This window comes from Malaclemys terrapin, chromosome 15 (assembly GCF_027887155.1).
Source record: "Malaclemys terrapin pileata isolate rMalTer1 chromosome 15, rMalTer1.hap1, whole genome shotgun sequence".
Taxonomy (NCBI): domain Eukaryota; kingdom Metazoa; phylum Chordata; order Testudines; family Emydidae; genus Malaclemys; species Malaclemys terrapin.
The window spans coordinates 29,740,291-30,026,811 of record NC_071519.1 but is presented as its reverse complement, the minus strand read 5'-3'; the positions used below and the strand labels follow the sequence as shown (position 1 = coordinate 30,026,811).

Here is a 286,521-nt window from a genome sequence, read left to right as displayed (position 1 = left end):
ACTAGGAATTAGTCTGGGGAAGTTCTATGGTCGATGCTATACAGGAGGTCAGACTAGATGATCCCATTGATCTCTTCTGGCCTTGGACTCTATGAATCCCTTAAGAGGAGCTGTCTGCCCTGGGTTAGCATCCAGGAATCTTGGCCAATTCTATTCCATGCTATCAAAAGGTCAACACCCACCTCCGACTGGCCCGTGATGCCAGCATCATCACCCACTTGCTACAATTTCCAACGAACACCTTTGTGCCGTCTCCTGTGCTGTCCCTGACAGCTGGGAGGAGCTCCCCATAGACATCTGCAAAGCTGCTTCAGTGTGCTCCTTCAAATCCCTCCTTAAAACCTGCCTTGGCTGTGATGCCTACCAACAACGTGACAACAGTTAGACCGCTGGTGAGCGAAGACCACTGCCTATCACGCTAGCCAGGATGGCCTCATTGTTTCCTTGTGCTCCCCTAATGGTCTCTGTGTCCATCTGTCGTCTCTTGTCTTATACCGAGATTGTCGGCTCCGCAGAGCAGGGGCCGTCTTTTTGTTCTGTGTTTGTGCAGCACCCTAGTACACCGGGGTCCTGGTCTGGGACTCGGGGCCCCTAGGCACTTTGATAATACAAATGATAAATAATAATAATATTCCTGTCTGGTGACCTCATTGCAGCCTGGGGAAATAAAACAGAAGCATCGTCCGTGTCCCCTCTCCCCCACCCCGCCCCCAGAAACTACAGCTTGTGCACTAATCTCTCATCACAGCCAGAAAAACAGGCCTGAGCAGAGACAGCAATGGTCTTCCCTCTGGCTTTGTGATTTTCCAACAGTGCAATCAAATGGTCTAGCTACCCTGAAATACAAACAAATCTGTCTGCAAAGCACTCACCGGCCCATTCTTCTGGGGCAGCTAAACAGGTTATTCCCTCCCTTGCTAATTTATTAGAAACCTCCCTTGCTAAACACTCATCTTCCTTCAGCAATAACTGGGGAACAGTGACATAAAGGAACCACCTGGCTCCCATGTGCCAGCCTGGCCTGCCCCCTTCTGAATGCACGGAAGAGCTGTGAGAAAGCGCATAGGGCCTTCTGCATTGTGTTTATTACAGAAACTGAAATGGTGCCTACAAAGACCAGTGGCCAGCGCAGGTGGCAAGAGCCGGGCAGCTGTGGCCCAGGTGCGGGGTGGCTGTAGGGCTGCTCCGTGAGCTCCATCTCAGCCGGAGAGCAGCCGTGGCTCCTGCATGTAGCGTGTGCTACGACGGGGGGACAAGGAATGGCCTCTCAGATCCTTTCCACTAGATACTGTGGGGCCCAAGGGGGTGCAGAATCGAAGACATCCCACACTAACGTTGTACTGTGTTGTTAAGGGGAGCCTTTGGTGTGAGAAATAGCAGGCTGTTGTCATGTACAGAACAGTGAGTTCAGAGCAAACACCAGGCAGTCAGCTGCCACACCCTCACTCCCCGCCCTCCAGCCGAGGGGGGGTTCAGGAAATCAATTCACACACCACCCAGAACCCGTGACAAGCAGCTGCCAAGGAAAGCAGCTCTGCTAAATCGACTGACAGAGGCTGACCGTGAAAGGAGGCTGCTTGGCTGCAGGGCTGCCCAGAGGATTCCGGGGACCTGAGGTCTTTGGCGGCAGGTCCTGGGGCGGAAGGACCCCCCGCTGCAGGTCTTCAGGGCACTTTGGCGGCGGGTCCCAGAGCAGAGGGACCCCCCACTGCCAAATTGCTGCCAAAGACCCGGAGCAGAAGCAGCTCCGGGGGCCTGGGCCCCGTGAGAGTTTTCCGGGGCCCCAGGAGCGAGTGAAGGACCCCGCTCCAGGAGCCCCAAAAAACTCTCGTGGGGGGCCCCTGCGGGGTCCAGGGCCTGGGGCAAATTGCCCCACTTGCCCCCGCCTCTGAGCGGCCCTGGCTGGGTGTGAAGATAAGACCAGAAACCTCACATCTCGGCCCAGTTCAGAGAACAGGCCCTTTGACACTGACTGAATCTTGTGACATGTCTCCGAGCCGGGCTGATGGCTTCTCCTGGTGCATCAGACACACCAACGCTCTGTTCTCCCACTGCTGTGTGCAAAGCCCACACAGCCGCTAACAGCAGGAAGTCTGTTCACATGCAATCCAGCAGCCACTAAACGAGAGGGGTAACCTGCCTTGGAGAAGGCAAAGGGGAAGCAGCCTGTGCCAGTGCCGTGTCTTCCTTCACGCTGGGGGTGGGTCTCGCGTCCCCCCCTTCACTTCAAAATGGGAAGCAGGTGAGGCAAAAGCACAGGCTCTGTGCAGCAGCTCTGCTCCATGGGGATGGGATCTTGTGGGACCTGCTCTGTGGGAAGGGATGGTGGGGGAATGGGATGCTATGGACCCCGCTCCATGGGGACAGGATATGGGTTCCTGTGGGGCCTTCAGGCATGGGATCCTGTGGGACAGGATATCAGCCCTGTGGGTAGTGTGTGTGCCTCACCCAAGTTAAACAGCTGCTTCAGCTGCTCTGAAGCACTCATGGCAAATCAGTATTGCCCTGAGGCCAATTGTCTATCGGTGAATCTTGTTTAACTTGTTCCTTTGCGTTATCGATCACTGCAGCGGCCTCTTCTCCTGGTACCTGGACTCCGCTGAGTTCTCCACCATGTTCCTATCGGAGCCCACGTTCGGGATTCACTCCCACTAAACCCCAGGTTCTCTCCAACATCCCAGGGGATTCTGATCAGAGGGGACTGTGACGGGTGGTGCACCTGCCTTTCCTGCCTCCCTGCCGGAGGCCCCAGGGTCCTACTACACCCTGCCCCAGGAAAGCAGCAGAGAAGGTAGGTCCTATGGGCCTGCCTAGAGAAGCCTCCTGCAGGCAGCCAATCAGAGCACCACTGTTCCGGATAAAAGGAGCTGCAAGGCCCAGGCAGATCAGTCCCTGGGTGGGGGAACCAGAGGGGTGGGTCTGGGAGCTGCTCTCTGGCCACAGGTGCTCGAGGGGTGAACAGAGTTTGGTTCTGGCTGCATTGGCTTATGCTGGGGGCAGGCCCTGAGTTCTGAAGCAAGGAGTGAAGATACAGGGGCCAGGTGGGAAAAGGTCCAGGGAAGGAGCCGCAATGAATCAAAGTGAGCGGAGCGTGGCTGCTGTTCATAGGGTCCCTGGGTCAGAACCTGGAGCAGGGTGTGGGCCTGGGTGCCCCCACTGGCGAAGTGGTGTAAGCCCTGATAATGGGACACGGCTACCTTGGAAGCCTAAGCAAAGGGCTGAATTTAAAGGGCCCAGAGCAGGGGATGAGTGAAGACCCTGGTGAGGGCAGACAGGCAGTTTTGTTGGACTCTTTGCTACCCCAGAAGGGGCTCATTTTGACGGTGTGACCCAGTTTGAGGACCGAGCCAGTGAAGACCTGCCAAGTGAGGTCAACAACCTACAGGGGGCGCCAGGAGTGAGAAACAGACTGCAGTACCTCGCAGCAGCAGGAGGCGCTCAGGAGGTGAGTGCCCCACCATAACAGGGATCTTCTATGTAAACAGCCCTGGAGCTGCAGACTCGCAGTGCAGGGAGAAATGTTATGAGCTGCCTTGGGCTGAATCCCATGGGGGACCCAGGCAGGTTCTGTATTAGACCCTTCTGCACAAAGCTGAGACCAGGACAGTTCAAGGAATCATAGCACCTAGAAACAGAAAATCTCTGTTGACTCCATCTCCCCTTACCAAGTGCAGGGGAGATTGCACAATATTGCATATTGACTTTGGTTTTGTTCAGTCTTGTTTAAAATGGGTCAAGCATGTTTCCCCGAGGGGAAGAAGCAACTTACACAGGCGATAGATAATAACTGGCAATAGAAATAAGTAACAATAAGTACCTAGCATGCTCTGGGGTGCTGCGTAATAGCACTTCACCCACCTCTAGTGCCAATAGGCTCTTCCCGTCACGTATTTATTATTCTCTGTATTACAATAGTGCCTAGCAGCCTTCCCCGAGATGCCTATTCATAGGTTTTAAGGCCAGAAGGGGCTATTTTGATTATTTAGTCTGACCTCCTGCAGCACACAAGCCAGAGACTTTCACCCATTGGGGCCCCATTGTGCCAGGTCAGACTAAGAGAAAGGCCCGGAAGAGCTTGCAAGCTAAAGAGACAAGGTAGGCAAAGAGAGGAAGAATTATTATCCCCATTTTAGAGATGGGGGACTGCAGCTCAGAGAGATTAACTGGTTTGCCCTGGCCGGGTCAGTCTGTGGCAGAGCAGAGGGATGAAGTTAGCTCTCCATGATGCCTGAACCACAAGACCACTTCGTCTTCCAGGGCTTAGCTCAGCTGTCCTCTCCTTGCCCGTTACGCAGTAGCATAACCTGCGTCTCCCAAGCTGAACTGTATGAACTTTTTACTGGCATTGATCACCCTTCTGAACTCTTGTCTGCCTTCCCTGAGGGTCCCATCCCAGCTGTGAATGAATCTTGTCTAACGGGAGATGACTTCTTGTAGTCTTCATTCATTGTCCAAGAGGATAAGGGAAATAAGCCAAATTAACTGGAAAAAACCTCCCAGATGATGTAGTCATGCACTTCAAGCAGAGTCATCTGGGAAATTACTTTAACCCTTCCATCTGCCTGGTTGCTTTCCTGCGACACACATGATGTCATGGGGCTATGTTTATTGAGGCTCTGAGGTCTGGCGTGGGACAGTTTCCACTTCGGCAGCGACTGTGCTCCTTGGCTCCAGTGATGCAGAGCAGAACTAGAAATGGCAAACTCAGCCCTGCAGGTAAGGTGGCCTTCCTCACCAGAACAGAAACCTTTGCAGCCATTCACAGGCTGAGCAGGTAACAGGGCACAATCAGCCTTTTGGGGGACATTTTTTGGTATTCCTCCAGCCACTTTGACGGTTGTTGTCTGGCAAAGATGGGTCAAGCCGGTTTGTGACCCACAATTCCCTATTCGACCAGGGCAGCATCTTGAGCCACCAGCAAGGGGGCAAATGACTTTTGCAGGCAACATCTCTGCTAATAGGCCCAGGCAAGGGGCAATATATAGTGAAAGAGGTGGGGCTTCTCTCAGGTTTGGACTTTAAAGGAGATTTGTCAATCCTGAGACCTTTATTTTTTGTCCAGAGAAGGCTGAGATTCTATAGGCCAGGTCAACGCTTCGGGGGATTGTTTGTATGTGTAGCTAGAATGTATGTAGCAATTTCTATTTATCAAACCATTACACAGTTTGTGTGATATTTAACTATGGCTCATGGCATAATGTATATTCTGAGACCGAGCTCTCAAGTGCATTGTACAATGGTACACAATTAGCCTGTGGAACTAGCTGTCATAAGACATGATGGTGCTAGAATTTTGGATGGGAACTAAGCCCTCAAGTTTCCCTAAGTGATGGGATCATGGGAGGGGGTGGAACTCCAGGGGGGCAGGGTTTTTTGCATCTTCCTCTGAAACAGCTGGGGCGGGCCACTGTGGCGTGACCAGATATTGACTGGCTTAGACAGGTGCTCTATCTAATCTGGCAATTTCTATGTTCCTGTGATCAGCAGGAAGATAAAAGCAGGGCAGGTTTGAGCCAGGGAGCAGAGCACAGGGAGGAGCTGGGAAAGCAGGGGAGCACATGTAACGCTGCAGGGCAGGATTAAGCAGAATAGCAGAGAACAGGAAAATTTGGAAAGTAGAGAAGCTCCGGGCAGGAGAAGATGGGAAAGTGGGACAGCATCTTCCATGCAGGTTTTCCTGGCTTCTCCTTCCATTTTTAGGTACATAAGTGAGATGGAGTTTCTCTTTCCTCTCTCATCAGTTTTCTTCGCGATTCAATGGCAAATACAGACACTGCTGCCATCTAGGACCTGAAAAATGGTTCTGTAAGGTTCTGCTCTGATCCCTCAGAAAGGTGACATGGGGCAGGGCACAGAGTGGTTGATGGAAGCTGTCTTGCCATTGGCTTCCTAAGGCTGGCTTTCCCACCCCCACCCCCCACAGCAAATCATGAAGTGATGATGAAAACAAGGAACTCTTTGGGAAATGCAACCACAGTCATTGACTCAACTATAAAGGTGAGGGGCAGCCCTACATGTTCCCCTGGTCTAGGGAAGGATCAGTGAAAGGGAAATAGGGGTCAGTGTCTAAAAACATGCTTTCCCCTTCCCCCTCCAAGCTAACAGCTTCTGTCTCACATTCAAAGCAAATAATCCAGAACTGGAGAGTTTTCTCTCCATGAAAAATTGTGAACAAAGACTAAGGCCAAGGGGTGGAGTAGTCGAGTAAATAGGGCACCAGACTGGGAGTCAGGATATAACCGTTCTTCTTATCTTCCTTTGTTACGTGCTTGGAGAGCTATGAATGAAAAATGCTACGGAAGGGCTAAGTACTATTATTTAAAAATCCTATCCAGGGAATAACTGCTCTGCATCTGATCCTTGAGACAGCACCTACTTCTCTCCCATTCCAGTTGCTAACGTAAAATGGATGGGTAGTAATTTCAAGGTATTATTGTGGGTCTAACTCTCCAGGTTCAAGGCCTGATTTTCAGGGAGGCAGGACATCTGCAATTCCCACCCTGACTTCACCTGGAGTTGTAACTGCTCAGGGTTTTGGTAAATCAGGCCTTTTAGCAGAGGGGGCCACCTCTTTCCATAGAGCAGCAATGATTTGGGGTTAGCATTGCTGCTGCGTCTCTCCATGGCAGTATCTGTGCCTCTTTTATGGGGCACCAGGAGAGACAAAATATTGCCTTCCTGTCCCCGGGAAGCCCCCAGGTACTGCTGGTAAGGGAAATATTGGACATGCAGTCAAAGATGTGTCTCATAAGCAAGGTTGCCACACCCAGCAGGCTGCAAAATGCAGACTGTAATTTAAAGATCCCTATTGCAGCAATATTCCCCTTCTTTTCCCCTCCCCCCTCACTCTCCCCAAAACCTGTGCGTGGCAGAAGCAAAAGCAGAGGGGGTCTATTCACAACTATTGCCTTCTATTTGCTTTGCAGTGACCGTGGGCGTGCGTGAGGAGGTAGGTGTCTCTGCTTATTTCCCCTTTATCCAGGCTGTGTTTAGCTTCATTTGGAATTCTAGCTAGCTCGGGCCTTGTCTAAGCGCGGGATTGTCCCTGAGCCAGCAGGCCCAGGCTCTGAGGGTAGAGAGGGAAAGCAGCAATCTACACCAGTGGAGTTTCCCTTGGTTTCAAGGAGGGAACAGCAGAGCCAGTGCTTTTGTCTGCACTTGGAGATTGAACCCAATGTTGGGGGGTCACTGACTGCTGAACCCCAAGTGCAGACAAGGCCTTAGTCCTGGGGCATGGCCCAGCAAAGATTGCCTCTCTCCTGCTCCCTGAAGCCCTATTCCCATGCTAGCAGTAATGAAGTGTTTATCCAGCTCACTACAACATCAAGCCACAGTAAAACTCATCGCCTTTCTCCCTCCTGGACAACTTCCAAATAACAATGTGAACCACAGTTTGGTTTCTATTGGCTTTCAACTTCTTTTCCTGTCCCTGTGTTATGCAAATATATCACTTTGCACCGGACAAGAACTTCCCAAGGCAATACACAATTTCATTGACTGAGCTGAACTACCCAGTGTCTGTGAAGAAACTCACAAATGTGTTTCCCTTGAGCAGCTCAGTGAGGTGACCAGATATCCCGATTTTATAGGGACAGTCCCGATATTTGGGACTTTTTCTTATATAAGCACCTTTTACCCACCACCTCCATTGCGATTTTTCACATTTGCTGTCTGGTCACCCTACACCTCAGTGAGAGAAGATTTCATTACTATGCAACTGAAAACAGCTCCTGTTTGTAGGTAGGTTAATTGCTATGTAGCATAAGAACTACCACCACGATGGGCACAGGATAAGGAGCTAATTAGAATAGAATTATAGAGCATAACATTAAACTCCTTTTTGATTTGCATATCAGGTCGGAGTGCTACCAGACAGGCAAGGCACTAGGTCTATATTGCACATATGAACTTGCTTTTTGCTCAGTGTTCCAGTATAAACTCCAGTTGTTTCTGCGTTTGAATCGTCACCACAGAGCATTTTACAGCATTGGACTGAGGTTCCGCTCTCTATTTGTCCTTTAGATAAACCCCACCAGTGGCGTGTTTATAAACATTCTCACACTTCAAGAACACATGAAGGTAATAATGTTACGGATAGTTCCTTTCATGCTGCTTACAATCCTCTCTGATCATTGGAGGGATTTCACAGGTATCAGCAGTAAGTTTGGAGGGCCAGAAGGAAGAGGAGTGTTCTGTGCAGTGCCTGTGATTTAAGTTCCCTCTGTGACATTTCCTAGTGCTCTGAAATTCAGGAAGCCTCCTCTAGGATCAGAGATAACATCACTGCAATCTGGGGAGCAGGCTTAATCACTGTGTGCCCTGAACTCTCCAGAGCAGCGCATGAAAGCTACGGACTGACTGCAAAGCCTGTGACGTTTGTGCTTTGGATAAAGACCCGATGACAGTGAGGGGCTGAATTATGCGATGCTGAGGGGACGCAAGCCCCGTGTCCTGCTGGCGGGAAATCTTCCCATTACCAGCCCCCTCACTAGCTTGTGATGTGGAGAGGAGCTATTTGACTTCCCCTCACCAGCTGCATAACATGCTGCAGTCTCCCGTTAGCAGTTTCATCCTGGTATCTTCCTGCCAATGCCAAATCTCTAGGGCCTCACAGGAAAAGACTGAGCCAAGGGTTCAGCATCATTAAAGATCCCCACCTTAAAGTGGTCTGGGATTCCCCTAAAGGTGTCATAGGATCTTCCCTGGGCACTCAGCTCTGAGTCCAGGGCACCAGTAATGAGCCACGCAGATGTACTCACTAATGTCCTTCCTCTCTGCTCCAGGAGACCATCCTGGAGCCACTTGATCACAAGAACCTGGAGCAGGATGTGCTCCATTTTGCTGATGTTGTAAGGTGAGTGGCGAGGTTTTGTGGCAGAACTAAAGTCAGTGCCTGGGAATTTTAGAGACAAGTGGCTCCACTCTATTTAAGACAAATCTTTCTCTCCGAAGCCATCATCTGCAACTGCCTCTCTTTCCTGTCCTGTCAGCCTAATGTAAAAGGCCCCACTTGGGAGGATGCTCTTGTGGTGCAAATTCTTACCATGCTTCTGTGGACACCAAATTCTATCCAATGTCCATGGAAACTGGCCAATCTCTCTCTCTGGAATTTCTAAGCTGCTTCCCAGAGAGCTTCTGTGCTCAGTCGGCTGTTCAGAATTCTTGAACCTGAATGCACAATTTATTGTTGGTAGTGCCAAGGGGCCAGATCAAGGATCAGGGCCGCACTGGGATTGGCACTGCAAAAACATGTCACAGGCTCTGGGTCAGTAAATCTACGAGGATTTACTGAATCTTTACCGACCGGCCAAATCTAGCAGAATAAGCCTGTTTATTGGAACATTTCTACAGTCCAAGGGGTGAAGCCCATAGGGTGCGGTTTTGTATTCAACAAACTGCTCGGCTCATTTGTGACTGCAGTATTGTTATTCTGTGACTCCATGTAATAGGCAGGAAAAACATAGCTGAATTTTCAGATCCCGGTTTTAAGTGCATAGCCCTGAGAGTTAGAAAAACCATAGAATCCTAGAAATGTAGGGATGGTAGGGACCTCAAGAGGTCATCAAGTCCAGTCCCCTGCACTGAGGCAGGACCAAGTAAACCTAGATCATCCCTGACGGGTGTTTGTCTGACCTCTTCTTAAAAACTTCCAATGATGGGGATTCCACAACCTCCCTCAGAAGCCAGTTCCAGAGCTTAACTAGAGTTAGAAATCTCCCTCGCTGTAAATTTAACCCCATTACTTCTTGTCCTACTTTCAGTGGACCTGGAGAACAATTGATCAAAAGAACAAAAGAATTGTTTGCTTTATAGCAGCCCTTAACATCTAATCCACTGATCAGATTAGATCCGGGAGTTGATTTTATATAGTCTATTGGTGTGTGGGTTAGTGGGAGAGTAGGCCTATATAGAACAGAGATAGGGTATGTGAAATGAATGGTTCATCAGGAATCTCAATGATTAGCAAATTGTTGGGATTTTCTGAGTTGTGGGATGGGCCCCTTGTGCCTCTCTTTGTCATCCCCACATTTAGAGAAAAGTCCTTGGGGAAGAGACCTTGAGCTGGCACTCCTAATTTACCCCCAGGGAAATGAGCAAATAAAGTCCATTGAAATTGCTGGAGTCACATTGTGCCAGCAAGAGGAGGAACCAAGCCCCTCATTTTTCACAGACGTTGGCAAAGCGCTACAGAAATGCACAAGGAGATGGTGATGAGCCAGGTGTACAGTGGGGCTGGGACAGAAAGACGTTCATTACAATCCCCCATCAAAGGGTAAGGCAAACTACAAACACATCCAAACACCTATTGCCTTTTATCGGGTACTGAACATACTGGTTTAGTTTTTTGTCTAGGAAGGGTTGGTTATAGTAAGTGGCTATTCAGTAATGCAAGGACAGCACAGTGCACTCACTTCTAGGAGTTACTATGCGCAGAACTGCTCTACTGATGCAGTCAATGCACCCACTCCAGAGGAGCTGGGGTAGGGGCTATGGAGCACAGGCAGAGCATTGGTTGGAGAGAGTGCCATTTGCAGACACAGTACACCAGGCTGCAAAGCACTGGACATGTGGAATCTGCTGCAAGCTCAGATAGTTCTGGCAACACCTAGTTTTACCTGAAGCAGTGCAGTTCTCCAGCCTTAAACAGCACACTTCTTCCCTTGGCGTCCTCCTCTTTTCATCATCAAGCCTCTCTTCCCGCCACAGCACAACAGAGAACCTAGCGGTGTAGATCTGGGACAGCCTCCAGAAACGCCTTCCGGAGGGATGTCTGTACAAAGTCAAAAATCTATGAATCTGACAAAAACTTGATTGTCTATAAGGGCAAAGAGAAGGATCTGAGGATATTAAAATGCATCCTGAAGCCTAACCCCCCGGGGGTTGTGTAATTGGTAAGCATGACTCTGCTATTGCAAACTTTCAGTCAAAAGAACATTCAACAATTAACAGAAATGATTGTTGCAAAGTCCTTAATATAAGTTATAAAGCTGCATTAAAGGGTTTCCCATCAGACTGGTTGCCTGTGATTCATAAACTTTACTAGCTATTGAAATTTCTTGTGCTCATTTTGAAAATGAAACATTTGTGTTACACCAATCATAACCAATAACCCTGATGTTCTAGGCTCCAAACTTGACGTTCCAGATGATATTTCTTAATAAGCAACCCAGGAGAAAATGGAGGGGATTTGTAAAAGTCATTTGGGAAAAAAAAAAAAAAGCCTTTTGCAAGGTGGAAGTTTACTATGAGTGCTAATCAATCCATTCCAAAGGCTACTTGTATTTATTTCCCTTATTAATGTGACTCGGACATACCACTGCAGAATTAGATGTAGCATTTGCCCTGGATCTGCAGTTGCTAATACTTTTCCCTTTCCAGGGGCAAGAACACCAAGACTCTGTCTCATGACCATTGAAATAGCCCTGAGTAAAGAGTAGTCTACCAGCCTAGACCCATTTTGGGCATTAAAGGATAACCCATCAGCTAGAAAAATGTAATTGCTACTACATTAGACACATAGCTGTTAGTCATCCCCAAGGTGGAGGTAGATGCTGGCAGTGGTGCAATATTTCTATCTCACATACTCTTTAACTGTCAGTAAGCTTGTTAGTAAACAGTGTGACTCCCACTATAGCCCTGTGGTTTGGGTCCTGGCCTGGGATATATCATAATGCTGGTTCAACTCTCCTATCTGCTTGTTGGTTAAAGATGGGCACCTTGATCTCTTACCTTGCAAGTCTTTCACTTTAATTGTATATTAACCAGGGCAAAAGGTGATCTCAAATCCCTCCATGGTATAGAGGTTAGGGTGCTCACTTCAATTGTGGGTGGCCTGGGTTCAGATCCCCTCTGTGTTGGTTAAGAAGGGATGGGTGTTTCAATCTCTTACCGCTCAAGCGTTTCACTTTAACTATATATTAACCGGAGCAAGAAACACTCTCAAGTCCCCCTATGGTACGGGGGTTAAGGTGCTTGCTTGGATTGTGAGTGACCCTGGTTCAACTCCCCGCTCTGTGGGACAGGAGGGCCTGTGGGGTGTGAGAGGAGACCCCTCCTAGCTCAGCAAGAGGCCTGTCACAGGGCCTCTTGCTCTTTTAATTAAAGGGGCTTTGCTGCAGAGCAGTAAAACCCCCCCTCTCTCTTGTCCACCATGATCAGGATACACGCCCAGGTTGTGGCAGACCCCAGGGCACTCCCCTGATCTTTTGAGGGGTGTGAACTGGGGGCCGCCACCTCCTGGGGAGAGTCACTGGTGAGCGATCCCTGTCCGAATCCCCTCTCCGGCCCAAGAAGACAATGGCCTCTTGAGAAAGAGAGGGGGTTCGGACAAGGATGGCCCACCCTAAAGGACGGTCGCCTAGGAGGCAGGAAATCCCTGTGCAAATCCCTGCCGAACAAGCAGCTGGGGGATTTGAACCAGGATCTCCCACAACCCAGGCGAGTATCCTAACCACTGGACAAGAGAGTGAGGGTTGCTGTGAGGCTGGCCCAGAGCCCATTTAACTAAAGTGGAACAGCTTCAACAGGCAAGAAGGAAGCAGGCCATTCCCTCACCATCAGGGAAAAGTCAGGGGACATGCCCCAGGCGAGATTCAAACCCACATTTCTGGCACCCCAGGCACATAGCATGACCATCAGCCTACACAGGGTACTATAGCAGAGTGAGGCCCAAATACCATTTAATTAAAGTGAAACAGCTTGGACAGGCAAGAAGATAGGCACCCCTGACGCTACCCCGGAAAAATGAGCACGCAAGTGCCAGGAGAGATTTGAACTCACACCTCCCCGCACCCCAAGCACGCAGTCTAACCATCAGCCTACAGAGGGAAGCCCGGCATCTTCTGCTTGAGCAACCCTTTAATTAAAGTGGAACAGCTTCCACAAGCAAGAGGGTAGCTGCTCCCCCAGGGCAGTACCTGAAAAAGCAGGGAACACTCACCAGGCCTGCATTATGGCCCCACCTCAAGGCCTTTTTAGCATTAGCAGGGGGAATTGAACCCACAGCACACACATCCTACACACACAGCCCAACCACTGGACCAGGGAAGGAATAATGCCTATGACTTTGCCCAAACTATAGTTAATTAACGTGGAACACCTTCTACGGGCAAAAAGCAAGGGGCTTGTCCACCCTAGAACTGCTGCTGAGGCCCTTGCAACAGGCAAAGAGAGGATTTGAACCCACAGCGGCCACAAGCTAGCCCTGTACTCTACTCACTAGACTACACAGGAAGGTGCTGGCCTTTCTGACCCAAATAATAGTTCATTAAAGTTCAACAGCTTCACGAGCAAGAAGAAGGGATCACGAGACCCCCAGCGCTAGAGCCGCGGAACCACAGAACATAGACAGGATGTAGGAGAGCCCTCTTCAAACCCCCACGCCCACCTGGGAGAAAGGGGATTTGAACGCGCCATCCTCACAGTCCCTCTGTGAAGCCTAACCACGGGATCAGAGAGGGAGCCACAGCTTTAACTGGGGCCAGGGGCCATTAATTAAAGTGTAACAGCTTCAACTGAGGGCGCTCCCATCACTGTAGCCCAGGGCCCAATGATTAGGGCACTCAGCCGGGTGGTAGGTGAGCCCTTTGCAAATCCCTCACGCTCATCAGGCGGAGGGGAGAGTTAAGAACGGGAACGGGCAGATTGCATCAGACCAATGGCCCAGCTAGCCCACTGTCCTGTCTTCCCACAGCGGCCAACGCCGGCTGCTTCAAAGGCAACGCACAGAAGAGGCCAATTATCAAGCGATCCGTCCCGTCGGCCCCGCCCAGCAGCCGGCAGTCAGCGGGCTAAGGACGCCCCGAGCGCGGGGCTGCCTCTCTGACGGTCTTGGCTAACGGCTACTGATGGACCCGTTCACCACGCACTTTCTCATGCTTTTTTCAAACCCACTTACAGTTTTGGCCCGCCCCACGTCAATTGGCGACGGGTTCCACGGGCTGACTGTGCCTTGCGGGGCGAAGTACTGCCTTTGGTTTGGGTTAAACCTGCCGCCTACTAATGCCAGCGGGTGACCCCTGGTTCTTGCTTTGCGTGAAGGGGTAAATAACACGTCCTGAGTCACGTTCTACAGCCAAGTCATGATTGTCTAGATCTCTATCAGAGCCAACCGTAACTGTCTCCTTTCCCAGCTGAACCTGAAGCAGCCCCCGACCCCCATCACAGGCGAGGCCCCTAACCACGAGGTTAAAAGTTACACGCGAGGCCTCTGCCTCCTTCTCCCTGGGCTGTTTTGCGGGGCGTTCGACAGGTCCCTAACCATCTCACACGAAGTGGGTTAGGCACCTAAGTCACCTGAGGGGTTCCTGGCCGTGGCCGGCAAGCAGAGGTTGGGAGGGGAAGACGCTGGGTCAATTTCCTTCTCCCCGCCTGATGAGCAGGGAGTTGAGGAGGGCTCTGCATTCTCTCAAGCGTGAGCCCCGATACTGAAGTAAAGGCCAGCCTGAGGAGGCTCGCTCGTTGTAGCTTGTCGAGGCTGTGCCATGTTCATTCAGTAGTAACTGGCCAGGCCTGCTCCACGAATCCCTCTCTAGTCCAGTGGCTTGGGTACTTACCCAGCATGTGGATGATGCAGGTTCAACTCCTTCCTCAGCTTGCTGAGAAGGGACTTGAAGAGCCATCTCCTGCCGCCAAGGTGAATGAACATGCAGCTGCTGGACTGAGAGGGGTTCTCATTGGGGCCTGGCAATGGTCACGTCCAATTTTTCTGCTGCAGTTGTTCCACTTTTGTTACATATTCATTGGGTCGCAAGCTTAGCAAGCAGCCCTGTGTGGTCTAGTGGTTGGGGTGCGTACCCAGCCTGTGGGAGGTTGGGGTTCAAATCCCCTTTATGCTGGCTGAGACGGGATTTGAACCTTGAGCTCTTACCTGGCAAGTGAATGGCCTAAGTGCTGGACTAGGCAGTATTCTGCCCCTGGGGCTCCCTTGCTCTTTTCTGGTGAAGCTGCTGCACTTTCATTACATTTTCTGTGGGCCAAAGTACAAACAAGCAGCCCCCTGTGGTCTAGTGGTTGGGGTGTGTGCCCAGCCTGGGGGAAGCTGGGGTTCAAATCCTCTTTATGCTGTCTGAGACGGGATTTGAACCTTGATCTCTTACCTGGCAAGTGAATGCTCTAAGTGCTGGGTTAGGAGGTATTCCAATGTGCTGGCTCCCTTAGTGTTTCCTATTGAAGGTGGGCCAATGTCATTAGGTAATTAAACAGTCACTGGGCCCCACCATCCCCGTGAGTCAATCTCTGGTCCAGTGGTTTAAATGCTTCCCTCCTAGACGGGGACAGGGGTGGGTTCAAATCCCCTTTATGCTCCCTGAGAAGGGATTTGAAGTTTATGGCCTACCTCTCAACCGAATGGCCTAAGTGCCTGGCTAGGAGGTACTGGGCTGTGGGGTCTCCCTCAGTCCTTTCTGTTGAAGGTAGGACACATTCAGTAAATATTACATGAGAATTGGGCCAGGCGCTGTGTGTGAGTCCCGCTGTAGTCCTGTGGTCTGGCTACTTACCCAAGCAGCAAAGCGGTGCTGGTTCAAATCCTTCCCTGGGATGGGATGGGCGTGTCAATCTCTTACCGCTCAAGCGTTTCACTTTAACTATATATTAACCGGAGCAAGAAACACTCTCAAGTCCCTCTATGGTACGGGGGTTAGGGTGCTTGCTTGGATTGTGAGTGACCCTGGTTCAACTCCCCGCTCTGTGGGACAGGAGGGCCTGTGGGGTGTGAGAGGAGACCCCCTCCTAGCTCAGCAAGAGGCCTGTCACAGGGCCTCTTGCTCTTTTAATTAAAGGGGCTTTGCTGCTGAGCAGTAAAACCCCCTCTCTCTCTTGTCCACCATGATCAGGATACACGCCCAGGTTGTGGCAGACCCCAGGGCACTCCCCTGATCTTTTGAGGGGTGTGAACTGGGGGCCGCCACCTCCTGGGGAGAGTCACTGGTGAGCGATCCCTGTCCGAATCCCCTCTCCGGCCCAAGAAGACAATGGCCTCTTGAGAAAGAGAGGGGGTTCGGACAAGGATGGCCCACCCTAAAGGACGGTCGCCTAGGAGGCAGGAAATCCCTGTGCAAATCCCTGCCGAACAAGCAGCTGGGGGATTTGAACCAGGATCTCCCACAACCCAGGCGAGTATCCTAACCACTGGACAAGAGAGTGAGGGTTGCTGTGAGGCTGGCCCAGAGCCCATTTAACTAAAGTGGAACAGCTTCAACAGGCAAGAAGGAAGCAGGCCATTCCCTCACCATTAGGGAAAGGTCAGGGGACATGCCCCAGGCGAGATTCAAACCCACATTTCTGGCACCCCAGGCACATAGCATGACCATCAGCCTACACAGGGTACTATAGCAGAGTGAGGCCCAAATACCATTTAATTAAAGTGAAACAGCTTGGACAGGCAAGAAGATAGGCACCCCTGACGCTACCCCGGAAAAATGAGCACGCAAGTGCCAGGAGAGATTTGAACTCACACCTCCCCGCACCCCAAGCACGCAGTCTAACCATCAGCCTACAGAGGGAAGCCCGGCATCTTCTGCTTGAGCAACCCTTTAATTAAAGTGGAACAGCTTCCACAAGCAAGAGGGTAGCTGCTCCCCCAGGGCAGTACCTGAAAAAGCAGGGAACACTCACCAGGCCTGCATTATGGCCCCACCTCAAGGCCTTTTTAGCATTAGCAGGGGGAATTGAACCCACAGCACACACATCCTACACACACAGCCCAACCACTGGACCAGGGAAGGAATAATGCCTATGACTTTGCCCAAACTATAGTTAATTAACGTGGAACACCTTCTACGGGCAAAAAGCAAGGGGCTTGTCCACCCTAGAACTGCTGCTGAGGCCCTTGCAACAGGCAAAGAGAGGATTTGAACCCACAGCGGCCACAAGCTAGCCCTGTACTCTACTCACTAGACTACACAGGAAGGTGCTGGCCTTTCTGACCCAAATAATAGTTCATTAAAGTTCAACAGCTTCACGAGCAAGAAGAAGGGATCACGAGACCCCCAGCGCTAGAGCCGCGGAACCACAGAACATAGACAGGATGTAGGAGAGCCCTCTTCAAACCCCCACGCCCACCTGGGAGAAAGGGGATTTGAACGCGCCATCCTCACAGTCCCTCTGTGAAGCCTAACCACGGGATCAGAGAGGGAGCCACAGCTTTAACTGGGGCCAGGGGCCATTAATTAAAGTGTAACAGCTTCAACTGAGGGCGCTCCCATCACTGTAGCCCAGGGCCCAATGATTAGGGCACTCAGCCGGGTGGTAGGTGAGCCCTTTGCAAATCCCTCACGCTCATCAGGCGGAGGGGAGAGTTAAGAACGGGAACGGGCAGATTGCATCAGACCAATGGCCCAGCTAGCCCACTGTCCTGTCTTCCCACAGCGGCCAACGCCGGCTGCTTCAAAGGCAACGCACAGAAGAGGCCAATTATCAAGCGATCCGTCCCGTCGGCCCCGCCCAGCAGCCGGCAGTCAGCGGGCTAAGGACGCCCCGAGCGCGGGGCTGCCTCTCTGACGGTCTTGGCTAACGGCTACTGATGGACCCGTTCACCACGCACTTTCTCATGCTTTTTTCAAACCCACTTACAGTTTTGGCCCGCCCCACGTCAATTGGCGACGGGTTCCACGGGCTGACTGTGCCTTGCGGGGCGAAGTACTGCCTTTGGTTTGGGTTAAACCTGCCGCCTACTAATGCCAGCGGGTGACCCCTGGTTCTTGCTTTGCGTGAAGGGGTAAATAACACGTCCTGAGTCACGTTCTACAGCCAAGTCATGATTGTCTAGATCTCTATCAGAGCCAACCGTAACTGTCTCCTTTCCCAGCTGAACCTGAAGCAGCCCCCGACCCCCATCACAGGCGAGGCCCCTAACCACGAGGTTAAAAGTTACACGCGAGGCCTCTGCCTCCTTCTCCCTGGGCTGTTTTGCGGGGCGTTCGACAGGTCCCTAACCATCTCACACGAAGTGGGTTAGGCACCTAAGTCACCTGAGGGGTTCCTGGCCGTGGCCGGCAAGCAGAGGTTGGGAGGGGAAGACGCTGGGTCAATTTCCTTCTCCCCGCCTGATGAGCAGGGAGTTGAGGAGGGCTCTGCATTCTCTCAAGCGTGAGCCCCGATACTGAAGTAAAGGCCAGCCTGAGGAGGCTCGCTCGTTGTAGCTTGTCGAGGCTGTGCCATGTTCATTCAGTAGTAACTGGCCAGGCCTGCTCCACGAATCCCTCTCTAGTCCAGTGGCTTGGGTACTTACCCAGCATGTGGATGATGCAGGTTCAACTCCTTCCTCAGCTTGCTGAGAAGGGACTTGAAGAGCCATCTCCTGCCGCCAAGGTGAATGAACATGCAGCTGCTGGACTGAGAGGGGTTCTCATTGGGGCCTGGCAATGGTCACGTCCAATTTTTCTGCTGCAGTTGTTCCACTTTTGTTACATATTCATTGGGTCGCAAGCTTAGCAAGCAGCCCTGTGTGGTCTAGTGGTTGGGGTGCGTACCCAGCCTGTGGGAGGTTGGGGTTCAAATCCCCTTTATGCTGGCTGAGACGGGATTTGAACCTTGAGCTCTTACCTGGCAAGTGAATGGCCTAAGTGCTGGACTAGGCAGTATTCTGCCCCTGGGGCTCCCTTGCTCTTTTCTGGTGAAGCTGCTGCACTTTCATTACATTTTCTGTGGGCCAAAGTACAAACAAGCAGCCCCCTGTGGTCTAGTGGTTGGGGTGTGTGCCCAGCCTGGGGGAAGCTGGGGTTCAAATCCTCTTTATGCTGTCTGAGACGGGATTTGAACCTTGATCTCTTACCTGGCAAGTGAATGCTCTAAGTGCTGGGTTAGGAGGTATTCCAATGTGCTGGCTCCCTTAGTGTTTCCTATTGAAGGTGGGCCAATGTCATTAGGTAATTAAACAGTCACTGGGCCCCACCATCCCCGTGAGTCAATCTCTGGTCCAGTGGTTTAAATGCTTCCCTCCTAGACGGGGACAGGGGTGGGTTCAAATCCCCTTTATGCTCCCTGAGAAGGGATTTGAAGTTTATGGCCTACCTCTCAACCGAATGGCCTAAGTGCCTGGCTAGGAGGTACTGGGCTGTGGGGTCTCCCTCAGTCCTTTCTGTTGAAGGTAGGACACATTCAGTAAATATTACATGAGAATTGGGCCAGGCGCTGTGTGTGAGTCCCGCTGTAGTCCTGTGGTCTGGCTACTTACCCAAGCAGCAAAGCGGTGCTGGTTCAAATCCTTCCCTGGGATGGGATGGGCGTGTCAATCTCTTACCGCTCAAGCGTTTCACTTTAACTATATATTAACCGGAGCAAGAAACACTCTCAAGTCCCTCTATGGTACGGGGGTTAGGGTGCTTGCTTGGATTGTGAGTGACCCTGGTTCAACTCCCCGCTCTGTGGGACAGGAGGGCCTGTGGGGTGTGAGAGGAGACCCCCTCCTAGCTCAGCAAGAGGCCTGTCACAGGGCCTCTTGCTCTTTTAATTAAAGGGGCTTTGCTGCTGAGCAGTAAAACCCCCTCTCTCTCTTGTCCACCATGATCAGGATACACGCCCAGGTTGTGGCAGACCCCAGGGCACTCCCCTGCTCTTTTGAGGGGTGTGAACTGGGGGCCGCCACCTCCTGGGGAGAGTCACTGGTGAGCGATCCCTGTCCGAATCCCCTCTCCGGCCCAAGAAGACAATGGCCTCTTGAGAAAGAGAGGGGGTTTGGACAAGGATGGCCCACCCTAAAGGACGGTCGCCTAGGAGGCGGGAAATCCCTGTGCAAATCCCTGCCGAACAAGCAGCTGGGGGATTTGAACCAGGATCTCCCACAACCCAGGCGAGTATCCTAACCACTGGACAAGAGAGTGAGGGTTGCTGTGAGGCCGGCCCAGAGCACATTTAACTAAAGTGGAACAGCTTCAACAGGCAAGAGAGAGGACAGCCATACCAGTGGAGATTTGAACCCACATTTCTTCTTCGCGAGGAACCTCACCTAACCACTGGCCTATAGGGGAAATTGCATTAAGCTATTGGCCCAAATACCATTTAATTAAAGTGGACTAACTTCCCCAGGCAAGAAAGAAGGCACCTCACTCTCACTAAACCCCATCTTCCCTCCAGGCTACCTATCCAAAGTTTTTCTTAACAATGGCACAGATGGGATTTGGATCCATATTTTTCATAGGCCAGACATGTAACCCAACCCGTGCACTATAGAGTGAATATTGCACTTAACTAAAGTGGAACAGCTTTAACAGGCAAGAGTGATGCTTTGATGCCTGCATTTGATTTAATTAATTGTGCTTTGCAATAGATTGGAGCTACATCCTGCATGATGAAGCAGTCTTGGCCCCGAGAAGGGAACATATCCTGAAAATATTTCACCATGGGGTACGCTGTATTAACATCAGTTGCCAGAGCAGTGATCATTGCACAGTAACCAATACTCAAAAAACAGCAAACAGAAAACCAAATCAGTCCATTATATAAATCATGACCAATATTTTGATGTATGATATGGTACAAACAATCTCATATTGTCATGTGATGACAGACTTTTGCTTTAACCAAAGGCAAAAAAATACAGGAAAATACATAAAATATATCTCCTGGGGCTAAATAGTTCCCAAACTTTCCAAAACTGTACTATTTTGAGTATATAAGTGGATTGTCATTTGCATTTGCGTTTAGAAACCATTTGCCAATTTTGGTCAAAATTAGACTATGTTTCTTTGAGTTATGGCTCTTTTAGTGATTTTATGATTTTTTTCAGTTTGGATGTCCCAGAACAATCAAACATTACGTACTGTAAAAAAAACAGCACCACTTCCAACATCTATATCCACCCCGGTGATGATCACCAGCTATGTCCCTAACAATGTGGTAGCAATGACATTTTTCTAGCTGATGGGTTACGCTAAGTCATTAATAAGACCCCCTTTTAGATCTGCCTGGTAGAGGATAGGCAAAACTGGAACAGCAGGAGGGCTGCAGATCAGGACTAACGTACATCCACAGAGCTAAATTAGGGAAACTTTGTCCAACACTTACCTTCCCTTTGCTTGACTTTGGACAGCACCATTAGTCTCCCACCACAATCATAAACACACACAGGTGACCCAAAGGTAAAAGGTTACATATGCCCTTCCTGGATCTCATTTAATGGCAAGGTTGTAAGAACCCCTGCTTTGTCATATGTAGATCTCTAGGGGCCCAGGGCATTTACAATCTCCTTTAAAGTATTTGGGGGAGATATCAACAACTTCATTAGCGGTCTGAAAAGGGTATCCCATGTTTTGCATTCGTCTCTGCAGGGTTCTGAGAAACAGAAAGGCTTTGTGAATCATCAAAGGCTTAATGGCTGTTCGGATCCTGCCCAGCTATGTCACAGTGACCTCCGTGGCAGCGAATGAGAACAATCCATTACCCTACCGCATCAGACTGGCAGGAACTGCAGCTGTATTGCAAACCCCTTTTCTAGCCACAGTCCACAGTGAAAGGCGCTGGCTGAGGTGCAACTTCAAAGGAAACAAAACTGGAGAACTCAATTCATTTGATAAGGCCAATGGGTGCAGAACGCTCCCCCTCTGCATGGTGCTGGCATGAATTTGCAGCCAGTTACATCCTAATGTGGCAGCTTTACTAGGAGCAAAATACACAAGGGAGCTCTGATAATGGGAATTTTCTCTCTGCCAAAATTGAACAATGGAGGAGAAAATTCCTTTCTCCCCCTCTCCTAGCCCCTGCTCCTTTGCAGCTGATAGAGGCCCAGCAGGAAAGCTGCGCAAAGACAGCTCAGGCAGGGGCATACCACACAGCTCTGTTCTTGCTCTGTTTAAGCTGTTACAGCTTAAAAGGAAGCAGTCTAGGTATTTTTCATGACTATGAATACAAGATTTGGCATAGCTGATCGGCATAGAAGGGCCCCTCTCCCTCCACCAGTGTTAAACTGAGGTCAAGGTTTAATATTAGATAAGCCTCATTAAACCTTTCTAACTCATTTTGATTTATTGTTCCTTTGTGGTACACATATTTCTGTGTTTGACTATAAAACGATTGCCCCATCTCACCTTATTTTGAAACTGAACTTGTGAATTACCCGTAATCTCTTCGAGGCTTTATCTTCTGATCACTCTTGCTGCCATTTAGGCTAATTTTCACGTGATAAAGGAAATGTCACATAGCAATGCACCTTAATACCCTTTAAAACTGCCTTCCTCAAACAAAGACATTCCACCAAAGAAGTAGATCGCATCACGGAACCGGCCACCCAAATACCCCATGGAAACTTGCTTCCATACAGAAATAAAACCCTCTCTGAGCATACACCCCTCGTTGTCCCCTACCACTCCACACTGGAACGCATTGATCATTAAACAATTACAACCCATACTTCATGGGGACCATATCCTGAAAGAAATCTTTCCTGAACCCCCTCTCTGGCCTTCAAACAACCCCCAGCCTCTCCAAGCTCATCATCAGATTCAAGCTGTCAACAGACCAGGACCCACGAACTCAGAGCGGCACCAGACCCTGCCATAACAATAGATGCAAAACTTGTATACATAACTCAACTGCTATGATGATGGATTCTCCCCACAACCCACCTTTCAAGAACCACAGGTCCTACACGTGACTGTCACAACATGTGGTGTATCTCATCCGGTGCACTAGATGCCCCAGTAACGACTATGTGGGTGAAACCAGACAATCACTACACTCTCAGATGAAGTCACAAATTAAAAGGATAAAAGACAAAAACACCCTGTCACCCGTGGGCAAACTCTTTTCACAAAACAATCGCTCCATATCTGACCTCTCAGTCATCCTCCAAGGAAACCTGCACACCACCTCCAAAAAAAGACATGCCTGGGAGCTTAAATTCATAACTCTGCTAGACACTAAGGGCTCGTCTACACTTAAAATGATGCAGCAGCATCACTGCTATAGTGCTTCAGTGAAGACCTACATCAACAGGAGGGCTTCTCCCGCCAGCACAGGTACTCCACCTCCCCGAGAGGTGAGGGCTAGAACTAGATTGATGGGAGAATTCTCCCATCCACCTAGTGCTCTCTGCATTCGGGATTAGGGCAGTTTAACTGCCTCACTCCATGGTGTGGATTTTTGGCACTCCTGAGTGATGTAGTTAAACCCACCTAATTGCCTAGTGCAGACCAGGCCTAAAAATCCTGGATTTAGCAGCGACACTGGATTTGTGATTTAGTACAACAATCTATAAACCACTAGCCCCCACCCCTTTTTGTTTTTCTTCCTGTGACTGAAGAGGTGTTACCCAGTTGAATGGTCCCTTGAAATATGTGTTAACTATTTATGCTAAACAACCTGTTCCACCTTGTATTTAGCTGTCACACTCTGAGTACATTTCTCAGACCTGAAGAAGAGCTCTGTGTAAACTCCAAAGCTTGTCTCTCTCACCAAGGCCGGCTCCAGGCACCAGCCGAGCAAGCTCGTGCTTGGGGCGGCAGATTTCAAAGGGCAGCATTCCATCTAATCCTTTTTTTTTTTTTTTTTTTGGTTTTGTTTTGTTTTGCACTTCACCGCTTTGGCTGCCCCTGCAGGATTTTTTTTTTTTTTTTTGGTTTACTGCTCCCGCCGCCCTGTAGGGGGCGGAGGAGGGGCGTACCCTGCATCAAGCCCAGTAGGGCAGCCCGCGTCCTTCCCTGCCTGCCGAACGGAGCGGGCTGGGGGCAGGTTTGTTTCCCACCCCCCTTTGCTGCTCCAGCCAGCTGGTTTGTTCTCCCCACCTCCCCCCCTTCGCCGCTCCGGCCAGGGGCAGGTTTGTTTTCCTCCTCCCCTCCCCCCTCCTCCCCCCGCTGCTCCGGCCAGCCGGGCGTTTTTTGCTTTGGGCGGCAAAAAAGCCAGAGCCGGCCCTGTCTCTCACAGACAGAAGCTGGTTCAATAAAAGATATTACCTCACCCACCTTATCTCTCTATAGAGCTATGCAGTGGCATAACCTGCGTCCTTTGTGGGGTGGTAACAGATACAGTCGAAGGCCACAGAACAGCAAACAATAGCTGTATGGCAATGGTTTTCAACCTTTTTGCATTTGTGAACCCCTTAAAAATGTCGAATGGAGGTATGGGCCTCTTTGGCAATCTAGTGTCTGTATATATAGTTGAATTGTGTTCAGTCAGTTTTCAGTCTAAATCTTTTGGGGACCCCTTAGACGTAGCCCGCAGACCACAGGTTGAAAACGACTGCTATATGGTAACTGTCCCCAGCTGATGCTACGTCTATTACTGCTTAGTTTTCACAGTATGCGCTTGATTTCTTGACTTATCCTGCATGTTCTGTGATGCTGCAAAAACCACTCGTGCCGCATTAAAAACCACAACAAACCGCAGTGCCCAAATGCAGCACTGGCTCTGAGTCTGCAACAGAGACAGCCTGAAGCAACAGCCCTAAGACATACCACATGCTCCTTTCCCCTACAAGGCCATGTTGACTCTGAAGCCTGAGGATAAAGATGCCAACTCATTGCAGATCATCACAGCAGGAACATCAGGCTAGAGTGCCTTCTTCATCACTGTGGGTGAATTGGGGTGGGTGGGGAGAGGTGATGGGGAACTGGGTGTTTAGGCCCCTCCTATTTCAAGTCAGCTCCAACACAATCCACAAGAATCAGCTTCCTCCTCTCTATCCAATTTAATCCTGACACGTGACCTGACCGCACATCCCGGTTCTAAAGCCAGCAGATCCTTCTTTACACTGGAGACCAGGCAGATGTCCCCATGTTCAGCTGAAATGGCGCATCTAGCCATATGTTTACATAGCTCTGCCCATCCCTGTGGCATTCAGCTGCCTTAGGGAATTAAAAGATCAGTGAAGTGGCCTATACAGAGGCTGTGACTCCTGGGTGCTCAAAACCCCAACTGTTCCCTACACCCAGCTGCCAAATCCTCCAACTTTCCCCTACCTATACTGCACGAATGGCCTCCATCACCATGTATCTGAGCCCATCACAACCTTCCACCTACTCCTAGGCAGCTCTGCACTAGCAAAAACCTGTGGCACACCGAAAAGGAGCAGACAGCCTACAATTGAATTCGATATTAAAAATAAGTAATTATATGTTATCTAATTTGATAAAAATCTTATTTAAAAAGTCATTTACCTGACTCTGCTGCAGAATTCACCAGCAGACTGCTACAGATAGCTGGCCCTCAGGGACCAGTGTGCTTGGTATGGTATAAATGCCAGACAAAAGGCAGCAGGCCTTGATTTCCAAACTCATTAGACAAGTGTCTCAGCATTGGTCTTACTCCCACTGCTCTCTCTAGCACCACTGAGTGAGTTGTTCATCACTTGGTGTTGTGTAACTGGAGCATTTGCATTGAGTTCCAGCAACAGGGAAAGGGAGCTCTCTCTATACACATGGGGCCTGATACATCTCTGTGCCGATGCAGGGACAGAAGGGAGGTAGTTTGCGCCTCCACATTTCAGGGATTGCTGCAGGCTAGTGCAGCCCAAGGTAGCCCTACTTTGTGCCTCTGCTGAAACAGGCCCCATGAGGCTTTGCAAGGGTGCAAAATTACTGGGGTGCAGGTCCACCCCGACACGTGCCTGCCGTCCATCTGGTGCATTTTAGCACATGCCTTGCTTTGGCGGCTATTGCAGAGCATAGAAGTCCATTGTATCAGGGATAACCCTCGGGTGAGGTGGGAGCTTGTGCCTCCCCTGTCACCCTTTTGTCCCTAGCTGAGGCCAACAATGAATTGGGCCCATGGTCTGTGACACAGCTTGGACCAGAACTCCTATATGGGCCAGAGCCACAGGCACATGGCATAGCTTGAGTAGAAGCTGAACCATTTGGCCCACGGGGTTTCCCTGGAGATTGATCCAGTAAATGCAGGGGGCTAGGGCCCTGATTAGTGTGTCTGTACAGGTGAGAAAAGCAGCAAAAAAACAGCAGAGAAACTGGGAGAGAGGCACCAAAAGTCAAAGAGACAGCCACAGAAGCACTGGTAGCATGACCCTGAGACAAAGAGAGAGAGAATTTTTAGGCTAAGTGCTGGCTGGAAAGGGCTAGGAATTGTGAGCAAAGAAACTGCCTCCTGCTGTTTGATTCCTGCCGTGTTCAGGGAAACTGCATTTTATGTACCTTCATTGTAAATAAACAGCACTGCACCAAAGAAATACCCGACCATCAATTTCTCCATCTAGCAGAAACAACTCGCTAGACCCTGAATTTCGGCTAACTACTGAGGTCAAAATGGGTAACGGCGTTTTCCTTTCCCCTCCAGCTCTGCCTCCTTGCTTCACCATAGCGTAGCATGCAGCAGGACTGCAGGCTGGCATTCGCTAGCAAAGCTTTATCAGCAGCACAGTTATACAAACAAAAGCATTCTCTGACCTTGTGGTTTATAGCAGCCAGTTTTCATGAAACCCCAAGTCGTCCTAGATTAAAGAGTTACTGAGAACCAGCCTACGGCATAGGAGAAACAAAGCACAAACCAGTTACACTCGCCACTACCACCAGTCCCTTATCTTACGGAGAAAACAGAGACCCCAGCCACAGGGAGGAGCAGGCCTGCAGCACAAAAAGGAGGAAAAGTCATTTCTCAGTCTCCACTTCTTCATCATGGCCACAATCAAATCCCAGCGGGACGGGTACATATTTAACTTGTACATTTCCTCTTGAGAGAGAGCTGCAGTGCCTTACTCAACACAGGCGGAAGACTCCAAGGATTTCACATCACCTTGGTGGTTTTGGTTTGCAGAACTGGACTGTTTTGATTAAAAGCAAACAAGAGGTCAGCAAATTCTGAGAACTCCAAATGAAACAGAAAACCTCATTAGCTTGCCACAATAATTGTCTTTAATTACCTAAAAATGACTTTATATTAAAAAACAAAACCACTCTACAAAATCACTGTCTACATGTCATAGATACACCATGTATACTCCATTGATATACCGGTTCGATTAATTCCTCAGAAGACTGTGACCAGCTGAGTTGAATTTCATTTCTCAAGCGTCGTCTCTTCCCCCTTGTACACAACGATGTTCTGGTCCGTTTCATACACTTTGACTTTATAAAGAGTCCCCACGGGCAGGCGCTTCTGGAGGTTTTCCCAGATGTACACTGCCACATTCTCAGTCGTACTGCAGGGGAAACAGGGCTGACGTTAGACATGAAGCAGTCAAGGCACACTGACCTCTCGTACATGGGACAACACACACATATAATGATGGATGATAGAGAGAGAGGATGGGGAGGTAGTCGATCAACTGAAATTAAATGCCACCTGGAGGATTAATGACATTTGAACTGGTGCCAGACAATATACATGGCACCCACTATGAACCATAAAACAACACAGGCTGGACCCTGGCACCAAATCTAGTTTTACCCACCTGACAACATCAGCAAAGTAAGCCACGTCTTTATCCAGATTCTTGTGGTCAAGTGGCTCCATGATGGCTTCCTGAGGGCAGAGAAGAAGGACATGAATAACAAAATATGTAGGAACAGAACAATAACAAAATATGTGGAAATGGCACAGGTGCTTAACGACGTCTTTGTTTCGGTTTTCACCAAGAAGGTTGGTGGTGATTGGACTTTTAACATACTGAAGGACCAGTGAAAATGAGGCAGGATCAGAGGCTAAAATAGGAAAAGAACAAGTTAAAAAATTACTTAGACAAGTTAGATGTCTTCAAGTCACCAGGGCCTGATGAAATGCATCCTAGAATACTCAAGGAGCTGACCGAGGAGCTATCTGAGCCACTTGCGATTATCTCTGAAAAGTCGTGAAAGACGGGAGAGATTCCAGAAGACTGGAAAAGGGCAAATCTAGTGCCCATCTATAAAAAGGGAAATAAGGACCACCTGAGGAATTACAGACCAGTCAGCTTAACTTCTGTACCAGGAAAGATAATGGAGCAAATAATTAAGCAATCAATTTGCAAACATCTAGAAGATAATGAGGTGATAGGTAACAGTCATAATGGATTTGTCAAGAACAAATCATGTCAGACCAACCTGATAGCTTTCTTTGACAGGGTAACAAGCCTTGTGGATGGGGGGAAGCAGTAGACATGGTATATCTTGACTTTAGTAAAGCTTTTGATACTGTCTTGCATGACCTTCTCATAAACAAACTAGGGAAATGCAACCTAGATGGAGCTACTATAAGGTGGATGAATAATTGGCTGGAAAACTGTTCCCAGAGAGTAGTTATCAGTGGTCCACAGTCATGCTGGAAGGGCATAACAAGTGGGGTCCCGCAGGGATCAGTTCTGGGGTCCGCTTCTGTTCAATATCTTCATCAATGATTTAGATAATGGCATAGAGAGAACACTTACAAAGTTTGCAGACAATACCAAGCTGGGAGGGTTGCAAGTGCTTTGGAGGGTAGGATTAAAATTCAAAATGTTGCTGGAGAAATGGTCTGAAGTAAATAGGATGAAATTCAATAAGGACAAATGCAAAGTACTTCACTTAGGAAGGAACAATCAGTTGCACACATACAAAATGGGAAATGACTGCCTAGGAAGGAGTACTGCGGAAAGGGATCTGGGGATCATAGTGGACCACAAGCTAAATATGAGTCAACAGTGTAACACTGTTGCAAAAAAAGCAAACATCATCCTGGGATGTATTAGCAGGAGTGTTGTAAGCAGACATGAGAAGTAATTCTTCCGCTGTACTCCGTGCTGATTAGGCCTCATCTAGAGTATTGTGTCCAATTCTGGGCGCCACATTTCAGGAAAGACGTGGACAAATTGGAGAAAGCCCAGAGGAGAGCACAAAAATGATGAAAAGTCTAGAAAACATGAGCTATGAGGGAAGATTGAAAAAATTGGGTGTGTTTAGTCTGGAAAAGAGAAGACTGAGAGGGGACATGATAACAATTTTCAAGTACATAAAAGGTTGTTACCAGGAGAAGGGAGAAAAATTGTTCTTCTTAACCACTGAGGATAGGACAAGAAGCAATGGGCTTAAATTGCATCCAGGGAGGTTTAGGTTGGACATTAGGAAAAAGTTCCTAACTGTCAGGATGGTTAAGCACTGCAATAAATTGCCTAGGGAGGTTGTGGAATCTTCATCATTGGGGATTTTTAAGAGCAGGTTAGACAAACACCTGTCAGGGATGATCTAGATAATACGTAGTCCTGCCATGAGTGCAGGGGACTGGACTAGATGACCTCTTCAGGTCCCTTCCAGTCCTATGATTCTATGACATTGGTAGCTACATCAATAGGGCATGTCAAGGGGGCACAATGAATGGCAGATTCTAACCATCCTGCTTGAACTTAGGAAGGGCCCTTCTGTGTCTGTGGAGCAATTCCAGACACACACACTGGGAACTGAAATGTCATTGGGGCCGATGCTGGCCTTTTCCTGAGAGGTCCTAGGTACCCAGAGTTGGTAGGAAGGTACCAGGGCAGCACTATTAGAGGGAGACAGCAACACGTTGTGCAGCTGGTGAGAGGAAGTCAAAGACCTTGCACATCACAGGCCAGTGTGGGGACCAGCAGGGGACGTTACACTGCAACAGGGCACTGCGCTGACGCATTTTTAGCTCATAAACCACTCCCTAATTCTCCACTGCTAACAATATCTACTCCCCACTTCCCCACACCCTCACTAGCCCATTACGCCATCACTGATTTCCATGTGAGAGCTCATCAGCACAGTGTTATTACCTGCATATATTCTTTCAGGGCCGTCAGGTTTATAACCATTCCTGATGTAGGATCAATCTACAGGGCAAAGAGCGAAAGGAGATTAGAAGCACATCTACTAATCCTCACACCCCAGTTGTGTTACCAATCCCACCAAAAGCTTTAGATGGCACAAACCCAGACTACCTGGGGTCTGCAGCTTCCACAATGGGCACTCAGGAATCCTGACCCATAAGAAAATCTCTCTCTCCGCCATCGGACACTGCCTGAGCCTCAGCCCTACTTAAGTAACACCATGAAGAACATGCCCTAATGGCTATATAGAGAGTATCAACAACTCTCAAGAGATCAGTGAAGTTCATAATGGCGACACCAGGAAGAAAGCTCCCAGCACACATAGTTACTAAGCAGTGCTTGGGCAGAGCCCATCAGCTACACAGAGAAGCAGCCCACTAGGCAGGAACAAGGATTTAATCGGTTGTTTTATCAACCTGAGACACAACTGCTAGCTAGTAAGGGTCAGGCACAAACCATGAGCACCAGTGGGGCCTAACCACAATGCGCAGGTAATCTGGCTTTCTCCTGAATTAACTGTTGTTCTGTAGGCTGATGGCTATGGTGCCCCAGTCTGGGACCGTCTAGCAGGAACCTCTGGCTACCAGAAGCTGGGACTGGATGACTGGGGATGGACCACTCAAAATTGCCCTGTTCTGTTCATTCCCTCTGAAGCATCTGGCACTGGCCACTGTCAGACGACATGATACTGGGTGAGATGGATCATTCGTCTGACCCAGTATGGCTGTTCTCATGTTAACTCCCACAATCAGCAACCACAGAATTAAGAGCAATTGTTCTGTGGCCCAGATCTCTCTGGAACAAGTTGGCTGAGAGCTAAGCGCAGGATTCTGGCCTCCCACCATTTTGCAGGGGACAGAGTTTAGCCCTGCTTTCGCTCAGGACGGAGGCCATTCAGATCTGAGAACGGAAGCTAAGGCTGAGATCCTGCAATGAGCTCTGTGTGGATGGACCCCTGAAGCCACATGAAGCTCATTGCAAGAATGGGGCTGAAATGTGGCCTCCAGCATGTCTTTGGGAGAGGCAGGGTGAGAAGGAGAGCTGCCTTCGCTGGACCCATCTCTCACACACAAGTGATTACAGAAAATCTTCCTCTTTATAGTTGATGGAACAGAGGGTTTTCAAGCAATGCAGGATTTTTAGCAATTCTACAAAGGCAAACACCTAGAGGGTTGGGTTTTTTTAAAGATCTGCAGAATTTGCACATGGAAATCACACTCTGATACCTCCAAGAAGGAAAAAGGAAGGAAATAATGATTGCACTTACCTCTCCACGCACAGTCACTACAACTAGAGGGAGAAAAACACCAAGTCATAAGTGTGATCCAATGTACACGAGAACAAATCACATTAGTGGCAGATCAGAGAGCCCACACAGCATTAATCAGCCCCAGGAGGTGGGTTAATGACATGAGAAGTGTTACTATTTAAAACAATATCCCCTGTATAAAGAACAGTAACTGACCCTACAGTAATGGCGGTTCTCCAAGATGGACACGAGATTGGATTCTTTAGGTCAGCAGTGTCCACTGGGACTGTGCCTGCACCCTGCACCCTGCACCGGAGGGTATAGAGGGTGGGACAGGCTCAACCATCCCACCGCAGAGTCCCACCAAAATGGGCATCTGATCCAGAAGCCTCTACTAAGGAATGGAATCTTGTAAATGTGAGGATTGTAGCTGCTCAACAAATGTCACATACAGGGACACTCGTCAACAAGCAGCAGAGGCTGCCTGAGTTTTAGTGGAATGAGCTCTAATGTGGCTAGGTGCATCTAACCTGGCTAACCCATAGCATGTCCTTATACAGTTGGAGATCCACTTAGATAATCTCTGTGGGGATATAGGTTGCCCCTTAAATCTGGCCACAGATAGTCAGGCATGTTCCTGAGTGATTCTGTTCTAAGTACAAAGATAGTCCCCTACTATATCAGGTGTGTGAAGTCTAGCTTCCTCCAGGGTTGAGTGAGGCTTGGGGAAGAAAACAGGCAGATGAATGGACTGGGTGTTACTCTGAGGCAACCTTGGGCAGAAACTTAAGAGTAACATTGTCCTTATGAATAACTATATGAAGAGGGCCTGTCATGAGGGCCTGAATCTCCCCAACCCTTCAAGCTGCTGCAATGGCAATCTGAAAGGCAGAGGTGGTATAGGGAACAGAGAGCACCACCAGAGGACCCATCAACTCTGCTAATACTCTACAGTGATGTCCCAAGAGGGAGAGAGCTCTTGGGGAGAAAACATGCATAAGGCCTGTGATAGATATGGCAATTTCCTGCAGTATCCTTGGAAAAACTGTGTTGAATTAAGGTTAAGTATCGTTGGAGTCCATTGTATTAAATGCAAATGTTCTGTATGATTGTGGGCTGGTTATGCAAATCCCCAGCCTTTTGAAGCTACATCCTGAGGCGAGGACCACTGTCTGCTGATTATCTCTTCTCAAGTTTCAGAGTAGCAGCCGTGTCAGTCTGTATCCGCAAAAAGAACAGGAGGACTTGTGGCACTTTAGAGACTAACAAATTTATTAGAGCATAAGCTTTCGTGGACTACAGCCCACTTATGCATCCGAAGAAGTGGGCTGTAGCCCACGAAAGCTTATGCTCTAATAAATTTGTTAGTCTCTAAGGTGCCACAAGTACTCCTGTTCTTTTATCTCTTCCCAGAGTCTCACGGTCAAAAGCCCAGGCTGTATAAAGGAAAGACTGAGCTACCAAGGGATTGCTTGTTCTGAGCTAAGGCTCGTATGAACTTGTAACCACAGAAAAACCCCACTGTGGGATTTGAAGGACTGATTCCTACCAGAGCCCTTGTGGGAGCCAGGGTGATCTCTGGTTAGCTTTTTAGCATGCATGCTGGTTCTTTTGTTGTTTTTAATTGGTTTTCGCTGTAATGCTTTCACTTTAAGATTAAATGTGCTTGCTTACAAGGAGCTGTGTGGTGACTTGTCACTGCTGGCAATTACAGTTGTTCATAACCTCTGGAGTGGAAGGAAAGCACAAACTGGCCTGTTAAGGCAGTCTGGCTTATTGGCAGGGAACTGTGCAGCCTTGGGAAAAAACCCAGACAAGAGGAAGAGAGATACAAGTCCCTGTCTAAGGCCTGGTCTACACTACGACTTTAATTTGGATTTATCAGCTTTAATTCGAATTAACCCTGTAACCGTCCACACAACGACGCCATTTAATTCGATGTAAAGGCCCCTTTAAATCGATTTCTGTACTCCACCCCAACGAGCGGAGTAGCGCCAAAATCGATTTTAGCAATTCGAATTAGGGTTAGTGTGGCCGCAATTCGATGGTATTGGCCTCCGGGAGCTATCCCACAGTGCATCATTGTGACCGCTCTGGACAGCAATCCGAACTCGGATGCACTGGCCAGGTAGACAGGAAAAGCCCCGCGAACATTTGAACTTCATTTCCTGTTTGCCCAGCGTGGAGAGCACAGGTGACCACAGATACCTCATCAGCACAGGTAACCATGCAGGCTGATAATCGAAAAAGAGCACCAGCATGGACCGTGAGGGAGGTACTGGATCTGATCGCTGTATGGGGAGAGGATTCAGTGCTTGCAGAACTTCGTTCTAAAAGACGAAATACAAAAACTTTTGAAAAAATTTCCAAGGGCATGATGGAGAGAGGCCACAATAGGGACTCTGAGCAGTGCCGCGTGAAGGTCAAGGAGCTCAGACAAGCCTATCAAAAAACAAAGGAGGCAAACGGTCGCTCCGGGTCAGAGCCGCGGACATGCCGCTACTACGCCGAGCTGCATGCAATTCTAGGGGGGGCTGCCACCACTACCCCACCTTTGTTCGTGGATTCTGGGTCGGGGATAGTCTCGACGCCTGAGGATTCTGCCAATGGGGTAGAGGAGGAGGAGGAGGATGAGCTTGCAGAGAGCACACAGCACTCCATTCTCCCCAACAGCCAGGATCTTTTTATCACCCTGACTGAAGTACCCTCCCAAGCCTCCCAAGCCAGTACCCAAGACTCTGACCCCATGGAAGGGACCTCAGGTGAGTTTACCTTTTAAAATATAAAACTTTTTTTAAAAGCAAACGGTTTTTAATGATTACTTTGCCTGACTTTGCATTCGCGGTCAGTTCAGCTACTGGAAAAGTCTGTAGCTACTGGAAAAGTCTGTTAACGTGTATGGGGATGGAGCGGAAATCCTCCAGGGACATCTCCATGAAGCTCTCCTGGAGGTACTCCGAAAGCCTTGCCAGAAGGTTTCTGGGCAGTGCATCCTTATTCCCTCCTCCATGGTAGGACACTTGACCACGCCATGCTTGCAGCAAGTAATCTGGTATCATTGCCTGACAAAGCCTGGCAGCGTATGGTCCCGGTGTTTGCTGGCATTCAAGCAACATCCGTTCTTTATCTTGTTGTGTAATCCTCAGGAGAGTGATATCACTCCTGGTAACCTGGTTGAAATACGGGAACTTAATTAAGGGGACAGAGGTGGCCGTTCCTACTGGGCTGTTTGCCTGTGGCAGAAAATAAATCCTTCCCTGCAGTTAGCCAAGCGCAGATGGGAAATTGGCCCTGAGTTTTTCGCGTTTGGCTAGCAGGGATCTTCCCTGTTACCAGCCACGCGGTGGGGGGAGGGTACCGTGATCATCCCAGAGAATTCATGGCGAGGGGGGGGGGGGTCGGCGGCGGGGGGGGAGGGGTACCGTGATCATCCCAGAGAATTCATGGCGGGGGGGGGGGTTAGTTTGTTTTCTGGTGCTGCTGAATGTTAACAGAAAAACCGCAGCACTCTACTTGCCTGAAGGGGCCCAGACAAGCCCCCCCACACTGCCCCCCCCCCCAACTGGCTGAGATTGGCCAGGCTTCTGCAGCACTCTACAGGCTATGCTTGGTATGTGGGAAAGGAGGGTGCAGAAGCTGTAAAACAATGGCTTACCATGGCCGCATGCAAGCCGAATTCTGTTGCCCAGACCTGTGATCTCTAGCAGCAAAGCCACAGGCACTCAGCATTAAGAGGCAAAATGCGACCTTGCACAGAAATCACATGTGCTATGTAATGTGAACAGTGTTGGTCACCGTGAAAGAGTATAAGCATTGTTCTGCAAAATGTAGCTTTTAAAACAATTCTCTCTTTTTTCCCCTCCCTACAGCAGCTGCAAATTCCTCAAGCCTCCCTCCTCCATCCCGAAGGTTATCACAGATAAGGCGTCGTAAGAAGAAGACGCGGGAGGACATGTTTTCTGAAATTATGCAATCCAGCAGGAGTGACAGAGCTCATCTGAATGAGTGGAAGGAAACAGTTTCAAAGTATAGGAAAGAAGTCAGTGAACGTGAGGAGAGGAGGGACCAACGTGAGGAGAGGAGGGACCAACGTGAGGAGAGGAGAGACGATCGAGATGAGAGATGGCGGCAGGAAGACCACAGGATGAAGGATGCAACGCTGGGGCTGCTCCGGCGTCTGGTGGAGGTTCAGGAACGGCTGCTGGAAAACAGACTGCCGCTTCAGCCCCTGTTCCACCCTCCCCCCTCCCCATGTTCCGTATCCTCCTCACCCAGACGTGTAAGAACGCGGGGGGGGAGGCTCCGTACACCTTCCCATTCCACCCCAGTAGACAGCCCAAGCAAAAGGCTGTCATTTTTTTAACCTTTTCTTTGTGGCTTTTTCCTTCCCAGCAATCCTCCTCCCAAATACCACCCGGGTTCCCTCCCTCTTTTTCTAATCTATTAATAAAGAATAAATGATTTTTAAATGATAGTGACTTTATTTGGTTTGAAAGAAAGATGGGGGAAGGGGCAGGGTGGGTTCCTTACAGAAAATCAGTCAGTAAAGGGGGAGGGTTTTCATGAAGGAGAAACAAACAGATATTTCACACGGTAGCCTGGCCAGCCATGAAACTGGTTTTCAAAGCTTCTCTGATGCACAGCGCTTCATGGTGTGATCTTCTAATCGCCCTGGTGTCTGGCTGCGCATAATCAGCAGCCAGGCGATTTGCCTCAGCCTCCCACCCCGCCATAAAGGTCTCCCCCTTACTTTCACAGAGATTGTGGAGCACACAGCAAGCAGAAATAACAATGGGGAGATTTCTTTGGCTGAGATCAGAGCGAGTCAATAATGAACGCCAGCGATCTTTTAAATGGCCAAATGCACATTCTACCACCATTCTGCACTTGCTTAGCCTGTAGTTAAACAGCTCCTGACTCCTGTCCAGGCTGCCTGTGTATGGCTTCATAAGCCATGGCATTAAGGGGTAGGCTGGGTCCCCAAGAATAACTATGGGCATTTCAACATCCCCAAGGGTTATTTTCTGGTCCGGAAAGTAAGTCCCTTGCTGCAGCCCTTTAAACAGAGTAGTGTTCCTGAAGACGCGAGCGTCATGAACCCTTCCCGCCCAGCCCGCGTTGATGTTGGTGAAACATCCACAAGTTTCACAAGTGCTTGCAGTACCATTGAAAAGTACCCCTTGCGGTTTATGTACTCGGTGGCTTGGTGCTCCGGTGCCAAGATAGGGATATGGGTTCCGTCTATTGCCCCACCACAGTTAGGGAATCCCATTGCAGCAAAACCATCCACTATAGCCTGCACATTTCCCAGAGTCACTAACTTTCGTAGCAGCACCTGAGTGATTGCTTTGGCTACTTGCATCACAGCAGCCCCCACAGTAGATTTGCCCACTCCAAATTGATTCCCGACTGACCGGTAGCTGTCTGGTGTTGCAAGCTTCCACAGGGGTATCGCCACGCGCTTCTCAACTGTGAGGGCTGCTCTCATCTTGGTATTCTGGCGTTTCAGGGCAGGAGACAGCAAGTCACAAAGTTCCATGAAAGTGCCCTTACGCATGCGAAAGTTCCGCAGCCACTGGGAATCGTCCCAGACCTGCAACACTATGCGGTCCCACCAGTCTGTGCTTGTTTCCCTTGCCCAGAATCGGCGTTCCATGGATAGAATCTGCCCCATTAACAACATGATCTCCAAAGCACCGGGGCCTGTGGTTTCACTGAATTCTGTGTCCGTGTCCGTGTCCATGTCCTCATCATGCTTGTCGCTGCGCTGCCGCCGCCGCTGCCTCCTCGCCTCGTTTTTCTGGTCCTGGCTGAGCATAAACTCCACGAGAACGCGCGAGGTGTTTGCAATATTCATGAGTGCTGTCTTGACCTCAGCGGGCTCCATGCTTGCCGTGGTATGGAGTCTGCAGTGTTCACCCACCCAGGAAAAAAGGCGCGAAAATGGTTGTCTGCCGTCCGTTGCTTTCATGCAGGGAGGGAGGGAGGGAGGAAGTGAGGCTGTACCCAGAACCACCTGCGACGATGTTTTTTGTCCCATCAGGCACTGGGATCTTAACCCACAATCCCAATGGGCGCGGGAGACTGCGGGAACTATGGGATAGCTATGGAATTGCTACCCACAGTGCAACGGTGCAGAAATCGACGCTAGCCCCGGTACTTGGACGCACACCACCGAATTACTGTGCTAGTGTGGCCGCACTCATTTCGACTTTATACAACCTGTTTCTCAAATCCGAATTATCTAAATTCGGATTAATCCCGTAGTGTAGACATACCCTAAGAGAGCTGATGGCTGAGGAGCTGGGAGTCTGCAGTGGGTGCCCTTGCTGGACCCCAGAGGGGGAGCACAGGTACAGTTGCTCTGAGCTGAGACAGGGCCCTTCAGGAATTTTGCCACTACAGCTTAGGAAATTCAATACAGCCCTGGACAGGAGGGTGAGGAGCAGATATTGCTTCAGGATGGACACTTATGGAGCTGATGGAAAGTCCAGATTTTTTCAGGACTAGCAAATAATCCAATATTGCAGAGACTGCAGACATCAAGGGAGTCAGATGGCCAAATAGAAAAGTTCCTCCATTTAGCTTCAGGGCATTAAACTAATAACAAAAGAGGAGGGTGAAAAGAGGGAAGAAATGAGTACTCATTTAGCACAAATCTGAGATGTTGAGAAGAAACCAAAGGACCTGAAGAGAAGAAATTCTTTACTTGCCTATACTCCAATGCGAGAAGCCTGGGTAACAAATGAGGAAATGGAATGGCTCATTTATCATTTCAATTTGATCTGGTTGGTATTACTGAAACCTGAGGGGTTGAAAAGGAGCATACTTTCTCCAAGGGAGGGGCTGCTCTGTGAGGTGTGCCCCATCTCTATATAGGACAGTTCAGTACCAGGGACACCTCTCTAACCCAGTATACCAGTGACCCAAAGCTGGTGGCTTGGATGTCACCACCCATAATCTTTCCAGGAGAGGTCACTCTGGTATTGGGCCCACCAATAAGTCACTCAGCACCATGTATGATTTAGGTGCCAGGACAGTTAATGCCAAGGAGTGGGTACCCTAAAGTTAATCTGTACCAAGAAGGTCATCTGTATCAGGGCGTATGATCACAGAGGCACTCAATGCTGAGGCTCCAGGTACCAGGTATGGTGTTGGTGCTGAAGGATCAGTACTGAGAGCAGTGTAGTTAACAGAGAGAGACTGACATGATGGTTGAGCCCTAATTGAAGCTTTCCTCTCAGTGTCCATGGAGGCTTGCATCCATCTCTTAAGAACATAAGAACGGCCCTACTGGGTCAGACCAAAGGTCTATCTAGCCCAGTACCCTGCCTTCCGACATTGGCCAGTGCCAGGTGCCCCAGAGGCAATGAACATAATAGGTAATCATCAAGTGATCCATCCCGTCCCTCATTCCCAGCTTCTGGCAAACAGAGGCTAGGGACACCATCCCTGCCCATCCTGGCTAATAGCCATGGATGGACCTATCCTCCATGAATGTATCTAGTTCTTTTTGAACCCTGTTATGGTCTTGGCCTTCACAACATCCTCTGGCAAGGAGTTCCACAGGCTGACTGTGTGTTGTGTGAAGAAATACTTCCTTTTATTTGTTTTAAACCTGCTGCCTATTAATTTCATTTGGTGACCTTCTCTTAGAAGGAACAGCTTCAGATGCACCTCCCTTGCTCTCTGAGTGCACGCAGAGAAAGAACGACAGACAGAACATTGCTCCAGGACACGCCCTCCTCGCAGAGAGAGCAGACACTAGGATTGCCCATCATTAATGGCCATAATACTGGTGCCTTGGCTTCCGCTGTAATGCCAGTTCTCTGTGGGGCAGTTGGGCGGTGGGGGTCTAAGCTAACTGAAACATTATATATTTGCCCATTGGGCATATAAAAGAAAAAAATTAAACTAATTACACTAACTTGACTATCTAATTATTAAATGCAAGGCTAAGGAAAATCACACAGTACACAGAGTAAGCAGACGCTGCAGAGGTACTGCCTCACTGTCAAGGGTAGTCAGAAGAAACTGAGGAACACCTGGGCTGTTCTGTCCTTTATGCCCTCAGATGGGAGGTGTCAGGGTACCTAGGGGGCAGGCATGGCCCTGACAGATACTACTGACCAAAAGGATCCAGTCTTGCATCCATGGGGCCCATGCACACTAAGAATGGAATCCATGTGGACAATCTCTTGAAGAAGGTTTGGTTTTTTTGGATGACATTTGTTTGCCAAGTGGAAACCACCATTAAGATTTACTATCATCTTGAGTATAAGCAGATTTGGTTTATTTAGTAGCATTTTAAAATAAGATTTACTCTTTATTTAATGGCCTAAAAGTCAGATTTGTGGTTTGGACTGTCTCCTGTTGATGATCACTCTTATTTCTCTTTGCAGCCTCTGTCATCAAAAAAGCAAATACTCCAGATTCTGCTCTGAGTTACATAAGTGTTCACAGTAACATGGCTAAGAGCCGATCCCATCCAAATGTCTCTCTCATACAACCATCTGAACTAATTCTTTCTGGGTCTGGATGAATAAGTATAGCACTCAGGCCAGTCAGCCCCTCACCTTTATAGTTGTGTCCATGTCCGTTTGGATTGTTGCATTTCCCAAAGAGTTTCAGGTTTTCTTCATCACTCAGTGACTTACTGTAAAAAAAATAAAAAATTGCAGTTGAGGGCCAATTACAAACATTAGGGTTTTCATTTCAACTGGGACTGGTTTTTAGCCCTCCCCCCCCCGCCCCCCGATCTCCTTAGTAGGTACAGCAAAAGAAACATCTCATTCACAGACTCTGCCCACTCAGATTCTGTACCCACTGCCTGAGTTAGTCCAGGCCCTGTGTATGAAAGATTTGCTCTCCACTCACCTTTTAGTTTGTGGTCTCATTTTTCATTGGACCAAGACATTACCCATAGCCTATCCTTGTCTATAACACGCCCTGAAAAGTGGGTGGTGAATCCTTAAACATTTTATGTAATTTGTTTTTTAAAAGTTAATAAATTACTGTTTGTACTAATGATCCAACATAATGTACTCCAGTCACTGTCTCCTTTTTAAACAGATGGATTAGACTGGGGAAGTACTATTACATTTTTTTTTTTACTCTATTATAATGAACATTCATCCAGGTATTGTGTTTCTCTACTGACTCCGTAAAGCATTACTGGCTAAAGAACTGGCATTGGAGAGTTGAAGGAGACCAGTTACGAGATTTGGGGTCTGATTAGTTTGGATGCTGCTGATTGTTTCATTGTAGCATCCTGACTTCTCAGTACAGTACTGTGTACTGTTGCCAAGTATTCACTCCTACTGTGAAAAGTGTATCAATCAGAATTTGAAACACCACAAGAGTTCCAGCTGTTCACAAAAGGGACCGGATGCCTGGCAGAACCACCTAGTTTCTGAACACAAACATTGCAGGCTGTAGTATCCAGGATCATGGAGATATTTAAGAGAACAGTGGGACCATCGCTAAGTTTACTGTCATCCTTTCTAACTTTCACATTTTACCAACAACTCTCCCAGAGGATGTGAAGTCTAGGGATGAATCGGTGGTGATCAGTGTAGGCCAGCATCTTAGATAATTTCTGGGGAAATAAGTGATTTGACCTTAAGTGTGTAAAGTACAATCTATCAAAGTCCATAGCTGTCCACTGAACAAAGAAGTTAGATTTTTGGTCTCACGGACAGAGCTTGAAAACTGCCTTTGGTGCTGCTGTTCTCATCCACCAGCCATGAAAAACCTCATGGTACTCAGAGTGAAATAGACAAGATTCTGGTCAGAATCAGGTTTGCCTGCAGCATAGTCTTGAAACTAACCAGAGTCTTGTCCCAATTTCACTCAGCTGTTGTTTAAAAATGCTCCTGTTTAGTAGGACAGGCTGGGGAAAGAAAGGGGAGTCACTCCTTTTTCTCTCCCCCCACTCTCCACTCCCAGAGCCTCCATCAGCAGGAGAATTTTCTGTGCTCTGACCAGCTTCACTGCTGCCATTTCCAAGATATTGAATGGTACTGAATCTGAACTGACTTGCATCAACTTCACTTTTGCTGGTGGAGGGGTGGTGTGGTGAGCACAAGCGTACACAAAACATTATCCAGGAAAGTGGTACGGGGGAGAAGAGAACCAAAAAATGAGGTGAGAGAGCTGCACTCAAGACCGCAAGGGGGAAGCAGAGGCAGGAGAAAGCCCCCAAAAGGGGGCAGAAGAAATACGCAGGATGATGAGAGAGGGAGTGAGGAAAACAGATAGATTACAGTATTTTCCTTCTCTTCGCCTATCCTTTGTCACCTCTAACAATAACAGTGCCCAGACTGTAAGCTCTTTGGGGCAGGGACTGGACTGTTTTACTAGGTGTATGTACTGTGCCTAGCACAACAGGGCCCCAGTCTTTGAGACGACTAGGTGCTACTGTAATAAAAATAATAAGAAACAGCCCCAAACACATGGGCTGTTGAAAAGGGAGCGACCCCACCCAGGGCCGGTGCAAGGATGTTTCGCGCCCTAGGCGAAACTTCCACCTTGCGCCCTCCCCCCTCCCCGAGCCCTGTGGCAGCTCCCCGCCCCCCCCACCCTGAGGCACCCCCCCTGCGGCAGCTCCCCACCCCAGCTCACCCTTGCATGGTGTGAGCTCTTAGACATGGGGACCATCTGGATTCTGGATCTGGTACATCGCTGGGCACGTTGCCAGGCCGGAGAGCAAATGGCTCTCCTGTCCAAATGGGACAGGAACTAAGGAGTCCCAGGTAAGAACCAGGGACAGCTCCCCCAGGATGAATAACCCCTCCCTTCCCAACACACTGGAGATTTCTAACCTGCGAATTGACCGAGTCCATGGGGAGGAGCAGGGTCTCCTCTTGCCTCTCCTCTCGGCAGGTCGCTATGAGCTGTCATTGTGGGAGCTTGGCAATGACTGAACCACCCCAACCAAGCACGATGGGGGGGGCACCCTGGGGTCCCCCCTCACCAAGTGCAATGGGGGGCACCCTGGGATCCCCCCCGACCAAGTGCAATGGGGGCACCCTGGGATCGCCCCAACTGAGCGCGATGGGGCACCCTCCTGACCCAGCGTGATGGAGGGCACCCTGGGATCGCCCCTGACCAAGTGCAATGGGGGCACCCTGGGATCGCCCCAACTGAGCGCGATGGGGCACCCTCCTGACCCAGCGTGATGGAGGGCACCCTGGGATCGCCCCTGACCAAGTGCAATGGGGGCACCCTGGGATCGCCCCAACTGAGCGCGATGGGGCACCCTCCTGACCCAGCGTGATGGGGGGCACCCTGAGATCCCCCCCCGACCAAGTGCAATGGGGGCACCCTGGGGTCCCCCCGACCCAGCGCGATGGAGGGCACCCTGAGATCCCCCCCCCGACCAAGTGCAATGGGGACACCCTGGGGTCCCCCCCGACACAGCGCGATGGGGGTGCGGGCCGGGCCCCCCGATCGCAGGCCCCTCACCTGTGCAGCCGGTGGCAGGCGCTGAAGCTGAGGCAGCGGGAGACCCGCGCGGTGCGGGACGGGGTCCCGGCGCGGGGAGGCGGCATCGCAGGGCCGGGGAGCGGGAGACGGACGGCGCCTGCGGGGGGAGGGCGGACGGGCCCTACATCCGGGCATCCCCGGGCACCCTCCTCCCTCCGCCGCGGGCCTGTCAGTGTCCCTGCGCCTCGGGGAGATGGGACCCCCCCTCCGGCCCCTGCTCCTCGGGGAACCCCCCCCACGCCTCCGGCCCCGCCTCCTGCTCCTCGGGGAACCCCCCCCCACGCCTCCGGCCCCGCCTCCTGCTCCTCGGGGAACCCCCCCCACGCCTCCGGCCCCGCCTCCTGCTCCTCGGGGAACCCCCCCCCCACGCCTCCGGCCCCGCCCCCTGCGCCTCGGGGAGACGGGACCCCCCCCCCCCTCCGGCCCCTGCTCCTCGGGGACCCGCCCCCACACGCCTCCGGCCCCGCCCCCTGCGCCTCGGGGACCCCCCCCACGCCTCCGGCCCCGCCTCCTGCTCCTCGGGGAACCCCCCCCCCACGCCTCCGGCCCCGCCCCCTGCGCCTCGGGGAGACGGGACCCCCCCCCCCCCTCCGGCCCCTGCTCCTCGGGGACCCGCCCCCCCACGCCTCCGGCCCTGCCCCCTGCGCCTCGGGGACCCCCCCTCCGGCCCCTGCTCCTCGGGGACCCCCCCCACGCCTCCGGCCCCTGCGCCTCGGGGACCCCCCCCCTCCGGCCCCTGCTCCTCGGGGACCAGACCCCACACGCCTCCTGCCCCGCCCCCTGCGCCTCGGGGAACCCCCCCCCTCCGGCCCCTACGCCTCGGGGATCCCCCACCTCCGGCCCCTGCTCCTCGGGGAACCCCCCCCCACGCCTCCGGCCCCGCCCCCTGCGCCTCGGGGACCCCCCAAGCCTCCGGACCCGCCCCCTACTCCTCAGGGATCTCCCCACCGCCACGCCTCTGGCACCACCCCCTGTGCTTCGGGGATACCCCCCTGCCTCCGGCTCCGTCCCTGCTCCTCGGGGACCCTCCCCCGCTCCTCGGGGACACCTGCCCCGCCCCCTGCGCCTCGGGGACCCCCAAGCCTCCGGACCCGCCCCCTGCTCCTCAGGGATCTCCCCACCGCCACGCCTCTGGCACCACCCCCTGTGCCTCGGGGATACCCCCCTGCCTCCGGCTCCGCCCCTGCTCCTCGGGGACCCTCCCCCGCTCCTCGGGGACCCCCCCTGCTCCTCAGGCCCCGCCCCCTGCTCCTCAGGCCCCGCCCCCTGCTCCTCAGGCACCCCCACACACACCTCGGGCTCTGCCCCCGTCCCCTGTTCCTTCCTCCTTAGCCCCAGCCTCATCACATCAGACACCCCCTTCACCTCCCTCTCCTGCACCTAAGTGACCCTATCCTCACCCCAGGGACTCCCATCCCTACCCCTGTCTCCTGCGCCTCAGGGACCCCCATCCCCACCCCATTACCTATGCCTCAGTGCTCCCCATCTCCCTTCCCAGTGCCCCAGGGGCATGAGTTCCTGCGACCCATCAGGCCTTGAGAGAGACTTGTCACCTTCAAACATGCATTAAAAGGAGCGCTTACATCCTCTGCCTTCCCCATTCCCCTACCCCTCGCCAACGTCTGGGTGGGTCTTTCCCATCAGTGTCCTATTTGTAAAGGTTTCTCTCCCCCTTGGTCCTGTGTGAAAGACCTACACAAATAACCAGGCCTGCCAACGTGGGGGGCAAAGGGGGCAATTGCCCAGAGGTCACAGGTCTCCTAGGCACAGGTGGTTGGTCCTGAAAGTGACGAATTCATCACTTCCACCCCAGGCCCTGCACCCCCCTAGGGATGCCTCTGGGGCCCGGAATTGCTGTCTGCAGGCCTGCAAGCAACAGGGGAAACTGATGCTACCCGCAGCGCTGTCATGTGCACAAAATAACACACTGAAAACAGAGGGGAATGTATTTTTCCCCTGATCTCTGTGAGCTACAGAAGCCTTAGGCAGGACCTGTAATAACAGCAAGTCAAAATGTTCAAACAAAGCATGATTTTCAGGTTGATGGTATCCTTTATGTTTTCCAGCAGAGCTGTCACTCAGTGTGCACCCATACACCCATACCTTTCTAAAGCTACTACAGTAGAATCTCGGCGTTACAGACACCTCGGGAACGGAGGTTGTTTGTAACTCTGAAATGTTCATAACTCTGGACAGAATGTTATTGTGTTTTTTCAAAAGTTTACAACAGAACATTGACTTAATACAACTTGAAACTTTACTATGCAGAAGAAAAATGCTGCTTTTAACCATCTTAATTTAAATGAAACAAGCACAGAAACAGTTTCCTTACCTTGCCAAATCTTTTTTTAAAACTTTTCTTTTTTTTTTAGTGGTTTACATTTAACAGTTCTGTACTGTATTTGCTTTTTGTTTGTTTTTGTCTCTGCTGCTGCCTGATTGCATACTTCCAGTTCCACATGAGGTGTGTGGTTGACAGGTCAGTTCATAACTGATGTTTATAACTCAGGTTCTACAGTATCTTGTTCTTCAGAATCTCACTTAAAAAAACCTCCCTCGCTGTTATGGTTACGAAGAAAAGAGAACAGGAGTACTTGTGGCACCTTAGAGACTAACATTTTCAAGCCTCGGCAAGAGGGAACCAAGTAATTAATTTTGAATCTCTCTCCATTGTGAAAAGTCTCACTTTGGCAGCTCCAATGGGCATTGCGTACAAGAATACAAACATTTCCCCCCAAATGTGCCTCCTGCTGTTGTCACTCATCCCAGAGCTTCCAGGATCATCCCTTCCCCAACTCCACCCCCTGCTGCTCTGTCTCATCTCCCTCCCCGTCCCCAAGGTGCAAGGTGATGTTGCAGCGCAAACTTGATCATGGAAGGAGATAGGACCTGTAAGACACAGTATGGTGGCCACTGGAGAAGAGGACTCTTGGATGTACTCAAGCATGGGTTAAAAAAAGACATCCAACATACACCCTTGTCAATTGTTCATTTAATGTTTGCAACATGCCCTAAGTGGGAAGCAACAATAGAAGAACTAACACCATCTGTACCCCTCAGTCTTCTGGGGAGGGACTGGGAAGAACTATTATTTATTATTTGTGTTATGGTAGCACCTCGGAGCCCCAGTCGTGGTCCAGGATCCCATTGTGCTAAACACAGAACAAAAAGATGGCCCCTGCCTCAAAGAACATAAGAGCTTCCAGACTGGGTCAGGCCATGGTCCACCTTGCCCAGCATCCTGTCTCTGACAGTGGCGCATTCAGGGGGGAGTGCATAGAACAAGGCAGTTATGGAGCATTCCACCCCATTGTCCACTCGTGGCTTCTGGTCAAAGGTTTATGTAGACAAGACCTCACAGAGCGCAGGCACTTTCATTCCTCCCACCCTATACACTTTGTTATGGTTTTCATCCCAGTGTGCCCCATTAAAGCCCTTTTTGTGTGGAGAAATACTTTGACCAGGAGACTTTATGCATTTTTCCTATTAGCAATTACAGCTACAGTTAGGGATGGTAGCCATTCCGGAGTTGAGATGTCAGGGGAAAGGATTACACCTCCATGCCAGCTCCTTATCCCATCCCATGCTCTCCCAAAGTTCTCCTGTGAACCATAGGCGTCGACTGCATGGGTGCTCCAGGGTGGGTGGGTGAAGAGCACCCACTAATTTTTCCCCAAGGCTGGAGCACCCACAGGGAAAAATTAGTGGGTGCTCTTCACCCACCGGCAGCCAAGCTCCCCGCCCCACCTCACCTCCTCCTCCGCCTCCTACCCTGAGTGCACCATGTCCCCACTCCTCCGCCTAGCTCCCAGCATTTGCTGCCACCAAACAGCTATCTGGTGGTTTAGCAAGCTCCAGGAGGGAGGGGGAAGGAGCGGGAATGTGGCATGCTCAGGGGAGGAGGCAGGGCCAGGGCGGGGATTTGGGAAAGGAGTCGGAATAGGGGCAGGGAAGGGGCGGAGTTGGGGTGGGGACTTTGGAGAAGGGGTTGGAATGGGGACAGGAGGGGGCAGGGCAAGGGTGGAGTCGGGGCGGAGCCGGGGGCAGCGGGGGGGGAGGGTCGAGCACCCACCGGCGCGAGTAGAAGTCGGCGCCTATGCTCTGAGCCATGTGCTCGACGCAGCTCATGGTAACGGAGTGGTGGCTGTTCACACAGTAAATGTCTTGTCAGCGTGTCATATCGATACTTTCACAGCCTCCTTTGGGTTCACACCAGGAATCAGACCTTTCCATTTGCAGCCTCTCTGAAGTTCCAGACGGGCCTAAAGCATCCATCTATCATGGCAAATGCACTGTCAGTGCATTTACACGTGCCACAGCCTGTTGCTGGGATAGACCCAAGTGGAAATATGCCTCATTACAGTCAACCCGGCTGCTGGCCCAGCAGTGCAATTGATTGGTTCTCCTCTCTGTCCCATTACCTTGGTTCTCTGGCTCCTACAAACCCATTGCACTGTGGGTTGTCCACATGATGGGCAGCTGGTATTTATTTAATGAGTGTCCCCAGAACCTTTCTGTTCAGTGCTGCTTTTCCTTTTCCCGCAGACTGCCTGACTTCAGTAAGGCAGACCTTGACTCCAGCTCTGAAGCCGACGTCCCCTGTGAGCATTGCTGCTTTCTCCAGGATAGATATGTTTTAGTGCCTCCCACAGACTGGCCTGGTCACTAGCTCTCTATGTTGTATGGCTTAGACGTTCAATGCAAACTGCAGGAGAGATCTGTGTTCTCAGCCATTGACTGGTGATTGGTAGTTGGGAGGGGAATGCCACGCTGGCTCTATCTGGCATTAGCTAAGACGTTTTGTGGGGATCGGGTAGTGAGCTGCACACAGCTTTGCAGAACTGGCATGCTAGTGAAGGAGCTGGATGCTTCTGAGTTCATCCGTATCTTTGTTACTTAAAGGACAGGAGATGTTTGTGGGCCCGTTACTCTGCAGCGAATGTGGTTTTAGACAAAACTGCATTGTCTTGACTTTGACTTCCCCAGTTAACGATGCTGGGCTGTGTACAGCTCTCTCAAATCCAAGCCAGTCTCAGAGGTGTGAGGCCCCTGGCACAAGGCTCAGAGAACCCCTCACTCCTCTCCCCTGCAGCGTTGGCAGCTCCACATCAGGAGTGTCCCCGACTAGGTCTCTGAATCAGCATTTTCCTCCCCCAAAGCCAGTGCAAGGGCAGCCTGCAGTGCTGCTTCCTGCTGGGGTTCCCGTCTAATGTCTTTTTCAGGGCAGCTGACTAGACACACTGAAAAGCCACCTAGATTTATACTGGGCTCCTTCGGGTCCTGCCCCAGGGCTTTTGTCACTGTGGCAGCAAGAAAGAGGCGTGCCGACGCCACGCGGGGATCTGCCATGTGGCAGAGGGCTGCTGCTGTTCTCCGGCCTTCTTGGCTCCTCTTCCTGCAGTCTCTCCTTCTCCACGCTGTGGTGATGTTAGCCTTGTCTCTCTAACACTCACTGCCTTTAGCTGCTGGCCGTCTCACTGTCATCTGAAACGCAGTATGGCTAAACCTGGACTCCCACGCTTCCCCTCCTCTGTCAGTGTAGAACTGGCTCTCCTCCTTTCCAGACGACTGGACCCCTTTCAGGAATCTGATTTGTCTTGCGTACCCCAAGAAGGCCAATAGAAAAGCTGAGAATGACTTCCGGTTATGAGTGGAGTGCATTGGCAGAACTAGGGTGGGTACCCAGGGCTGGAAAAGCAGGGGGGGTGCTGTGGGTCAGGGCCAAAGAGCACCAGCAGAGCTGAGTGTGGGGATCCAGGACTCGAATGACAGAGGATACTGCAGCTCAAGAATGCAGGGGGGTGTTAGATGAAAACCTGCCTTGATCAACATGATTATCTCTCTAGTGGCTTTATTAGCTAGGATCTGTTAGCAGCAGCCAAATTTTATTTCCCCAAAACTTTGAGCATCAGGCTCATTTCTAGCTCAAAGTTATTTTCTACTTCCTCCTTCCTTGCTGTACCTGTCACCTTTTCATTCATCCCACATAAGTAATGCTAGAGATGTTTTGTGTGAATCTTGCCCATGGGGCCAATAATTTGACTTGGGTTTTGTTTGTTTTATTTTTCCAGTGGTGGTGACTGTGCTTGGAGAAGGGCAGCAGGGCGTGGATTTGGGTCAGGCCAGGGGCATCTGGCTGCACTGGTACAGCTGGCATGAGTTCTGGGTACGGTACGGAAAAGATCGTTGTACAGCAGTACAAAGACAAGTGGCCCTGTGCCGAGTCAGAAAGCAGGGCACCAGTCAATGAAGCCTCCTTGACATCATTCCATGTAGTTGTGGGGCCCATTCCATGTAGTTGTGGGGCCTGGCTATGACTTGGACCCCGTCCATACCATGTGGCCTTTGTGCCAGACCAGCCACTTCTCCCAGCTGATCATTAAACCCCAGGAAACGCTCTGCAAAACCTGCTCAGGCGCTTGATTGGAACAGTTTAGATGCCATAACTATTCCCCAGTGGCTCATCATTGCATGTACTTATCAAGAGATGTCAACTGTGCCTGTGATTTCCTTTCCTTGCCTGTGATTTGTCCTGCAGATTGATCATAGCTCAGGGATGGTTATAAACCTGACAGACCTGAAAGAGTACATGCAGGTGATAACAAGGTACTTCCGGAGTTTAGACATGGGAATCTATTCTGATTTTTGATGATAGGCAGCTTTGGAAGTGGGGAGGTGTGGGGCAGTAGGATAGTATTTTGGGAAATGGGGAATAGTAGCTGCGAGGGTGTGGAAGGTGATGTGTCAATACATTCCCTTTATGGGATCTTCCAGTCCCCTGGGAATCTTGGTTTTCTCACTCCTCCCAAGCAACACGGCTACCACCCTGTTAGAGCCGGGAAATTCCAGGAAGAGGGTAGGAGTTACTGAGTTTGTGTGATCAGCAGCAGTAATGTGTCAAGTGTCAGAGTAAGTGAGATACAAAGACCAGAGGAACACTCAAATTTGATCATAGGCTAGACATACAGTTAAAATTTATGTGTGAAAAATTCACACCTCTGAGCAGTGTAATTAAGCCAACCTAACCCCGAATGTAGAAGCCAAGAGGTCTACGAAAGAATTCTCGGAGAGGTGGATTAAAGTACAGTGACAGGAAAACCCCTTCCATCGCTGTAGGAAGTGTCCTCTCTACAGCTGTCGCTGTGCCAGTGTAGCACCTGTAGCATAGACATAGCCTAAGGGCTGGTCTACACTGAAAAGTTACACTGGCATAGCTACATCTCTCAGTGGTGTGAAAAATCCACACCCCTGAAAGACCAAGTTAAGACGACCTCGCCTCCCATGTAGGCAGTGCTATTACCTATGACAGAGAATCCCTCACTGTAGAAAAACATCAAAGTGTCTGAGGCCATGTCTACCGTATAGTGATTCGGTGTAGGCATTTACTATTGCGATGGGAGAGGTTCTCCTGTCACTGTAGGTAATCCGCCTTCCCGACAGGCAGTAGCTTGGTCGACGAAGAATTCTTCCGTCAACCTAGTGTTGTCTACATCTGGGGTTAGGTCGGCTTAACTATGTCACTCGGGTGTAGATTTTTCACACTCCTCAGAAAGTAGCTATGGAGATGTAACTGGAAATCCTGGACGCCCCATCATCTCAGGCATTGGCACCCTAACATCAGGATTGTCTGGCTATGTGGACTCTCTCCTCAGGCCCTACGCTACCAGCACTCCTAGCTATCTTCGAGACACCACTGACTTCCTGAGGAAACTACAATCCATCGGTGATCTTCCAGAAAACACCATCCTGGCCACTATGGATTTAGAAGATCTCTACACTAATATTCCACACAAAGATGGACTATAAGCTATCAGGAACAGTATCCCCGATAATGTCACAGCTAACCTGGTGGCTGGACTTTGTCCTCACCCACAACTATTTCACATTTGGGGACAATATATACCTTCAAGTCAGCGGCACTGCTATGGATACCCGCATGGCCCCACAGTATGCCAACATTTTCATGGCTGACTTAAAACAACGCTTCCTTAGCTCTCGTCCCCTAACGCCCCTACTCTACTTATGCTATATTGATGACATCATCATCTGGACCCATGGAAAAGAAGCCCTTGAGGAATTCCACCATGATTTCAATAATTTTCATCCCACCATCAACCTCAGCCTAGATCAATCCACACAAGCGGTCCATTTCTTGGACACTACTGTGCTAATAAGCAATGGTCACATAAATACCACCCTATACCGGAAACCTACTGACCGCTACACTTACCTACATGCCTCCAGCTTCCATCCAGGACACACCACACGATCCATTGTCTACAGCCAAGCTCTAAGATACAACCGCATTTGCTCCAATCCCTCAGACAGAGACAAGCACCTACAAGATCTCTATCAAGCATTCTTAAAACTACAATACCCACCTGCTGAAGTGAAAAAACAGATTGACAGAGCCAGATGAGTACCCAGAAGTCACCTCCTACAAGACAGGCCCAACAAAGAAAATAACAGAACACCACTAGCTGTCACCTTCAGCCCCCAACTAAAACCTTTCCAGCGCATCATCAGAGATCTACAACCTATCCTGAAAGATGATCCCTCACTCTCACAGAGCTTGGGAGACAGACCTGTCCTCGCTTACAGACAACCCCCCAACCTAAAGCAAATACTCACCAGTAACCACACACCACACAACAAAAACACTGACCCAGGAACCTATCCTTGCAACAAAGCCCGATGCCAATTCTGTCCACATATCTATTCAAGTGACATCATCATAGGACCTAATCACATCAGCTATACCATCAGGGGGTCGTTCACCTGCACGTCTACCAATGTGATATATGCCATCATGTGCCAGCAATGCCCCTCTGCCATGTACATTGGCCAAACCGCACAGTCTCTACGCAAAAGAATAAATGGACACAAATCTGACATCAGGAATCATAACATTCAAAAACCAGTAGGAGAACACTTTAACCTGTCCGGTCATTCAATGACAGACCTGCAGGTGGCAATTTTGCAACAAAAAAACTTCAAAAACAGACTCCAACGAGAAACTGCTGAGCTTGAATTGATATGCAAATTAGATACAATCAATTTAGGCTTAAATAGAGACTGGGAATGGCTAAGCCATTACAAACATTGAATCTATCTCCCCATGTAAGTATTCTCACACTTCTTATCAAACTGTCTGTACTGGGCTATCTTGATTATCACTTCAAAAGCTTTTTTCCCTCTTACTTAATTGGCCTCTCAGAGTTGGTAAGACAACTCCCACCTTTTCATGCTCTCTGTATGTGTATATATATATCTCCTCAATATATGCTCCATTCTATGCATCCGATGAAGTGGGCTGTAGCCCACGAAAGCTTATGCTCAAATAAATTTGTTAGTCTCTAAGGTGCCACAAGTACTCCTGTTCTTTTAACTTTTCAGTGTAGACCAGGCCTAAGCATGAGCACAAGGCCTATGTTTTGCTACAGTGACATCGCCCCGACAGTCCCCAGGCTGGCCTATGACATGCAAGCTGAGGCCTTTGGCTTCCTCTCACTTGCTGCTGTCTTGCTCTAAGGGCCTCATCTTCTCAGGAAAAGGCCCAGCATTAAAATACCTGGGACTCCTTTGCAGGCATAGCAGGGCTTTCCCTGGGAATTTAACTCAGAGTCCAGGGTCCCAAGAAATGAGTCTGTGTTGGTTAGAACCTGCCACACTCTGGGCCTTCTGGGTCATAATCCATTGACGGAGCCAGCGTGTTCCCTCTCTTCCCATAGGAGACAATCATGGAGCTGCTTGACCACAAGAAACTGGATCAGGCTGTGGCTTATTTTGCTGATGTTGTGGGTAGTGGGGTCTCATGGTAAAACTGGATTTGGTGCCAGGACTGCCCCTGTATCATAAATGAGCACTATGTATGTCATCTGTGACTAGTTCAACATCCTCAGTTTGGAGGAACTGATTACCTAACAGTGATCAAATACTTCCCCATTGCCTTGCAGCTGGGATCTGGATCTAACCTGCACTTACTGCTCCCTCTCTAACTTGGGCCCTGTTTTCCCTGCAGTACAACTGAGAACGTGACAGTGTACACCTGGGAAAACCTCCAGAAGCGTCTGCCCGTGCCACGGGGGCTCTTTATAAGGTCAAGGTGTATGAATCCAAGCAGAACGTCATTGTGTACAATGAAGAAGAAACGGCTCCACTGGCCTCGATGTGTGACCGGAGCGCACACGGCGGAATCAGGGACTAGCATTGTCTGCAGATGAAATGAAGCTTTGCAATAAAGATAAAATCTACTGCACTGCAGGTAGTGCCTGTTCCTGCTTCACTTCACCGTGTCCAGTCTTGGTCTCTCGCTTCAGCCCACCCCCCGGCTGCTGCTAATTCCCCCAGAAACATAAACAACCAAGCTTATTGCAGACTCTAAACTGTCCCCTACTCCCCGCTGAGGAGCGGAGAGGCAAGGGACCAGGGTAACTGTGTACCAGCAGGACACTCACCTCTTGAGCGCCTCCTGCTGCTGCTGTGCGGTACTGCAGTCCGTTTCTCACTCCTGGTGCCTCCTGGAGGTTGTTGACCTCACTTGGCAGGTCTTCACTGGTTCGGCCCTCAAACTGGGTCACACCGTCAAAATGAGCCCCTTCTGGGGTAGCAAAGAGTCCAACAAAACTGCCTGTCTGCCCTCACCAGGGTCTTCACTCATCCCCTGCTCTGGGCCCTTTAAATTCAGCCCTTTGCTTAGGCTTCCAAGGTAGCCGTGTCCCACTATCAGGGCTTACACCACTTCGCCAGTGGGGGCACCCAGGCCCACACCCTGCTCCAGGTTCTGACCCAGGGACCCTATGAACAGCAGCCACGCTCTGCTCACTTTGATTCATTGCGGCTCCTTCCCTGGACCTTTTCCCATCTGGCCCCTGTATCTTCACTCCTTGCTTCAGAACTCAGGGCCTGCCCCCCAGCATAAGCCAATGCAGCCAGAACCAAACTCTGTTCACCCCTCGAGCGCCTGTGGCCAGAGAGCAGCTCCCAGACCCACCCCTCTGGTTCCCCCACCCAGGGACTGATCTGCCTGGGCCTTGCAGCTCCTTTTATCCGGAACAGTGGTGCTCTGATTGGCTGCCTGCAGGAGGCTTCTCTAGGCAGGCCCAAAGAACCTATCTTCTCTGCTGCTTTCCTGGGGCAGGGTGTAGTAGGTCCCTGGGGCCTCCGGCAGGGGGCTAGGAATGGCCAGGTGCACCCCATCACCAGAAGGAATACTGATGACAACATTGTGTGAATAAACAGCCTTTGCAGACCACCCTCATGGTGTCTCCTTCAGCTGCTGGCTCTAAGGAACTGAGTACATATAGTGACCATCCCAGAGCAGGGCTGCAGCTGGAGAACTCCCTGCCAGGGCCGCCCAGAGGATTTAGGGGGCCTGAGGCAAAACGGGGGAGCTGCGGTGCTTGTACTCACCTGACAGCAGTCCGGGTCTTCGGCACCGGGGGGCCCTTCAGTTGTTCCGGGTCTTCGGCAGACCCACTGCCGAAGACGCGGAGCGACTGAAGGGCCCCCCGCCGCCGATATGCCGCCAAAGACCCGGACCGCCCTGGGCCAGGGCTCACGGAGCCCAGGGCAAATTGCCCCACTTGTCCCCTCCTTTGGGCAGCCCTGCTCCCTGGGGGAGAGGCGTCAACAGGAGTTCTTAGAGTATACGGTGTGCACAGAGCACAGCCGGGTGAAGCTGCAGTTCAATGGCAGTGTGAACTTGCCTTACTGCTGGGGAGAGCAGGGATCAGACACTGTTAGCTGGAGGCAACAGCACTGAGCTTGCAACAGTTAGGAATCGGAGCCTGGCACAGTGTAGTGCACCACCTACTGTCCAACCATCTGCAGTGCTTGAGAACGAGCTGAGAAATAATGTCTCCATGAAGGGAGTGGGCTAAGGACTCGCAAGGGCTAGTAAACAAGATTGTGTAGGCTGATCTGGCCTGCAACCCAGGCAACCAACAAGACTAGCTGCTCGAAAGGTAGAGAAATATGCCCCTCTGGCCGAAACCTTGAGAGCTAAGGGTTACCAGGTTCAGATGCACGCACTGATCATCGAAGCAAGTGCTGAGAGAATGTGGGATCAGTCAACACTACGCTATGGCTGATGGAGCAACTCATGGTGTCGGACGCCATCAGGTGGTCGAGGGGCATCTACATAGAACACATCACCGGACATCGGCAATACCAGGAGGGATGAGCTGGAGTGCCGATGAGAAGCGCAGTCAGGAAAGTAACTGAAATACTTTCCTCATGGATTGTATTTTCTAAATGGACAACCTACTTAATTCTCAATTACTGAGGAACAATCTCCATTTGTTATATTTTACTTTCCACAATCAAATCTCTGTACAACTCCTCATGAGTGATGTACCCAAGTATTCGGATTCTAATATCTAAACTGTACTGTTAAATCTATTCACCTAAATGTACGTTATTGCTGATTATGTACTATCATATGACTTTAAAAACAAACTTTGTATTTGTGGATAATGTACGCACTATACCCAGATGTAGACACTCTTTTCTCATTTTTTGAACATTAGCTTTAATAAAATGTTTCAATCACCTGCCTTCTTCTCTAGGGGATAGGTTTTATCCCTGTGAGAAGCTTGACTCTCACTGTATGTTGAACCAGACTTTGTTACAACTATGGGTATGGATCCAATCTCCTCTGTATGACCTACCAGCCTATGTGCCTTTAATGTGTGCACCTAACACTTGAACAAAGGAAGATGAGAGATGGGAAAATTCCTAATATCTCATAGCGGCCCTTTGCTAGTGTTTTGTCCAGTCTCATTTCTTAGCCACTAGGGTTTTGCACCAGGAAAAGCTCCCAAGGGAAATGATGACAGGACTCAGTTTTCCTTTGCTTTATTTCATCTATTGCTCCTAGTTATTCCCCATGTATCTCTGGTCTAATCTAATTCCTCACCCTCCCTCCCTGCTAGGAGCAGTAGAAGGCTATGTCCCCCTGCAGTTAGTACTTAGCCCTGCTCTATTGATTGAGCTCTTTCCTTATAGTCAGCCTCTCTGGCCTCTCAACCATTTTCATTGCTGTTCCCTTAGCTCTCTCCCACTTTACAGCTACCTTTCTGGTAATGGGATGGCCAGAACTGAACGGGATATATTTCAGGTGTGACGACAGCAGTGCCTTGTAAAGAGGGCCACTCTCCTCCCAACCCCCATTCAGAATCTCACTGCCAGGGGAGACATCTGCAAGAGACCAAACTCATGTCATTAGCTGCCTGCTTCGCATGCTGCAAGCATCTTTCCCCCACCCACATACAGACACATCTTGGACTGTTTCAGTATCCTTGTTCACAGATTTCTCCTTCCCATTAAGCACCTGGGGGTTGGGTTACTTGTTCACAAATGTGTTAGCCTAAATTGTATCTTATTTCGTTTCCCACCCCTAGAGCCTTTGGATTTCTCTGCCCTCCCTGGCGTCTGTGTTTCCTCACCATTTAGTGTTACCTGTTGGATTCATTGTTAGCTCTGGGCAAAGGGGCTGGATTGACATGGCCTGTCCCTGCTCTAAGCACCTCTGGCACAAGGAGGTGGGCGATGTCAGCTTCCTCCAGTCACAGCTGCTTTCCCTTGTCCTGGAGGCCCCTACACTTATTCCATCCGTGTGGCCCATTCATTTGTGGGTGCTATTTGCAGTAGTTGAGATGGCTCTGAAGGCCCAAGCTAAGGCCTGGTTTCATTTGGAAAGGGCTGGATTAGAGTGTTTGCAGTGAGACTGAGAGGGGGCCTTGCCTACGGAATACTCTCCCCTGGCTTTGCCACAACCCTAGTTTCAAGCTCATTTCTCGTCCTTGGCTTTCTCTGGGGCATGGGGGGAGATGAGTAGCAGGATCAGCCTCGGGACAGAGCTTGTTATTTTGGGAGAGTTGCATCTGAATTACTGTGCTAATTCGGTAATCTGTTTCTTTATTTGGCCTCCATGCTGCTTTGGAGCTAGGTACAAAGCAGAGCAGGCTACCTTGTGTGTAGTGAATGCCAGCTGCCAAAGTCCTGGGGTGGAGGCTGGGCTCTTTATTCAGGGAAGGGGGGTAGTGTAGTATTTCTGAAGCAATGCATGCCCAGAGAACTGGATTTCTGCCCCTTGCACCTGCATCAGCATGAACAACCGCAGAAATGTCTGGGTGGGGCCCTCTATGTTATGGAGGAGCTCAGAAGAAATTATCATAATGGTTCCTTCTGGCATTTAAAATGTACGACTCAAGAAGTCCCTGAGCAAGAAGTGGTGCTCGTTCCCCAGCTACCAATCACTGTGAGCAGTCTTTTATTAGTAGAGCCAGACAGATAAGCTGCTGTATGTGGCCTCCACAACCAACCAACCAACCGGCTCCCTCTTCACCCATCCCACCACAACTAAAGCATCTGAGCATAAGAGACTTGCCCATCTATCTGAAAGATGAATGAATGAGAGTTATATTTGACCGAAGGAAGGTCAATTGATGCAATGCCCTCTAAGTGTGCCAAAGCAGAAAAATAAAAATAGCTGTGTTTGACACCTGTTGGTTTCACTGTGGATTGTCGGGGGCATGACAGGGATGTGTTTGACCCACGCTGATTTCACGACAGGATGTGATGTGGGGGCATATTTGATTATTGCTGGTTTCACTGGGGGACAGGACGGGAAGGTGGGAGGGGCATGTTTGACTCACACTAGTTTTGCTGTGGGCATATGTCAGGGTGTGTTTGCCCCATGCTGGTTTCACTAGGGGGCGTGGCAGGGACAAAATAGAGGGGTGTTTGACCCACACTGGTTTCACTAGGGGTGCATGGCAATGGCATGGTTTAACATATGCAGGGTTTCAATGACAACACGGAGGAAGGTGTCATCCTTTTTCTTTGGGTAGTGATATTTGCACAGGCTGTTAGTGCACAGCGCACAGACAGACCGGAACTGACCTTTTCCAGCTGCCACGTGGGGCAGCACCCTCTCTGCTCTTCCTGGATGAGTTGAGACAGTTTCCTGAAGAAGCAGTGGCACACTTGGGACTTGGAAGAGGCAATTTTCCCTCCTTCCGTTGGTCCCGTCTCGCCTTTCGCTTTGTGCACTAAAACCAAAGCCACCACTCCGAGCAGAGCGGCTGACTGGCCTCTCCCGCTCAGAGCACATTGCTGCTGGGAAGAAGCAGGCTCTCTTGGTACCTGCTGCCTCCCTTGCCTGCCCAGTTCATGGCAGCATGGGGGTTATAGCAGACCGGCGGAGCGGGACAGTGGAGCGAGTCAAGGCAATGGGCTCTTCTAGAGAAGGTGCTATCGCCTTGTGCAGTACTAGCTTCAGCCCTATTCACTACGTAGTAATAGTACTGCAGCAGCACAGAGAACAGGTTTGGGGGCTACAGAGGCAGTTGCTTCACCAAAGGCACAATGCAAGAGCGATAGGAAAGGAAAAGCAGAGATTCGCATTGGGCTTCACCTAGCCCTGAGCTCCAAGAGGCCAGGAGCTTCTAGTATGAGGTAGCAGGCTTCTCCATTAACGTGGGACAAAGACGCCATGGAATCCATAAGGCACTTGCACTGGGACTTCTGCGCGGCCCAGTTCGCTGAAGGTCTCTGCATCCAGGACAAGCAGGAAAGTGTTTTGGTTCTACAGAATGAAAGACAGCAAGAGGAATGGCAGTGCAGGGTTCCACTCTGCCTTCCCATCCCCAACAGATCTCCTACTCCACAAGGAAGAGTCTGTCTGCACAGCGAGACTGCCCAAACCAGTACCCAAGAAAGTGAGCTAGAACCAGTGCTAGCCAGACATACCCTCAAAGCAGCTTTGACCCTGGAAACTAGGCTGCTATTAGGAATCTGATGCTCTGATGTGATTGACAATTGCAGAGGATGTAGTGACTGCAAATAAACTCAGCAGTACAAGGATTGGAAAGCAGATGAGCATGGGGAATGAAGTGTTGGGACTGCCCTCTAGAGGGCACCAAATCCAATTCCATGATTTAAAATCCATATAAACACAACAGTTTCTTGCTACATGTGAGACTGTCAGAATGAGTTACCTGCAAGGGTGTGACCACTACAGACAGAATGACCCCACTGTCTTCTGCAGTGGCTTTAGGCACTGGCACAAACACAGGCTCCGAAGGATAGAATCCATCCTCTTGCCAAATCTAGCAGGCAAAAAAAAAAAAAAAAAAAAAAAGACAGAAGAGATGCACTTTATTATGATTTAGGTACTGCTGATATCCAGAGACCCGAGTCAGGATCAAGGCCCATTTGTATTGTCCAGAAAGGCAGAGACACCTTGTGCCCTGAAGAACTTACAGACTAAGACCCTGATCCTGCAACTAGCTCCATACAGCTGGACCTACTGAAGTCAGTAAAACTCCATTCAGGCAGATCCCTGTGCCTATGATGAACCCCACTGACTTACTGGAACTGCCTTCACAGAGCTTCCCAGGGCCGCCCGGGCGGTGGGCGGGGCAAGTGGGGCAATTTGCCCCAGGCCCCACAGGGGCCCCCACAAGAATATAGTATTCTATAGTATTGCAACTTTTTTTTATGGAAGGGGCCCCCAAAATTGCTTTGCCCCAGGTCCCCTGAATCTTCGGGGCGGCCCTGGAGCTTCCTACAAGATTGGGTCTAAATTAAGACAAGATGTGTCAAGTGGGGGGAATGCGGAAGGGAACAAAGGGGGTGTAGACCAGCTCTGGGCACAGTGAGATGCTTCATTCACAAATGGATTTTGCTTTGTTTTTAAATGACAGCATAACAATAAAGCAGCCCTGAGTGTCCCCATCTGGCCATCATCCAAGGTGAACAAGAAGTCAAGCATTTCCCATTCTCCCCACACCTACTGGAGCTAGATAAATCAAGAGCAGGACTGAGACAGACATTTTCCCACTGGTAGATAAAGAGAAGAGTAGCATTAAAGAAAGGACCACAACCGAGACATTCCCTCCAATCTTTCATATGCACAGTGTCACTACTTACCCTAAAAACAGGAAAGGGTCATTTACTGAACACTAAAGGATTGTGAGAGTTTTCAAAAACGTGAACATTATTATTCATGATTTCTGTTCCAGTAGCATCTCAAGTTCCCAGCTGAGATCAATGCCCCATTGTATGAGGCATTGTACAAACACAGTGAGAAACAGGCCCTGCATCAAAGACAGGCTGGGCGCAGGGTGGAAACTGTGATGAACTGACTTGCCCAAGGTCACACACCAGGTCAATGGTAGAGCCAGCAATAGAACACAGGTAGGGTTACCATATTTCAGCAAGCAAAAAAGAGGACGGGAGGAGCCCCGCCCTAGCCCCGCCCCTGCCCCTCCCACTTCCCGCCCCCCCAGAACCCCCAACCCTCCCCCCGTTCCTTGTCCCCTGACTGCCCCCTCCTGGGACCCCTGCCCCTAACTGCCCCCCAGGACTCCACTCCCTATCTAAGCCTCCTTGCCTCTTGTCCCCTGACTGCCCCAACCCTTATCCACACCCCCACCCCCAGACAGACCCCTGGGACTCCCACGCCCCATCCAACCACTCCCCACCCCCTGACAGCCCCCCCCAGAACTCCCAACCCATCTAAACCCCTCTGCTCCCTGTCCCCTGACTGCCCCGATCCCTCTCCGCACTCCTGCCCCCTGACAGCCCCCCCCAGAACTCCCAGCCCATCTAAACCCCTCTGCTCCCTGTCCCCTGACTGCTCCGATCCCTCTCCCCACTCCTGCCCCCTGACAGCCCCCCCGAGAACTCCCAACCCATCTAAACCCCTCTGCTCCCTGTCCCCTGACTGCTCCGATCCCTCTCCGCACTCCTGCCCCCTGACAGCCCCCCCGAGAACTCCCAACCCATCTAAACCCCTCTGCTCCCTGTCCCCTGACTGCTCCGATCCCTCTCCCCACTCCTGCCCCCTGACAGCCCCCCCCCAGAACTCCCAGCTCCCCACCCCCCCGCTCCTTGTCCCCTGACTGCCCCCTCCTGGGACCCCTGCTCCTAACTGCCCTCCAGAACCCCACCCCCTACCTAAGACTCCCTGTTCCTTGTCCCCTAACTGCCCCCTCCTAAGACCCCCCCCAACTGCCCCCCAGGACCCTACCCCCTACCTGTATCCTGACTGCCCAAAACTTTCTCCACTCTCCCCAAAAAGCCCCCCCCCCCCGTTTCTTGACTGCCCCCTCCAGAACCTCCCTGGCCCCCTTACCCTGCTGCTCAGAACAGGGTGTTGGGCTCTGTGCGAGCCGAGCCGGACACATGGCTGCGCTCCCCAGCACAACAAAACCCGGTCCCTGGCCCTGCACAACAAAACCCGGTCCCTGGCCCTGCACAACAAAACCCGGTCCCTGGCCCTGCACAACAAAACCCAGTCCCTGGCCCTGCACAGTGCTGCCGGACTGGGCTGCAAGGGAGCTGCCGGCTCAGAATGCAGGGCGGATCCGACTCCTCTACAGCTGCTCCAGAGTCCAGCCCGGGACTTTCCTGCAGCCCTCCCAGCTGCTCGCTCTGCTCTGCCAGGGGCGGGGGGAATCCCGGACATTTTGAGTGTTTTACAAATTCCCCCCGGACGCTATTTTTAGAACAAAAAGGAGGACATGTCCGGGTAAATCCGGACGAATGGTAACCCTAACACAGGTCTCCTCTATCCCAGGTCTCCTCTACCTGGCTGCTTCTAACACAAACCACCCAGCCACTCCTAACATGGAAACTGTTATGATCTGCAGGAGGATCTTCTGGATTCTAGTTTCTAACCTGATGTTTGCTTTTAAAATAGGAATTCTTTATAAATTCAGAAGCAAGCCCAAGCCTGCACCACGTTTTTCTAGGTCCTGTAAAATTTGCTACAACCATTAAGACATTGCCAATCCATGCAGTACAGGGAGGGTAACTGAAATTAACTCATCTGTTTTGATTTCTCAGCAATAACATAAAAGGGAGAAAATGTTTGCGAAATAAAAAAGCACAAATTAGTAGAGAAATCACCTTTCCTTTTCAGAAAGCTGTCAAAAACAGTAAGGAAAGTATGAGATGTACTTGAGTGTACTAAAAAATCATGAAGTCATTACAGCTTAAACGTTAGGTGGTTAGTGCTCTGGTGGGTAGAGCACTGATCTCTTTCCAGCTCTGCCACAGACTTGCTCTATGACCTCAAACAAGTCTCTTCACTTCTTGTTCATCCCCCCTCCCTTTTTCTGTCTTGTCTATTCATCAGGGCTGGGACTCTCTCCGAGAGAGAGAGAAAGCGTGCATGTGTACACAGTGCTTAGCACAACAGGGTCCCAGTCTCAGTGGGGCCTCTGGACACTACAGTAATACAAATAATTAGTTAATGAACCGTTGTTGCAAAGCCAGATCGGACTGAGCCCAACACAGGTTTCTTCCTGCACAAAGAGAGCCTTTCCAAAAACCTGTGATATTTAGAGCTTCCAGAGGCTTTTCCCAGCCAGATTATGACAATTTGGAGAGGGAGCAAATTTTCAGGGAGAAGTCTTGACTATCCCTGTAGTGTTCAATAAAGAACTTGCTTGTGTTTTTAAAGCTTGGGGAAATCTTACATAAAAAGCGAGACACCGAAAAGGTGCGCTGGGATTTTCAGAGAGGCCTGAAGGAGGAGTTAAGGTCCCAGCTGTCAGCGACTGCCAATAGGAGTTGGACGCATAAGGCCTTAGCCTATATTTAAAATTTGTATATATGTCAGTCAGAGATGTGAAAAACCACAAGTAGCAACCCAGCAATGCAGACAAAAACCCCAGTGTAGTTGAGAGAAGAATACTTCTGTCGACACAGCTAACATCGTTTGGGGAGCTGGTGTTTTTACATCGGCAGAGCTCCTTCTCCTGTCAGCATACACTGCGTCTACACTAGCATAGGCTCTGTAGTGTAGACATAGTCCTAGTCTATAGAAACTTGCAATACTTGCAAAGAATAACTACTTTGGGTTTAATTCATATCTTTCATTATTTCGATGCCTCTGTGGGAGGACATTCTTATTTCACCATAAACACACCCCTGTTGTGATTTAGCTTAAGGTAATTCATTCCAATTAAAGCTAAATCAAAACAGGGTGAGTTTATTCTAAAATAAGAGTCCACACACAAACTTGCATTGAATTAAATCCAATTGAGGACTTATTTCAGACAAACCCAACTCCCTTTGGTCCCTTAGCCTATTAGTGTTGAAAAGGAAATTCAGGACTGGGGTTTAAACCCACCAAAGCAGGGAAACCCATGTGGCTGTCACAGCCCCATTATGCCACTTAAGGTCCTACATCACAGGCCTAGAGATTAAAATCTGTCCCACTGAGGGACAGTATAAGCTCTGCCTAGTCACATGCTGCACATTGGTAGGGCAGAATACCCCAACTTTATGTTCATTGCCCCAGACCCCAAAAGCCTGAATGCCAGGTGCCCTGGAAGCGAAACCTCCACATTATGGGTTTCACTGTATTTTTAGAGTCATAGAGTTTAAGGCCAGAGAGGCCCACCAGATCAGCTAGTCTGACCTCCTGTATACCACAGGCCACCAGCACCACTCAGCGCCTGCACACTGAACCCAACAACAATCTTTTAGTGCACACGTTTCCCATGCTGTGTTCATCGTGATAATGTGGTGGCACACCCTTTAAGATCATCTTGATCCTGTCTCCATACCCAAGCCCCCTTCCCTTGCCCTGGTCTGTCCAGAGACCCAAAGAGATGTCTGCTTCTTATGTTAGGGTGTCACATTCAGACAGAGCAAGGCAGACAATGGAAGTGTGGGCCCAATCCCAGTTCTGATGGGTGACAGAGCTGCCTGGGCTGCAGGATGACAGAAAACCCACAACAGCCAGTTCACAGGCTGAGTCACTGAATGGGGACAACTCCAGGGTCTTAAAGAAAATCATCCTACTTTGTCTCACCTTCATTTTCTTGGTTTCAGTATCCATCTTGATCAGCGAATCCCCCACCAGGTGCCGAAAGCCGCAGCCATAGAAGAAGCGGTACTTCCTACCGTTGCACCGTGAGTAGTTAATCTGGGGGAACTCCAGGCCCCCGACCTCCTCCAGGTCCTCGGAATGGAGATTTTCATGCATGCACCAGACCTAGGGCAAGCAACAGAGCCCAGGGCTGTTACTGAGCCCTGACCTGGGACAGGCGCTTCAACGCCAAACTGGTCTCATCCACATGCTACCCAGCTACTACAGGGAAGAGGAAATGTTTGGCTTTGTTCCCTGGACACCTCTAGCCAGCCCATCTCAGAACCGGGCTGGCTCCCTTATCCACTTCACCCAAGGAAGAGACTTACAGCATTCTGGGGTTTCAAAAGGGCCCATAAGGCTGAGCTAAGGGGGAAAGCCTCCATCAGCACTCCAGTGTATTGAACAGCACCTTTCAGTTTGCAGGATCCTAAAGCACTTGACAAGCTGATCCAGGGATTGCTCCTCCACCACTGAGATGACTCTACCTCTGGGGCTATGTCTACACTACACTGCCTGCGGGACCTGGGCTTGCAAAATTGCTGTGTCCAAGTCTGTGCTTGAGCATCCACACTACACTGCAAACCGGGCCTCCCAACAGTGCTAATGTGTCCACACAGTTCTACACAGCCCTGAGTCAGTCCTTCTGCTTCTGGGTGGAACACGGGAACTGATTAACCACCCACTGCAGCACTACACAACAGTTTAGGGATGGAGGCGAAGAGCAATTTTGTATCCAACTGAAAATGCAGGGTGAATTTTGGGATCAAAAGACAGAATTTGGCCAGTTACACCAGGGCTAACACCCCAACTCATGCCAAAAGTGCCACAGGGGCTTTAGTGACCATGTGTGGTCAGGATCTTGGCTTTACATCTCATCTAAAAGATGGCATCTCCAGCAACACAGTGCCAGGGCTTTGTACTGACTTCCATCCAAGTACAGACCAAGCCTGACTCTGCTTAGGTGGCAAGAACTAAAAAGATCACAGCACAAGACAATACAGGCGCACACAACCTTCAGTGTAGTTATTTATGCCTTTAAGACATACCGTCCCATCCACCTCTTTCACAGCACTCGCTGACGTGTAGGACAACGGGCTGAGGTTCTGCCCCACGGGAACGCTTGAATCCACATTCAATGGTAGAACAAAGCGGCGGGGGAAAGCTCTAGCTGTCGAGTTATAGATCTGTTAGGAAGACAGGAAGTTACAGGGAGAGAAAGAGAACTGAACAGGCTGGTGAGCTCAGTCCCCAGGGTGGGGCAAACACCTGTTGAGCTCTAGCCCTTTCCCCCATTCCAAGGCTCCCTGCTCTCTGATTATTTGTACTAGCGTAGCACCTAGAGGCCCCACGCTGAGATCAGGGCCCCTCTATCAGGCCCGAGATGCCAGGCATAGTGTACAGACATAGTGAGAAACAGTCCTTCCTGGGAGAGCTCACAGTCTAAATAGATAAGACACACAAAGAATGGGAGGGGAAACCTGCACAGAGAGGGGTAGTGCCAAGTTCACTCAGCAGGTCAGTGGCAGAGCCAGGAATAGAAGCTTGGTCTCCTGACTCCCTGTCGTCTGTCTCATCCACTCTGCCTCTCCCTCCCTCCCGCCCAGCACTTCCTATTCCTTCCTCCTGGCCATTCCCCTGGCCCTTCCTCCCACACCCTTCCTTGGATTCATGTCATTGTTACTTAGATACAAGTTTACAGCTTCTAAAATAACAAAACATTCTCATTTTGCCCACGATAAGAGTCACCCACAAATCAATGAAGCCAACTAACTCCAGGGAGCGTAAAGCTCCCGCTGCATTTCCCAGCCTTCAGCTCAGCCAACCTGGGACCAGCAGGTCCTGTACAACAGACACAGAGGCAGGGGCTTTACCTGATCCAGACCCTCCCCAGCTTTGCGCAGGTTTTGGAGCTGGTAAATATGCAGGCTCCCTCCATCATCCTGGCAGCAGAGGTCAAGGACCACACAGCCCTGATCTTCAAAGGCGTTGATTTGATGGAAAGTCGCAAATGGCTTGCTGTAAAACTGCCCCGGAAGCAGCTGCAGTGAGACAGAAGACAGCTTCATTTCCTACCTCCAGCAATCTCAGCCCCACCCTGGGCCCTGGAGAGTCCCATTTTCCCTTTCTCCAATCACTCTTTTTGCACCAGCTATCTTAGACCCCAGCAGAACAACAGCTTCACAGCCAGTTATGGGCAGAAGCAGATTCAATCAAGCTGGAGCCCAAAGCACACCATGTCAAGGGCCTCTCCGACCACGCACCACTCCCCACCTGGAGGGGCAGTGGAAGGGAACCCTTCTCACCCCTCAGAGAAGTAGGGGCAGTGGCCACGACACCCACATGGGGCCTCCTGGGGAACTCACACTCCTCACCCTACACCCAGATCCCCATGTCACTTGGCAGATACATCTCAGCCCTTGTATCTGCAACTCTGGGACTGCTTCCCAGGAGCCCCTAATTGCTTGTTGTTCTATGTTCTTTTAAGGGGCAGCAGAGAGATTTCTTGCATTTGCCTCTGCTCCAGCACCGAATAACTCCTCATCCAGGAGGCCTAACCATTCCCTGGTTTTCAAGCCAATACTGCAGTAGTTCCTGGACTGACCCATACAGCCCAGGTTGCTGCTTCCAAAAGCCAGGGGCATTTCCTGTGGGCTCTAAGCTTGACTGAACAGGAGAAATCTAGGCCTGCATAACTGCTGGAATGGCAGAAGATTTACCTCTCCTGTGTGCTTATTCACCACGTGGAAGCGGGTTTTGTACTGCGGCTCCCAGTTTATCCCATCAGCAATGGGCTTCCCAAGGAACTTGGATGTGATGACCCGACACAGATTAATCTTGATGGGCTGCTCAATGAAGACCACGTAGTTCTCACTCATTCCTGAATGGACAGAAGGGGGAAATCAAAACGTTTTGCTCCAAAAGGCAAATGAGGTGACGAGAACTTCTGGGAGCACGGGTCAGTGAACAACCTGCCTCTGGTACTAGAACCTGGTATGGCAAGTTGTAGCTTGTAGGCTGTGCTGGGTCTGCATGCAGAAGGCCTAGTAGAGGATGGGAGGCACCTCACCGAAGCTGTGATAGTAGGAGGGTTTCATCTTCTCAGCTGGAGCGATGGAGCACAACATTTTTGCTCCCTGCAACATGTCATCGCGGTTTGAGTTCTGCGGAGGAATCCGAATAATGCTATAGCTGGAACCTGGAAAGGAGAAAGCGTGTCCATCAGCCCAGAGACCCAGGATTGACACAGTCAGCACTTCAGGACAGGCACCAAACAGGTTTGTGCATTAGCCCTCTCCATGTTCAGAGTCCTAATGGATCAGTCTTCCGATACAAGACATGCCAGATGAGATTTTCAAAGCCAATTGGGAGTTTTAACCACATAATTCCCACTGGAATAAATCCCCCAGCCAGCTTTAAATATTTCAGCCACCCACCCCTGAATCCCATCAGGTGCTGACAATAAATCCCAGCTAATGAGCTCTTAAAGCTTTGGCCGGATTCATCCAGTACTACAAATCTCCACTTCCTGTGGGGCCGACACTCATGCCTTCTCCTTTCAAACAAGGTCTTCCTATTTCTTTTATTTATTTATCTCCACCCTGGCTATATGCTCAAGTTAGGGTGACCAGATCACAGAGGTGAAATATCGGGACACAGGGGGGAGGGGAAAAAAAAAGCCGGGGGCAGAGCAAAAAAAAAAAAAGCCACACCAGCTCCCGCCCCCTCCCCCGGCACCAGTTTGCCTCCGCTCCGTTTCCACTGTAAAGGGCAGGGATTTTAAGTAATTTAGTCGAGAGGGCACGCAAGCCTCCCCCTCCCCGAATGAAGAGCTTGGGCGGCCTCAAGGCTGCACGAACAGCCTCCCCTCCCCCCAGGGCCAGGGCACTGTATTGCGGGCAGCCGCCCAGCGCGCCACACTACGAGGGGGAATAACGCCCGGGCCCTGCTGGCGGCTCCTTCATCAAGGGCGTCGGCTGAGACTCTCTCCCCTCCCCCACCCATTCCCAAGACAATGCTACTGCACATGAGAAGGGTGGCCGCACTGGGCACCCCCCGTGCCCCCACAGCCCTCGGGAGGAAAGGCACTGCTGGCACCAGGGACGTGGCAATCTACAGCGGGGCCCAGGTCCCTGCCGCAGGCCTGCAGGGGTCGCTGCTCGGCGCTCCCCGGCTGCGCTGCAGCACGAATAAGCGGGAAGCGCCTAGGCTGGCACCGGCCACACACAAATGTAAACGCGCCCCGAGCCCGGGGCGGCCCCAGGACTCTCAATAACCCCCGCCCGTAGCCCGAGGACTGACACCCCGACGCCGCGGAGATGGGCACCAACACAGGGAGGGCCCCCCCCAGGTCCCTCCGCGGAGACCGGCCGGGCCGTGGGTGCCCAGCATGGGGCAGCCCCTTCCCCAGCGGGCTCCAGCTCCCCGCGGGCCCGGGAGTGCGAAGCCGTAGCGACCTTCACACCACTGGGCTACACCCCGCTGGAGAAAGTGGGACCTTGCCGCAGCCCCCCAGGCCAGGACCCACCCCAGCATCAGGGACGGGGTCTTGTGACGTTGTGCAGTCTATATGGTTTTATAAAAATATAAGTGAATATAATGTAAATGGGATATGCTTCACGCAAAAGGTCTCTTGTAAGGTATCATTACAAAGCTCATAATCTACTGAGTGTGATCATCCTATTTGTAGAAATGTACCACTCTTGTATCTAAAACTAGAAATATAAAACATAACTCTGAGGGCCTATTGTAATTATGTAAAGTGTGGGCCATTAAGGATGGTTTGGAATCTTGATGACTCCCATTGTCTGCAGATGGCTGTATTTACCTGTGAGTCTTCCTGTATATGTGTGTGCTGGCAAGTGAGTAATGAAGTCTTGCAGTGACATGTGATCATGTCACCTGAACTGGAATCCATCTTTAACCTGGTGCTTTTCCAGTGAGGGGGGGTGGAAACCCAGAGAGACAAAGGGTTCCCACCTTATGCAAAAGATATATAAAGGGATCACAAAAGGAGGAGGAGCCATCATGAAGAATCCCCTAGCTATCACCTGAGCTGCAACAAGAGCTGTACCAGGGGAAAGAATTGTGCCCAGGCCTGGAAGGTGTCCAGTCTGAGAAAAAACTTACCGAAGCATCTCTGAGGGTGAGATTATCTGTATTCAGTTTGATTAGGCATAGATTTGCGCATTTTATTTTATTTTGCTTGGTGACTTACTTTGTTCTGTCTGTTACTACTTGGAACCACTTAAATCCTACTGTCTGTATTTAATAAAATCACTTTTTATTTAGTAATTTACTCAGAGTATGTATTAATATCTGGGGGAGCAAACAACTGTGCATATCTCTCTATCAGTGTTATAGAGGGTGAACAATTTATGAGTTTGCCCTGCATAAGCTTTATGCAGGGTAAAACGGATTTATCTGGGTTTAGACCCCATTGGGAGTCGGGCATCTGAGTGCTAAAGACAAGCACACTACTGTGAGCTGTTTTCAGGTAAACTTGCAGTTTTGGGACAAGTGATTCAGACCCTGGGTCTGTGTCTGGAGCCAGACGGGAGTGTCTGGCTCAGCAAGACAGGGTGCTGGAGTCCTGAGCTGGCAGGGAAAACAGAAGCAGGGGTAGTCTTTGCACATCGGGTGGCAGCTCCCAGGGGGGTTTCTGTGATCCAACCCGTCACAGGTCTCCTCACCTAGGGATCCTCCACCCCTTCTCCAGCGCCGAGGCCAAAGCCTCTGCCTCCTCCCCCTCCCTCCAGCGCTTGCGCCGCCATACAGCTGATTAGCGCAAGCCTGGGAGGGACGGGGAGGAAGAGGAATGCGGCGTGCTTGGGGAAGAGGCGGGGCCAGGGTGGGGATTTGGGGAGGGATCCAATGGGGCAGCGAGGGGGCAGGGCTGGGGGCAGGGCCAGGGCAGGGATTTGAGGAGGGATCCAATGGGGGAAGGAAGGGGCGGAGTCGGGGTGGTGCGGGGGGGCGAGCCTGTGCGCCGGCCTGGAGCGGAGGCAAAATATCGGGACAATTTGCGTCCCGATTGAAGGTAGGTCAGGACGCGGGATAAATAAGCAACTATCAGGACAGTCCCAATAAAATCGGGATGTCTGGTCACCCTAGCTCAAGTTCTCCCAAACCCATTCCTTCTGTCACAGTATACAGGCTGGCCAGAGCACTCCAGTTTGAGATCAGCACAGTGTGGCAATTCTTTGATTGTCCCAGGAGGACACCATGTTGACAAATACATTTTATGAACAGGAGCTACAGTGTTAATGCCTGACCATACCCTGACACATGCTGAAATTCTGAAGATACAGATTCAGCTCACAGCAGAACCCAAACTCACCCCCCCTTCTCCTATGCACCTGCCAGGGGGCCATTTCAGATTTTTGGGGGGGGGGGGGGACTTTATCGGGGATTCCAGGGATTACTTAGGCACCTGAAAACGCTACTTTTTTTGCCGATAACAACTTAGACATTAGCTGATCGGAGCACTGTATCTAATTCCTATATAAAAAAGAGGATTAAATAAATATTAGACCCATTCAGCTCTAATACTAACATGTTTTCACATCTTGTGTCAAGTCACTTAAGGGACACTCAGGATAGGTTTAAAATTGTAATGCATATTCTTTGTTATTAACCCTTGAATACAACAATTGAAACAACTATAGAAAAATCTAGATTAGTTTCTATCACTTTTTTGCTGTTCATCAATAGATCATTTAACATTGGAAACATCCTACTAGGGCAAGTCCCCATGAGTTTATACTGCACCTGCCTGAGGCTCTAGGGGTGTTACCTCACTACAAATAATGGACTAGAAACTAACCTTAAACAGGAGTGAAACTGACACTTTCCAGTTACTTTCACAGTATTGCCAATCCCAAATGTTCAAAAATCATGAATCAGGCTCACCAAAAATCATGATATTGGCTTTAAAATCATGAGATTATGTAAAACTAATAGATTTGGTGTTCTTTTTATTTGCCTTCTGCTTTTTGAGCCTTTAGGATGCACTGGAGTCACATTTTGAATCTTGCTCCACAGCCACGAGGGCTAGAAACTTCATTTTTCTTTAAGAATGAAGGCTGAAATCTTCACATATCCGCTTGACTCCAGGAGCTGGGGCTTTAAGGAAAACTATTATCATGAGACTCATGACAAAATCATGAGAATTGTCAACACTGCTTTTACTTCTGTTTGAAGTCTAGTTACTTTCCAGAAGGCTCTTAAACACAACACTCACAGGAGAATATTTAAAACCAAACACCAAGAAAATTCTATATTTTAAAGTTGAGGAAAAAAACAGACTTCTGAGGTACATCAGGGCCACTGCAGGCAGGAAAGGAAAATAAACAGGCACAGGAGCTCTGGGCAGCTCTTCCTTTAGAAAGAAAATTGGAGAGTCAAATCTTCTAGTTCTTAATCCAGGAAAACTTCTATTGCCATCAGCGCCTCCACTCACAGATATTAACATGTGCTTAATATACTTCATACTTAAATATCTGAGCCATCTTATCCAGGGCTACACATTTTATACACCTTGGTTCAGGGAATACATTTTCTGGCATATTCTTAACAGTGCTGAGCACACAGATGGTGCCCAGTGAAAATTACAAATCATGACAGTAATCGTCGACTTTATGGGCTCTGTGGATGCAATTTCAGTTCTTTGTTCTGGAATTGGCCTGGATACAGCTGAAACCCTACGAATTTGAGGCATAAATATATCTGATACTTATACGACACTTTCTGATTCCTTCCTTTTCTCAAACTCAGAACAAAAAATGACAAAACAAAATGATTTTTAGTTAAAATATAAAATTGCACAGCAGCCATTGCTCTATAACCCAGCATGGGGAAGAACCTGCCACCCCTTGGGAGTTAAGTGATCTCCTCTCATCTTTCAGAGTAGCAGCCATGTTAGTCTGTATCCGCAAAAAGAACAGGAGTACTTGTGGCACCTTAGAGACTAACACATTTATTAGAGATAAACATTCGTGGACTACAGCCCACTTCTTCAGATGCATATAGAGTGAAACATATATTGAGGAGATATATATACACACATACAGAGAGCATGAACAAGTGGGAGTTGTCTTACCAATTCTGAGAGGCCAATTAAGTAAGAGAAAAAAACTTTTGAAGTGATAATCAAGATAGCCCAGTACAGACAGTTTGATAAGAAGTGTGAGAATACTTACAAGGGGAGATAGATTCAATGTTTGTAATGGCTCAGCCATTCCCAGTCCTTATTCAATCCTGAGTTGATTGTATCTAGTTTGCATATCAATTCCAGCTCAGCAGTCTCTCATTGGAATCTGTTTTTGAAGTTTTTCTGTTGTAAGATAGCCACCTGCAGGTCTGTCATTGAATGGCCAGACAGGTTAAAGTGTTCTCCTACTGGTTTTTGAGCATTATGATTCCTGATGTCAGATTTGTGTCCATTTATTCTTTTGTGGAGAGACTGTCCGGTTTGGCCAATGTACATGGCAGAGGAGCATTGCTGGCACATGATGGCATATATCACATTGGTAGACGTGCAGGTGAACGAGCCCCTGATGGTATGGCTGATGTGATTAGGTCCTATGATGATGTCACTTGAATAGATATGTGGACAGAGTTGGCATCGGGCTTTGTTACAAGGATAGGTTCGTGGGCCAGTGTTTTTGTTCAGTGATGTGTGGTTGCTGGTGAGTATTTGCTTTAGGTTGGGGGGTTGTCTGTAAGTGAGGACAAGTCTGTCTCCCAAGATCTGTGAGAGTAAAGGATCATCTTTCAGGATAGGTTGTAGATCTCTGATGATGCGCTGGAGAGGTTTTAGTTGGGGGCTGAAGGTGACAGCTAGTGGTGTTCTGTTATTTTCTTTGTTGGGCCTGTCTTGTAGGAGGTGACTTCTGGGTACTCGTCTGGCTCTGTCAATCTGTTTTTTCACTTCAGCAGGTGGGTATTGTAATTTTAAGAATGCTTGATAGAGATCTTGTAGGTGCTTGTCTCTATCTGAGGGATTGGCGCAAATGCGGTTATATCTTAGAGCTTGGCTGTAGACAATGGATCGTGTGGTGTGTCCTGGATGGAAGCTGGAAGCATGCAGGTAAGTGTAGCAGTCAGTAGGTTTCCGGTATAGGGTGGTATTTATGTGACCATCACTTATTAGCACAGTAGTGTCCTGGAAATGGACCGCTTGTGTGGATTGATCTAGGCTGAGGTTGATGGTGGGATGGAAATTATTGAAATCATGGTGGAATTCCTCAAGGGCTTCTTTTCCATGGGTCCAGACGATGAAGATGTCATCAATGTAGCGCAAGTAGAGTAGGGGCGTTAGGGGACGAGAGCTAAGGAAGCATTGTTCTACGTCAACCATAAAAATGTTGGCATACTGTGGGGCCATGCGGGTACCCATAGCAGTGCCGCTGACTTGAAGGTATATATTGTCCCCAAATGTGAAATAGTTGTGGGTGAGGACAAAGTCACAAAGTCCAGCCACCAGGTTAACTGTGACATTATCGGGGATACTGTTCCTGATAGCTTGTAGTCCATCTTTGTGTGGAATATTGGTGTAGAGGGCTTCTATGTCCATAGTGGCCAGGATGGTGTTTTCTGGAAGATCACCGATGGATTGTAGTTTCCTCAGGAAGTCAGTGGTGTCTCGAAGATAGCTGGGAGTGCTGGTAGCGTAGGGTCTGAGGAGAGAGTCCACATAACCAGACAAGCCTGATGTTAGGGTGCCAATGCCTGAGATGATGGAGCGTCCAGGATTTCCAGGTTTATGGATCTTGGGTAGCAAATAGAATACCCCTGGTCGGGGTTCTAGGCATGTGTCTGTACAGATTTGTTCCTGTGCTTTGTCAGGGAGTTTTTTTAGCAGATGGTGTAGTTTCTTTAGGTAATCCTCAGTGGCATCAGAGGATAATGGCCTGTAGAATGTGGTGTTAGAGAGCTGTCTAGCAGCCTCTTGGTCATATTCCAATTTATTCATTATGACGACAGCACCTCCTTTGTCAGCCTTTTTGATTATGATGTCAGGGTTGTTTCTGAGGCTGTAGATGGCGTTGTGTTCAGCATGGCTGAGGTTATGGGGCAAGTAGATACAATCAACTCAGGATTGAATAAGGACTGGGAATGGCTGAGCCATTACAAACATTGAATCTATCTCCCCTTGTAAGTATTCTCACACTTCTTATCAAACTGTCTGTACTGGGCTATCTTGATTATCACTTCAAACGTTTTTTTCTTTTACTTAATTGGCCTCTCAGAGTTGGTAAGACAACTCCCATCTGTTCATGCTCTCTGTATGTGTGTATGTATATCTCCTCAATATATGTTTCACTCTATATGCATCCGAAGAAGTGGGCTGTAGTCCACGAAAGCTTATGCTCTAATAAATTTGTTAGTCTCTAAGGTGCCACAAGTACTCCTGTTCTCCTCTCATCTGACTCTCATTCTCCATCCTTCTTGACTTAAACAGCCAGGCAAGGCGTGTTAGTTTATCTTTGTTTTCTCAACTTGTAAATGTACCTTTTACTAGAGTGTTTATCTCTGTTTGAACCTAAGGCTAGAGGGGGGTCCTCTGAGCTCTTTAAGTTTGATTACCCTGTAAAATTATTTTCCATCCTGATTTTACAGAGATGATTTTTACCTTTTTCTTTAATTAAAAGCCTTCTTTTTAAGAACCTGATTGATTTTTCCTTGTTTTTAGATTCAAGGGGGTTGGATCTTGATCCACCAGGAGTTGGAGGGAGGAAGGAGGGGGGATGGTTAATTTCTCCTTGTTTTACGATCCAAGGGGTTTGGATCTGTATTCACCAGGGAATTGGTGAAGAGTTTCTCAAGGCTTCCCAGGGAAGGGAATTAGCTTTGGGAATGGTGGCAGCGGACCAGATCTAAGCTGGTAGTTAAGCTTAGAAGTTTTCATGCAGGCCCCCACATTTGTACCCTAAAGTTCAGAGTGGGGAAGCAGCCTTGACGTAGCCCATGAAAGCTTATGCCCAAATAAATTTGTTAGTCTCTAAGGTGCCACAAGTACTCGTTCCTTTTCTGAATATAACCTTGGCTCAGAGGGCTTGGTTATATTTTTCTGTTCCCTCTAAAACAACTCCACCACCGCATCCTTTCTGTTTTACAAGATAGACTTCCAGATCCTTAATTTAATCACCAGCCCTTTCTTGTCTCTTATCTGTTTGTAAACAAAATACTGACTCCCTTCCCCTGGGGCTCCTCTCCTCTGCAGAACTTACATTTCAAACTAATTCTGTGCTGGAGTTAAGAGCTCCACTTGGGAGCTCCCACACCTCCTGTATGAAACTCAGGGAGGGGCTCCCCCTAGCCCCCCGCTCCCCATCCCCACTAACTGGTGCCCCTGGCACCTGCCCCCATGCTGAAATCTACACACTGCTTCCAGCCCCAGAAGAGGGGTCCCATCAGATTCCTTCATACATTATATCAGCAATTTCTTCTGACTTGTTCCAAGTCTCACTAGTGACCATTTCCACATAGCTATTGTCAGGCTCTGTTGTTTTCTCTGCCTCATTAATAGAGTTGGAGCCACCGCACCAGCTAAGCTCAGCAGATAACAAAGAGTCAGTTTCCTTACAACAGGGCCTCAGTCAGAGGAACTGGAATGAAACCTAAGCATTTGTACTAAGCTCATTGTCACAACATCTAAGCACGCACAACAGTGGAATGAGGACGCAAACCAGCCTCACAGCTCCTATGTCAAAAGGAGAAACTAGAATTCTGACCCCAGCTGAAATTTAATGATGCCTGTCTACTGAATCTGATCCCCAGCCAAGGAGGATTGATGGCTTAGTAACTCAGCCAACGCCAGGCATGTGCTGTGCATGACCCTGTGGGGGAATTTGAAGCAACATGCTGCTGAAGCACAAAGGAATTAGCACAGCAAGAATGAAAGAACAGTAAAGCCAGGAAATTGTTCGGTGAATTGGTGCAAGCCAGCAGCGTCAGCTCCAACAACACAGGGCATTAGCTGCTTTCTCAGGGCTGAGGCACACTGGGGAGGAATGTCTTTATGCAAAAAGAAATTAAAGTTGGTTTTGAGGAGTCACTCGAATAGGGTTATGGTTTTGGACCATATCATCCTAGTATTGGAAAATCTGCTACAGAAACTGATCCCATCCTAACCCCTGGCAGCAGAGGACAAAGGATGGGGAACAATCCTGGCACAAGGAAATATGGACTAATAGGTTTTTCTCCCGCCACCCTCCCCAATCTTTAGGAATTGCCACATTGGATCACACAAGTGGTCTGCCTAGTCCACTATTCCAGTGGCCAGTACTGCCTGCTTCAAAGGAAGATTCAAGAAACCCTGGAGTTTTGGGACAAACTGCCCCCAGGGAGGCTTCTTTCTGTCCCCTAGTAATCAGAGGTTGGCTCATGGCCTGAAATACTGGGGTTTATCTCCCATCCAGAGCTCTTGGTTATTTTAATCCTTGCTATTCTAAATCTTCTTGTTATCCATAGAAATGTCCTGTCCTGTTCTGAAGCCTGCTAAGCTTTTAGCCTCATAGACATCTTCTGGCAATGAGTACACCACAGGCTAAATGGACATTATTTTAAAAAGTATTAATCCAACTGTGCCAGTGTTTAGTCCTTTCAATAAACACCTTTATTTGTTTCTGACAGCTGTCCTACATCAGTTTCACACTGTTTCATAACTGGGAACTACAGAGAGAGAGTAGCTACAGAGCTGCAGATTTGGGGGTGACACTAGAATGTGCAAAATTTGGCACAACTGGGAATAACTGGCAAGCAGCAGGGATTTCCCTATGGGATGAGGCAGTCACCCAAAGCACATTAACTGAAGAGGCTAAACATTAAGAGAACAAATGTCATGGTGAGATTGATGGGAGCCACAATTTAAGACTGATTCTGCTTTGCTGTCATTGTGTCCCCAGAGAAATGGCAGCTTCCTCACTTTGTTAGACTCCATCAAAAACCCCTCCTTACAGAAGCAGCATGTAGTCTGCCTAGCCTTGCTGCAGGACCGTCCTACCTCACCTCACCCTGCTTCTCAGAGCAGTTATCCTGCCTAGCCTCACCGTGTTTCCCATAAGAGTTGCCCATGTTGTATGCTGTCCCATCAGGCTCATAATGTGGATGGGCTGTTGCTCCATTCACCACAACGAATTTGCTCCAATCCACCTGAAAATTCAAAGATTTTAAGAGTCAGAGCAGTAATCACTTCCGAACAGCAGCCATAAGCCAAGAAGCAGAAAGTCACATCCTCACATTCCTTCTAAATTATATCAAAACAATATAATATCAGGCTGTTAAGAAGGTGCCCCTCCTAACAGTACCCACCATCACCGGATAAGCAAGGGATCTCTTTAAGATGCTTTAAGAAAACTTTGCTTGATAGCATTCTCTCCGGCAAGGAATCACTTATCAACAGTTGTGATTGTGAAATCAATACTTCTATTGTATTGTCTTTATATATTGTCCCTACTTCTCTATTGTTTATCTGTATGGTCTCTGTCTGGTTCTTTGATTGTTTTTGTTTGTTGCATAACTAATTTTGTAAGATTTAAATCAACTAAGGTGGTGGAGTCTGATTGGTTAAAGAATTGTTTTGCAATATGTTAGGATTGATCAAAGAATTATTTTGTAATACTTTAGTAAAACGACTGGTTACGGTATAGCTAAGCAGGACTCAAGTTTCACTATATAAACTGGGATCCAAAAGAAATTTCTTTGGAACCAACTCCAGGACACAGCCCCAAGATCACAGCTGCCACACCTCAACACTCTGCCAATCACACCATGCAGAAGCTGGAGTTCCCAGATGACCTGATCCTGACTGGCCAGCAGGAAAAGTTCATTTGCCTTGTTGGGAGTGGTGAGCCCTGTATGCTTAATGTGTGTATTCTGTTTTAGTGACTGTTAATAAACAGAGATTAAGGATATTACTGTGTAAGGCTCTTTCAGCGGTAAAAGACCCCATAAACCCACAAAAGATTATGCCCAGAGCCCTAGGAACTGGGTATGGGTAAGTGCCTTTCCCCTGGAGCCCTAGGAACAGGGAAAGGGTTGGAGTGCTTAAATTAACCGGGTTACACCTTGAACCCTAGGAACTGGGTAAAGGTGGGTGCCCTAGACTGTGCGGGTAACACTATAATTTATAAAGCAATAGTACCCAGGCACTACTCAAGGCCCAGGGCATGTGAAGGAGGGTTGTGGTGAGAACTTGGGAAACTAGGTGAGGACTTGGGAAACCTGGGTTCAAGTCCCTGCTCTTCCAGAGATGTCCTGTGTGACCTTAGCCTCTCAGTTCCCCATCTGTAAATTGAAGATAAAAGCACTCATAGAGGTGATGTGAGGATTAAACCTTAAAGAATGTGGGGTGCATCAATACCCCAGTAATGGGGCCATATAAGTACCAAAGATAGAGATGGCCCCATTGTGCTAGGTGTGTCCAGGCACGCAATTAACAGACAGTCTCTGTTCCAAATCTATCAGTTCTATTGCAAGCAGATAGAGACATTTGGTAACTGGTGTGTTTTCTTCAAACACCAATACAGGCTATGCAAAGATACAATAGAGTTTAATATCATTATCTACAACTAGAGATTTTCTGGGTAGCAAATGTTGTACCAAAGGTCCCAGGCACGGCTTCATTATAACCCTATCTTCATGTGCTCATAAGTGTTCAAAATTCTCCTTTGTGGCTACAATTTTCTATGCTTAGACTTAGTCAAAAAGTGAATCTCTTAAGGAGAAAGTCTGATGGAAGTCACTTCAGGCACTGAAATGTCCAAGTGTGAAAAATACACTTCTCAGCCAAGGTTTTCAAAAGTGACTAGTGATTTTTGGCTTCCCAACTTGAGATACCTTAAAGGGCCCAGATTTTCAGATAGTGCTGAGTGCTCGCCCTCTGAAAATCAGGCCTTTTAAGGTATCTTGAGTTAGGCACTCAACAATTCAGGGCTCCAACTTATTAGCCACTTTTGAAAACATTAGTCCACCTCTCTAATGGCTGATGAGAATTTGTCTGTCCAGGTGTCTCCACTTGGCTGAACTTTACCACTGAAACCACCCACATGGCATGTCTTCACTGGGTAATAGTCCCTGGCAAGGTTTGAAATAGGTATTATGCAACCACCCAAACCAACTTTGTTGGACACATGCAGCACGAAATAGCTGCTAAACTTAGAATTTCCATATGGCTTGCAACTATGGAGCACAGTGAACACACCAGAGCTCTAACAGAGTGGTGAGTAGGTGTGGCTTTGTGCTGCTGTTTCACCACAAAGCAAAGTTGCCTAGCTCCCAGCTTTGTGCAGCTGTAAACTGTCCCAGTAAAAGCAGCAGCAGTTTTTAATCTATTTCTCCTCTTCTCTCCATTCCTTGTGTTTTCCCCCTCTTTTCTATCTTCTCAAAAAGCCTATGAAATTAACATGCCAACTAAAACTTATATGAATGGAGCTTTAATGTTAGAAATGTAGGCCACGATTCTGAAAGCTGTTCCAGGCGGGCAGATCCCTGCATTCTTGCAGAGCCCCCTGGAATTAATGGAGCTGTGCACAGAGCAACTTGCAAGATCAGGGCTTCAATCTGATGTATATGCCACAAAATGGCAGAAGACAGCAGACAGCTTAATCTGAAATACAACACCACATTCGGTGATAGGCAGTTGAACTGCCTGTAGGCTAGTGCACAGGATGAACACAATGGGGAAGTGGGGTTAGCCAAGAATTCAAGGAGGGTGCCAGGGTAGGGCTGGCTTGGAGTTGGGACTGATTGAAGGAGATGAAGGGAGCAGATTGGGTGGGGCCATGGGGTAGCGCAGAGCATAGGCAGGAGTGGAGTTCTGTACGAGTATTAACATCTATAACAGGGGTAGGCAACCGAAGGCGGCACGCGAGCTGATTTTCAGTGACACTCACACAGCCTGGGTCCTGGCCACTGGTCCGGGGGCTCTGCATTTTAATTTAATTTTAAATGAAGCTTCTTAAACATTTTAAAAACCTTATTTACTTTACATACAACAATAGTTTAGTTATATATTATAGACTTATAGAAAGAGACCTTCTAAAAACGTTAAAATGTATCACTGGCACGCGAAACCTTAAATAGGAGTGAATAAATGAAGACTCGGCACACCACTTCTGAAAGGCTGCCGACCCCTGATCTATAACCTTGATGTTACATGAGTATATATTTTTGCATTTCCGTACACTGGAATCGCCAGACAAGACCAGATCCCTGCACTTCATGGACAGTGACCAAGTTGCAAGGGACCCTGCTTTACCCTTGGCTGAAAATATAACTGACCTCAGGAGTCCTCAAGTCTAACCCTGCCTGCTGCCAATGGCTGTGACTGGACCTCAAGCATGGCAGCGGCTTTACTATTCACCTCGATCCTGCAACGCCCTCCAGGACATGCACCACAAAGGGATCTTTAAGGCCATGGGGTGACTCGCAGTGACTGCAGATTTCCTGGCAATTCCAGTATCTGCCACAGAAAAGTCATTTTTGCCAGGAGAGAGAGGTACAGAGGATCTCAACAACAGCCATGGATTCTTACCGGTGCAGGTTGGACACAAAAACCAAGAGGGTCTTTGGGAATTGTCCCCACTAGCTGCCAAGGCCATTCTGGGAACAGAGTGATGTGATTTCCCCACGCCAGGTGCTAAACCCGTCATTCCACCCACTCTTTACCTTCTCCTTGGTTTCCAGGGTTTCTGGATCCACTTTGCGCATGAAGTTGGTCTCGCTGCTGACATAATAGTCTCCCTTGTACACCACATAGTTCACACTGCAGTTATCCGTTGGCCCTGAAACAAAATCCCAGAGTAATGCAGATGCACTAAGCTCATGTCTTGCTACAGCAAGTTAGGCATATTTAAACAAATAAATCAGTTTCCCTAACGACGCAAATCCTTGTCAGGACAGACAGATTAAAAACATCTCAGCGATTTATAGCAGCACACAGGGCTCTACCTATACAGGTGAGTTCATGCCAAAGAACAAAGACATGTTTTTAATCCAAACCAAATAAATCTGATCCCTTTTGGTTCAGGTACTACTAAGTCATTGTACAGGCTCATTTCAGTTTCTTGCAACTAAAGGAAACCGATGATATTACAAACGGAATCATGCAGACCTGAGGGAAAGGCAACCCCTGGCAAGGGCTGAAATGTCCTTTATTATAAGGCCAGACAACCAGTTGCCAGTATTTATCAGAAAGTATGAGCAGAGAACCCAGACTGCACTGTGTACAGGAGGCCAGGTCAGCAATGTAAAAAGCAGAAGCAGGCCCCATAGTGGGACAATGCAATTCAAAGGGAATGCAAGGGGCATTGGCCGATCACTTGGGACATTAATGGGACTGGACAAAATAACAGGAAATGTACAAAAGGGGATTATCTGGCACTGACTTCTATTGGGAGCTGGTGGGTGGGGGATGCAAGAGGAATTGATTGGAAGAGACCTGGGAGGCATTTTCCATCTCAACTTCACCAAGGCCTTGTTTACACTAGAGAAGAAATCAGTTTGTAACTGAACTGGATGCATTGAAACAGTTTAAGACAAACATTTCAGCACCAACATGTGAAACGGATTTGTTTCACCCTGCACTCACACTAGTGTTGTCCCAAACCATTTCAGCTGCAATGGCTATTGCGTATGTAGCCTACAATTCCTAGCTCAGCTCCTGGAAGCATTCTAGATTGCAGAAGGCTAAAGAAGTGAACCAGTAGCTCTTTGACTGGTTATTAAACCCACTGACAGATGGCCTGTCTAATTATTTATTAGACCAGTTAGGACATATCTAGGTGTAGACACAAGTGTTCTACAAATGTTCTAGAGGCTTTAACCAATTTAATCTCTCAAGTGTAGACCAGGCCAAAGGAGCAGTCAGTGGGCCCTGACTGATTTGCTGGGAAGGGATGGGTTGCAGGCTGAGCCGCGTTTGCTGGCTTCATACTGGAAGCTTCATCCCTCCTCTGTGCTTCACTCAGGAGCTGTTAACTAACCAGCGGTGGGGGCTGGGGAACTCCGTGGAATCCCCTGCCGGCAGTGGGGCTGGGGAGCCCCGTGGAATCCCCCGCCACCCACGGGGGCCGGGGAGCTCCGGGAAATCCCCCACCACCCACGGGGGCCAGGGAGCTCCGGGAAATCCCCCGCCACCCATGGGGGCCAGGGAGCTCTGGGAAATCCCCCGCCATCTGCAGGACTAGGAGCTGGGGCAGGGGACAGCTGGGACAGACCTCCACTTGTGTGGCAGCTGGGCTGCTGCGAGGCCCCAGTATCACGAAGGTCACAGAATCTGTGACTTCCATGACCTCCGTGACGTACTTGTAGCCTTAACTATCATCCAACAGCTAATGGTACTTCCACTTCTGTGTGCCATCCTCTCCTCACCCATATCACTCTCCCGCCCCTTACCACAGGAAGGAAAGGAAAGGAATAGCCTACATACCCTAAAAGCTTAGCAGGGCATGGGGATTTCAAGACAGGTTTTTATCAAAAAGAATGGAGGATTGTGTAATGCTCATTACAGCACCCTACAAGGTGTTCCTCATGAGAGGAGGTGCAGAATTTACACAACCCTTGGAATGAGGTGAATCAAATTTTTTAACAAACCCAAAAATTAAGTAAAGGGCATCAAAGGGACCAATGGCGAGAGGTGCTGAGCTACGCAGGGCGCCCGTCAACTTCACCTGTAGCTGTGTGTCCCCCAGCACCTCTGGAGACCAGACCCAAGGTGCACAAACATTTTAGTGAGCTACATTTCTGATTTTGGGTGGAAACAACATGGGGGGGAGGGGAGCCAAAATTCCAAGTTAAGTGTGTCTATTTCAGATGAGTTTGGCTCGGAGTTGTTTCTTCAGAGGGGTGATCCCCACAGAAACATAACCACTAAAACTTCCATACAGCTCCCTTCAAACCTAAAAGCTGTTCCTCCAGGCAAATATCACCCAGTTGGGATGCATACCACCTCCAAGAACATTGCTTTCAGCTAAGGAACATACTTACGTGGCATCTCAAACCACGATATGAAGCGCCCAAAGATGCTCTTGCACGGGTCCGGCATAGCCAGGGTTCCAAACTCCGAGACCACGATCCGATTGTGCCGGCTGTTAGTCACATAGGACTCACTCTGCAGGAACTTGCTCCTGTAAGTCACGATGCCATTTTCCAGTTGGAACTGATGCAGCAGGGCCATGCCATCAAACCAATGGTTAAATCTTCCAGCAGAGCAGAGAAACAAAATCACAGAAAGAAGGATCAGTGCAGTGCCACACCCTCCCACGCCTTCTCCTAAATCCCTGGTGTTTGTCATGATCTGAGAACCGGATCCTACAAACACTTTTATCATGAAGCTACTTGTGTGTGTGGGTGGAAGAGAGCATGAACACAATGGAAAAACTCAGACATGCAGCTACTCATGTGCCTACATGTCTGCAGGCTCAGAGTCCAAGTTTAGAGACACGCTAAAATTCTCAAAAGCATCTAGGGGTTCGTCTACACAGCAACCAACAGCAAGTCTTGGACCTCAAGTGCTAAAAATAGCTGTGTAGACATTTGGGCTCAGGCTGGAGCTCAGGCTCTAAAGCAGGGGTGGCCAACCTGTGGCTCCGGAGCCATATGCGGCTCTTCAGAAGTTAATATGCGGCTCCTTGTATAGGCATCAACTCCGGGGCTGGAGCTACAGGCGCCAATTTTCCAATATGCTGGGGGGTGCTCACTGCTCAACCCAGGGCCGTAGCAACAAAGAACGTGGCCCCCTCCGAACATATGTCCGGGTGGGGCTCCTTACAATGCAGAAACTGGAATGCGGTATTTATTTTGCCACTTTTAGGGGCCCCCTTCCTTGCAGGGCCGCCTCCAGTCGGAGGGTACGGAGGGCGCTTGCTACGCCTCTGGCTCAACCCTTGGCTCTGTCACAGGCCCTGCCCCCACCCCACCTCTTCCCACACCTTCCCTGAGCCTACTGTACCCTCACTCCTCCCCCTTCTCCCAGAGCCTCCTGCACACCACAAAACAGCTGTGTGGGGAGGGAGTAGGAGGCGCTGATGGGCAGGAGGCGCTGGGAGCTGGCGGGGAGTTGATGGGGAGCTCAGTGGAGTAGCCAGGGTTGCTACCGAGGAGAAGCGGCAGAGAAAAAAGGCGCCAGTCCTTCGGCGGCATTTCGGCGGCCCTGTGCATGCGCCGAAATGCTGCCAAAAGACGGAGCGGTGCATGCGCAATTATTCTTATTTCGGCAGCCCCGCTCCCCTGGGCAGAGCGCCGGCCCCGCTTCCCCATCCGGATCGCTGTCCGGGGCACCGAGATCCCCAGCCACGCTCTCAGGGCTGTAGTCCCGGGGAGAGCGCCCTGAGTCCCAGCCCCGCTCTCACGGCCGGAGCGCCAGATGAGCGACGGGAGCCCGCAGCCCCGCTGCGCCGGCTAGAGCGATGGTAGCCCGCGGCCCCGTTGTGCCAGCCGGAGCGACGGGAGCCCGCGGCCCCGTTGTGCCGGCCAGAGCAACGGGAGCCCGCGGCCCGCTCTCCCGGGAAGAGAGCAGGCCCCACTTCCCCATCCGGAGCGCTGTCCGGGGCACTGAGACCCCCGGCCACGCTCTCAGGGCTGTAGTCCCAGGGAGAGGGCCCTGAGTCCCAGCCCTGCTCTCCCGGCCGGAGCGCCGGCCAGAGCAACGGAAGCCCACTCCCCCGCCCGGAGCGCCGGCCCCGCTTCCACAGCCGGAGCGCCGTCCGGAGCACTGCGAGCCCCCCGGCCCCTCTCCACCGGCCGGAGCGCTGTCCTGAGGGCCGCAAGCCAGGGTCTGGCTCCCCCGGCTGGAGCGCTGGACAGAGCGCTGCTACTCTGGGCACCGCGGAGCAGGGCCGCCGAAAGATGGAGCGGCGCGGAATTCTGGGCTCGAGGGAGCAGGCGCTCCCCCTGCTCCTCCCCTAGCTACGCTCCTGGGGGGGCTGCTGACTTATTACTGTGGCTCTTTGGCAATGTACATTGGTAAATTCTGGCTCCTTCTCTGTCTCAGGTTGGTCACCCCTGCTCTACAGCCTGGAGGGGAGGAGGGGGTTCAGACCCAAGCCCAAACACCCACGCAGCTGTTTTTGTGATGTAAGCGAGACACGAGAAGTAATTCTTCTGCTCTACTCCGCGCTGATTAGGCCTCAACTGGAATACTGTGTCCAGTTCTGGGCGCCACATTTCAGGAAAGACGTGGACAAATTCAAGAAGGTACAGAGAAGAGTAACAAAAATGATGAAAGGTCTAGAAAACACGACCTATGAGGGAAGATTGAAAAAATTGGGTTTATTTAGTCTGGAGAAGAGAAGACTGAAAGGGGACATGATAACAGTTTTCAAGTACATAAAAGATTGTTACAAGGAGGAGAAAGAAAAATTGTTCTTTTTAACTACCGAGGATAGGACAAGAAGCAATGGGTTTAAATTGCAGTTTAAGTTTGGACATTAGAAAAAACTTCCTGTCAGGATAAATTGCCCAGGGAGGTTGTGGAATCTCCATCATTGGAGATTTTTAAGAGCAGGTTGGACAAACACCTGTCAGGGATGGTCTAGATAATACTTAGTCCTGCCATGAGTGCAGGGGACTGGACTAGACGACCTCTCAAGGTCCCTTCCAGTTCTATGATTCTATGAAGCACAACAAGCCCCATGAATCTGGCTGTAGACCCAGGCTCTGAGACTTGCTGCCACAGGCTGCCGCTTGCAGTATAGATGTACCCTAAGGGTAAGTCTACCACTGGAATAAAAGACCTGCGGCATAGCCATGGCTCTCCTGGATCAGCTTACTCGGGCTCGCAGGGGTTGGGCTGCAGGGCTAAAAATTGCTGCGTAGACCTTTGGGTTTGGGCTGGAACCCGGACTCTGTGGCCCTCCCCATACGTGGGGTCCCGGAGCTCAGGCTCCAGCATAAGCCCAAATGTCTGTGCAGCAATTTTACAGCCTAAGCCCAATGAGCCCAAGTCAGCTGACCTGGGCCAGCCACGGGTGTTTAATTGCTGTGTAGACGTACCCTAAGTGGCTTAAGTGTCTAAGTCTCATTTCCAAAAGTGACTTTAGGCACCTAGAAGCCTGAGTCCCATTCACTTTCAATGACTCAAGTGCCTAAGTGTTTTTTGAAAACGGGCCTTAGTGCTTTTGAGAATGTTACCCACAAGCTTTCATGGACTGAAACTATGTTGTTCTACAAAGCCCCTGCATGCTGTCAAAGTTAGATTTAGGACTCACAATTTGTTAGACCACTCTGTTTATTAGCACAACGCTCTGCTAATACACTCAGATAATGTGAGCACCATGCAAGACCCACACTACCTTATTTTATACAGATAAAAAGGGCGCAAACTTAACAAGAAAACAAAAAAAGCAAAACTGGCAAGTTTACCCGAGGCTAAACATACATATTTAATTTCCTTACTAACTTTTACGGATCTCTGGATAATATTCCACCATTAGCTTAAGTAAACTCATTGTTTATGCCTAATGTTTCTTTTCCTAACACCGGTATTTTAACATTCCTTATTTCTGCTTAAAGGTACATACAGCATTTCTTTAATCCATTCTATTTTTACATTATAATTCATTCTACTTTCACAATGCTTATGGTGCTGCAGAAATAGAACACAAATTAGAGCTTGTCTTCACTAACACTTAGTGCATGGCAAGCTGGGGTGTAAATCTATCCCCAAGAGCCTGCTGTGTGTTGAATGTCTAACCCAAGGGTCGGCAACCTTTCAGAAGTGGTGTGCTGAGTCTTCATTTATTCACTCTAATTTTAGGTTTTGCGTGCCAGTAATACATTTTAACGTTTTTAGAAGGTCTCTTTCTATAAGTCTATATTATATAACTAAACTATTGTATGTAAAGTAAACAAGGTTTTCAAAATGTTTAAGAAGCGTCATTTAAAATTAAATTAAAATGCTGATCTTACACCACCAGCCTGCTCAGCTCGCTGCCAGCCTGGGGTTCTGTTCACCTAGGCCAGCAGCGGCCTGAGCAGGGCCTATGGCCGGGACCCCAGACCTGGGGGGGGGGGGGTGTGTGTTTCAGGGGTCAGGACAGAGGGCTGGGGGAGGGAGTTCAGGGCAGAGGGCTGGGGGTGTGGGAGGGGTGCAGGACAGAAGGTTGTGTGTGGGGGGTTCAACAGTCAGGGCAGAGGCCTGGGGGTGTGTGGGGGGTGCAGGGCAGAAGGCTGGGGGTGTGGGGGGTTCAAGGGTCAGGTCAGAGGGCTGGGGGAGGTGCAGGGCAGAAGGCCGGGTGTGTGTTGGGGTGGGGGGGGGGTTCAGGACAGAGGGCTGGGGGTGTGGGGGGGCATTCAGGGCAGAGGGATGGGGCTGTGGGGGTGCAGGGCAGAAGGCTCGGTGTATGTTGAGGTGGGGGGTTCAGGGCAGAGGGCTGGGGAGTGTGGGGGGTTCAGGGCAGAAGGCTGGGTGTGTGGGGGGGTTCAAGGCAGACAGATGGGGCTGTGGGGGTGCAGGGCAGAAGGCTGGGTGTGTGTTGGGGTCGGGGGGTTCAGGGCAGAGGGCTGGGTGTGTGGGGGGGTTCAGGGCAGACAGATGGGGCTGTGGGGGTGTAGGGCAGAAGGCTGGGTGTGTGTTGGGGTCGGGGGGGTTCAGGGCAGAGGGCTAGGGCTGTGGGGGTGCAGGGCAGAAGGCTGGGTGTGGGGGGGATTCAGGGCAGAGGGCTGGGGCTGTGGGGGTGCAGGGCAGAAGGCTGGGTGTGTGTTGGGGTGGGGGGGTTCAGGGCAGAGGGCTGGGACCGCGGCAGGGAGCTGCGTGCCACTCAGAATCAGCTCGCGTGCCATCTTTGGCACGTGTGCCGTAGGTTGCCGACCCATGGTCTAACCATTCCCTAGTACGCTTTGATCTACCCATTTTGTTATTTAAAGCCCCTTGAGCAAGAAACAATCTGGGAGAAAGGGCCAAACTACAGCACTTTGCGGAATTCCATCCCCTCCACGGAGGAGAAGATGCCTTGCCAGGCCTTTTGAAGAAGACCAGTTTTTCAGAGGTAGAACATCAGGTACGCTGATCTCCATCAGCTACTCTTGCTCCCATCAAGTCAATGAGCCAGCTCTGTGGGTTTGCTTGAGTGACAGACTCTGAGTCAAACACTGGCTTGGGTTCTATCTTATTAAAAATATAGATCGACTTTTGTTTTGAAATGAAAGAACACCAACCAGTGTGAGGGCTGGGTTTGTTTTTAAAGCCACACAGACAACTTAGTGTAATCAGGATGGCAAATGATGCCTGGGATTGCAGGGTGGGAGTGGGAAGTGGCTTTTTCAGACAGAGCACTGGGAATCAGGATGCCAGGGTTTCATCCCCAGCTGTTAGCTCATGTCGTGGCCTTCAGCTGGTCACAGCCTCAGTGTCCCCACCGTTAAACTGTGGAAAAACACCTTCCTACTTCCCAGGGAGGTCACGAGGATTAATAAATCTGGCTAGTAAAGGTGATGAAAGCTTCTAGATGAGAGAACAATTTGTATTAGAAGAATGGGATCTACAGGCATTTCCTCATGGTCACACATCTTCAGAGCTAAGGAAGGCCCCTAATGGTTGTGATGCATTTGTGAAGGTGCCTTCTAGGTTTGACCAACCCCAAGCCTGGAATCATTAGAAAGTACAATCAAATCTGGACTTACTTCTCCTCTCCAAATTCAAACTTCCCAGGCCCATTCCTTAGCAGGCTGCCATTAAGCCACTTGGGAATGTGCCCTTTGACCTTTGTAAGGATGGGCTGAGGAGTCTCTTCCACACTTCTCATTAGTGGCGAGATGCATTGCAAACCCTTCCGGTTGCTGAAGGTGACCGGCTCCTGTGGGCTCGGCAGAAAGTCCTTTAGAACTACAAAGAACAAACAAGAAGTTAGAAGACAGCAAGTGACTAAGGCCCTTAGTGCTAAAAGCTACAGACTGACAGTCACCAGCCTAGATATCTGCAACTTGGGCTTGGAGTTCCATGACAAAAGCCTCCTGCAAATAACCAAAATGCAACGGATGTTCAAAATAAAGCTCTGCTTCAAAGTCTCTGTCATAACCATAGGGAGCTGAAAATTCAATGCATTAAATCTTACCGTGATTAATCCAGCACAGACACCTGCAAGGTGCTTTTGTATGTTGCAGAGAGGGAGGAAATGAACTTTTCAGGAAGACTAAATTAAAATAATTTATTTGAACATGTAACAACAACAAGTGAGGGACACAGGCATTTGTTACGACCACCTAGAGATAGAGACTATAAGGTGCCCAGAAATAAATATGTTACAACCTAAATGGAGAGAACACAAAGTGGTGCTTATAGATTCCCCGGCAAACCTCATGCTGAACGCCTCCAAAGGCTCCGCTCTTCCACGAACACCAGTGCAAGGGGATCTATTACAGATTCTAGGCAGGCACCTCGGTCTCCCCACTGAGTGATGGTTCATTGTACTACCAGGTGGGCTGGGCACAATGCAGGTAAGGAAAGCAGTACAGAGGAGCCACCTTAGCACTACTACAGACCAGACCCAGGCTCAGCCAGTCTGGGAGCAGTGTGAAGACAACATGCTCAGTCCTGGGGGTTTCCAAGCAGTGGTGGGAAGCGATGCATCTGTGCAGGGCAGCACCTCTCAGTCAAGCTGTCGAGGCTTCATTATCAGATGTGTTTCTCTGTTCACCTAGATACCTTGGTAATGGGTGCATTAGAAATGCCGAGGAGACCGGTCACTGGGGAACATTTCTGTACAGCTTGTTACTTAGTTAACTGGCTCCCATGGCCCCAAGGTGGCTCTGAACACACACTGTAGAGGCACAAAGAGCAGGAGAGCAAGATCACAATGTTCATGCCCTAGGGGATACATGCAGCTTCTCAGAGATGCAACAAGTCAGATGTCGCACATGACTCAGCAAGTGGGGAAAGGGCACATCTGGGTATCTGCCGGGGACCTGTCCTTCCTTCAAAGTAGGTTAGTCACATCTAGGCAAAAGGCACTTTAGTTCCCTAACAGTCATGCCTGCTACTTGCTGTTGGAAACCAAGAAGGATTAGCTTTGTTTGTAAAAAATAAAACAAACTCTCTGTATGGGTGCTGACTGGGATATGGGATTGATCACCTCCATAAAAGTCACCATTAGAACAAACAGGCTTCTCTCAAACTGGGCATGCATTTGTCATGCAAGACCCCTTTTTAATCGTGGCACCAGCAAATCACCTGCTAGGCAGAAAGTCCCCTGTGCTGCAACAACTGTAGAACAAAGGTCAGCTGCATCTTAGCAGCTTTCTCCTCTATTTTACAGATTGCATTCTTTCCCCTTTTTGTGGCACTGTTCTCTATTAAAGCTCCTGTTTCTTACCTGCTCTGAGAGCCAGACAGCTTCCCCTCCACTGGGGTGATGCCAGTGTACAGGATTAGATGTACAAAGCTGTTTAACCCTGAGTGGGTAACCAAAGGCAGAACTTGCCCCAGGGATATCACTGCTGTATGAGTTATTACTGTTCTGGCAATGCAATTAGTTTGTACATTACCCAACTCTTAAGTTACAGTAAGGAGCCCTATAATCCTGTAAACTATTTCCTTGCCCTCCATTCTGGTTGTTAGCCAAATGGGCTCGTTTCCCCCTGGAGCTGCCCAATTACCCCAAGGAGGCACGGGAGTCTAGAAGACGGCTTCAAGTTCTTTATTGATCAGTCAGCTGAGCGGGTGTCCCCCTCGACTCATGCCAGAGGGAGGAGCACACCTTACAAGCGGAGAGCAAGCCTTTTTATACCCAGTAACAAATGACTTAACGTGCATACATTCTGCTGACCTAAGGAATTTTAAATTCCTTTCTAGGGGTATATAGGATACATCTGTTGGGTCCCCTTGATTGATTGCCCTTCCAGGGTCCAGGGGTAGGGGTAATGGGATACATCTGCTGGGCCTCCTTGCTGTTGGGCCTCTTTGATTGATTGTCTTGCTATACCTTTATATATGGGAAAAACAGCTTGGATAATAGGCAAGTATTTGGCCTTTATTCTAACAAGGTTCTCCCCCCTTAAAAGCATTTTGAGAGCCTTATGGCCCCCAATCCTCAGCTTTTACCGGTTGATATAATGCCATCATGCGTTGGCATACAATTTGATTAGCCATTTGTCGGACTAATGCAATTACACAGGGAGCCACTCTTGAGCCCCCCACTTTTGGGAGCTTCCAGCAGTCAATGCGGAATCAACGAACCGCCTCTCCCTAATCAAGTCGTCATATACCTTAATTCCTAATTTATTTCCCTGGATTTGGGGTAGTAGAAAGAATAAGGGCCTAATGTACCCAACATAACATATTCCTGACCAATTTGGAGGCAAGCTTCGATAAGCGTATTGCCCACATATCCAGTAATGGCCTTTTAGGGCCCATTGTCCATTCGCAAAGGGGCCATCCCAGGTTTCGGGATAGTCCTTGGGGCCTGGTTCTTCGTAATACAAAGAGTTACCCATCTCCAGGGGTCCCCCTAATACAATAGATGTACCGTCAGGATTACAATAGTCACATTTCCAAGGCCCAGCCCCTTCCTTCCAAGCGCAATTACAACCAAATTTAGGGCTATTGGTAGTAGACCAAAAATGATTAAAATGGGTTACCCGAGTTCCATTAGAATGTTGCATGCCCACTGATACCAGCGTACCACGTGATCCTTACTGTCGGTATTATCTCGCTGGCAACTTAGAAAGAGGGCATCAAAGAACCCATCTTGTCCAACTGCCTTACAGCCCTCGCCGGTATGCTGTTGGTAGGAACAACTTACCCAGCTATGATTAGTGAGTTTTACGTGGGTATGGTTCCACCGTCCTTGATATTTAGAACAGTCATACGTATGGCAACTAGGGTGATCATAGCAGTCAAATCCTAGAGATAGGGTCCAGTCACATCGGCTTTTGCCCACATACACCCCTTCTGGTTTTGTTCGGTTTAGACAAAGGATCCCCATCTCAGAGGAATAGAGTCACCAAGGGCTACTATCCTCATCCCAAACTTCTGTTCCTTTGTGGACTATACTTAAATTACTGATCCACCATTTAGCTTGCACTGGCTGGGCTACCCAAGGCCATTCATTCCAATCCCCTGGACCTCCACAAACCCAGCAGCTACTAAGATTGAAGGAACTCGCTATTATTTCTCCCAGTTGTATAAACCTATTCTCCCAACCATAGCCGTGATAGACACCTATGAACAGAAATATCAATAATGAGTTCATTATTGCTTTTTCCTAAACAGTCCTTTTAGCCCATCGAGTCCTTGATACTCCCAGACGGTGTCTTCGCCCGTGCCACCCCGGACTTCCGGGGCCGGGGTGGGCAGAGGGCCGGTGTCCTCTTCCGTGGGATTGGTTCCCTGGTCAGGATTCAGAAACCGCTTTACCCGGGTGTGATGTGTCCATTTGTCGCTCCCGAGAATTTTAACTGCGGCCTGGCTAATGAGCGAAACGGTGTGTGGACCGTCCCACCTTGGCGTAAGGGGGTCACGTTTCCACTTCTTGACAAGGACCTGGTCACCGATCCGGAACGGATGCACGGTCTGGTCCAAGGGGAGAGCCTGGAATGGCGCCGCGTCGATGCAGCTGTAACAAAACAGATTGCAACCCGGAAACCTGTTTCCATAGTAAGTCATTTCCCACTTCCCAGGTTACATCCTCCCGGAATCCTGGGATAAGTATTCGGGGAGGGAACCCAAAGACCAGTTCAAATGGTGAAAGCTTAAGACCCTTACGTGGGGCCCTTCGAATGCAGTTAAGGGCGAGTGGTAACGCATCAAGCCACTTTAAACTAGACTCTGTGCATAGTTTAGTGAGGGTATCCTTGAGAGTTCTATTTATTCTTTCCACCTGACCCGAGCTTTGCGGCCTCCAGGGTGTATGCAACTTCCATTGTATACCGAGTGCCTGGGACACCTGTTGCAAGACTTCAATACAGTCATGAGTGGGGCTGGTCTCATAGGAAACCCAAGGGTCAGGCAATAGGGTAGCTAGGTTGAGGGAGCTAACTGTCCTAAAGGTTAAGTTAGGGGCTAGCAAGGGCCCTACCTCATATCTGGTATGTCGACTGGGATTTAAATGCTTTTCCCCAGCGCCCGTCCCCAGTATTTGAGGCACCCCGTGAGGAACCACAACCTCAGTGTCCCCTCCCAGGGTTAATTTTTCAGCCTCTTGTACAAGAAGAGCGGTTGCTGCAACGGCCCATAAGCAGGCAGGCCACCCCTTGGCGACAGGGTCCAACACCTTTGAGTAGTATCCAATGGGTCGCCAGGTTGGTCCCGACCTTTGGCATAGAACTCCAGCAGCCCCCCCTCCCCTCTCATGAACGTATAGAGTGAATGGCCTCCGAGGGTTGGGGAGGGCTAGAGCAGGAGGCTGAACCAAGGCTTCTTTTAGCTCTCGAAATGCTTTTTCCATCTCTTTGGTCCACGTCCAATGGAGCAGACCCTCTTTAGTTAAGGATTCATACAGCGGTTTGGCTCTTCCCCCGTAGTCAGGGATCCAGAGTTGACAAAACCCAGTCAACCCCAGGAAAGCCCTCAACTCTAGGGGGTTTTGAGGTCGAGGGTTATTGAGTATCACCTGGATTCTTTCTTTACCTAGACTACGACTTCCCTGGCACAAATGATACCCAAGAAAAGTGACCTGTCGCCTAACCAATTGTGCTTTTTCCTTTGAAACCTTATACCCCTGTGCCCCAAGGTAATTAAGGAGCTTTACAGTCTGCTCTTTACAAGCTGCCTCTGTTTCAGTACTTAAGAGCAAATCATCGCAATACTGGACTATGTTACATGAGGGGTGTCTAGCCAGGAATGGGGCAAGGTCCCTTCTCAACTGGCTGCCAAAAATCTCAGGTGCACAGGTAAGTCCCTGTGGGATCACGGTCCAAAGGTATTGGGCCTTATAATGAGTATCTGGGTCCTCCCACTCGAAGGCAAACAGTTTTTGAGATTCCAAATCAAGGGGGATAGAAAAGAAGGCATCTTTTAAGTCTATTACAGAGAACCAACTGTGCTCTTTGGGAACTTGGCCCAAAATAGTATGGGGATTTGGGACGACTGGATAGGGAGCCTCTATTAACTTGTTAACCTGTCTCAGGTCCTGGACCAACCGATACTGCCCATTAGGCTTAGGCACTCCCATTATCGGAGTGTTGTACGGGGACGTGCCTTCCCTGATCCACCCACACTGCAGAAACTTTTGAATCAGAGGTTTTAACCCGATTCTAGTGGTCAGCTTAAGAGGGTATTGTCGAATTCGGACCGGGCTGCTTCCTTCCTTAAGGGAAATATGCACTGGTGAAGCATTCCGGGCTCGAGCGACACCTCCCTCCTCTGCCCAAACCTCAAGGTTAACCCCTGACAGCTGGCTTTCTTCATTCCTCCCCAGCATTCCGGGAGGTGATTTCCAGCACTTATCAGGGTCATCTGGTAATTTGAAGACTGCTGCTTAGGAAGTCTAACTTCCATAGTCCCTTTATCAAACGAGATTTCTGCCTGTAGTTTAGTAAGAATATCTCGTCCAAGCAGTGCGATGGGGCAAGAGGGGCTGCAAACAAATTGGTGGGAAATTTGGTGGTCCCCTACCTTTACTAGGAGAGGCAAAGTTTTTTCCAAAGCTGTAGTTTGTCCCTCTATCCCCTGTACCATGGCACATTCCCGAGCTCTACCTCGGGGAGCCTTACTAAGGGGGAGCAAACTAAGAGTGGCCCCAGTGTCAATAAGGGCTTCAATTGGGCGGCCCTCCACATTAATTTTTACCGTGGGATCCAGACTGGCAGCTTGCGCAGCCAGGAGGGGCCGCTGGGTCCCTCGGCTTCCCTATGGGGAAGATCCCTCCCCTGAACGTCCCGTGTTGTTGTAAAGGATGGGAAGGGACGGGGTTTTGTTTTTACGTTCCTTTCCCATGGCCTGTCGCCGGGGGCATTCATTCTTCCAGTGCCCCTCTTCCCTACAGATAGCGCACTGGTTTTGACCCAGGCGGGGGTCCCGTCCCCTCCCAGGTGGCCCTGGCTTCTCCTTAACCTTGTCCCCCCTTTCTGCATATCCTTCTCTCAGGGCCATGGCCAAAACACGGGCCCCTTTCTTTCGCTCCTCATCATCCCTCCGATCATAAACCTTCATGGCTATTTCTAAAAGTTCCTCTATATTCTTGCCCGAAGCCCCTTCCAATTATATAGCTCACTAGTGGTAAAGGGAACATATACCATAGTGAGATTACCCTCAGGGGCTACAGTTTCTTGCAGTGGACACAAATAATTCTGTTGCAGGGGCCCTTGGAGTACCGGGCCACCCTTGCTCCTGGTGTGGTTAGACACCGGGGAGCTCAGAGAGATCGGAGGGGGGTCCCGTTTGGAAAAATCCTGGTTGCTTGGCTCACCCCTTTCAGCTGAGGCATTATCCTCAGAGATGTGGGGGGGGGGATTTCAATTGAGGGTACCGGAGCCGGGAGGCCAGGATACAAAGGGGGAGGGGGCATAGGATCAGGGGCAGAGGGAATCACAGCCCGCAGACAAGATTTCTTAACAGGGAAACAGGGTTTCCTAACAGGGGCACGGGCCATTAAGGTTTTAATAGTTTGTGATCTACATTTTTGCAACCATGGGGGATGATTGGCCACAAGGTCCTGCCAAATATCTATATAGGGATATTGGTCCCAATGCCCATCCCAGGTCACAATGCTATGTACTGCTTGTACAACCCCTGGTTTGAGCGTCCCTCCCTCGGGCCATTCCACCCCGAATGTCATCCATTCGAGAGTACAGAATTTTACAAGCTTGTCTTTACATAATACAATTCCATAATTAGCCTGGCGTCTAAACGCCTTCCAGTTATCCAGCATACATCCCAGGGGTGTCCAGGAGAAGGTGCTTTGTCCGGACCCCATTATGCTTTACCCAGAGTTTTCCGAGACAGAGATATCAAGAGGGGGAAGAGGTATAGATCTAGTTCTAACTCAGATATCCGCTGGGTCACGAGGTTCGGCTGACCCCCCTTGCAATCAAGATATCCTGATCATCGGGTTTCCCCTCGCAGGAGTCTTGGGGCGGCTGAAGTCAGCTTAAGCCTCAGACCTGTCAGCAGCACTCATTCATCTTTCACACAGATCCTTTAATCAGTTACAATCTCGGTTTCCAACACACCATTAAGAGGAGAAACAAGATTACCCTTCCTATAAACAAGAGTAATCCCTGAGGTTGCTCCAAGTCCCAATAATTGTTAAAAACGGCCCATGGACTTGTGGAGTTAGTTACGTTACTCATTGGCCGTTATTTGCTTACCCTTTAACCAAAAACACAACAACAAGACATTTACAAAGCTACAATAATGTTAACATACCTTCCCGTATACAGGCTGCCTAGGGGATTTCCACTGTCCAACCCACACCTCGGGGGCGTTATTCCTCAAACCCAGGAGGTAAACGCACTTACCGCCCGAAGTGGCCGCGTCCGGCAGTCAGACTTCCCCTCCTTCTGAAGCCGTCTTGCTTCCGTGTCCTTCAGAGTTCTCTTTAGAGAGGACACAGCCGCCCCGGCCGATTGTGACGATCCGAGGCCCGAGCAAAGCAACAGCTCGAGGTGGCCACTCCTCGGAATCGCCCTCGGCCGTCGGTCAGTGCCCTCTACAGGGAGAGAAGTCCCGGCGGAGTCGCCATTTGTTAGCCAAATGGGCTCGTTTCCCCCTGGAGCTGCCCAATTACCCCAAGGAGGCACGGGAGTCTAGAAGACGGCTTCAAGTTCTTTATTGATCAGTCAGCTGAGCGGGTGTCCCCCTCGACTCATGCCAGAGGGAGGAGCACACCTTACAAGCGGAGAGCAAGCCTTTTTATACCCAGTAACAAATGACTTAACGTGCATACATTCTGCTGACCTAAGGAATTTTAAATTCCTTTCTAGGGGTATATAGGATACATCTGTTGGGTCCCCTTGATTGATTGCCCTTCCAGGGTCCAGGGGTAGGGGTAATGGGATACATCTGCTGGGCCTCCTTGCTGTTGGGCCTCTTTGATTGATTGTCTTGCTATACCTTTATATATGGGAAAAACAGCTTGGATAATAGGCAAGTATTTGGCCTTTATTCTAACATGGTCAGCTAGCGACTGAGACAATGTTATTGTAAACCTAACTCTATCCATAGTCTAAATCAGGGGTAGGCAACCTATGGCACGCATGCCAAAGGCAGCACACAAGCTGATTTTCAGTGGCACTCACACTGCCCGGGTCCTGGCCACCGGTCCGGGGGGCTCTGCATTTTAATTGAATTTTAAATGAAGCTTCTTAAACATTTTAAAAACCTTATTTACTTTACACACAATAGTTTAGTTCTATATTATAGACTTCTAGAAAGAGACCTTCTAAAAACATTAACATGTATGACTGGTACACGAAACCTTAAGTCAGAGTGAATAAAAGAAGACTCAGCACACCACTTCCGAAAGGTTGCTGATCCCTGGTCTAGATTCTGTCCTTCTCACCTACACTCAGAGCTCACTCCCTTCCCCATTTCTCAATCTGCAGATCTGTGCATCTCCCTCCTCAGCTCAGCCACACCTGCCTCGAGGCAACATTCCCAGTGCCCAGTAAGTGCATTCTTTCCACCATTCAGCCACTGTGGAGACAATGCTGTGCTGCCTCTCAGCTGCTCTCCTTATCATCATGCAAAAGGTACCGTTAGTATCTAATATTTGTATGGCAGGAGCACCGATATCCGGCTCCACTGTGCCAGGCATTGCACATACTTGTAACAAAAAGACGGACCCTGCTCCAAAAAGCTTATAATCTAAGTATGCTAGGCTTTTAAGAACCTAGGGATCCCAGCTCGCTTAGAAGCAGGGCTGGTGGCATAGCACATAGTGTGACTCCATACACGCCAGTTCTAAACGCTAAAGAATGCTTCCATTCACAGTATCTCCACTAACTTCTCTTGCTGCTCTATGGCCCTGTTTAAGGATGTATAGAGGGGGGCCATCTTGGCCATTAAACAGATGAGAGGGAATTTTAGAAAGAAAAGAAAATCCCATTTTCGAGCATTCTCATTGTCTCTACGGGGCAAGGGTTTGACCATAAAAATCAGGCTGGTTCCATTGTCCGTGCTGGTCTCATTCCTGTGCCTTTGTTGTCAGTTGCATCCAATCAGAAGACTTCATGCAAATTAGAGTGACACCCTCACAGCACCAGCATCTGATTCCTCCATTGATTTGCACTGTACTGTTACTGAGATATCACAACGATAAATACCCTAGAAATACATAACTAGAAAGGCAGACCCCAAAATGAGTGTAGAACAATGAGACCGTCAGCAATGATTAGTAGGGTCAAGTCGGGAGAAATCCTCTTCCCACGACAGCTCTATAAAGTCAATAACTTTCCAGGCAGGAAGGCCTTTGACTTCTCATTTACACAAGCCCAGTCTGGTGATTCTGTGCCTGGACTGGAGAGGGGAAGGATGGCCCAGTTGTTATGATGCTGGCCTGTGTGCTTGACTCTAGTTCAAGTCCCTGCTTTGCCACAGAATTCCTGTGAGACCTCAGACAAATCACACAGGGTGTATTTACACTGCAGCTGGAAGCAGGTAGACAGACTCACACTAGCTCCACTCAAGCTAATGTGCTAAAGGTAGCAGTGTGGACCTTGTGACATGGGCAGCAGCTTGGGCTAACAATCTGAGTCCAGTCCTGCCCAGTCCCTGGGGTCCAAGCTCAGGTGGCTAGCCCGTAGCCACACTGCTATTTTTAGCACACTAGCTCAGGCCTCACTAGCGTGAGTCTGGCTACCCAGACTGGGAGGTTCGCCATCTGTAGAATCTCCATGATCTGTGCAGAGGTAATAAAGCCAAAGCTCTTGGCATGACAATCCTGCTGCCTGCCAGAAGAGCTTACTAGGGAGTTAGACCCAGATTGTCTAAGGTATTTAGGCCCTAACTCCTACTGAAATTAATGGGAGTTAGGTTCCTAAGTACCTTTGAGGATCTGGGCTTTCCAAAGATCAAACAGGCCTTCAGATGAGAGCATCAGAATCCTGGAACTGTTCTGTATCCCCAGCAGTGCAAAAGCTTGGCGTGGGAGTGACCAACTCTCCAGAAGGGGCCTGGCTACACAGCAGTAGCACACACCTTTCTGATCCCTGAGGTGGAATCAGCCAGCCCCACGCCTACGAATTACAGCATCAGAGCTGAACAGTGAATAAAACCTGCTGCAACAATTCTCTTTTCGCAAGGTATTTCCACTATATCTGAGTCTTAGTTTTGATAACAATCCACGTAGGTGGTTTTGCCATAGACGCAAATTCTCTCTCCTCTCATCATTTCCAGTAAAGTATTTTTAAAAGAGTCCCTGATTACAACATCTTACGCTGTGAAGACAACAGTTAGTGCCATGCACAGCAACAGAGAACAAGCTGAACACAGATGCCTGGAATGAGATGGACTGTCCTCCAGTTGAAGTTTTTAAATCAAGACCAGACATCTTTCTAAAAGATCCACTTCCCTTCAATCACAAGGTATTGTGCTGGATGCAGGAATGGCTGGGTACAATTCTTCAGCCTGCATTATGCAGGAGGTCAGAATGAAGATCACAATGGTTTCCTCTGGCTAAGAACTATATACACAAAATGATGGGGTTTAAATTAGCTGTTACGACTCAAGAACAAGATCTTGGAGTCATTGTGGATAGTTCTCTGAAAACATCCACTCACTGTGCAGCAGAGGCCAAGCAAAGCTAACAGGATGTTAGGAACCATTAGAAAAGGGATAGATAATAAAACAGAAAATATCATAATGCCCTATATAAATATATGCCCACACCTTGAATACAGCGGGCAGTTCTTGTCATCCCATCTCAAAAAAGATACATTAGAATTGGAAAAAGTACAGAGAAAGGCAACAAAAATAATTAGGAGTATGGAATAGTTTCCATACTAGGAAAGGTTAAAAAGACTGGGACTGTTCATCTTAGAAAAGAAATGACCAAAGAGATATGATTGAGATCTATATACATACATAAAAAGAACATGTATGGTATGGAAAAAGTGAATAGGAAAGTGTTATTTACCCCTTCATATAACACAAGAACTAGGGGTCAATCAATGAAATTAATAGGCAGCAGATTCAAAACAAACAAAAGGAAGTACTTCTTCACAAAATACAGTCAACCTGTGGAACTCATTGCCATGGGATGTAGTGAAGGTCAAAAGTATAACTGGGTTCAAAACAGAATTAGCTGAGTTCACGGAGGATAGATCCATCAATGGCTCCTAGCCAAGATGGTCAGGGACACAATCCCATGCTCCAGATGTCCCTAAACCTCCAACTACCAGAAGCTGGGACTGGACCACAGGGAATGGATCACTCCAAATTGTCCTGTTCTGTTTATTCACTCTGAAGCATCTGGCACTGGTCAGTCAGAACACAGGCTATTGGGCTAGAGTGACGGACCATTGGTTTGACCCAGTATGGCCATTCTTATGTTCTTGAAATCTGTGAATCTGGTCTGCACTCAAAAATTGCTCACTGCTAACAATGGATGTCAGTCACAAGTTCAGCAGCACAGTTTAACAATTAGCAGAGTCCAAGTCAAATTATGGACATCAGTGCTGTTATGTTCACAGCACACAGAGAATTAGATAAGTACATAAATACCCTTGCTGAAGGTTGCAACATAACACCACTTCATTTCTTAGAATTCAAAACAATAACACACAAGAACCCCAAAACAGAGAGAAAAAAACAGACTACTCTTTACAGCAGTGAGACAAAGCTCACCCTATCTTGCTTTAAACTGGATCTTTCCAGATTTATACCAATTGCATTGACTGCAAGCAGGACCAGAAACCTCAAGCCCCACCTTCAAGTGATAGTTTGCAGCTCCCCACATTCCTCAATCCAGCACAAGTTTTGTTTCAGACACCTGTGGTTAAAACTTAAACCAAGCAGGGGTTAACCAAGGGTTTCCAGAATCATGCTGAAAAGTTTAGACTGGTGTACCTTTGCTGTTAGACTGCACCTGAGCCCCGTGCTGTCAGCACTGGGTAATTCTTCCTGATATAGACTGGGACAGAGTGGGCTGAGGTGGTTCATGGTATTATTATTTTTAGTCTATGGTAATGTTGTACTTAAAGTACTGCACAGGATCTTTTCAGGGGGAATAAGGCAGAATGCCACATTTATTAGTAATACATGTATTCATTAACACTGTATTATATGCATATAATATATTACACTTACACTCACACACACACACACACACACACACACACACACACACACACACACACACAAACCCATTCCGTCTTGTTGTTACCAATTAGTTGCTCCCCTTAACTTCACTGGCCAGGTGAGTTAGATGGGGGAGGGGGTGGAGCCGGGCTTCTGCCGATCCGGATCGATGCTCCCATGTTGACAAGACGAGACCCGGGGTCCTCTGCAAGACACCTCACTTTTATAGCAGCTTTCCTCTTATGCAAATCTAGACCAGATTCAAACTCTGTGTCTGTGTCCATTGGTCCTTTGTGCTGTTTTCTTTTGAGTGTTGTCCCAATGCTACAAAGAGGGTGTTTCCAAAAGAAGGTGCTTGCTTCTAACCCCCGAGGCCGTCGGTATGTCTGCTTGTCTTTAATGAGTCCACTTGACACGTTTTATTGTCCTTGGGTCTGGCTTCCAGCCCCTCTCCAACAGTTGAGGCTGTCTGGAGGTGCTGCCTTTCATGCCTTGCTCATCCACACCTCATTCATTCAACAGGGCAATTGATTAAGAGTAGGGGCTGGAGAGCTCTTGTTTTACTGCTAGGAAAAAGAAATTTTTCTTCTATCTTATTCTATCCTTAGGGGCTATAATATTATACCAAGGGCAATGCAAAGTTTCTAAATGAGGCTTTGATACAAAGTTCCATGAAAACAGAGGTTACACGTGGGTAGACCCACCACAAGGTTATATGAAGAGGCACAATGTAAAGTCATATGAAAATTATCAGAGATTGATCTACAGTAACCCCCACAATGTCCTGGGTGCTTTCCTGACATTCAAGAAGGGACAGTACCTGTCCCCAGGAGCTTACAGTTACACGCAGTAGAAAGAGGTATGGGGAAAGGAAACCTTAAAGAGGAAAGGGAAGTTCTTCTTCGAGTGCTTGCTCATATCCATTCCATTAGGTGTGTGCGCGCCGCGTGCACGATCGTCGGAAGATTTTCTACCCTAGCAACACCGGCGGGTCGGCTGTGGAGCCCCCTAGAGTGGCGCCTTCATGGCGCTGAATATATACCCCAGCCGACCCGGCGCCCCCTCAGTTCCTTCTTACCGCCCCTGACGGTCGTTGGAACTGTGGAGCGCTGCTTAGCTGTTCTCCACTCTCCCTAGCTTAGTTTGTTGTATCACAGTTATAGTTATAGTTATAGTTATAGTTCTAGTGTTTATAGTTAAATAGTTAAATAGTTTAAAAGTTGTTTTAGTTGTTCTAAGTAGTTCAGGGGATTAAGGGGGTCGTCTCCCCCTTTCTCCCCCGGCCGCGGGGCCGGGCTCATGCCCAACGCTCCCGGCTTCAAGCAGTGCGCCTCCTGTGCTAAGCCTATGCCCACGAGCGACCCGCACGACTCCTGTCTGAAGTGCCTGGGAGAGTCCCATCAAACAGATAAGTGCAAGATCTGTAAGGCCTTCAGACCAAGGACCAAGAAGGAGCGGGACTTTCGGCTCCGGCAACTCCTGATGGAGGCGGCACTTAGTCCGGACGCTCCATCTACAAGTCAGGCCCCGGCACCTAGCACCTCGGTGCACAGTGCCCCGGCGGCACCGGCTATGACGACCACGCGAGTGGCGTCAGACAAGCCTCCCCGGCACCGGACCTCGTCGGCACCGCAAGCAGTGCCTCGGGCCGGTCATTATCCCCGGGGCATAAAAAAGCCCATAAGACGGGGACATCCGTGCCGAAGACGCCGGCTCCCCCAGTGCCGGGGGTAGAGCCACGTCCGCCGGTGGAGCACCGGAAACAGGTGCCCCCAGCACCGTCGACTCCGGCGCCGAGGCCGTTGAGTCCGGTGCAGATAGCGTCTCCACCGAGACCGGCGGTGATACAGTGCCTCCCGTCGACTCCAGAGACCTTCGCAGCGGCGAGAGACTTAATAGCTCTCACGGAGCCGGCACCGCCTCAACCACTGGCACCGACTGCACCGTTGACTCGCCCGGTCCAGTCGAGGGGGAAACCTGCCTTGATGCGTCCTCCATCGCAAGGGCTGGAACCTCGGCACCGATCCAGGTCCCGAAGCAGGTCCCCACGCCGCTCGCAGTCCCGGCACCGAATATCGCCTCGGCACCGGTCGTACTCGCGGCCAAGATCTTCTTCGCGGCACCGCTCTACGTCTCGGCACCGATATGATCGTCGGCACCGATCAACGCCGAGACGTAGTTCTCGGCACCGCTACGGTCGACGCTCGACGTCGAGAGGCCGCTCCCGGCACCGGGCATACTCCAGGTCCTCGTCGAGGTCCAGATCCGGCTCCCGGCACCGACGAGGTCATCGGCACCGATCGTGGTCCCGGCACCGTTCGCCGGCACCGCGCAGAGATAGATCATCTCCGGACCGGTACCGTGCGGCACCACAGCACACGGGGATCGTTTCATCTCTCTCGGCACCGCCATGGCCGTCAAGATCGGTGTCTCGCTCCTCGGAGGACCTGTCGAGATCGGCATACCCCCCTCAAGGGCAAGCCGAGGAACGGAACTTGGGCCATTGGCAGGAGTTGGCAGAGGACCACTCCCATGGACCATCTCACTGGTCATTTTGGACCCCGTGGGCGTACCACCAGGAGCAAGGGGCTCCAATACCATCGACCTCTCGCTCGGGTCACTCGGTTAGAAGGGCCCCAGAATCCACCATCTCTCGACCTCCGCCAGGGGGCATGGAGGCTTCCGTGTCCACGCCACCTGACACCATAGACCCGAGTACAGGTGATGCTCCGGCCCAAGAGCAGGGGGATCAGGACCCCCCCTTGGATCCAGTACCACCGGAGGCGTCTTCCTCCTCCTCTCCGGATGAGGCAGTGGCGGGCACTTCATGTACGGGTCCCCCTCCGATAGATCTTCGGGCTCACCAGGATCTCCTGCGTAGGATGGCCCGTAATATGGACCTGCAGGCGGAGGAGATAGTGGAAGTACAGGACCCTATCGTGAACATCCTCGGAGCGGATGCCCCATCGAGGGTAGCGCTACCCCTGATCCGCACAATACAAACCAATGCGGATACGATATGGCAAACTCCTGCCTCTATCCCACCCACAGCGAGAGGGGTGGAAAGGAAGTACTTTGTCCCGTCTAAGGACTACGGGTACTTGTATACCCACCCCCAACCGTGTTCACTGGTGGTGGCATCAGTGAACGCACGAGAGCGCCACGGCCAGCAGGCTGCAGCGCCTAAATCAAAAGAGGCTAAGCGGCTCGATTTGTTTGGCCGTAAGGTTTACTCAGCCGGAGGGCTGCAACTTAGAGCGGCGAACCAACAGGCGCTATTGAGCCGTTACAATTTTAACTCCTGGAACTCTATGGGGAAGTTTAAGGAGTTGATTCCCCAAGAGTCCAGGGAAGAGTTTGGAGCCATGGTAGAGGAGGGTAAGAAGGTGGCTCGGACCTCCTTGCAGGCCTCCTTGGACATAGCAGACTCAGCTGCGAGGACCCTGGCTTCGGGTATCGCTATGCGGAGGATCTCCTGGCTTCAGGTTTCGGGTTTGCCTCCGGAGCTGCAGCAAACCCTACAGGATCTGCCCTTTGAGGGACATGGATTGTTCTCGGACAAGACGGACTCTCGTCTGCAGAGCCTCAAGGACTCGAGAACAATCATGCGCTCCCTGGGGATGCATGTTGTGGGCCCTCAGCGCAGACCATTTAGGCCGCAGCCTCAGCGCTTCTACCCCCCCCCCCCCGCCTCGTCAGAGACAGGACTCGACCCGGAGGCGAGGGCGAGGTGGTAGAAGAAGGTGGGCCGGCCCTCAACCCGGCCAGAACCAGGGGCCACCTAGACCACCTTCAGGCCCCAGGCAGAACTTTTGAAGGTGCGGTCGAGGACGGCGCCCCAGTCATCCCCCAGGATCCAGCCCCCTCCTTTCGGGATCGTCTCTCCCACTTCCACCGTGCTTGGTCCCTTATAACTTCGGACCGTTGGGTCCTCCGCACAGTGGAGAGGGGATACACTATCCAGTTTTCTTCTATTCCCCCCTCCCACCCCCCTTCCCCGTCCCTCTTCAGGGACCCTTCTCACGAGCAACTTCTTATACAGGAGGTTTCCACGCTCCTTGCTATGGGGGCCATAGAGGAGGTTCCAGTAGAGTTAAGGGGCAGGGGATTTTATTCCCGTTACTTCCTGATCCCCAAGTCCAAAGGAGGTCTGCGGCCCATCTTGGACTTGCGCGGACTCAACAAATTCGTAGTAAAGTTGAAGTTCCGCATGGTCTCTTTGGGGGCCATTATCCCTTCCCTCGATCCTGGAGACTGGTTCGCCGCCCTCGACATGAAAGACGCATACTTTCACATCTCAATTTACCCACCTCACAGACGCTTCCTGCGATTCGTGGTAAACATGGTGCACTACCAATTTGCAGTCCTTCCCTTCGGCCTATCTTCGGCCCCAAGAGTGTTCACGAAATGTATGGCTGTCGTGGCAGCGTACCTTCGTCGGCAAGGGATACAGGTGTTCCCGTACCTAGACGACTGGCTGGTACGCGGTCGCACCAAAGAGCAAGTTCAAGCTCACGTCCACAGAATAGTGCACACATCCAACGAGTTGGGCATCCTACTCAACAAGGACAAATCCACTCTAGAACCTACCCAGAGAATAGATTTCATCGGCGCAGTTCTAGACTCCAGACGTGCACAAGCCATCCTGCCAGACAACCGCTTTGGCACCATCACGAGCCTCATTCAAGGACTACAGGCCTTCCCAACTACCACGGTGAGGTCGTGCCTCACCCTGCTGGGTCACATGGCTTCCTGCACGTACGTAACCAGGCATGCCAGACTTCGGCTTCGCCCACTCCAGACCTGGGTTTCATCAATATACCGTCCACATCGGGACAGCCTGAACATGGTGGTCACGGTCCCGAACTCGGTCCTGACCTCCCTCACCTGGTGGCTAGATCACAATGTGGTCTGCGAGGGGATGCCTTTTCACACCCCACAACCCTCTCTGCACCTGGTCACAGACGCTTCATCTCTGGGTTGGGGCGCCCACCTCAACGGACACCATACCCAGGGCCTGTGGACTGCACCCCAGTTAGCCCTGCACATCAATGTTCGGGAGCTGATGGCGGTGCGCCTGGCGTGCCAGGCATTTCTCAATCAACTACGTGGCCGTTGTGTGTTAGTTCTCATCGACAACACCACGGCCATGTTTTACATCAACAAGCAAGGAGGAGCACGTTCGTCAGTTCTATGCCAAGAGGCCATTCGCCTGTGGGACTTCTGCATCGCCCACTCAATCCATCTCACGGCATCGTTCCTCCCTGGAGTCCAGAACACTCTAGCGGACCGACTCAGCAGGTCCTTCCAGACACACGAGTGGTCTATCCGTCCGGACATCATACATTCCATCTTCCGGAGGTGGGGGTTTCCCCAGATAGACCTGTTTGCATCTCGAGACAACAGGAAGTGCCACGTGTTCTGCTCCCTACAAGGTCGAGCTCCGGGCTCCCTCTCGGATGCGTTTCTCCTTCCCTGGAAAGACCACCTGTTTTATGCCTTCCCTCCGTTTCCTCTGGTCCACAAGGTACTGCTAAAAGTGCGCAGAGACCAGGCACAGGTAATTCTGATCGCTCCAGCGTGGCCGAGACAACATTGGTACACCACACTGTTGGAACTCTCGGTTCAAACACCGATCCCGCTTCCATTATGTCCGGATCTCATTTCTCAGGACCACGGTCGGCTGCGTCACCCCGACCTGCAATCACTCCACCTCACAGCGTGGCTGCTCCATGGTTCACCCAGGCAGAGCGGCAATGCTCGCACTCTGTCCAACAGATTCTGCTGAGCAGTAGGAAGCCCTCAACACGGACCACGTACCTGGCCAAGTGGAAACGGTTCTCATGTTGGTGCGAACAACGAGCCACGCCCCCGTTGCAGGCACCTATTCCTCTCATTTTGGAATATCTCCTCTCCCTAAAACAGCAAGGGTTGGCGATATCTTCAATTAGAGTTCACCTGGCCGCTATATCAGCCTTTCACCCAGGGGAATTCGCGTCCTCGGTATTCTCTAACCCGATGGTCGTTAGATTCCTCAAGGGCTTAGACCGGACGTACCCACAACAGCGTCAGCCCGTCCCGACGTGGGACCTTAATCTGGTTCTCTCCAGACTCACAGGTCCTCCATTTGAACCACTAGCCACCTGTTCACTTTTGTATCTATCCTGGAAGACAGCCTTCCTCGTAGCCATCACCTCAGCAAGGCGCGTTTCTGAACTCAGGGCGCTTACATCCGAGCCCCCTTATACAGTGTTCCATAAGGATAAAGTGCAGCTTCGTCCACATCCTGCCTTTCTCCCTAAGGTGGTTTCTCCATTTCATATCAACCAGGACATATTTCTTCCGGTTTTTCACCCTAAACCACATGCTACTCGCCAGGATCAACGTTTACATTCTCTGGACGTACGCAGGGCCCTGGCCTTCTATATTGACCGCACAAAGCACTTTAGAAAGACGACGCAACTCTTCGTCGCAGTGGCCGACCGAATGAAAGGCTCACCGGTCTCCTCACAATGCCTATCCTCCTGGATTACGTCTTGCATCCGGACTTGCTATGACCTGGCAGGTGTCTCAGCACCGCACCTCACCGCTCACTCCACGAGGGCCCAAGCTTCCTCGACTGCTTTCCTGGCTCATGTTCCGATCCAGGACATTTGTAGAGCGGCGGTTTGGTCATCAGTCCACACGTTTACAACTCACTATGCACTAGTGCAGCAGTCCAGGGACGATGCTGCATTCGGATCAGCGGTTTTGCACACAGCAATGTCTCACTCCGACCCCACCACCTAAGTTGGGCTTGGGAGTCACCTAATGGAATGGATATGAGCAAGCACTCGAAGAAGAAAAGACGGTTACTCACCGTTGTAACTGTTGTTCTTCAAGATGTGTTGCTCATATCCATTCCAAACCCGCCCCCCGTCCCCACTGTCGGAGTAGCCGGCAAGAAGGAACTGAGGGGGCGCCGGGTCGGCTGGGGTATATATTCAGCGCCATGAAGGCGCCACTCTAGGGGGCTCCACAGCCGACCCGCCGGTGTTGCTAGGGTAGAAAATCTTCCGACGATCGTGCACGCGGCGCGCACACACCTAATGGAATGGATATGAGCAACACATCTCGAAGAACAACAGTTACAACGGTGAGTAACCGTCTTTTGCTTAGTGCACATTGACTAGGAAGCTATTCTGTGTGAAGGGGCAATCTGGAGCCAGCATGTTGGGGAAAGCAGGTAGACAAAGGGAGCAGCCAGAACAGAAACTTGGGCAAAGCACAAGGGGATGGGCACATAGGAGGAGACAGGGAAATGTGGTTATTCGTAAAGTGCTTTGAAGACATAAAATGACACGCAGAGCTTTTCTTGGGCTTTTGAGATGCAGCTGGGCGAAGCCCTGAAAGGGAGGAACAGCAAAGATATGATGCAGGAGAATGGAAGTCAGGAGAGCAACAGAGAAAGGAGGCAACAGGAGGGACCCTGGCAGGAGAGCCCAGGTGGGCTGCAGAAGTTGGGCACCCCCCTGGCTAACTGAGCCACCTATACATCCTGTAAGGGGGTGTTGGGTCTTTTGCTCTTAACCCAACAAATGTAATATGAAGGAACTACATGAGCACAGCTGGGGGCGTTTACTATGTAGATTGAACATGCCAAGCCTAGCTCCATACACACAGGGATCCGGTGGCTTCTGAAACAAGAAACAGTGAGGGCTACTAGAGAGTTCACAAACTATTTAAAGGGATACTACCCAATTCTTCTACATTACAGGGGGAATCTTTGCTCCCAGGGGATTTTAGACCTCAGTCGGTGATCCTGTGCCTTGCAGAGAGAGCTGAAAACATGACCAATATAAACCAGCTGCTGAGATTGGACTGGGCTCCACATTTGGAGCGCGAATGGGCAGATTTTACCTAGGGAATATCATGTGCATTACAGACTGAGGAGGAGCATTTCTGAGGAATCCCCTGGTTCAAATGTTGGCCACACATCCCAGTTAACAGTGGCAGGCACAGACCAAGGAGAACTCTCTTAAGCCAACACTTATTCAGTTTGTGGGCTCAGCCAGCCCAGCTGGCAAGGCCTCATCAGCACAAAGAGACAGATGTGGTTCAACATTTGGTTTAGATTAACCCGTGCTCACTAAGGTTTAGCTGTAAGCATAACAAGGACAAACAGTGGCCAGCAATGGTACAGCTAAGCTCCTTCCTGAAACAGAGCTATTTCCTAGTGCAAGCAAGGCCTGAGGCAGAAGAATTTCTAGACATTATTAAATTTCCATCTACTATGAGGTGGCATTTCCTATCAGGAAGCAATTCCTATTGACCAGACCGGTCACTTTCACCACCTCAGCTATATCTTCCAGCCTCCCTCCTTTAATCCTTGAGATTAAATTAAATTGCTGCACAAATGATCTGTAAATCTGCAAAGCCGGAGATCTCTACTTCTTCAGAGACAAATTCAGCAATCAGTACAAAAGAACAGAGGAAGGACCATTCAACAAGAAACTGGTTGACAAGCTGAACTTTTGTAAGCTTGGTTGTTCAGATTTGCTACTAAGGCCTGGTCTACACTAGGCGTTTATGTCGAAGTTAGCGCCGTTACATCGAATTAACCCTGCACCCGTCCACACCGCGAAGGTATTTAGTTCGACATAGAGGTCTCTTTAATTCGACTTCTGTACTCCTCCCCGACGAGGGGAGTAGCGCTAAATTCGACATGGCCATGTCGAATTAGGCTAGGTGTGGATGGAAATCGACGCTAATAGCTCCGGGAGCTATCCCACAGTGCACCACTCTGTTGACGCTCTGGACAGCAGTACGAGCTCGGATGCTCTGAACTGCCACACAGGAAAAGCCCCGGGAAAATTTGAATTTGAATTCCTTTTCCTGTCTGGCCAGTTTGAATCTCATTTCCTGTCTGGACATCGTGGCGAGCTCAGCAGCACTGGCAACGATGCAGAGCTCTCCAGCAGTGATGGCCGTGCAATCTCAGAATAGAAAGAGGGCCCCAGCATGGACTGATCGGGAAGTCTTGGATCTCATCGCTGTGTGGGGCGATGAGTCCGTGCTTTCCGAGCTGCGATCCAAAAGACGGAATGCAAAGATCTACGAGAAGATCTCTAAAGACATGGCAGAGAGAGGATACAGCCGGGATGTAACGCAGTGCCGCGTGAAAATCAAGGAGCTGAGACAAGGCTACCAGAAGACCAAAGAGGCAAACGGACGCTCTGGATCCCATCCCCAGACATCCCGTTTCTACGAGGCACTGCATTCCATCCTCGGTGCGGCCGCCACCACTACCCCACCAGTGACCGTGGACTCTGAGGATGGGATAGTGTCCACGGCTGGATCCTCGGACATGTTAGCGGACGGGGAAGATGAGGAAGGAGATGAGGAGGACGAGGCAGTCGACAGCGCTCACAACGCTGATTTCCCCGACAGCCAGGATCTCTTCATCACCCTTACAGAGATCCCCTACCAACCCTCCCCAGCCGTTACCCCGGACACAGAATCTGGGGAAGGATCAGCCAGTAAGTGTTGTAAACATCTAAACATTTATTTTTAACAGAACAGGAATATTAACAATTTAAAAAATGGGTTTCTCATGATTAGTTTGATTAGCTTAACGATTCAGTCATGGGCAGTGCAACTATTGAAAAAAAATCTAGCAATGTCCGGTTTTGCATGATTGTCCTGCCCAAGCCGCTCTACTGGTTAGTCACTGCTACAGCAGCTACAGTAAAATGCGGTCTATATGTCCGGGGATGGAGCAGAAATCCTCCTGTGACATCTCGAGGAAGCTCTCCTGGAGGTAATTGGAAATCTGCTGCATTAGGTTCTTGGGGAGAGCGGCCTTATTGGGTCCTCCGTAGTAGGACACGTTGCCACGCCACGAGACTATCAAGTACTCTGGAATCATTGCTCTGCACAGCATGGCGGCTGTCATAACTATAAAGGGAAGGGTAATAGCTGTCCTGTGTACAGTACTATAAATCCCTCCTGGCCAGAGACTCCAAAATCCTTTTCCCTGTAAAGGGTTAAGAAGCTCAGGTAACCTGGCTGGCATCTGACCTAAAGGACCAATAAGGGGACAAGATACTTTCAAATCTTGGGGGGGGAAGGTTTTTGTTTGTGTTCTTTGTTTGGGAGTGTGTTCGTTCTCGGGGACTGAGAGGGACCAGACATCAATCCAGGTTCTCCACATCTTTCTAAACAAGCCTCTCCTATTTCAAACTTGTAAGTAAATAGCCAGGCAAGGCGTGTTAGTTTTCCTTTGTTTTTCTCAACTTGTAAATGTACCTTTTACTAGAGTGTTTCTCTTTGTTTGCTGTACTTTGAACCTGAGACTAGAGGGGAGTCCTCTGAGCTCTTTAAGTTTGATTACCCTGTAAGGTTGATTTCCATACTGATTTTACAGAGATGATTTTTACCTTTTTTCTTTAATTAAAAACCTTCTTTTTAAGAACCTGATTGATTTTTTCCTTGTTTTAGATCCAAAGGGGTTTTGGATCTTGATTCACCAGGAGTTGGTGGGAGGAAGGAGGGGAATGGTTAATTTCCCCTTGTTTTAAATCCAAGGGGTTGGATTTGTTTTCACCAGGGATTTGGTGAAGGTTTTTCAAGGTTTCCCAGGGAGGGAATCCATTGAAAATGGTGGCAGCCGAACCAGAGCTAAGCTGGTAATTAAGCTTAGAAGTTTTTATGCAGGCCCCTACATTTGTACCCTAAAGTTCAAAGTGGGGATCTCAGTCCTGACATGGTGAATAGCGGTGGGATCATTTTAAACCCAAAAGCCAGTGATTTTTTTTTTTCCTTCTAGCTGCTTGGAAAGCCGAGCTGGAAGTAGATAGATGCATATCTTATCTCTCCTTGCCTGAAGGCAGAGGTGTTAAGTTTTTTTTACAGGTCCTTTGTTAAGAGAAGGGTTCAATTAGCAAATGACTGGTAAAAGGTATTTACAAGCTGAATTGTTTTTTTTTATTTTTACATCCTCGGGAGTAGCTAGTTAGAAAGTTACTGTTAACTCTGCAGCAGCCAGAGCTGAGAGCTTCCCAGTTTGTCAACTGCAAAGGGGGTTACCCAGCACAAGAAAACAGGAAAATGACTACCAAAGAAGTAGCTAACAAAATAGAACTGGCCAAACTAGAAGCAGAAGAAAATGAAAGAAAACATCAGAGACTGCTTCAATTAACAAAACTCGAGACAGAGCAGAGAGAAAGAGAAGAAAAAGCCAAAAAGGAGGCCCATGAAAGAGAGATGGAGCTGGAAAAAGCCAAAGAGAGGGCCCACAAGAGAGAGATGGAGCTGAAAGAAAAAGAGATGGAGGAGAGAGAAAAAGAAAGGAAACATGAACTGGAAGTAGCAAAGGCTAAGCAGGATGCACCAGCCAATGCTAACAACCCCCCTCCAGGTACCACTTCCCATCCCAGAAAATTCCCCATCTACAAGGCAGGCGATGATACTGAGGCCTTCTTAGAAAATTTTGAAAGGGCCTGCCTTGGATACAGCATCACTGCAGACCAGTACATGGTAGAGCTGAGGCCGCAGCTCAGTGGACCCTTAGCAGAGGTGGCGGCTGAAATGCCTAAGGAACACATGAACAGTTATGAACTTTTTAAAAACAAGGCCAGACTCAGAATGGGGCTAACACCCGAGCATGCCCGTCGGCGGTTCAGAGCCCTAAAGTGGAAACCGGATGTGTCATTTACCCGTCATGCCTACCACATTGACAAAAATTGTGATGCCTGGGTATCAGGAGCAAATGTTAAATCTCTGGAAGATCTGCTTTCCCTAGTAAAAATGGAGCAGTTTTTAGAGGGTGTTCCTGAGGAAATAGAAAGGTACATCCTAGATAGGAAGCCCAAAACTGTAACTGAGGCGGGGGAGATTGGAGCCCAATGGGTGGAGGTGGCAGAAAAGAAAAAAACTAGTAGCAGTTGGAGCGAATATCAGAAGGGGCAAGCCGAAACAAAACCTTACCACCGGGGACAACCCAAGGCCCCACCCACATCCCAAGGGAAACCCCAGACGCCTTCTCACCCCACCACACCAGTCTCCACCAACCAACCTCGTCCCGGTGATACCTTAGCAGGGCGATGTTTTAAATGTAATGGACTGGGACATATAAAGGCTCACTGCCCCAAGAACCCCAACCGATTACAGTTCATTACACCCCAATCACACCAAAGATCCCCAAACCCAGATGCCTCTCTCATACCCTCGGAGCGAAGGGAAACCTTGAGAGTGGGCGGAAGGAAGGTTACCGCTTGGAGGGACACTGGGGCTCAAGTGTCAACTATCCACCAATCCCTAGTGGACCCCAAACTCATCAACCCAGAGGCTACAGTGACAATTCAACCCTTCGTGTCACAATCTGTAACCTTGCCTACAGCCACGTTGCATGTCCAGTACAAGGGCTGGTCAGGAATGTGGACTTTTGCAGTCTATGACAATTATCCCATTCCCATGCTGCTGGGGGAAGATTTGGCCAACCATGTGAAGGTAGCCAAGAGGGTGGGAATAGTCACCCGCAGCCAGGCTAAGCAAGCTTTCACCCCCATCCCTGTTCCTGAGCCGTCCACCAGGGCCCCGTCTGTGTTACCGGAGACCCAGACAAAGGTGGTGGAACTGGATCCTCTGCCAACGACTGCAACAGCCGTAGTGGATCCAATCCCAGAGACCCAGCCAAAGCCAGTCCCAGAACCGGAACTGGCAACGCAACCAGCACCAGAACCATTGCCAGCCCTGAGTCCAGCCCTTGCAAACCCGTCTACAACTCCAACGCCAGAGGGCACCAGCGAGCCTGAACTGGCAGAAGCAGCAGATAACCCTACCCAAGAGGCTCAGCCAGAGCCTGAGATACCACATAGTGCACCAGCGGACAGCGGTTCACAGTCAATGGAAACAGCCCCAGCACCTGCATCGCTTCCAGAGGGACCAAGCCCCAGTCCACAGTCCAAGGAGGAACTGATGTCTCCAGCATCAAGGGAACAGTTCCAGGCCGAGCAGGAAGCAGATGACAGCCTTCAGAAAGCTTGGGCGGCGGCGCGGAGCACCCCACCGCCTCTCAGCTCTTCTAACCGATCCCGGTTTGTTGTAGAACAAGGACTTTTATACAAGGAGACTCTTTCTGGTGGGCACCAGGAAGACTGGCATCCTCAAAGGCAGTTGGTAGTTCCCACTAAGTATCGGGTAAAGCTCTTGAGCTTAGCCCATGATCATCCCAGTGGCCATTCTGGGGTGAACAGAACCAAAGACCGGTTGGGGAAGTCCTTCCACTGGGAGGGAATGGGCAAGGACGTTGCTAATTATGTCCGGTCTTGTGAGGTGTGCCAACGAGTGGGAAAACCCCAAGACCAGGTTAAAGCCCCTCTCCAGCCACTACCCATAATTGAGGTCCCATTTCAGCGCGTAGCTGTGGATATTCTGGGTCCTTTCCCAAAGAAGACACCCAGAGGAAAGCAGTACGTACTGACTTTCATGGATTTTGCTACCCGATGGCCGGAAGCAGTACCCTTAAGCAACACCAGGGCTAAAGGTGTGTGCCAGGCATTAACAGACATTTTTGCCAGGGTAGGTTGGCCCTCCGACATCCTTACAGATTCGGGAACTAACTTCCTGGCAGGAACCATGGAAAACCTGTGGGAAGCTCATGGGGTGAATCACTTGGTTGCCACCCCTTACCACCATGAAACCAATGGCCTGGTGGAGAGGTTTAATGGAACTTTGGGGGCCATGATACGTAAATTTGTAAATGAACACTCCAATGATTGGGACCTCGTGTTGCAGCAGTTGCTTTTTGCCTACAGGGCTGTACCACATCCCAGTTTAGGGTTTTCACCATTTGAACTTGTGTATGGCCGTGAGGTTAAGGGGCCATTACAGTTGGTGAAGCAACAATGGGAGGGGTTTACGCCTTCTCCAGGAACAAACATTCTAGACTTTGTAAGCAACCTACAAAACACCCTCCGACATTCTTTGGCCCTTGCTAAAGAAAACCTAAAGGATGCTCAGGAAGAGCAAAAGGCCTGGTATGATAAACATTCCAGAGAACGGTCCTTCAAAGTAGGAGACCAAGTCATGGTCTTAAAGGCAATCCAGGCCCATAAAATGGAAGCGTTGTGGGAAGGACCATTCACGGTCCAGGAGCGCCTAGGAGCTGTTAACTATCTCATAGCCTCCCCCGCCTCCAACATAAAGCCTAAAGTATACCATGTTAATTCTCTTAAGCCCTTTTATTCCAGAGAATTAAACGTTTGCCAGTTTACAGCCCAGGAAACAGATGACGCGGAGTGGCCTGAAGGTGTCTACTACGAAGGAAAAAAGGATGGTGGCGTGGAAGAGGTGAACCTCTCCATGACCCTTGGACGTCTGCAGCGACAGCAGATCAAGGAGCTGTGCACAAGCTTTGCATCAATTTTCTCAGCCACTCCAGGATGGACCGAACGGGCATACCACTCCATTGACACAGGTAATGCTCACCCTATTAGAACCCCACCCTACCGGGAGTCACCTCATGCCAAAACTGCTATACAAAGGGAGATCCAGGACATGCTACAGATGGGTATAATCCGCCCCTCTAAGAGTGCATGGGCATCTCCAGTGGTTCTAGTTCCCAAACCAGATGGGGAAATACGCTTTTGCGTGGACTACCGTAAGCTAAATGCTGTAACTCGTCCTGACAACTATCCAATGCCACGCACAGATGAGCTATTGGAGAAATTGGGACATGCCCAATTCATCTCTACTTTAGACTTAACCAAGGGGTACTGGCAAGTACCACTAGATGAACCCGCTAAGGAAAGGTCAGCCTTCGTCACCCAGGCAGGGGTGTATGAATTCAATGTACTCCCTTTCGGGTTGCGAAATGCACCCGCCACCTTCCAAAGACTTGTAGATGGTCTCCTAGCGGGATTGGGAGAATCTGCAGTTGCCTACCTCGATGATGTGGCCATTTTTTCTGATTCATGGGCAGAGCACATGGAGCACCTGGAAAAAGTTTTCGAGCGCATCCAGCAGGCAGGACTAACTGTTAAGGCTAAAAAGTGTCAAATAGGCCAAAACAGAGTGACTTACCTGGGGCACCAGGTGGGTCAAGGAACTATAAATCCCATACAGGCCAAAGTGGATGCTATCCAAAAGTGGCCGGTTCCAAAGTCTAAGAAACAGGTCCAATCCTTCTTAGGCTTGGCTGGATATTATAGGCGATTTGTACCCCACTACAGCCAAATCGCCGCCCCGCTGACAGACCTAACCAGAAAGAAACAGCCAAATGCAGTTCAGTGGACTAATGAGTGTCAAAAGGCCTTTAACCAGCTTAAGGCAACACTCATGTCTGACCCTGTGCTAAGGGCCCCAGACTTTGACAAACCGTTCCAAGTAACCACAGATGCGTCCGAGCGAGGCGTGGGAGCAGTTTTAATGCAGGAAGGACCGGATCAAGAATTCCATCCTGTCGTATTTCTCAGTAAGAAACTGTCTGAGAGGGAAAGCCATTGGTCAATCAGCGAAAAGGAATGCTATGCCATTGTGTATGCGCTGGAAAAGCTACGCCCATATGTTTGGGGACGGCGTTTCCAACTACAAACAGACCATGCTGCGCTACAGTGGCTTCATACCGCCAAGGGAAATAACAAAAAACTTCTTCGGTGGAGTTTAGCTCTCCAAGATTTTGATTTTGAAATACAACACATTTCGGGAGCTTCTAACAAAGTGGCTGATGCACTCTCCTGGGAAAGTTTCCCAGAGTTAACTGATTAACAATTGTTCTTGGAATGAAACATATTGTTAGTTTTTATATAATCAGTAGTATGTCTAAAGGTACATGTGTCTTATTAACTCTGTTTTCTCCTAGAACTCCAGGAAGAAATCACAGCCAGTGTGGAACCCAACATCCAACACTATCTGTGATTTGGGGGGCGTGTCATAACTATAAAGGGAAGGGTAATAGCTGTCCTGTGTACAGTACTATAAATCCCTCCTGGCCAGAGACTCCAAAATCCTTTTCCCTGTAAAGGGTTAAGAAGCTCAGGTAACCTGGCTGGCATCTGACCTAAAGGACCAATAAGGGGACAAGATACTTTCAAATCTTGGGGGGGGAAGGTTTTTGTTTGTGTTCTTTGTTTGGGAGTGTGTTCGTTCTCGGGGACTGAGAGGGACCAGACATCAATCCAGGTTCTCCACATCTTTCTAAACAAGCCTCTCCTATTTCAAACTTGTAAGTAAATAGCCAGGCAAGGCGTGTTAGTTTTCCTTTGTTTTTCTCAACTTGTAAATGTACCTTTTACTAGAGTGTTTCTCTTTGTTTGCTGTACTTTGAACCTGAGACTAGAGGGGAGTCCTCTGAGCTCTTTAAGTTTGATTACCCTGTAAGGTTGATTTCCATACTGATTTTACAGAGATGATTTTTACCTTTTTTCTTTAATTAAAAACCTTCTTTTTAAGAACCTGATTGATTTTTTCCTTGTTTTAGATCCAAAGGGGTTTTGGATCTTGATTCACCAGGAGTTGGTGGGAGGAAGGAGGGGAATGGTTAATTTCCCCTTGTTTTAAATCCAAGGGGTTGGATTTGTTTTCACCAGGGATTTGGTGAAGGTTTTTCAAGGTTTCCCAGGGAGGGAATCCATTGAAAATGGTGGCAGCCGAACCAGAGCTAAGCTGGTAATTAAGCTTAGAAGTTTTTATGCAGGCCCCTACATTTGTACCCTAAAGTTCAAAGTGGGGATCTCAGTCCTGACAGCGGCATACGGCCCTGGTCTTTGCAGGCTTTCCCGGAGCATTCTCTCTTTCTCGCTGTCAGAGATCCTCATGAGGGTGATGTCGCTCATGATGACCTGCTTTGAATGAGGTAGGGGAATGTTAGCGTTGGGACTGCTTTGCCGTTCCTTTACAGAACTGTAACCGCTGGTTTGCAGCCACGCGGTGGAGGCGGGAGAGGGGCAGCCGAAAGGGATCGTTCCCGGGGACAGCCGCGAGGGTGTGGGACAGGAGCAGACTTCCTGCTTGACGAATTGCTGGCAGCAGGGACCGACATTGATTTCAATGTGAAATGAGGCCATTGCTAATATTAAAGTTTTAAGCTGCCACAAGTCTACGGCTTACCATGTCTGCCTGCAACAGAAATTCCGTTCTCCTGAGAGGCTTCTCAAATGTGCTGTAGAAGACCCCAGGCACTGAATGCGAAGGCCGAGAATTCGACCTTGTGCTGAGTGCGCATGTGATAGGTGCTGTGCATGGTCTTGTTAACAGAGAAAGACTATGTTCTTTGTTCACAACTACATTTATCTTTCTGAGGAATTCACTCCCTTTTTCCCATTCCCACAGCCCCATCTGCGACTGTCTCACAACCTAGCCTGTCATCACACTCCCAGAGGCTAGCGCGGATTAGGCATAAGAAGAAGAGGACACGGGAGGACATGTTCTCGGAGCTTATAGCCTGCTCCAGAGCCCAGGCAGCACAGCAGACCCAGTGGCGGGAGAACTTGACCCGAATGCACCAAGCCAACATGGATCGGGAGGAGAGGTGGCGTCAGGAAGACCAGCAGGCGACTCAAACCCTGCTTGGACTAATGAGGGAGCAAACGGACACGCTCCGGCGCCTTGTGGATGTTCTGCAGGAACGGAGGCAGGAGGACAGAGCCCCGCTGCAGTCCATCTCTAACCGCCCTCCCCCGCCACCAAGTCCCATACTCCCCTCACCCAAAGTGCACAGAAGGAGAGGCGGCAGAGTCCCTGCTAACTCTCACTCCACCCCTGCAGAGAGCTCGAGCAGCAGAAGGCTCTCATTCCCCAAAATTTGACAAGTTCTTTCCTTCCCGCCTGACACAAGCCCCCGTCCAAGTTTCACTTTCCCAGTTCCATGTTTGGTTGATAATAAAAAATACGTTTCTGTTAACTACTGTTTCCATCATGTTCTTTTGGAGGAGGGGGGGATAGGGGGTTGGTAATTCGACAGGACAGTCACCTTTGGCAGGGTATATAGTCGGGGGCAGGCACAGCAGCAGGGCACATACATAGTGCAGTGATGCAGTGACTAGTTACCCTGGTTAGTCTGGGAGGTTGTTTTCATGTTATGTGGTGGGGGGTGGGTTGCTCTGTGACTTTGTGGCAGGGGAGGGCAGTTACAGATCTTAAGCGGCGGTCCTTAGGCAGGATCACAGAGCCACACAGCAGGGGATCTGTAACCGTCCTCCCCCTGCCACAAAGTCACATAGACCCCCCCATACACACAGTCCCTATCAGGAGGGGTGACAGGCTCCGTTGAAACAACCATCCCACCGCAGCGGAGCCTGTCAATCCTTGAGTTTAGAAGCTGCATTCGCGCCACTACAGTACACCCGCTCCGCACCACAGTCTGCGTCCCAGTTTTAAAAAATTCCCGCGAATACAGTATTAAAGAAAACGGTGTGCTTTAACAAAGTAGAACTATTTTTATTTTGAAACGTGTGTTGGAAGTGGGGTGAAGGGGGTATGTAACTGGATAGGATAGTCAACATTAACTGGGCAAAGAAACGGGGGCAGGTTTAGCTTCTCAATACACAAACTTTAAAGTCACAGGTTACCCTGCTCACTCAGGAACTTTGCTTTCAAAGCCTTCCGGATGCACAGCGCTTCCCGCTGGTCTCTTCTAATCGCCCGGCTGTCTGGCTGTGAGTAATCAGCAGCCAGGCTATTTTCCTCAACCTCCCACCCCGCCATAAAGGTCTCCCCCTTGCTCTCACAGAGATTGTGGAGCACACAGCAAGCTGCAATAACAATGGGGATATTGGTTTCGCTGAGATCACAGCGAGTCAGTAAGCTTCTCCATCTCCCCTTGAGACGGCCAAAAGCACACTCCACCACCATTCTGCACTTGCTCAGCCGGTAGTTGAAGAGTTCTTTTTCAGTGTCCAGGGCGCCAGTATAGGGCTTCATGAGCCAGGGCATTAGCGGGTAGGCTGGGTCCCCGAGGATGACTATAGGCATCTCCACATCCCCAAGAGTTATTTTGTGGTCCGGGAAGTAAATACCTTGCTGCAGCCGTCTAAACAGACCAGAGTTCCTGAAAACACGAGCGTCATGAACCTTGCCCGGCCATCCCACGTAGATGTTGGTAAAACGTCCCCTGTGGTCCACCAGTGCTTGCAGCACCATGGAAAAGTAGCCCTTTCTGTTAATGTACTGGCTGGCCTGGTGTTCCGGTGCCAGGATAGGGATGTGAGTTCCATCTATGGCCCCACCGCAGTTTGGGAATCCCATCGCTGCGAAGCCATCTATGATCGCCTCCACGTTTCCCAGGGTGACTACCTTTGGCAGCAGTACATCAACGATTGCCTTGGCTACTTGCATCACAACAACCCCCACGGTAGATTTGCCCACCCCAAACTGGTTCGCGACTGACCGGTAGCTGTCTGGCGTTGCAAGCTTCCACAGGGCTATGGCCACTCGCTTCTGGACAGTCAGGGCTGCTCGCATCCGGGTGTCATTGCGCTTCAGGGCAGGGGACAGCAACTCACAAAGTTCCAGGAAAGTTCCCTTCCGCATGCGAAAGTTTCGCAGCCACTGGGATTCATCCCAGACCTGCAACACTATGCGGTCCCACCAGTCTGTGCTTGTTTCCCTTGCCCAGAATCGGCGTTCCATGGATAGAATCTGCCCCATTAACAACATGATCTCCAAAGCACCGGGGCCTGTGGTTTCACTGAATTCTGTGTCCGTGTCCGTGTCCATGTCCTCATCATGCTTGTCGCTGCGCTGCCGCCGCCGCTGCCTCCTCGCCTCGTTTTTCTGGTCCTGGCTGAGCATAAACTCCACAAGAACGCGCGAGGTGTTTGCAATATTCATGAGTGCTGTCTTGACCTCAGCGGGCTCCATGCTTGCCGTGGTATGGAGTCTGCAGTGTTCACCCACCCAGGAAAAAAGGCGCGAAAATGGTTGTCTGCCGTCCGTTGCTTTCATGCAGGGAGGGAGGGAGGGAGGGAGTGAGGCTGTACCCAGAACCACCTGCGACGATGTTTTTTGTCCCATCAGGCACTGGGATCTTAACCCACAATCCCAATGGGCGCAGGAGACTGCGGGAACTATGGGATAGCTATGGAATTGCTACCCACAGTGCAACGGTGCAGAAATCGACGCTAGCCCCGGTACTTGGACGCACACCACCGAATTACTGTGCTAGTGTGGCCGCACTCATTTCGACTTTATACAACCTGTTTCTCAAATCCGAATTATCTAAATTCGGATTAATCCCGTAGTGTAGACATACCCTTTATGCAGGGCAAAACGGATTTATCTGGGTTTAGACCCCATTGGGAGTTGGGCATCTGAGTGCTAAAGACAAGCACGCTACTGCGAGCTGTTTTCAGGTAAACTTGCAGCTTTGGGACAAGTGATTCAGACCCTGGGTCTGTGTCTGGAGCCAGACGGGAGTGTCTGGCTCAGCAAGACAGGGTGCTGGAGTCCTGAGCTGGCAGGGAAAACAGAAGCAGGGGTAGTCTTTGCACATCGGGTGGCAGCTCCCAAAGGGGTTTCTGTGATCCAACCCGTCACACCTGCTTTTCATGGAAAACTCTATGGATAACTGGAGAGCTAGCAGGATTATGGCTGACTCCAGGGAAGTGACACCAGCTAGACTGAGGAAAGAATTTTTATTCAGAGTGTTTAGGGGTTTTATCACTACCTGTTTCACTCAAATGCCTGAACAAACAGCAGGAAGAAAAGATCTTGTTACGGATTCAGTATTCAGCTAAGAGTTGAGAAATCTCATTCTACTTCCTTGGGGTCTCCAACCAGACTACCAGCAACAACAATACTGGGGAAACCTAATATTGCCAATTAGGTACAAAGGGGGCGGGGGAGAACCTCAGGCCTTTTTTGCCCAACTCAAAGAATCAAAACAGGGCACAGTCCCATATGCCTCTCTGTACAGCTCACCTTTAAGGATGACTTAGGTATAATGAAAGCAGGTAGGGGGAGATGCTGAGGAATGGACTAACCAAGAGATCCCCACTCTAAATTATAGAGTGATTCAAGAATCCACCTTCAAATATATCATGGCCTTTGTAAGTTAGAACTGTGGAAGTTTCACATACATGCTGCCTTGATAGCTGTTTTTAGAAATATAGCTCTTCTATCAAAATATAACACAAGAAGGCCACAGACACATGCAGTATTGGATCTTTCAATGGAAAACACTTTACCAGATCTGAAATGATGGGGCCAGAGGTTGTTACATATAGCACCAAAGCCCAGAGCCAACATGCCTCAGACATTTTGTGTTGATAATTCCGTCTTTATATTTCCCATCTCCATTCTGATAAAGAACTGACTGATATTGGATTTCTTGTCATTCCTCACTAATTTAGCAACAGATTTGATTAAAGAGTTAGACTCCGTGGCTGCTCCTAAATATGTATCCTGAGATACACACTGGATAACATCATCACAAGACAGGCTTGGAAAAATATCCAATCTCTTGATGTCCGTGGTGTTTTCTTTCTACCAAAGAAAATTCAGCGGGGAATCTGGTTAATTCCTTTCTTTTATGGCTCACCTCCAGATCTCAATGGGTGATGACAGATCTCTCTGTTAAGCAAGCAGCAGCAGATTTCAAATAGTGTAATGGTAGCATACACTACTGACTCCCTTGGAGATACTGCACAGAACTCCGTACGGTGGCTTCTTCCTGCCTCCTGTTGTGGGTGTTCCAACGGTGGGTGATCAAAACTTCAGTGGGGGCTCCTGCCCTCAGCAGCCATATCCCTGTCACAACCCACTGACACTTCCCTCATACAATAGACTCCCTGCTGAGACGCTGCTGTTTACTGATGATTTCCCCAGCTCTAAAGCTGCATTGTCCATTTATAATCTGATATAATCCATGCAATGCATTTTCCCCTCCTGTTTATTAGCTTGCAAAATAACTAGGGATCTCCATGCTGTCTAGCAAACTCCTTGAATCATTTAATTCCTAATTTCTATTAGAAATAACATTCCTCTACTGACCTGTCTCCAGCAGCAGTTCTAAGAGCGGGAGATCTGTCAGCCCCTTTGCAGGAAGAGAGAAGGGGATTCTTACCTGGGATGGATTTTATCAAACAGCAGAGGAAATGTCCCACATTTGCAGGCAGGAGATTGATGGTAAACAGAAGGATTTGGGAAAACATCTGGAAGATCCTCAGCTCTGAAGAATGCCTCAGATCCAAGGGGACCTGGGAAAGGTACAAGTGCTCAAGATGGTACTGTGCAGCTGGCACTGATGGATGTGTTGAGTAGGAGTGGCTGAGGCCATCACTTCAGAATAAAAGCCTTGAGTGTCTATACAATGGTAGGGATGAGTCTGCACAGTGCAGCAGCTAGCTAAACCCGTGTTGTGGTTAAGTGCACCCGCAGTGCTCTAGCTGTTCATAAGGGGGCGACTTTATTCTAAAAACCAGTCTCCCTTAGAAATAAATCCTAAGGCAAAAGCTGCTGCTCTGGAGCTATCAGTTGCTCAAGGCAGCCCAATGGTGCTTATGTGCTTATGCAGATTGGGCTAGGTAAGTATATGTATGATGTATAGTTAAGACTGCACATTTCCCAGCTCTGACAGGCAGAACTTTACTGAAGAGCTTTGGATAAAGCATAATAGTTTCACCAGTAAGCAAACTATCTGTAGCTTTCAGAATCATTTTCTCTTAGCTACCGAAAGTCAGGAGCTCCCAGCAGAGACTATTCTGTTCAGCTCCTGAGAAATAATTATTAGCACTTAGTGTTTTTTAAACTGTTTCTGCAAAATGCTTTCCAAGCATGACTCAAATCTCAAAACATTCACATATGGCACTATTCCTATTTTATATTAGCAAACTGAAGCATGGGGTTATCAGGCGCATAAATTAGGTCACAGCAGTACTCATGCCATGATACTTTATTGCGAGTGGTGCTGAGGGATGTGGGAGTGCACGTAAGGAGGGAAGAAACAATATATGTGCCCAGGTACCCAGGCAACCTTGATAAAGGATGGCATCTTTTTCTTTCAAAAATCCTTTCCACTTAGTCTCAGCAGTCATTTCAGGAGCTGGGTGACCTTTTTTACCTAGACTCTGAAGCATCTCAGAATTTTGGAACATATCATTTGCCATATCACATTAGACCAATAGTCAATCAAATCTGATAACCTGCCACTGACAGTAACCTATATTCTATTTTAGAAGAAGGTGGGCCTTTCTCCTCGCACTATATTGTACTGGACAGCAGTGATCACTTTGCACCATAATATGATTGGTATATTTGTTTGAAAACCTGATGTCAACCAATGATGTGTTATGTTCCAGTTTATTTTACAGAGAAAATTTGGAAAGATCGAAGTATCATTTTAACAATTAACTGAAACCAATGGCTTGCCAGATAGAGAGCTCATTCCCCTCTTTAAAAGTGCAAAATATTTTTTAATGAAGTAGAGACCATTCAGGTCTCATTCACCAGCCATGTAGAGATCTGCATTCAGCAATGAAGGAGATTGCAGTGTGCTTTAATGGCACATTCAAATTATCCCTCAGCATTGACACTACTGGGCAGCTTTCAATGGACTCAACCACCACAACAGTAACTCTTGCCTTGGAGAGGAGACAAGATGTCCCCATTGTATTTTGTCTAAAGATGTTGGCCATTTAGAAAATCACAGCAGCAGTTCAGAGAACTGGAGCTAGCATAAGGGTTTTAATTGTTTTTAAACAATATGCAGTGAACTATAATAAATTGTAAAGTCACTCTTGAAGTTGCTTCAGAAAAAGAAATGTGAAATGTCACAGTTGTGATACTCTGATAACAGTGCATTTGTCTGATTTATAATTAATTTTTCCTCTCCATAAATATTTCTATTATATGCAATATATTTTTAAAATGTCAATTAAAATGTGTATATTAAAATAGGGGAAATAAATCTAGTAATGCTGAATTATTGAGATAAATACTTGTTGCATTCATATAGGTGCCTACATAAAGGTACAGTTAAAATAAGCAACTTATGATGACGTGCACTGAAAGTTAGATGACCGAGCGGGAGGTGGAGTTCTTTTAGAGTTGCATCTCAACCAGTTTGCCATGGCATTTAATACAGATTACATACACACTGCATGGTTGCAATAGCCATATGCAATTTCTCATAAAACCTTGGCCACCTCACCTACACTATGCCCACAAATCCATCTCTCACAGGTTCTCTTCTTATCTTCAAATGACATAATTAAAAAAAGATGTCATCCAGCCATAGGAAGTTGTTCTTCTTGCCTCAAAAAATTTACAACAGCCTAAGGCCCAGGATAGGAATATTCAGTCCTGCACTAGTGACAGGTTTACAGTCTCACACTTCCTGGCCCTTCAGACCTAAAACCAGCAGTTCACACCACTATGAAGAGATTCCTCACTGTGCAATGCTTCTAACCCCAGAAGTTTCCAAGATTAAAGTTGTAACACCTTCTCATGTAGAAAAGCTACTTTAGGTCATTTTTAGAGATGTTCTGTTTTTGTTTTCTTCTCTTTCAGAGTGCTAACTGGGTAGAGTCATAATAATTAAGGCACTGGTGGAGGGATACAAGAGATACTTTCAACATTTTTGTTCTGAAATATATTTTCTTCTTGTGACGTATGTGCCTATACAGAATATACGATGTTGAAGTATGAAAAACTTTTCTGAGCATATTTGGAATGAGCTGCACAATTCACTTGTGGTTGCCATTGTCAGTAATGTGGCCATCCCAAATTCTTGTCACAGTAAAACTTCTACATTGTATTATCATATACTCCGTAAATGAGATATATGGTAGAATAAGTGGTTTTAAAATTGTGCTGCATCTTCATTACACAATTAAGTGAGAATTATCCCATTATATACATTGCTAGTTCTGAATGTATGTACACTTGGATAGTAACTTTTCCTAGTCTTTTACAAGCTAAAGATTGTGACACAGTTGAAAAAGTGAGTGAAGACTGTGGGGTTATGTATCTGTCTCACTATATTTGCATCTGTAATAGTCCCTTCCTTCCACCTTGATTCCCCTGCAGTTGCTTGTCTCGATAAGAACATAGAGTCCTGGATGCCAGAAGCTGGGAATAGGTGACAGGGGATGGAACACTTGATGATTACCTGTTCTGTTCATTACCTCTGAAACACCTGGCACTGGCCACTGTCAGAAGACTGGATACTGGGCTAGACGAACTTTTGGTCTGACCCAGTATGGCCATTCTTATGTATTTATGTAATAAACAGCCAAAAAGTGTTTTGTTGCAGCCTAGAGAGTGAACATATATTGCCACAATCCACATATGCACATAAATCCAGATCTAAATATAGTTTTCAGTTTCCATTTGTAATTATGCAAAACCCAACATGTAAGAATACTAATGAATCTTTCAAAACATACAGGTACAGTTCCCTGCACGACTTTAGGCGTTTGTGTTATCACACCTTGTAAGTGCTGGCTTGTCCCCAGCCCATGAAGGACCCATTACCAGACTCAGAGTCTCTTTTCAAGCAGTTTTATTTTTCAAACCCCAGGGTATGTCTACATTGTGTTTTAAAACCTGTAGCAGTGAGTCTCAGAGCCTGGGTCTACTACAGTCTCCGTCAAGCTGAATCTAAAAACAGGCGTGTAGACTGTAATGGCATGCTATACTTTATTATACTATTCAGCCACTACATGGTGCTGTATGAAACTTCCCTTATTTAGGCTAACCTCAGCCATACCTGGCAGTACATTAGAGGATCTTATACCGAACACATCCAGTGTATCTCTCTGGGAAGGAAGCTCTGTAGCCAGTCCATATCTGGTACAGGAGTCTGACTTGCTAAGTGGCAGCCCTAAAACCTACCATGTACAAAGTTTACATAACACACACATTCAGGCTCAGAAGCCCACCCCCATCCCTGGGCTTCAAAGCCCAGGCTCCACCAAAGCCCAAACATCTACATAGCTCAATTTTTAGTGCCACAGCACAAGCCCCACGAGCCTGAGTCTGTAGACCCGGGCTCTGAAACTCATGGCCACAGATTTTAAAGTGCAATGTAGACATATCCCAAAACAACAAAACAGTTCCCTAGCCCACTCTGGGCTACAGCTACCTGGGAATTTCCCCCTTTGCCTTTCTCAGGCCTTCCTGCTCCACATCCTATTGCACAAGAAAGGACTGAGAAAGGCAAAGGGGAAAATTCCCTGGCAGCTATAGCCCATGGTGGGCTGAGTAACTTTTTTGTTGTTTTTGCTTATGTTTGGAAAATAAAAAACTGCCTGAAAAGAGATGCTGGGTGTGCCAGTGGGTCTGTCGTGGGCTGAGACAAACCAAATCCTTACACGCCTATTGTCGGGAAAACAGAACCCTGAACACAAAATCAGGTAGTTAAAGGAAGGATTCTGGGAAAACATGCAAGATTCCAGTGAACACCACAGTTGTACAACAAGTTAGAAATTATCGCTACTTAGTAAGCATCATTATAGAAGATGGAAGATTGGATATTGAAGTCAGCAACAGAACAGCAAGAGCAAAACACATTCTGGAAGAATAAACATCTAATCAGAAGGGACATAAATTTGGAGACTAAATTCTAACTCTTAAAACTTACAATTGGCCTGTATTAAATTATGGCTGTGAAACATGGACATTCCAACAATCAGTAATAAAGAAACTATAGCCTTAGAATTATGATCTTATGGAATAATTCTGAAAATATCCTGGACAGACCACATAATCAATGAAAAAGTATTGGAGATCATTGGAACTCAGCAAACATTACTTAAAGAACTTATGAAAAGAAAGATTTGATTTACAGGGCAATTTTTAAGAAGTTCAGCAGGTGATACATGTTCACGGGCACTGGAAGGGAAAGTTAATAACAGAAGAGTATGAGGCAGAAAAAGAGATTTGAATGGATGATGTGGTATCCTAAGTAGATCAAAAGGACTATTCATCCACAAAAAAATTAGCAGAGGACTCTACAGAATGGGTTCCATGTTTGCCAACTTCCTGTAATGGAGATGCCACAGAAGAGGATGTGACCGCACCCCTTCTCTTCTGCCTCTCCACACCCACTACCAAAAAGAAAGTTTTAAAGTGCAGAGATAAAATCTGAGCCTCTATTGAAGTCAACTGCAAAACTCTCATTTACTTCAGCACAGCTAATATTTTACCCCGGAACTACTGGCTATTTTTAAAGTACATTTCTATTCTGTTACTGATCTGAGATTTTACATTTTTTTTAAAACTTACTAAGGCAGTACAGCTTAAACAGTAGGGGAAAAGCTTAAAGGAAAAGTAATTGCCAGTTGAGCTTTGCTGATCAGATCTGGCAGCTTTAAAGCCAATTAATTTTCAGTTCAAACCTCTCTCAGTAAAACTGGAAAGCGGATTGTGGTGGGAAAGGTGCCAGTTGGAGTTCATAGGTAATTCATTTCTCAGTGACAATGTGGAAGAGCTTTTAGATTCATTGTAGGTGATAAAAACAGTTTTGTTTGTTTATTCCTCCAGTAAATCTTGAGATATTTGAGAGAGGCCATTAGTAAAGAAATATCACCATCAGAGTAGACAAGATAATAAAAACAGCAAAATGATACTCTGGTATATCAGAGAAGGGAACTAAAATAATCAGCAAGAAACTACTGCGTTATGAACACTACTATCTATATAGAAGCTGTGCAGAACACTAACAGGCAGCCAACAGGCACACAGAAGGAGCACATTGATACTTTTAACCAGTAAGATGGTCCCTGCAGATTCTTTTTTCAACTGGGAGAAACTGAAACATGAAGTCAGCCATTCAGTCAGTTTCTACACTGATGAAAAGACTTCTATAAAATCAACAGGGAAGGAGAAACCTTTTTCTCTAAGGCAATGTTCTAAAGATTCTGGACATACTATTTTAAAGGATGTTCTATACAGAAGCTAAAACTTTATATAATTAGTTGATTTTTTTAAAAATAACCAAGTTGATAACATTCCTTTAGGTAGTTGCCTAAATGTACATAGGGAAGAGATGGATGTTTTGTTCTTCTTTGGAGAAATTTAATCTATCTTTAATTCCATGTATTTGCTACCCAGATAATATGATGATACGCCCTTTAGAAATGCATATAAGTGACTATTTCAAAGTCAGACAAACTTCATGTCTGACCATTAAAAAAACAAAACGTGTCATAAGAATTTTTTTTATTTTTGGCAATTCACTTAACTATGCAGTGTATAGTTTACTGTCCAAGTTCAGATACTATGGACATGACAAATGACTTTACTTTCAATGTGTCTTTGGACTATAAAGCACAGTCACTAGAACAGAGTCCCAACATATGTAATGTCTTCTGCAGATGCTTATACCTTGGGTGACATAGGTTATGAATATTTTACATGAAGCAATTCAGATGCAAAAAGAATAAGACATGACTACACAAAAACAAGGATGATTCTTCAGAGATGAACACCTTGCATTTAATTGCACCTTAATGCCTTAAAAGACATGCACTTATCTATTTAATAGGACTATACTTTATAGATATTTTAGAATTTTGCAAAGCACTGCAGAAGTAATAGTATTGGACAGTGTTCTGTAAAAAATAATTTTACTGACAAAGAATTTAACTATGTGATCCAGTGGGTCTTTTGTGAGCTCTAATCTTTACTGATACTATAAATGTTATGACCAAAATTTTCAAACTTGCATGCCTGAAGTTAGACACCTAAATCCATAGTTAGGTGCCTAAATAAGTGGCCTGATTGCCACAGATGTAAGCACCTACGATGAACTCCCTTTGACTTTAGTGGAAGTTTTGGATGCTTGGCACCAATGAAAGTCAGATTATGTTTATTTAGGTGTCTACATTCAGAAACAAGAGTGTTGACCTGTCCTTTTTATCATCATTATACTTTATAAAGTAAACATTTTGGATGGAGTTTTGTGAAACTGTAAATAACCACAATTTTTCAAGTTTCCTTTTTTTTTTTTTTAAGAAAGAGTCAAATTCTTAGTCTAAGATAAACATTTTAGAGTAGTAATCAAAAATATTATATTAGTTGGTATTATTTCTAAATTAAGGTTGATAATATCTTCCAGTGTCTTCACATTTTGATTTTATCGAAGTTAAGGTGGAGGGTCTGGCAAGAAAAACATACAATCCATGGTAGTTAAATATTAACATGTTAACAGTGATGCCATCTGTAAATTTAAGTTTATGAAGGTTATGACTGCAGCTACCATGACATTCTACAAACTCTAGTTGTCTTATACATACCTCTCCCATTCTCCCAAGTTAACCTTTTACAGTACCCCTTAACAGCAATATAATAATTTATTTTAAAAGGGAAGAGGTAAAATTGTTAAGCTAACGTAATATTCTTATAAAATGGATGCAAAGAATAGACTAAGGTTCAAATTTTAAAAGATATTTAGGCATCATCCTACAGGACTTTCTAGTGGTTCTCTTTATTACATTAGTCTGGCAAACTGCACAAATGATATCCTGTACATTTTATGCATCACAGTTTGAACTCAGTCAATAGACAGTGAAGAAAAATTGTTCAGATACTACTTAAGTATTAAGTAAATTGTATATACGCCACACAATACTGACATAGTATGGGGTTAATTTTCAACATATTGCCTGGGGATTTGGCAATGTGACCCAAACTACTGTTACCCTATGATTCGTTTAAAATCAATAGAAGAACTAAAGTGTATTTTCAAATAAATCTTGCCAAAAGCTATTTTTACACTCTTCATGGAATAAGATCCTTGATAGCTCCCTCATTTCAAAGCTTCCTTCCTCTCTCTATGTTCTGAGACCAAAAAAAAAAATATATTTATTCTAGTAAGAATTGTTTGTAGAATCAAATCGCAGTATAGAAACAAACAATAACAGAAAATCAGTAAGTGGAAAAACAATTTAAAGGCTATTTTCATTTATACTGTTAGCCAAGTTTGATAAGGGATGTCACATAAGTTCTGGGGGGGAAATTTACTCATGACAATGTTTGATAAAATCCTATATTTTAGTAAAAATCCTCCCCGTTTCTGTTCTCCTGTGATAGCGCCAAGCCCTAGGATCTCAAGGCTCCCTTTATTTTGTTCTTCCCATCTCTTCAACATGCTCAACGGAAGGGAACTCAGGGTTCAGCATAAGCAAGTCAGTAAAGATGACAAACTTGTGACTTGATTTTTAAAACCCCTTAAAGGCACGGATTTTATCATGGAGATCAGTGTTTTGTATCACTAATTACCACTGCACTGATTACTGTCTGTTGTCTTTGTTTTGATTTCTTTTGCTATATTTCAATAAAGTATGCTGCTTCCAAAAGTGTTAAAAATTGCTTGAACTGTTAAAGATACATACAGAAAGCTAAATATGAATGAAACCCTGCATCTTCCCTTAAAGCGTATGTTCTAGTATACAACACCATACATGACCAACACTCTGTGCCCTACATTTCAGCTTATTTGCCATACAAAATCAATTTTAGCTTTGCAGGGTGTTTGCAATGACTGTGAATCTGTGTCTCAGACTCTCTCTTTTCTGCTTCAAGTGATTTTCTATGATCCTCGCTTCTTTCAAGATTCCTTCAAGCTCTTGTACATAAGAAGCATCCATTGCCGCTCTCTCACTTAATTGGAAAAAAACCTAATGTTAAACTAAATACTTAAAAATATTAACATTCTCAACTACTACTGATATTTGGAATTGCTTTAATGCTTTGCTTATAAATCTGTTGTCTATCAGTCAATGGAATATATGACTAAATTAACTCTTCAGTTTCACAGACTAAATAAAGGAGTTTGTTATTTCAGGATTTAGGGTTAATCTTTTCCTTCTGCAGTTTCTTGACATTGCAGATACTCCACCACACCATATCCCACCTTTATGTATCAATCATCTAGGTATTTATATTAGCACTCATCGGTGTAGTATCCAAGTGCCTTCCATCAGTTAAAAAAAACCACTAACAATATTTCTGTCTTCCTGTCCTGGCAGGTTTTTTTATTTTGTTTTTTCAATAAAAAGAACTGTGTGTATTTGTATTCCAGTGTCAGCATGTAGGAAGGCTAGGGCAAAAAGATGGATTTTGTATTTTGTTCTGAAGTTAAAAATAAAGTTTTGTGATCAATCTGGCAATATTCTAATACTACGCAGAACTATGAGCTTGCATCAAGGGGAGAATTACACCCCATGCAGTGAAAAGCATTAGCCCATCAAACCACATTGCATCCTATCCACATCTCAAGGTTGGCAAGTAGTTAGACTAAAAATATTCTAAGAAACAAGAATTATCCCAGGTTATTTTAAGAATATAAAAATTGTATAAAAAGTTTAAAGCTGACTTGCCTTAAAATATGGGCATATTTTGACAACAGGTTATTAATTTCTTTGTTCATATCTGTTAATACAAATATTTATTTTATTTCAAAAGCTTGAATTGAGTGGTTCATGTCAACATTTATATGTCTGAGTAATCTGAATATTTTTAATACATCACCATTTAAAACCTTTTCCAGTGCTTCAGGTTTGTAAAGTGACTGTAAGCTTTCAGAAAGAGCCAAGTCTGGTCTTTCCAGGGAGGACAACTGAGGACTTTCTGAAGCTTCATTCTAGTAACAAAACACATGGGAAAAAATGCATGCTAGTACAGGTTCTTAGGAATTTGAAACTTTGCAGTTTGGACCTGCATTTTGGATTTTATTTTAAATTAAGGTTATAGTATTGCTGACTTCACATGTAGCTTGTGTTCTTAACCATGTGAGTATACTATGCCTCCATCCTGAATGTGAACAGGTAATGTGATTATCAGGTTATAATATGGTTCTGCTGTATAAACAAGACCTCATAAACCAGCTAGTCAATTTTACCTCCCTAGTATCTTGCCAAAGCAGACTCTAAAGTGCACTGCACCCATAGGAAAAAAGCAACAATCTTCTGCTCTGAGCACCAACAGATGAGGCAGTATGAGATAGCTGCACAGTTTTTCCCACAATGCCAACAGTTTTGAGTTTTGGACAGGCCCAGCATGTGACACATTAGCTGTGCTGCAAAATGCTATGTTAACACACAATGAAATGAAAAAACACAAAAGGGACCTAACTGTACAGACTGGTCCTGTCTTCCCTGAGTACTTGAGTAGTTAAAAAAACTAGCATTATCAGTAGCTCAGAAAGATAATAAAGTTTACCATGTTCAAGACGGCACTTGAATTCCTGGCACTATTATTCCAGTCAGAATAAGAGGTAACAATGAAATTTCAAATTTCCACCTGCTAGAAAGTAAGCTGATTCATGGGGATGGATGAAATTAAAATCTGTTTTCAATACTGAGTTGAGATATTTGAGTGGTTCAATAGACAAACTGATTCTATGCAACCTAAAGTTTTGCTTTCAATCAGGATAAGCCCTACAGAGAAGTGCAGCTGTATGTAAGTCAAATTTTGTTTGTCGTGAAAAGCAAAAGCTTTATTCTGTGATCTCCTAATGCACTCAGGAAAACCATACAACTCTTCTGTAGTTTACATGGAGTGAGATGGTGGTCTGAACCCTGTTCCTATTAGACAGTTATCCATGGCAGTCTCAGTGAAGAGAGCACAGACTGAATGGGCATTTTAACTGAGCTTCCCTCATCCCTAGAAGGATTCCCCTGTCCATTTCTCTCCCCCACCAAAGTCAAAGAAAACCACTCACCTCCATCTCCTTTCTACGCTTACTTCTATTTTCATCAGCTTTTACTGTGTTACTTGTCATTGTTACCTAACAAAAAATGTAATGTCACATTTGATGAGTACATATTTTTATCTCGTGTAACGGAAAAATAAAAGACTATAACATGAATTTTCAGCATAATGTGATCTTCATAGATTCTCACTTTATGAAAGGTGAAGCTAAAGCCCCAAGTAAAGGGTGGCAAGAGAAACACAACTGGATAAAGTAGGAACTGAAGAAACAATGTCACAATGATTGTCTGCCACAATCTGCCAGTCTACATACAGTAATTCAGACAGCATGAGTACAATTCCATACTCAAGCTCAGATGTCGTGAACGGCACTTGGATGGACACCATACTGGCTATGGAGCTATTTGTACCAGAACCAGCAACTACCAGTGAAAAACATTACTGTTTAAAGCATGGCAGAGTCTGAGAAGGCCATAGTGATCCTTTCAGCCAGCAGTCAAAGCAGAACTCTCTAGGCTGCAGGAAAGGCAGCCTGGTCTTGTGGTGAAAGCCAGGGCCAAGCATTAGGACTCCCGGGCTCTCTTCTTGGCTCTGGAAGAGTGGTCCGGTGGTTAGCGCTGGGGAAAACGGACAGACTGGACTCCTTGGTTCTATCTTCAGCTTCCCTCACTGTGGGGCCCTTCCCTCTACGTCGAATGGGAATGGCACTCACCCACCCAGCGTACAGGCACCTGTGAGACTGAACAAGTTAGTGCCAGCAAAGTTTTGTGAGCTCTTTGGACAAAGGCGCTGGGAAGGGGCAAATGATTGTTGTTATTCACTCCAAGCCCCTTCTAGCAAGCCTCTACCTTGACTGTGCGGCCTATGGGCAGCAACAGGTGTGAACTGGATTTGTGGTGGGTCCCAACGCCCCTCACTGCCCCATCTCGGAGGGGATTACCCCTCTTTAGGGAAAGCAGTGCCCACCCAGATCCTAATAATCCCCACAAACACCCGGCTGCACCCCCCTCACACACACACCCTTTCTACCCCACCACACCCCTGCAGCTCCACTTCCTGGAGGCCTTGGTATGCAGCTCCTAGTGACCCCCCATACACCACAAAGTGCACCCCCACATACACCCCTTTCACCCCCACAGCTCTACCTCCTGCAATAACCACTCAAATGATATCCTGTACATTTTTGTGTCCCCCCATTAACACCTATAACCTACCCCCATAGCACTAGGAAGGGGACCCTCCCTCCGCAGCAGCCCCCCCCTTGCACACACCTCCCACCAAGCTGCCCCCTCCCCAACAAGCTGCACGCGCCCCGCCCTGAGGACGGGGGGGGGGGGGGGGAGACTCGCGCCTGAAGCGGCCGTTAACGGTTCAGCGCGCGGGCGCCGGGGTCGGGGAGGGGAGGGTCTGCACTTCGCACAGAAGCTCAGCAGCCCCCCCAGGTCGAGCGCTGCCTAGTCAGCGGTGGAGTTACCCGCTCCCGCCGCCAGGGGGCAGCCGGGCACTGACCGAGCCCTAGCAGCCGCGTTGGGCTGGGCGCTCGGGAGGCGGGGTTCGCGGGGAGCCGGAATGACATGCACACACCCCCCTATACCCCACAAACCTCACACACACACCCCTACACCTCACACACACACACCCCTAAACCCCACAAACCTCACACACACACCCCTACACCTCACACACACACCTCTACACCCCACAAACCTCACATACACACCTACACCCCACAAACCTCACACACACACAGCCTTATACTCCACAAACCTCACACACACACCCCTACAGTACACCCCACAGACCTCACACACACACACCCCTACACCCTCCACACACACCCCTACACCCCACAAACCTCACACACACACCCCTACACCTCTCACACACACCCCTAAACCCCACAAACCTCACACACACACAGCCCTATACCCTACAAACCTCACACACCCACCCCTACACCCCACAAACCTCACACACACACACACACACAGTCTTATACCCCACAAACCTCACACACACACCCCTACACCCAACAAACCTCACACACACACACCCCTACACCTCTCAAACCACACACACACCCCTACACCCAACAAACCTCACACACACACACACCTACACCCCTCAAACCACACACACACCCCTACACCCAACAAACCTCACACACACACACTCCTACACCTCACACACACACCCCACAGACCTCACACGCACACACCCCTAAACATCACAAACCTCACACACACACAGTCCTACACCCCTCAAACCTCACACACACCCTTAAACCCCACAAACCTCACACACACACCCCTACACCCCTCAAACCACACACACACCCCTACACCCCACAAACCTCACACACACACACTCCTACACCTCACACACACACCCCACAGACCTCACACGCACACACCCCTAAACCTCACAAACCTCACACACACACACCCCTACACCTCACACGCACACCCCTAAACCCCAGAAACCTCACACACACACCCCTACACCTCAAACGCACACCCCTAAACCCCACAAACCTCACACACACACACCCCTATACCTCACACGCACACCCCTAAACCCCACAAACCTCACACACACACACTCCTACACCTCACACACACACCCCACAGACCTCACAAACCTCACACACACGCACAGTCCTATACCCCACAAACCTCACACACACACACACCCCTACACCTCACACGCACACCCATTCAGTTATTCTGCCCCATTTGAATCCAAACAGTACAGAGATGAAGAATTCTTCCTTGTGTCCATACTTATAGCTTCTTCTCCCAGAAACAAGATGACAGGGTCACTACCCACTGGGATATTTTTTGTGGGCAGAGAGAGAGAGGAATGCATTTAGAATCTTTGATCTCTACTCATCACACACAATTACCACTTCCCTTCAAATACACAAAAACTGGCACTTTCATGTTAAGGTTCTTTATTTGCATTACACAAGGTTTCTTTCTTGTTTGATGGGTTATTTAGTTATAGGGATCTATACAATGTAAATGTTTGCTATTACATTCTACCACAATACAGAGAAGTAAAAACAATGCATGCAACATCCCATTCATTTTCATTAAGGTTAAATACCAAAAACATTCTTGTATATTTAACAATCACTCTGATCTACACTAATACACAAGTGAATTATCCTGGCTTCCACCTGTGAGTTTGTCAGTTCTCAGCTCATGCCTAGGCCTTGGCCAGAGCTGGTACTTGGTCTGCCACCATCACACACCCACACACAAACCATAACCTCCCCTACACTCATTCCACACACACACAACACCCCCACAAACTCCCCACACACTCTCACCTCCACATATCACAACCTCCCACACCTATGCACCTCAATCTCCCCACACACTCACTCATTCCACACAGCACAACCCCACACCCACACTTAATAAGAACAAAAGAACAGTCATAATTGGGTCAGACCAAGGGTCCATTTAGCCCAGTATCCTGTCTTCCAACAGTGGCCACACACCACAACCCCCCAGCTATACACACATTGACACTCACACACACATGTCCCCCAACACATTAACACCTACAACACACCTACACCCCACCATACCCACATTCACACACTCTGTACGTACACACACCCACATTCACAAACCCACATACACACTCAACTCCCCTGCCCACACACACACTGAAGGGCAGTCTGGCACACAGCAGTGACTAACACCTGCCACACAGTGGAGAGAGTTGTTTTGGGCAAGGATAGTCTTATGCAGTGGGCCACAGAATCTTTAATATCCACACCGAGCATCCTGCACCTCTGTTTCCCCTCTGCATTGTCCAAAAGACACACACTAAATGGCACAAGACTCAGTTTCTCTCCCTCACGAAAATAAATAAAGAAATAATGGAGAAATGAGGTTAGCCCTGCTGAGAATCAGACCCTCTGAGGAGATCTAGATATTCCAAGCTGATGCTTAGAGCACAGGTTCTTAACCTGGTGGCTACACACCACCTATACACAGTCTCCCCCCACATCTACACAGTCTCACACCTATACACAACAATCCCCCCCCCACACGACTGGGTGCCAGAAGGTCGTAATCACCTTCTCTTTCTTGATAGCCAGATGGCAACGAGGTCCCAGAACTTACGGAAGAGGGTTGCTGTTGGAACTATTAATAATATTATATTTTTTTCATATTAATATGGGAGACCCACCAGACACTGATTTAATCATAAATTCCTTTATAAGGTCCAAATAGTATTTTATACAATTGCTCTAAACATGCCTGACTGCCTAAAAATAAGCAATACAGTAACAAAGTATTCTTAAGCATGTGATCTGTACGCTGACAAATAGGCCAGACCTAGGGGAAACTGTCTCATTTTGGTGTGCTCCAGAATGATTAGGTAGGGTCCCACAAAGAGCCCTCAAATTCATACCTCTTTTTATACCTTTTAACAAATTATGTCACTTACAATTACAGACTTCAGCTAAAAAAAGAGTTGAGACAATTTAACCTCATTTTCAGTCTGAATCCAAATAAGAGTTACAACCTCCTTTCTCCCCAAGGCCTTTCATCCTTATTTCTTCTTGCTGATCAACAGTTTTTCCACTGCACCTGGGTTTACTGTTAAGATCACACATAATGTGTGTATGTGGAATAGGAAGGCAGGCTTCTTTTAAGACAGATCCCATTTGTCTTATTTAAAACTACTTGCAGTCACCCCTACTGGTTTTTTAGAAATGTCCCCATATCTTATTAGTTATTCTTTGAACCAGACCTCCCATCTTCATTCCTTCTGGCCTTATAACTTATTCTTTTCAAGATCTTCTACTTGCTCGTCAGGGCTTTCTTTACAATGCATATATTTCCTTAACCAAACTTATGCTAACTCTAATTCTTTAATTTCATATTTATCCTACAGGTACCAACATTTAATGTGGGATCCCAGTATGGAAGGCTGAGTGTCACTTTAAGCCACCTCTCCATCTGCACACATGTAACCATACATGAAAACAAAAGAGACTGGAGACCTGTTTCAGAAACTTTAATTCTGATTAAAACATTCAGAGCATTCTCTGTTCTATTCAGGCTCTTACACCATGCCGCTCTATAGCGCAGAAGCAATCTTCCTCATGTGGAAACAAGAATGTAGCCAATAACTTGGAGACTGATGAATGGGAAACAGTACTAGTAAGAATATGTAGTGATTTCAAGAGAAAGAATTTTAAGTGATACATAGGAGTCTTAAAAAGAACAGGAGTACTTGTGGCACCTTAGAGACTAACAAATTTATTAGAGCATAAGCTTTCGTGGACTACAGCCCACTTCTTCGGATGCATATAGAATGGAACATATATTGAGGAGATATATATACACACATACAGAGAGCATGAACAGGTGGGAGTTGTCTTACCAACTCTGAGAGGCCAATTAAGTTTTTCACCATAGTTATATGACGTCATTTCTAAAATTAGATAGTAAATAGAAAATGTAATAAATATAAAAAAGAAAAAGTGACATCTATTTTATGCATTTATAACAAGTACCTTCACTGGTGGTGAAGGTGTGTTGTGGAAACAGAATCTGGATTAAATTTGTCTTCTGGAATGTGCAAGAACTCTGAAAATCATAAATTTCTTATTGCTAGAACACCTTGGGCTGAAAATGCAAAGTCAAACTGGAAACCTGGATCAATCTAATCAGATAAATATGGCCATGGATTAATGACTTATAATAGATTACAGCATCTCATTCAAAAATTAGACAGCTTTCAAGCCAGTCTTTAACTACACCTTGTTTTATTGTATGTTGTTTTTTCAAGAAAATAAATGAATGTTATTAACTAAAAACACAAATACTAAACAGCATTTAAAAGTTCTTTTCCTAAACCCTAAATTGATAAGGTATAGAAAAGAAGAAACATTAGACCAACCAAAGATACAGTATGGATCACTTTTGATTTTTCTTTGTTTCTTGGAGGAAAAAGTAAACAATCCAGACAAGAAATGAAACTGCTTATAAGACAGAAGAAGAACTAAATACTTCCCTAAAAATTATGGCTCACATTCAATGTACTGCAACTGTGAACTGTAGTGAAATTGTCAGGAATTAGTCAACTGCTCTTATTGGAGAGTTAGTTTTATGTTATGAATACTAATGTCTGAGATGGTCCAACAGATGTTGTAATAATTGCTACAAATTTACCCTCAACTGTGAGAAGACAGTGAAATGTTATAAAGTGTCACAATAACCTGTAATAATACATGTTTATGGGAAAAGGTGCAAAAGTGAGATCGAAAGACTGAATTAGTCAAAACAAAAAGGCTTACAGTTATAACTCAAAGTCTGTGTTAAGATCATGCCTGGTAACCAAGAAGAGTATGGAACTAGGTATCAATGGACCAACATTGATGTGTCAGAAACTGTAATTGGTGGACAGCATAATGAGATGTTGGGCTATTCCAGCCATCACTCCCTTTGGGGGTTCTTAAAAAAGAGATTTTTGGGAGAAAGCTAGCTACCCCAACACTGGCTGGGGGGGGGCAAACATCAGTTGATTGAAAGACCTGCTTTAATCTCTCCCATCTTAAAAACAAACAAACACTTGACCCCACTTATCTATCCAACTACCACCCCATCTAACTTCATCTCTCAATTAATTGAACACATAGTTTACAATTGCTGTCTGGAATTAATCTCCACCACTTCCATCAGAGGCCCTCTCCAATCTGTTTCCACCCCTTATGTTCAACCGAAACCGCTCTCACCAAAGTCTCCAGTAACCTCTTCTTAGTCAAATCGCCGAACCAGTACTTCATCCTCTTCCCCCTGGACCTGTCAGTTACCTTCAACACAGTCAACCATGCTCTTCTTGCAATCTTGTTTGTCCTCCTTTGGTTTCCATTATTCCGTCCTCTCCTGGTTCCCCTCCTACATTTCTAATCACTCAAGGTGTCCTTTGGAGGAGCCTCCTCATTCCTCCTCCAGCTTGTTGTAGGGATTCCATAGGGCTCTGTCCTTGGTCCCCTTCGCTTCTCCCTCTCCACCTTATCTCTGGGTAATCTCATCCACAAACGCAAATTAAACTACCATCTCTATGTGAATCATCCTCTCTACTTCAGAGTTGTCTTCTTCTGTCCAAACTATATGCATCCTTTTCTCTATCATATCAAACATAAACTACTTGTCTTCACTTGCAAGCTCTTTAACGACCTATCCCCACCCTACCTCTCATCTTTCATTCAGCATCAAAAAGTCAATTCTCGCCTCTGATTGGCCCAGGATGTCAGCCTCCATTGTCTATTTGTTAAATTTTCGAACAAGCATCTTTGTGCTTTCTCCCATGATGCCCCCTAAGTTTTGGAGAAACTCACCATAAACTTCCACAAAGCTAACTCATTATCCTCCTTCAAATCCCTCCCCACAACTCTCCTTTACTGTAATGCTTCATGTTCACATATTTTGGCCTCTACAATATTTGGCTGATCTCCCCAGCCTTTTCCTAGTCATAGAGTTTAAGGCCAGAAAGGATCACCAGATCATCTAGTCTGACCTTCTGTACATCACAGGCCACCAACAACAGCCACACAGTACACCCAACAACCAGAATTAAACCAGACTATTACAGCCCTAAGCAGACTACACTATTGTGTGCCACAGGCAAAGACAGGAGGGACCAAAATGCACCAATCCCCACAGCCAAAATGCACCAAACCCCAGCAATACAGGTTTTGTAACAAAAGCTCTTTAATCAAGCAATAATTGCCTCCTAACCACAGTATAAGGATATTTATTAGCCTAGTCATAAACCTTGAGTTTGTCAAAGTTAGCGGGTGGGCGGGACAGTCACTCCCTTGGTGTTTTGCTATTGGGATTATAAAAAGGATAGCAAAACATGGGATGGTTATTATTCATTACTATTATTATTTGTATTACAGTAGTGCCAAGATCAGGGTCCCATTGTGCTACATGGTGTACAAACATAAAAGACAGTCCCTGAAGGACTGTTGAACTAATTAGCATCACATTGTGGGACTGGAAGGTTTTGGAGGACTGGTAATGGGACACAGAGGTTTTTATTTCTTTGTCGTTCCTGGGTCACTATAAAACAGAAACATGATGTCATCTGGGGGATGTTTGGTGACATGGAAAATGACTTGGTGATCTCATTCCTCCATCCTACTGGACTAAAGAAACATTCTCACAATTGTTATATTTCTTGGCAATTTCATTACAACCCAAAGATTGAATATTCACACCTAAAGTGGCCCCTTCCCAGTGCAAGGGAGAGACACTTATGGGATGTTTCACACAAGCTGGGGGGGGAGGGGAGTATGCAGGGACGCTATTTCTGACATCTGTTTCAAAACTGCAACTTCCATCTGTGACATCACTTACAGTGCAAGACAGCTGATTGTAACAAGTTGGGTAAGAAAACAGGATGTGCCTTCTGCTGGGATGACATCAAGGTCCCAGCATTGCATGTGCTGGCAGGTCCCACTCTGAAAGCTCCTGCACTGTCTTTGCACAGACTGATATATTTTGTTTCTGGATTGTGGTGACAGAAGGGGAAGTGTTCTGGGCCTGTGTGTATACAGACCTATTGGGAACATCCTGATCTACACTTCAGATTGTCTAGTTGGCTTGATTATTCTCATAGCAATATTATAAGAATCCAGAGTAAAATGCAACAACTCAGGTCACCAGATATAAAGCCCTATCATTGATGTTGAAGGAGCACGCCTCAACATCTAACCAATGCCTCAGCATGATGCTGGGGCAAGCTGCTTGTCGGAAGTGCCTTCTTTTGGACAATATAGAAAACCAAAGTCCGGAAGATGTATGGTCATTAAAGTGCCCCTGGTACAGGAGAAAGCAACTGTTAAGATGTTACTTCTGGTGTCCTGGCTCACTTCTGATTTGGGTGATTTCATTCATTCCCTCTGACGCTCCAATTGGATGGGGATTACTCCACTCCCTGTGTCGCTTTGAGCTGTCAGCTGCTGTGTTCCACCCCAGAGGAGGCTGCATTTCAATCCTGGGTGAAGCGGTTCCTGGGTCTGGTTTGCAAAGCGCGTTAGGATAGAGAAATGCAGCTCCCTAGCAGTAGAAACAGGGCAGGGGAGCAAAGGGTGAGACTGGCTTGGAGCATCGCTGCGGCTAAATAACCCAAGGGCAAGTCAGGGGCTCTGCAGGGCGAGGGGGCTGAACACGACGGGCAGCCCCCGCCCCCGCCCCGCGAGCAGTCAGCGTGCGCTCCGCTCTCCCCGCCTCCAGCCGGGCTGCCCTTCCCTCCCCGCCTCTCGCTGAGCATTGCGCTCCGGACTCGGCTGCAGGAGGCAGGTAGGGACCGCTGCCCGGCCTCGGGGGTGGGGGGCGCCAAGCTGGCACCTGGGGGGATCGGGAGCCAGTGGTCCGGCCGGTCTCCCAGCGCCCCTCTCTGGCTCTTCCAGGGAGAGATGCTCCCTGCGCGGGTGCCTCTAGGCTGGGGCACTGGGGAGGAGCCCCGGGGGCTGGGAGAGGCGACCATCGGCGGCCAGGGGCCTCCCTTCCGCCCCGTGCCGTGCCCCGGGGAGACCGCCCAGCCCATCGGCCGGGCTTCCACCCAGCCTCGCCGCTTCTGCGTGTGCTGCTCCCGAAACCCAGCCCGGGCTCGCTCTGCCCTCATACCGCTGCTCAGCTGGCGGGGGGGAGGGAGGCTGCATCTTCAGCAAGCCAGCAGCCGGCTAGTGCCGGGAGCAGCCTCGCCCTTCTTCCCCCAACATCGACCTTCGCTTTTAAAACACCTCCCTTCGAACCTGTCTGGGAAAAGGCAGGCTGAAAAGTGAATTGAGCTATATATCCAGACAACCGATTCCCAAAGGGGTCCACACCTCTGTTCGAAATTGTTTAGGGGTCTGCCGATGAAAAACGGTTGAAAACCTACCGATCCAGTTCATGGGGGAGGCTAATACGTTTTATTAAAGAGCAGGATGGGGGCGAGAGCTCTTTTGGGCACTGAGATATCAGCGTAGAAGGGCCCAGATAGAGACTTCCAGTGAGAAAACTCTGGCCCTGACCAGCGATCCCCTACTGCTTTGATTCTGACTCCCACAGTCCGCACAGGGGAAACCTTGAAACGGATGAAGAGTTGTGCACTTCCTGTCCTGATTTCAGAGTAGCAGCGGTGTTAGTCTGTATCCGCAAAAAGAACAGGAGTACTTGTGGCACCTTAGAGACTAACACATTTATTAGAGCATAAGCTTTCGTGGGCTACAACCCACTTCTTCGGATGCATAGAATGGAACCCCAGGAAAGCTTATGCACTAATAAATGTGTTAGTCTCTAAGGTGCCACAAGTACTCCTGTTCTTCTTGTCCTGAGTTACTGACCTACTGCACTGGGGCTTGCATGGGGCTCGCTGGGGCAGGGTCTCTGCCCAGAAGCTCTGGGGAGGGTGGAGTTTGTCTATCAGTTCACTTTAGAATGAAAGGCGCTCTAGACATGTAAGAACATCTCAAGATGAAGCTCTCAGGAAGTGTAGAGCCCACAAAAGCCACACAGATTAGGGCAACAACCTCAGGTTTGGAATCGAGAACCAATTCCTCTCTGTAAATCTTGGAGTCACACACATTGACAAACTACACAGATCATAAGCAAAAGTGAGATGGAGATGATTTTGCTTTCACAGCAGAGCCTCCCAAGTACATGCCTAAAGGGACTCCTATAGCAATAAGCCCAGCACAACACCCCATTCCTCTAAAGCTGAGGGGGTTTGATTTGAGGTTTACATTGGTTCAGTCACCTTTTGTAGAAGGGTTTTTTGTTTGTTTTGTTTTGTGGGGTTTTTTTTAGTGTAAAAAAACGTTGCAAAATAAATGTTTGCTTATACCAGGGGTGGCCAAACTTATTGACTCTCCAAGCTGCATATGACAATCTTCAGAAGTTCAAGAACGGGGCGCGACTGCTAGGGTAGCGGGGCTGAGGGCTTCAGCCCTGCAGGGAGGGGATCTTGGGGCTGTGGTCCAACAGGAGGTGTCTGTCTGGACTTGGGGCTTCAGTCCTGCTCCTGCTGAAGCCCCGAGCCCTGGCAGGAGTGCCCTGCAAGGCTGAACCTTGACATCCCCTTCCCTGCTGGGCAGAAGCCTGAGGTGACCGGGGGAAAGGGAAAGAAGACATAGGACCATATGCTCTCCCCCCAGATTTTTGCCAGGATTTTCAGGCCCCCTCCCTGCACAGCAGCTGCGGGAGCTGGCAAGCTAGGCTGTGGGGAGAAGCAGCAGCAAACAGCTCGGAGCTGCAGGGAGAACCGCTGAGGGTAAGAGGGAGGGTGTACCTGGGAGGGGCATAACTCAAGCTGTTTTTGGGGGGGGGGAACCTTTAAATTGTGCCCACCCACTCTCAACAGGCAACCATCCTCGCTCTGGCACAAGCCCCTAGCCCCACCACCATGCTGCAGCCAGGGCAGAAGCCCCTAGCTCTATCCCCCATCCGGTAGGCGGAGAATGGGGGATGCCTGGGGGGCTCCACGAGCCGCACTTCAACTGTAAAAGAGCAGCAGTTTGGCCGTCCCTGGCTTATACAGTAAGGCCTTGGCTACACTTACCAGGTAGTTCGACGGCTGGAAATCGAAGTTCTGGGTTCGACTTATCGCGTCTAGTCTGGACGCGATAAGTCGAACCCGGAAGTGCTCGCCGTCGACTGCGGTACTCCAGCTCGGCGAGAGGAGTACCGCGGAGTCGACGGGGGAGCCTGCCTGCCGCGTGTGGACCAAGGTAAGTTCGAACTAAGGTACTTCGACTTCAGCTACGTTATTCACGTAGCTGAAGTTGTGTACCTTAGTTCGAATTGGGGGGGGTAGTGTAGACCAAGCCTAAGAGGCAAATGCTGTCCTCCTCATGGAGCCTTCACTTAAGCATTTAACAAATATGCCCAGGTTTATTAGTAACGTCAGTCTGCATTGTTATGGTGAGTAGGGTCGGGAGGCAGATAAAGTCCTGGCTGCGTGGAATAGGTTTGAAGGAGGCCACTCCATGTGCTCGGAGCTGTTCACAAGAGAAGTAAGGTTAATGTGTATTTTAATAAAAGACTAATCGCTGTACAATTGCAGCATTTGGTTCATCTGCCAGTAATGATGCTGTGGTTTTGGAGGAAGTTGGCAGGAAATGTGGCAGTCTAGCATCTGAGGATGGTTAGTTCCATGTAAGAGAGTGACATTTAATAATACGAGAGCAATGTGGAAAAAGCTTCAGTTTGAATCTAATTTGTGTAGAATTTCTCACCCTTAAAAAGATGCCCCTAATTAGCTGACTTTTAAAATAAATTCTGTGTGCTTTATTTATTTAGATTTGAATAATAAAGGATGCTCATAAAATATTGAATCATAGAAATATGGGACTGGAAGGGACATGCATAGGTCATATAATCCAGTCTCCTGCACTGAGGCAGGACCAAGTATTATCTAGAGTCCCTTCCTATAGGCATTGACCCCAGCAATTAGACTTACAGTTGCAAATAGTGGCCACCTTACACATACAAATAATGAATTAACCACACACAAAAGCACTTTCCGTCTCCAGATCCGGTGTTTGCTGGTATGATTAGATTTACCAAGGAAACATTACTGTGGTTTAGTGGAAAGGCATCTCAATTTGGAGGTGCCAGGTGTGTCACCTCTGAAGTATCAAACCTGCAGGGCAGCTTTGTTAACCTACAGTTTTGCTCATGCTCTCACCCGTTTACAGAAAGGCCTGTGTCAGACCAGTGATGAAATGTCTTGCAGCATTTCACAAAGCCAAGAAAATAGACCTCGCTGTTGCCTGAGTCAGTTTTCAGAAGGGTTTTACTTCTGTAATTTAAATAAAGCAACCAAGTACAGTTAATTCCAAAATATAGTTCAGAATACAGACCAAAGAGCACGTTTGTGTTTCACAAAGATGAGAAAAATGGAAAGTAACAAGCAGGGAGGGTTTTAAACCATGTGAGGTAACCTGTGCTGTGTATAGTTTGCAGTATCTTTAATGGTTAGCAGAGCTATTAAGGATGCAGATGGAGGTTTCCCTATGGCAAAGCGGCACGGAATCCAAAATCCCAGTAAATCCACAGTGCTTTGGGCTAGACTTTATCTCTTCCTACCTGAGTTGAAAACTCATTGTCAGAGTGGGCTGCTATTCAAGGCTAGCCATAATGAGGGATTGGTGTTCCCCAGAAAGGCATTTAGATTTATTCTACCATCAAACTCCCCCATTTCTTTGTATAGTTACTCTGGGTGCCAATTTGTTTTCCTCTTTTGTCTGTGTTAGAGGTAAAAGCAGCAAGTTGAGGACAGTTCAATATTAGGATATAAACCATTTGGTTATAATCCCTTTACAAAGTATTATTAAAAGTAATCAAAAAAGGCAATTTCTAAACACTCAGGATATAAAAGCCAAGTAAGAGTAAAATGGAAGATATAGAAAAAAAAGTAAGAGGAATAAACAAGCCTATTTCAGAAGGAAATAATACGTTCAGGGAAAACTCATAACTGCCTACTGCTCCTCATCTAGAGAGAATACCCATCGATCTGCAGTCTCTCAAACCACCCTGAAATAATTCTCCATTTAGGCAAATTATTTGACACCCACCATATGCATCCTTCACTGCACCACTTATAACTGGGGCACAGAGGAAGAAAAGTGTTGGTATCTCCTTCTTGCACATATCCTCTTTTCAATCAGTGATGGTGAAAAGTGGGGGTACAGAATACAAACCTATATCCCCGTGGAAGCCCCACTCTGTGCAAATTTACCAACCTAGCTGGCATCTTGGAAAGAAAGTTCCCTTACAGGGAGTATTCATGAAATCAGGCCCACTTCAACTCCTTTTTTTCAACTCACACCTTTTTGTCAGCTGTCTGAAATGGGACATCTTGATTATCACTACAATAATTTTTTCCCTCCTGCTGATAATAGCTCATCTTAATGAATTAGCCCCTTAGAGTTGGTATGGCAACTTCCACCTTTTCATGTTCTCTGTATGTATATATATCTTCTTACTATATGTTCCATTTTATGCATCCGATGAAGTGGGCTGTAGCCCACCAAAGCTTATGCTCAAATAAATTTGTTAGTCTCTAAGGTACCACAGGTTACAAAGTAGCAGCCGTGTTAGTCTGTATCCGCAAAAAGAACAGGAGTACTTGTGGCACCTTAGAGACTAACTTAGAGACACAAGTACTCCTGTTCTTTTTAAGGTACCACAAGTACACCTGTTCTTTTTGGGGATACAGACTAACACGGCTGCTACCCTGAAACCTTTCCTACAGCCATATCAAGTTAGCTGAGCACTTCTCATAGAAAATCCTTCTAACACTTATACCAAGTTGTAGTTTGCCCATGAGTGGAGAATTAGTTAACTCCATCTGAAACCTCAGTGAAAGCAAGTTAGATTATGAGATATACTTTTGGAAGCATGCATGAGTTGGGTGTTACTACAGCATTCCCCAACAAACAAACTAGAGCCATCTCACATCATTAGTGTTAACAGGAAGAGGGAAATGATTAGTACATTTTTATAGAACAAACATTTCAGAGAAAGTTATGTACAATGTGAAAAATTGCATATACCTGTAAAGAATTCAGCATATAACAATACATAGTTAGGTACCTCATCTTGGAGATGACAGATTGTGGGTTTACTTCTACAGCAATATAGCCAGAGAGCTAAGAAGCTAGTTCTTACCCTCCTTATATGCTTACTACTCACTGTGATTAAAGTGTGACCAACACCTCTGACACTGGAGAGGGGAATATGACCTTTTGGGAACTATAATTTAGTAATTGATTTGTTTGTAGACACTTATTGGCAATCCATTACAGAAGATTGTGTCTTGTTTCTAGTTAGTTAGCTAGACAGTTAACCATCTAGTGAAGAGATCCCATTGAGGATGTCTGTCACCCTACAGTTCATGGTGATTTGGGGATCGGATCTACCTAGTTTTCGATATATTTACTTACGTGAGGAGTCTCAAGCAATAGGAACAGCAATCTCAATTGCCAAGAGGAAGAACAAACACTAGAGATTTCATTAAGGACATCTGAAACTGGGCGTGTCTGAAACTCACTCTTCTGGTAGAAAGCAACAGAGGGTCCTGTGGCACCTTTAAGACTAACAGATGTATTGGAGCATAAGCTTTCGTGGGTGAATGCCCACTTCGTCAAATGCAATGTAATGGAAATTTCCACCCACGAAAGCTTATGCTCCAATATATCTGTTAGTCGTAAAGGTGCCACAGGACTCTCAGTTGCTTTTTACAGATCCAGACTAACACGGCTACCCCTGAGACTCTTCTGGTAGAGTTTAGTCACTGCTGGATTAGCAGGAGAGCAAGCAGGAAAAGGTTAAATGTAGCAGTACTCTAATGGGCAAGAGTTTTAATGCCAACTTTTGCTATAAATTAGCAGATCACTTCTTAAACTGTACAATAGTTTATTTTTTGGGGGGCACTTTAGCTTTTAAAAGCTCTTCTATAATATCCCAGCCTCTTGCCAGACCTGGTGTACTGCACTGTGCAACCAAGAAATGTGCCCATGCATACGCGCCTATGTGTATTGGTCTCTCTCTTCTGGTCACCAGAGTATTTGGGTTGCCACCATTGACAACTAATAGTACTAACAGCAATGGAATTGCTGATCTGGAATCCTGAAACTCATGGGTCAAATCCCAGGCAAGACAGATGACCACATCCCATATGCCTTTCCTGACATGCTCCTAGCACTGAAGACAGGGATGTTTGTGACCTGCACAGAGTCTCCTCAAATCAACCTATAAAATCTGATGTCAAACAAAACAAAAGAGGGTGGGTAGCTGTATGTAAACTGAACAGGCCTGGCAGTTTTATGGCCATTACTGGTCTGGGCACATGCGTCAGCAGCAGCTCTAGCTCACCTTGCCTTTAGGTAGGAGGGGGCAAAGTCTACTCATCTGACCACCATACGTCACTTGAAGAGGCTGTTGCACAGCATGAACCTGTAAGAACATGAACGATCTAAGCACACCTCCGTAGTTTCAAGTTAGCCATGAAGGCAGGGGGGCGGAACTACAAGCAGGTTTGTGGAGATAATCTCCAGGTTTGAAGATGTAAGTCTTTTGGTAAATAAAGTTTGTTATTCTCTGGGTGAAACATTTTAGCCTCCTCTTCTAGATGTCTGCTGGCTCTCTTTAAAGAGGTCGCATCAAGGTCACAGAGCCAGAATTCAACTTGGACTAAAAATATGGTTAAAAACCTGCCCATGAGCAAATCTCTGCCACTGCAAAATAAATTACATCCCCCTTCCCTGCTGGGAGCACTGCACTAGCCCAGTCCCTAAAACTTTATAGGTCACACTAAGATCCCATAGGATCCCAAATTGGAAAGAGTAAACCAAATGCACACAAGATAACGTAACTTTTTGCAGGCGCAGTAGGGAAGATTAAATGGTGACATGGCATTTTGCTGAGCTATCACCATTTTAGGTTTCTTATGAGCAATTCATTAAGTGGGTGACATTTACAAATTTGTATGAACTATTGTTTAATTAGCATAAAGCACTCCAGGCCTTAGTCTTTGTTGTCCTACATCTTGTGACCTCATTTACCCCACAAGAGTGAAAAAGTGTAAAACAGAATCAACCCATAATTCTAGTATTTTACATCCAGTATACACTGGTTTAAATGACACAAGGTACAAGGTAATGGAGAAACAGATACTCAAGAGTCTATGGCAGGCACTACAAAAAGTAAAATAAAATAAAAATCAGTCTGCCCTCTCCCCTGTACTAAGTGGTAACGTCAGCCCTCCCACTGATGTGTAGTGAAACACTTCCGTCTCCCTCCCAGCCCTGTTGTGGGCATTACTGTGCACCAGCTGAGAGCAGAGAACTGGCCCAAGTTAGCCCTCTAGATCTGGAGGGTGAGACATATTGTTCCCATCTCTGAACCCTTTCCCTTCGATCTGTTCAGAGTGAAGATGAGCTGTGAAGAGATCCGCGTGTTTGCAGTGACATTTGGGCAAGATTCTGACCTCTATTTTGCAGGTAACTCTTGTCTTTTATATCTGGATGGGGTGTGCATTTTGGGATTTCTGTACAGCTGACCAGCACTTGCCAGGCAATTCAATCCATTGCTCGGGTTGACTTATGTACTTCTGTAGCCTCCCACTTTGCTTCTCCATAACCTTCAGAGCAATGCTGATCCCTACAGCTTGGCGAATGACAATTTGGCAGGTGAAGCTAGGCTTTCTGCTTGGACAGGGTTCTGGGTCTCTGAGCCAGCCTTCCCAGCATGCTCTTTAAGAAGTTAATGGAGCCAAACCTGTTTCTGGAGATTCAAGTGAACAGTCTAAGGGCTTGTTTTCACATACAGTGCTACAGCGCAGCTGTTCCGGTGCAGCTGCACCTCTTTAGGGCTTTAATGAAGCCATTACTACACTGACAGGAGGGCTTCTCCCATCGGCATAGTTCATCCACATCCCTGAGCGATGTCGTTATTTTGATACAGTCTGTTGTGTAGACCTGGCTTGCGCCCTCTATAATTTCAGCTATTAAAATGCTGAATTGTTTTTAAATCATTGTTGTTCTGATTTCACTTCAGTATCCTCATAAGCATCGATCTGGAGCACTGCAGACTCAGTACCTCGGTTGATGGGCCACTTGCTGCTTATACGACATCTCCAGAGAAAGGATAATGGGAAGGGGTGATGGTTGTGGCGGAGGTGGGCTTTCCAACTGACACTGGGGAATGAAACTGGTTAGAAAATGATCTGTTGTTTGTATACAGTCTAACAGTTGTTTCTCTTCTCCCCTTTCGTCGCTCACGTGGAACACAGATGATGAAGGTAAAATTGAAATTTGCTCGACATTTATGACTGTACTCCACTAGCGCTGAGCTGCTTGCCATTCCCAACACGGTTGGCTAATCTCCCCCCCAACGTGGTGTTCATCAGTGTTTGGTAGTGACCTTAACACACAAATGGTGGGCATGGGAAAAACTCCCTCCTTCCTGAGTTCATTAAGTGACGCCAAGTCAAAGATGTTCTGCAGCTGGAGCAGCTCACCTGGCACCCAGGTGGCTGTGAGGATTGGGGAAAGGCCACCTATAGGGTACTCCACCCACTGTCCTTACCTGTATTTAGCCGTCTCTTCGGAAGTCTAAACTGGAAGAGCAAATGCACATCCTGAGCCATCTTCCAATGACAGAACATGGAGAGCAGGACTCTTCAGTCTATCACATGGAGGCTGCTCCCTGAGCACAAACTGGTTGGTGGGCAGTTTGGGGACGGGAATAAAGATGGAATCCACTCATCAACTTACCCTGCTGTGATCCACCAAACCCAGTAAGCACCTAAACTCACTTGGTGCCTAAGTTTTTCAGAGTAGAAGGTTCCCTAGATGCCTAAGTTTCTGCCTCTAGGGCCCACACTGCTGCCTCACACTAGGCGTCCAGACACCTACCTCCCACCTAAGCCCCGGAGTGATTCACAAACTGGGAGACGATAGGTGGCTGAATGCCTCACCCAAGAGGCCCAAGCCAGCTGACGCCCTCTGAGCACACCTACTGAATCGGCCCCATTCAAAATCCAAGGGAGGAGGAGGCGGTGACGGTGCTGCCTCTGCCCACTCTATAATTTCTATAATGAAAGAGTCATTTGGCCAGAGAGCAAGAGAATGAGTCTAGCGCCCAGCTCTTTGGACACCCCCCTGAGGGGCAGAAGCCCCGGGGCCAGTCCACCTGCTCCAATCACTCTTTCATTATTTATCCATGATGGAACAGCTTCAACAGGAGAGATGGAGGGAACCCCACATCAGAATGAATATCCCATTCTTCAGTGGTTAGCACATCCTCCTGAGAGGTGGGATACCCCTGTTCAAATCCTTTCTTCCCCTCTGTCAGGGAGGGGGGAACTGAACCTCCCACATCCCAGCTGAGTGCTCGAACCACTCAGCTAAAAGTTATAAGGTGGGCACCACCAACCATTTTGTGTGGAACTAGGTCAGGAGACAGGCTAAAGGGGCTTTCTGTCACTCTTTGGACTATGCCAAAGTCCCTAGTTGTTTCTGGGAAGAGTGGAGTTAGTTGTGACTGTCTGATTAATGTATATATTAAAAGGTCTGGAGTGCGACTACTGGAAGAAGGCAAACTACGCTCTACAGCACCAGATCTTTCGAAACATATCTAATCAGGTACTCATGGTACGGCCAGGACCAGAGAATGCTGTCATGAGTGTATTTGAGCCTATGACAGATCAAGAGATGACACCTGGTATGATACTTTTGGCTTCTACATGTCCTATAACCATTGCCCTAGCTCTTCATTCCAGGTACGCTTTTGCCCCATGTAGCTCTTGGATTACCTCAGATAGACCTGAGTTTAGCAACAGGTTCTAGTAATTGTAGTTTGTCCTTAATGCCAGCTAAGAATAGAGCTAAGCTCACATAAAAGACATCAATCCCCTCCAGAAAAGATTTTGCACATTTTGGGGGTCAGCCAATCTGAGTACAGCTTCACATCACAGCAGAAGCCAAAGATCAGAAGTTCTAGCTGTGGGCAGACAGAAGATCAGGGAATTCCTCCGACCCCCCTGACATTGTCCTGAACCACACCCATGAAAGAGGCATGTGGCTCTACAGCCTGAAACGAAGCCCAGGGACTAGGAAGGTGCTGCAAAGATTTCTAAAGCCACCAAGCTGGGTGGACCTCTGTCGCAAGCAAAGTTCTGAATCCCCATTTTGTATTAAGTGTCAGTGAGAAGCATCATTTTATATTGAACATGCAAGGCAATGTATCTGGCACTAAGAACAATTAGTCAGTCTCTTTTGGTGTGGATCAGCACCATCTCTACATATCCCCACTTTTTTCAGTTATTTATTCAGTGCCAGATTTTCAGATCCTATTTACATCCAACATGAGAAGGAAATGCAACCCTCACCTTATGCATGTGCTCCAAGGGATTTGCACACTGACATCACACTCTCTAGCCCTTAACTGTTTTGCCCACAGAAGTCCAATTGAATATTTGTCATCAGCAGCCACAGGACAGTACACAAAACAAATCCCAGCTCCATTCAACTGTAAGGAGGGCCATGGACAGAGGCTGCTTGTGGTGGAGTAGTAAGTTGCCTGGATAATAAAACTGTTGGAACCCCTTTACATCTGTTTTTAAATAGCCGTTTGCAAACTCTTTCCGCACAGGCTCCTAATAGTAAGTACTTTGTGTTTAGGATGCGGAGTGCACTTCACCATCCACTATTACGAAGACAACAGGTTTGAGGAGGGGATGTCCGTGGCATTCAGCATCCTGGTAGAAAACAAGACTTACTGTATGTACTGCACACATGAAGGTGGGGAAAAGACTGTTCGATTTAGGGTAAGTAACTCCCTCTGTGTCCAGTGTTTGCCTTAACTCAACAGTTACATCAGGAACCCAAATTAAGAAAAAAAAAATAAAACATGCTAGATAGCATTTCTCAAATGTGGCCACTAGGGGATTTTTCTGTGGCCACAACAGCCTCCTGGGTGTGTTACCCGGGGTTCTTTCAACCCAAAGCTCTTGGTAACTTTTACTCTGTGCGAGGAGGTGTCAGGAAATAAATCAGGGGAGACACGGCCGTCCGGCCGATAGATGGCTGAAACAGGGCAACACAAGAGTGCTTTCACTTAAAGCTAACCTTTATTTAGGCTCAAGCACTTACACACGTCCGCAACAAGATTAGTAAAACACCCCCAACCCTTGATAATTACCAAAGCAGAGTGTGGCTCTTGAGTGGCACAGTGGCAGCCCATCTGCAGGTGGGGAACACAAGATGCATCCAGAGGGAGAGACCAGTCCCGAAGAGTCCCCCATCTCAAGCTTTTCCCCCTTATGCATACATTAGTAATAGAATGACTTGTCCCTTAAAGAAAACTTGTCAAGCAAACAGTTCCAATGGGCAAGCAAGAGGCTCCTTCTGATTATTGATTAACCAGGTGTGGGTTTTTCCAGAGCCTGCAGCCTTGAGATCCCATAGACATTCCTGCTCTTTTCAAATGCATGTATCAGCAACTTTAACACAATTTTTATCAGGAAGGATGCAGGGTCAAACTGCCCTTTCTGAGGCACCCAAAACCCCCTTCCCTCCTGCCTTGGTCAAGCTGAGACTGCTGAATGGCCAATTTACAGCTTGCGGACTAGGCTGTCTTTAACAATAAGCCATAGTGGTTTTAATCACTTTACTGGTTTGCCAAAGTCTCCGTGTACAGGCGGAGATGGGGATGTGGGGGCATGCAGCAGCCCCTCCCTGTAGCTTCCAGCTGTTGCTCTTAGATGCGCTGCCTTGATGTTTGCTGGCACCACCAGCAGGGGATTGGGGCCATGCACAGCACAGCCTCCTGGGGACTCCAGGCAGCACATCTTCAGGCACATGGGGCCGTGGTGTGTGCTCGGTGAGGGAGGAACCTTCAACACCGTAGGCACCTGGTGAGTTCCCAACCCACCTTCCCCGGGGCAGAAGGGTTTCGGGCTTCAGCTCGCCAGGGCTCCAGGAGTGGGCTTCAGCCCCGGGACTCTGTGTTTAAGCCTCCCCATCCCCACTCCCGTGGTGGGCTCTGGACTTCAGCCCTCCCCAGCTCCAGCCCGTGGGACCAGCTCTGGGCTTCAGCCTTGCGGCAGTGGTGCTCCAGCTTGGAAAAATTGTCAGAGCAGCCACCAGCAAGAGTTGGTGGTCGCACTCTGAGGCAACCAAAACATTTGTTATGAGAAACCCGCTGCTAGAACATGATAAACTGTTCTTGAGTTAAGAGATGTGAAAACTACAGATAAGTGTCAAGTTTTTGCACTGGTAGTTACTCTGCATATTTCCTTCATTTCAGGAAGAAGAAGTTCCCAGAGAAATTCTGGAAAACAGCAGTGACATCATCTTCATCCAAAAGTCAGTTTCACCAACAGACACACAAGCATTCAAATTTGAATCTTCACTAATGCGAGGATACTTCTTGGCATTTCAGAAAGTAGAGAATTTAAGCAAACTGATTTTAAAGCAATGTGATGAAGACTACGTGGATGAATCCACACATATTATTGTCCCCTAAATAAACTGATTTGATAATGTATCATACACAAGCAATTTCTTGGCCATTTTTATACAACTTTTATTACTATCTCTATGCTAAACTGTGTAACCCTTCTCTGTAACCACTCAAACACACAGCCTCTGGACACTGAGTTAAGTTCCTCAGGGTCTGTGCTGAGTTTATTGGCTCCAGGATTGATACTTTTCAATTCTTAGCTGCAGCTGAGAGCAAATATAGAAACAAAATAAATTGGTGGACATGGAGCTTAGGAATTCTATAATCAGAGAGATTAATGTCTGTTACTAGTTACAGCAGGGCTTCTAGGGTAAGGCTGCTATTTACCACAATGCCTTCTCCAAAAAAAGCTAGTCTTTGCATAAGATTGTCATTGCCAACTTTTTGAATTAAGTATTAAATTTGGAATTAAATGAACCTTTTGATTTTTTTTTTTAAACCAAGTGTCCATTTGTGTCTCCCTCTATCACAGCATTTAAAACTGAAGTAGGTTTTGCAGACTCCGATGAGGAAGACTCACTGTCTTTCTATCCATCTGTGCCATAACAGGATGGGTCTCGGTCCGGGTCCGACAGACTCCGTTTTGTACTAGGAGCTGACCACATGGCTAACCTTGTCAGCCTAGGCACATAGCTAAAGGGGAAGAAACTGTATTTAAAAAGGGGGTGTTATCAGAGGCTACATCTCCCCTACAAGGTAGGGGTGTGATTTCCCAATACTTGCCAAAGCTAACACACAAGTACAAATAAGTAGCGTAGCTGCAGCATCAAGAGCAGCAGCAGCATGTCTTAGCCATGCTGTGTACAAACACTCCTGAAACCCGCAGGTACGTACTCAGCCCTGTTACCCTAGCTAACACTCATCAAGCTACCTAGCTCACAGTCAGGGCCGGCTTTAGGAAGTGCGGGGCCCAATTCGAACAGTTTAGACGGGGCCCCGACAGGGATGACTAAAAAAAAACCACGTTAAAAAAAAACACGTGGGGCTTGTACTCACCGGGCCGCGCTCCTAGTCTTTGGCGGCGGGTCCTTCACTCGCTCTGGGTCTTCGGCGGCACTGAAGGACCCGCCGCCAAAGTGCCGCCAAAGACCTGGAGCGAGTGAAGGACCCGCTGCCAAAGACCTGGGGCGCCGCCGGGTGAGTAAAAATTAAAAAGGTGCCTCTAGCCAGGGAAGGGATTCTCTGCCACTTGCCCCACTCTGGGCGACCCTGCCACTGGGCCCTCTTAAGCGCGGGGCCCGATTCGGGGGAATTGGTGGAATTGGCCTAAAGCCGGCCCTGCTCACAGTTAGACATAGCCTGAAAAAGGTGGGCTGTCCATCACCATATATCAGCAGGAGGGACCCTGCCTAGGCTAAATGCTGTCCCAACCTCAGACTCCCAGAAGGGTGGAGGTCCAATTAGGGGAGGAGGCATCTCAGGACTTTTATTTTACTAGCTCTCTGGCACTTTATAAGAGCGTTGACTGTTAAGAAACTTCTTGGCTAAGCCTGTGCTCCTTGCTTTCCTATCACACTATCCCCAAAAGGGTTAAACTAGCATGCAGAGTGCCCACAACTAGGTAGAAGTGGGGGAGGGAGGGTGTGAAAACGGTGGGAAGTCCGAGACAGGTGCAAGGTTTGAGGCAGCTGGACTGCAGAGTGCCACATCCTGAGGAAGGGGTTAGACAAGAGGGCTGAAGCTGAATGTAAACTCTACACCAAAGAGCTAGAACCTGGGACTAGCCTCAGCCCAGACCCAGTTGTCTTTGGAGAACACTTGACACACCTGTGATCACACGGAGGGAGACAGGGCTAGGCTGCAGCACCACCTCCACTACTTAGGGCTAGTCTACACTGGGCTTGTGTAGTCACGGCAGAGCACCGGGAGAGAGCTCTAAAAAACCCACCTCCATGAAGGAGGCGACTCCCAGCGCTGGTGCACTGGCGCTTTACAATGCTGAAACTTGCTGCGCTCAGGGGGGTGTTTTTTCACACCCTGAGCGAGAAAGTTTCAGCGCTATAAAGTGCCAGTGTAGACAAGCCCTTAGTAACAATAACAACCACTTTATAAAAGGCTAGAAATTTGCATCTAATGGAGTGGGGGAGTTGCCCCCCCCCCCCCCCCCAACCGCAGGCATGGAATTTGCCCCTCCACGCATGGCTCCACTAGTGTGACTGGAGCTGCACCCCCCAAATATAGAAGTCAAACTACACCTATGGGGGACAGTGAGTGTGAATCAATTCAGAGCAGGCTCTCACCCCTATCTTTCACACCAGCCTCAAGAACGCAGCTGGGGCCCATTATCATTCAAATGTTTAGTGTGCAACAGTTGGCAAAGATCCCATAAATGACTACAGATGACTCATTTCTAGGTCTATTGCATCCTCCCAAGCAGGAAGCCATTATACTGACAAGTATCAGGGGGTAGCCTTGTTAGTCTGTATCTACAAGAACAATAAGGAGTCCGGTGGCACCTTAAAGACTAACAGATTTATTTGGGCATAAGCTTTCGTGGGTAAAAAACCTCACTTCTTCAGTCACTCCTTGCTGTTGTTATGCTGACAGGCAGCCAGCAGCAGTCACTCTATTTCACACAGGAACATCCATATCTGAATTCTTATCCTGACACTACTCTAAAATGCTGAGTAGATTCTAAAACAAATGAGATTTAGACCTTATGTGTAAATCTTAGTAGTCAAGAAAGGAATTAAAAATTTAAAACCATCTTATGAAACAACTTCATATTTCCAATTATTAGTTAACGAGACTGACAGTAAAAATAAATGTAGCCAATTTTCTTCCTTGAAAAGTCTTGTATAAATGCCCCCTGCCTTCTATTAACCTGGGCTTTGGAAACCTCTACATGGCCACAATGAGCATGTAAGTCAGAGGAGATCACTTTCCTCTTTATTAACAAAGAAATAAGTATGATTTTGCAGAGAGTTTGAAATCCACATAAGATGGCAGAATATGGCCCCTCTTCACATAGGTTGGAGGGTTTTTTTTTGTTTTTTTTTTTAAATAAAGCGTCAGACAAGAAATCACACAGGGAAGTGTTAGCAGAGGAGTGGCCATCTCACACCCTTTTATATTTTATTAAGAACAAAGTGCCATTTTAGCATTATATTATGATGAACTCCCCACTCATTTCTGAGTGATACTGGGCATTTATTTCCATCATCAAAACATTTGTGTCAAAGGTTTTGGAAAATATTTTCCTTTATATCAAATGCTTTGTTTTCAAAGGGCTTTTTAAAGCCAGACCATACCAACTTTATTTTTGTTATAACTCGCTTTGCTGGGTTTACTAAGGCAGAAATAATTTTTACTTGAAGTTTTAGCTAAACAGAGATGTTCTGTGCTGGAAGCAGCAGTTTGAGGTGAACCCTCAAACTGGAGTGCCGCTATCAGTGACCCTATAAATATGCTTTGATGATTATGGAAGAGGAAAACTATACAAGCTACAATTATAATAAGTTCCGAATACATTTAGAGCGATTTACAGACAGGATAATTTGAACAGGTTATTGAACAGACACAAATGTAACTAAAAAAAAAATGGGAAGGTTTTGTTGCCCAGGACACCACACCCTTGACAGTTCCTGGCATCAGAAAGTCAATGATGTAGCCATTTAAATTACATGCCAATGTAGAATAATGTCAAGGTGACTTGCAAAAAAAATTCCCGAAGAGGAAGGAATTTTGGAATGAAACCAAAGAGTTAACCAAGAAGCAGATAGTGATGAATTATTTGCTGCTTGAATTCAACACTGTCGGTCCCCTGTGGAATCACACAGGCAGCACTCAGGAAAAGCGGGTAGGTGGGTCGGTTGTATTTTCTCCATTAGAGAGAACTCTGCTGGCAGAAACAGACAATTTCCATTTGAGCCGTTAAACCGCATGCAGCTCATAAGTCCTGCAAATTAAGTTGCACTGAAACATTCTTTCCTTCTGTGTCTAGAATGGTTTCTAAACAGAAGATAATCTCCCCATCAGCACTTATTCAGCACTGGATCTATTCAAAACATTGCATAAACAATGTCTTCTTCCTAAAATAATACCTTCTTCAAGATAAAGAGTGGTGAGAAAATTTTAACTGTTTATAGACGATAAAAATGACTGCCAGAATCACACACACCCCCAACGTTTGTAAATTCTTTATTGTAGATTAACAAAAAGTCTTCTTTTTTCACACTGACTCTCAGGGCCCACTCAGAACATTATGTGAGGCACCTTGTGTACAATTCACTAATTGTAACATTAGAAACAAAGGTTGAACCTTCCCACAGCCAAATTCATTTTACAAAATGGGAAATTAAACAGTAATTACATTGCAACAATCTAAACAGTGCAGCCACTGAACGAGAAAAATGAGTTGCAGCCATCCAAGATTGTTCCTGATACAATAAACTACTAATTCACCCCCAATTACACTGCAGCTTCATTAGTTCACTCTTGTCTGAATCCAGTTCACATCAGCCTAACTCTTCTCTTCTGGCAGAACCCCACTTCCAGCCCATTTTTTGCTACAGATATTGGTTTTTGCAATAAGGAGCCAGCTCAAATTGTAGATTTCTAGATGACTCGGCATTGGGATTTCTACCCATGCACTATGTACTCTTAATTACTGTTTTTCTCTCATTGAATGATTTAGTAACAATATGATGAAGCAGAGGCAGCAGTGAACAATCATGTTTTGCCAGCAGTTTGGTTGCATCTCAGAGGCTCCACAGCATAGCCACAGCCTTGCAGATACCCACATCATGATAGTTGAAGTAGCAGAGGCCTGCAAAGGTCACAGCTGAGAGTACATACAGACCTGTATTGGCCAGTTTAATAGATGTCTCCCCATGGACATAGTCAGTTATAACCTGCCCAAGACCCCTACAAAGAGAGAAAGAGAAACATGCTGAAAAGAGACCAGAGCAATCCCTAATCAAATCTGTCTGGCTCTCCTGGCCATCATCTATGGAAACTTTCCCTGCAACTAACGCCCTTGTAATACTCACATTTCTCAGTCTGCACATCATCTCCTAAACTGAGCTACGTGCCTCCACTACTCAGAGGCTTTTGCTGGAGCAAAGGACCCACTTCCTACTCAGCAAGCAGCTGTAGGCACTCACGGGATGTTTGTGCTGACTGGTGATTTCTGAGCCAAATAAAACTTGGCTAAACAACCCTTTTAACAGTATCTAGGAAACAGGCAGCTAAGAGCTGTTCCGTTAATAAGTAAATTTCACTCCGGGGGCAGAAGACAGTGAGAGATGCTGTTCCACTAGAGAAAGAAATCAGAGGAAACACTGTGCTTCCTCTACAGTCAGGAGAATGCTAGATCCCAGTCTCTTCTCCCTATGTACAAAGGATGCCAGGCATTGGGACACAAACAGGTAGCCTGGATGATCTCAAAGACTCATATTAGGTCAAGAAGTTGGCAGACCCTAGAATTCTCCTGAGAATGTTTGAATGGTGTCTATGGCAGTCAACAATTTGTTCCATATTTAAAGTTTTCCCTTGTCCTCCTGTTGCAGGATCTTATTACACTGATGTGGCACCTTTAATGCCAAAGGCTAAGCAACATTTGCCTTCTGCACTGCTAGGTTCACCTTGTAAAATGTAAGACTACATTTCAGAGACAAGTTGGGAAGTCTTTGCTGGTTTCCATGATTTGTCTCCACATAGTAAGGAGTCTGAGAAATCTCTCAAGATTCAAACTAAGGAACGGTAACAGCCCTAAAGATCTAGCAGGATTCACTATGCTAAAGCAGTTGCCACTGGGGGGCGGGGAAGAGATACCTGTTTTACCCAGATGGGCATTTTGGTAGCCCCGGGTCACCAAAAATATGGCAGAAGGTAGTGAGAGGAGGACTATAATTCCTACAGAAGAGAAGGTGGGGAAGTCAGGAGGCTACAATCCACAGAGAGAATCAGAGGAAGTGCAAGGGGCGACAACTCTCAAACTGCTAGAGCTATGTACTGCCACTAGGGTGGGGGGGTCTGAGTGGTACCTATCTGCACCCTTGGCTGTTCTGTATAAAGCCCCATAAAACACAAGGAGAGCAACTATGTATCCACAGGCAACCCCATGACTGCACCATAGATAACTTAACCTCAGACTGTTTTTGCTTTGAATGGCAAAGTCAGCCTATAAATATTACATGCCAAAGAAACTTGGTCCAAGATCTAAGTGACTTCAGGTTTCTTGTGCAAATAAAGTTAGATGTTTGTACTGACACTCACTTCATCAATCATCATGGTTGGCCTGTCAGGAGAGTGTGTTTCGCATGTGGTTTACGACAATACTTTCTGAGCAGAGATTTATACCTGAAGGTCTGAATGTAGGGAGGTGCAGTGCAGAGCCAGGACGCAGGATTTCAGCACCTCTCTCCCCCCCCCCCCCCCCAAAAAAAAAAAAAAAAAAAGTGCCAAGTGAGAGCAAAGGAGAAAAACCAGAGGAAAAGTCTGCAAATGCTGGAGTTTCAGATCAGCCATGAGTACGGGCTCTCTGGTTTGTCACTGGGATTATAGTAGCCTAAAGAGTCTTCCCTTTTTAAATTGTCCTAGCAGCAATGGTGCACTTCAGGTCCAAAGCAACGGCTGCAAATGTAATAAAATCCCAGCTCCATAGGAGGGGATGAGGAGAACACCCTACAGGGGTGCACAGGAGTCTTGCACATTCTTACCTCCAGCCATCACAGAAGAAACAGAGGGATGGCATGACTGACACGCCCAGGTCACCAGCACAACAAGCCTGCTATTCTTATACATCTTAGTAACTGAAAGTTCAGCTCCCCTATAGATGTCTAAACAGCGTAAGCCCCTGCAACCTTTGCTTTGGAAGTGGAGAGTTTCTTACTATCAGAGAAACATTTTCAAACCATGAACTCCCATGTGCAAGGGGAGGGTTTCATTTTGTGGCCTTTCTCCATGAGTTATAACAGATAAGCCAGGACAAACAGCGTTTACCCTGGAACAATAGAGAAGTAAAACCGAACAAGTTGGCTCTTGTTTTTTTTGCTGGGGAAAACCCCTAATTGTCTGCACAAAAAAGGGTTTTTTTATTGTCAACATCCAGTTTAGAATTTACTGTCCTCCTCTTTGCAGAGTCACCACAAGATAGTCACGGAAGAAATATCAGCATTTGCATATATTTTTACTCACGAGGAAACTCAGACAGTACAACTCAGGATCCTCCTAGAAACCATGCCATGCCATATGTAATATCCCCTAAAACAGGAACCACCACTGTCAGACTGAAAGGCTCACACCCGCAGGATGCAGACACCTCTGCAGAAAAATTCTTAAATCTGGCTTCATTTCAAGACTTCCCATGGCCCTGATAATTTTATTTTGTGAAAGAATTCCCAACAGTGGTGATGTTTCAGAAGAGCAGCAAGTAGGCACGACCCAGATTTCACAGCTGCAGGGGGAGCTTCTGCCATTCAGCAAAGTACAGAGGTCTGGCACAGCACTGAAGACCTCTCAGTAAATTTCTCTTACATTTAGAGAGCACCTTTCAACCCAGAGAATCCCAAAGTGTTTTTCCAACTGGTAGACAAGCGATACCTAACAATTCACCTTAATTCTGACCCTTGGGGAGTTGTATGCCATGTTGTTGCAACCGTGGCAGTCCAATAAAAGATATTACCTCACTCACCTGGGGAGTTGAGCAGTCTGCCACTTTCTAGACATCTGGCACGTCATAAGAATGGCAACACTGTCAATTAGGCCTACTACACACCTGTGGACCTCCCCAACAGCAAGAAGTGAACAGAGCAAATCCCAGGGTATGGGGAAGATGACTAAACAACTACAGTCAATCGGTTGCAGTCAGCAAATAGATATTTCATGTGGGCCAAACAAAACACAAACCTACAAACTTCAGGATCTCAGCCTCATAAGTTCAAGATGAGTGATCAACAAGTCCTTCACTATCCATGGACGTCTCACTGATGAGCTGCCAAGCCTGAACTACATCACAGAAACCTGATGCAGCAGTTTCAGTGTCATCTTCCCTTGCTTCTTTGCTCCTCTCCCCCTTATACTCTCTTCAGCACAGCATGACGAAGGACAAATCTGGAGATGAAGTAGCCAATCTACTCCCCTCCTGGCTAAAAAGTAGGAGAAGCTCTCTGAAGCTAAAGTCTGCTTCATCTGCAAGAAGAGAGACTATACTAACCTGGTGATGAAAGTCGGAAGACTCATCATCTTGACAGATTTCAACATTTATATGGATGATCATGTCACTAAAACAATCACCCAATGTCTCCTATTCAAACTTTCCACTGTAGGTAATTTTTGGATGCAAGCATACACAGCCACACCATGGAATGAGTATGACACACACACTCATGTCTGACCTCCAGGTAGGGAAAAAAGCTTTCTGTCACAAGGCAAGAAACCATCACAACCAAGCCCCAGGCCTGAAAATTCTTGGGATCCTGCTCAATTCTAAAACTTAGAAAACTCTACCATGCACTCTAACCCAGGCAATATGCCAACCAACATTAGAATAAACCACTGCTTAACACCAAAGACTTCAGTGTCTGATCCCCTTTTCCTAAGCAAACTAATCTAGCAGCTAGTCCGTCTCCAATGTTACCTGTTACATGCCAGTATCCTTGATGCCTCACAGCCAGGACCTGGTGAAGAGACAGAACTTTCTGCACTGGAAGATTACCTGGTTGTGGACAAAGGAAGTACATCCATAATACTGAGGGACCGGTCTCGGGTATCTATTACTGGCTCATCACCAAAGATTCCTGCCCCATCTCCAAGAAGCTGAAGTGGGAACAGACACTCCTAGGACAACTCAGATTCTTCCCCTAAAACTAAACCCAGAGGATTATTATGGGGCACTCTTCCTCTACCGCCAAAACCCTTCACCTGGAGAGTTCCACAAGGCTCTATCTTCTTCCCACGACTTTACCAATAATATCTATAAGAAGCTGTTAAAAAAGTTGGTGAGACAACTTGGGCTGAAGTGTCAGCAGTATTGAAATAGCCATCTCTATATCTCCTTTACGTCAAATGCAAACAGTAATGTCTCCAAGCTTACTCAATACTTGGTTGAAATCAGCACCTAGATGAAGATTAGCTGGCTAAAGCTGAACCCAAGTGAGGTTGAGGCTGGAAGGAAGAGGGAAGTATGCTGAAGTACCTGCCTCTATTAGAATATTCCCCCACTATTGAGGGCAACTGTCCTCAGATTGTCTTAGGATACTTTTGGGCACCTCAATGCTTTTGGATGCCCAAGTAACCATGCCAGAAAATGTCCACTTCCATCTGTGAGACAAGGTGGATAAGGGAATATCTTTTATTGGACCAACTTGTGTTGGTGAGAGAGACAAGCTTTTGTGCTACCACAGAGCTCTTCTTCGGGTCTGGGAAAGGTACTAGAGTATCACAGCTAACTGTGTGGTTCGAAAGCTTGTCTCTCTCACCAACACAAGTTGGTCCAATAAAAGATATGCCCTCACTCACCCTGGGACCCACATAGCTACAACATAGCATACAACAATTCTATCGGTGGCTGATTAGAAGACTGTGCCCATTCTTGTCAAACAAAGACTTGGCCGCAGCAATCCACACATTCATGATCTCCAGGCTGGATTATTGCAACTCACATCTAAAAATGAAGCCAAAGACCCCTATAGCATTTCACCTAGTACAAAAGATAGCAGCTTGTTAGCTGAACAATGCAGGTCTCTGTCTACATCATCCCAGTGCTCTGTTCTCTGCAATGGCTCCTCACTGAATAGAGATTCAGTTCAGAATATGTCCTGACAGTCAAAGCCTTCCATTGGTCTTGCAAAAGCTAGCTAAGAGACCTCCAGGGACAACTACTTGCCTGCCAGTCAGGAGAGGCTCGTGAATACAGAAAACAGAACTTTCACAGGAGCTTGACCTAGAATTTCTTACATCAGCTAGAAACCACAAGCCTCAGCACAATCAGAATTAAATGCCAAAAAGGTTTATTTGACTAGCTTCCCTTCAGTGAGTCATGCACTCGCACATACAAAGACAAATCTGATAAAGTGTCAAACCATTTGTCCTACAGGCTGAAAAGTAAGAGTGATGCTATTTCCATTTTAAAGTTCTTGGAAAATGCTCACTTACTAGAATGATGGGGGCTACATAGACTTAGAAAGGTTACAGATAAACACACCCTCATGGATGCAACATCCTCTGGTCGAAAGCTTATAGCAGTTTAACAGCTATACAGCCACAGGAAGTGAAAAATACGGTATCCAACTGAAACTGAAAAAGGAATTTAGGGAGGTAAAGTGGAGTTATCCAAAAAGATATCTGGCCAGGATTCAAGACTAACATCCTGTCTCTCACAAAAATGCCAGGGGATTAACAAGCATGTGTAGTCAAGACTGATTTTTGTCTCACCCAAAAGATGGCACCTCCAGTAATACAGTGCCCCCTAATGCTAAGCTGATGCCCAGAATCTGTACTGGCTCTGAGAAAAAAGAGCCACCAATAAAATCCTGAGTTTCCCTTAGAGGTCTTATTTAAGCACAGATCTGTCCTGATGCTGCTTTAGGGGTATACTCTGAAACATTCAGATCTGAAGGCCATATATAACCTACTAGCCAAAGACAGCCAATAGTCCCTCTTAGGTAGATTTCCTACTGTCTGCAAAGTATGAGATATGGATAAGGGAATAAACACAGGAGACAGAGTGAAAGGAGGCTCTCCTAATAGGAGTATCTACTCTGCCTTCTAACTGAAGAGGCAAAATGACAAAGACCCTACCTGATGTTAGTCTGGTCAAGGCTATAACAGGCCAAGATGCCAGTCACAATAACACAAGGAATAAGAGTTTTGCTCTTGTGTTTTACCAGGTGTTCTAATGTGAACTTCCTGATGCACACAGATTTGCTGCTCAGCTCCTTTTGCACCTAGGACTATAAGCCCAAAGAGTAGCTCTGGCTGGTCCTGGTGAGACATCTACCAGACGTTTTCACACCTACGCTTACCAGTGACCGTGGAGTGTGAGGGCTGCAGCCAGTGAATAGTCCATGGCAGGTCCAGGATACAGATAGGCAGCAGGGAAGAGACCCAGCAAGAGGACGCTGACAGCTCGCTCACTCGTCCAGTGCAGAGATGCAGCCTTGGAACCGGCTGGAAAAAAAAGCATTTTCAACACAGAGTTTCTGCTCACAATATCCCAATCTGAACAATGGTTAGCTCATTCTGACCAGTTTTGTGCAACTAGGTGCTTTTCAGACCTAGATACACAGCCCTTAGCTGGGCAAAACCAAGTTGCCTTTGACTTATTGCTACAAATCATATTTATAAGAACAGAAGAATGGCCATTCTGGGTCAGAACAATGGTCTATTTATCGCAGTAGCTTGTCTTCTGACAGTGGCCAGTGCCAAATGCTTCTGAGGGAACGAACAGAACAGGGCAATTATCAAGTGATCCATCCTGTCGTCCAGACCCAGCTTCTGACAGTTAGAGATTTAGGGGGACACAGAGCATGGGGTTGCATTCCTGGCCATCTTGGCTACCAGCCATTAATGGACCTATCCTCCATAAACTTATCTAATTCTTTTTTGAACGCTGTTATACTTTTGCCCATCACAACTTCCCCGGCAATGAGTTTCACAAGTTAGCTGTGCACCACGTGAAAAAGTACTTCCTCTTGTTTCATGATACCTGCTGCCTACTAATTTCACTGGGTTACCCCAGGTTCTTGTGTTAAATATTCCTATTTTAAACACCGCCTTAAATGCTTGTTTTAAATATCTCTTTTCTGAATGCTCCCTCTGCTGTTCAGAAAGTAAAGTTCTTTTAATTAGGATACAGACAACAATAGACTGAAAAAGCTGATAGATGAGGCCAAAGGAAATGCCACCTTTGTTAGTTTCATGGCCTGGTGTTCAATAACAGGCCCTTTCACAAACACCACAGAACAGGCATTTTTGAAAACAATAGTAAAGGTTGTTGCCCTAGTGCTTAAGTGTATCACGAACTGCTTGCAGATGCAGTGCTTGCCAGTTCTGCCTCCTTGTGACCGTCACTGAGGGCCCTGCTTAGTACATGACAGTTTGAAAGGCGTGGATGAAGAACAATGAAGCAGCGTAACAGGATGGAGAGGAAAGAACACTAGGCACCAAGATGCATTGGTTCTATTTCCAGTTCTCCCATCAACTGTGTGACCCAAGGAAAGCCACCTCCCTTCTTTGTGCCTTAGTTTTCCACCTGTGATATGGGATAATGATATTGAAACCGCTCCCCTTTCTTTGTGAAATGTTTTAAGACCTATGCATGGAGTGCGCTGTATCTGTTAAGTATCCGATTCCTCTGTGATAACTACATGAAGAGCTGAGTGCATGAATTAGGATTGGTGTTATCTTAACAAGAGTAGGGGCTGGAACCTCTGGGACTTCCCCAGGTATTCAGTGCCTAGAAGTAGCCTAAGAGGCCCCATGATGTCAATCCTCTTCCATAGACAACTACCAGTACACAGTTCTGTTTCCACAGAAAGTGACTCAGACAAGCACAGAAGTGGTAGTTTGGGTTCTTTGTAACCTTGCCTACTTTTCCTATACATTTTGGACATCACTAGAAGAAATATGGTTCTAAGAGATGTTGACATATACTGAGGGAAGCAGGACACCTTACAATACACTGGCACTCAATAGCAGAGTGCTAACAGCATAAAGTTACAAAGAACTGATTTTAAACACACATCAGATCACTTGTCTAAATGCTTACTGCTATTTGATCAACCTGAAATCATGAGCTGGAAAAGAGATATAATGTGAACTGTACCAAAAAGAAGACATGGAATTTCTCCTGCTCTGCACAGGGTGACCGATATTAGACAAGAACTGCTGTGACAATGGAACAAAAAGATCACCAGCAAAACAACTGTAGTGGACTAATGCGTTACTACCATGAACTCCGAGAAACACTTTCCAGCATGCAACAAGTTTCTTCTTGACATAAATGTAGCAAACTATTTTTGAGTCTGACTTGTTTACATACTGAGACTGTCCAAGGCCGCGTTGGTTCAAGTAGATATAGTCTGTGGAAAGAACTGTTAACACAGCGTGAGTAGTTTCCATAATACGAGAAAGTAGAAAACTTGGAGGGGAAAATTAGTGGGGACAGCTTGAATGTCACTTTTTATCGGTTTGTTTAGTTTGTGTCTGCATTCTTCTTTCTATTTTCTGCCATACGTTACAACAGAGGTCCCCAAACTATGGGGCAGGCCCCCCAGGGGGCACGGAAGAATGTTTGGGGGTGCACGACGGGGCCCAGGTCAACCCCTACAGGAGGCGGGGAACGCCACCCAGACCCGATATGCCCCCAGCTTAGCTCCGCCCCCAGCTGCAGCTCCATTCCGCCCCTAGCCCAGCTCCAGCCCCAGTTGCAGCTCCACTCTGCCAACAAGCCCGCTCCAGCCACAGCTCCGCTCCAACCCCAGCCCAGATCCAGCCACAGCCACAGCCCTGCTTCAGCCCAGCTCTACCCTCATACCCTCTCCACCCATAGGCCACATCCATCTCTAGCCCCAGCTCCTCCCCCATCCCCAGTTCTACCTCCAGCTCTGCCTTCAGCCCAAGCTCCTCTGCTGAGCCAACTGTGCAGTAATGGAAGGGGGGGGGACGACAGGCAGATTCCATTACTGGTAAGGGGGGGTCATGACAGGAGAAGTTTGGGTTTAAAGGATATAAAATCCTAATTAATCCCTGGTCATAGTATTTCTCAGGTTTAATGGCATACATTATGACAGTCCTGGATTTTGGTCTTTGCCTGTTTATCTTACACCACTCTCCACTGATTCCTGCTACGTGGAGAAAGGAAATTTTGTCCAGCAATGAATCTTGCCTCCAATTCAATCTTTCTAGCCTGACCTCAGATGGACCAGAAGCTCCTGTCCACCAGGGGAGCCACAATTTCTGCACCAAGCTTAAAACAATCACCATTGATCTGACAGGGCCATAAAAAGCATCACCCATTCTTTAATCTATCTTCCCTTTTCCTATCTTGTGGATGTCTGTGGAAATTGACTTGATAAAAGTAACATGTTTGTTAGTAAACTGAGAATGTTTGTTTGAAACTCAGTCAATATATACAATTTAAGAAAGATGCTAAGGAAAAAAAAAGCTGGATTTAGAATGACACTTTTCCAGCATACTGTAATAAAATGACATTGCATGTGAGATTACCGAGGAGTTAGTTTTAGGCTGACAGAAAGAATCATAAAGTGCAAAGTGAGGTCTAATAAACCATAACAGCATTATTTCCTGTTCATAGAGATGACTGCCTGAATTTTCAGGCAATACCAATTTCCATGCCCTTCAAAACAAGAGAGAAAAACCTCACAGCAATTTGCAAATGTCTGTAGCATCGAATTATACTGTAGATGTTTTCTTGTCCAACTCCCAATTTAAATTATGTCAATTGATTTTAAATCAAAAGCTTGTTCAGATTTAGGTGCAGTGAGTAGATAAGGCAATTTCTTATCTGTGACTATACAAATCACTCCATGGGGCCAAGAAAACACTAATGACTAGAGTGACTGAGCTGGTTGAAAAGGTCAGGATCAAATATCACATAAAACCAATAATATAGATAAAGAATAGCAGCTTCCCAAGTGGTTATCAACAGAACTTTTGTCCCAACTTAGACTAACATACCATAGCTCCTGGGAGAGATGTGAATTTGATGTGCCGGAGTTGGCCGATCCAAGGTTGTTGTACAGGCAACCACAGGTCTGGTCAACAGACTTTTACTGAGAAGAACTGTCAATGGAACAAAGATTGATTAGTTGCCTTTTACACCCCCAAAACTTAAAGGTAAATCCCTGGAAGTTAAACTACAGCAATCAGCATCTTAATCAATAAGCAGTAAGAGTCCAGAGGGCTTCCTGAAAAGGAAAGCCAGTGGTTTCTTCAGAAAAAAAGATGCACAAAGTTAGAATAGGGAATACAAATTATACCCCACAAATAACACCTTGGTGTGTGTGTGTAAATGTGTTATTTGCAATATTTCTAACAAGCCTGGTGTACACATGCTTCAGAGTTTCCCTACCAAGGATTTAATATCCAAAGCCCCATGCCTCCAAGAGTGAGGCAAGCTGCACCCAAAACAGTGCTTCAAGGAATCTGAGACAAGAACATTAGCCACCAACTCTGGCATGACAAACTTTGCAGCTATGTTGTGAGCATTACAGAAATCTTGCCTTCATTTCATGAGCTAAACAGGCTACATTAGAAAAGACCTGCTCAATAAGCTGTTCTGGGGGACTACAGTATTTTCAAAGATCTGATTTTCAAAGTAGGTCTGGTGTGTTCTTTCTGATGCTTGTTTGCACCTTTGAGCTGCCAGATCTTTGTGGCATTGACTCATTCAATGGCTTGGCATAGCTGACACATAATAAAATATTCTGCACATCTATAGTTAAGTAGTAATAGTGCTATACCTTTCACAAAGGGCCCTCAAATGAGTTTTATTTTACTACCTCTCTAAAGCTCACACAGGCAGGTGGAGTGCCACCCAAGTACAATTGACAAAGGGTGAACTAACAGATAGCTTAGAGCAGTTGCTCTCAACCTTTCCAGACTACTGTATGCCCTTCTGGAGTCTGATTTGTCTTGTTTCACCATCTTAATAATAATAATAATATATGGAGATGGACCTATCTCCTAGAGCTGGAAGGGACCCTGAAAGGTCATCGAGTCCAGCCCCCTGCTTTCACTAGCAGGACCAAGTACTAATTTTGCCCCAGATCCCTAAGCGGCCCCCTCAAGGATTGAACTAGCAACCCTGGGTTTAGCAAGCCAAAGCACAAACCACTGAGTTATCCCTCCCCCAAAATCAGACATAAAAATACAAAAGTGTCACAGCACACTACGACAACTTGCTTATGTTCTCATTTTTATCAAATAAATTAATTGGAATATAAATATTGTACTAACATTTCAGTGTATGGTATATAGAGCAGTGTAAACAAGTCATTATCTGTATTTTTATCTGTACATTATCTGAAATTTTAGTTTGTACTGACTTTTCTAGTGCTTTTTATGTAGCCCTGTTGTAAAACTAGGCAAATACACCTCTACCCCGATAGAACACGAATTTGGATATAAAGCGGTAAAGCAGTGCTTCGGGGGGACGAAGTGGGGCGGGCTGCACACTCCGGCGGATCACAGCAAGTTTGATATAATGCGGTTTCACCTATAATGCGGTAAGATGTTTGGCTCCCGAGGAGAGCGTTACATTGGGGTAGAGGGGTATCTAGAGGAGTTGAGGTATGCCCTGGAAGACCTCTGCGTACCCCTGGCTGAGAACCACTGGTTTAGAGGATGTAAACTCTCTGGGGCAGGGAGCATCCCTGGCTCTGCGTTTGTACAGCACCCAGCACAAGAGGCTCCAACCCACCTTACCGCCTTGGGGTAACAAGCCATATAAACAGCCGCGGGGGAGACTGGAAAAAAGCAACAGCCGCCCACAGCCCACAGCCAGCCTGCAAGGGGGAGGCGGCTCTGATCAGCGCGAGTCACGGGGGTCAGTGGGGAGGCAGAAGCTGGGGGGGAGGGGGAGACCGCGAAGGGGGCCCCCCCAGACCCAGGCAGGCGGGTGTCTGCCCCCCGCCCCTGGCCGCAAAGGGAGTCGTCACTATCGTTGTCCCGCATCACCCTTGCCGAGGCCCCCACCGCGAGTCACCGCCGGAGCTGGGAACAGACCCCGCGGCCCTGGCCCAGGGCAGCCCCATGGAGGGGCCGGGCTGAGCCCCCCGCGCCCCCGACACTCACCCAGCCCCCCGCCTCGGGGCCGCCACAGGCCCCCGCGCACCAGCAGCGCCGCCATCTTGCCGTCTGACCTTCCCCCGCCCTCACGGCCCCAAGGGCACCAGGGCCCCCGGAAGCGGAAACAGACCCGCGGCTGGAGCCGGGTTGGCCCCGTGCGCGAGGGACGGGCCCCTTCACTTCCGGTTCCGCCGGGGAAGGTCACCGCGGCCGCACTCGCCTGTCCCATGGCGGAGCTCGGCGGCCCGGACGGGGGCCGGGACCCCGCGGTCTCCGAGCTGCAGCGGCTGGTGGCCGCTGAGCAGCAGCGGGCGCAGTTCACCGCCCAGGTACCGTCCTCCCAGGCCCGCGATGGGCAGCCCCAGCCCCCAGCCCGCCCTGCACACGCCTCGTGGAGCCCCAACGGGGTCCAGAGCCTCAGGCACTGGGACCCCCATTGCCACCCCCTGCCCCAAGGGGCTCCTCTCCCCCTAGATACTTATCCCCGGTGCTGGCACCTCTGGGCTTGCGCCATCCGTTAGAATGTAAAAAAATGGCTTGAGTCGCTGCAACTCTTTCGTTACAGATTAAGCCCTGCTTGTAACCCTCCCAGAGAGAGCAAGGCAGCCCCCTGTACCTATCCCTTGACACTCGTTTTGGGAGATGAAGGGGGGGGGGGCAATGTGAGACAGTGACTTGGTTCAGTCCCTAATAAGTAGATGCATACAGCATAGAAATCACACAGTCTTTGGCATTAATGGACCCCTTTCTGCGTGTCAGCAGAAGGACCAAGTACACAGCCACAGTGACTGAACTTCTCAGTTCCGAGGGTGAGGATAAGGCACAAGGGGAAAGGATGGTGTTCTGGCAGGACTCCTAGACAAGTGATCGTTGTACCCCTCTCATATTTTAGCTTCCCCATCTGTAAAATATTTGATTAAATAGTAGTATGTAACTAACATGTTTCCTGTTCACATCTAGGTTCATAACTTCATGGACGTTTGCTGGGACAAATGTGTGGACAAACCTGGCTCAAAGTTGGACTCCAGAACAGAAGGCTGTCTAGCCAGCTGTGTGGACAGATTCATTGATACCACGTTATCCATCACTAATCGCTTTGCTCAGATTGTACAGAAAGGAGGACACTGATTACTGCATTTCCCAACTCCGGACAACCCAATCTTTCCTATTCAGGTCAATGGACTTATCAGCTGTCAGTGGAGCATCATCACGTGTTCTAAGCTACATTTTATCTGATACTTTCACAACATGCAGAAGTGGTTGAACAATCATTTGCAGAAAGCACAATTGTCCCTGTGAATTCTTTAGCTGCATTGAACTGTTCATAAATGTGTCATCGTACTGCAATTTAATAAACCATCAGGAACACTTGTCCAAACAAGTCTTGTGATGTGAAAGTGTATATCACTGCCTTTCCATGTCTTTTATTTAATTAGAGGAAAGTAGAGAAGAGAGGGTGCTTGCTACTGACACAGGGGATGGGCACAGTATCTTAGCATCAAAATTAAATTTAAAAAATGTAATATGAATATAAATGATTTCAATGAACTAATACATGAATGAAAACACTTGTTTTGCTGGAGTGTTTGAAGCCTAAACCTAGGAGCTGTACAGTAGGATAATGCATGAAAACCAAAAAGTGAAACTGGTTAAAAGGCTTGTTACTGGGGCCTAGTCTATTGCACAGTTCTGTGGCTGTGAACTTTGCTGCACACTCCAAGCTTTTTTTTTCTTTTCTTTTCAATTGGTTATAGCCCCACTGGTTATAAAGAAAATCTTCAAAATGTCCATGTAAATTGATACAGTATCTGAGATTTTGTCTGTATTAGAAAAGTTGTACTGGTTTAACTAAATCTAGTCAAACAGCTGGAAGACCCTATTACAGAAGCCTTTTCATTGGGTCAACCCTCACTTATATCATCTTAGCTTAATTTGGCAATACACTAATGCAAATGACAGAAGACTCCCAGTTATCTGAGTCTGTTATAGTACAATGCAGAAGTCTGATGGGTGCTTGAGAGACTAAACTAGATTTCCCTTTACTTATGTTTAAAGGTACAAGAATGGAGGCAGTCTTATTTAATGATCTACATGTTGATATTTTACACAAATTTAGCCTAACCTGGTGAGCAGTGACTGTAAATAAATTGACCACACATTTGAAAAGTCTGGTTTATTCTGTGAGCCAATCAGGACTTATGTTATCTAAAAAGGTGAACATCCATCACTGTAAAAGCAGCAGAGAGTCCTGTGGCACCTTATAGACTAACAGACGTATTGGAGCATGAGCTTTCATGGGTGAATACCCACTTTTTCGGATGCATCCATCACCGTCTTACACTTTTACACACACACACACACACACTCTCTCTCTCTCTCCTGTACTTAAGTTTCATAGAAAGGATATACAATCCACCCTGCCTTCTCTGGCAACTTCTTAGAATTCTCTTCAAAAATACGTTCAATGGTGGTAGTACAACATCATACGGAGCAGGAAACCTTGGAATGTGCCTTGGGTAGGAGATTATCCAAACAGACCTGGAGGGTACTAGAATCGCAGACACACAAGCTCTTAACAGATTTGGGGAAAGGGTAGAAAAAAAGTGGCCAATTCATACGTGAATTGCTTGTCTGTTCAACAAGCACTATTATGGAGCACCGTTCCAGCAGCTTCAGGCAGAGATTTAGTCCTGTGGACACTGCTGCGTTAAGGGAAAAGAAAGGCAAAGTTAGGATCATCCTTGGTAAATAAATAGTGGCCAGGGCTGGGTAAAAGGCCCTGAAGCCCATTCTGGCCAGCCCATTATCCTGAGTAAATGCCTTTAACTGGCAGGAGCCCAACTGGTATATGTTCTTAGGATGAAGAAGCATGAGGCAGCCAATGTTCAAATGCCTGGAGACACTGGTCCATCAAAGCAAAAGTAGTGACATACCAAGCACTCTATTCACTGGTTGCATTAGGAGCTGGACCGTATAGGATAGTAGGATCACTGTTTGAGGTCCAACATTCAGTCCTGCCCTAAAATCCACCCATAAAGTCCACACTGGGTCCAGTGCAATATATGAATCTATTCTGCAGTTATACATTTCCTATTTTAAAATCTTTCTGTAGAGGATTTCTTTATAAAAATAAAAATCTCCTTGAACACTTCTCTTGTGATGCGTGAAAAGGTGCTGCATGGTTATTGCATTAATATTTCTGCAGATTGCAATAGAGAAGTGGCTCTCATACTGAACTAGAAAGGAACCATTGACAGCTCCCCTTCCGGCCCATGGAAATCCCTGCACCAGGAGACAGGACCTTAGAGAAATAGGACATTGCTTAACCCCATCAGAGAAGGAGCTGCCCACATATTCGTGCCCTGGAAAGGAAGTCACAAACACTGGCCTTCTAGAAGACAGAGTGGATGACAGAATGTAGACCAAGCACTGGGGGAGGGGGACACAGAATGACAGACACTACAACGATGTCCCTCCATTTTATCAGTGTCAGCCCATATGCACAGGAAGACCTAAAAAAGCTTCACCTGCTACTGGTGGAGAAAGAGAGACAACAAATTTAAACAAAGACCAAGGATCTGGGCTATTATGTATTTATCCAGGTTCTCTCCTCTTCCTCCCAAGTATCTACTCGTTCTCTGATGGAGCAGATTATAGACAGTAAGGCAGAGAAGATTTGTTTGTCAGGCTGACATCTAAGACATTCCCACTAGAAGATAAACTACCCTGATGTTGAGTTTCTGCTATCTAGTTTTGAACTCACATTGAGATCCCCCTTACCTCTCGGTATTCCCCCATTCTATGCTGAAGCCCATATCCCAGGCACTATTCCTCCAGCTGAAGACTGGTCCTTTGGGGCTCACCACCCTGATTCTAATTCCTCAGGGCCTGATCCTGCTCTCCCAGAAATCAGGAATAACTCCACAGAAGTCAACAGAGCTACAGTGATATAAGATTGGGGGGTTAAGAATTGGAATCTCAGGCAATTTCCATCTGCCAGGGGCTGTACAAACATTAATTCCACTCACAAAGACCCAACGGGTAGGTAGGTATGAGCGAGGCACTTCGTCTGCAGCCCCAGGAGCTGCGAGTGCTGTCTCAACAAGAAGTTCAGAGTAAGAAACCTATAAAACCTTACCTATGTGGATAACCTGCCTTCATGGCGCTGCAGAAGCACAACTGGGAAAATGATTAGTTCATGGATTAGCAGAATGAGGATAGGTAACAGTTTTTAATACAAAAGCATGCCCCAACCTCAATATGTCAGAGCAGTAATCTACACTGCTCAGACCAGAGAAGCATTTAGCACTGTCCAGACTCAGTGGTAAAAGCCTTCAACTGAAACTTCACTCAAGCAAAGCTAAGTCAAAGAAGGATCCCAAGACATGTACAGATCTGAACTCTCGTAAGAATGGTGTTTACTCTTGACTTGGGCACAGATTTGTAATCCCATCGCATTTCCACGGCTTACATATATGCAAGCACACACACAGAGAAAAGGCTTTGTGAAAGGTTTGAGACCATAGTTTATATATCGGGGGGCCCAGACACCTCAATTCTGATCTAGAGAGATTCAAGACCTCCACATTCTGGGAGCATAGACACCACCTACTGTCGCATATGGAAATTCAGAGAAACGTGGGGTATGAGACTGTATGTGCTAAGAGTCTCCTTTGCCATCTTCTACTGGAGGGTATTAAGCAGGGATGCAATCTCCTATATACAGACTGGCTCCACAAAACATATTCACAGGTCTATGGAACCTGATCAGTGGTGAACATATTGTACAAAGAGAGGAGCAGCCCTGACCAGACTTTTAGAACCCCTGAACACATCCATGCTCTGTCCCTGGGTCTTGCGCTAAAGTGGTGGTAAAGAGATCAGATTTCAAAAGGAAAGTACAAATGGAGTCTTCATGTTTATTGCAGGGAGAAAGGGTTCATTCCACCCCCCCGCCCTCCCCGTATCCCAATCTTTGTGTCAAACACACTGGGCCAGCCAGAGACAGAACAGGAAACCTATCAGAGGCCTGTCCATCAGCACAAGTGGATCCAGAGGAACGTGTTACTGATAGGAAGGAGGGAAAGTCAGTCACACAAAGGGCAGAGGTAGGGGATCTGAGGTAAGTTTGAAACAAACCACTGCAGTGGGGTCACCACACCTGCAGCTAGAATTGTGACGCCCCACCTGCCCTTCCTTGTTCCAGACAAGTGCCTCCTCCTTACTTCGACTGTCCACATGGGACCACATCCGTTTATTTTCATCACGGGAATAATGCTGCAGTGAAGGGCCCCTGCTGTTAAATCCAATGGCACATCCTTTGTAATCAGGTTGGCAGAAGCTGTGGCCTCTGCTCTTTATTGCAATTGTGTCTTGGTCATTACGTGGTTATGCATGAAAAGAGGAACAATTTTAAAAAACCTAGAGATGGTGCCAATGCACCCGTTTCCCTTCTGAAGATGGCCCACAGGAACTGTCAATTAAAACTGAATATGGCCATGAAATTAGACCAATTATAGAGTCAGGAGTCTGGGATGGGTGGGCAGGAGATGCGACCTGAGGGACAGGCATCTTCTCCGCAGGCCTTTCAGCTCTCCTGGTTTTAAACCAGCAAAAACCAAAGAGGTGCCCTCTGCGAGCCAGCAAGGTGCAGAGCCCATACCTGTGGGCTGGCAGGGTATAAAGTTCTGTGCTCCAGAAATCAGTTAGGCACCATGTTTATACCACAGGGCAGTGTCGGGAGAAAACGTCAGCCTCCATTCGCTGACGTGCAATTTCACCCATGGCCCCAGACTCACAGCCTCTTGTTAGTCCTCATCTGAGCTGTCCTCCGACTTCTCATCAGCTGCCACTTTCCAGTTCTTCCTCTTGCTTTGCTTCTTCTGAATCTCATTGTGCCTCTCTAAGGTGGACACAGGGCATTTCCTCCTTTTTTTCTTAGACCACTTTTCCTTTTTCTCCTCAGGTTCGCTGTCCTCAGAGCTGCTCACACTGGAAGAGTCACTTTCCTGCCCAGAGGAAGAGGCAGGTTCCTTTGCAAGCCTTTTCCTGGTCTTCTTCTTGTGCTTGTGTTTGTGTTTCCCTTTCCTGGTGCCCGAAGTCCCCTCCTCTGAACACTCGCTTTCCTGGGAAGAATCTGATGATGCCTTCACCTTCTCCTTTTTTCTCTTCTTTCGCTTTTTGTGTGATCTCTTTTTCTGCTTCTTCTTCTGTGATTTCTTTGGCCTCTTCCGTTTGAGTGACTCAGGCACAGATTGTTTTCCTGGGTGAGATTTCCTCTTTCCATTGACAGCGTTTTGTTCATCTTTCTCTTGCTGGTCACTGTAACAGGAACAAAGAATAGAGGCCTGGGCAGATTCTAAATTAGCATTCCCTGTTTCAAAGCATCAATCAAGCCCATCTACCCTGAGCTCCTTTCAGGACAGACATATGGATGCTATGTCAGATAAGTTGGCTGCATTTTCACCACTTAACAGTTTGGGTCCATACTTTATAATTGGGATGAGAGGACATTTCAAAGGCATTTTAACCAACCCAGAGCATGGAAAACATAACAAAATGCTGCAAAACTTACTAAGAACTCCTTATCTGTGACTATCAGGAATCAGATAAGTGCTAGATTTGGCAATTCTACTATGTACAGTTTTTAAAATAAATAAATCTGTGTCCCAATAGATTTTTTTTTTTGCATTTTCACTCTTAATTGCTCTCATGCTACTGGAGCTCTCATTCTGACTAGCATTTCTAGGTGCAGACATGCTCACAGCCAGTCAGTGGAAGCTGGATCACTTTAGGAAATTGCCCAACTCCAAGAAGCCAAACACTTATTTGCATAACATTTCAGTCACTCTTAACACAGGGTTAAAGCTGGATGTCCTGTTATTAGAAGCGATACAATCATCTCTCAGGGCTCAGAACAGGGAGGGCTCTTCACCGCAGGAATGGTGCCACATTTGGGCAAAGTAAGGACAGCATTCAAGCCTTAACTGAATATTTATGCCTTATGAAGTGAAGCCAGCCCTCTCACATTATTGTCAGAATTGTTTTGAGTAAGAGAACACATTAATGGACTGGCATTTCAGGCCACATGTCTGCTAGGTAAACAATTCAATTCTGCCTTGAAAGGTCAATTTACAGTCTATATTGGAGAGGTACAAGCGCTATATTTCAATGTGTAACTTGACAGAAATTAAGATGTTGGACTTTTCAGTAGACCTGTTTGCCCTTACCTGTCAGTATCAAATTCCTCTGGATATAACTCTTTATAGCCACTGTGACCCCATCTGCAAGAGAACAGCAGGAAACATGTTAAAACCACACAGGATATTCAGAACCAAAATGAGGGTGAAATGAAAGAGAGAGCTTTAGGAAAAATACAAAACAAGAGTCCGGAGCAATAACGGCTAGTATCTTCCTTACTTGTTTAAGGTGCTAACATTTTGCTTTGCTAGGTTCTGTTTAGACCACTCTGAGCAGACTAATGACCACTTTGCTTTTTTTCTGGTGGGGAATTTGTATCTCCCTGTGCGGCAGAAGCCCAATGATTTGGGAATTCACACTTCTCATAAACACCCAGGGAACATGGGGTGAAATCTTAGCCTCACTGAAGTCACTGCAAGTTTTGCCATTGACTTCACCCATGGTGTACAATTTGCTTTGCTCACCCTATTCATTTCCCCATAGTAAGAGGGTTTCATCTGTATTCAATTGTGTGATCACAAAACTCCATTTATAATGCAAAACACAAGTATATGGTCCTTTATCACTGTGGTAAAATCTACATACTACTAGATTCAACATCTAAAACCTATCCAAATACAGAATTACAGCTGTACAAGAATTTCAGGCAGCAAGAATGCCAACGGCCAGATTAGGACTGGGTGCTAATAAAAATAAAAAAGACACCTGGAGGAATGAAACAATTAGCTAAAATGGCAGTAAAGGAGGAGCTCAGGGAGGCACAATGCAGCTCCTGTTTCTTAGAAACACCCCCAAAAGCACTGACTAGTATTTCCCTGTATATCTGGGAGATTAGCTACCTGAATATCATAAGTAGATTTGGTTAAATTCTACAGAGAGCAGTACTAAACAAGTCTTGGGTTTAGGGCTGTATTTATTTAGTGCCAGAGAGGAAGAATGCTCTTGTGACTAAGGCACAGGACTGAAACTCAGGAGATCTGTGCTCAGTTCCTGGCTTTGTGTGACGCTGGACAGGTTACTTAAGTCTCCCTGTACCTCACTTTACCACCTGTAAAATGGGGATGATACTACTTCCTTATTGCACAGGAGTGTTGTGAGGATCATTTCACTAACTTTTGTGAAATGTGGGGGCCATAAAGTACCAGATACTTTTTCTACAGGAACCATGCCAGGATAGTAATTCACCCACAAACCTATCTGGCATGTTGGCTTCACATTCGTAGAGCTTCTTATTCCAGGTCCGAGCCCTGAGAAGGTCGTCTTCGATCATGTCAGGAACATGCATAAAGTTCTTTGCCTTCCAGTCAGCCCTTTGGCTCTCCTCATCGAAACCGTCACTGCGCATCCGACTACTGCAGAGAGAAAATGAGTGTTCTTCAGTGGTCAATTCAGAGGAACAAATGACTTTTTGAGCAATCAATCAATCAATCTAGGGCACAGAGGGCATTGGGGAGAAAGCACACATGCAACAGTCTCTGGATGTGAGTCCATGCAAAGAGATTCACTCCATCTCCACTCAGAGCTTCCATGGGACCAACCCAATGATTAATAAATGACTTGCACAGACAGTTGCCTTTCATCAGTTTCTCAAAGCACTTTGTAAACAATAATTAATTATACCTCCCAGTACTCTGAAAAGGCAAGTATGTATCATGTCAAGCACCACTGAAATGCTACCACCTCTGGAATGGATCGCAGCAGCTGCTTAACAGTGCACAGTGACACAACAATTTAAGGCAGGAAATAAAGATGACAGTATCCAATACAAACTGGAGGGGGAACATAATTACTGGAGTTGGAAATTGGTGAGAATACCAGAATACGAACCTAATAAAAAGTGCCATGGGGTCTTTAATGATTACAACTGATCACGACTTCACTTTTACATGTCATCTAAAAGATAGCCTCTCCCAGCACCAAGCTCGGCCACTGAGCTCAATATATACTCAAACGCAAGAGTTAACAAAACCACTTCTCACATCACTTGCTCATTCCTTGAAAGTCTTCATCCATGTACAAACCAATTTGATCCTGCTTAGCTTGTGAGATCTTCAAGCACACCAATGACCATTTAACCAGTTTGTTATGGTGAGAGTACCCACAGGTGACCGGCTATTACCTACATTAATACTGGACAGGAGCTGGGAGGAATTTATGTGGTGCAAGACCTTGGGTCAGAATGATTTCATTTAGTGATAACCCACATCACACTATAAATACTAATGCACCAGCACTGAGTACATCTACCAAAGACAGCACAAACTTTTCAGATGTCACTGTATCACATTTCTTAACACTTCTTAACCAAACTATAATCTTGCTATTTCAGAGGCCCCAACCTATCTAAAGTTATATATTTTTAAAACTGCACACCTGGATCACCCCACAAAGATGCAGTGTGAAACTTCAACAGGAAGTGTGGTGTATATAGGTGTGATGGAGCACCTGCCCCACACTGGGCTCTAAGGAGTTAATAGAGCCCTAGGGAGGCTGTGCAGGAGGCAGCCAATCAGAGAAGGGCTGATGGGACCAGCCAATCAGGGCCAAGCAGGCCCATATAAAAAGGGAGCTGCGGGGCAGAGAAGGACAGTTCTCTGCTAGGAGTCCAGGACTGTATCTCTGGAGGACTGAGAAAACTGCCAACATTCTGGAGAAAGCAGTGCTGTGAGCAGGAGAGCGAAAGACAACTCCTGGCTGCTGGGGTTTGCAGGCTGAGGCAAGGGCAAAAAGGATGATGAGGCCATGAGAAAGTGGTCAATTTGCAGCAGCAGCCACAAAGGGAAATGGCTGAACAGCAGACTGCAGATCCCCCGGAATGAGAGAGTACAGTGTGTAGCACAGCCAGAGGGCTGTGTCGCTGAAGAGGATGCCATGGTCCTTAGAGAGAGGTGGGTCCTAGAGTAGGAGTGATAGTGGCAAGGCACCACTCAAGAAGGTGTGCTAATATGCAGAGCCAAACCCCAAGACAGCCAGCAGGAGGCACCACAGTGATGGGTGAACCCTGTTACAACAGGATTATACAGGGATGCTCCTGTGTGGTCACCAAAATGGTTAATAAATTTTTGGCCCTTACACAGGGCTCTTGCTCTCTCTTTAAAGAGCTTTGTAAACATTAAATAATACTACAATACAGAGTGGTAAAGAGGATTATTTCCTCCAGATAACAGTCCCACCTGGAGGTATTGGGTGACATTCTCCCTTGCTTCCACCGGTAAGTCTCTTGAGTCTGCTTCTCCAGCTCCCTTATTTTCCACATTTCTGATTCTTCCTGAATCTGAAAAATATAAAGAAAATGAGAAAATAAAATTAAGTACCCTACAGAAGTGATGCTTTGCAACTATGAAACATTGTAACCTCACTTCTTCTGGGTCAATAATCGAAGTTTGAGGGATTTCAAACTAAGCTGACCTGCTGCAGTGACATAAATGAGCCTTTTTAGCTACATCAGGTTAACCAAAATGAGAAATGTCATAATGAGAATTAGCTGCAGCAGCAAATAATTTTGTTTTATAGATGAGGAGCCTTATTCTGTAATCTGGTCCATGCAGGTGGACCCTTCAGTTCATACAGAATCTCTCCCTCATTGGAGCGCTGCACTCCTCCAGAGTTCTGATAACATATCTATTGCAGAGCTGAGTCCCAAGTGAGTATTCATGTTAAATGCTTGAAAATACAGCATACCCAGCGCTTTGACACAGATTTTGTTCACATAGCCTTGTGCATGTGGCATCTTCTTAAGCACATATGAGATAAATGCCTTTTTGGAAAATGAGTCTGAATTAAATGCCTTAGTAAAAAAGGGCCAATTTCTAAATCTCTCAGAAAATACCAGCCTTGTGCACTGAAGTGAAATTCAAATTCAAAGTGAAACAGGGATCTGTTTTACAGCGACACAAAAACCTAACAAATGTTAAATTAAAATAATATTTTTTCTTATCTTAAAGAGACAACACTCAAAGTAAATGTTGTAGGAAAAAAGCTTTTACAAGACATCAGAGCCACAGAAACACTTCCATTATTTTTAAATAAATGAAACTTGTAAGTAAATAGTCCCTTGCCATGCCTACAAATCAAACAAGGCAGCACTTAGCATCTGAAAGTGAAACTGACTTTTCATTGCCCTAGCTGAGAGAGAGGCAAAAAACAAAACAAGAGTTTAAACAGGGAAAAGCTAGATTAGTAAAAATACAAGTCATAGTTAGTAATGTAGGTAAGGAGCTGTGCTTGTGCAAAAAATGTTTTGTTTTTTGTTTTTTTGTTTTTTTCAACTGATGGGGGCCCCTTTAAAAATTAATTCACCTGTGCATTCAGGATTAAATTCACTTCTGTGCAGAAAATTAGCAGATAGCCTTGGCACCACCTAAGTCTGAAATAGAGCCCTCTGAAATGCTTGTAATGCTTATATATTTTTTTCATTTTATTTTTGGCAATGTAGTGTTATTTCATGTTATCTACTCTTAGTAGGTGGGTTGGATCATGGGGGGGGCAGGGTGTAGAGGCCCTGGAGGTGGGTTGGGTTTGGTCTGGTCGTGTCCTGCCCCTGGGGTGGGGGAAAAGGCCTGGGACAGACAGGTGGGTTGCAGAGCAAGCCCTCCCCACTCTCACCATGCAGCAGTGGCTCTTGTCCTGCGGGGCTGGGCTCGGCTCCAGCCACTGAGACCTGGTGCATGGAGTTTCAACACCGTCAGGTTTGGCCCAGCCAACCCTCCATCATGACGATGGAGGGGCAGCTGGGTCAAATTTGAGCAAGCTGTGCTGTGACCCAGGTGGCAACGCGTGGAGAGGCGAGCTACGTCCAGCCCCGCAGAACAGGAGCCAACACTGCAGGGTGTTATGTTATTTCGCATTTGCCCCACATACGCTCCCAAACTAGGGGCCTTGTGCTGGTCTTCTGCCCAAGAGTGAATTTCACCCTAAGCTTTGTCTGCTAAATTTAAAATTAGTGTAAGTTTAAGATGAGTAATAAATATCTTAAATTTAGGAAGTAGCATGGACCTCTCTTCCTCCAGCTGCTATAGGGCACAAAGGACCCCAATGATGCGCTGCAGAAATTTCTACCTTCAAAAATATACTTGTGTGCTGAACTGATGTGCTGTGTGGAACAACTTAAGTTTAGCCATCATAATTTAGCAACAACAAAATGAAAATAGCATAGCTTGACACCATGGCATCAAGAAAGAGCTTTCCCTTGTAACTATCATAACTCTGGACATGCAATACTAAAGTAACAGGAAATAGATCTTTCAGAGTAGCAGCCGTGTTAGTCCGTATCCGCAAAAAGAACAGGAGTACTTGTTAGTCTCTAAGGTGCCACAAGTACTCCTGTTCTTTTTGAGGAAATAGATCTTGATATACATGAGGAAAGTCAGACTGTATCAGAAAGACAAGGGGATAAGGTAATATCTTTTAATTGGACTATCTTCTGTTTGTGAAAGAGACAAGCTTTTGAGTTTACAGAGAGCCCAGACTGGAAGAAGAGCTATTGGAGATAGTACCATACTTTACCACAGGAGAGAGAAGCAAAGGAATAGAACATGGTCCCATACCTTGTTGTGTGCATCAGTATGACGAATGACATTTCGTAAGAGGACTTTCCCTAAAGGGACCCGGGACATTCTTTAACCTTCAGAGAAGTAACAAAAAATAAAGCTATTAGAAAATCATACATAAGACTCTGTAATGCAGAAAATGCTCTCCTCAGGACAGGGAGAGGAATAGTGTAAAGGCAAGTTTTTTTCCACCTGGGTGACAGTAAATGTGCTATTGACTCAGGCTGAGAGGTGTGTTCCCTAAGAAGCCCCTGTATTATCCCAAAACTAAGCCTCCTAGGAGACAGTCTGCATGTACAGAGGCTAGAAAGGATGATCCAGCAGTAGATCCCCACAGCCAGAGTCTCTGATAAATCTCTCTCTCATATCAACAAGAAGATAAGTGAAAATTACTCCATGTCTCTCAATCTAATACTTCCATGTTGATCACTTAACATAGGGTGGCTCTGAGCCTGTTCCCACTTACCCCAGCATAAGTCAGAAGTAACTGGACTGACATCAAGGAGCGATACTGGTGTAAAACTGACATGGTGAAGAGAGACCCAGGCCCTACGTATACAGCCCTTCACCCACCACTGAAGCTCAGCCCCCTGTGTGGTATCGCCCAGCAGTGGGCTGACAGCTCACAGCAGATCAGGGCAGGAAATAAAGGGATCACCTGGAGAGCAGGGCGATCTAGGGAGATTTGCTTCAATCTCAGCCCAAAGCACCAGCCCGCCTGGGACACAGCAGTAGCAACACGTGGACAGCCAGGCTGGAGGCGCTGATGGGGAAAGCAGGAACAGGGCCGGCTGGCAGGGAGCCAGGGCAGCAGGTGGCTGCCCCAGCACTGGGCACCTGGGGGGGAGGAGCGGGGGTGGGCGAGGTCTAGGCCCACACAGATACATTCAGGCCTCGGCAGACACCCCCCCTCCTCCCCACCCCCGCACAATCCTCACCCCTCCCCCTCCTCACCCCCTGTCCTCCCCCAGAACCCCCGACCCAGCGCTCCCCCCGCGGGCTCATAACCCCCCCCCCCCCCCACGCAGAGCCCTTCTCACCCACGGAGTGAGGGGGGGTGCTCGCTCCTTCCACCCGGAAGTGAGTGCCCCGGAAGTGCTTCCACCGGAAGCACTGGGCTGCCTGCGGGGGGCCCGATCCGGAGGGTTCGGGGCGGGAGGGACGCAGCTCCGGCGTGGGGACCCAGTCGGGAATCGGAACTCAGGGAGCTGGGGGGGGATGTTACGACACTTCTACTTCCGGGGGACTTCCGCGGCGGTTGCTATGGAAACGGCGTCGTGTACCCAGAGGCAGGATCTGTGTGGCGAGTGAAGGGGAGAGAATAGGGGCGGCATGGGGGGCGCTGGGGTGGGGTCAAGGGGGCGGCACGGGGGGATCTGGGGTGGGGGCCAAGGGGACGGCACGGGGGGCGCTGGGGTGGGGGCCAAGGGGACGGCACGGGGGGCGCTGGGGTGGGGGCCAAGGGAGCAGCACGGGGGCGCTGGGGTGGGGGCCAAGGGGACGGCACGGGGGGCGCTGGGGTGGGGGCCAAGGGGGCGGCACGGGGGGATCTGGGGTGGGGGCCAAGGGGACGGCACGGGGGCGCTGGGGTGGGGACCAAGGGGGCTGCACGGGGGCGCTGGGGTGGGGGCCAAGGGGACGGCACGGGGGGCGCTGGGGTGGGGGCCAAGGGAGCAGCACGGGGGCGCTGGGGTGGGGGCCAAGGGGGCGGCACGGGGGCGCTGGGGTGGGGGCCAAGGGAGCAGCACGGGGGCGCTGGGGTGGGGGCCAAGGGGGCAGCATGGGGGGACCCGGGGAAGGGGCCAAGGGAGCAGCACGGGGGCGCTGGGGTGGGGGCCAAGGGGGCTGCACGGGGGCGCTGGGGTGGGGGCCAAGGGGGCAGCATGGGGGGACCTGGGGAAGGGGCCAAGGGAGCAGCACGGGGGCGCTGGGGTGGGGGCCAAGGGGCCTCTAATGTGACTCTCAGATCCCAGGGGCAGGTGAAGGGGCTGGGAAGCAGTTATCAGGTAGATCCCCCATTCTTTTTCTTGTGACTAGAACATATTTTGCCCTGGAGTCGAGGATACAAACCCCATGGACCCCGTGAAGGGCACCTGTTCAAAGCAGATACTCCCCCTAATTCTCTTTTTTCTCTTATAGGCGTTAAGCGTGGGACCCGTGCTGCTTCCTGAGGGACATTTGTGCTAATGATGGCGGCTCCTGCTCACCCAGAGGACATGCTGACTCAAGTGACCCAGCTCTGGAGTATGCTGGATGAGATGGCAGAAAACACCCCTGAGAGTTACCACAGATTCATGCAGCAGCAGCTGGAGGATGCAAAGCAATATTGCGCTCCCCCTGAACCACATCTTTGCCTACAGACCCACATACTGGTACGCGGGGCAAGGGCATATACTATGAAAGAGCCATGAGTTTCCAGTAGGATCTCACCCGGCAATGGTAGTCCCTGGAAGATGCTTCCAGCTGCGAAAAGGCCCTAACCAGCCACTACTAGCTGAGCTATGTCATGGGAGCCCTCACAGGCTATCTGAATACCCTTGGGAGCGGGTGAAGGTCCTTCTGAGCACCAGTGCTCACTGCTAGAGACCCAAGAGAACTGAGACACCAGTGAGGGAAGGAACGAGGATATCATTCAGCCTAATGGCTCAATAAGGTTAAAAAAGGATTTGATTTTTGTGTGGAAAAACAGCCTCTGCAGTGCCACTGGCTGGGATAAAAATAATAAAAGTTCTCATGCTTTGTGCTTCAGGGTGTGAGCCAGTGCTCCTTCCCAAAATACACTATCAGGGAGGGCACAAAGAGGTGCATTGTGGAAGATTTTTATTTTCGCAGAAGCATTGGGCAATAGCCACTGTCAGAGTCAGGTTACCCAACTGGTCTATATGCCTGTGGGAAAAACACCATGTTTACATGGAACTGGAAAGAGCAGCAGATGCAGATATGAATTCTAGTGTTAAATACAAAGCCATTCCTAATTAAACCAAGCAGTGTCCATGGAAAAAGTAAGGGCCTAGAGGAGATCACGTATAATTCAGGAAGGCATACTTTGTGGGCTGAGGTTCATTAATAAACTGGAATGCATCCCATTGTGATAGAGCTGGATTCCTAGCTCTGAGATTCTGTCAGAATTGATGATCATAGCAGATCACTTAATGTAACATGGAAATCCAGGATATATTCTGCATCTAAGAGCACAGTAAACCTTGAGAGGGTGAACCCCATAACTTGATCTGGATACTGGTACCTCTGGGCAGTGAATACAAGTCTTTAGAGAGGCAGCTCTCCCCCCTTGTGCTATGGAAGTAGCCAGCTCCTAGATACTAGAAACCTGATTCTCCTCTCATACTATTGCAGCAGTGTAACTCCATTGACCGCAGTGGAAGTACTCCCCGGTTATGCTGGCACAACTATAGGTCACAGTCAGACTCTAAAGCAGTGCTGGTTTGTTGTTGAATGTCCTACATAGCACAGACTGTGACAAGACTTGTACTGTTGCTGTTTCTGGTAAAAAGGCCCCTTTGTGTCCCTAAAATCGATGTTCATAAACTGTATTTAAATCCTATCCTGTTCCTGGTGTACACGTCAGTGTATTTTTTCTTCAATACGAAAGCCCTGTGGGCAGGGAGACAAACATAGCTCTTTACCGGTTTTCTATAAAGTTGAACAAAGAAGTTTATAGGTAGTTAAGGATTTGGAAGTGACCTATGATTTTACTCTGTTGTTAACCATTTGGTTCCACTGCACTTTTGGATATAAGGGGACCTAAACATTCATGGTAATTAAGTGGTTTTGGGTTCTCTTTGCAGGATCCTAATGAAAAATCATTGTTCATTAACCTCTGCAGGTGGAAAAGGGTCCCAGCTCCTAAGTCACCTACTGATCCAATACCTCTAAGTGCTGGCCCACTAGAGGAGGTGTCCGATAAAGCAGGCAAGTACATAATGGGTTCCAAAATACTCTTTGTACGTGCCACAGTTAGGACGCTTTCCTCTCATTTCTGTAGTATTGTATTGGCAAGGCAAAGAGCAGCCCTTTTAGAATGCCATTGGCTGGCTTATAGCTCGCAACTTGAAGGTGGAGGAGGCATAGACTGAACCCAAAGTAAAATTGGTTGTTCCTTCTGAAAAAGCAGAACATCACACTAAATGCTTATGTGCCTTGCAGGATTGGGGCTTTAGCGCATGTACCAATCTTTAAACACACGGGTAGTCTCAGTTCCATTAAATGCAGGGAAATTACTTCCATGCTTAACTTTACACATGTACGTAAGTGGTCTGCTGGATGGGAGTGGTATTTTCTATAGGTTAGTTTTCTGGAACCAGCTCCTCATAGGAAACCACAGATCAAGCCACTCCCTCTTCATATTATTGATTCTTCAAAACATTCAATAATGAAAAGCATCAAAATTATTCTTAATATAGGTTACCCCTACTGTAGCTATGGCAGATGGTGTATTCTATCCCCTATAAAACAGATTGTAGCAGTACAGCAATAATTTTTGACACTCATTGTTTTTCTAGAGATTTACTCCATCATAGATATTGCATATAATCCGACTGTTCTTCAGCGAGAGGAGAACCAAGCAGAAATGGATCACTTGATCCGTCTGACATTTAAATACATTGAGGAGCATTACAACCTCTCTCTCTCCCACTCTTACCACATTGCAACATTCACACTCAAAGGAAGCCTGAAAAGGATGAAACAGAGTCTGGGAGGAGGGCCACTACCAGCTCCACTTTTCAACAAGAACGTGAAGAATGGTACGTACACTTTTTAAATTACTGTCAAGAAATGGTGTAATGGAAATGGGAAAGGTCCTGTCCATGTGAGGGGTGGCTACAATGTTACTTTCCATCTCCATGAAATCTAAAGAATATTGAAACTGACTTGTTCCCTGTTCCTGCGAGATGCTGAGCATCTTGCAGGCTTGGGCCTAGTAGAATCAGGCCTTTGTGGTGTCACTGTAAGGTACAGAACACTGGAAACTTGAGTTTCAATCTTGTACCTATTTACAAATAAAATTGGAAATGAGGAATGAAGATGGAAAGAGCTCCATGAAATTAGTATACAAGCTGTAGCAGCTGAGTTCATAATCACAAAGCTGAGACTTAAGTTTTGGTACATTTTGTCAACTGGTATAAATCCATCAGTTAAACCTACAGCTAAACTATTTCTAAGATGATATTTTAGTAACTACCTGTGTGACTAATATTTTTTCTGGAAGAACTGACACTGGACCAGATGAAGCACAACCTCAGAGAGGAGGATCGCAATAATGCTACACTGCTGCTGAACAAGGATGTTACACAGTCTAAAGTGCATCTGATAGAAGAGATTGCCAGTATGGAGCTGCCAGAGGAGCCAATCACACCTGCCTACGAACTGACCATTGCAAAGGATTCAAATGGGAAACCTCTAAAGATTGAACTGAAAGTTGAATTGCCTAAAGTTAGTTCCGTTTCTGAATGTGATCTGAGCATTTCAAGGGTAAGTTTTGCAGGAATGAAAACCTGTGTTTTCTCTCTGTTGAACCCAAACAGGCTTAGAAAGTCACTTAAACTAACACATATACTTGCTCACGGAGTATTTTAATTTGCCTGTTTTAGGATGATGTAATCGTTGAAGTCCCTGAAAAATACAGATTACAGCTGGATTTGCCAGAAGTGGTCGATGAAGAAGCAACTACAGCAACATTTAACAAAGGGAAAGGTGTGTTGCTTATCATAATGCCAATTTCCTAAAGAAAATGTTAGGGACAGCAGGTTCTCACAAAGTTAGTGGGTATGTGTCACTCTTAAAGATTAAAAGGAACGTTAATGGTAAAGATCTTACCAATATGTAGAAATCAGTATCTGTGTTATTCTAAGTATCTGTTTTGCTGTCTGTGCACACACAATTTCCTTTAGAGAACAGAGGGTGATGAAGTTTACATAGAGAGGAAGTGTACAGTATATAGAGTAGGAAGGAATTCTTAATACAAGTTGTAGGCATTTAAGGGTTACTTAGATCATTTTATCTCTAACACGATTCTACATTATAAACTTTACTACCATGTCCAGTTTGTCAATCAGTAGAGCAATAAAGGGTGATAAACTTTTGAAGAAATTGTTTTGCTTTCTGGTTTTACTCTGCTGAAAAAACTCTTATCCGGTGTTAGCAAACTGTTTCTTTTTAAATAGAGGATTTAATTCTGGTGAAAGATGGTGACATTGATGATGCATGACACGTAACAGTGCAAGCTCTCCCCCAACCTGGCTTCTTTTTCAAATAGAGCTGCAGGGGTTACCTTTAAAAGGTGAGGTGAGCAGTCTCCAAAGCCAATTCAGTCACTGGCTCCTCTGCTGATACTACTGAGGGCCTTAACCCACCAATGCAATGGTATTGCAATCTCAGCAGAACTAGGCAACATAACAATAGTGCTCTAGAACTAGTCTGCCAATTCAAAGACTATTTACATAATGAATATTAAAGCTCAAGAACCCTATGAATGAAGGTATCTACCAAAAGGGTTTCTCTACTATAAACACTTCCCAAGTGCTATATGTCTGTGGTGCCAGCTAGCATTCATGAAGAAAACAAGCCAATGCAGATGAGATAACATTAAAAATTAGTACTTCAGAGGTTGGATAAGGTAGGCCAGCAGTCAAGTTGTCTTACAAAGGCAATAATGATCATATTCTTTCTAATATGAAATTATTTTTGAGACTGGAAGTGAGGAAATAAAGCATCAATTTCATGATGCCTTTTTGGTAAATAATTTGATATCACAATGTACTCACCCCTTTTATGCCAGGCTGTACCCACTTTAGCTTTACATTACTCTCCTCCATTACAGCATATAACAATATGGCAAAGGAATAACCATGTTTTAAAATAGATCAGAAATTAGAACAGACAGGTTAGAAATGTATAATTGTATTTTATGGGGAGGGATAGCTCAGTGGTTTGAGCATTGGCCTGCTAAACCCAGGGTTGTGAGTTCAATCCTTGAGGGGGCCACTTAGGGATCTGGGGCAAAATCAGTACTTGGTCCTGCTAGTGAAGGCAAAGGGCTGGACTTGATGACTTTTCAAGGTCCCTTCCAGTTTTAGGAGACAGGATATCTCTATATATTATTATTATTAAATTTTAACAGACTAATTTACTCATGAGCCACAATTCTTAGTTTTCCTCCATTTTTGTTCTGAAACAGTCACAAGGATTGCATCTAAAAACTGTCTTTCTATAGTTATAGGTCAGACTGAAAAGTGTTCATGTACGTGAGGTGCCCTAGTTGGAGTGTATAGCATGCAACAGGGCACTGCAACACACAGCCAACTACAAACAAAGGATCATTCTGCTGTTCTGCAACCTGTTCCCCAGTCAGGCTCTCAATAAGACAGTGGTCCTTTGGCACAAGGTAGTTCCTGTTTTGATTAATTTTCAGGTTATTATGGGGATGGGATAACAAGAGTGTCCAGGATTTCCTTAACCAGAATTCTAAGTACACAGTGGAGTCAGAAACATAAATCATCCAAATCCAGTGCTGCATGATGGTGGCTTAACAAAGATGTTACTGAATCACTTATGGCTGGAAATCTTAAGGTTAATAGGGTAAGTTGCATTTGCCCAACGAAACGGGCTGACAACTTGGATAGACTGTGCACTAGCAGTGAGGTGAGCAGCACCCACTACTAAACAGAAAAAGCACTGGGACAATTTTTATTTGTCTAACAATTCCAAAGGTTTAATAGAACACATGGACTCACTAGAGAATCTGGAACTGAGAGAATTAGAACATTTTTAAACTTAAGTGCAACAACTTTTCTTCTTACCCAACCATCAAAGTTAGGCATAACTGCAACCCACCAAGTAAAACGTTAAATAGTTATCACAAAAATATTTCATCTCCACAGTATATTTTTTTTCAGTATTACTTTTAGTGGATTCTGTAGCACAACTTTACAAGAGACAATACTTAATGCAATGTATAGGGTACAGAATAAGTTTCTATATAGAATTTATTTAACCTTTTGTTCCTACCAAGCTCTCCTGGTCACTGATCAACTACATGATCCTTTTTAAGTTAACATTTCTCTTTGGAAAGTGGAATATTGGGAGTGGCCACCAATGTATCCCCGCACTGTAGGACACAATTGTTAGTGTATTTGGGTACAAGTCCAATAGAAAACCATTTAAAGCATTTTACATACATTATATACATGGGACAGCACAAAGGCTGGGACAGTAAAGACATTTCATCGAAGAATTGTGATATCAATGACCTTAACTCATGTCAGAGATTCCTATGTCAAGAATGTCTGAAAAAACAATTTTCAAGCATCCAAGTCATCACAGAAATGATTTGCAGGGATGGAATACCAATGGCCAAATTACACATGCTAATAATGGGTATCAACACACATAGCAAGAAATTCTCCTGACTGTTCTGCAGAACGTTTCATTGCAATAGGATGTATTGTTAACATTGCAAGAGGGAAAGCAGCCATTTAAGATAATTTCATACAAAAATACACACGTGAAAATCCACAAGGATAGGGCACGTTCTCTGGCAATTAGAAGAGATTTGATTTATTGTTTTGATAGCCTGATTAGTGTAACTTCTCTCTTGCCCCCCCCCCTTTTTTTTTTTAAAGTCCTCTAAAAGAGATCACGTAGCTGTGAAAATCTGAGCTAGTGTTGAATTTCAAGGAGGAATTGGAATGTGAACCCTTTGTCCTATGAAAAAATATTCCTCCTCTCAGTGTGTGCCTGTCACTCTCACTAATACTAGCAGGAGAACAGACCACTTAGGGTTCACTTAAAAAAAAACTAGCCTTACAAATTCTTTTGCACAGATGTTTACAATCTGGTTCTCTTATTTCTGAGAACACAAGAGATTATATATCTGTGTATGCTTCCCCCCCCCCGCCCCAATTCAGGAGTGTTCACATGATTTTAAATCTAAAACACTTGACTTTTTTGAGAAACATTGGCAAATTCATTAACTGTATAAAATACAGTATAACTGTATATTGCTCTGTAAAGCCTTCTGCAAACTATTTATCTGTACAGACTGGTAAAAATTACCAGTTAATATACATATTTAAAATAAAAAAGGAAAATTTGTTTAATAGAGTCTAATCACTGAAATATAAATAGCTTGATTAGAACAGAACAATGTGACCTAGGAAAGTCTTGGTTGTTTGGTTCGATTATAGCAGCATGGTTGTTGGCCTTTCAAGGAACTTTTTGAACTCAGCAAGCCACTGGGCTCCAACTGCTCCATCCACAACTCGGTGGTCACAACTAAGAGTAACTGACATCATGCTGGCCACATCAAACCTGGGAAGAGAAATAGAATACCATATTTCGCACTCTGCAAGTTGGTTAGCAGAGATTTGTCAGCCAGTGATATTTACACACCACCCAGGACTTTTATAAAAGATAAACACCAAAGGGTGTTAGTCTTGTAGTACTCAGATCTACATTTATATCTCCAGAAATGCTTATGATGAAGATCTACATGAGAGAGTAGATCATATCCTTCACTTTCTTAAATTAGGTGATCCCTTTGGAACATGCAGTTCATTTTATTTAATAAAATGCAAATACATTCATGATAAAACTTCACTCCACCTCCATGCTAAGTCGCACTCGAGGCCTGTCTACCTCAGGGTGAGTTTTCAGGCAGTAAGACTCCCTTTTATCTATACAACGCATCATTCATTTGCTCACCAGATTCAAAAGTCTGCACTGTGCCAGTCAAAATTTACCAATGAAATATGGTCCTGTGAGAAAGGCACTAATCTAGGATTTAGGAGACAAAGGTTCAATTCCTTCCTCTGCCACACATTTCCTGTGTAACCTTGAGCAAATTATTTACTCTCCATGCCTCAGGCCCCCATCTTACAGATGGGGATAATAGGACTTCCCTATCTCACAGGGGCATTGTGCGGGGAAATACATTAACGATTGAGAGATGGTTGGATAATATGGCAATGGGAGCCACATAAGTACCTAACATAGCTAAACTGAAAACAGATTGATAAGATTTGCCTATACACTGTATTTAAAATTATGATGTATCAAAAGCAGCTCATGAAGCGCAACAGTTGCACTGTGCAATACTGCAAAATATTGATCATTTGATGGGGAAATTAGAATACTAGCCATTATTCCAAAGTAAATGTCACCCTGTTTGAAGAGTTAACTGAATCTGGATAATGCTCTATTTAATACTTACCCCTTCTCATTATTTGCTGGCACTAGCCTGTTCTCTGAAGTACCAACTGCCAGAATACATGCCTGAGGTGGATTGATTATGGCAGAGAAATTCTTAATCCCATACATTCCTAAATTGGAAACCGTAAAAGTGCCTCCCTACAGGAAATAAACACACAGATTAATATATGAGACTTCCCAAAAGTCACTTCACACAGCATGTTAATTAACATGGCTACACTTGATCATTTACTTGAAAGTTCCTGTTCTGAAGCAGTCAATTGACTGATATGTCATGAAATTGTTGAATTTTTTTTTTTTTTTTTTTTTTTAAGTTGGGAACAATCACAGCTGCAGTAATTACTAATACACCAAGCGCCTCACCTGGAATTCGTGGGGCTGAAGTTTACCTTCTCGTGCTTTGGCTGCCAAAGAGGCAACATCTTTACTAATGGAAGCCAGTCCCTTTATGTGCGCATTGAACACGATGGGAGTTATAAGCCCTGCAGGAGTACTCACTGCAATGCTAACATCAACTACATGATTTCTGTAAGACACAATGGAGAGACAACCCAGATTACTTGAGCAGGACACAAAGATTTTTTTGAAAGCATTAAAGCCACCTTGTATAAACGAGTAGTTACTGTCAAGTCCATTAAATCTAGTGCCCAGGCCTCACTCACAAGGGCACTTGAAGAAAAGTATATGAAGTATTGAGAATCCCCTGAGTTTTACACTGCAGCTGCTCCCATTCCTGCCAGCCTTTATGAGATCCTGCCAAAAGCGTGGGAGAATTGCTCCATTTTGCTATTAACACCATACTGAATAAAGTTACTAGCTACATTTGGACCATATACTTACTGCCTGATAACAGTGTCCAACCATGAGGAATTGGCTTCAGGCACCTTCACACATGCCAGAGCTGAAGCTTTAATGATGAAATCATTGACAGAAAGCTTAACGTTCTCTGACACCTCCTGTAAAGAGAAGACAGAGGTTTGAAATGTCAGTGATTTACTCACTCCTTACAGTCACCACAAAAACGGAATTAGTTTGCATAAACACGAGACTACACAGCCTGTTTACACTTGCTGCATGACCCCATCACAGTCAATCTGGCACATCTCTAAGAGGAAACAACATCTGAAAGTGTCTTAAGCCCATTTCACATTTGCGTCTCCCCCCTTGTAGTCTGAGAAGCAGCATTCAGTTTTGGGATATGTGTTATCTTCATTTCTCCAAAAGAAAAAACTCAGCTCAGAAGCAACATCTTGTTTACGGTTTGATCCTGCTCTTTATCCTATTTTCTAACTGAGGCAACAATAGTAAAAGAAAGCTGTGCAGGTTGTCTAGGATTCAATAAGATCTGGTTGGGGAACTCTGAGCACACAATGGGCAGTGTTTGGATGAATAAGACTTCTCCACACACTGTCACAAGAGGGTCAAGACTTGAATAGCAGGAGGCAGCAAACTTTGGATGCGAAGGAACCTGTTCTTCCCAAGTCCAGCTGGCTCAACACTGAAGAACAGATGCAGGAGGCTCACCAGACTGGTTATCTACCTGTCCGCTCAGACCCACACCGCAACCCTTCAGTAGTGTTACCTTATTAAGTTCTTTCCTGAGCTCCAGTATTTCTCCCACATTTATATCAATAGATAGATAGTAGTGAGGTATTGTTTGTTTAGACTGCATCAAACGCTGAGCAATGACCTGAAGGGAAACAGAGCAGGTCATTAAAACACAACACACTTTGCAAAATGGGTTTCCATCCAAGTTCAAAGTAGGGCTGACAATGCACGCCACTGTCTTAGATGCACACGTTATAGCACAATTGGGTTTGGTCCAAGTGTCTTTGGAGTTGCTACATAAAGACCACTGAGCAGCAGACAATAGCCAAAAGACCAATGTAAAGATTTTGCATTTTTAAAACAGCTAGAATTTATACCCCTACTCTCATTGTGTTCTCCTAGGCTTTTGCTGGATGGAGCAGAGAGATGAACAGATGGGCTGGGACAGAGGAAAACTTTGTTATGGTGATTTGGGAAGCATCTTAGTTTTGGGGACATTGGTCCTAACTGTTATTTGTATTTTAGAGAAATTGTACATGAGGCCAGAAACGTTGTATGGATGCATTTTTATAAACGCAATAAAGCAGTTGCTGTATATAAAAGGCACCTCCACAAGAAGATCTCGCCCTCCCCTTCCAATGAAGTTCATTACACCAGAAAAGAGAGATTCGGCTAACAGGAATGGTTGTCCATTATAAGGCACCAGACACCTGGAGACACGTCACCCTACTATAAATCACTAATGGCAGTAAAAATGAGAGTGGGATTTTGCTTCAACTTTCATTTCTCGAGATGTGGGTGGATCTCACCCTAGTCCTTTTTTTGGGTATATCAACCACCATGACATGATTTGGCCCAATTGGCCGTCTCTGCTCGAGGTGCAAACTGGGATAGAAGAGTTGCTGCAGCTTAGGACCGAGGTGCATTGACAAAGCTGTGGACAGGGAGAGACCTCGCAGGTCAGAATGGAGGTGCATCAGCAAAGCTGCAGGGGGGAAGCTTGCTCAACACCTGCCAGTTCTATGCCTTGCTCAAGCCAGCGCTATTAAATCACTTCTTCCACCAGGTTCCCCACCCTTCAGCATCCAATTGGCCCTCCAGGTTAAAAGGGACCTTAGTCAACAGTGGTTAAATGTTTAATGTTTCTGGAAATATTCCTATGTTTAAATACAATCTCCTCTTTAAAGGGAGAGAAAGAAGGAAAACTTCTTACCCTCCGAACATTACTGATGGGGATATCTGTGAAGACGCCTGAAGGAGGTGGTGCTGCTGTTGTAGCTGCAGGTGCAACAGGGGCTGCCTGGGCCTATATGCAAAGAGAGACACAGACAGACATTGTTCAGATGTGAGCTGGGGTTTGTAAGAAACTAGAAATCAGCATTATGGAGACAAGCTTTGGGATAACTCCTGTGAATAAGGCTGTGGTGGAAAACAGATGGCTGAAACACGGCTACTCTCCCCGTTTCCAGGTCACCTTCTTTAATAAGTACAAGGCACTCCCCTCCTATAGCTTCCTACCCTAATGCATTTTAAGTGATTCACAAACCCAAATGTTAAGGCCTTAATAATGATGTGGTGTTTGTGGGTATACAAAACATATGGTATTGATATCTGTAGCTACTATATTCTAATTAAGGACTGGTAATAAATATTAGTGATAGTACCAGCCTATAAGGTTACAGCTACAAAGCAGAACTCCATCAGACAATGATTGGAAAGTAAGGATGACTGCAGGAGACTTTCAGTTTTTAATATTGGACTTCCTTTGATTTTCCCCTCCTAAGCTGCATTCCTCCAGGCTCCGCCACTCCATCAGCTGTTCTGTTATTATGGTAATGGGGACCATATAAACACCTGGAGAGGCAGGATGTGCTTCTGCAGCAAAATTCCAAAGTGACAAATTAAAAAAGGAGAACATCTTGTCTCACGTTTCTGAAGTCCTACACATGCTGACTCCCCAACACTTTCAGATACAACATTCCACGCTGTCCAATCACCAGCACAACTGTCAGTCTTCAGAATGCCCGTACTTCACCTGCTGGTTGCAGTCTTCAGCTGCTTCCAAAGAACAGCAGGTAGCTCTACACTTCAGCCATAACAACTACTAATGTGGTAGTACAAGATCTCACAGATTTGAGTCCTACTCACAGGGACAATCTTTGGAGGCACAAATGACTCAATATCTTTCTTCGTGATTCTGCCATCTGGTCCAGTACCTGGTGGAGGGACATGTGAAATGTAAGATGATTTCATGCAATGCCATATTGGGAAAATGCAAGTTAAAATGAAACCCACTCCCTTTCTGACCCAGTCACTTAGCACAGCAATTGGACATTCGGCTGTAATCCATGACCGGAAAACATTTTCGATGGACTGTGAGGGAATGGACAGCTCAGCACACATCTAAGGGCAGCAGAGACTTGGATAAGAACGGAAATGGCAACTCACCTTTCACCTGCACAATGTCAATTCCTCTTTCTGCTGCCAATTTCTTCGCCAGGGGGCTAATTATTACCCTTCCTTTATGTGCGGGAGCCCCAGGTGATGTGACTGCTGGAGCTGAAGGGGCAGTGGGCTGGGGAGGAGGAGCTGCTGCCTTAAGAGAATGGGTTAGACACAGTCATTAGCTGCACAGACATTCAGCTAAAGTCTTAAAGTTTCACTTAATAAGTATGAGAAGATTTAACATCCAAAGAGAACATGGGCATCTGGTTACCAGAAACCAACTAGAGAATGTTCACAGATCAGCAACAAAAGTGATCAGGGGCTGATTTAGGAGATTAAGGAAGAGAATGAGAGATAAATCAGCAGAACTGTGGCTAGAGTGAGGATCAGAGGTGGGGAACATAATACTATAGGTATGGGGGAGAAGAATTATTTAGGAAGGTACAGAGAAATAGATGACATTATTTAGTCTATCAGAATGCCTTTCTGGGAGTGCGACTGATTATGTTGTGGAATCATCTCCCAGAGGAAGGGGCAGTAAGTGACTTGTATCCCCATCATTTCTTAGATTCATAGATGCTAGGACTGGAAGGGACCTCGAGAGGTCATCAAGTCCAGTCCCCTGCCCTCATGGCAGGAACATTTGGGGCATTTAAAACTAGAACGGGCAGCGGTCTGAATTACAGACATAGGGAACAACCTCCATCAGTTCCCAGAGGATAGACTAACTTGTGCTAACAGGTTGTATCCATCTCACATTATCCTTCCACTCATGAAACCACAAACACATTATTGGAGTTCAAGCTTCACAAGGTCCAAAACAGCAGGATTATTCAGGTCAGATTAGCAACTGCTAATGGTCCCCCCCACTTCTCTTCCCCATCAGAGATAGTCTTTACCGGAGGGGGAGGACTGGGTAGTGGTGCTTGTGGTTTGATGTCAGCTACTCCAGTCTCCCTGTAGTCAGCAAATGCTGGAATATCAGACTCCTTCTCCACAATGATACAGAGTGGGGTTCCTAATGGCACATCCCTTGTTCCTTCAGGCACCATAATTTTTGCCAGGTAACCTTCTTCCTGCACTTCAAAGCCTTAAAAGAAAATGACTGATGAATGCTGGGGAAGATCAAATAACCAGAAGGTTGGCATTGATGTCTCATAATCTCAACACACTGGCACAACGAAGAGTTCTTCTAGATGATGCTTTCAGTCTCCCCCCAGTAACTAAATCCCTGCCACTTTTTAACAGATCTTTAAAACAACACTGAATGGGGAGAAGTCTCCACATACCGCAGGTCTAACACAACAGGGCTGATGCAAAGCTGGGAGCTGCTATTAGCAGCCCCATCACCTAGAACTACAAGAGGACAGGAAATAGCTTTAAATTGCTTCTTTTACATTGCACCAAGGCCTAATGCTCTTTGCAGCTGGAAGAGAAGAGGCTGGTTTGAAGCTCTACTGTGGATTACGCTCTCTCCAGAGGTTATAGAACAATCTATGGTCCCTCTCAGGGTTAGAGATTTCTCACCTATCGTGGCTTTGTCTGTTTCAATTTCTGCCAGTAAGTCTCCTTCACTGAGTTTCTCACCAACCTTCTTCTCCCACCTCTGAACCGTGCCCATTGTCATCGTAGGCGAGAGAGCAGGGAGAAGAATCTATGGAGTCAAAAGAATGCGAGTGTATCATAACAAATAACTGAAAGCCAACAGGAACAGGAGCATGACTTCAAATCCAACAAGCATGTTACCCTTGAGAATGAGCCAGCACCAATATGTTCCTGGGCCTGCCTAACCCAACGGAGCAGGGTGCGATGCTGCTGCTGCCAGATCTCTGGCTTAGCTTCTTTAAACAAGACTTAAGTTAAGGAAGAAAATTGAGAGGCAACAACTGAGGGATTTTCCTGTTGGGATTCTGCTTTGCCTGTTTAGTGCTAGTAAATAATCATCACCTAGCACTTATATAACACTTTTTACCTGTAGAGCCCAAGTGATGGGGAAATTGAGACACAGATAAGTGGAGTGCCTTGTCTGAGGTCACACAGCAAGTCAGTGGCAGAAATAGAAATAAAACTCCCAATTCCCACAACAGGTGAGGTTCCCCCAACTCCATTTGGAATCTCACTCCTTAACACAATGCTATGAAAAACGAAGGGGTGGGTGGATGGGAAGAGTTATGCTGGGAGTGACACACCCTGGCCCTCAGAGCAGTCAGGTACTCCAGTGATAGGCACTTTAGATATGCGTGAAATAATAATGATGTGTACAATTTTGCAAGACCAAAGGGGCCATACAAGTACTTAAGATAAAGAAACATAGGATACTGTAGTAGTACTAGGCAGTCACAGAGATACCTCAGCATCTAACCACATTAGAACTAACCAAGCACAACTGTTTTCAAAGCTTAACTGATTGGAGTCCGTCCCCCCCGAAGCCCATTTTAAATCTGTAGGATAGATTGACTGACACACTCCTGCAGCTAGAGCTAATAAGGCCCATGGTTTGTATCTACATCACAGTGCCCAGGAGTTAATAGTGTTAAGACAGACAGAAGACAGACACTGAAGAATAGTTCACTGAGGGTATGTACATGCCCTACCTGCATGTGAGGAGGGTAGGAGCTGCCTGGAGCCTGCACAGAGGGCTGAGTTGGTTGGGGGGGAGCTGCCGCTGAAGGGGGAGGCACTGAGGCTGCTGGAGCAGCAGATGCTGCAGAATCCAAGGTAAAATTCTTAAAGGCATCAATAAACTCAGGCCTAGAAGAGGAGCGAAAGGAGCCATGAAGACAACATGGAAGAAAACGTGCCTAATGCTTCATCCAGGGCACCCAAACCGCCAGGTTCCCAAGACAGCACTCTACTGAGATGTGATCGATTTACTTACTTTTCAACTGTGATACATATTACAGACCCAATGGGAACATCTCTTGTCCCTTCTGCCACCAGGATCTTGGCCAAGTAACATTCTTCCAGACTCTCAAACCCCACAGTCGCTTTGTCTGTTTCCACCTTTGCAAAAAGAGAACGATCTTGTTATGACCACACGCGCGCACACACACAAAAAAGAAGGCTTCACATCAGCTCAGAATCCACCAGTCTGATGTTTGTGGGTGAAGTTCCCTGGCATATAAAGCCATGGTGAGAATCATCTCAGCTGACAGCAGCAACTTGGCTGAAAGGGAAGAGAGGCTGTAGAACAAATGAGGTTCAATCCCTCTCACAAGTAGCTAAGAAACAGCAGGCAACTCTGAGGGGTAGTGGGGTTGTGGCTGTTTTTAATCACTTCAATAAAGTGGCTTCAGAAGATTAATATTAATTTTTATTATCTGTATTTCACAGTACCTAGGAGCCCCAGACATCGATCAGGACACCACTGTGCTAGGTGCTGTACACACACAAAACACAAAGAGGGTCCCTGCCCCAGATAACTTACAATCTAAGCATGAGAGGGACCAGATGGATAGACAGACTGACAGAGGAGTACAAGGAAACAATGAGACAATATATCAGCATGACAGGCTGTGGTCTCAGCCCACCAGCAGCCTATCTGTGGTCAAATTTTATGTAGCCCTCACAGCAAATGAGAATTTTAAGAAGAAATCTGAAAGCAGAAAATGAGTTAGTTTTGTGGATGTTTATGGGGAGCTTCTCCCAAGCCTGAGGGGCAGCACAGGAGAAAGTACAAAGGTGCTTGTTTGAAAATGTAACAAGTGGGTAATGGAAGCTGGCATTATGGCTGAACAGAGACAGGAGTCAACCTTCCAATGCTGAATCAGAGACAATGGCTAAGGGTGAGGAAAGGACATTTATGCCCGTTTGGGGTGACTTGTAACAAAATCCAGGGCATGCACTTAGTACGGAGACAATTTTAGAGACTATAGCCTGCCTCGTCCCCTGGTTATGGTGCAGCTTCCCACCCCACCAGAAAGTGAGAGGCCCAAGGGGAGGCCCCCCCAGAAGAACTGGCCCTTGGTACCCCATAACTGGGGCCATCCTGGTTAGGGGCGACCTCTCCACAGTACCTCTGCAATCAGATCTCCCTCGCTGATCTTCTCCCCTTCCTTCTTCTCCCACCGAGCGATAGTCCCCATCTGCATTGTAGGGGAAAGAGCCGGCAAAGGCACCTGCAAAAGAACAACCCAGCCATAGCGCAAGGGACCCTAGAACACCTTCCACCAAGAGAGGCGAGAGGCCAGTCAATGCTCTTGAATCCAGAAACAGTCAAGGGGTCAACAATAAAACGGCCATAATGCTCAGGCAATAACAGTCTCACGTTTATTCGTCCCAAGGTGCTTCGTAACTCAGACTGACTCCGGGGAACTGCTCGCCCGCTTGAGCTCTAAAGGGCAGCTCCCGACTGGCGCACACTGGAGCGGGTGGGGAAGGGGCACGCAGACAAGGGCAAATCCCAACTCGGCAGCAGATGACCGGGCTATCGGCCAGTGGGATCTAGGGGGGCCACAGCCTGCGGGTTCGGGGGCCTAGGAACAGGAGAAGGGCCCAGCCAGTGAGTCTGAGAGAGGGGGGGCTGGGCTGGGGCTGTTTCCATCTCACGGGGGCTTTGCAGGGGGGTCCCCCATCCTGGCCTCCCCCGCGGCTGTGGGGTCGGGGGGGCACTCTCCCAGGGAGCTGGGGAAGAGAAAGGGGGTGACCCTGCGGCTCGGGCGGCTCCGGCTGGGGGCGGCACCCGCAGCCCCCGGCTCTGGGGGTCAGGGTCCCGGGGGGGGGTCCGGGTGCCCCCCGGCCCCTCACCTTCTGGTGCGGCGGGAGGCTGCACCACCGCCGGGGGACGAGGCGGGGCCAGGGCTCCCTCAGCAGCAGCAGCCGCCCCGCGGGCCGGGGGCCCGGGCCGCTCCGGCTCCAGCTCCGGCCCGGCGGGGGCTGCGCGGCCCCCCGGCTCCCTCCACTCAGGGCGCGGGCCCCCCGGGCCGGGCTCGCTCCCGCCGCGCCGGGCACTCGCCGCGGGGCCGCGCACGGGGCGAGGCGCCGCGCGAACACGCGCCACATGCTGCTGTGAAGCCGGGCCCCGCCAGCGGCTCCGGCAATGACCTCGCTCCCCTCCGGACTGCGGGCGCCCACCGCGCTTTACGGCAGCAGCGGCTGCGACAGTGTCGCGAAGAGCCACAAAGCAGAGAGGGAAGCGGGGGCGGGGCAGTAGCCGGAGTGAGGGGCTGGCTGGGGGGACAGCGCCCAGGAGACAGGGCGAGAGATCTGGGGATAGACATGGGAGCAAGGTGGGGGAGAAGGGATCCACAGGGGTAGGGTGGGGATGGATGTGAAGCAGGGGATGTCTGGGGGCAGGAGGGGAACAGGGGTCCCTAGGGGTAGGGTGAGGATGGATGGGGGACCTGGGGACAGGATGGGGGAGCAGGAGTCCCTAGGGGTAGGGTGGGGACGGATGGGGGAGCAGGGGAGGTCTGGGGGCAGGGTGGGGACGGATGGGGGAGAAGGGGACCCTAGGGGTATGGTGGGGATGGATGTGAAGCAGGGGGACATGGGGGCAGGAGGGGAACAGGGGTCCCTAGGGGTAGGGTGAGGATGGATGGGGGACCTGGGGACAGGATGGGGGAGCAGGAGTCCCTAGGGGTAGGGTGAGGATGGATGGGAAGCAGGGGAGGTCGGGGAGCAGAACAGGGGAGCCGGGGAGGTCTGGAGGCAGGGTGGGGATGGATGGGGGACCTGGGGACAGGATGGGGGAGCAGGGTCCCTAGGAGTAGGGTGGGGATGGATGGGAAGCAGGGGAGGTCCGGGGATAGGTTGGGGAGTGGATGGGGAACCACTGGGGCTGTGGAGCATGGGAGTCTGGGGTTGTATTATAGGGGAGTGGGGGCATTAGGTGCAAATTGGGGGAGTAATTGGATAGAGAGCAGGGGGATAGGGTGCGTGGGATAGGAGAACAAAGGATTGGATCGGGGGATTAGGGGCAGGGAGGAATCACAGGGACTTGGGGGTCTCTAGCCCCACACCCTTTTCTGTGCTGTTCATTCCCATACCTGTTAGAGGCCCTGGTGCCACGATGGGCACTGGGGAAGTGGAAGGTTAAACACAGGCAGGTAAATACCAAACCCAGATTACGTTCAGTGCATCCTCCTGCAGCTGTCACCCCAGCACCTCGAAGTTGCCGTTGTGCTGTCCGTCAGGGGAATGGAACTCCCTTTATGATGGCACACAGGCAGATGTTGTGATTCTTGTATGAATCAATGAAGGGAAAATGCCACACTGATTTAAACTCATGCGGACCCACAGAATGCCCTAGGTGGGAGGGAGTTACGTAGTACAGAAGCTGGGCCTTGTCATCACCTTCCAAGTGAGGCACAAGGCTGTTCCCCAGCTGGGAAAATAGGCTTTAGAGCACAGCCAAACCTGTATGTCAATTCCGGTTAGGCCCACAGCCGCAGGCCCCTTGACCCCAGAAATAGTGCCAGGTTTGAGACTCCCTTAACATACATCTGTGTCCCAGAATTAATTGAGCTATAGGCCCCAATTTCTGCATCTGAACTCCCAAGATCATACAGAGCATGATTGACTTCAGTGGGGCTCACACACAGGTTTCAGAATCAGGGTCTTAATTTGTCTTGTTTAGGGTGGCTCTTTGCCTCAGTTTCCCCATCAGTAAAATGTTCCAACCCATCAGCTATCCTTAGCAATACTGACATTTCCCCACGAGGATTGAGAGGCTTCATTAACATCTATAAAGTGCTTTGAAATCCTTGGTTGGCAGGTACTATATATATGCAAAGTATTCTTGTCCTTATCACTACTGCTTCAGGGTTTTTAAATGATTTAGCAAGAGCTGTTTTCAGCACACAGGACTTGCCTCTACTGTGCCATCACCATCAGCAAACCCAGCCACTGCACCTGAATGCATAAACATGAGAGTCTGTGGCTGCAGTGATATTTGCTCATAAATCTGAGTTAACTGAGCCCAAAAGCTATTGCATTTAATTTTAAATTATATGAACAGTATGGTCTGGGTCAGGGGTTAGTTGTAGTTTTAAAATATCTCAAAAGCTCACTTGTATTTAAAAATAAATACAAATCTTGCAAGCAATTGACCAGCCCAGAGCTGTTTGCTGTTTAATGTGCATGGATCCAAATCTTCTCTTCAAAGTGAGGTTCAGTCTCTGAGCTTTCCTGGTGTCTTTGAAGATTTTGGAAGCCAAATGGAACAGTCCCTTTACTCAGTTCCAGTGCAAGATGGTGTCCTCTGCTGTGTATTCTGTTCCTACTACCTAGCCAACACACCCATACACATGAGCATTGCATGCCTGTCAACGTATTAGAAGCTTCAGTTCAAAGGAACCTCCCTCCCCACCCAAATGGATTGATCAGACTCCATTTGCAAACTACAGTTTATTGAGATGATTTTTTCTTGGTCCACAAATCCAAAGTACATCCAGTCAGATATATACAGCTCTTAGATGTACAGATAAACCTCACTTCTCACTCTGTTGGAGGACCTGGAGATTGAGAGTAACTGTCCTTTTAAAAAGTGATGAATGCAAACTTTAGAGTTTCTAGGAAAATATAACTTTACATATAGCATGTGTGTTAAATAATCAAGTTACAATTATAAGGAAACCAGAAAGTAGCTTTGAAGAAAGTAGGGCAGAAATAAACATTTATAGAATCAAAGGAAAACATTTAAACCAAGTCCAAGGCCGGATTCTGATCCCATATCACCTGCTCTAAATCAGGAGTAAATCCATTTAAGCCAATGGTGTTAGACTAGAGTAAAACTGGTATAAGTGAAAGGAGAATCTGGCCCCATGTGTACCTACTCTTTTCCAGGATTGTCTTGTCCCCCTTTATTTTGTGAATAACTTTCCCTGACCTAACCCATACTCCTTTCTGCTCATTCATACAATGATAGGAAGTCAAGAGAAAACTGCCATGTCATTGCAGGAACAAAGCTGAACCTGAGTTGTGCATGTGTTAGAGCCTAGGGGAGCAATCCCAGGAGGAGAACAAGGCATGGCCATGGCCTTCAATTTTAATATTAGAAGTACTAATAGTTCTGTCCTCAGGCTCTCTCACACAAGTCCCAATGATTTCTGTGGGAGTATCCGAGGGCAGAGTGCTGCCAATACTTTTCAAGGGTTTGAGCTCAGTACAGTAATTATTACAGAGAGAACAAGGTTTCTGTTCTAGTTTGTATGTGGTTTTAGCACTGATGAAGGGTGCTTGGCTGATAGTGCTACAGAATGAAATCTTTATCCCCAGAATATGCATGGGCAGTGGCAATGCAAGTTTCCTTCTCTGTGCCTCCTCCAAATGTACTTCGCTCCGGCCCTGAAGGGAACACAAGACAGTAAGTGGCTCCAGGGCTGATTCAGTCCTTGGCCCCTCTGCTGAGACTGCCAACAGGCGTTTCAATGGTGACAGTGGTTATGGGGATGTGGAACCACTAGGAACAGGACAGATTCCCAACTCATTCCACCTAGGCCATCAACCAGCCATTGCTGGGGTGGTGACCAGGGTCATTACTGAGTGAGACTGGACTGAAACCTATGACCTACAGGTGAGAAGTTCTATCACATTAGCAATTACCTCAGCCATTGAGTCACCAAAGACAACTCTTAAACACTGCTCATCTCTTAAAAGCAGAGAGGGATACAGCATGGATACATGGAGGCCTTTGAAAAATTACTGTTTTAATTGTTTCCATAAAATGGGTAAGTCCTACCTAAAGCGCACAACTCTGACTGAAATTAAGCAGACTAGTAAAACTTGAATTAAAAGACATTCAAGATAAATTGCAACTGAAATACAACAATGCATTTTAGTATGATAACCCCATGCTATCTTATAGCAACGCACTAAAACACATGCAACAGAGAAACCAGTGATTTCCAGGGAGGAAGAGAACGTCTGTTTCTTTTCAGGACTGATACTGCTTTTCTCCCATTGAAGAACTTTCCCAAATGCTGATGTTTCGACGGCTGTTTGTGAAGAGAAAGAGTGCGTATAAATCCGCCAATGAAATGGAACTGATCAATACTGGCCTAACAGCCAACACGTGTTCTACCAGTGCAGGAATGGGGTCAGAAAAGTATTTGAGCTCCTCCTGCAACAGAGGGAGTGACAAGACAAACTACACGTAATTCCTGTCTATACAAGAAACAGCTGGCAAAATATAAAAACAGTAGGAACTAGTTGTACTTTGTAGTAAAATAAAGCTAGTCATGGACACCCCACTTTGCATGGTGTTAACAGGAGACTGTATAAAACATATTGACATTCTCTAGAAAATGAGTAAACTACAGCACAGTATTGTGGAAATATACAGAAAGCACTTGCACTGGTATAAAAATATACACCTCAGACAATGATGTAAACTGGTACAAAATAATTCCAAAAAACAGGAACAAGTTTATAAAAGGTCACGTTAATATAAAATAATAAAACCAAGTTCTCCCAGCCTCACCCGCACAACTGAGACAAGCACGCAGTCCACTGATGGGGCACGTGTACCAAAGATGAACAGACCGAGGCTTGACTCACTGTTTGACCTTTTCAGTCAACAGTGCCTGTCTGCTGCAAACTGCGGCCAGCTTTGCAGAAGTCTGGCTGCCTGACAGTAACAGCAGGGCCTGGCACTGCAGTGAGAAAACCTAAGTGTATGTCTACACTGCAAGAAAGAAAACCATGGTTGGCTTGTATCAGCTGACTTGAGCTCGGGCTGCAGGGCTATAAAATTGCAGTGTAGACGTTTGGGCTCGGGCTGGTGCCTGGATTCTGGGACCTTCCCATATTGCAGAGTCCCAAAGCCCCAGCCCAACTTGAACATCTATCCTGCAAATTTATAGCCTCATGAGCTCAAGTCAGCTGACATGGGCCAGCCATGGATGTTTTATTGCAGTGCAGACACACCCTAATGGATCTCATAGCACGTGTTCTCCCAACTGACCATTTTCTACTCCATTAGGTGCCAGAGACGAAAGCATGCTGGGAATTGGGGTACTGCTGCTCACAATATCTATCCTACCGGTTTGGTTATTTGCTTAATGGCCTTGTCAGTCAGTGAACATCAAGTACATGGTGATGCCTGCAGAGAGAAAGTTGGAAGAAGGAATACAGATGCACCAATAGAACAGACTCTGTCACTTCATCCCTGAAGAAACATTCCTGCTTGTTTCCGGGGAGAGTAGATTAGATTTTCTGTTGGCCTTGCTGGATGTATGGAAAGGGCAGGGATGGTAATGGCTGTAGAGAAAGGGCTGGCAAAAGGAGAAGCAAAAGTACCTTATCACCTGCGGGGAAGCTAGGAAGTTTCCTGCTCCCTTCCCCAAAATAAAAATCCATTGGCAGTTAAGTAAGCACCTGGTTACCAAAGAGTTCCAGCTTCCCAGGGCAACAGAGCTCAGAACTGATTGCAAGTTGGAGAGCAAACGGCAGAAGCAAGTCTAGGAAATGGAAGCCTGCATTTGGGAAGAAAGACAACGTTGCCAACCTGGTGGTCTTTGCTTTGGTAGTGCTTAGCACAGTCCACAAGCTTCTTTCACTGTCAGGTTCCTGGTGCTCTTGGTATCAAGAGCTTGCAAAGTTCACTGGAGGGAGCTCTGCCTCTTCAGCACAAATTCGCTGGGTGTGGATTTTGGTTGGTCAGATCTTCTGGTAAAAACTAGAATCTAGCAGCATCTTCTGGTCCATGAGGGCAGAACTTACTGTTTCAGGGATCACTGCAGGTTCATTAATACTGAATGTGTCAAATCAGAGTTGAAATGTGCAGTTTACAAACAGCAGCAGGCATTTCAGGGGGTGGGGGAACCAGGAGAATGGAGAAACACATCAATAAGGCCTCCAGGGTTTTGTTGACAGGACAAAGCAAGATGATTCTTTCCCACCAACCTGTAATTTCAGTCTCACAACACTGTCTGCATTTGGCCAGGGAAAGTTAAATGCCAGGCATCCTCGCACACAAAAAAGTGTTTTACCCGTTGGTTGCAGAGAAGTCCTCTCTTTTGGCAGCTTGAATTGGACATGTCCCAGCTCACACTCTTTTTGGTCATCATCTCTGAGCATTGCAGCGTTACAGGTTCCCACAATAACAAGACCCAAGAGTCTGATTAATTTTCCCCATGATCCTCTTCCACCCAGGCTACGATTTTCCCCTCCCAACCAGGAATGATGTCATCATCATGGAACACCTATAAAAGGGCAGAGAGAGAATCAGGTCACTTCCGGAGGATGGACACCGCTTTGTTACATCTGAGTGGCACAAGAGATGGAGGAATTAAACTGAATAATAAAAATAACTGGCACTTACATAGCACATTAAGTTCCCAACATGCTTTAAAAACAACAGTATGGCTGCCTATTTCTCCCCCATAGAGAAAAAACAAGGATTATTATCCCCATTTTTCTGACAGGCAAAGTGAGATACAGAGAGGGGTCATGATTTGACCAAGGTCACACAGGGAGGCAGTATCAGAGCCAGATTAAAGCTTGGGAACTCCAGTGCTCAGAACGTTAGACCATCTCTGGAGAAACTGGCACTGATGTGTCTTAACAAAAGTTTTTTTGGGGAAGGGCATCATTTAGGGTTACTGTGGGAAGAAGGAAGTGTTTTTTTCTGTGACTGTTTTTTTTATGTGGGTCAACGGCCCTTGATAGAAAAAAGGTTCCCCACCCCGTTTTAGAGGTATGACTTGGAATCTGCACCTCCCAAATGGTGCTGTCATAGGAAGTGTCCATGGGAGCAGCTGGCACAGTGAAGGAGGGACCCTGCAAATCACCATCCGCCACTTGTGCACCTTTGTGATCACACTAAAGTCAGTGCTCTGGGTGGGACTGAAGATGTCCCTTTTTGGCTCCTTACTTGGAGGCTGTCATCTCTTAAACTGTAGCTCTGTAGCAAGTTAGAGATTTTGCTCACATGGAAAGTGAATGTATCAGAAATTTTCAGGCTGTTGCTGGTGCTGTGACACCACACACAAACTTAGATTATGAGAGAGCTGCTACTAAAGAGGACAAACATACCTCCTCCTTGACTGTGCCAAATTCTGGATCTAGGGCTTTGAAATGGTACCGGTGGGTTCCTTCCCGATCGATAGCTGCCTTGAAGTCCTTCAGAGTCACCTCACCTAACCTGCAAAACAGGAGTTAAGAGCTATCCTCGCTGGCAGATTCTGCCATGGGATTGAGATCAAGTGCTTGGACACAGCTTGTAATAGGGCACACTGAACACTAGCACCAGTATGGATACCATGTGGCACAATGGACAGCAGCACACTGAGGTGAGCCAGAGTGCCTGGAAAATACCTGGTACAACCCAAAGCATCTGATCACAGATAGAATAGTGTCTGTTATTTACTGAAAACAAATCCAAAGCAACTCTTTCATGTTTCTTTTTTGCACTGACTGTGATAGCTGCTATTTCAGATGGAGAGTCTTGCACTAAATGGTTTGTGTTGTGCTGGAGTAAGAGTAAATCTGTCTGGCGGCTGCCCACTCATAAAACCAGAGATCAATCTTCTGGGGCTTTAAATAAATAAGCTAATTATATATGCATCAGTTGGGAAATCTGGTCAGGCCTAAAGTGAAAAATACACATATCGTGGGTCTGCTTTCTTGTCACGACTTCCTCTTTGCAATGAAATACAGTCAAAAGCCGGATTTAAGGGATGGAGAGCATGTTTTGGTGGATAGAAGTACCATGGATTAGATCAGTGCTTTCAGTGAACCAAACTCTATTATATCATATGCATCCGAAGAAGTGGGCTGTAGCCCACGAAAGCTTATGCTCTAATAAATTTGTTAGTCTCTAAGGTGCCACAAGTACTCCTGTTCTTCTTTTTGCAAACTCTATTAGTGTGGCAAAGCCAGGTCTCACCTCTTTGGTATATTGACCATGAAAGGTGTGAGTGAGCGATCAGTGAAGTAGAGCACTTTGGTGCAGGCACTGCTGCTCATAGTGGGTGTGCTGTGAGAATGAGGCAATTCTGCAAAGAGAGAAACACAAAGTACTGTCACTGCAGCCAAGGGAGAGCACAGTTTTCTTTCCCACCCCGTCCCCCTAGAGGCATTCTCAGCATCATTTCAGCACAGGAGTAGAGACCTCGAGATGGGAAAGCCTATTAGCTGATGAAGTCCATCCCCCCCACAAGGGCAGGATCTTGCCCTCTTACAGGACGACAATGCACTGCAAGGTGAGTATTACAATGTTAGCCTGAAGGGCCACCCTACTGCCACCCTAGGGGATGATGAGACACAGCCCAATGCACACAGTGCATACAGCACACCACCTGCACTACAGATATTTTGCCTGCTGTCTTTGTAGTGACTGGAGAATTCCAGCCCATTCTAGGAGAATCATCCCATGAGTGACACCCCTTCTAGCAGCTCAGTATAAGTGATTATCATTCTGCTTGTCTTCACTGACAGAAAAGGGGGAGCAATAATTGACTGACACCTACAGGACAAGAGGTCATGTCGGCTCAGCCCTACTAACTCAGAAAGACGCAACAGACCCAGTCACCTGCCCTTTTGCCCATATTACATAGACTAGGGAGGTGTCTGTGCGCATGGTGGGTTTCTCTTTGTTAATATGTGCATCTCTCTTTCTGACTGCACCATTACCCTCCCCATTCCTGCAATACAGGTGTGTCTATGCCAAAGGCCTAGACAGGGGAAGGTTTACACAGTGAGACCCTCTCTGGTTTTTGACCTTCACAATGTGTACACAAAGAAAGTGAACTGCAGATCTGGACATCAATCATAAGGGCTTTCTAGCTTAATGAATCTACAGCCATCACTTTGAGCTCTTTACACCCAAGCAGATCTGTGGTCTGCTAGAGCCTGAATAAATTGACTGCTGCAGTGGAGGGGAAGGTGCCTACAGGGGCTTTGGGAGGTGGCGGGTGAGGCATGTTTTGCATGCATTACGCTGGTGACATGGAGGCTGCCGCACGAACTGCAGCTTTAGAGAAAAGAGAAAAGGCAACCCAGGTGACTTCTCAGCAGAACCCACGTCAGGCTCTTCCTCCAGATACTAAGTGTCCTTAATTCCTTTGCTAACATCTCCCTAAAATCCTCCTGGTGCTGAGCACTGCAATGTAGTTAAAAAATGGGGCTCTCTATTTGTCCCCAACACCAACGGGCCGACTCCTCACTGCCACTTTGAGAATTCAGTCTACACAAACCAATGGATTTCTCAGGTTATATTTACAACCGACCCCAGAAAAGCAGTTCCCATGATGGAGAGGAAACTATCGCTGCTCTCAAGTCAGGCAAATGCAGTGAGGGGAAATCCTGCGCTACGGTGTACACATTAAACCTCGGCCTAAGGGATGGTACTCATGGCCACTAGGTGGTGCAAGCACCCAATGCAGCCAACAATAATCCTTAAGGGATCTGAGAGAACATGGCATTTCCCCCTGAATCCAAGGAGTAATTACTATGATTTATATTGTGGTAGTGCCCAGGGATTCCAGTCAGGTTCAAGCTCCTATTCTGCCTACCCACAGCCCCTTGCACTGAAGCCTAGTCTATGAAGCAAATGGCCCAGGAGAAATGCTACAGCAATGAGCAATGGAGTGAGAGGCCAGCCTGTTCTGCTTCCCAAGAGGGACACTGTGCAGTGGATTCTGTCCAGGAAACCTCTGAGCCGTGAAGCCAGTTTTTGGAGCGACAGAGCTGAAATGCACTCACTGGAGTTGGGAGGCCAGGAGTCTCGATACTCGTTCGCTGCTCGGCTTGTGGGCGACTTCCCTTGAACCTACGGGGAAAGCCAAGAGAGCGAGGACAAAGGGTCAGTTCCCAGGGCCTCCAGTGGTGCAAGCAAACTGACCAGTGAAGGAAAATGTCATGAAACAGTTTAAGAGGATCTTCTTCTTCCACACCCACACCCACACCCCTAGCAACCCGACCTACCCTGACACACACAACCAGATCTACACCCAAGACCCCCACAACACGGACACATAGAGACCCCCAATACATACAGATTTTCACCCAGACCCCTGCTGTAGGATATGGCATTTAAATGTAACCAACGTGAATGACTATTTTCTCCCAAGATACTAGGAGCTCAGATTTCCCACAGCCCAGAGATGCAAAGTGCCACCATCTACAATCCCTACTGAGGGTCAGCATGGCCTGTAGGGGTGGACAGCCCTTAGAGAACAACAGTCAGAGCATAGACTCTGGAGTCAGGTTCGCCTGGACTTTGAATGTCATTGTTAACTTTTTCACTCTGCCACACTTTTTGCAGACATGAAATAGACCCCCACGAAGAAACAACAGAGGGGTTGGACTGATTAAAACCGCTAACACGGCCCTGCTTCCAGACAGAGACAAACTAACCCTGTGTAGTTATAAGGTCAGCAAGTGTCTGCTTCCAAATACCACCGTCAGGTCTAATGGGCAGCACAACAGAGCCCAGGCAGCAGCAATGACAGTCCATGATGGCTTAGTAACAGCTCTTTGTCCACTCTGCAAATGTTAACCAATTAATCCTCACGGCCCCCAGTGGGAGGGAAGAGGTGAAGTGACTTACCTAAGGTCACACAGCAAGTCAGTGACAGAACCTGGAACAGAACCCAAGAGTCCTGACTTACAGGCCCCTGTTCCAACTACTTGAGTAGATCAGTGGCTCTCAACCTTTCCTGACTACTGTACCCCTTTGAGGAGTCTGATTTGTCTTGTGCCCCCCCATGTTTCACCTCACTTAAAAACTACTTGCCTACAAAATCAGACATAAAAACAACAAAGTGTCACAGCACACTAGTACTGAAAAATTGTGTACGTTCTCATGTGTAGTATACAATTAAAACATAAATACATTGGAATATAAATATTGTACTTAAATTTCAGTGTATAGTACACAGGGTAGTATAAACAAGTCGTTCTCTATATGAAATTATAGTTTGTACTGACTCTTCTAGAGTTTTTTCTGTAGCCTGTTGTAAAACTAGGCAAATATCTAGATGAGTTGATGCACCCCCTGGAAGACCTCTGAGTACCCCCGGGGGTACGCGTACCCCTGGTTGAGAACCACTGGACTAGATGACTGCTTCTCAGTAATATAAGAGGCACATCTTAGCATTAGGCCTCCAGTGAGAGCAGAGAGGTGAGGTACAGTAATGAAGCATCATTTGCTACACCCCATAGGTTCCCCCGGGGCTGGCTGGGATCCTTAGGGACCCTCCATCTGCCACAATCTAGGCTTCTTTAGGATTCAGTGAGCAGAGTGACCACATGATCAGCACACTGCAGGGAGAGATTGTGAGGGGATGGAGCGCTGCACTCCCTGGTGCTAGCTCTGGTCAGTAAGAGGAGGTGGAGGTATGAAGCCAAGCCCAGTGGGGAATGTTTACCCTTCTCTCTTGCCTCTTCTGCGTCTCCATGCGGTGCAATCTCTCCATCAGGCTGGAGATGCCTTGTTCCAGGCTGTCGATGGTGTGGTGCTGCGGGTCGTGGCCGCTGAAACTGTTCCGCAAGCTGCGGAGGGCATCACGCACCAACTGCAGGTCATTCGTCTGCCCAAGAGACCAGGAGAAGTCAGCCAATTCAGGGATTCAGAGCCTCACTGTAACCTCCCTCCCTCCTGGCGCTGCACTTCTCCCAGGCCCAAGGGACCCTCAGGGGCCTGCACTTTCCCTTACAGGCTGGCAGCTGCAGAGGGAAGGATCATAGGGTTTGAAGGGACCTCAGGAGGTCATCTAGTCCAAACCCCTGCTCAAAGCAGGACCAATCCCCAACTAAATCATCCCAGCCAGGGCCTTGTCAAGCCTGACCTTAAAAACCGCTAAGGAAGGAGATTCCACCACCTCCCTAGGGAACCCATTCCCGATGCTGACTGGAGTCCTGAGCTGGCACTGGCTAAGCAGCAGGGTACCTACCACTCTGTGGGCTGTGGGAGCAGCTCCTTTTCCTGCTGTCTGGAGGAAGCCGTTGCTCTGAGTGCTGTGATTGCTGTAGCTCATCACCTGTTGCAAGGAGAAGACACTTTAACAGAGGGTACAGCAAGTTTCTGAACTTCCCAGAAGAAGATTCCAAGGTGCCAACTTCAGATTTGTGAGAGGGCAGGGAAAGCAACTGCACCAACAATACAACCCCATTGCCACCAGCATTCTGCAAGGTACATAAATTCACTACAGAACCCACACACCCCTGGAACCTAGGCAAGTGTAAGGATTCTCATTTTGCAGATGGGGAAACTGAGGCAGAGATGGGCAGTGACTTGCCACAACGTCACGGAGGGAGTCAGTGTCAGGGCTGGAATTAGAACCCAGGAATTCCTGTTTCCCCATCCTGTGCTCAGACCACTGGATTTCACCCCTTGTCAGGTTGATGGGGGAAGTTGAATAGGTCTGAACTTTCCCAGAAGACCTGCAGCAGAGAGCAGCCCCTCCCAGAAGCTCCAGCTGTGATGTTCCATGGAGCCTGACCTCTCTGGGATAGAGGGGGCGCCCAGGGGAGCTTGGCACTGGACTCTAGCTACACATTACATAATGTCAGGCAGAGAACTGCATTCCAAGAGCCTGATGTCTTCCAAGTACTAATGCCCCACTCACCTCTTCTGTCTCTCTCTTCATGCACTGAGCCAGCAGAGCCTCCTTGTGCTCCAGCTCCCGCTCCAAATCTGCCTGCAAAGGGAACAGACAAGTCAGTATGAACTGAGTTGACCAGGCTGGCACCAGTTTCTCAAGAGCAGGGCATGTTGGCGGGCTCTGTACCTGCTGGTAGCTGGCCTCGGAGAGCTGACGGAGCATTTCATCTAGCTTGGCCTGGTGCTGCTGTAAGTGCCGATCCTTCTGGCCCAGCTCCTTCTGCAACCCAGAGGGATTGGGGGCATCAGTATATGAGCAGGTGATGAAGGCTCATCTTCACCTTCCTCAGGAGCAGGGAAGGGTTAAAGCTGGCACAGCCTATCTGCCTTAAACCCCATGTTCTAACTGTACTTTAAGGCCTTGTTTGAAAGGGTCAGTCAGGCCCCCACCGCCCTGGGCTCCAGACACGCCACAGGCTCAGCACTGAGGCCAGCAGCACAGCTGACCTATAGGCCCAGGATTCGTGTAAGGCCCTGAGGATAATTTAATGACACAGATGGAATGGCCAGTAGGTTTGTGGGTGAGCGTGGTGCACTCAAGTGCACACCGCTGATGCCAAAGTAACCCGATGACCACTGTGAAAAACACTCTGGGCTATGGCACAGTCCTTCTTAACCTGAGCAGCCATATTCCAAAGGACGTCACAGAGATCTCTTGTTATTGCTATTTATTCACAGTGACAATCCACGGGGGTGACAGAGCACGAAGCACAGAGAGGGCAAGAGCCCTCCAGGAAGAATGTTTCCAGGGCTCTCCCAATCGCCACGTGGCTGGGCTGGGAGAGTCTCTTACTTTGTATTCTCCCAGGAGTCTGTTTCTCTCTTCAACCTTCCTCTGCAGATCAACCTGCAGAAACAAAAGGGAGGTTTGTATCTCAGGAGATCCAGTGCATCCATCAACACAGTCCTCTCCTCAACCTTGTGTGATAAAGGCTGCTGTGGGGCGTATGTGCACAGAGTGTAACAGCCTGAGGTTAGCAGCAATGAAGTTACATGCACAGATTCGGGGCAGTAAGCTGTTCCCCTGGATATGGCAAATGCGCTGGCCCCTCCTTCACCGCTGCTGCCTCCTCAATGCTGATTCTACACACACATGCTCTGTCTGCCAAACGTCACTTGCCTTTAACACGTGGAACAGAGATGAAGGGAACACTGCAGTTTTAGCCCAGTTATAATGAAAATATAATGCAAAGCTTTCCTCCGTTTCAACCAATGAGGAGGGCCTTTGGAGGATGGGGGAGAAGAAGAGGGACCCCCATAAGTGGAGGGAGGAGCAGGAGATTCCAGTGAGTCTGACTATAGGCCACTGGGTTCCACTGCACTGTTTCCTCTGCATAGCCCAGTGATCACTGCTCCATCTATCCCACGGCTCACGGATCTACACAATGCCGACCAGCCCCACACTGTGACTGCTGGGCTCTCTGCCCTGTAGTCTCAGACCCTGCAATCCCCAGCCACCCTCCCCAATACCAGCGACACTGTCTGAGTTAGCAGCACGAATGACTCACATTCTGGTTGTGCAATTCCTCCTTGTCCATATTTGCTCTCAGCAGCTCCTGCTTTAGCTGAAGAACTGAAGCGTCCTGCTGAGCCAACCTCTGCTGCAATGCATCCTGGGAAAATACACGTATTACCGTTAACACAGTGCCACTGGTGTGCATGGAGTAGGCAGGTGCCCTGCCATGAGGAGCTGATGGTCTAAATTTGATAGATAACACAGTGAAAATGACAACAAGCCCAGGGGAAAGAGAGGGACATGCAGAGTGCCAGACTGTGGCCCATGGACAAGGGTAAGCCCCGGCACCCATAGCACGAGATGTGAAGGCATCTGCCTGAACCAGCAATCAGGCCTTACACTGTGATGCTGCCTGCTGCTGAATTCTCTGCCTTTAGCTAGCTGTCAAAATCACTGAGGAATTTCTGTGCTTCTGTTTGAACTTCCTGCTCAGGCATAGGGTGGCCAACTTTCCCCAAGGGGGAGAAGCAGCTGTGTGTTTGGAGGCGTTTTTGGTGGCACAGAGCCAGTGACCCCCATCTATTGCCTGCACCACCCACGGGGGAGAAACAGGCAAACATCAGTCAAGGGAGCAAGGCCTCAGATGTGAAAAATTCAAGCTTTCCAGTGAGGCATAGCAGTGTTGAGCAACTCCTCTCTGAATGTGTCTCTGGGGAGCCAGGATCCATGCCTGAATCAGGGCTCACCCTTGCACTTTTCCATTCATATTACTGTGAAGCAAACAGCTCCACCTTGGACAGCAGTGTGCTTCCTCCGCAACACAGGGTGACAGACAGCTCTACAAATATCTCCAGCTCAGGGGCAGATTGTTAAACGCCCGTACTCCAGAGGGAGGTGCTGGGCAAACAGGAACACAAACAGCCAAACAACTGCCCCAGCAAAGGAGGGCATCTGCACATGCCATGATTCCCTCTCTGCTGCTAGGAATAAACCAACCCACCACACTAAAGTGTTTATTCCCAGGATAACAGTGCTAACAGGCCATGAGAACCACCATACACATACCCTGTTCCACCCATCCCCCTTTGGGAAACTCAGGCCCAAAGAAACAATGTGATTTGGCTAAGATCACAAAGACAGTGAAAGAGTCAGGAATAGAACCCAGCTGTCCAAACTCCCAATTCCCAGCTCTGACCATATTCACTTCCGAGTGCCAGGAACAGAACCAAGGAGAAGAGCCGCAAAAATGATTAAGGATTAGTAAACGTACCTTATAGTGATAGACTGAAGGAGCTCAATCTATTTAGCTTAACAAAGAGAAGGTTAAGGGGTGATCTGATTACAGTCTATAAATATCTACATGGGGAACAGATATTTAATAATGTGATCTTTAATCTAGCAGAGAAAGGTATCACCCAATCCAACGGATGGAAGCTGAAGTTAGACAAATTTAGAGCTTGTCTCCACTTACCAGTGTTCCCTTCTGGCCTTGGAATCTATAAAGCTGTGAGCCTTGACTGCCACTTCCCTGCTCTAACAGGCCCTACTCCATTCCTTGGGGTAAACTGAGAGGTATCCTGTTGCCCCTGACCCCTCTGATAGGCTCCCAAGGGTTACTGTTAACTAGTTCATTAATTCTCTCTCTTCTCACCTTTATTCCTTGTAGGTTTCGCGCTTCTTGTTTGTATTTCAGTAGCTCCTTCTGTAAATCCAACACAATTTGTTTAAACGGTTGTTTCACGTCATCCCAGAAATATCTCCATCCCTCCCAACACCTGGTCTCAGGAGACCCTCTGAAATAAAACAAACCCCACCTCCTCCCACAGACCAAAAAACATGTCAGACCAGGACCCGTTTTAAAGAGTTTACAAACCCAGCGATAGAAATCACTCTTTCTCCATGAAACACCTTCTGAGCAGCTGTAGCTCTCCTAAACGCTTTATATTAAATTGCAGAGCTAAAGCTTGCGAATCCACCAAATCTACCCTTTGGAGCAATGCAGAGCACTTTACTTCCAGCGTTAGTGCTGGGCCTCTGCCAACTTCAGCGCAGAGCACAAGACAGGCTTGACAGGAGGGTTTTTCTAAGCTGCTTTTATCTTCCACATGAAAGCTTGTTTACACCCAGACATGGCTAGAAATTTAACAATTGTCCTGGATAAAGGTTTCTAAATGCAGCACGATATGCATCTCTCGAGAAAGGCTCCGGCTTCAAGAATGGGCAGAGAAGTCTATTCAGGGCTGGACTTAATTCAAATAATTGTTTGGTGTTTTGTTTTAAAGGAGAGCAGCACTGACAGCATTATTTAGAGGCAAACTGGATGAAAAGGGGGCATTTCCCCAGATTCTACCCTACGCTAGCTTAGAACACAGATGATCGTGAAACTACTCATGCATGAGTAATAATAATACTCATAAAGCATGTGAGAGAATCTCAAAGCACTTTCCAAATTCAGTTCACTCATTCTCACGGCCCATTTGGGAGGCAATTATTAATCCATTTTAAAAATTGAGACAGAGAGAAGTGCAGTGACTTAACCAAGTTCACATCGCATGACAGCAGCAGAGCTGCTGACTCCCAGTCATCCATGTGCAAGTACATTTCCTCCCTCTGCTTAAATTAGAGAGCTACATAGTGCACATAGAGAAGGAGCCCCCAAGATCCCAATCCCAATAACCATTCTGTCTTTATCTGTCCTCTTCTAACCTTTAGGTCCTGATTTTCGTCCATGCTCTGGTCCAGACGACTTCGGATTATGACCTGAATGCAAATGCACTGCAGTTATTACCCATCCTCTGTCTGAACAGTGCACAAAATCGACTGAAACTAGATTTTAAGGGAAAAGAACGTGCTCACCAGCTGCTCTTCTGGACAGGCTCCATGTTCACAAAGGACAAATGATCCCTCCTGCTCGTCCTCAGGTAATGACCCATTGAGCAGCAACGCCTGGGCAACAGCAAAGGCAAAAAGAATCTGCACTCAGGTGATTTCTTGGAAAGCCACAAGGAGAAACTCAATCCCATCTCCACAGCATTTCACAGCAATCTAGACCCAAACAGCCTCTAAACAATTTTCTCTATCATTTCGGCTGACATCTTACTGCACAGAAAAGGGGGCTTGTTTTGAAACAAGCATAAGACATCAGAATGTCCCCAAGAAAGGATCCTCAGCAGAGAAGTCTGTTGGTGACAAGCGTACGCAACTCCCATCAAGGTGAAGGGGAATTCTGCACCAAACTAAGGTATCAACCCAGCCCTTTTTATGAGCAATGTTTGCAATGGGTTTTAATCTGAACTGCATAAAATCACCCTTTACGGACAGACAGCATATACAAAAACTGAAGGAAAGAAGCTGAAAGTTAGGCAGAGATTTGCAGCAAGAGGGTTTTTTTCAGACTAGTTTGGAACGTGTCCAAGGCATCAATAAAAATTTAATTTAAAAAACAAACTAGTCTCTCAGTCAATGGACATTTTAATTTCAAAGATATTGGAAGGAGGGGACGTCTGGACTGAACAAGTACAGCAATGCCTGGGTATGTTTTTTAGGAACATTTCCTACTCTTAAGACCTGCTAAGTAGTCTCTGTTCACACTGGAACCATGGCTGACAATGCATTCAGCAGCAGATCCCCCCTGAGCTGGTACTGAAAGCACTTTAAATGTGAGGGTAACTGGGACAACCTCTGTTTTCAATACCCTTTCAGAAAGCACTACAGACTCTTGAGGGACCACTGCCAGCAACAGGTCACTGTCCTCGTGTAGACTGACCCCTGGGCCACACGTTTACTGCTGGGACTCAGAAGCAGGATATTTCAAGAGCCAATTAGTTTATGCTGGAGAGTAGCATACAGGTAGATAGGCCAGCAATACAAGGCAGAACTGGGAGGCTGATGAGAGTTAGCACAGAGGATGCTAGGACAGTGGCATCCCTTCCTTTCAGATAGCTTTCTATTTGAGTTCTACTCCAATCTCATTGCTGCCAATTAAAAATCTCATTTGCAGAGATGTTCCATCTTGGACCGAGAAATGCCAAGGCTGAAGGGTCGAGTCCGATTTTCTCACCGGAGAGATGCAAACCTTGCTGAATGCCAAACAGACAGCCATTTGTATTCATTTAATGCAAATCTTCCTGGGGAAACGCTTCTCTGAGTGCAGTCCCAAAGTTTGCCCAGCAGGACATCTAGGGAGGAGTCACACAGGAACACCGAAAGCTGCACAGGGTCTCAGAATTTCAATCAAACCCTTGTGATCCAGAGGCTTTTAAATATTGGACAAGAAGGGAAAATCAATGAATCAAATCCAATTTCTTGGACAGCTGTGTCAGCTGCCTCCTCCTGCTTTTGAGGAGTGAGGGGGGCAGCATGCCAGCTGCTTTCCCTTGCTCCCGAGGTGTGTTGGGGGGGCAATGCCAGTCTCCCCAGTGCTGCCTTCCTCTGCTCCCAGAGGGTGCATTATGCAAGCGGATTGTACCAACCATCTATTTTCTTTTGGAATCTTTTGTGTCCCTTGCCCATTGTCAGCTGGGAGCACGCCTGTGTGCTGCTCACACAATGCGGGCTTTGTTTACTTGTACATAAATATTTACAATTCAAAATAAGTGCGGTTCCCAGCACAAACAGAAAGGGGTATTCCTGGGAGAGTTCAGGGTCTTTGCCATATGGGGCAGGGAGTCTGCTCGCTGAGCAGAGTCACACAAAGGCACAGAGGCAAGGGTCATTTGGTCAGGGAAGGACTAGAGCAGGGCAGCTAGAACAAGGTCCGATAGAAAAAATTGATTCAAATGATCATTAGGGAAAGTGCCAAATTTTACAGCCCAACCAGTCTTACTAAAAGGAGACAGATCTGCTTTTTTATCTCTCTTGATCAGTTCTATGAATCTCTACTGATTTTCCTGCATTCCTTGTCTCTTTGCATTACTTCCAATCACAAATCACACAAAGCCTGTTTTATTCGCCTTGGCTGCTAACAAAAACCATGGGCTGCCAAGCGTCTTGGCAAGGAATGGGAGTCCCAGCACATGGGAAAAAGCTGTTGCATCTTGCTACTTTGGGCGGTAACATACATGTTTTTCCTGGTGACAGCACATTCAAGTGTTACCATGTAATCAGGGTATAGAGCACCCACCTAATGAATCCAATAAAATACTGGACTGTAACCAAAAGACATTGACAGGGGAGATGATCATTTACTAAACCCAGACTTTTCAGCACCCGCTGAAGGAGATCCCTTTCTGGGTGCTCATAACGTGCCCTCTGCACTTTCCCAGTCTGTCCCAGTCACCATTACTGTAACCAATGATGGCACTCACTAGACTTAAGTCTCTTCATTACTATATGCTCAGTCAGCCCCTCTAAGGGCATGCACTGGAAATGAATAAAACCTGCATCCTTGCACCAGCATCACACACACTTCCATGCACTGCCTCAGCCTCTTCCACCCTCACACCAGCCTCTCATCACATCTTCCCCACAGAAGAGACAGCCTGGGAAACCAGGTAAAAATTATGCTTTTTGAGAGTATAGAATTAAAAGAAAATTGTCCAAACTGATTGACACTATCTAAAAATATCTCTCTGAACTACGTCTGGGAGCTTGGAAAGGCCATTCTTTGCTTCCTATCACCTTATTCAAAAGCCCTGCAAAGAGGGAAAGATGGACAGCAACAAAGCACAAACCAGTGAAGATAAGAGAAAGAAAACCCACACTAATGCTGGGGCAGGAAGTGCTGGGGCTGCAAGAGCAAAGCATGATTAGCATCAGGCTTAAGGAGCCATATCTAAAACTGCTGTGATGAGTCCTTTCTGTTGTCTATCAAGGTACTTCCCTATCCCCATCAGCATAATATCCTTACAACACCCCTTGAGGTAGGGAAGGATTATTATACAACCGATGAGCACATTGAGGGATTAAGTGATTTGCCCAAGATCATCCAAGGAGTCTGTGGCAGAGCCTGGAACTGAACCCAGATTTCCTGAGTCCCAGGCCACAGGAGTAGTCTCTCTCTCAGCTAGAGCTCAATGGGAAACAAGAGCATGATGGGAAGATAAGAGAAATGCTGGCTGAAAGGCAAAGCGAATACCTGCAGGCCTGAAATCATCTTCTTTGCTTCCTCCATTTCCTTTTCTAAATGGTCTTGTTGTTCCAGCAGCTGCTCCTCCCAGGAGGTCTCTAGGTATGTCCCAGGGCTTCCGGCCTGCCACTCTGGGAGAAATGGAGAGTCTGTCTCTTCTGCAAGAGGAAAAAGCTACATGAAATACAGCTGAACAACAACAGAGGAGTTCTGAAAAGCGAGGCACAGCATACAGAGGTCTCCAGCTCTCTGCACTTGATTCTCAGTGGCAGGAACTGGAATCTCTTCCAGCTGATGTCAAGGTAACAGCTAGGTGAAGCATCTTCCCCCAACTTGGTGATTTATGCCTCATTCACCCTGCAAAAGAAACATTACCTTCCCTGTGTGTGCATGACCTGAATCCTTCATCTTCATTAGCACTGATGTACAAGGTCTCCTGGTGTTAGAGAGTCCTAGGCAAGTTGAAGAGGAGGATGCAGTGTGAGGGTATTTATATCTCCCTGTTGGAGCTGAAGGAAAGGATGAAGGGGAGTGGGAAGGGGGGATCTCTCAGTGTTGCAGGAGGCACCCTCTCCCTGGCTACTCCAATAAGCACTAATAGACGGATCTAAAACCCACTAAAGTCAATGCAAAGACCACATTGACTTTAACAAACTTTAGATCAGGCCCTAAACACCTGTGATCAAGATTTTCCATTGTTTCGGTATTTCTTGCTATTAAGATACTCTGCGACTGGTTGCTAAGCCATGGGTGAAAACCCTGGAGGGCAAAGCCAGAATTCTTGAAGCCCTGCCAGGTTTTGCTCCACATACTGAAGCATTATAGGTGCTGGCAGGGAGAGCGTGCCACTTTTAACTGAATGAATGTCTCGCTCCAGTTGCTGTGCTTGGGGAGCGAAATGCACGTTCACTATGAGCCTCTGTGTCCCATTCCTGAATAAGCCAAGGTTTTCCAGGCAGAACCCTGTTCACCAATTTATTCAAGGCCTGGTTCTGTCAAACTCACTCATGCTGGATAGTAATTTACTCCACAAATTTAATGGGGCTACTTGGGGAGCCAGTTCCTGTTCAGCAAAAGGTTGGCACAATTGGGTCCATAGTAATTTGCTGTGTGAGACCTTATCCAACAGACACATTTGTAATGAGTCAGTTCATTATTCCTGCCTGATCTATCTACTCATACCTTTCATTGCTGTGTCTCCTGCTACATGTCCTCAAAAATATCTGAGCAGGAATTAAAGCAAATTTCAGAAAGCTCTTAGCCCCTGTTTTACAGATTAATAAACCTTTGGAATCAAAGCCTGATCCCAAAATGCCTGTCCTTGCTTTTCTGACTTTTTGCATTTATATTCGGTATCATCACTGCTGCTCATCACTGGCCTTGATTTTAGATCAAGAGCTCACTGGGATCTTTTTTAAAGAGAAGAACATAAAAATATTTTATAAACTCTGCAACCTTTTGTAATCTCCATAAGACAAGATGGTCTGTGCCGGCTAATGCCACAGCTCTGGAGGCTGCAGGGATTTAGACATTGTACCCAAGGTGTGATGCTAAACTTGGGGATAAACATCCTAGTGGGGCACATCATTGCAGAGTTGTGACTGATCATTGCAGGCAGCTACTACAGTCTCTAGCCAAGTGACAAAGATATTCCACTGTGCAAAATGTGGATGGGCATGCTGATGTTGAAAACACCAGTGAAACGTTACAGCCTACCAAATATTTCAACCTCACAAATATTTTACAATCAAATATTGTAGACTAAAGAGTAGTAAACAGGGGGCTTTATTGGCTGGGGTGACAAAGCATTTCATTAGAGAGACTCCCTGTGATTCAGCCTGGGGATGGAAGCTGATCTATAAGCACTGTTTCTACACTACGTTCATGAGAGGAAAATGATGTCAGAAACTTCATCAAAAACCTTTCCTTTGCACTCTGTGGATTGTTAATAGATTTAAAACAGAAACTAACCCAGCAGCAGGACATTTTGGCTAATTCTTTTTGCTCACTTGAAATGAAACAAAAATCAGGTTTATCGCTGGGAGGGGTGGAGGGAGTCATGGTAAAAAGTCAATGGTGTGTCAGTAAAACCAGGCAATAAGTGTACAACACTCCCCAGCCTTGCGAAGTGCCACTGCAAGTTAGTCAGGTGATTTTGAGAAGCTGTAGCATAAATCCAGAACCCCATTACACAGATTCAGCTCCAGCCTCCAAGTTCAAACAGACTCAATCTTTCTGTGGGATTGGACTTTTCTTCACAACATCTTGAAGTAAGGACAAAGCAACCACCATATACTGTAACTAATAAATGACACTGAACTCCATCCGTTCTCTAAGGCTTTTAATTTTTGAAGCATGCTAGTGAGTCTCCTGGACTTTGCCAAACAGTGGCACAACCTTAGCACTACTAAACAGTGAGCTTGGGGATTTAATTTTATATGAACTGATGTATTAGCTCACAACATTCTACACTCATACGGTCTCTGGGAATCCATCCAGCAAGTCTCTGCCATAGCTCTCACGTGGGAAGTCCTGGAAGTGGGAAAGATGAAATGCATCATCTGTGCTCTACCTGTTTTGGTTTCTGTTTCTTCAGCTCGGATGATCACAAAGTCTGCCTTCTCCTCCGACTGGGTTGCAATGGACTCGCTCTTTGTGCTGTGTATGGGACTGGGTGATGTGAGACTGCAGAGGAGAAGAGGAGATACAATTATTTCCAGTGTGAGCTGCAAACATAGCAGGGGGAAAAGAGCAGCTTCATCTCTGTCTAAAATAAAAAGCTAATATGCAAGAAGTCTGGTTACACTGAGCGCTGCCCACATGCCAATGAATTCATTAGCAGGCCAGACAGTGCCTGTAACTTTTCAGGCCAGTAGCTGACTGAAGTGCTGCAGCAGTAATTAGTCTTTTCATTTTTCCTGTAGCTTAAGAAGATGTAAATAGGAGAGGCAACCACTGCAGGATTAACACAGATCCCAAAGTCAGGGAGCTAATTCTAGACTATCCTTCAGACTGCAGTTCTGCTTACAACATAATGTAATGCAAGGCTTAGCCTACAGTTGCAAACTGCTACCAAAAGTCATTCACAGTATCCCAGCTCTCTTGATTTCTCACCTGTATTTAAAGGGACAATCACACTATGGGGAACCAACCTAAAATTCCCATGCTAAGGAGCCCTCGGGAACACAAAGACACCAACACATGATCTAGCTTTAAATGAGAAAGCTTCTTGAAAGCAGCCACATATTTCTACAACAATCTCAGCTGGTTGTGAGGTCCAGACTCTCAAGCTCTTTCAGACGTTCTTCCCATATCCATCACCGGGACAACAGCAAAGGCATCCAAAGCTCAGTGATCCATTTAATGTGCCCCCAAAGTCTCCAGGAACTAATCCTTGCAAGAGCAAGGAGGAGTTAATGTTTCATTCTCCTCAAGACAGACACAAAAGCCAGAGAGAATAAAAAGAAAACATGGTGAAAGTAACAGAATAGATTTAGAGAAATAAAATGCACTTCTATAGCTTGCCTTCCCAATCTTCCCAGCACTTCTGATATAGGTTCCCCAGCTCAGGAACAAACACATCTCTCTAATAAAATCAGAGAATTTTAGAAATTAGAGAGGAAATGACCTGTTAGCAGCTCCCATATAGTCCACTCCCAGGAGCCACCCCCAAGAGACTGTTCCTAGTCTATTTTCCAGGCCTTTGACTAATCTAATTTTAAATGATTCAACTAAGTCAGCTTCCACTGCAGTAAAAGCACAAATGAGTGTGAGTCACTAAGTGAAGAGAGAGTAACCATTTTGGACTAGATACAGAAAGCAGCAGCAGTATTCGCTCAGACCCTGTTGCTCATATAGTGTATGTCTACCCTGGAAAGACACACCCTCAGCACACAGTCTCAGGTATAGCCACACTGCAATAAAAGACCTGCAGCTGGCCCAAGTCAGCTGACTCAAGCTAGTGGAATTTGGGCTGCAGGGCTATAAAATTGCAGTTTAGACATTCGGGCTCGGGCTGGAGCCCAGGCTCTGGGACCCTCCTACTCCTGGGTTCCCAGAGCCGGGGTTCCAGCCCAAGCCCCAATAGCTACACTGTAATTTTATAGCTTGGCAGCCCAAGCCCTGTGAACCCGAGTCAGCTGACTTGGGCCAACCATGGCTCTGTGCCACGGGTCTTTTATCACAGTGGAGCTGTACCCTCAGAGCCCAGGTTAATTGACTCAGGCTCACGGGGTTCAGGCTGCAGGACTAAAAATTGCAGTGTAGACATTCCCACTCGGGCTGGAGCTTGGGCTCCAATACCCTCCCCCCTCGCCAGTTTCAGAGCCCAGGCTCCAGTGCTTTTTTTAGCCCCACACCCTGAGCCATGCAAGCCCAAATCAATTGACCCAGGCTCTGAGACTAGGCACTGCAGGTTTTTCTTTGCAGTGTAGACATACCCACAGTGTGCAGATTTGCTAAAGGTTGTTGGATGTGCCCAAAGCGTTACCTTAAAGAAAGCGAATCCCAATGCAGCGTTCCCTAACAGATGATGTTTAAAACTGAAATCATTGCCCAGGGGCCCAGGAATGTGATGTTTGTGTTCTGAGGAGATAATCGATTATTAAAGACAAATGATCAAGCTTTAAATCAGCATAGATACACAGAAAGTCACAGAGACTGACTGACTGACCTAACACGCCCAGGAATATTGCATGGGATTTGCCATCCTTTAAGATGCAGTCACTAATGTTCCCTCTGCACATGTTCACCTCAGACCCCTGGCGAGCCATCAGCCCTGTATAATCATTGAGAGGTGTATTTGTGGGTTGTCTCCCCACAAGCAAGAAAACCATGAGGAAGCAGCCCAAGAAAACAAGATCAACCTTTGGTGCATGTGAAGAAGGCTACCTAGACATACAGGGGAAAGAACAATCTAGAGGGCCAGAAGGCAAAAGGCACATGTGGCAGAGGGTGCTCTAGGGAGGTGCAGGATATGGGATGTGTGGGCCATGTGTCAGGGAACAGGACACAGCACAGGAACGTTACATTTCTCCCCAATCTGCTCTTTTCAGAACTAGATCCACTGCCCAAAGTGAACATTTTGTGATAGATTTGGGGGTTAACGCAACTGAGACCGGATCAGATATTTCACACCACATCTACAACAGGATTTTAATATAATCCTTTAGGTTTTCTTACAGACACAGCTCCATCTCCAGGCAGTTTCCCTGCACATGAGAGAAACATGGCCATTTGGGCAGGAACACATTTACGTGCACGCTGATTGCTCCTGAAGCAGCAGCACAGGCCAAAGGTCACTCCTATTTATCATTCTGCCAACTGGTTAAAGCTGGCCAAATTCCCATGGTTTTTCATATCAATTCCCAAAATTATTCGAGTGAAAGATATCCAAAGACGCATTCAAATTTGATTTCTTATTTAAAAGGATACATAACTATTCATCATTGAAGCATGCAGAAATGAGTGCTGGGAAATTAAATCAATTGAGGCAGGATTTATGTCACAGGGAAACACTCTGTATTATTCCTTCTAGCATTGCTTGGTTTCTTAGCTAAAATCCTTGCCTAGTCAAATCCCTGGATTATCAATGCTTTGGGATCTTGCACGCAATCAGGGCTTATGGAAACAGTTTCAGTAACAAGCCTGAATTCCCTGGAGATTTTAATAAACACCCCGACCCTGCTGTTTCAAATAACAATGACAACAATCGCTCACCATTTGACCTGCTTCCCTCCCATGATCCCACTTGAACCTTTCGCCTCACAGAGTCCGTTTCCCGTGGAGCCTCAGGAATCCGCAGGTCCTGGCTGCAGACATGCCTTGTCCATTCACAGGCTTGGAATTCGATGCCGAGGATGCCAGTTCCTGTCAAACTAACGAAGAAATATTTGCCAGTCGGACTTCCTCGCGTGAGCCGAGACACTCACAGCAAAAAGGTTCAGGGTCTTTGCAAGCAGATGTTTGGTGATAAATCGGCAGCCCACACACACACGGATTTGATTACAGAGTTAGAATATTCTGCAGTCCAGGTTTTGATTCTGCTGGTTTTCCTTGAAGGTTATTTGTCTCTTGCTGCTGCATTTTGGTCCACCGTATGCCCTGGTTGTTTTCATCATGAGAATCTCGGCCTGGATTGCAAGTTGCGTTTCTCATCCCATTCTGCCTACTTCAGCTATACAGCTCCTGCTGCAGAGACCCAGGATTCAGTGAGGGAAAAGTGCTCTGTTAAGAGTAGGTTCTTTACTCCACCAGTCTCTAAGCAGTGTGCAGCATTTCCCAGTCCTATGAGTAGCTTCCTTCCTCGCTATCTCCAGCTCCCTCTCCCTCTGGCTGTCACAGTGTGCAAGGCAGAGTCTATTCGCTGAGAAGATGTCTAGCTCAGGGTGGGGGAGGGAAGGTCGGTGGGAGGGAAAGGGAAGGGAGGCATTTTGGCAAGTTCCCCATGAATAATTTCTGTTGTCTCTTCTTATCATAACATTCCTTCCTGGAAATTCTGATATCAAGAACATGTGCATGCGAAATAAATCCAGAAATGTGCTGATATTAGGCTGGGACACTGCACTGGAACTGTGCAATGGGATGAGATGGGAAGGGGTAGCGTTGTGATTACAAAAATATAGTCAGTTTGTTAATAAGAAATGTGGTTTGTTCTTGCCAGGCAACTCTGGGGATCCCAGGCTCCAACTGGCTTATTCCCTCTTCCGAATGGGGAAGAGAAAGCGAGCATCTTATTTTCCTCTGGAGTTTCCATCCAGGAGACTGGTGCCACCAATCCCAGGAGATGTCACCTGCAGTCAGGGGTGCCGGCTTCTCCTTGCTTCTTCTGAGACTGCTCACAGTTTTTCAAAATAATTTATTTTAAAACTAAAGAAACTGACAGTGAAGAGCCCCAGGGTATAAATATGCAGCATGTCACCAGAGCAATAAGATGAAATGGGGTGACATTCAATGTCAGAATGAGTACAAGGAAGACAGACTGATAACAACAATAATGCTTTGCCTGTCTCTAACACCTTCCACCTAAGGATCTCAAAGCGCTTTACAAACACAGATGAGTTCAGCAACACACCCCTTGTGAGGCAACTCAGAATCATTCTCTTGTTTAGAGACGGGGAAACAGACACGAAGAGGGGACATGAGTTGTCCAAGGTCACACAGTGAGTCAGTGTCACAGGCAGAAAAACAATTCTGATCTCATGAGCCTCAGTCCCCTGATCTAACTAGTTGACCACACACCCTTCAGACACAAAAGAGAATCCAGGAATCCTGACAACCAGTCTCCAGGCTCTAGACAATGCTGCCTATACTCAAATTTGCTCGGGAATGAATGCAGGCAGGGCTTATTCTCAACAAAATGGAATCCTGACTATAGGCCACATGGCAGATTCACATTGAGTAGCACCTTACTCCATGTGAAGTCCTACTGAAGTCAACAAGACTATTCACAGAGTTATGAGGAAGGGTATCACCTTAAGTGACCGTAAGGAGAGGGTGGGTGAATTGGGAGGAGGGGCCAAGGGGGAAGATGTATATGGGAGGATGGCCAAAGGGTAGGGGTAACAAGTACATCCCTTGCTCCTTCTTGTGGCTCCTCAATGAGGGGATTAATTGCTAATGAGTTTGACAGGTTCTCTCTTCCATCTCATCTTTTTTACCAAACAGCCCCTCCAGGTCCTAGGTCATATGTGATGGCTCCTGGAAACCCTCATGTAAATTAAGCAATGCAAAATCCCTCATGGACATACACAATCCCTCATGGAGGTAGCTTACTGGGTGAAGGAGCAGAGCAGAGGACCTGCCCCCTGCCTCAGGTGGGATGCAGGAACTGGGAGAATCAGAAAAGGCAGAACTCGGTCATAAGAGTCAAGACCCATCACAGTAGGGCCCCAAGCTCCAGTAACAGAATATTAGTATATCTTGAGGTGGTTCATAAATTAGCAACAATACCAGGCCAACATGAAACTTCCTACTGAACATTTAACACATAGCTAAGTCTGTACCATGCCTATTATCTAACACCCTTTTCTCATAGATCTGCGATTCTAAATGAAATATACCGAGTTTGGCTACTGTCAATTTTTCTCTCCTCAGGCACCAGATTCTGCCTGGTGTCTTATCACAGGAACAACATCCTCCCGATTTCTGATGGGGCTTGATATGAATAAATCTTTCCTCACTTGGCAGTTACTGTTGCAATTAAACAGCCAACCTCTGTGTCAGCAATCGCTGCGCCTTTGGCTAGCAGCATCAGATACCCTTTTCTACAATAGCCATAATCTGCTCCCCCCCTTGAACACATAAAACAAGTTCTATTTCTGGCACTGCTGGAGGGTACACAAAACAGCCCTCAGCCTGGCAGCTTGGATCCGTTCCCCAGTGGGGCCTTGCATGCAAAACTCAATAGCATTTCCATGTTTGCTCTCCTTTGCAGCCCTCAAAAGCGATGTGGTTTTGCCCTTTGACAACACTGACAGAACCCTGCCCCCTAACTCCCTCTCAGCCTGTCTTTTGTTTTTCACTGCTGATGCACATAGCACAGTCTCTGTCCAACATCTTTGTATGTACAAAGCCAGGGAACAAATCCACCGTAATGGACAAAGAATATTCCATTCTCAAGACGTTATGATTGAAATCTAATTACACATCAGAGCCTATTCCCAGCTTCAATTAAAAAGTGTTTTAGCTCCAGCTTGATACAATCTCTGATAATTTCCTGTTGAGTTGTCAGTAGCTCTGTCTGCATCTCAGTAGTGCAGGATTAGTAGAACTCTAGGAAATACACACACCAGGTAACTTGTAAACTCTTTGGGCTCCCTCTACCACTGATCCGTATGCACAGCTGTGTAGGGAGCAAGGCAGAGAAAACAGAACCCAAAAGAGCCCTGGGCACTTTAGAGATCTTTAACTCAACCAGAGAAAAGTGATTATTAAAGACAGTAACCAATGTGAAGAGTCTTACTTTTGAAGGTACAGACTGCCACTGGCACTCAATGCTGACCTGATATACCCTCTACTATTCCAGCCCTGCCCCCCATCAGCTGATGCAACTCAAATTTTATCCACTGCACCCCCTGTTATTCTACTCCAACATAATTTCAAAAGTTCCAAACAAACATTCATTAACAAAGCAATGATTTTAGTTCAAAAGCAGCACAATTAATTTTATGTTTTTATCTTCAATTCTGTAAAATTCCCTCTTCTGATCGTATAGGTTGTTCAGGAAAATATTTGCTGATTTTATATACTATACAAGCTACTCAGTGACATCACTTTCTGTCAGCAATGATAATACATATCATCTTACACTTGGTGAACTCCTTGCACGATGACAAAACCCAAAGCACTTTGCAAAGTATACATACAGGTATTATTTCACTCCTCATGGAAATGCAGCCACTGTGGCGCATTCCACAGCTAGTTAGCAGTGCACAACAATGCTACACAATAGGACATGATGTGAAAAATACTGTTGCCAATTCAAACCACAGAGAGAATGGGAAAAGGTGAAATGTATTTACCTAAACTGATATCTTCCCCGAATAGAAGGGGTCAACATTCTTCAACTCTTGTGAAAAATACTGTGAAATCTTTAACACGCGCATGTGGTCAGGACCATGGTTTTATTTCTCATCTGATAAGTAGCACCTCTAGCAGCACAATATCCTCTAGCTCCGCACTGGGGAAGTGAGTCAGTATTGACTCAGAGAGAAAAACCACCCCATACCAAACTGATCTGCCTTAGATATTTATACGGCACATGTCACGTGGGCATCTAACCATCAAAATTCTGAAGAAGCAAAAGGGTCCAGAACCATCGTGTTTCTTCTCACTCTTCACCTGGGTCCCCAGGGGCTGGATTCTCAGGCATGCTAAGGCCACTTTGTGTGGGGCAGGTAGGCCACTTTGTGCTATGGAGGTGCAAAGTAGCCTTAAAGTGGCCAGAGAAGTCCAGCGGAGAAATCTCCCTGTACCAGGGATACTCTCTGCTGGTGGTGATCTGGCAGAAGAAAATCCATCACCTCATGTGTCAGCCATCCCCCAAACCCCAACATAAAGTGTATCCTCCAGCAGTGCCACAAATAGAACTTGTTCTATGTGTTCAAGGGCGGGGCATGGATAGGACAGGAAAGAAGGGGATGTAATGGAGTGGCGCCCACGATGCCCAGTCCTTCACTGGCATAAGGTCCCTGACTCACCTTACATCAGTGGTGTAAGTCAGGGCTGCCCGTGTGCACCCCTGACTTGCACTGGGGCCAGACAGCTGTGAAGCAAGGAGCTAAACAAGTTCCTTGCAGTCCCCTCCTCCACCTCATTCAAATGGAGCTCAAAAGGAGCAGAGACTCAAGCTTAGGGGGAGAAGAGGGAATTTACATGTTCAAAGAGATATATCTTTATTTTCAAGCCTTATTAGTGGGGAAAGGCTCTGTCCAAAATGTATATCCCTATACTCTGACCTAAACACAGCCAGGCTTGGTCAGATCTCTCCTACCAGTGGCAAGGTTCTACCCCAGCTCCTCACTGGCTACCTAGTTTCTGTGCAGTGTAGTTGCCACAGAAGGTCCTGGCCTATGGGTGGGTGGGTCTCTGACACAGCCAGGTCCCATTCTATTAAGGGCTCCATAGACTAGGACTAGGGCTTTGACATCTGCTCTGGTGCAACTGGGAGTTAGTGGAGCATGTGAAGAACCAAAGGGATGTGTTCTCCCAGCACTTGTTGCTGAGGCTCACTGCTGTGAGTGGCACTCACTTCAGCCTTCACGTGTGTTCAGCCCCAGGTAAAACATGTTGTAGTTCTAACCAATACCACTTCCTGAAAAAGCCCTTTCCTTAGAGACCTCCCAGTCAAGTGTTGCCACAGCTCAACTTGGCTTAGCTAGTGAGATCTAGCGAGTCCCCAGCCAAGGCTGCATGTATAGCAGAGAGGGTGTATTTCTCAAGTCCCGCTTTACATGGCAAAAATTTCTGCTGTGTAGATGGGGTTAAACTCTGACTTTAATGCTCTACAGCAGGTTACAGGGGACTTTTCAGAAATCAATTAAACACTGAACTTGATTGAACATGAAGGTCCAGGGGAGTTGGGGGATGGCTGGATAATGAAATAACTATAAAGCTAAAAGCAGTTAAAGGTGATGGATGAGGGCACAATGGCAGTGGGAACAGCTGAGGCACCCACTTCAGAGACTCTGGGTCTGAATCCCAAAATAACGCATTCCTAAAACTGAGCCTGCTGCTAAAATCCCTATTTCCCCTGCCCCTGAGGTCTGGGTGCAGGCATCAGGCTTGCTTGGTTTGGAAGTCTCGGCTCATTTCTCCTTCATGACTCTTACACAGATTACTCCTGAGGGAATTCTGCGCCAAAAAATAAAAAATTCTGCACATAATATTTTAAAATTCTGCAAGTTTTATTTGTCAATAAAGACATACGGAAGCTCCAGCATGGCAGTGGGAGCCCAGGCCACTGGCTGCATGAAGGTGGGAGATCACCCTGCAGCCCCTCCCCTGCCATGGGACATGGACTCAATGGTGAGGCTACACCCAACTCTGACACAGCACAAGGGCCGGGCCTGCCCCCAAAATACCCTGGGGTATCTATGCCGAGGGGAGCGAGCTCTCCCGTCCACTTAATTACTCTAGCCTCCGCGAGAAATGTTGGCAAGAGAAGCTCTTCCACTGACATAGCACTGTCTATGCCGGCACTTAGGTCGGCATAATTTACGTAGCTTGGAGGGTGACTTATTCAAACCCCTAAGCATCATAACTCCAATGTAAACTGTACTGTAGTGATAACCTCAGTCTCATTCATAGAGTCATAGATTCCAAGCCCCGAAGGAACCATTGTGATTCATCCTCTCAGTTTCTCTCAATCTCGCAGCAAACCCTCTGCTTTGGTGTTTCCTACTCCTATTCGCTCTGTTCTCACTGGGGGAGGCCAAAGAGCCAGGATTAGGATGAGAGCCAGAATTACAGCTGAGGAGTTCCCACCTCCTCGCCTTGTGCTCACACCACCTCGCCACATTGTCTCATGGATGAGACGAACCTTCTCTGTGGGAGAGTCTGCAAGATCAAGGGAGTCAATGAAATGTCACTCACTGAGAGCTGGTGTTTCACGTTCCAGCTCAGCTGGGAAATCTCAGTGCATGAAATTTTCCTTATTCCTAAAACTAGTCAGAGACTGGGCTGCGTGCGAGCGGAGCACATCCACAGGGTAGGCAGGGGGCTGGGCTGCGAGGCGGCCAGATGTGGGGTGGGCAGGAGACGGACTCTGCCAGGCTGTGATGGGACACAGCTCTGCAATGGGCATGTCTGTTACCTGGAGGAGCAAGACTCCGAGGGCACGCTCTGCTGTCCCTCGTACTGCTGCACCAGTGCTCGGACACTCCAGTAGGGATTCTCAATTTCTTCATCGACGCTGCTGTTTCTAAAGATAAAAATGACATAATGAATAACAGCCTCACAGAGCAGGGGCAGAAATCCTTGTGGGTTTTTTTTTAATTTATTGTCTGAACCTAATGATAGATATTCTTGGGGGAGCGGAAGGGGAGAACGGGGGCTAATGAAATAAAGGAAAGGAGGCGGAGGCAGCAATCCTCTAGGCCTCTTACGAATGAGAAAATCTAATTTCTGATCTAGAAAGTGTGAGACAGGAAACCCTTTCCCATCTACCTGTGATATGGCAGGGGAGGGGAACAGTGTGTTACCTGTTAAATGCCTCCAAACTCCTATGAGTAGCAGCAGAGCTTTGGAGAGGGAGGGAAGCAGGGAGTGGGGAAAAGGCTAGCTTCTGCTAATATGACAAGGGCTGGCCATCCTAAAGAGGAACACTTGCCCATGTCCTTCGGAAGAATAATAAAACGCCAAACCCTATAGCATTGTAGGACACAGCAGCTGATAAACAGTACTCAGCAACACTACAACAATTTCCACTGCTTGGCATAATACGAGAAGGCAAGAGGAATTTAGGGAGGCATAATGGAATTAGACATCAGGGTTAGCACCCCGACTCTTACAAAAAGTGCACCCAGGATCTCTAAATTCCACAAACAGTCAGTGCCTTAGTTTTATGTCTCACGTGAAAGACAGCACCTCCAGAAGCCACAGCACCTCCTTTTGCCATGCAGCGGCATTGTGCTCAGTGCTGATGCAAAGGGAAGGATGTAATAGAGCTCTTAGGCTTTGTCTTCAGTGACACAAAGGTGTTTTGTTTTGTTTTCTTTTAAAGCGAGATAATAAATGTGTGCTAGTTATCGTGCTGTACAATCCTAGGTGAAGGCAAGGCACGGTCGTGTATACTGCAAGGTGGCTAGGCAAGGTCAGCACTATACCACCTGTCTGTGGCTGGCCTCACCTGGTTTACCTCCACTATTTTTACACGCACGTTAGTTATCCCATGGTAAAAACCCACCTTTTTGCCAGTGAAGACATAGCCTTAGAGGTATCCCATCCGGGTGCTAACTCAGTCTTACTCTGGATTGTTTGTGAGCTCCAATGAGATTACAGCAAAAGGTGGCCTGAGTTCAGGTCAAAAAGCAATGTATGAATTCATAGCAGAGAGCTCTTTATCTGTCCTATAGGGAGATGCCCCCAAGGACTAAGACTTAGCACCAAGATTCACACTCATTCCAATGAGACTAGATGGGAGCCCCCAGTACCTCTGTCTGTGCCGGAAAACATCACGTCCTGAACGTGAGACATCCTGACGAACATCTGCCAAAGCAGCCACGGCACCCTGGGCCACTGCGGCCGCTGAATGAGGCCTGTGACTGGCTGACGATGCTGAAAGGCTCTTCCCCACCACGCTGGCTGCGCTTTGAATGGCTGCTCTACCCGAGCCAGGTTTAAAATGAGCAGCTAAGGCAAGGATCAGCCTCATGATGGATTTCAGGTTCCCATCAACGATATCTGCAAAATGCAATCAAACCTCAGGGCAATGGGGCTCAGCAGGTTCTTGTGTGACCAACGCGTGGGAATGTAATTAAACTCAACAGGAGCATTCCAAAAGAAAGGGACTGAACCATTAGGACTGAGTTATCATTCCAGTGCTCCATGCTAGTTGTTTTGTATGAAGCAGCCTGAAGTAAAATCAGTGACTGCCACCTATAGGACAGAATTTTTACTGCTCTGGGCACATTTGGGACTTCTGTATGGGACGGGGGTCGGCAACCTTTCAGAAGTGGTGTGCCGAGTCTTCATTTATTCACTCTAATTTAAGGTTTCGCGTGCCAGTAATAGATTTTAACGTTTTTAGAAGGTCTCTTTCTAGAAGTCTATAATATATAACTAAACTATTGTTAGGTTTCAGAGTAGCAGCCGTGTTAGTCTGTATCCGCAAAAAGAACAGGAGTACTTGTGGCACCTTAGAGACTAACACATTTATTAGAGCATAAGCTTTCGTGGGCTACAGCCTTCTCTGTGCATCTTCTTCTATGCATCTGAAGAAGTGGGCTGTAGCCCACGAAAGCTTATGCTCTAATAAATTTGTTAGTCTCTAAGGTGCCACAAGTACTCCTGTTCTTTAAACTATTGTTGTATGTAAAGTAAATAAGGTTTTTAAAATGCTTAAGAAGTTTCATTTAAAATTAAATTAAAATGCAGAGCCCCCCGGACTGGTGGCCAGGACCCGGGCAGCGTGAGTGCCACTGAAAATCAGCTCACGTGCTGCCTTTGGCATGCGTGCCATAGGTTGCCTACCCCTGGTATAGGATTATTTTCAACAAATAGTCCAGCCTATGTGTGACAGTGTTACTGAAGGATCACTACAAAGGTGTCACAGTCACTGAAGATCACTGTACCAGTGATGACTCCAACTGGCCCATGGAACTTGCATTAACATTTTTAATAGGAAAGAGGAGGGAGCTGAGCAAGAATGGATTTCTGCAACAACAACGTCTAGTAATCATTAACTAATCAATCCTCATCACCATGCACTTTCCCTCAGTGTACAAAACAGCCCAAATTTGATGACTTTCAGGGCTTACTCCAAAGACCATCCATTCTTTTTTTCTTTTCTTTTCTTTTTTTTTTGGGGGGGGGGGGTGGATGTTTTTCAAAGCCACCCAAGGGATTAGACATGCAGTAGCCATTAAATCTAATGGGAACTGGGCATCCATAGGCAGCTTTGAAAATCCCAGCCCCAGACTTTTGGGGAAGGACTGGATGCCTGAAGTCTGGTTAATTTTTACTTTTGGAGGGTGGGATGGGGCCAAAATAAACATTGTTAAAATACACCGCTACCTTGATATAACGCGACCCGATATAACACAAATTCGGATATAAAGTGCTGAAGCAGTGATCCAGGAGGGCAGGGCTACGCACTCTGGTAGATCAAAGCAAGTTCAATATAACGCAGTTTCACCTATAACGCGGTAAGATTTTTTTGGCTCCCGAGGACAGTCTGATATCGAGGTAGAGGTGTAGATCATAAAGGTAATTAATCCATGTCACTCACAGAGACTCAGGCAGAGAGGGGAAATGACTTGCCCAAAGTCACAGAGCGAGTCAGTGTCAGAGCTATGATTAGAACTCAGGGGTTTCTGTGTCCCAGAGTCCTGTGCCCACACCTCACTCTGCGCAGTAGCGTTGATACATTAATCCTGCCTCACTCTTGGGGGAAGGACTAAATGACCTCTTGAGGTTCCTTCCAGCTCTACATTTCTCTGATCACTTCATAACATGTCCAACTTCAGAGCCCTTGCACAAAGCTCAACAAAGTCCTGTCACCGAGAATGGCCAAAGGAGACTAGAACAGGCCAGACATGGCATGTGACATTTTTTCTAGGAAAACCAGAAGGGATGCAAAGCACCAGCACTGGGTTTCAATCTTTAGAGCTTACTCTGCTCTCATTTGTGCTCGACCAAACTCTGGATGCTCATGTTTTACTTCCCTGCTACCAACCTAGATACAAGAAACTAAGAAAGCAAATTCAGATCACTGAGTTAAGCGGCCTCGAGAGAGAGCTGCCTGGGCTGGGCCTAATGATATATTTGTTTACAGGGCGTATAGACAAGGCTTTATCAGTATTAACAACAGCTTATAGAGTCAGTGAAATGGTGTGAACTGGCATGTAATGCCTCACTGAATGGGGAAAAATAGCACAACCTCCAGGCTGCTGGTAGCCATGCTGCTGGCATGGAGCACTTACTGTGTACTCTGAATACACAATGGCTACCCAGCTGAGGCTTGTAGCCCCAGGGCTGTGCTCTTCTCTTCCTGATAACAACAGGAAAGGTCATGTGCTCCATGATTCCAGTTTGAGTCACTGGACACTGCACCTTACCCAGTGCCCCAGGAGGAGCAAACAGTACACTCAGCAACCAGCAAGAATAGGGGACTGTTTTCCTCCATCCATGTGCTTTCTGTGACTAAATGATGCCACAGTAAGAGGCAGAAAGTGCATGTTTTTGCTCCTTGTGTCTCTTTCCCACTACATGTTCTGTTCCTCTTATGACAGGAAATGCTGGCAAACAGAGTTTGCAAAGCATGGGAAACAATACCACTGATTTCCAGTGGTCTGGAATGGTCTTGTTCCCACCACAGAAGGCAACAGCCCAATAACAATTTATTTATGTCCATTCAATTAAGGTTTCCAAGTCTGTGTTCTCAGTTATACCATTTGTTTGGTCCTCTGACCATTCAGAGAAGATGGGGCATTTCTTCTTCTTCTTAATACTATTATTTATTTCTTACCCTGGACTGCTCGCTTCTCCTGTTTGCTACTGTTACCAAAGCAACCAAGAATTTAGTGCCGTTCAACCAAAAACTAAACATATTACTGGATTGTAGCAACAAGAGAAATTTCCGTCTTGGAAATAAATTATCTGTAGGACACAAAACAACAAAGGATCCAGTTCTCACATAGCTAGCTAAGGATCATGGTGACACTGTCATCAGGGAGCACTTACCTTTCGCTGAAGTCTGGTGCATACGAATCTTTTTCGATGCCACGAACTGCAGGACTTTCTCTACATTTTCTCTCATTTCCTGCTGGCTGGTGGGACTGACCTGAATGCCATTTAGCTTCTCACCGGCTGGGAAAAATCAAACAGCCTAATTATAGAGAGTAATGAACCTCTTTGGTACTGATTGGCACTGGAACAGTTACAGGTGCAAGGGATGTAGGATTCAGCAGCTGTTATGTTGGGATGAGTAAGGGAGCCATATGCGTGACTTCTCCCTGCTCATGAGGTGTCTAATGGCAAAACAAACAGGTAGCACTGAATGTGAAGATGCTTTTTGTGGGTAATTCATTATTCCTTGTATTTTCTTGAGTCAGCACATGTCCTTTCTGTGCAGATACACTGCACTGCATGGCATAGTCTCAGCAAGGGACAGCATCAACTTCTAGAACCATTTCTGCTCAGTCCTATTATTTCTTTCTTGTAAATATTTGTGTCTTAGTAAAGAGATTAACTCCGACCTACGGGAATCCCATCCATTAACACATACAAGTAAACGCCAGGCAGGGCTGTCAGCGTTAGGCAGAGATACAGAACTACGGGGCTCAGGTCACACATACATACACAAATGAAGTTAAGAAGCCACATATTAGTCCCACCTTAGCCCATACACCCCTCTGGGTCCCTAATGCCATTCATCAATATGGGAAATACTTTCATGGTTCCCTTAAAACAGCTCAGCTCCTCTTGTGGCAGTTATCGTGGCCACGCTCGCAGGTTTTGGCATGTGTCAGGTGACAAAGTGAATGCAGTTCTCAAAGGGCCTGGAACTCGGCCACTAGCCAAAGGTTAGCAAGTGATACTGAGCGAACACATAAGGACTTCAGTGGAAGATTGGTTTTTATGATCCACAATCTTCCTTTCTCTTAAAATGACCACCCTGCTCTGATACTGCAGTGCCTGCTGGCCAGCCTCACACAGGTCCAAACATTCCGCTAGCAGGGCCTCACCAAGATGCGCTTCCTCCATGCAACGCCCCACAGCCCCTACAGGAGCAATAGTGCCATTTGGTGTTACTGACCTACAAGTTCAATGAGAGTGGCCAGGATGACCCCATCTCGGAGATCCTGCCTTAGGTCCTGCACTGGCTTTATTGCTGGCTTCTTCTTCAGCTGGGAATTCACCCAGGCCACGTACGCCTGTAGTTGCTGCTGTAAACAGAAAAGAAAACAAAATATTGCAAGTCAATGTTTTTTTAGGAAGTAGTTGCACAATACTCACCTTTCACTCAATCGTATGTTCACTTAGATCACAAGCACAAATGGGTTTCATCCCACCACCTGCATGACTCTGGTTCACGAAACAAAACCAACGTTCTGTTTGGAGTAACTCGGTACAAGCCAGAACTGGAACAGCAGGAAGAACTGCAGGTCAGGATTGAGAGGCATCAGCGCAGCTTAGAAGGAAACTTGCACTGAACCTGCCTGCAGTATATCTGGTTCAAAACAACCACTGCCAGTCCCTCACTTTTATTCCCAGCATTAATTCACTCCTAAAATGTTAAAAACCAAAAATTACTGACTTTCGGATATTTAAAAAATAAATAAATATAGCTTAGTTGACAGTTAAAATAACCAGTGTAATTTTCAGTTAATTACACTAATTGTTAAGGAAATGACTGGATTTTATAATGGGCCAATTTCACTTTGGTATATGGTCCTGACACTCTTGGGCCCAACTTTCGACAGCCTTGCACCTTGTGTCATCATTTACATCAGTGCAAGAGAGTGCAAACTGTGTGAAGAACACTACCACTCTAACTGGGTAGTCTTTTACACTGTCTTTGCACAGGTGTAACCGACAGCAGGAGGCGTCAGATAATAGAGAACCAGGTTTTTGATCTCCGTAAGTAGTCATCTGGTGTCAGGGGCTGACATGCAAAAGTCGTCCCATGTGCATGTGTAAGGAGTTCACCTTTTCATTCCTATACCTTACATGAGACTTTAGTGGCTAGTAGAAGCCCTGGTGAAACTGGAATTCCTTTGGGACAAGGGCTTGTGCAGCCCGTGGAGTGTAATCAGATTTATCCCTTTATGGGATTACCTCCCTTTTCACTAAGCTTCCCATTATTCTGCAGCTGTGGCGGGTTTTAAGTCTCCATTCCACATTATCTCAGCAATATCAGTCATCGTTTATGCTTCTACAGCCTGCCACAAAGTCACATTCTGATCACAACACCACTTGTAATCGTCCTGACAAGGGAAATCCAACTTTAAACACAACACAGCTCAGTCTGTCTGCTCAGAAAGGTGCCCGGACACTTGTGTTCAATTGGTTCTGCTCACTCAGCGGATAAGTGTGGAGCATGGTGTGAGAGGCACACTTGGGCGGTTGCTCAATTCGTTATGTGCTGAGTGGGAAGTCTAGACTTTGGGAGACACATGAGACTAATGCAGGCTTGCTGGAGTGGATTTTGCCTCTCCTGCTTTGAGTCCAGTATAGTCAGCGCTCTAACTCATTTAGTGTAATTTAGTTCTGAAGGTGCCAGTAGGTGTCAATTTTGCCTGCCCAGTTGAAAATGTCACCAGCTTCCACTGAATGGGAACACGAACCATGGAGCATAAATACAACAAGCAAAGTCCTGGCTTCTCTCCCACTCATACAACAGGTACAAGAGGATGATCCCGCATTGGTTTTCAGGTCGATAGTAATAACTGCCCATGCTAAAGTGCGAGGAGGAGTTGAGTTCCTATGTGACCTAAGTTGGATAGAAGCACCTGGGCCCAAGAAAGGAGGGGCCTGGGACTTTGCACCAGGATCCAGCCACACAACACAATTTAATTTCAAGGACAGACCAGAACTCAAACCTTCTACTACACAAAGATTCAGTGAAGCTTTAATTTATTCAAGTAACTATCAGTGGAAGAGAGAGATGTTTATTTACAGAGCCATCTGTTACCCACTGAAACAGCTACAGCACCCTTACGGAAAAGTCCTATACAATTCAATAAGGTTCCATAGAGCTTGAACAGGGTTACATAGAAATTATTTCAAAACCTATAAAATGAAAGAGAATGATCTCCTTTTTACACTTTTTTTTAATTAACCTTCCTATAGGAATCTACATTAGGGGTATAATTCTCTACTATATTCTACAGGATGGTCCAAAACACTATAGAAAGGTTGCCATATTCTATTAGATTTGGTGGGTCTTTTCCCTATAAGCAACTCTTTTTCACACAAAGGAAATAAGTTATATAAAAATATAGCCTTATAATTAACAATTTAATACTTTCCCCTTTGTTTTCTCCCATTCGTTGCACACAAAATAAAAATCACTATTTTTGGATAGGCATTTTTATTGGTATGCAGTAATTAGTATAGTTATTAGAAAATCACTTCTAAAGCCCTGTAAATTTACACTTTAAATGATCCTCTCCAAAAAAAGACAACTTTCTGTGGCTGTTCAATAGTGATGTCGCTATTACTAAGGGAAGGATTTCACAGTAGTTACTGCTATAATACTGAGACTTCCATTTAATTAGCATGTTTAGTATTTTTTTTCCATTCAGAGCATAAGATTTTCCTGGAGCAGTTCAGACTGTTGGTTTGTTCATCAATAGCTTATTATGTGTCCAGAAAACTCTACTAGCTAATTAGTTTAGTGCAGGACTCCAGAGATACTCTGATTTCTGCAAAGCTAAAATCCCAAGCGGCAGCCTGTTATTTCTGGCAGCTGAGATGAACAGGTGACTGAATTTCCCAAGGAAAAAATAGACATGAAAGTTTAATGACCTAAATATTGCAGAGTGGTGTTAAATGCACTAAGGGATAAAACCACAAGCCCTTTACTCCAGAGAGAGAACTCCACGTGTCCATATTCCAGTAAATGAAAAAAGGAGAGCAAATTTTGTGAGGATGTATTCTGCAAACGGAAACAAGCATTTCTACAGAGCAGATTTCATCCTTCAGGACAAAAGAAACACTTCCTGCACCATGTCCATCAATGAGATCAGATCCCACTTCTGTATTTGTCTCCATTCAATTCTTGAAGGTACAAACAGTTACACTTGTTCCAAAATCGGGAACAGGTCATGACATTCACTGCACAACTTTGACATTCTTTACATTCTCTGCATTCTTCTGTACCCAAAAATCTGAAAAACGGGTTGGGGATAATTTGGAGTCTCTTTGTCTGTCTAAGGTCCTTCCAGGAGTTAACTGCTCAGGAATTCGTTTGGTAAGCTTCTGTTAGCATCATGCATCAATTGGCAATCACACAAAAAGAATTTTCTCTGGAGAATAATTCTATCCATAACGCTACACTACTAATTTTAATTAGCAGAAAAGACATTTTCAATCTGATAATTATTTTATTAATTTTAGATAAATCACATATTATATATAACAACTGGCCAAATTTTTCCAACAAGGACTCTGATTGTGCACCTCAGTTCTAATGGACCCAGCTTGAGAGATATTGGGCCTGATTTTCAGGGATGCTGAAAATCACCAACAGATCCCATTACATTCCAATGGAATGGTGGGTGCTTAGCACTTTTGAAAATCAGACCCAAGCATGTTAGACACCCTAAAAATAAGTTACCCCAAATCAGTGGCTACTTTTTAAAATGTTAGTGTCCAGTTTGTAAAGTGATGAGCATGTTAGAAATGCTGACAGGCAGATTTCTCACAACGTGATACAGGTATGTACTAGGTATGAAACGATACTTATTGGAAAGACAATGTGTGCTTTATAATTCTTCCCACAGATGTAATGTTTTACTTCCTCTTTCTGATTATTTTTAGAACTATCTGGGAATGTAACTAGTCATGTTTCCTTGTTCCCTTAACAGTCCACATTTTCCCCTACTTGTTTTCGGTCTGTATGGAAATTCCTGCAAAAGACACTGAAAAATTTAATTTTTGGATAATTAGCCAAGATTAGTAACAATATTTGAAGTCTGGATCCAGCCGTGGGCAATAAAAAAGGGAGGCTGGAGTCTGCAGTCTGTCCCTTTTCCCAGCCTCTCTCTCTCTCTAGGGAATATTTTTCCATAGTGCTAATTATGAGTTTTCATCTGTGCAAAGGATATTTAAGGTCTAAAAATTACCCACTATTCTTTTATTCTGGAGAATCACAATCACCCAACAGACCTCACTAGCATAGTAGGTATCAGGGTCTAGCAGCCTCATTAAGCCAATGCTGTCAAAATTACCTGTGTTACATTTAGCTTCTTTAAATTAATATCCACTGAGTCAGGGTGTTCTCTCTTCTGCTTCAGTCTTTTGCTTGCTTGCCCCTCTCTTACCCTCCCTTCTTCCATCACTCAAGAGCTGCTGTCTCTGCATCACTGGTTGTCAGTCCTTGACCAGCATTTCTCAGGCACTTCGGCTGCTGACGCTGGACAAGATTTTTAACCTAAATACAACTTCTTTAAATTGCTCTGGTGGCATGAAGGAGCCACAGTAGCCCAGAGGAATTCTCAAAGAGCAGGAGCAGTGTAGGACCAACGTACATTTTACTCCACAGTGTCCTCCTGCAGTCCCAGTATGGGGCCATGTTGGGCATGGGATGGGGAGTGGTCAAAGCATTCTGTGCTGCCTCTGGGGCTGCTCGGATTTACAATGGGGCCTCACTGGCCCCCAGAGCAGCTCAGAATCCAGGCGGCACAAGGTGGTATTAAACCATCTTTCCACCCCACTCCTCCTAGACTTCACCTTCTGTGTTGTGTCTCCTGACAGACCACAAATCTGAGTGAGAAGAATTGATGAGCCTGAAAGAGGAGTGATTGATGCAGCAAAAGACACCCATGCCTGGTGGGAGAGAGAGAGAAGATGGAAAGAACAGAGCAGTCATTCCCTTTTCCCTCATCCCCCCCTTCCCCATACCTTGTGATGGTTTGTTACATCCACTTGTGGTGTCTTGTCTTTATTAAACAGTAAGAATTCTGGGACAGGGATCATCTTTGACTCTGTATTTGTGCAGCACCTATCACAATGAGGGCCTGATCCTGACCGGGGCCCTGTATGTGCTACTTCAATACTAGTAAATAATAACAAGGTATCCTAAGCATGGGAGCAGAACAGACAGAGAGAGGAGCCCAGGCCAGGGACACGGAAAGAAGCTCCAGGTCTGGTAGGGGAGGCAGAAAGAGGGGCCCCAGGCCTGGACTGGGGAAGCCCATATGCTGCCCTGCCTGCTCAGGCCCATAGCCCTGACAGCTGCTCAGACCCTAACCTATTCTAATGTTGAACCTTTGCTCTTTGAGTGGAAAAGGAAGCTCCCACAGTGTCTATTACCCTGGCTCCTGTGACACCATTACCCTGCTGGCTCCTGCCAACTACAGATGCTTCCAAACAGCACAGGATTTAACAAATCCCTGGAGCTTCCCCTTGCTGTCTTATAATCAGGTCTGGCTCATGGCTGCATCCCAGGCTGTTCTGAGAGGTAACAGCTATTGATCTAGTCACCCCAGCCTCCTCCTTTTCCCGAAGCACTCACCCTTGAACCAGCGACTGCTCAATAGCTTGCCCAACCTCTGTCACTAACAGGCTGAGTTTTGGTCCAGCCGTATCCTGGGCTCTGTGGGGGCAGGAATAGGTTCTGGTCCCACACCTCAATCTGAATTTCTCTCAGAAGTGAGGATTTTTTTTTTTTAGGAATAACATATCACCCTCAGCCCAAAGATTTACTATACAGAGCACAGATTATTAGGATTGCAAAGGGGTTAAGATTAATCCTATTTAAATTAACACGGCTTTGTGTTCCAAAAGAGGGCCTGCTTTACCTGAGCTCTGTGAATGGGAAAGTAACTGTCTTACCTGGAGCTGCCTGGGGCCAAGATTGCTGAAGCTCCCAGGCAGCGTTTTTCTCTTACATTCAGATCACTATGGATCTTTCAGGACAGGGCCAGAGTTTGAAGGAACGGACCCTGGGGCCATCTGCTGTTGTGGACACATGTAGCTCCTTCTGCGGGTGAATCACAGCTGGGAACTCTCCAAGTTCTCCACTGAGCACAGCACTGATAGGGGCAGGATCATAACTGTCCAATATTTCTAGGTGTGCATGTTTGCTATTTTAATTACAAAGTACCCAAGACTGAGGAGGTGGCTCACACCCAACTGATGATGGGACAGATTTTGCAGAGCTCAGCACTATTCACCCCAGGAACTATTTTGCTTCCAGTAACAGGGAGCTATAACAATTTTTCAGTGCAAAAAACACCCCTTTAGGGTGAGCGCCTCTTCTCAGGCACTGGAGGCACTTAAGGTTAATTAGTATTGTCTAATACTTATGTTGCAGTAGAGTCTGGAGAGTGCAGTCAAGATTGGGGCCCCATTGTGCTAGGCACTGTACAAACACACAGGAAGACAATATAATTTATAATTTAAGGAGACAAGTGACATACAAAGGGTGAAGGGAGAGGAATGCAATAGAATATATATAATTGTATACAAATTTGCTTTTTTCATTATAAATAGATGAAGTAAGAGTCAACTATCCCCATCTGCCCCTCAAGCTGTCATTAACTGGCTGATATATTTTGGGAGAGTCACAGCAGAAGTATGTCTTGAGGAGACAGCTGACAGTAGAGCAGCCTTACAGACTGGTTCAGGGAGGGTAAGTAGCAGTGTGGATGAAGGTGCAGAGACTGTTTTATGAGAAGCTGATAAAGAGGTGGATGAGGCTGGCACTGCTGGCAGAGCGGAGATGGCAGGGTTGACACGGTAGAACTCACGGGCAAACAAGCAGGAATGCGTAGAGCTGGGAAGGATCTTGAAAGTAAGGACCAGAAACATGAACTTGATGCAGTGAAGCAGGAGGAGCTCCGAGAAGGATTCAAAGAGAGGAGTGACAAGATCAGAAAGACAAGCAAGGAAAATGATTTTTATATCTTCACTCTCAGTGGACTGTGGGGATGGAGGACAGTGTGAGTGCTAAGGAAGCAGGATACAGAAGGTTGCAGTAATCAAGGTGGGAGATGAAAAGGACTTGGACAAGCGTTTCAGCTGTCTAGATAAAGAGAAAGAGCTGGATCATGGACATATTATCAAGGAAGAAGCAGCAAGATTTGGATATGGGCTAGATGTGCAGGGGAAGAGAGCGCAAGAAGTCAAAGATGATATCCAGATGATACTGTTTGTCACCAATGACAAATAAGGAAAGGAAGGTAAAGAGTAGATAAGCTACAAGAGATTGATGGGAATAGCTAAGGCATGTGAGGGAGAACTCGCAACAGATGTGTTGTTCACTTCCTTTCTGGACTTCAAACTTATGCCTCATTACATGCCAAAGGCAAGTGGCTCTCTCAAAAACCACATGCCCCATCATGTGTTAATATTTACATAACACAGTTTAGATACATATGAGTGCGTCAGCTTGTGGAGTCAAGACTCCTGGGTTCTATTCCTTGTCACAGAAATGATGTGTGACTTTGTGCATGTCACTTACTCTCTGTCCATTTTGTTTTCCCTGTCTGTAAAAGAGGGATATTAATCCCCACCATGCTAACATGTGTCGACATCCTGGAAAGGAGGGTGTCATAGAAGGGGAAAGTACTATTGGAGTTATTATAGTAAAAGTTAATATGTAATTCTATACTAAAAGACTGCAGATAATATGGAGATCGGTGCTAGAGCAGCAGCTCAGAGCTTTCCCTCTACACAAGGACCAGAGAGACAGTGAGGGCAAGAGAAGCCAGGAGCTCTCGGCCTGCAGTCCACCCACCAACCATCTCTTCCCAATGTCACCATGCATCATCAGCCTGCAGGTGGAAAGAAGGAAAACATAACAGCATTAGCAGCATTAATATTCCCCTCCTGCTTCTCCCATCTCAGTCTCAAAACGAAGTACATAAATTATATAGGGCTTGTAGTGAATTAGGATTGTACCTGGCACTTAACTGGCTGATTTGCCCCTTTCCCCAGATGAGAGAGAAGAGAAATAACTAGCTCTTCTAGTGTGACATCTCACATGAGCCTTAGCTGCGTTTTTGAGGATGTTTCAACTTTAAAGCGGGATGGAAACTTAGCCCCCGAATCCGTCGAGCGTGTGACCCTGGCGCTTCAGAGCATAGACTACGTCCCTGGCAGTCAGTGTCTTTCACTTGGCATGTTCAGTGTAAGTGACAGCATCACGGATGACTTCTCTAAAAACACTTCAGCACTCCTCGGGTTTCTTCATAAATCAATCCGGAAATACGCTTTACACCACCACGGCGCGCCAAACGACGAATAGCCGGCTGCGTGATACCTGGAATGTTATCACGGAGCATCTTGCAATGGCGCTTAGCACCCCCTTTCCCAAACCCTTACCACCTTTGCCGCAACCAGACATGATGCCACGACCTTCGAAACACCCTGCTTAGAAAACCAGAATAAACTCTAGGCATTCTCATCAGCCCAGTGTAACATACCATCTGCCACTTAGGGCTCGATTCCCTCCCCTTTCTAGCACAGGATCAGTGGGGAGTCAGCCATGACTGCCTGGCAGTAAACAAAACATCATGTTTTAAAGGCAGGTTATTGTGCCTTCGTGTACTAGTCTGCCCTTTATTTTACCCCTTTTTAGAGTCCCACTTGCATGGGACAGTGTGGGGATAACTGCCTTGAAACTTTCAAAACTTTCTCAGCGGTTTGGGGGCTGCTTGTTTTGAAGTTCACCCAGCCTCTTCTGCTTTCAGTAGGCAGGATAGTTGATAAACCAGATCCCTGACTTTTCTTGGGTTCTGAACTTCTTGCTACCTCTTCCCCATAGACTCTCACTACCATCTGCTTCTGGGAAGAGGCGCGTCTCCCTTATTTCCAAATTTATTTGGTGACAGAAAAGGTCTCAAGAGTCTGAATCTCTCCCCATGGCTGGGCTTGAGAGTTCAATCTAGGATGATAACAGGTCTCGCAGTCTTTCCTCTGCTTTTCCTTTACATCTTATGAACACTGCTCACAGAACAAGTCTAGTGAGCTCAGTAGGAAGCTTTCTGTGCCCGCTGCCCTCATGCTGTGGGGCTGGTTTCAGTATTAAAGGCATTCAGTGTCCTGGATGTTCAGAGCACTGAGCCAAGTGTCTGCAGCAATGAAGCTCAAGGACCGGCCTAATTGCATCAGGACGTAATGTGTTTAAGGCCTTGCATGGTTTCTAAACTCTCTGACATTATCTTAATTAGATGATCTCTGTAATCTCCCATGTTCTTCCACTTTGGGTTTCTGTTGGTTTTGTTTTGACTAGGTCTTTGTAGAAGCAGAGAATAAAACCCCACAAACAAATAGAACGATGTTACCCTCCAGACCAGCATAAAATGATTCATCCTGGAAAGAGATGCCTAGGTCTGATTCAGGCTGCCAAATACACGGGAGCAGCCTGGATCTGGCCTCCATGTAATGAAACCCAGGACTGTGGGCCTGAGTGAGTCCAGAATGTCTATGTCGGGTTATGTTACAGCCAAGGCCGCTCATTCATAAAACGTTCACTTCAAAGCCTGACATTCAATTTCTTTCAAAACAACGTTTGGGCCAGTGTAAATTCTTTCTTATTCAGTATAAGGCCTGTCCCAAGCACACAGAATTCCTCAGTCATGGCTGCACTGTCTGGAAAGGAGGCAGCAGTGCAATTTTGCATAGACAAGGCGGCAGAGATAGTGCATGAGCTGTAAAAGACAAAGCTGCATCAAAATTCTTGACATAGCATCTAGGGAGGTGGTGAATCAGGTCAGAATAAAAAATAACTACCTGAACCTTCACCCATATTTGGAATTGAATGTGGGCATTTTTAAAATTCTGGAATGTTTGGAGAAGTGCTTTTCACTGACTTGCTGAGATATGGAGAGAAATATCATCCAGGGGTTCTGCTGGAATTCTAGCCAGGATTGGAAAACCTGTTCTCCATGTGATTTCTAGCCCAGTTTTGAAGACCCAAAAGGTTCAAACCACTGGGAGAAGCGACCTAGCCAACCCCATATACCACACTATTTCCAGAGTGTGATGATAACAGCTTCCCAATAGGGGTACTATAGAATGACTATGCCTAGGAACTTACAGAACTCTACTTTCAGGAATGACTTGACGAGAGAAAACAATACATGTGGAGGAAGGAATAAAGCCTGAATGTTGACCGAACACTGGGCATACTCAACAGGATTTTCATGCCTGCCTTCTAGTTTTTATGGTCTTTTTATGGTCTTCAGCTAAATTGTTGCTTCAGATCAGTAAATTAATCTCAAACAATGGTCCCCATTTTAATTAGCTGGATTTTTAAAAAAAAAAAAAAAGAAGCACTGGGTCCATTTCTGCCCTCCTTTATACCAGGAAGCCCCTCTGAAATTATTGGGGGTGTGGGGCCATGACCAACAGCAGAATTCAGCCCAAAGACTTTAGACTGGATGTGCCCAAAGCTGTAGAAAGCCATTGACCAGGTCTCTCAAATTGTTGAAGGGATATTCCAGTCAGCTCTGTGTGGTCAGGATGTGTGTAATTGACTAAGCAGAGTTCTAAACCCAGCCGTCTAAACTCACCTTTCTAAATACAGATCTCACACAGTAACATCTCTAACCCTCCATTTAAAACTCCTGGTTTGGCAGAACAGTATGTCTGGCTCCAAGTACAGAGGAGCTGGAATCTTTACTTCTGAAATCACTTGCTCAAGTCCTGGCAGTAATGGCTGGGTGGGAATGACAGCCACCATCGGAATCCCAGCTAGGCTGCCATTTGCTCCAGGGAGGGGACTAAGTTACTGGCCTGTGAAGATTGTTTGGTCTATGAGGGAGCAGCTTGTTGGCAGAGCTTCAAATGCCAACTCAAGCTCCAAGAGGTATGTGAAGGACGAGGTGATGGGGTAAAAGTGCACTTCACACATTAGCCAAAAGAAAACAAGGGCAAGAATTTCCAGAACTCCCACCCACCCAACATAGCATTTGTCTATGACAATTTCTCTCAGAGATTTCCCACTTTCTTTCAGCCACAACCAAGATCCCTCTTAATAATGGTCATCTTGGGTTATAAAGGGGGGTATCCCCATATTTCCCGCAAGAAAATCAGACTCCAGCCAATAGAAGGAGCAGGGCCAATGTGATAACAACGGAGTTGTTGCTCATTCCAGGTCCAACCCCCGAGTGGCAGCATATAATACCCAAAGGCACTGGCTAATAATCCTCTTCATTCAGCCTCCAGAGCTCTGAGAATTAACCATTTGGAGTCTCTCATGTTTTGATCAGAAAATCATGCCTGAAATGTAATTTTAACACCTTCTGTCACTCAAGAGCTTTTTATGTCCACACTGACTTATTAGTTATGCTCCAAACCCCACACTCTCTCTTCTGTCCATGCAGACTCAGGCCTTAGCAGGGCTGGGTGCAGCCCGGGGAGCCAGCGAGTCTGAGACTGTTGGCAAATTTTCAAATATGTTATTTTCAGACATACCATTTCTAGAGCCAAAGAAGAGGAATTGGGAAGGACGGACCCTATTTTTATCATGGTAAAGTCAGGTCCAGATTAATCATTGAGCACTCAGTGCACATGCACAGGGCCCCTATCTCAGGGGGCCCCCTGATCACCCAGAAACAAAAACAAAACTGAGTGGCGCAGCTACTCACACAAATTTGGCCCAGCTGCCCTTCCATCTTGATGGGGCTATCTGAGTACAGGTCGGGCAGGGGAAATGAGCAGAGCGGGGTGGCCGGGATCAGGAGGAGCCACCCTAAACCAGGACAGAAGCAGAGCGCTGAGCCAGGGGGATGCTGGTGCGTGCCCAGGAGGATCCCAGGGGCAGTGGGTAAGGAGCTGGAAGTGAATTGCTGGTGGGCTATGTGGGTGAGGGTGGAGAGTAGGGGGGCTGTGGATGAATGGGGGTTGTTGGGTTTAGGGTCCAGGATGCTGAGGGCTGTGGACAGTGGGGCTGCAGTGAGTGGGATGTATGTCAGGGCTACTAGAATATCAGGATAAGTGAGGGCTTGAAGGGGGTTGTTGGGGTATATCTGGGATGGGGGCCATTCAGGGGTCTGTGTGTGGGGTGGGAGGGACAAGGCATTTGAGGATCTGTGTATGGGGTGGTGAAAGAGTGGCATTCTGGGATGGGATAGGTAAGGAAGGGGTGCTTTAAGAAGGAGGGGAAGCCCCCAATTTCCATAGGGCACAGGGTGCCAAAATTCTTTAATCTGGACCTGAGTACAGTGCGAAACCCCAAACATTGTGGGCCCAATTCTTGGCTCAGCTGCATTGCCCCTTTACACCATTCTAGAAGCATAAAGGACAGCCTTGGAACCGACCCCTCCCCCCCAATATGTGTATGGGGCCCCACTTGGCACAGAGCTGGTAGAATAGCTCTACGCCAACCTTCCCCTCACAAGCCTCGGGCAGGGCCTGCCAGAGAAAGGAGGTGCAGGGTGACTGAAATGCCGCACCCTCTGGGGCTGTGGGCACTTAGAGTAAGTTAAGAGTCCTGAGGCTGCTGTAACGTACACAACAGCTAGGCAGGCCGCACCACAACCTATTTTACTTTTACTTTTACTTTTACTTTTACTTTTACTTTTACTTTTACTTTTACACACACACACACACACACACACACACACACACACACACACACACACACACACACACACACACACACACACACACACACTCTCTGTACATTTAGGCCAGGAGATGAGAAAGAGGGAATCAGGAGCAGTGTGATGAGGCCAATAAATCTGAGAACAAATCTATTTCAACCCCTCTCCTCAACGTGTTTCCTGCACTCCGGGCTGTTGCTGCTATAGGGATAACGACACCTTGAGCTAAGAGTACACAGCGCTACTGCTTAGCAACAGGTTCTGTACATTTAAAAATAGCTGGAACATTTCCCTTATATTTTAGTCTGTTTCCAAGCAGAGATGAAGCGGCTCACAGCCAGGAGAGGGGGCTGTCAAATTCATAATTTAACCACTTTGGCACCACTGTGCATCAAATGAAATTGGCCTTGCCCAAAGCCCCAGCTACCTACCTCAGTTCTGATTCTTTAGGAGACTGGGAGCTAATACTTAAAACGGTCACTAGATGTGCTGCTGGATGTGCCATCTTTCCCCTGAGATATAAAACTGAGATCTTGAACATTTGTCATCATTTATTACAACCCATTTTTTGCAAGAATTGGGTTTTAATGCCAGCGTCCTGAACAATTTCTACCTCAAGTATTCATATTCTGCCTCCCTTTATCTCCCCCACAGTTTTAATTCTTCACTTCCTATCCTAAACTCTTCAACAGTCATGTTCTAAATAGCTGTCCTGTTCCACCCTAGAGATGATTACATTTCAGTGCTGGGTGAAGTGATTCTTGCATGTGCATATGTATATAGATATTTTGTACAATCAGTGATGCACTTTGGGATCCATTTGGAAAAGGTGCATTAGATAAATAAAAACTTATATTTCTATTTATTATTTGTAAAGGGACTGCTATGTGCACAAGAAACAAACTACTTACAGTACTGCCAGCTGGGAACAAGCTGCTTTATTCAACTACATAACAGAGTGGGGGGAAACAGGCACCAAGTAACTAGGAAGTAAGGGAGGGGTGGAGCATGGCTCCCATCCATAATACTCACTGTAACCCATTTAACTCCTTGACCACTTTTACTACAGTTTTTTTAAATCACACATGACACAGAAGCCAGCACCACCACTCACACTCTACTGACCACAACTTCATTTCAGTTTGCTGCACTGTAATAACAACTCCCCTTAAATCTCCTCCGATGAAACCATGCCTAAGTGAGGAGACCGCAGAGAAGAATGATCTGTAATAGACATCTGAGTATCAATCATTGTTATCGCTATAGACTAACAGGGTATTTAAACTTTTGCAGGACACACGTGGGAGAAATGTCCCTGTGAATTCCTTTGTTTCCCTCAATGTAAGCAACCTCTATCTTCCTTTGGCTCTGCCCAAATGGTTGCTAAAAGACCGTACCAACACATATGGTAGCTGTGATTCTAGAATTCTCACTCTGTTCCTGCCTGCAGTGGGGTGTTTTTGTACGTGGCACCTGATCCTGCTTTCCTCAACTGGGAACTTTGCATGTCACTTCCATAACATGATGGGCAGAACCTGTGATTATGCTATTTTCCTATGCACATACCTTTAACCCCTCAGACTGTTTCTAAAGGCCCTGCAAGTGCTGACTACATCCTAGACAGGCAGCTCTGGGCATTGATGCTATGCCTGAAATCTACAGTGGGCATCCATCTGGTTAAACACATCTCAGCACTTCTGCAGGATATAATTACCTCTGAAGTTCAACAAGAAGGAAAGTCACTAAAAGGCAAGATGCCAGAGTTTTTCCATTTTAAATTGACTGCTGAACTCCCCACACAACACGTCATTCCCTCCCCAAGCTGTTGCCTCAAGAATAGTTTCTGGCACCTTGCAGAGAGTGTTTTAGTGCCACCGCCTCCTCTCCAGGCTGTTTTTTCAAAGCCTTTTTTCTTTAAATAAACATAATGTTTCCATTCAAGCCCACATGTAACAGGCTTTGCCCTTAACAGTCAGAGATCATCGAATGGTTGCTGCCAGTATCTTGGAGTAGACGCTTCTTTCACCCAGAATCTCAAGTGGTCCCACTGCACCAATTCAAACAAATCAAAGACTTAGTTTAAAGTCTGTCAGATCAAATCGGGATGAAACATTATCCAACACTTCAAGGAAGAAAAGGAACATTGGCCCTTTATATTCAGAGTTAGACAACGGCCAGCTCTGCATACGATGTAGGAGAAAGGGAGTCAGGAACCTTGTGTCCTTGGGAAAAGGCTGGGCACAATGTGACTGAAGAGTGCTGTTGATGATGCTATGTCAAGACAAAAACATCTACCCTCCAAGGAGAGGAAGTAGCCAGGGAGGCAGCATGATCTAGTAAACAGGACACTGGACTGGGAGTCAGGAGACCTAGATTGTTTTCCTAGCCAGTGGCTCACTGTAAACTTGGGCAAGTGACTTCTCTTTCTGCCTCAGTTTCCCCATTTGTAAATTGGAGATAACAATTTTTACCTTTCTCCGTAAAGCACTTTAAGGTCTATGGAAATATCAATAACTACTTAACTGTTAATATTATTATTAATATATCCTGCCAAAGGATGGCAAAGCTGCTGCCAAGGAATCAATGCATAATCTAGCCCAAGGTCATTGAGTGAGTCTGTCAGAGCTGGGAATAGAACCCTAGCTGCTTGAATCCTAATCCTGTACCTTAACCACAAGGCATCTTTCCTCTGTTAATAGCCCTGCTGCTGGCCAGGCACAGGGGCTTCTTCTGTCAAAGTGATAAGAAACCCTACTTGGCCAAGCACTGAGGGATCACAGTACCTTGGTAGGAATAAAAGAATCTCTCAGTGTAAATCAATGTCTGGTAAACCCCAGCTGTGTTTTCTGATGCTTGGTACTTGTGGTACAGCAGAATTACCAAGCAGCTGCTGCCTGGCATCTCACAGACCAGATGGGCAACCTGGCAGGGCGATGCGGCATTAGCAGTTCTTTCATCTCCCTGCCTTTCTTGATCTGAACAAGCCTTAAGCATCTTGAACCTGATTCTCCACTTATTTACAACAGTGTAAAACAGGAATTCCAAATTCAATGGAGTTACACTAGAGTAAAACTGGTGTGAGGCCAGAATCGAGCCCATTATGTGGAAAATATCAAAGCCTCTAAGGAGTCATATATAGCCTAGTCATTGGAATCCAGCCTCAGTTGAGCCACTGCATCTCAAGAGTCATGGTCCCATAGCAAGTACAGGGATAGGAGTGACCCTAATGATCTGACCTACTACAGACAGGGAGACAGGAAAAAGTAAAAAACAGCTCTCCATGGTGAATCCTATTAGCCAAAAACAGTATTCATTACAAAGGGATACCTAGGGCAGATTTTTTTCTGCTAAGATCTCAACAGTTGAGAGAGAGAGATCTGTCATGGACCAAGAGGAACAGAAGAGCTGAGAGAACCGCATTGGAGAGAGACTCTTCAACGCCAGAAAATTACTCTAACTTAAAAAAAAAATAGGCTCTTTCACTGGTACTTGGATCTCACAGAGATGGGTCCTATTTAAGAACCTACGTATAAAAATAGATATAACAAACCCTGTTAACGCATAAGACAGACTGTGCATGCATAAAAGTCAGGCGGTTCCCATCACAGCAATCACTCAGCTAAAACCCAGCAGCGCAGGGACTATTATTATTTCCCACAACTAAGTGGCAATTCTGAGGCTCTTTGCTGCTGTCAGGCAGCGGCACGCTGATTCAGACAAGATTCACACAGGGGTCCTGGAAGAGTCCTCAATGTTTCATCCTCCAAGGAGGAGCCAGCCCTATGCAAAGACCATGCATGTTCTTCAAACATAAGCCTGGAAGGAGCAAACAGCCACTTTAGACGACACATTGCTCATAAACAGCCATCTACTGAGTCTGTCAAAGGAAATGATCCTCCTACTTCCAAAGGAAAGTATGGACGGGAGAATAATTGTTGAAGTTCAGGCGCATTAACTGCTTGGAGCTGTCAGGGCCTTTTCTGACATGTTTACTGAAGCTCTGAATTCCCCACCAGTCTGAAACAACTGACAGAAGTCTGTGCTCATGTCCTAAATAAGCTGCATTTCTTCAGTGAGAGAGGTGTTGAGTTGAGACCACATAGATTGCATCATCACAAAGTAGAGCCTGTCCTCTAGGGTACTCTGTTATAACCTGCCACTTACAGCCACCATGCATTCCCATGCTGCCGTCCAGCTGCGGGTCTGAATTATTTAACGACCTCAAAGCAGCAAAAGCTGCCTTTACAAACAGCAGGGAAGCACCTTCACAGCAGAATATTCCATTAATGAAAAAGGAACAGGAGTTGTATGATGCCCATGGGAGAGCTTTCTGCATTTTAACATTAAACAAAACTCACTCTGCTTTAGATGTATCCAGATGACATACTTGCAGTCTCTCTTGGCCTAGGGACTTTAAAAGGGAAGGAAAACAGTCCTGAATCGCAGTCTGAAGGGCCCCTCAGCCATCAGGGATTATGTTAGTCACTGAGACAGCACCTTCTGACAGGTGATCTCTGAAGCAGAACAGGCACCAGCTGCAGAAAGGGCAATAATGGGACATTTCAATCCCTTCTCCTGGGTTAATGAGCCTAGTCCTTAGCCAGCAGGACAGAGAGGGAGGGAAGGAAACAAAGGCACCTACTCAACTCAGTTTACAGGCTACATGCAAATTCCCATGTGCAAATTGACTCCTGCTTAAGCCAGAACCACACCTGCTCTGGAGGACTGCCTATACAGTGGGTGCATCTGAGCCCTGTGCGTGCATCTGTATGCACACTAATGAGTTGTGTGTTTGTGCGTATTGTATGTGCGTGTTCATCTTCCATGCACAGGTCTGGAAATGGAGCCCACATTCTGCAAGGTACATAATTCCAGTTACAGCCACCGGTTCACGGGAGAGATGCGCTACAAGGGGCATAACAGCAGTTAAGTTGGTATGGTGGCTCCTTCAGTACCACAATTGGCCCATTGTGTGAAATCGGGTCTAAGACTTTTTAGCGTGGACCTGGTTTTATACTCTACCCCAATGCTGAGAAGTTTCTCACTCTCAGCGCTCCTGACATCAGCATGCTGGGTTGGCATCCATCACTATGACTTCTGCGTACGCATAAGGGCTGCACAGACATTGGGGGACACTGTTTCAAAGCTGTGGGAGGTCTATAAATAACCCTTTTAAGGCATAAGGAAGTATTGTGGAGGGAGTGTGTCTAGTGGGTCAGAACAGAGGATAAGGAATAGGGACTTTTTGTTCCATTCCCAGCTATACAGATGACATGCTGTAAGATGGGAATAATGATACTGTCCCACTTTACTAACTTGCCTTTAGTTTTAACTTGCAGTGCATGGGCTAGCCTCGTGCACTCAGCTGCCAGGCAGGAGATTTAAGGGGGAATCCCAGTCTTGTTTCTCTGCCCCACGGCTAGACCGAAGTGGGAATATTGGAGTTGCTACTATTAAACTGGGAGAGGAAAGGGCTTTTGTTTTTTTCCCCGTGATTATGAGGACAGCCCTTGGATGATACCAGACAGTATGGGTGGGAGCAGACATTGCAAAGAGACTGATTTCTGCTCCCACATGGAGAACGCTTGTTTCATGGCCACCATTTTGGCTGACACCAGGAACTGAAGAGGGCTGAAAACAGGAGTCTCTACAACTTAAGCTAAAGAACCCGGCTCTCTAGCTCAGAACTATAACAGACTGACATCCTTTGTAATGAGTGCAGAAGAGATAACACACACTGACCAGTGGATTATACTAAAACTTCATGTGTTTGATATAGGGATGGGGTTTTTGGTACAGGTCAGGCAGGAGGGCCTGGTACAGGGATGCTGTATTGAGGAGGGGGAAGGATATTTATACCGTTAAGCAGGAGGGATTTTCAAATCAGTAGAATATTAAAACAGATAAATGTGGCCTGCCATGAAGCTGAAGGCTCAGATCCTTCTTGTCCCCCCGTTTTCTGTCTGGGCCTACCAAGCCCAGAAGGGACCTGTGTTTGTGGCTGAGGATGGTGACAAAGAAAAGTCATGTGATGATGGGGCTTGGAATGGATGAAGAAGCACTAAATACAAACAAAACAAGCCATACTATCTAGGAAGGAATAAAATGTGACAAGATTCCATCACTTCCATGTGAGGAAGGAAACAACAGGAAATCCTTAATTCCCTATTCTCCTTCCTTCTCATCTTACAGACAGGAAACGCCTCCTTATTGTGGTGTATAGGGTGCAGCACACTTTGCCCACAGAACCAGCCCAGCAGGGACTGTCCTGGCATTTTTTACTGGGGCCACACAGAGGCAAATGGCAACTAGACAAAGTTCATTTAAACTAACTTTCTGTGCATCCTAAAGAGGGGAGGTATAAAACTATTCACTTCCCAATGTAGTCTCAGGAGTTGTATCTCAGTGACTTCTTGGCAGGTCTCACTCAGTGATTCAAAACTCATCTGGCTCCCTGCGATCAAAACAAGGAACTTAGACGCACTTTAAAAATTATAGTTTCCTCCCGTCCAAGCTGAGTTTCAATCCCTGGCTATTTAACCTACAAATCAGGATGAAAAACGAACCACACAAACCACAACATGCCACCCACTCTCAATAACTCTGCATGCCCTTAAAACAGACTTACAGCCTTTCCAAAAGCAATTCAAATACAGAGACCTACAGAGCACATGAGGAGCAGCCAATTCTAAAGGGTAACTGTTCCCTCCTGACCTCGCTGCACTTTATATTACGTTTTGATCCCAGAGTAAATGCTTTTGCAGCATTTTGCACAGAAACTACCAGCAGTTAAGGACCCACAAACTCTTCTAAACTACTGCAAATCTGCAGAATGCCAGCTGGACTGCCCAGTATGCCCTTCTGTCACCAAGCATCTCTTTCTCCCTTTCCAGGATAATTTCTCTCTCCCAGTTTCTTATTAGTTCTGCGAAGCACTGGGAGGGACACAGCTTTATGAGAGATGCTATGTAACAGAAAGCTGCATTGCCCTGTAAGGGTCTGTATGAGACCTGGGACATGCATTTACCTCTGAGAAGCCCTCTTGCAGAATATCCAGTAAATTCCCCCTGGCCAAACAGGCAAGCATTCTTCACGAGCCACGTTCTCAGAGCACACAGAGCAGATCCTCCAGCTCAGGGCGCGATCTTCTTCTCCTCCTCCTCCTCCTTTCAAAGACAAAGAGTTGGAGCTCATCGGGGACCTTATTCATAGTCTCATATGTGCAGCCCGTTACTGCAAACAGGATACTTGAGCCAAAGTCAAGACTCGTACTGAGCATGCTCGTGAGGGAGCCACTGAGGGAGTAGCAGGCGAGATGTCACACGGTTCCTATAGAAACGACTCAGCTCACAGGATGCAGGCCCAGGAACCAGGGGGTGAACATCTGAAACCTATTTCCAGCCAGCGGCCCTGGGCCCTGCGTCTCACACAGCGCCTGTTGGTACAAGAGACTTTCAAACCTACCAAACACAGCACGCCCTGTGCTGTGTGGGGGTGGGGAGTGTGTGCAGGGTAGAGGTTAGCAGATAGCAGATTCCTGGCTTACTTCAGAAAGAAAAGTTAGAGGAAAGGCTGGAACCGCGGCTAGCTGTAACTTTCATTGTTGCTGTGAAGCCATGGAGAAAAAGCAGAGGGCTCAGCAAACCCAGCTCCAGTACAGCGACAGGAAGCTGTAACCAGGCCCTTAGATAATTAGTTATACTTATACAGCCCCTACGCAGGGCTCTGTGGGCTGTGGGATAAAGTAAAGAGGTAAAAGGGAAGCAACTTCCAAAAAACAATTTAACACAAAGAAGTTCTGCAGAGAAAAATTACAGCGTAACTCTAGCCGATCCATCAGACTTCAACCCATGACCATTGTCAAGAGGCACATCCCCAAAAGGATGTAGCCTCCTGACTGAGTGCCACCTAGATGTATCTCTAGCTAGGTCCATCAAACAATGGGTTGCTGCAGCGAAGTTTGGCCTTTCTACTTTTACCCCATGCTTGACAGGCATTGCAGGGTTGGTGGGTGATTAGTGAACAACTTATCAAACTTCAGCCCACCCCCTTGTCAAATGCCCAGGAAAAAAATGAGGAGTCTTACAGTGTGGCCAGAAGATTAGCAGATCCAGACTCTTTCTGCAAAGATCTGCAGCAATCCCAGAACTGCCCAGTGACACTCAAGCTGCTCCTTTGGATTTCATCATGCGGTTTTGGCCATGCATTTCTGAGCAAGACAATATATTTAAAACACACAATTGTTTCCTGCCCAAATATAAAAAAGCAGAAGGCTTTGGAGTGGTTATCAATGCACAGATATATTATGCTTTGATTGTGTTCTCTCTAATACAACTGGGTGGAACAAAATCATGGGACCAAAGAGTATGCATTATTGCCTGCAAAAATTCAGAAACTCAGGCTACAAGTAATCCCCCAACATTGCCAACCCCAAGCTTTCAAAAATGAGTTGGGCCCCAAAAATCATGAGAGTGGCTTAACAATCATATGATTTAAAAAAAAATTAATACATTTTAGGTTCTTTTTATTTGCCGTCTCGTGATCAACGTTTTCAAGCTTTTCTCCAACCACAATGGCTCAAAACTTACATTATTTTTAACTATTTAATAAAAGCTGAGATTCTTGTGTAATCACATATTGCAGGGGCTGAGGCTTAAAGATAAATGACAACTATTGTGTGACTCACAATAAAATCATGAGGGCTGGCAACATTGCTTATGTGCACTCAAGCCCGTCCCTCGTGAATCCTTGGTCTTGTCCTGCTTTTGGAACACAAAATGGCCAACAGAGTGAATGCAGTTAAGATTCAATCACAAGTTTTAATAAATAAAATAGATTGTGCCTTTAGGTTTTCAAGCAAGAACTAGATAAAAGGTCCTCCTGGGACAGAAATGTGACCTCAGCTGAGAAATAATGTTCTCAGCTTTTGCAAAAGACATTATAATCAAACCCTCAGCTATTAATCTCAAAACCGGGCCCTATTTATGATCTACTTTTTAATGCAGAAAGTGCTATATAATAAATACATATTTGTAGCAGATATCTGAGCATTAACAAGTGAGGATATTATGGTCATCTCTCTGCATCAATTGAGTTTAAGACATAAAAAATGAGACAGAAATGTAGTTAAGCAAAATCAAATGCATGCAAGTGCAAAGCACTCATCTGCATAGAAATGTGACAGATGTCTCAAGTGATCTTTGATTTTTTTACAATTTGGTTTATGAGTTTTATAGCAGATTAAATATGATCTGCTCATAATCCGTACAGTCAAGAGATATTTTTCAGCCACAGGGAAAGCAGGCAGCCCACAACTCCGGATTTTTTTTTTAAATGACAAAACAGAGAGAGATGAGCTTGAACAGCTTGGCAACGTGGGACATCCATAGTATTTAAACTGTAAAATAAATTGCTCAAATAATGCCAAACAAAATTCACTGAGAAGAATTTTCCATTTTTCTTGGTCCCAAGGAGAATTTAGTGGGTGGCTTGCTCTATTAATATTAGGTAATGATGAAGCACCTTTATTAGCACTTTCACCCCAGAATCCAGAGACTGGAAAACATTTGGGCAACAAATTGAGATGCTGCCAGCTGCTTTAGGGAGTTAACTCTGCTGTTAAGTTATTGCAGACAGTTTGTAACCTTCCATTCGGCTACAGAAGCCATAAATGAGATCATGGAAGAGACTATTCCAGCTCGTCTGGGATGCAGATTCACTTTCTCCAGAAGTAGGTGTGACTATACAAAAATCTGGAGTATAAACAACAATCCCAGGTTTCAGTGTGGGCTCTATATGGCACCAACACCTGGAAAAATGTAACCATCGGGGCCTGAAATAAGGAGTAAGCCCTGGCCTGGCCCAACACATACAGTATATTGTACATGGTACACCCTCCAGGGCACCCTGGAGTGAGTATCGATTGACACTGACAGGGCACATCACGCCATACATGGAACACCATGCACAGCACACTGCACCACACAAGGCACACCTAGTTCACTGCAAATGGTGACGGCTGACACGGTTAACAGATTGGATGTTACACACAGTTGAGAGCCTCATAAATTGAGCAGCTGTTTTCACATAGTGACCAACAGCAGAGTCCCTGTACCTTCTTTGGAAAGCCTTGTGGCAGAATCACTGAATGGGAGGGAGAGGCCTTGATGTTCATGGGGTGGCTGTGTCTTGCAGGAAAAGCAGAGTCCAGTGCAGTCTGGGGAAATGGCATTTTGTTAAGCCAGCAAAACATTGCATGTTACTAAACCAAGTAGCTATTAAGCCTGAGAAGCATCTCTCCTACCCCCACACTAGGAATGTTGAAGCCTAATTGGGCATTTTCCTGGCATGATCCAGGGAACCTGAAGCCAGAGGTGTCACCCATAATACACCTCTACCCCGATATAACGCGGCCTGATATAACACGAATTCGGATATAATGTGGTAAAGCAGCGCTCTGGGGGGGCTTTGTCTAGATAGATAGATCTTTGTCTATCCAAAGATTTCGAAGAGTGACAAGGTAGGTGAGGTAATATCCTTTATTGCAGTGTTTCTCAAGCTGGGGTCGCCACTTGTGTAGGGAAAGCCCCTGGTGGGCCTGGCCAGTTTGTTTACCTGCCCTGTCCACAGGTCCGGCCCATCGCGGGTCCCACTGGCCGCAGTTTGCTGCTCCGGGCCAATGGGAGCTGCTGGAAGTAGCGCGGGCCGAGGGACGTACTGGCCGCCACTTCCAGCAGCTCCCATTGGCCTGCAGCGGCGAACCGTGGGCAGTGGGAGCTGCGTTCGGCCGGACCTGCGGACGGGGCAGGTAAACAAACCGGCCCGGCCCACCAGGGGCTTTCCCTACACAAGCGGCGATCCCAGTTTGAGAAACACTGCTTTATTGGACCAACTGATGATGATGAAAGCAACAAGTTTTCAAACTGCACAGAGCTCTTCTTCAGCTCTGTGTAACTCACAAGCTTGTCTCTTTCACCAAATTGGTCCAATAAAAGATATTACCTCACCCACCTTGTCTCTCTAATATCCTGGGAACAATACGACTACAACTATACTGCAAACAAAGATTTCAAAGCACTTAACAAATATTAATTAATTATGCCTCATGTCTACCCTTGGGAGGTAGAGAAGTATCACTGGAAGGACCAAGGTGCATCAGTGAGATAATACTTGGTGCCACCTCAGATCCCTGGCCCTCCCTGCCCAACCAATATGCCATCTCCAGCAATGGCCATCCTTGATGTTTCAGAAAAAGGAAATTAAAAAAACACAGACTACACTGACGAAAAAAATTCTTTCCTGACCCCTGCAGGTGGCTGGCAGAAACCCTGAAGCATGAGCTTTTAGGAACATAAGACATAAACCAGGAATGAGCCCCACCCCTTACCATCATAAGCAACCCCATCATACAATCGTACTCTTAGATTTGTCCAGCTCTCTCTTAAAACTAATTTAATTGCTTGCCCACACAAATCCTATTGGGAGGCCGTTCAGAACTTCACCCCTCTGAGGGTTAGAAACCTTCTTCCAATTTCCATCCTGAACTTGTTCATGGCCAATTTATAGCCATTTGTTTGTTTGAGAACATTGTCCTTTAGCATAAATAGCTCCTCACCCTCCTCTGGTATTTACCGCCATAATGCATTTATAGAGAGCAATTATATCCCCTCTCAGCCTTATTTTTGCTAAGCCAAACAAGTCAAGTTCTTTCAGTTTTCTGTCGTAAGACAGGCCCTCCATTCCCTTGATCATAGTAGTAGCCCTTCTCTTCACCTGTTCCAGTTTAAATTAATCTTTCTCTACCATGGGTGACCAGAATTGTACACAATGAGTCAGTGGCTGAAACAGAAAGAGAACCCAAACCTCCTGACTTCTAGTGCCCTTGCTCTAACTGCTAGATCGCACTCCCTCCATATTTAATAAAATTAAACAAAACAAAGTCAGAGGTATTCTTGGAACTGTCATAAAAGAGGGAAATGAATGCAAGTGAATCTGATGCTGAAAGTATCTGAGGCCATCACAGCCCCTACTATAGTATATACAGCCCTGTAGTGCCCCATCATTACATTGATTAGCCGCCCTGGCATCCAACAGAGAGATTTTATCCCTGGGCAAAATAAAGAGTATTGGAAATTTACCAAAGGCTCAGCATGCCGAGATGCACTGCTAGGCACGACATCCATAGGAGTTCCCATGTCAGCCTCCACGAAGCTGGATCAGAACACGTTGGAAAGGACCAGAAGATCCTCCCCTTGGAAACCTGAGGTGAAGAAGGAAATGTATTAAACACATAGAAAGCAAACTCTTTAGGAAAAAAAATTCTACCTAATGTTTTAGGGGAAAGCAACCCTCTTCTCCCATCCCCTGCAGCAAACACCTGCGAAGGGCTTGGGACTCAGGTAATGGAAAACTAACAAACTGTGTGCCTCACAGGCAAAACCAAAGCATTTATGAATATGTATCCTGCAAGTGGTGGGTCCTTCCAGAATTGTCTAGATTAGAGTAATCAAAGCACCCATACATTGTGACTGCTATAAGCCCTTTAATTATACTCTGATGCCTCAATACTTCCAAATATACAGGTTTCAACACTTCAGCTTCAGTATTTAGTATTTCTAGTGTCAGTGATTTACAGAAATAAACAGTGAGTTGACAGCAAGGTTTTGTGGGACCAGAGTGAAGGAAATTGCCCTCATAGGTGGGGGGCTGCTTGAGCTTGGAACATGTTGGGCTTTTTGTAAAATATATATAGTGTCCATGTCCACTATTTGTAAAGTATATATAGTGAATCGAATACTTCCGAAACATGTGTAACATAGAGACTACTGGTCACACTGGCTCATACTACTGTATATAGATTTCACAAAGGATCAATTAGCCTTCATGTACATGCAGGAAATGCCGTCCAACTTCAGTGGGAGCTATATATGCCAAGCAGTAGGAAGTCTGACTGTTGGAGCCAAAGTAGGACCACTCCTTATACTCTATTCTCCAGGGCATTGTCTGATCTAGTTATAAATGACCCAAGCAATGGGGTTTCCACCACTTCTATTAGGAAACTATTCCACTGCCTGTTAAGGAATGTTTCCTGATATTCAGCTTACATTTTCATTTGCTTAGGGTAAGTATACACTACGGGGACTATACCAGCACAATTATGGCACTGTAGCTATGCCAGGATAACTCTGTAGTGTAGATGTGACTCACACCATCTCCCCAAGTGACAGTAGCTGGCCGCATTCTTCTGTTGACCTAGCTGCGTCTACGCGGGGGTTAGGTTGGTATAGCTACAGCGCCCAGGGGTGTGGATTTTTCACACCCTTGAGTGACACAGCTATATCAACCTAAATTTTAAGTGCAGACCAGCCCATAGTTTCCGTCCATTAATTCTAATGATATCCCCTTTACTTCTTAAAACACAGTTCAAAATACACATTGTCCAGGGCTTTTGGGTCAAGGAAACCCACCAACCCCACCCATCTCTAGCACACACCACCATAGAGTATTTATGTGCTGGCATGCCTATGGTACTTTTTTTAAACCTGCTTTCCCTTCCCTTTGGTTTCTCCCAGGCCTCCAGGGGAATAACATTCCAAACACACTTGCCACTGCGGGGCCTGATTCATGACAGCGAATTCGATGGCAATAACATCACAATGCTATATGCAGATGTGTTATGCCCAGGTCTGGATCGGTGTCCAGTATGAGTTGCTTCCTTTGAGGCAGACTGAGCTGAGACAGAAAAGGAGGTTGGAGTAGGTTGTAGGTATGAGGAGTGACTGCAAAAGTTCAGGCTTAGCCTGCACAGCAGAAAGGAGGAGGGATGGGGAATACCCCATCCATAATTAGACCACAATGGAGGTACAGGGGGTGTCACTGGGGAAGTATTATTCAGAGGTATGGAGGAGAATGTCCCTGAGAGTTGCAGATATTGTTGTCCCTGGGGTGTCATCTCCCCAGCAACCTGGGGCACAGGGGAATGTCCTTGGGTGCGTGGTGAGGGGATGGGGATGACACTGGGTGTGTGGTGGGGGATGAGGGTATCACTGGGTGTGTCATATGGATGTGTGGTGGAGGATGGGACGGTGTCACGGGCAGTATGCATGCTGGAAGGTGTTCCTGGATATGTGGTCAGCTGTCACTGGGTGTGCGTGTGGAGTGTGTGGTAAGGGGTGACACTGGTTGAGTGATGGGAGGATAGGCGTATCCCACTGTAGATGGTGGTATGGGTATGTCACTGGGTGTGCAAGGGGGCGTGTGTGTCTGTGTATGTGGTAAAGCGGTGTAACAATTTGTAGTGGGAGAAGAGGGGTGTTCCTGGTTGTGTGATAGGGGTGTCACTGTGTGTAATGGGAGGCATGGGGATGGGAGATCACTGGGTTTATGGCAGGAAATGGAAGTGTCACTCTGTATGTATTGGGGAGATGGGAGAACACTAGGTGTACGGGGGGTAGTTGGGGTGTCACTGGATGTGTATTGAGCAGTGTGAAAGGGTTGGGGGATCACTAGGTATGTACTTAGTGTGTGGTGGGGAGGTCACTGGGTGCATAGCAGGAGGTGCAGGGGATGGGGAGATCACTGGGAGTATGGTGGAGGGCTGGGGAGGTTACTTGGGTGTATTGGGAGTGTCCAGTATGAGTTGCCTCCTTTGAGGCAGACAGAGGGGTGTCATTGGCTGTCTGATACAAGGTTGGGAGTCACAGGGGGTGGGGCTGGGGGGATCACTAGGGGTCTGGTGGGGTCAAAGGGTCTGGTGGGGTGAGGGGGGTCACTAGGGGTGTATGTGGGGGCTGGGGGCTATTGGGGGGTCACTGGGGTGTATGTGGGTGGGGGCTGGTGTGAGTGGGGGCGGGTTCACAGGAAGTCACTGGGGAGTCTCTGGGGGTGTATGTGGGTGGGGGTATTGGGGGAGTCACTGGGGGTGGATGTAGGTGGAGGCTATTGGGGGTGAATGTGGGTGGGGGCTGGGGTGAGTGGGGGGCGGGCTCACAGGAAGTCGCTGGGGGGTCACTGGGGGTGTATGTGGGTGGGGGCTATTGGGGGGGTCACTGGGGGTGTATGTAGGTGGGGGCTATTGGGAGTGAATGTGGGTGGGGGCTATTGGGGGAGTCACTGGGGGTGTATGTGGGTGGGGGCTATTCGGGGGGGGTCACTGGGGGTGAATGTGGGTGGGGGCTGGGGGCTATTGGGGGAGTCACTGGGGGTGGATGTGGGTGGGGGCTATTGGGGGGGTCACTGGGGGTGGATGTGAGTGGGGGCTATTGGGGGAGTCACTGGGGGTGGATGTGGGGGCTGGGGGCAATTGGGGGGTCACTGGGGGTGTATGTGAGTGGGGGCTATTGGGGGTGAATGTGGGTGGGGGCTGGGGTGAGTGGGGGGCGGGCTCACAGGAAGTCGCTGGGATCAGGAGGCGCGGGGGGGTAACTGGGGTGCGGGGTCACTGGGGGTGAATGTGGGTGGGGGCTATTGGGGGTCACTGGGGGTGAATGTGGGTGGGGGCTGGGGTGAGTGGGGGGCGGGCTTACAGGAAGTCACTGGGGGGGTCACTGGGGGTGGATGTAGGTGGGGGCTATTGGGGGTGAATGCGGGTGGGGGCGGGGGTGAGTGGGGGGCGGGCTCACAGGAAGTCACTGGGGGGTCACTGGGGGTGGATGTGGGTGGGGGCTATTGGGGGTGAATGTGGGTGGGGGCGGGCTCACAGGAAGTCGCTGGGATCAGGAGGCGCGGGGGGGTAACTGGGGTGCGGGGTCACTGGGGGTGAATGTGGGTGGGGGCTATTGGGGGTCACTGGGGGTGAATGTGGGTGGGGGCTATTGGGGGTCACTGGGGGTGAATGTGGGTGGGGGCTATTGGGGGTCACTGGGGGTGAATGCGGGTGGGGGCGGGGGTGAGTGGGGGGCGGGCTCACAGGAAGTCACTGGGGGGGTCACTGGGGGTGGATGTGGGTGGGGGCTATTGGGGGTGAATGTGGGTGGGGGCGGGGGTGAGTGGGGGGCGGGCTCACAGGAAGTCGCTGGGGGCAGGAGGCGCGGGGGGGTCACTGGGGTGCGGGGTCACTGGGGTCTCTGCCCTTTGGGGCCGCAGCCGGTAGCCGGCCTGGGGCAGCGGCGACCGGGCCCCGCGGGCTCCTGTTTCTCCCCCCGCCCCCGGCCGAGCCCGGCCCGTACCTGCAGCCGGGACCCGGCCCAGGCCCCGCAGCTCCCGGCGGCGGCAGCGCGTCCCCGCTGCCATGGAGACCGGGGGGCGGAACAGGGAGGCCGCAGGGACCGCTCCGCCTCCGCGCCCGGGCTCAGAACCGGGCGCGACCGCCCCCTGGCGGTGCTGAGCGGGAGCGCAGGGCAGGGCCCCCAGCTCGGGGGGGGGGATCCCCTAAGAGAGGGGGCAAGGTCCCTTGGGGGAGAGGATGTGGGGCAGGGTCCCTTGGGGGCCAGGGTCCGGGGGTGGGCAAGGTCTCCTAGGGGAGAGGATGGAGGGAAGGGGGGATCCCGGTTCCCCAAAAAGAGAGGATGGGTGTACTGAGTACCAGGGGGCCACTGCTCTGGGCACCTCAGCAGCCCAGCTGGGGTGGTTATCTGGGGAGGATACAGGTGGTGGTGCTGGGGTATCAAGGTGATGGGTGCCAAAATGACAGTAGATGGGACAGAAATGCCTCATCCCAAATGGCGAGGATCCAGCAACAACACAACTTCCAGCTTAGCTATAAAAATATTTATTTTCCAATTGTAAAATCAGCAGTCCCTGCTTCTGATACCCAGGAGTCATGCAGCAGAGCCAGACAGCAAGGCAGAGGGGGATTGTACAAATTCTTCATTAGCCATTTCTGACCCAAACTCAGCAATTAATAACATCACACTTAATTCAGTCAGATATTGGGCAGAAATTCTCTTTCTAGGCTACAGAGATAGTCTGTTTAATGTGCCTAAAGACAACATTTTAGAAAGGTTGTTTTACTGTTTTAGTAAATCATGTTGTTGTCTGTTTATTATATAGATCAGCATTTCTAAATAAGAGTGATTCAGCATACAAACAGATTTCATTGTAAATGAGTATTGGCTTCACATTTTCTGAAAGTAAACAAGAATAATTTTCCTTCACACAGTATTTATTTTAATAACAAAGTGTCAGAAATCTCCTTTTCATAACTGGTGGCACTGATGAACCTGTATCTGCCATGTATCCATGTGAGTAGCTTTATACATGTGTTGTGCATAAATACAGGAACGAGGTGCATATCACCATAATGACCATTTTAAAAGTGCAATTTCATTAGTTAAAAGTACAATTAAGCCTCAAACATTAAAGGAACATTTGATTTCACACTCATTTAACTCAAACTGAACAAGCTCAGAAAACAGAAGATGTTTGTAGAATCTGTTAACATTCAGTGCAAAAACAAGTCCTTCAGAGAAATCATTTCAAAACGTGTACATTCACATTTTATCTATTTGAGGCCTGTTAAAAAGGCAAAATTACTGTATTATTTCTGTTTCTATGGAGCGCATTTGATTATCTCTACGATATACTGTACCTCTAGAAACAACATGGAGTACCAGCTAAGCATGAAAGCTAGAATTCCCCAGGAAATCTGAGATAAAATACCAGTCCAGGCATTGAGGAGCTCATTAAAAGATAATGGTAACAGCAACAGAAACTAATACAGAATACAAAAGAGCCAGAGGTTCAATTAATCCACAGATCAATAGAATCAACTGACATGCCCAGAAAACAAGTTCCTTAGGGCCAGACTCTGTTCTTATTTACACCAGCTACAATCTGGACCAACTCTATTGACTTGTGGATTTCCCCCAGTGTAACTGAAATCAGAATCTGGCCCTTACTGTTTGTCCTATGCTCTATTTGTGTGGCTTGCTTTCCCATTCCCAGCTCAGCATTCCGGGGGGGGGGGGGGGGGGAGGGGGAGAGAACTTCAGAAACAGATTCTTTGCCGCACAGTTTGCGGCAGCTGGTTGCTTCACTCAGAACTAGAGCATAATTTGTTCTCAAATGAGCCCCATTCATTTTTGGCTGGAGACGCAGGTACATGCCCAGTTTCACCACTAAATGACAAACTACCCAGCTGCCAGCATTCTGCATGGCTACCCACTAGCTTTAGGTGGACTTGGCACCAAGGGTGCATGGTGTCAAAAGAGACCACGCATTTCTGCCATTAGCAGACAAGCAGATGCGCAGTGCCCTGTGCCATGTGTTACTCTACCAAGGAGGTTATGGCTGCAAAGGAAGGCTCCCCACTAAGTGATAATCTATATTTAATAAAGTTTATATAAAACCTATATAATAAAATTATTTTATCCTGCACTGGCTGAGGGAGGTTGGATTAGATAATGGTGAACTAATGGCTCTTTCTAGTTCTAATATTGGTGATTCTATGAAAAGATGTAGTTGCTTGCTACTCCCACAGTCTAGCATGCACAAGATCTGGGTTTGAGACCCCACTTCCACCCTTGAATAGTGGGCCAGCAGGAGCAAAGCACTCAGCCTCTGTCTTGTAATGAGGGAGTGCCCGGTGCCACACAGTCGCACTGTCCAAAGCCCATCCATTCCCTCTTGGTCAGAAGGATGGGTGATCATGCGGGGCCTGGAGAGTGTGGGGATCTGGGGGAGAAAAGGGAGAATTCTTGGAGCTTTAGGAGGGAGTCAGAAGAACTAGCCCTCACAGTAATATAGGGCTTTAGCCTGCAAACCTGACTATAGGCATAGTACTTGCACTGAAGTCAGTGGGACTTCATAGGTGAGCAAAAGCCATTCAGGTGAAAAGATTGCAAGACTGGTCCCCAAAATATCTCCATGGTAACATACAGATATTAGTACCTCTTTTATTTTTTTAGTGAACAGTAACTCATACTGACCACACTCAGGTCTTTAGTTAATAAAGTTGTAAGCAAAATACAATTTGATTATAAACTTTACGAAACTCCCCATTTTCAAACACTGGTATTTGACCAGGATGTCCCAAATCCTGCATTGAGCCACTCAGATCAGCACATAGGTGCACAAAGTTTCATTTAACAGTGTAAAGTGCTGGTTTAAGTTTGGAAACCCTGTTTAGGTGACAACGTTGGAAATTCAGCCCATAGTTTAACCCCTGCCATGTAGGGATGCAGGAACCTACTGGATTGTTGCTAAACCACATTATTAATAATCAATATTATTAATCTATAAACAAAATCTCAAATGTGTATTGGTGAGGGGGTGTCTAGCATGAGCCCTGTGCTACGCGCCGTCTGCTACCTGACACAGGAAGGAAGAAGAAAGGGTCCTAAACCCTATCTGAGGTTGGCCATGATTCATCCTCAATCCCATAGACATGCAAACTGCCAGCGTGTCTGAGGACTGGATGACCCACCCTTAAGTGTTAGCAGAGGATTTAAAATTATTGTTCAAAAATTAATTTGTAAATGTTAGTTGCTTTCATTTCAGACCATGGCTAAGAGCTTCTCATTCCCTTTCGGGGAATGAGAAGCTCTACATCTATAACCGTCCTACTGCTGAAAGGGCGGCTTAGCCATGTCTAGACCCTGCATTCTTGCTCTTAGCATTGCAGAGCACTGTGCATGGTGGGAACACACTGCTTCATTGAGGAAATGGTACGGGGTTAGTGTCTGAAGCATGCCGAGTGGAAGGGCTAGTGTTTGCAGCATGCATATAGTGATATGGTCCATGCAATTTCCTCATAGTATCACCCACCTGTCATTTTCTGTAACAGCTGCAGGGTTTTCTTAATTTGAAACAAAATCCAGTGGCAAACATTTCACTTGTTCTAATTTATCTAATCCTTTGTTCTGGGTTTCCAGATCTGCCTGTATTATGGTGCAGGGCTAATCCTCCTGCCATGGTATGAATCACCTCCCCATGGCACTGGGCTATGATTTCATTAGACAGGGAGCAGCTTTACCTTCTAGAAGGGCCCAAAGGAGACATCCTTCCAGCCTCAGAAACATCCCTGATGTTTCTAAAGGGGTAAGTTGGATTTTCTCAGCAAAACCCAGTGAAAAGTTTTATTCAGTTACGACAAATATTAGAGTCCTTCAAAACCAAATACAACTGGAGGATCCAGGTTCTCTGCACATTCTCAGAGAGACCCATGCATCCACGGTATAGGCTTGAATCTACAGCATCTCAGTCTGTGAAACTGGAGGAGGCTGCTGCACCTCTTACACCAGGGTCCCATTTCTGCTGTCGTATTTCAGTCTGGGATGGGGGAAGTTAAGGGTGGCATACTCCGTTGCATTCTGCATTTGCAAGTTCTTCACCTCTTGGGCCGAGCGCTCCCGGGCCCTGGTGAATACCTGGATATCTGCATAGTGCACGCTGTCATCACGCTTCACATTCCTGGGCTTGTTCACAGTAGCATAGACTGGAAACTCCGAGACGTCATCGTACATGTGAGCAGCCTGCAGGCCCGTCTGGAAAAAGAGTGCTAGAGAATCAGCTCCCCATTCTTTCCCCCCATCCCACACTGTGGGCTCACAGGAGGGCTGAACACCACTGCCGTATTGCACCTAGCGTCAGCCAAAAGGCTATGCCAGCTCCCCATAGACCGCAACATGCTGCCTCCAAACCATTCTCAGTCCCTGCCAGCCTGGCAATGGGGACTACCTTGGGGGTTGAGCATGCTGCTCCCAAAGCTTTCCCAGCCCCCCTAGCCCAGGAAGTAAGGGTGTGTCTATGTAGCAATCAGGAAGCACAACTGCAGCACGTGGAGGCAGACCCAAGCTGGCTTCGATTGAACTAGCTCGCTAAAAAGCAATGCAGCCACCCAGGTACAATATTTCCCGGGATCCTAGGAATGTACTTGAGCGGCTTGCGTGTGCCATTGATGCTACACGACTATTTTTATTAAGCTAGCTCAATCAAAACTAGCTTGTGTGAGTCTACCCTTGCTGGCCCAGTTCCAATGCAGATGTACCCTAAGGGGCTGAACACTGTATTTTCAACTTGTCTGTTTAGTTAAATGTCTTTAGGGCAGGGCCGGCTCTAGGCACCAGCAAAGCAAGCAGTTGCTTGGGGCGGCAAATTTGCAAGGGGCGCAAGAATCCAGCCTGGGAGCTGAGAACCAACAGGGGGCCCTGGGAGCCCCATAGAAACAAAGAATGGAACAAAAGAATAATAAAGGCAACTCAACTTTTTCTCATTTATGTAGGACAGTCTTATAATATGCATCCAGATATCCTCCAGTCACACAAGCGGAAAATTGTTCCACTTTACTGCAGTTCTGTAACCATATGGGAACCAATCCTGTCTGTGTTCTGTGCACATCCAAAATTCCTGCTGAATGACCTGCCGGGGGAGCGAGTTACCAGTGACCCAGGGTTGAGGTGGCAGGAGGGTGCAGTTGGGGGGGAGGGGGAGAGCCTAGGGCTGGGGTGGGGGGCAGTCAAAAAATTTTTTGCTTGGGGCAGCAAAAAACCTAGAGCCGGCCCTGCTTTAGGGTCCATTTACCTTCCTGTCATCTTGGTGCGGTTGGCTCATCTGTTTTGCTCTAGTGCCTGCAAAAGAAACACCAGAGAATCAGGGTGATTTAACTGCTGGGTATTGCTCCTTCTTATGCAAATCACAGCAACAGTGTCCAGTACACAGGCTCTCTCCACTGGGCCCTTTTCAAATTTCCAGCCCAGCTGAAGTCCCCGCTGAATCATGTCTTCGGAGCATGCCTCACACAAGAAAGCCCAGGCCTGTTCTTTTTGGAAAATGAGCTTTCCAGAGAGGACAACATGCTGTGAATCACGCAGTACCTAGCAGGAGGTACACACCACAGACAGCGTCAGGCCCTCTGAGCATCTCAGATCCACGGTTTGTCTGTACCCATTTTGTCCTTTGCTGTTTGGCAAACATGTTTTGCAGGGGTTGGTTCTAGGGCTGTTGGTTTGTTTATTTCTCTGTGCTCCTAGTTGATGTTTGCAGCTCTAGGAAGGATGCTAAGCTGCAGATGCCGCACAGCCAGCTGAGGGTGCTCACACACCCTTTGGTTCGCAGCAAGATGGCAATTTAAGTCCTTTTTGGCATGAGATTTAGTCATTTTAAACATATTTAGAATTTTCAGACGCTCCCTCACAAAATCCTATAACATTCCTAAGGTACTTTAGGTGAAAGACTAGGAGTGACACACGAATCCCTTACGACCAGCTTCACACAGCCCTAACATTGTGCTGTCATTGTCCAGCTGGAATTGTTTCGTGGGTACTTTAGCACAAATGTGGCTATTTACCAAAAGGCACAATAATAAATTCCCAAACCCAAAAGTGGCGTCTGTCTGTGAATCATATTTATAATACACACACCCCTTTGGTATGGTATCTACACCAGCATGGACACACCCTCTCCCTTGAGAACTTTGTTCAGGTGTGCATCCTGTTAGAAAGTGCATTAATTCTGTCTAGAAGGGAGCAATAATAATAAGGAATAACAGTGCACGGGGGACTGAATCCTGCGCCCACTGAAGTCAATGGTAAAGCTCCCATTGATTTCAGTGGGGCAGGATCATGCCCTGCCTGGCTTTCAAAGGCTTCTTAGCTACATTTTATTCTTGGTGTTTGTCAGACTTTCTTTGTGTTTGCCATGTTGCCAGTTTAGGCACCACAGCAGGTAGCAACTCCAGAGGCCTGCAGAAGTAAAAAAAAAAAACAGGAGAGAATACATCTCTCAGGAGCTATGGGAATTCTACTGCCTCAAGGCCAGAGTTTGGCACTGCTGTCTGTCCCCAAGTCATTTTCCTTCCTCATATGCCCATTCCCCCCATGTGCCAAGCACATACACTTCCCTGCTTTAGGAGGGTGCATCAGACAAGGACATTTCCTCTCTGTTTTGGCAATCAATTCTATGAAACTTGTGTTCCATTGATCAGGTGGTTCTATCAGGTCTCAGAGTTGCCTTGTGTCCGGTCTCGGCACAGCTTCATAGGGAGGGAAACTTGGCATACAGACCATTGGAGGGGATGGGGCCTCTGAAGTCTGGATGAGAATCCAGATTTGTAGCTTTTCTGAGTGGAAGCCACAAGCCTGTGGGACTCTGTCACTGTTCTCCACAGATGTTTCACAAACCCTTACCTTGCTTTTCTTTTTTTCTTTTAAAAGGTGAAGGACATCTCCTGAAATCAGAGAGAGAGGCGTGTTAACACTGCAAGGCCTGAGTCTCTCCTATTGTCATTGCATGCACATGTACAAACACACACATGTCGCCCGGACACTGCGTTTGGGAACAACGTGAAAGAAACCTGAAAGCTCCCTGGAAGTACATCAATGGGCACTAGGGAACTTTCAGTGCACAGCAGCAGGGTCCACATGGCCACTTAGTGTGCACTGGGGGTGCAGCAGGATACCCCAGCTTGTTGTACACTAACTACCCCTGTAGCTGTGTAGACACACCCTAAGAGCCATTGAGCCCAAGCAAGACTCTCCCAGTTGCAATTCCCTAGGAGCTGGCCAGTGGAAAGTGTTACTGAATTAACCCAGAAGACTGCAGGGTCTGAGACAGCCCTCTCACTGTAGGACTCCTGTTTAGAACTGAGGCAGCCATGCGAGAAGCCCAGACTGGAGTTTGAATTTTAGTCTTGACCCTAACTTCCCTGTACAGAAGAAGTTTTGTTTTGTTTTTTTACAGAAACTTAATGATACTCAGTGGAATTCGCCCTGCAAGATAGGAGGATTTCAAAAAGGGCCAAGTCTGTAAAGCTAAATGAATTCTGCTTCCTAGTGTTCCCTTAGGTTGTGTGAGACCCACCAAATTCCTTCTCTATTGTGGTCTAATGAGGATTTGACCCCAGCTCTCCTGAGAGTGGTTCTGATGAGGCATCTCTGCCAGTTCTCCTGACTCAGGGAATTATACTCTGGAGATCCTGCAGTGGTCAGTGTGAATACAATGGTCCCTCGGATTCTGTGCACACATCTCCCACTAGCTGATGGGCATGAGGTTCTCCAGGAGGTGCAGGAACTCACTGAGCTGTGCCCCCCGCCAATAAGACCTTGGAGAAGCAGCTTTCCCTGGATGGAAAATGCCTGCACGAAGTGATGACACAGACTCCCACTGTCCCTATGTTATGAGCAAAGAGGGGCTCCTCCAGGGGACACCAGATGTGGATCTGAGATTTTTGGGTGCATGTGTCAAGGGTAGGTGCTGGTCACTCTTATGTATTGTCCCTCTGCCACCTGACTCTTTTTCCCCGCACAGAACAGGGAGGCAAGATTTGAGGCTCACAACTGTCTAATCCACACCGATCCATGGAACCAAACTAAAGCACTGATGGTGACTAACATGTCAAGCCAAACACCTAGCTCCGTAGTTTGCCTGTGTGACCAGCCATCTCTGCCTTTGCTGCACTCTCCCCATTTCCGAGGGCTGGGAATTGTCTCTTGTTAGGATAGGTCTAACGCAAACAGATCTATGGGACTATCACCCCTAACGTGCAAAGACGTGCCATCTCTGGGTGGCACAAATGGAATGGCAGGCAAAGTCTCAATTGCAATGACAGTCACTCAGAAAGGAGCTTCTGCAGAGATCATAACATCTCTACTTGTGTGGAGAAGCTGGTTCCTGACTGGCCGGAGGAGCAGGAGACACTGATTAGGTTCTGCTATTTTAAAATTACAACTACATTCTACAGAAAAGAGCCCAAACACTTAAGTAACAACTTAGCGCCACCACAACAACACAGCCCAGAGATGGGGTGATACTGTGGCAACACAGTCCAAAGCCACAACGACACCATAGTGGCACAGCCCAGAGCTCAGGAGATACCACAATGATATGGCCCAGAACTGGCCCGATGCCACAGCAACACGGCCCAGAGACGGGACAATACTGTGGGGATGCCCCCGTGAACTGGAGTGACACTGCTGTGGGAATGCCTTTATGAGCTGCAATGATACCATAGTAACACTGTTGAGAGCTGCAGCCAGAGAAACAGAGAGAGGAGAATGACAAGGAGTCCCTGTTGCTAAGATACCTGAGTCTAACAACTCCATTTTTGTGGAAGGGTTGGAAATGCCAGGGCCTGCAGTGCACCCTTCCAGAGTTAGCAGCTCTGCGACCTGCTGTGCATATACCCTGCTTTCCCCAGGAAGCCCTGGCAGCCGGGGAGAGGCACAGCAGCCACAGAGAGAAGCAGGGTCTAGCCAAGGGCTTGCTCACTGCCCCAAAGCAGGACTCGGAGTACAGACACATTGGGCCAGATTGGCCCCAGGGGGAAATTTGTGCATCTCAAACCTGCCTTCTGCCTTTGCAGGGGCAGAGATATTTGGTGGAGCCTGGTGCCACATCATCTGTACCCTACAGATGCCCTCAAACATGTACTCACCTCCCGCAGCTACTCGGACAGTCCAATATGCCCATACCCCCAAGAACGAGCGAGAACCATTTAGATTGGACTGCTATGAGATCAAAGGCTCTGGGTACTGAGGATATTCTAGGATTGTCACAAAACATTTTCTCCTGGGCCAGGTGCCAGTTTGCTGCCCGGACAGCTCCAAACCTTGCAGCTCCTCCCTGATTCAAGAAACAGGTGCATCTGGAACATACGCTTCTGAAGGATCCCAGGTAATTTCCCCCTTTCTGCAAGTCTTCGGACTAAACAGAACCAGAGCAAACAAAACTGTGCGCTCCACAGACAATGAGTCAAATCCTGCCCTCAGCTCCCCCATTAGAACCAGAGAGAGAGACAGGTCAAACATAGAGACATCCTAGTAGTGCAATGCACAAGGGCCAAATTTATCCCTAATGGAACATCACTGACGTTAGCAGAATTACACAGGGTCTGAATATGGCCCCAGGAGCACACGCTGTCTCTCTGTGCAGATATGTGTCACATTCTGAGCCCAATGCATGAAGCAAATGTTATCGTTCCATAAAGCTAGAAGGACTAGAGGAAAGCAGGTGCCAATCCTTATATGGCTAGTAACATGCTAGCACGTATATCCAGCCCTGGACTCTGTCCAGCACGCTAGGCCTTGGAGGCTCCCAGAGCTGGGCTCTGTCTCTGCTGCAGCACAGGGGCTGGACACACGGGGCTACAACTTTTAAAGAATGGAAGAGAATCACTGGAGAATATCAAAGGAGCATGTGGCTTTGTGTGCCCCACTGTATTTGCATTACCACCCCAGCCATGCCCAGGGGCAGTGCAGTACCTGAAGGAGCTCTGTGCTTTCTAGCTTTAAAGACCCGAATGGCCTTTGGTTCTGTAACAACCATAGGAAGGAAGGAAGGGAGTTACGCACTGAGAGGTTTTAATAATGGGCAGTAGTGATTAACCATCGTTCTGCTGGGGCGCAGGGAGGCAAAATCAGCCTAGGTGGACGAAGGGCAGTTCCCACTGAAATCAGCGGGCTTGCACCCAGTGACACTGGGGCTGAGTTTGGCCCATCGTCTGCAAACAGCTCAGGTGCCATGTGAGCTGAAAGGCACTATGGAAACTAGATGGGTTATTATTATAAATACATAGCCCTGCTACTGTCACTGTTGCACTCCAGTTCACCCCCCCCCTCCTCCAGCCAGGCCCTGTGTATGTGACCAGTACAGCAGGAGCTGTACCTCTTGGCAAGAGCTGTGCTGAGGTCACCGAAGATGCTGTTAGCACAAACAAGAAGAGGCCAAGCTCCTTCCAAGACAAGGCTGGAGTTTATCCTGCGGAAAAGGGCTGCTGCTCTGAGCAACACTGTTTTATTTTGAAATGGTTCCTGCACTGCCCTGTCAGCTCCCCATGCCCTCCCATGTATGGCACCAGCCCCAAAAGGGGAGCAGCTCCAGCTCACTGACTCTTATGAGTTGCCTTGCCCAGCTCCTGGGCTCTGGAGTTGGTTGATCCTTCACAGCATGCAGGAAGGTCGGTCGTGTAATTAAAATAGCTCAACTTTAAATATAATCAGCAGAGTCTCTGGCCAGTTCCCTGAGATGCAGGGTTCAGTATCAGCTTTCCAAGCTGCTTTCACCTGTTTCGCTTGCCCTCCTTTGTGGACGGAGTTTAGCAGCCAGTCTGCAGGTGGGAGTTATGCTGAGGCTGTCTGCAGGCTAACAATCTCCCCACCTCAGATCTGCTGTAATTAGAATGGACAAGGGAAGGGAAGCAAGAACAGGACACAGTTCTCCCCATTTCCATTCAAAGAGACCATAAATGTTCGGCCCAAATCACACTCCGTCACATGCCCATCTGGGCCTGCACTCCCTGCATGCACACACACCTACATCCCCCCACCCCATTGATACACACCTGCTCCTACACCCCACCCCATCAGCACCCAGGATCCTAAACCCCATCACACAGGCACAGACCTGCTTCAGTACCTCACACAGATTTCTGCGCTGCACCCCATCTCACTCACACACAAATCTGTTTCTACAGCCCCCCCCATCCTAAAACTCATCACATATCTTCACTTACTGCCCATCACACACCCCACCAATCAACTCTCTCTCTGTTGTGTGACACCCCGCCACCCCATCACAGGTTCAAACACCTTATGATGGCAATATTCCTTTTTTCCTATTCGTTGCATTTAACAGAGCTTGAGAAAACAGCGAAGTTCGAGAGGCTCTGTACATCCTTGTTTGCAGAGAATAATCTGATGCTGAATGTTTCCTTCCTTCAATGAGAAATTAAGGTGTATGTGCCCTAGGACAGTGGTTCAACCAGGGGGTACACATACCCCTGGGGGTACATAGAGGTCTTCCAGGGGGTACATCAACTCCTCTAGAAAATTGCCTATTTTACAACAGGCTACAGAAAAAGCACTAGCGAAGTCAGTACAAACAAATTCCATACAATGCCTTGTTTATTCTACTTTATATGTGATACAGTGAAATGTAAGTATAATATTTATATTCCAATTGATTTATTTTATAATAATATGGTAAAAAGAAAGTCAGGAATTTGTCAGTAATAGCGGGCTGTGACACTTTTGTTTTTTTATGTCTGATTTTGTAAGCAAGTTAGTTTTTAAGTGAGGTAAAACATGGGGGTTTGCAAGACAAATCAGACTCCTGAAAGGGGCACAGTAGACTGAAAAGGTTGAGAGTCATTGGCAGTCCCTAGGGGACGCAGTCCCAGTGGAAACACTCCCCAGATGTGTCTAGATGTTAGGTAAAACTTTTTTTTCTATTACTATTTTTGCCCTAATGGTTCTTTTTACAAATTATTTCTTAGACTCCAGAAACCATTTGAATTTCTTGCCACCTACTCTCCATTCCCAAGGTCGTCTGTGTTAATAATAATGATTTAGGCTAGGATTTTCAATGGCGTTGGGTGCCTAACTCCTTTAGGTCCCTTTGAAAACCTCAGCCTTTATTTAAAAAGCCTTGCTCTCTGCTGAGGCACCTAGGGTGCTGGCCAGGCAGGTAATATGCAGGAATAAAAGCAATTTACACACTCTGAAATAGCAAAACTAAAATAAGATACTTAAATGTCAAATTTCAGAGTAACAGCCGTGTTAGTCTGTATCCGCAAAAAGAAGAACAGGAGTACTTGTGGCACCTTAGAGACTAACAAATTTATTAGAGCATAAGCTTTCATGGACTACAGCCCACTTCTTCGGATGCATATGTCAAAGAAAGTGATACTGATGGTTAGCAGGGCAAAACAGGTGTGTGGAGTTTTTTTTACAGCTAGATAACTTGCAATAAAAACACATCTCTTCTTGGAGGACAGGCAGGATTGTCCACAGTAATTAGAGCACTAACCTAGGATTTGGGAGAACCTGTGTTCAATTCCCTGCTCTGCTACAGACTTCCTGGGTGAGCCTTGCCAAAGTCACTTTCCCTATCTATACAAATAAAGACAAGTACAATAATATTTCCCTGCTTCCAGAAGTGCAGTGAGGATAACTACATTAGAGATTGTGCAGGGCTTTGAGAGCCACTGATGAAAAGTGCTATAGAAGAGTTAGGTATTATTTATTTGGCAGTTAAGTCAAAGCCACATCTGACCCACTGCTGCAGAGATTATATGGAGCCCATTCTTTTCCTGCTCTCTTTCCTCTGCCGAACCCTCCAGAGCCCCTGTTACCTAGGTACGTCTCTGCAGTTAGCAGCCACTGGAAACCAGCCATGCAGGGTGTGGCCACTCGGAATGGGGAACTGGAGCTCCCCCCTTTGCTATGTCTTTCCCCCCATTCTTTGTAGACTCTCAGGAGGAAAACACTTCTCTGTTTCTTTCTCCCTGATGCAGCCTTTAAGGTAGATGTTTGCTCTGAATTCACAGGCCACGCAGGCATGGTAGCAGAGGGCAAAAGACAGGTCATGGCTTCCAGGAGTCTTTAAGCCAAAGCCCTCTCCACCACACAAGGACCTTACCAGGGGGCAGCAACGAGAGGATGGCATCAGCTTAGGACAGACCAAAAGGCACCAACATAAAACTGAAGCAGGAAAGAAGCTTGGGATTCTTTGTTCCCTGGATCATTCCTATCTTGCTGTCATTCTCAGGAAACTTAAATGCCTTTTCACAAAGCTCTGGCTAGTGATCTCTCACCATGCAGGTACAGTGCTTATAACATGGAACCTTGATCTCAGCTGGCGGCTCTAGGTGCTACCATAACACAAATACATACTAATCCTGCAGAATGCTCAGTTCTCTGCAGGATTAGACCCTAATATCCCTGGCATTTGGAGGATCAGGCTCTTAGTGCTATCCAGCTGGTAGACATCAGATTGGCCCCCTACTTTCCAGGCAGTCTTTGATACAAAGCCAATGGGGAACTGGCAGCATCTATCCCAGCACAATCACTGCACAGAGGGGCCCTCAGGAGATAGGCTGCCCCAGGCCCTCCTGCTAAGGGGAAGGCTAGAAAGGTGAGCTCCTAAGCACAGAGATTCACCCATAGTTCAGCGGTGAATGGCCTCCAGATTCTGGTTTCTGTTTCTCTTTGAGGGCAGAGATTGTATCTACTTCTCTGTTTGTACAGCGCCTGGCACAATAGGGGCCTGACCCTGACTGGGGCCTGTGATGCTTCCGAACAGGAATTACAATGATAACGATCTTCTTTATCCTTAGGAGTCCCTGGCCTCCCTGCAGACTGTGGGAGGGACTACAGCAGAGCATGACCCTTCATTCTTCAGGCAATTCACGAACATTAACAGATAGCAAAGGATGGCTGGGAAACCCTCAGGGCAGGAGATGGAGAGATTGTAATGGAGATGAGGGGTTGTAATGAGCCCACGGCAAGGGGAGAAGCCAACACCCACCATGGGTACCTGAGCAAGGATAAGTAACTGAGTCACACGCCCTGATTCCTAGACTACCCCTAGCTCCCATCCCTCAGGCAGATACAGATTCTTGCATTCCATCCTGACTCCCAGTCCCCACCAAGCTCTAACCAATAACCTACATGCCATTCCCCAAGCCAGGAAATGAACCCAGGAGTCCTGATTCCCAGTTCCAGTCACTAAGTGATGCTGTGTTTCTTTTAAATATTCAAATATTTTAGCAAATGTAATATTACAAAATGAAAACAAAACTATATATTTCTATATTATGACACCCCCACTCCCGCACCCCACCCAGCCAGAGGCTTGACTTCCCATAATTCCCTTTCACCTTGGCCAGATTTTCCCTGTCATGATTTCACACCCAGGCCAACAAATATTGCCACATGGCATCAAACGGTGGTTTATCGTATGCCTTTTCAGTAGGCAGGGTGGGGCTGGGCCCCACATGAGCTTGGAGGGATCAAGCAGAAACAGCATCTACAAATGTGCCCAGGGCCACTTTCTGGATTTCCTGACTGGAAATAAAGCCCATGCGGATTGGAGGATGGGACAGAGCAGCGGACTGCAGATAGGGGTCGGAGATGCTGAAAGCTGGACTCAGAGGGGCTGATCCGCAGTACCCTGCCAGAGTAAAGGCACCACCAATCCACCCTGAGGGTCCCCCCATGCAGAATGGCCCCTGAGTGCAGGGAGACTCGGGGAGGTGCCGCACTGGCTTTGCAGGTCCAGCTGCAGGGAATGTGGCCAGAGCCTTCCTACACCCTACTCCCAGCTGCTGGAATGACCTGTAGGGGCAGTGGCAGCAGCCAGGCATGAGTTAGGCCTACCCCTGAAGCTGCTGTAAACTGTGTCTGGAGAGGAATCACTCTCAGCACAGGAGAGAGGTGAAAGTGATCCAAGCACCTCCCCACCTCAGTGCCCTGAGAAGGCACAGGGAGCGCGAGTCTCCCTTCCTCTGTACAAGCGTGTCCCTCTCACCAGCAGAAGTTGGTGCAATAAACGATATTACCTCGCCCACCTTGCCTCTCTGTTGGCCTCCTGTGACTAGGGTGACCAGATGTCCCGATTTTATAGGGACAGTCCCGATATTTGGGGCTTGTTCTTATCTAGGCTTCTATTACCCCCCCATCCCCGTCCTGATTTTTCACACTTGCTGTCTGGTCACCCTACCTGTGACATTCACCCCCCTGCCCGGTGGGTGTCAATTACTGCTCACTCCAAACCCTCCACTGGCTGCACCTGCTAGCACTCTGCCTGTGGTACAGGCCTGCCCGCTGCCCAGGCAGATGGGAGCCCTGGGAACTCAGAGCAGGAAAGCGCACCCGCTTTCCCACGCAGTTGGCAAAGTCAGCCAAAACTTTAGCCCTCAGCCGCTCCAGCCTCGCCTCCTTTCTCCTGCATGATCCCTCCACCGCCTACAAAGCCTGTACTCACCCGCGTCCCGCACAGTTGCAGGAGTTGCCCATGTCGCTCCTGCCTCCATGAAGCAGAAAATGTTTTTCTGAAGTCACAGGGAGAGCAGAGCTTGTATTTCCTGGTTCCCTGTTCAGCCCCTGGCAGCTCCAAGGGAGTGTCTGGCAGTGTCAGATTTCTCTCCATCAGTGAAGCGAAACTTCGCTAGGCCTGTGTGTGCCATCTGCTGGAGGGATTTCTAGAGGCAGCTGCTCCTGCCAGCCCCACACTCAGCTCTCCCTGGCAAATGGGGAGCTAGGATCAGGTCTCCAGCCTGAACCCTGGGGAGGAAATTCTCCTGTTTGAGCCAACAGGATAAATCTCATCTCTGATATTCTGCGCTCCCCCAGTGTGCCCCACTGATATCAGGGAATCGGCACAGCCCAGAAATGTCCATGCTGAGCAGTTAGGGAGGTGGGGGACGGCTGGGGATAATTCCCCAGAGGGAA

The 286,521-nt window shown here is 47.3% G+C and overlaps 10 protein-coding genes and 2 pseudogenes across 19 annotated transcripts; 4 read left to right on the top strand and 8 right to left on the bottom strand.

Annotated features, from left to right (window-relative positions):
* The first annotated feature begins 4,601 nt into the window (after positions 1–4,601).
* LOC128823385 (6-pyruvoyl tetrahydrobiopterin synthase-like) lies at positions 4,602–10,986 on the top strand (annotated as a pseudogene).
* A 15,786-nt stretch (positions 10,987–26,772) lies between these two features.
* Positions 26,773–42,638, bottom strand: PTS (6-pyruvoyltetrahydropterin synthase). Its single transcript, XM_054005770.1, has 6 exons — positions 42,399–42,638; positions 39,509–39,588; positions 30,951–30,973; positions 29,630–29,686; positions 27,335–27,405; positions 26,773–27,082 (listed from the first exon to the last, which is right to left on the bottom strand). Exons 1-6 carry the CDS (start codon positions 42,482–42,484, stop codon positions 26,941–26,943), a joined length of 459 nt encoding a protein of 152 aa, XP_053861745.1. The 5' UTR covers positions 42,485–42,638; the 3' UTR covers positions 26,773–26,940.
* Positions 42,639–56,677: 14,039 nt separating this feature from the next.
* On the bottom strand, positions 56,678–172,052 carry BCO2 (beta-carotene oxygenase 2). Of its 2 annotated transcripts, XM_054005639.1 has the most exons (13): positions 171,943–172,052; positions 169,825–169,929; positions 87,940–88,141; positions 82,306–82,517; positions 79,987–80,102; positions 76,368–76,470; positions 66,383–66,511; positions 66,033–66,193; positions 65,187–65,354; positions 64,362–64,499; positions 63,256–63,438; positions 58,424–58,534; positions 56,678–58,011 (listed from the first exon to the last, which is right to left on the bottom strand). In XM_054005639.1, the coding sequence occupies exons 1-13, from the start codon at positions 171,995–171,997 to the stop codon at positions 57,898–57,900; spliced, it is 1,797 nt and encodes a 598-aa protein (XP_053861614.1). In that variant the 5' UTR covers positions 171,998–172,052; the 3' UTR covers positions 56,678–57,897. The 2 variants fall into 2 exon arrangements, with proteins under 2 accessions (XP_053861614.1, XP_053861615.1); XM_054005640.1 differs by lacking the exons at positions 169,825–169,929; positions 171,943–172,052 and adding an exon at positions 122,535–122,613.
* TEX12 (testis expressed 12) lies at positions 130,424–139,943 on the bottom strand. The gene is given in 8 exon segments (XM_054005554.1): positions 130,424–131,074; positions 131,794–131,845; positions 131,945–132,056; positions 133,137–133,202; positions 133,948–133,956; positions 134,141–134,215; positions 134,217–134,267; positions 139,893–139,943. Coding segments are annotated over 8 exon segments (561 nt in total). The 3' UTR covers positions 130,424–130,929.
* On the top strand, positions 142,155–155,598 carry LOC128823399 (interleukin-18-like). The gene is given in 6 exon segments (XM_054005650.1): positions 142,155–142,332; positions 142,335–142,467; positions 150,082–150,164; positions 152,227–152,379; positions 153,339–153,484; positions 154,966–155,598. Coding segments are annotated over 6 exon segments (852 nt in total). The 5' UTR covers positions 142,155–142,214; the 3' UTR covers positions 155,185–155,598.
* Positions 172,053–172,116: 64 nt separating the features above from the next.
* Positions 172,117–173,338, top strand: TIMM8B (translocase of inner mitochondrial membrane 8 homolog B). Its single transcript, XM_054005648.1, has 2 exons — positions 172,117–172,265; positions 172,897–173,338. Exons 1-2 carry the CDS (start codon positions 172,164–172,166, stop codon positions 173,062–173,064), a joined length of 270 nt encoding a protein of 89 aa, XP_053861623.1. The 5' UTR covers positions 172,117–172,163; the 3' UTR covers positions 173,065–173,338.
* A 1,419-nt stretch (positions 173,339–174,757) lies between these two features.
* On the bottom strand, positions 174,758–185,804 carry NKAPD1 (NKAP domain containing 1). Of its 4 annotated transcripts, none has more exons than XM_054005644.1 (6): positions 185,726–185,804; positions 184,683–184,759; positions 182,310–182,410; positions 180,330–180,488; positions 179,166–179,219; positions 174,758–178,257 (listed from the first exon to the last, which is right to left on the bottom strand). In XM_054005644.1, the coding sequence occupies exons 2-6, from the start codon at positions 184,749–184,751 to the stop codon at positions 177,744–177,746; spliced, it is 897 nt and encodes a 298-aa protein (XP_053861619.1). In that variant the 5' UTR covers positions 184,752–184,759; positions 185,726–185,804; the 3' UTR covers positions 174,758–177,743. The 4 variants fall into 4 exon arrangements, with proteins under 4 accessions (XP_053861619.1, XP_053861622.1, XP_053861620.1 ...); XM_054005647.1 differs by having other exon boundaries at positions 185,730–185,756; XM_054005645.1 differs by lacking the exon at positions 185,726–185,804 and adding an exon at positions 185,152–185,581.
* An 84-nt stretch (positions 185,805–185,888) lies between these two features.
* Positions 185,889–195,313, top strand: PIH1D2 (PIH1 domain containing 2). The gene is made up of 7 exons (XM_054005643.1): positions 185,889–185,988; positions 186,825–187,057; positions 188,492–188,615; positions 189,206–189,448; positions 189,913–190,175; positions 190,295–190,397; positions 195,227–195,313. The coding sequence occupies exons 2-7, from the start codon at positions 186,872–186,874 to the stop codon at positions 195,256–195,258; spliced, it is 951 nt and encodes a 316-aa protein (XP_053861618.1). The 5' UTR covers positions 185,889–185,988; positions 186,825–186,871; the 3' UTR covers positions 195,259–195,313.
* Positions 192,499–203,959, bottom strand: DLAT (dihydrolipoamide S-acetyltransferase). The gene is made up of 14 exons (XM_054005642.1): positions 203,652–203,959; positions 202,922–203,023; positions 201,784–201,908; positions 201,500–201,656; positions 200,433–200,559; positions 199,805–199,995; positions 198,909–199,056; positions 198,609–198,676; positions 197,674–197,766; positions 196,495–196,602; positions 195,753–195,868; positions 195,276–195,438; positions 194,914–195,050; positions 192,499–194,012 (listed from the first exon to the last, which is right to left on the bottom strand). Exons 1-14 carry the CDS (start codon positions 203,904–203,906, stop codon positions 193,883–193,885), a joined length of 1,920 nt encoding a protein of 639 aa, XP_053861617.1. The 5' UTR covers positions 203,907–203,959; the 3' UTR covers positions 192,499–193,882.
* A 2,278-nt stretch (positions 203,960–206,237) lies between these two features.
* DIXDC1 (DIX domain containing 1) lies at positions 206,238–266,631 on the bottom strand. 5 transcript variants are annotated; one of them, XM_054005537.1, is made up of 21 exons: positions 266,554–266,569; positions 261,444–261,582; positions 241,954–242,083; positions 240,879–241,004; positions 237,629–237,878; positions 236,290–236,397; positions 226,549–226,661; positions 223,986–224,134; positions 220,766–220,855; positions 220,616–220,669; positions 219,561–219,611; positions 217,962–218,066; positions 217,247–217,300; positions 216,581–216,673; positions 216,419–216,490; positions 215,744–215,830; positions 215,219–215,380; positions 213,552–213,618; positions 211,735–211,843; positions 210,882–210,990; positions 206,238–210,049 (listed from the first exon to the last, which is right to left on the bottom strand). In XM_054005537.1, exons 2-21 carry the CDS (start codon positions 261,501–261,503, stop codon positions 209,969–209,971), a joined length of 2,070 nt encoding a protein of 689 aa, XP_053861512.1. In that variant the 5' UTR covers positions 261,504–261,582; positions 266,554–266,569; the 3' UTR covers positions 206,238–209,968. The 5 variants fall into 5 exon arrangements, with proteins under 5 accessions (XP_053861512.1, XP_053861514.1, XP_053861511.1 ...); XM_054005539.1 differs by lacking the exon at positions 261,444–261,582 and having other exon boundaries at positions 266,554–266,631; XM_054005536.1 differs by lacking the exon at positions 266,554–266,569 and having other exon boundaries at positions 261,444–261,633.
* On the bottom strand, positions 249,904–250,212 carry LOC128823300 (histone H4-like; annotated as a pseudogene).
* Positions 266,632–273,231: 6,600 nt separating the features above from the next.
* On the bottom strand, positions 273,232–286,138 carry C15H11orf52 (chromosome 15 C11orf52 homolog). Of its 2 annotated transcripts, none has more exons than XM_054004852.1 (4): positions 286,055–286,138; positions 277,480–277,520; positions 275,876–275,922; positions 273,232–274,839 (listed from the first exon to the last, which is right to left on the bottom strand). In XM_054004852.1, exons 1-4 carry the CDS (start codon positions 286,084–286,086, stop codon positions 274,588–274,590), a joined length of 372 nt encoding a protein of 123 aa, XP_053860827.1. In that variant the 5' UTR covers positions 286,087–286,138; the 3' UTR covers positions 273,232–274,587. The 2 variants fall into 2 exon arrangements, with proteins under 2 accessions (XP_053860827.1, XP_053860825.1); XM_054004850.1 differs by lacking the exon at positions 286,055–286,138 and adding an exon at positions 279,726–279,843.
* Positions 286,139–286,521: the final 383 nt, after the last annotated feature.

Excerpts from the sequence above, each read along its gene's own strand:
- PTS (XM_054005770.1), bottom strand. The coding sequence starts at position 42,484 with ATGCCGCCTCCCCGCGCCGGGACCCCGTCCCGCACCGCGCGGGTCTCC. Across the intron at positions 39,589-42,398 it reads GCCTGCCACCGGCTGCACAG|TAAGTCACTGAGTGATGAAG; the intron begins GTGAGGGGCCTG and ends TTTTTTTTACAG. Across the intron at positions 30,974-39,508 it reads ACATGGACACAACTATAAAG|TTGTAGTGACTGTGCGTGGA; the intron begins GTGAGGGGCTGA and ends TTCTCCCTCTAG.
- NKAPD1 (XM_054005644.1), bottom strand. The coding sequence starts at position 184,751 with ATGTCCCGGGTCCCTTTAGGGAAAGTCCTCTTACGAAATGTCATTCGT. Across the intron at positions 182,411-184,682 it reads ATACTGATGCACACAACAAG|ATTCAGGAAGAATCAGAAAT; the intron begins GTATGGGACCAT and ends TATATTTTTCAG. Across the intron at positions 178,258-179,165 it reads GAGGAATTTGATACTGACAG|TGACCAGCAAGAGAAAGATG; the intron begins GTAAGGGCAAAC and ends TTCCTGTTACAG.
- BCO2 (XM_054005639.1), bottom strand. The coding sequence starts at position 171,997 with ATGGCGGCGCTGCTGGTGCGCGGGGGCCTGTGGCGGCCCCGAGGCGGG. Across the intron at positions 80,103-82,305 it reads ATCGTGGTTTGAGATGCCAC|GGCCAACGGATAACTGCAGT; the intron begins GTAAGTATGTTC and ends ATTTTGTTTCAG. Across the intron at positions 76,471-79,986 it reads CCCTGGAAACCAAGGAGAAG|GTGGATTGGAGCAAATTCGT; the intron begins GTAAAGAGTGGG and ends TTGAATTTTCAG.
- PIH1D2 (XM_054005643.1), top strand. The coding sequence starts at position 186,872 with ATGATGGCGGCTCCTGCTCACCCAGAGGACATGCTGACTCAAGTGACC. Across the intron at positions 187,058-188,491 it reads GCCTACAGACCCACATACTG|GATCCTAATGAAAAATCATT; the intron begins GTACGCGGGGCA and ends TTCTCTTTGCAG. Across the intron at positions 190,176-190,294 it reads GTGATCTGAGCATTTCAAGG|GATGATGTAATCGTTGAAGT; the intron begins GTAAGTTTTGCA and ends TGCCTGTTTTAG.
- DIXDC1 (XM_054005537.1), bottom strand. The coding sequence starts at position 261,503 with ATGCTTGCCTGTTTGGCCAGGGGGAATTTACTGGATATTCTGCAAGAG. Across the intron at positions 224,135-226,548 it reads AGAAACAGAAACCAAAACAG|AAGAGACAGACTCTCCATTT; the intron begins GTAGAGCACAGA and ends TTCCTCTTGCAG. Across the intron at positions 215,831-216,418 it reads TGAAGAGAGAGACAGAAGAG|GTGATGAGCTACAGCAATCA; the intron begins GTGAGTGGGGCA and ends TCCTTGCAACAG.
- TIMM8B (XM_054005648.1), top strand. The coding sequence starts at position 172,164 with ATGGCGGAGCTCGGCGGCCCGGACGGGGGCCGGGACCCCGCGGTCTCC. Across the intron at positions 172,266-172,896 it reads GGGCGCAGTTCACCGCCCAG|GTTCATAACTTCATGGACGT; the intron begins GTACCGTCCTCC and ends GTTCACATCTAG.
- C15H11orf52 (XM_054004850.1), bottom strand. The coding sequence starts at position 279,760 with ATGGGCATATTGGACTGTCCGAGTAGCTGCGGGAG. Across the intron at positions 277,521-279,725 it reads TGTCCGAGTAGCTGCGGGAG|GAGATGTCCTTCACCTTTTA; the intron begins GTGAGTACATGT and ends CTCTGATTTCAG. Across the intron at positions 275,923-277,479 it reads AAGAAAAAAAGAAAAGCAAG|GCACTAGAGCAAAACAGATG; the intron begins GTAAGGGTTTGT and ends TTTCTTTTGCAG.
- DLAT (XM_054005642.1), bottom strand. The coding sequence starts at position 203,906 with ATGTGGCGCGTGTTCGCGCGGCGCCTCGCCCCGTGCGCGGCCCCGCGG. Across the intron at positions 201,657-201,783 it reads ATATGTATCACAGTTGAAAA|GCCTGAGTTTATTGATGCCT; the intron begins GTAAGTAAATCG and ends CTCCTCTTCTAG. Across the intron at positions 198,677-198,908 it reads TGACATTGTGCAGGTGAAAG|GTACTGGACCAGATGGCAGA; the intron begins GTGAGTTGCCAT and ends TCCCTCCACCAG.